A 288,358-nucleotide genomic window follows, 5' to 3' on the forward strand; every position below is an offset into this window, starting at 1 on the left:
GAAGATGCTGTGATGATGAGTAGTAATACAAAGCCTTAAGATAGATAGAATGAATAGAAATGCACCTTCTGGTAAAGGGCTATAATGGTAAACTGAACAGCTTAATGTGGACAACACATACATTCTGGGAGGAACAAAACCACAGTGAAAACGAAACAACTAGAAACATTCCATAAAGATCGGAAATGCACTAGGCAAGAATTGTGTGAAGAAGATTGCGCAGAAATTTTTATATTTATAAATCAAAGAAAATAAAATCTTGCATTATTTTATTGTTCTGTGTGCAAAATGAGCCACACAGCTTCAGGTGTGAACCATCAAACATTGCTCTAGCAGTACGGTAGAACTCTGTGATTATACAGAACTTTTGTAATAATCAGACTATACGAACAATTAAGAAATTTAAAGTTTTTTTAATATTAATTTATGTTTGTTCAGAATCATTATACTGTCATTACAAAACTGTTTAAAGCTGCTTTATTATTGTTAATTACACTGAAAAGAAAATGGTTCCTATTGGAATAGCCTCCTTCAGTACAGAACCTGGGTAACTAACTAGTGAAGGAAGTGATTTCAGATTACAGGACTTCACTAAATTTGTAGAGAAATGGGGCATACCACTATTGATTTTTTTCAAAGATCAGTATTGAACTGTACATACCATATAAATGTGGGCCCTTAAATAGGCTTTACTATGCCACAATTGCAAAAAAATAAGTAACGCGCAGACATTCCCAATGGGTTTTTCTCTATGCAAGTCCTAATGTTGGTGAGTGTGAGGGTTAAAGTGTTAATAACCCTGTCACAGTTCCAAGGGAAGCTGTCCCTTTGACCCCTCACTCAGTCTCTTTGTGGGTCACCTTTCAAGCGACAAGCCAACCGCCTGCACTTCTCTAAGGGTGGAATCCTGAGATTTACCCCGCGTTTAGACTGGGTCACCAGGATACAACACCTCTGTTTACCAACCTTAGCAGCCCAATTGGGTCTGGTGCCTGCCAGACTCATCCCTTCAGGGACCCGAGACCAGTATGAAAATACAGTGACACAGGACAGCCACTACAAAACAAAGTATTATTTATTTATCCACAGAAACCAAAACAGTGAGGGAAAGGGTTCAAACAACAAAGTCTATATGCATATTGTCTTACCTAAAAGCTGTTTCCCAGCAGTCCCTATTTCCTCTCTCTCTCTCTCTCAGATTCAGGGTTCAGGTTTTTATACTCTTTTCAGATCCTTTGTTTTATATTTCCCACAATTTTCCAGATTGTGCATAACTCCCCTCCCCTCCTTACCAGCCTGTTGATCATAGTGTGGTCAGAATAAACTGTGGTGAGTGATCGGAGGGATTGAAGTGTTCTCCTACTGGTTTTTGAATGTTATGATTCCTGATGTCAGATTTGTGTCCATTTATTCTTTTGTGTAAATTGTCCGGTTTGGCCAATGTACATATCTGATATCAGGAATCATAACATTCAAAAACTAGTAGGAGAACACTTCAACCTCCCTGGTCAATCAGTAACAGACCTAAAAGTGGCAATTCTTCAACAAAAAAAAATTCAAAAACAGACTCCAACGTGAAGCTGCAGAACTGGAACTCATTTGCAAACTGGATACCATCAGATTAGGCCTGAATAAAGACTGGGAGTGGTTGGGTCATTACAAAACCTAAACTTAATTTCCCCAATACTAATTTCTCCCGTTATTCACACCTTCTTGTCAACTGTCTGTAATGGACCACTCTCTTACCACTTCAAAAGTTATTTTTCCTCCCTTGGTATCTTGTTGTTAATTGATTTAGCTCATTAGACTGTCCTCACACTTGGTAAGGCAACCCCCATCCTTTCATGTATTTATACTTGCTCCTGTATTTTTCACTTCATGCATCCGATGAAGTGGGTTCGAGCCCACAAAAGCTTATGCCCAAATAAATAAGATGCCACAAGGACTCCTCATTGTTTTTGCTGATACAGACTAACACGGCTACCACTCTGAAACCTGAATTAACTGTTTGAACTCATATAGCAGACAGCACAATAGTGGTCAATTAAACATAGGTCCCCATAATATTAATTAAAAAATAGAGATTTCCCATGTTCTTCGCACCCAAAGGGCACCGAGAGCTTTTCAACTTAGGGAAGAAACTAGTATCTAAATGATAAGTGATCTCTTCAAGGGAAATGAGAGTATGAATTTCCAAGAAGTTTAAAATAAATTACAGTGCCTGGTATTGTCAATATTCACAGCATTAGTCATAATGCTACATGCCTACCCTAAATACGACTCTCACCAACGTAGAAATGAGGAAAAGTGGAAGTCTTTGAAACAGAGCTCCTTCTACACTATATACGAAGACTTAGTTCTAGCAAAGACCAGAGGAATGTATTTTAATGGCACAGGAACACAGAAGAGACATTATTATTTGTATTACAGTAGGACCTGAGACCATGAACTGCTAGACTGAGACCCTGCACTAGACTCTTCTTCCTATCTGAAATAGAAACAAAAGTGAATTAGTTTGGTTAAAACAGGTATAATGGATTCTAATGAAATTGCTATTCCTTGCATGTATTAAACAGATCTTGTGTACATATGGTGTAATCCATTCATCTCTATCTTTTCCAATATTTCTTCTGCTCTGCACCAAACCCTTTGCTCAAAAAAATAAAAAGTTACAAGAAAAGGGGGTGTCCTTAATGCTTCTTTACAGGACTGCTCAGCAGCAGCAGCAGCATTTCTCTGCCCTAGTATAAGTCAACCAGGAGAAGGTAGATGCCTCCTTTTGCTAGCCAAGGCTCATTCTGGGATAAAAGCAACAAAGCTCAGCCCAAAATATTAAAATTTTGCAAAGTTGCAAGCAACTGATAATAGGGTCTTACAATGGAAGTGTCCAGCAATCTTACTTCTAGGTTGTGCTACCAGCTCTGAGGATAATATAGCTGGTATTTACAAGATGATACGTCTTGCATTTAATTTACCACCTTTCAATAAGTAGTATGTGAGCTAGGGAAAATGGATGGTTCAAAAGATTAGCTACAGAACAAATTGACTTTTAACTGTCGGTCATCACCTTAAATCTAGGTAAGAGATTTGGGGATCAAATACCATTACCATCTGATGGCTGTTCAGACACCAATGTGCAATGACATGCAGTCATCCTAATGGACAAGGATCCATACCACAACGGGCCCCACTGCAGGCAGAGGTTTCAAGGTGTGACAATATGGAAAATCTGACTGTACAATCTATGAATGCTGGTTGCATTGAGAAATTATTATGTGGTTTTTACTATGCAAATTGCTGTATTATGCATGCCTCTTAGGATGTGTATCCGTCAGGGCTGTGCCACAACTCCGCCAGATCAGGGACAATGGTGGGTTGTTAGAAATCAATGACCACCTATTAAAGTGGAAACAGCTTGGAACAAAAGGTGGTTTTTGCTCAGAGAAAACAGATTTCTCTTACCTGTCCATAGGGGACTGGAAGCTGGAGAATGGGAAGTTACCAAACATGGAACTAAAAAGCCAAGGAGTTGGTAGGGGGATATATAATCAGACTCTCAGAACCACCAGGGAAGCATGACACAAGAAGAGGCAAGACACGCAAGAAGTTCAGGCAGGAGGAAAAAAGAGGTCAAATTGGACGAGGTCAGATGAAGCAAACTGGCGTAGGGAGAGAAGGCTCCATGTTTCAGAACACAAACCATGCCCTGGAGCAGAAGGACTCTGCGAAGGACTGTGACTTCATCCCAAAGAATGACCTGGAGAGGCGAGGAAACTGAGGCATGTATGGATCTGTGTATTTCTCATGCGATTAAGTAGAGAGCAATAATGTATTAGACCTCTGTACACAATATCTGTGCAATATGTGCTACACCTATCACATGGCTCCTTGAAAAGGTAAACCAGAGGGGTCACAGATTTGGTGGGATTCTGGGAGAGGGTGTTCAAACTATAAGGGAGCCTGAGGAGTCAACTCTGGTCCTGGGGGTGGCCAGGGCTCTGCATGATCGCAGCTTGCAGGATGAGGAGGTAGACAGAGGCTCTGCACCTCAAATGTGTACCTGCGGATACAAAGACAGGGACACAGTGCCTGAGCTCTTTTCAGACTCTGGACCCTGAATGGTTTATTTAACCTGAAGCTATTCGTGAATTTGACACAAATAGTTTTGGCCATTCATAAAATGGCCAGAGGAGGAGAAGATGGCAATACTGCTACTGCCATCTTTAGCCCTGTGGTTCGGGCACTCAGCTGAGATCTGGGACAGACAGGTTCAAGGCTCTGCTCTGGAACAGGTCTATAATAGACTTTTTCAATTCACCAAAAATTCCAACAATTGCAGGTTCAGTTCAACTCAAACCAATTCCTCAGTTATTCACCTACCTCTAATCCAGGTGCTCTCCACCCTGTAGTGATGGTTACACCATCACAAGGCTAAGACATTGCTTGACAGTGTTTGAGGGAAAGCTTGCACTGCTGTCATTCACAATGCACCTGTTCTGGCAGACTTCAGTCTTCAGATGTTTCAATCTGGTGTATTTCACAAATGCAAAATGCATGCAACTCCCACCAAAAAACTAGAGTGGGGCTGTCACATGCAAAGCTGGTGTCTGAAAACTGAGAAACATGGGTCAGTGATGTGTGTGCATGTAGGTCTGTATATACTGGGTTAACCTTCAGTAATATGCTTAAACTGGTGCCAGTTTAAAGCCTCATTTTCCTAGCACTTGCATTACTGGATGTGGGGACACACAGAACCCACTTGCTTTGTGTTTTCATGGAACACCATTAGTGGTTTGTATTTAGTATGCCAGACTGATATCATGGGGCTCATCTGCTCTGCTGCTTTGCTCAACTTGTATGAAAAGGCGCATGTTCAATTTAATTGCAAGGCTGGGTTTGTTTTTCCTTCATGGCTAGGAAGACAATGCAATTACCGGTATTACAGACAGCCACTTATGCAGCACGCACGGCCTACATCCCACCCAGCCCTGATTTGAAATGTTCTCGCAAAAGTACAGAATAAAACCAAAATTATGTATCCACGCAGCGTTTAAAAGCATGTGTTTGCAGCAGGCAAAGAGGATCTCCAGGAGACATGCTATCAAATGGAATGGATTTTAATGGGATTTTTTGAGGTGCACAAGGAAAGCATAATCAAGACCTGAAGTAGGTTCTCTGAACTTTACTGATGATCCTGAACTCCAAGAGCGGTGGTAGGGACAGGAGATGTGCACACAGTAGGAAGATGGTATAAGAGCAAATTCAGACCTGGCTATGGGACGGGGGGCCGCAACTTTAGTGAAGTCTGTGGGTGCTCAGAACCCCTTAGGCACAGGCCTCTAATGTTTGTCAAGTGCTTTGAAGATGAAAGTGCGCAGGATTAAGATCCCCAAGGGTGTTTTTTTTTTAAACAAATTTTTTCAAGAGTTATTTTTAGCATATCACTTTTAATGGGAAAGAGAAATTTTCTTTTTCACATAATTCAGCAGACAGCTGTGTAAGGAGACAGGGGTTATTCATACAGGTGTAGGGTGACTGCCCCATAATCTATTTCTGTTCTGGTGCTGAGCAAAATATGGTTCCCTTGAGAAAAAAATATTAAAAGGAAAGGCTAGAGATCAGAGAAAATTGGAGAGCAGATATGTAGAAATCTCTTGAGAAATTTAGAGAAAATAAAACCTATTTGAAAAAGATGAGTAATACTTACTCCCAGATTCAATGTCTATCCCAGGAAAATACTTATTAAAATGTTTAGAGGGCTTGAAAATCCTGGGTCTGTTTTGGACTGTCAAGGTTCCTTCTCCACTCTGAACTTTAGGGTACAGATGTGCGGACCTGCATGGACACTTCTAAGTTTAATTACCAGCTTAGATCTGGTATCGCTGCCACCATTCACAAGCACTCCCTTCCTTGGGTAGCCTTGAGAAACTTCCCCAATTCCCTGGTGAACACAGATCTAAACCCCTTGGATCTTAAAACAAGGAGAAATTAACCATCCCCCTTTCTTTCTCCCACCAACTCCTGGTGGATCCAGATCCAACCCCCTTGGATCTAAAAAACAAGGAAAAATCAATCAGGTATTAAGAAAAAAGGCTTTTAATTAAAGAAAAGAAAGGTAAAAGAAAGCCCTCTGGGAGAGATTAGCATACCAGCTACTTTCACAGACAACAGATTCAAAACACAGAGGATGTTCCCCTGGGCAAAAACTTTAATACACACAAGAATACCCAAATTTGATAATTCCCTTAATGGTACCAAGACAAGTTATAAAGAAAATAAACATAAACCTATTTATTCCTTTCTAAAACTTACTACTCTGATAAGAAGCTGCTTCCTTGATCTTTTTCACTCCGGCTGAAACTGAAAACTGACTAAACAAAGGAAAACTTCCCTCCTGCCTTTTGAAACATCTTGTTCCCCTATTGGTTCCTCTGGTCAGGTGTTAGCTAGGCTAGGTGAACTTCTTAAGCCTTTACTGGTAAAAGAGGCATTAAGCCTTAACTATCTGTTTATGACATGGACAAATTGTGTATTACAATTTACTGCAGTACTCAGGAACGAACAGATTAGGTTGCATATAGTACTCCACCTCTGCTAAATACAGCTATTACTTTGTTCTTTTATAGCACCACCTGTTTCAAATTCATCAGGCCTCCCGATGTCCCTGCAAGGTAGGAAAGAGGTAACATCACAGCTCTACAGATGGGAATGAGATGCAGAGAAGCTAAATGACCTTCTAAAGGTCACACAGGAAGTCTGAGCCAAGATAGGAATGGAATCCAGACAACTGATTCCATCCTAGCCACAGCACTATCCTCCCCCACTCTCTTTGTATGAGTCTACACCTGCTGAACACTGGTACACCACACTGAGTGATGATGATGATGGGCGATCACTTGTTACCGAGTATGATCATCTTCCATGGGAGTTATGGGTCCTCAGGTGGCTAATAAGGCCAATCCTTGAACCACAAGTTCTATTACAATGAGGACAGATGTTTTCAGGCTCAGCAGGAGGCTGTTGACCATGATTGGAAGCCAGTCTCTCCTTCCTTCTGCACCTCTTGTCCTCTTCGGCTTGTTGGTGAGCAAGTTCAAAATGCAAGGGACCATCATGTAGGACTTCACTCCATTTTAAGTGATCCTGGGCAAGTGTCTTCCAAGTGTCAATGTCAATACTACACTTTTTTAGGTTGTCCTTCAGGAAGTCCTTATAACGCTTCCGTTGTCCACCCACATTACGGTACCCTTCTTTCAGCTGAGAGAACAGGACATGTTTTGGGAGGTGATGGTCTGGCATCTGGACAATGCGACCAGTCCAGTGGAATTGCTGACGGATGATCATTGCCTGGATACTGGTGGTCTTTGCCTCCTCCAGAACACTACTATTGGTGTGCCTGTCTTCCCATTTGATCTTCAGAATCTTATGAAGGCAGCATTGATGGTGCCTCTCAAGGACATTCAAGTGGTGTTTATAGGTTATTCAAGTTTCGGACCCATACAACAGTGTTGGGAGAATAATGGCTTGATAAACAAGAAGCTTGGTGTCTGTTTGAATGTCGTGATCTTCAAAAACCCTGTGCCATAAACGAGAAAAAGCTACACTGGCAGAGCTCAGGTGATGTTGAATTTCTGCATCAATATCTGCCTTGGATGAAAGATGACTTCCAAGGTAGAGGAAATGATCAACATTCTCCCGTGCCACTCCATTGATTTTGATAGATGGGGCATGTAATACCTCATTTGGAGAGGGCTGATAGAGCACTTTCATCTTCTTGATATTAAGAGTGAAATCAAGACATGCGTAAGCATCGGCAAACACATTCAAAATAGTTTGAAGATCTTTCTCAGAGTGGGCAAAGATTGTGTTATCATCAGCATACTGAAGTTCCACAATAGATGTTGTGGAAATCTTACTCTTGGCTTTCAGCCTGCTAAGCCTGAACAGCTTTCCATCCATTCTGTAAATGATTTCAACACTAGCTATAAACTTCCCAGCAATTATGTAAAGAATGATGGCAATAAAAAACACAAACATGGTTGGAGCGATGATACAGCCCTATTTGACTCCTGTTTGTACTTTGAAAGGTTCACTCCGAGAGCCAGTGCTGCTTAGAACAGTTGCTTTCATGTTATCATGAAGCAATTTTAGGACATTGATGTATTTATCAGGACAACCAATCTTAGAAAGTACAGTCCACAGGGCATGGCGATTCACTGAATCAAAGGCTTTAGTTGGATCAATAAAAGCCATGTACAGTGGTTGGTTTTGCTCCAGACACTTTTCTTGAAGCTGATGTGCTGTGAAGATCATAGCCGCAGTTCCACAACATGGTCAGAAACCACTCTGTGACTCCGGTAAAATTTCTTCTGACATGGGCAGAGACCGGGTTGCAAGGATCCGTGCCAGAACTTTCCCTACAATGGCTAGGAGGGAGATACCACAATAATTTCCACAATCCCCTTTCTTGAAGAGGGTGACAATCAGGGCATCCCTCATTTCACTGGGTATCTCCTCCTTTATCCAGATTTTAAGGATAAGCAGGTAAAGCTGCCAAATTAGCTCTGGCCCACCGGTTTTAAAGATTGCAGCAGGGATCCCATATAGACCTGCTGCTTTGTTGTTCTTCATCTGCTTGGGAGGGTCTCCGAGCTCATCCCTAAATGATCGCTGAGGGATTTGCTCAAGGACTTCATCTGCAACCATAGAATTATGGTTAAGGAGAACTTCAAAATGTTATTTCAAGCAAGAATTGGTGGCTTTGTTGTCCTTCAAAAGTGTGGTTCCATCCTTAGAGCGAAGAGGATTCATACCGTGACAAATTGGCCCACAAACAGCCTTGGTGGCACTAAAGAAACCACTTGTATTGTGGATGTCTGCGAGATGTTGGCGTTCTTGTGCTTTCTCAGTCCACCATTTGTTCTTGAGTTCTCTGGTTTTACGTTGGACTTCTGCCCTCGCCTTGGCATGGGTTTCTCTCTTTATATTACAATTTATGTTGTTCTGCCAAGCACGAAATGCCATTCTCTTCTCATTGATGAGTTGCTCAATTTCAGTATCAGTCTCGTCAAACCAGTCCTGATGTTTTCTGGTTTGGTGGCCTATGGTTTCCTCACAGGCATTGATGATTACTGCTTTCAACTTGCTCCAATGTTCCTCAATTTCTTCAGGAAACTTTTCTTCTAAGACTGCTTGGAAGTGGTCATGCTTAATAAGTATCAGAGGGGTAGCCGTGTTAGTCTGGTTCTGTAGAAGTAGCAAAGAATCCTGTGGCACCTTATAGACTAACAGTCTGTTAGTCTATAAGGTGCCACAGGATTCTTTGATGCTTAATAAGGTACTTCAAATCTTGAACCGTCAACTTGCACCTGACCTGCTTCTTTTGCAGCCTCCATCTTAATTTTCATTGTGGATTGAATAAGGCGATGATCAGTCCAACAATCATCAACACTTATCATTGCTCTTGTGAGAAGTACATCACTATGATCTTGGGCACGAACTATGAGGTAGTTGAGATGCCAGTACTTTGACTGTGGGTGTCTCCAAGATGTTTTGAACTTTTCCTTTTGTCGGAAGAGAGTGTCGTAATAAAAAGTTAATGTTCAGCACACTTGGTCAGGAACAGAATTCCATTTGAATTGCTTTTGCCAACTCCTCATTTCCCGATTGTTCCTTTCCACAGGTCTGAGTATCGTCCAACACGCGCATTGAAATCCCCCAGAAGGAGTCTCCGATAAAATGGTTTCCAACAGAGAATAAAAATCTTCCTTTATATTCTCATGGGCATCCAGTGTTGGTGCCTAGGCGCTCACAATAGTTGCCTATTGATTTTTGGTGAGCCTCAATCGGAGTGTCATAAACCGCTCATTGATGCCAACTAATACCTCAGAGATGCACCTTACAAGTTTGTTCTTTATAGCAAAGCCCACTCCGTGCAATCAGGGTTCATCTATAGATTTCCCCTTCCAGAAGTAGGTGTATCCTCCTTTCTCCTCCCTCACCTGTCCTTCATCGGCTCTTCTAGTTTTGAACAAAGCAGCAATATTAATGTTGAACCAACTCAATTCATGAGCAATGATGGCTCTATGTTGCTCTGGTCTGTTGCTGTTTGAGTTGTCCATCAGGGCATGTATGTTCCAAGCTCCAAAGTTTCTTAAATGAGGTGGTGATCCTGCTGGATGCGGCTATCCAGAGAGGAAAAACTGGTAAGACTATTTTTAGGGTACCTTTTCTAACCCCCTCCCCATGTGGGGTGAGCAGAGTGGATCCTAAAAAGGACTGCTCAGTTGTGGGTGCAGCTGCCGAGATACTCAACCCACCTCAATCCTCAAGCGAGATGACTGTATCACACACCCACTGCCTGTGTGTCGGTCTGTGACTAGGAACTTTCGGATTTCACTGTCCTGTTCCCGTCGCCACTCGCTGATCGCCACTGGACTTTTGACTTGTGCAAGTGTTATTTTCCCAAAAACTGGAAGATGCCTGTGTGGGACTTCTTTTAAAATGGGGAGACTGTGCACAACAGTCACCACACTATCCTTGACAGATAGAGGACTTGAAACCAATGGCATGGACACCATGACGATTGGAGATCCTCTATCTGCTGCAGTCTTCATCCACCTTCACAGCCGTTGTAACATAACATTTCACCTCCACTGTGCAGTTATCCTCCGTCTGCTCTGCCATTAGGGACTTCTTGGATCACACTTGGTCTGGAACCTCGTCCTTGACCGTTCTGCCATGGGTGACCCTAAGGGAGCAGCATTGCTCTCAGGGTCATTGAGACACGCAAGCCTCTCCACCACTACAAGGTACAGTATAAACAAAGCAATAAAGGTACATAAACAAATAGAGCTGGTTGGAATGTTTGCCAAAAATCTGTTTCGTCAGAGCGGTAACATTTTGCAGAGCTGCATCTGTTTCAATGAAATTTTTGTCAGTTTTAAGATTGAGGGCTGTCTGGTCATTCCTGACTAGACACAGACAGAGCCAGAATTGAAAAGCTCAGGATTTCTATTTGGAAAAACAGCCATCTTGACACAATTCCATTTTGTGAAAACGTCAAAAGGTTTTCATTCTGGTACAGAACAAAAACAATTTCTGAAACCCTTAAAAATTGCCATCCTCCTGCCAGCTCTATAGAATAAGCTATTATACACACACAGAGAGACCTTGTCTACACTGAAGTTTAAACACCAATGTAGGTTGAAATCCTGGCCCTATTGAAATCAATGGCAAAACTCCTATTGACTTTAACAGGGACCGGATTTCATCTCAACATAGATGTGGTGTATCAGTATAACCAGCTAAACTTGGTTTCATGGTACTGTGTAGCTACACTAGGGGGCTAAAATCCCACCATAGACCAGGCTTGAGCTAGCACTACTGGTCAGGACATAAGTTCCTAGAGGAATTCTGCATCACTGTGTGTGCGCAGAATTTATGGCCTCCACAGATTTCTTTGCTTCCTTGTAGAAAAATGACTTCTGACATGGAAGTAAAGGGAAGCTGTAAGAGCAGTCATGTGCCCCTCCCCAGTAGTGCAGGCAGGTCGGTTTGGGTGACCAGAGCAGCCAGTAGAGACATAAATCACTGCCAGAGTGGGGAGGGGGAGGCTGGACAGTCATGCATGCGAGAAATACACTTTGTCCCTCTCACTCACTATTGTGGCACATTTGGCATGGAGAGGCAGTGTTTTGGGGTGTTTCTGAAGCTGTAGGTGTGGGGCAGGCTCCGTCCCCTAAGGCAGAGCAGAATGTAGCAGCCTGCCTGCTTAGTCAATTCTTCCCATTGTTCTTAGTGAATTCCCCCAGGAGTATAAAACAGGTGTAAAATTAAGGCTCCTTTACATTGCCAGATTGGTGGAAAGAAACCTTATTGTAAAGGACAGTATGGCCATATAAATGCTTATGGTGCTTTAGTGATTAGAATGGGTCTAAATTTTTGGACTGAAAACATTTCCTATCAAAATGTGCTCCATGAATTGTGAGCTACTGACCTTTCTGGAGATGGTCAGTAGCCAATATAAATTGTGAGTTTGAGTCCCTAGCCATCACTTGGCTCTTCAGTTGCCTATGATGTAACACTGAGCATATGGCTGCACATATTTGTTGACTAATAACTAGAAGTAAAGGGTCAATACTAACTACATTACTATTAGACAGAGAGGGTTTGAGGATTTCCTCCAATGCTCCCCACTCCCATTCTCCATCCATTGTACTGTAGTTTAAATAAATCACCATAATAATTGAAACCAGTGTGATTATATTGCATTATTTTAACAAATAAAATATGCAGAATTTTAAAATATTGTGCACAGAATTTTTAATTTTTTGGTGCAGAATTCCCCCAGGAGTAATAAGGGTTATTCTTTATTGTTTATATAAAAAGATCTTTGACTTGTCAAGGTAAATATTTTATATTTTTTAGTAATTACAATGGAGTGCTAACTAACATTTATTAAGATCTTTTTAAAACCTTGTTCTTCCACACAAGGTACCACATATGGACAAGAGGGACCTCAGTTTGGCATTTCCAGTGGATGGTATTGAGCAGCTCTCCACTTTAGCAGCAGCACTGCCATAAAAGTCCAAGTCCTAATGCAGAAATTCAACCCACAATCATCTAAGCCTCCGATACATAGTGCTACTGATATCAAGTGTGGTAGGGAGTATGCTTTATAGGTCAAGGAAAGAAGCATTAATGGTCAGCTTAATTCAAGCATTTTGTGAACATTTATTTGTCTCATTTCATATACCAAATGTTATCAGACTTAGCACATGCACAAGTCAGAGATACACAACAGTTACAACCTGAAAACACCCCCCATACAAAGGGCCAGATTTCAATTTCAGTTACAATAATGTAAAACTGGAGTAAGTCCACTGAAGACAAATGGAATGACTGAATTTGCACTCTCAGTAGTATCAGAATCTTGCCTAGTGTACATAGCAGTAATTAATTATTCAGATGATAAATGACTGAATATTTGTACTATATAAGCTCAGAAGCTTGTCTCTCTCACCAGCAGAAGCTGGTCTAATAAAATATATTATCTCATCCACCTTGCCTAATATTCTGGGACCAACATGGTGACAACACTGCATGAATATTTGTGTGACATTTACAATAGATCCCCCAATAGGTGAAATCTATTTTCAGTGTTTCCATAAGCAGTGTTTTCAACATCTATACTTTGAAACTACCACTGTCGTATGATCTTTCCCTTGTTTAATTTAGATGTAATATTTTCTGTCCAAAGGCTTCAAGTCCATGGGGATTGTCTTTAAGTCTACATTAAAGGGTAATCTATTTGCTTGTGCTTTTGCAGAGCTTTAGGTTTGGATTTGTATAACTTTTTGTGAACACCCACTTTGTTTTTTAGTGTTCTCTGGGGTACTTGCATTACAGGAGCTAAAATTAAATTAAACAATCAATTGTTTTTCTGGGACTGTAAGAAAGGACAACTTAAAGCCAAATTCAGGGCTGTACACGTCCTTAAATTTCAACTCATTAATACAGAAATTCCCCTCAGCCTAAAGATAAAGAAGACAGCTGGTGTGGTTGTGTCTAGCATTAGATGAACATGTAACCATGAAGATCAACTTTGTTGATACTTCTCAGAGTACAAATGTTTATTACTACTAATTCTGATCCCCTCGCCTCACAACATAGGCAACTAACCAAGCAGATACAGTAGACCCTCAGAGGTACGTACACCAGAGTCACGAACTGGCCAGTTAACCACTCCCCTCATTTGGAACTGGAAGTACGGAATCAGGCAGCAGCAGAGACCAAAATAAAAAAAAAAAAGAGCAAACACAGTACAGTACTGTGTTAAATGAAAACTACTAAAAAAATAAAGGGAAAGCATCGTTTTTCTTCTGCATAACAACATTTCAAAGCTGTATTAAGCCAATGTTCAGTTGTAAACTTTTGAAAGAAGAATCATAATGTTTTGTTCAGTTACAAACAACCTCCATTCCCAAGGTGTTTGCAACTCTGTGGTTCTATTGTATTGTAAAGACTTCTTTGAGGCAACCAAACAGTTAATGACTAGCTTTGAAATCTGGTATGGAATTTTATGGAAAAGATTAAACATTCTAGTAGAACTTCCACAGATTTTAATAAAAGATAGTGACATAGCGAATTAAATTCATGCTGGCTTCAACATCAGTGTAGCCAACAACTGCCCCAACAGATTTTTTCTGCAGTTCTTAAAACAATGATTTTCAACTTTTCTTCAGTTCTGAAAGTTTCTACTGGTTTAAGAGAACACATATAGCATGTATGTATGTCCCTATACATACAGCATCAGATTCTGCTATCCTTTTCCGGGTTGTGTAGTAACTTGCTCTACTGATTTCAGTGGAACTACTTGTGGAGAAAGGTACTTGCTCCCTGTGAGGGTAGTAAAACGTAAGCCTGTATTGAGCAATACTGCCAGAACTGATAGAAACATTCAAAATGAAAGTTTTAAGAAAACCTACTGCACAGGAGTTGGAAATGGCAGTTACTCTGATCTGGAACTAAAGTATTTTGTTGTTGAACTGAACTTCAGTACACAAGCCAAGCAGTAGGGAGGGATAAGGGCTCATTGAATAAATACTGAGAGCCCCTTAGGGAGGAGAAAGACTAATCTATCTACACATGAGAACTTTAGGAAATACACAGCCAGGAAGGCAGCGGGGAAGGGAGAATTTTTGGGAAAAGTGACATTTATTTAGGAAAATGCATTCAAGATAATTATGTATTCTGGAGCTCCCCACCTGCTCCCACTCCAGGATATGAAAATGACTTTTCCCTGGGACCCAAAGACATGAGACTTTGCCACTTCCATGCTTATTTCTTAAGGGCCATGTGTGGTCAGATACAACACATGCTTTCAGGGAGAAGGCAGATTTCAGTTGCGCTTTAGATAGATAACATGGACTGCATAGTAGCCAAACTTGTTTCCTGGATTTACTAGTCCTTTCTAGGACCTGTGTAATGATGCTATTATTTCATCGTTTATCTTTCCTATGTTCTTTCCAATGTAGTTTACTTTAGATCAAAAACCTATTAGATTTATATAAACAAAAATGAGAGCTGAGTCAATGCACTTTTAGAGAATATTGTCCAAAAAATTCAAAGAGAAAAACTAACCATATCCTCTTGCTTGAGTCAGATAAAAGTGGCAAAAGTTAACTTGAGAAGGGGTGAAGTGCTAGAACAAAGACTGGCTTATGCTTTTAAAAGCTACAGCTGAAAACCTTGAGTGCACCCAGTGGAAGAGCGTGTCAAATGGCTGACAAGGTATTGAGGGAGTCATACTTAGAGCTGGGCGAATACACTGATTTTTTGGTTCAGAGGCAGAACCCAAAATATCTGTAAAACAATTGTTTTTTTTCCTCAACAAGATGAAAAAATGTTGCTTTGAATTAACATTTCATTTTGAACAAGTCAATTTGAAACATGTCAAAATGGTTTATTTTGACATTTTCTAGACAAACCATTTAGACATTGCCAAAAAATTTATTTGGGGGGGGTGGGGGTTTGGCCAAAACAATTTGCCAAAGTCAACCCAAATTTGCAAATACTTTCACAGCCCCCAAAATGCATTTTTGGCATTTTTAGTATTAACCAATCCTCCCCATCGCCCAAGTTCTATTCACAACACTTGGGGCCAGATTCTGAGCTGGTGCAAATCGGCTTAGTTCCACTGACTTTAGTGGGGCTACACCAATTTCCATTAGCCAAGGATGTGGCCCTTGATGTCCAAAAGGTAAATTGTAATATTGTCAAAGAAACATCATACAATGATATATTAGTTATTAAAACAAAGATAGCATTTTATTTATAAAATGATCTTCTCAGCAGAAATATAATGAGACAGATTTGCAAGATTACTGTACAAAATAATTGACATACCACATTTGTGTAACTGGGTCATGCTTACTTTACTCTGTATGACTCATGTTGTACAAAAAGAAAATGAATGTTAAAGGAATACACTAATTATTGTGGCTGTTTAACCCATAAAAAGTTTACCTAATGAAATACCAATACTTTCTATAGTCCTTTGAATCTCAGTGATCCATTTCATAACCTGACTGGGTCACAATAGCAAGCTGAACTGTATAAGAAAACGGTTCAGTGGGAAGCCTGCTTGAGTCATATTTCAATACAGTTCACAAATACTGTTCCATTCTGCGCATAGGCCAGCACAGGGCCTGTCAATCACATAAATCCTGTTTTGAAGGCTTAAGTGGGACCTAAAGCCTTATTACAGACCCTCTGGCCAGGGGTGAATTTCACCTGCAGAGTGCACTGGTGTTGAACATATGTAATGATCTTCATCTGAAAGAGCAGAGGGACTAAAAATAGAAACAAAAAAATTCCAATAAATATTCCTAATTTACCAGTGTGTTATTCAAAATGTCCTTACGATTAAATCACTATTGGAAAATATAGTCATTCAAATAATTAAATATTGACTTCCCAAATAGATAAGTAACTCCAATTCAGAAGTCAGAAAAATATAAAAGCGGAATTGCATTTTGCTGAATTTAACTAGCATGCAGATGTCGACCTTTTTATTGGCTTAGTTTACAAAAACAATTCTGTACATTTCTGATCCATTGGCTTACAGTTTAGTTTGATTCATCTGTCAAATATGTGGTGTGAAAAAAAGATGAGCGTATGGACAGTCTGGAGTTTAACAGTATTTCTAGTTTTTAGAATGTTTACTAGCAACATATAAAACACCAGTGTTTTACTTAAAATATGAAATATCCTTTAAAAAATAATTTATAGTATATACTGCCCTTGATTACTGTCACTCTCAACATCTCTTATGGATTCATCCAGTTGGGTAAAGGATTCATTCTTTAGTTTTGGTGACATCATATGGTTTCCACCACTGTGCAAATTGCAACACTTTCTTCCTCTGATCATCAAAGTTCTCTCTAATTCCTTTTTTCCAAAGCCTTGGTTCCAAGTCCAGCATGCCACCAATTATTTCCTTTGCAAGTATAAAAGAGAAAATAAAGAAAAAGGCTGAATGGTTGTATGACTTCACTTAAGGCTATTTTGCAAGCAAAGAAAGTATGTATATGTTTCCTCAAATGTCACTCACCCACCTTGTCTCTCTAATATCCTGAGACCAAGGGCCAGCCTTACGGGTGGGTGCCATGGTCAAGAAGCAAGGAACGGCATAGGCCTGGGGTGCGAGGCCATGGAAGGGTGCTCAGGGCAATGGGGGGGATGGGCAGCAGAGCCAGGGAGCAATGGGTGGGGAGCCTGGGGAAGCAGTGAGGCCTGGGGGCAATGGGAGGGGGAGCCTGGATGGAGAGTCCAGGGAGGAAGGAGAGACAGAGGCAATGGGTGGGAAAAGCCCAGGGAGGCAGCGGGGGCCAGTGCACCAAAATACAAGTTCGCCCAGGGCACCATTTCCCCTAAGGCCGGCCCCGCTGGGACTGACATGGCTACAACAATACTACATCGTCAAGGCTGAAAGAATAGAATACCTGAATGTAGCTAAATATAATCTTTTAAGAAATTAAATTAAATATTAAACTCTCCAAAACTAGACTGCAAAATGGAAAAAAATCAGCTCATCGGGTGAGTGACTCACAGCCAACAACTTCTAAGGTACAGCATTGAAATGCACTCTACAAGGATCACTCTAGGGCTATGTGGGTGTATTAGTAAGTTTGTGATTTAAGTAGACAAAAGCCCAGAAATTCACAGGCTCCCCCTGTTCGTAGCAATATTTGAAAAAAAGATTAAATTATTCCCCAAGTCCACTTATAGTCTGGTTTTTCATTACTGATTCTTCCAAGAAATTTTTACTGTGGCTTAATAAAAAAACATAAGCTCTTATTGCAATTCGTACAATTCGATAAATTCTAAGCATATGCGTGCAGGGATTTAACCACATAACTCCTAGTAATATTATCAGTTATGTGTGAGAGAAATAGCGTATAGGGGAGTACAGATGTTATACAAACTTGAATTCTTTTTATTTTTTAAATGGATTTCCATCTAGAAAGGTTCTTAAAGAAATTTTTTTCTATCAAGATGAAACTTTCAAAGACAAGCTGTTTGACTTATGGCCTAGCTTCCAAATATAAAGATTACTAAATTGTCTTGTTTGTGAGAAGAATGACGACATATGGTCATGGATTAATTTTGCTGATGAATGAATGCTGAGTGGCTTGTTGTTGCTAGGTCTTCTCAATTAGTAATTGGTTTGTAGGTTGTTGTTTTAGCATTAGATAATTTAGTTTCAGTATCAAAATATCAACCGGGTCTCACTTATAGATTCAATTGACTTGGGTGAAATTCTTTAGCTGAAGTTATAATCAAATGGACAGCCACCTTCTTAGAATTTATAAGGATTATTTGTTGTATTAATCTGATAAATGAAGTAATCTGATTATTTGAATCCATTTCAATACTGAGACTAACTTGTTGATTTGACCTTGATTTGATAGTTGCTCTGTTTTATTCTTAGTTTAGTTTAGTATTATGAATAAGGCTAAGATTTTGTCATGGTAATTTTTGCCATAATAATTTCACAGACAGGTCATGGGCAATAAACAAAAATTCATGGAAGACCATGACCTGTCCATGACTTTTACTAAAAATAACCCTGACAAAATGAGGAGTGGGGGGGGTTCAGTACCCACCGCTGCTGCCATTCACAGCAGCTGGGAGCTCCAGGACAGGTGGCTGGGAGTTGCTGGGGCCCCCTGCCCCAGCTCGGAACTCCGGGGGGCCCCCGCCAGTACTCTGACCTCCGGGGGCCACCTTCTGCCCACAGTGGCTGGGTGCTCTAGGGGCGCCTGCCGCGCAAAACAGCTGGGTGCTCCGGGGGCTGCCTGTGGTGGCTTGGACCTGCGGGGATCCCTGCTATGGCTCAGAGGTCTGGGCAGGCACCTGGGTACTGCAGGGCCCCCAACTGCCTGCACGGGCTGGGAGCTCCGGGGGAGGGGGGGGTTCGCTACAGCTTGGAGGTCTGGGGGGGCCCCCTGCCACAGCTCAGAGCTCCGGGGAGTTCCCCCTGCCACAGCTTGAACCTCCATGACATAACCATAGCCTTCATTATGAACAGTAGGTTAGCTCTGGTGATATGTACTCTTGCTTTTATTTTTGTTTAAAAAAGTTTTAATACAATTTATTAAACTGATACTGAATCACACTTCTTTCAGTTAGCAATGTGGATTCAGAACCTTTGAGGATGAAGGTGGATATCAGACAGTCAGCCCAAAAGCCTGACAAGATCCCCCTCAATTAGCCTTTGGTTCTCACATATATGACTTAAATCCCAATGCATTGCGTAGAAAATCTACCACCATCTAGTAAACTGTGATGAAGTATGTTAAAATAACTCTGTGCTGGTGAGGTCTGATTTAGTTACTGATACAGAAAATTCAATACATGACTGGTGTTTTGGACTCGTACACATCAATACCTTTCCAAAATAATGAGGGAACTTGTGCTGATCTTCAATTACATGAGCAAAGCCTCCTTGAAGGCCGAAGTCCACTGAGAAGTAGGGCAAGCCTCTAGGAATCTAAATCCATACAAAAAACATGCATTTAAATATTTGAATAGACTGTATTTACAAAAGAACAGCTGTTTTTAGTTAAGACGCCCCACAATTTATTACAAGTCAAAGTTGTTTTTAAAGTTGGCAGTCAGTATTAATACAGAAGAAATTTAGGCCCCGACCCTGCAAAGACTTCGGCAGGTCAATGGGACTAACAATGTAAGTGAAGTTAAATATGCCCGTATGTATTTGCAGGATTGGGGCCGTACAAGGTATATCTACGCAGCATTCCGTGGCGAGCCTCCAGCCCAGGTTGCCTGACTCGGGGCAGTGGGCTCCTGCTAGCACTCTAAAAATAGCTATTATAGACAGCGCTTTGAAGTTGCAGATTGGGCTGTAGCTCATGCTCTTGACACTTTGGGAGGTGGGTTAGCTTCACAGCCCAAGTTCTGGTACAAGCCACAATTTCAAAGCACTGTCTATATCACTATTTTCAGAGTGCTAGCATAAGCCCCACTGGCCCAACTCTGATGAGCTGGGCTAGGAGGCTTGCTCCAAAATACTGTGTAGACATATCCATACTGTACTGCATCTTTCATACAAGCTGCATCACAAAAATATGTTTTTATACAGTTAAATAATCTAGCTGTAGAGTTAAAAAAAATGAAGAAGAAAAGAACAGGATACAGAAACTGGAAGAAGAGACGTTTGAAAATAGATGGAGAGATTATGACATGGAGTGATTCAGGAAAGTTGAATCCAGATGGCAGGAACTGCAGAGAAGAAGATTATAACATCAAATGTGGTGAGATTGAAGGGATGGAGAGGAGACTGGTTTAGAGAGATATATGTATTAAGAGAGAACCATCAGCAGCAGAGATTTCCTTATCTTCTGGACTATAGTTGTGTCAAGCATGGGGAAATTTAAGAAGCAGGACTGCGAGTTAAATTATTGCATTGGATGAAGAGTATGACGCAGTAAAGACAAATGCTCCAGATTTTAGTCACTTTATTGGTGGCCATTTTGATGCCCCGAAAAAAAGAACTTTGTAGAAAAAACAAAGGCAGGGATAGAGTGCTGGAACAGTCCCACTACACAAGTTATGGAAATAATGGACTAACCTGATGAAGGGGAGATTTTCATAGTTCACTGAGCCCGCAATGAATTAGCCAGCTGGCCAAGAGATACCGCTAAAAGAATTTTCACTGGGAGAAGAGGGAGAGGTGCCCTTGAAAGATTCATTAGTTGCTATGGTGTTATAAGGGGAGTATTGCTGCTTCATGGCAGCACACTATTTTATATCTACTCATTGCTGAGCATGTTCCTGCATAGATAGATGGTAGGAGTTATTGTGTCTCAAACTCACGGATACTTCCTCTGTTCCAGGCCAAATGCCTTGTAACTATCACGGGTGGTGTTTTACAAATGGCTTTCAAATAAAATGATATAGAACACAGGGGGGGTTTCTGTTATTTTTTTAAAGTAAGAATTCCCATGGAGGGTGTAAGTTGATGTATGTTACAAAATAAATTATCTGCAGGGAAGCATTTAAAGTCACATTTAAAACTATTAAGTAAAGAATGAGCTTGGAAGAGGGAAAAAGGGGGTTGCATCGTCTTACTTGAAAACAGTTCCAAAAAGTTAAACAAAGTTCTTCCTTTCTCCTGGTAGGCTTTATATAGCTTTGTGTAAGGATGTGATTTTGATAATAGCGAATCAGGTAATTTATGAGTGATAACACTGTGTGAGTTATTTAATATGGCTTCAATATACACCTCTACCTCAATATAACAGTGCCTTGGGAGCCAAAAAATCTAACCGCGTTATAGGAGAAACTGTGTTATATTGAACTTGCTTTGATCCACCAGAGTGCGCAGCCCCGCCCCCCCCGGAGCACTGCTTTACCGCGTTATATCCAAATTCATGTTATATCGGGTGGCGTTATATCGAGGTAGTGGTGTATAGTGTGTCCTACTGTATACAGGTCTATACTACAGCATATAGCAACTGTCATTGCTTACAATCTTTGTTAAATTTTCTTGAGCAGCCTGCACTATGTGGCTATTTCAATATTTGTGTTATTTTCCATTACTGCTAGAGATCCTTTTATAAGAAACTAAAATTAAAAGAAAAATTTTGATTAAGACATTTGTTAAAATACAGTAGCAAATTAAAAAGATGAATTATTCAATAGCTGACACATGGAATTATTATGTCCGCTTATCAACAAAATCTAGAATGCTTTAAAAACCAGTGATGACTTGACAAATCACATTTGCTCCTGTAAATTAAATTCTGACCTGCTGTTGTTACAAATAACCTCTAAGATTACTACATACTGAAAAAGATTAAAGGAAAAAATAGGTTTCTCCCTTTTTATAGCTTCTCTCATTTAACAGCACTCTGTGTGAATTGCACTGTTTTGCTTAGGTCATCAGCACATCTTGTCTCATGCACGTGACTAGCATAATGACCTCACTCTCATGCCCTGATCTGGGGGGAGCTCACTGGCACACACTTTCTCTAGCCCTGCAGGAGGGTGTTTACCAGCAGCAAATAAGGCTGAAAGTGAAACTGAATAGTCAGCACCCAGACAGATTGTGCACACAGAGACAAAGGAGAGTGTGGAAGAGATGTTTGGTATTCTCCTCAGGATGTTTGGTATTCTTGTTTTCAGGCCTGCCTAAAAAAAACTTTCTGAACAAGATCAAGAGAGCAGAAAAACCCTGATTGTTTTAAAGACATTTTAAAAAAATGTTTAAGACAAATCATTTAAAGGGAGTTATTAGAAACTTGAATATTTGAATACTGAACACAGTCCTGCACTGACGTCAACTTTAAAAAAAAATCAAGTTGACAGTTGATTCTTAAAGTACCAATAATTAATGTGGGTAAGGTTGGTCTTTTAGTCTATGTTTAGGAGCCTTCTGTAGATCCTGTTTAAGTCTACGAAGGCAGTGAGGGGGAGAACTTCTACCTCTTGTCCTAATCCTGACCAGAGCCTTCCAAAAGGAGCAAGAGACAAGCGCAGATAGAGTCTCCTTAATTCTCTTCCACATACTGGGTCAAATTCAGCTATGGAGTAAGCAGGCATAACTCCCATTGACTGCAGTGGAAACTTCACCCATCAACAGCAGACACTATATCAAGGATGAGCCCTAAATTGAAAACTGTAAACTCATTATGCTGTCTCTCATTACTGCTATGCAAATCAACAGCATGTATTTATATTTCAGTACTTAAATGGATCAGGAATGTACACAACTAAACCTGCAATGTGGGTATGCTCACAAACTCTTCCTGAATTATTTTTAACTTAAATTTAAATTTGCTTTACAAATTGTTCTGGCACTGCACTCCCATAACCAATTTAGTGCTGTAGTTATCAAAGAGGAATAATATAAGAGAAATGCCAGGAGGGGGAAAGGGAAAACAAATTATGTTATGTTAGAAGCATTTATCCTTGAAATTTAGGTTTGTATCTAGAAAATGAAACAAAGCTTTGATATATTGGTTCTGATTGTTTTGAAACAGGTAATAACGCTTCCTAGTAACATTTCCTCATCTTCGTGGCTTAAATAAATGGAAACAATGCTCATGGAAGCAACAATGAAGAAATCCTGTGGAAACAGGATGATGACTGGAATGGAGTTTGTACGAGGAACAGTAACAGAACTACGGAGTAGCATCCAAACACCACAGAGCTACCTCCATGAAAACTATACAGGAGCTAAAGGTTCTGTATTGAAAAGTACTTTGTTTACATTTATAGAAGATCGGACTTTTACCTCCTGCTCTTCAAGTAAAAATTCACCTCCCAGAATTGATATCCTCGTCCTTTTATAAGCCTTTGTCCTGCCACACTCCCAGCCCCACAATGGTCTGTTTTCTCTTTCACTTCAGACTGTAAACCCGTTGAGTAGGTAAGAATCATTTTTATATTTGCTTGTTATTCACACTATAATAATAAGCGTTAATTTTAGTGCACTATATATATATATTATAAAACAAGGAACTTCTTGGGTCCTTGAACTTATTTTGTAGAGTGCATACATAAATTCATCAGTTCATCTTTTATTTCACCATATTCTTGGAACCTGTCATCTTTACTTAAAAGAAAATATATAACTTTTTTTTAATGAGCCCTCAATACTTCATTACAAGTTATCAATGCATAAAAGATCAGGGTGTTTTCATGGCTAAAAACCTAAAACAGTTGGTGGAGACAGCATAAACTACTATAATGACCTCTTGAGACCTGCCCTGTCAAGGAGATCAGTGTTTCTAGGAATAATACAGCTCTTTTGACGCGCAGCTGTAGGTACAGTAACTTCACATGATACCATAAGGCCTACTGTGATACATAACAGAACAAAAGTTATTGACCAGAACAAAGCAGTATGCTCTGCACTACAATATCAAAAATGAAAAGTAGGTCCTTGTACCTAGAGCTTTAGAACCTACCGGCTATAGCACTGATTTTGGGATGTTGGAGTAGAGACTTCTAAAAATCCTGGGTTTTGATAGCTGCCTAAAGAAATGATCTAAACAACCTGTAACTAGAGCTATATGGGGAGTTAGTACTGTAGGCTATGAGAAATTAGATGGAAACATTTATTTGGATTTACTTGAATTGGGAAAATTAAATGCAAAAAGTAGTTGGCTTCCATGAGTATATACTGGTGTCTAGGATAAGAAAACCAGAACATTAAAGGTGAAATTACATTAAGTTATGATTCTTAGAGTGTCATTGGTATGCATGATGCTTTATTAAAAAAAACAAACAAAAAAACCCCAAACCACCAAGGTTCCTGACTCAAAGAGCTTTCAAGCTAAGGGCTAGACTGTGTTCCCAGGCTCAGCCCTGAGTCAGGGTCAAAAGATCTACTCTAGCGCAACCAGAAATTATGGGTTTGGCACAGGGGTGCTGGAACTAGGGGCATTGGGGGTGAGGCAGCACCCTCTGGCTTGGTGTCCACCATATACAGGGTTTACCGTTTTGCGCAATGGCTTTCAAAACCCCCACTATAAAAATTGTTCCCAATGCCACTTGTGTTATATAAACAATTGATTAAACAATACATTTGTAAGCACATGACATTCTCATAAGCAAACTATGGAAATTTGGTCTAGATGAAATTAGTATAAAGTATCAGAGGGGTAGCCGTGTTAGTCTGGATCTGTAAAAAGCAACAGAGTTTCCTGTGGCACCTTTAAGACTAACAGCTTATGTTCCAATACATCTGCTAGTCTTAAAGGTGCCACAGGACTCTCTGTTGTTTAGTATAAAGTGTGTGCACAACTGGTTGAAAGACCATACTCAAAGAGTAGTTATCAATGGTTTGCTGTCAAACTGAAAGGGCCTCTCTAGTGAGGTCCCGCAGCAATCTGTCCTGGGTCTGGTACTATACAATACTTTGATTGATTACTTGGATCACAGAGTGTAGAGTATGCTTATAAAATTTGTGAATGACACCAAGTTAGGAGGGTTTGCAAACACTTTGGAGGATGGGACTAGAATTCAAAACAACCTTGCCAAAATGGAGAAGTGGTCTAAATTGAACAAGCCAAAAATGTAATAAAGACATGTGCAAAGTACTTCACTTAAGAAGGAAAAATTAAATGCAAAACTACAAAATGGGGAATAACTGCTAGGCAGTAGTACTGATGAAAAGGATCTGGAGGTGACAGTGGATCACAAATTGAATGAGTTGAAAAAAGGCTAATATCATTCTGGAGTTAACTAGAATATTGTATGTCAGGCACAGGAGGCAGTTGTCCTGCTTTACTCAGCATTAATGAAGCATCAGATGGAGTACTGTGTCCAATTCTGATCACCACACACCATACTTTAGGAAAGATGTGGACAAATTGGAGAGAGACCAAAGGAGAGCAACAAAAATGATAAAAGGTTTAAACTGACCTATGACGAAGGGTTAAAAAAAAACTAGGCATGTTTAGTCTTGAGAAAAGAAGACTGAGAGGGAACCTAGTAACTGTCGTCAAATATGTTAAGGGCTGTTATAAAGAGGATGGTGATCAGTTGTTCTCCATGTCTACTGAAGTCAGGACAAGAATAATAGGCTTAAACTGCAGCAAGAGAAATTTAGGTTAGATATTAGGAAAAACTATGTAACTCTAATGGTAGTTAATCATGGAATCCCCACCACTGGAGGTTTTTAAGACCAGGTTGGACAAACACCTGTCAGGGATCGTCTAGGTTTACTTGGTCCTGCCTCAGCACAGGGGACTGGACTTGATGACCTCTCCTGGACTTGATGACCTCTCGAGGTCCCTTCCAGCCCTACGTTTCTCTGATTCTATGTAGGAGGTCAGATTAGCTGACCATAATAGCCTTAACACCTATGAAGAGAGTTGGTGAGTAAGCTGTACTACCCAGAAGTAGTCTTTCTCAATGACAATTCCTCCTGTGATCCTTTCTGGCTCAGGGAAGAGGGTGGAGGAAGTAAAATAATGCAGCCCTTGGGGGAATAGGCATGAAGCCAGAAAAAGGGCAGTGAGCAATTGGAAAGGTATACAACCGATGGGTGAACACTGTTGTACCAAAAAAGCAGACTCCATAAAGATTTTTTTATATTTCTTGTTTGCTTGTTTATATAGTATAGCACCAGGGCAGGAGCAAAGAGCCATAGAGACTAGTGGTAAAAAATATTAATCAAAAGAAAGGAGAGACAAAGTGAGTGAAGAAATAGCTTTTATTGGACCATCTTCTGTTGGTGAAAGAGAAAGCTTTTGAGCTACACAGAGCTCTTCAGGTCTGGGAAAGGTACTGAGAGTCTCACAGCTAAAAACAAGATTGTTTAGCAAAAGTAGTTAACACATACTCTAAGACTGTTGTATGCAGTACCATTGCAGCTGTGTTGGTCCCATGATATTAGAGGGACAAGGTGGGTGAGGTATTATCTTTTACTGAATCAAGCTCTGTTGGTAAGAGAGAGAGTTTATACAGAGATCTTCATCAAGTTTGTGAAACATACTCAGGTTTCCTTTGAGAATGATGACTGAGGGGTCAGATATGGACTGATCATTTTGTGAAAAACGTTTACCTACAGGTGATATGGTATTTTTGTCTTATCATTTTTCTATGTGAGTTCATTTGAGAACATAGTGATTGCCTGGTTGCGCCCACAAAGTTGTTAGTGGGGTATTCAATGCACTGGATGAGATATACACCTCTACCCCGATATAACGTGACCCGATATAACACGAATTCGGATATAACGTGGTAAAGCAGCGGGGAGCCCCAGACCCTTTTAAGCGCCACCCGAGCCCCGCTGCTTTACCGCGTTATATCTGAATTTGTGTGGCGCCCCGTGCCCTTTAAATCCCCACCTGAGCCCGGCTTACTTTCACCTCTGGACATAACATGGTAAGATTTTTTGGCTCCCGAGGACTGCGTTATATCGGAGTAGAGGTGTACCACATATTGTGATAGGCATGTGTAGGACCCATGGATTTTGAAAGGTGTGTTGGGTGTGGGTGTACTGATCATAATAGCAATGGAGATACTTCTGCAGATTCTGCATCTGTTGTTCTGGTAGAGTCTGGTGCTGCTTTGAGTTGGTGGGTCCTGGTCTGTGGGGAGCTTGCTTCTGATGAGCCTGGCAAGGCCTAAGGTTTGAAGGCCAGAAGAGGGGGCTTGGGAAGATTTCTTTCAGGATGTGGTCCCCATCCAATATGGATTGTAAATGTTTAATGATAAGGGTGAACAATTTTTACAAAATGATCACTCCGTATCAGACCTCTCAATCCTTCCTCAAAGGAAACCTGTATAACACCTTCAAAAGACAAGCCTGGAAGCTTAAATTCGTAACTTTGCTAGACAGTAAAAATCATGGTCTTAATAAAGACACTAGATTTCTGGCTCATTACAAAAATCTGTAAAAAGGGGGGGCTTTTGTCCTATGTTTGCATAGGTGTTAGTGGGCCCTTCACCTTGAATGGTCTCTTAGAATAACTACTACTTATGCTAAACAATCTGTTCTACCTTGTATTTAACTGTGACACTCTCGGTACCTTTCCCAGACCTGATGAAGAGCTCTGTGTAAGTTCAAAAGTTTCTCTCTCTCACCAACAGAAGTTGGTCCAATAAAAGATATGACCTCGTCCACCTTGTGTCTCTAATATCCTGGGACCAACACGGCTACACCACTGTAATCAGAATAAGTGGGTTTTGAGGAAGGGGTTGAAGAGGGATAGGTAGAGAAGAGGGTATAAAAAGGAAAGAGGATTAGTTTGTCTTGGGGCATGTTTAGTTTAAGAAAGGAAGTGGGATATGGAAATGTGGACGATTTTAAAAAGAACAGGAGTCCAATCTATAGGTAGAGATTCATTCATGGTTATGCAGCACTGATAAACCACCCAAACAAAGAACTGGTTTCAGAGTAGCAGCTGCGTTAGTCTGTATCCGCAAAAAGAACAGGAGTACTTGTGGCACCTTAGCGACTAACAAATTTATTTGAGCATAAGCTTTCCAAACAAAGGAGTAAAACTATATAAGACACTGACAAAAAGTGTTTCAAAGCACAGAGAATCATTTTACAATATAGTGGAAATTATACAGCTCTATTATTATACTCAGTGATGAAGAGTAGCTAGGAAGAAAGAAGATAGGATTGTTAAACATCATCTGAAACCCTTGGAAACATATTATAGTGACAGTCAATAATGAGTTACATATGAACATCCAGTGCAATGTGGTAGCATAAGACCCACCAATAACCACCAATTCTGGGCTGCACAGGTAGAAATGTCACAGAACCGAGACAGTGCAGTGCTTAGACTACTGAATTTGGTTCTGTCTACCCATTATCAATCTCCTGCTCAAAAGTGAGACTGCATTAATTCATTACAATAGTGTCTTTCAATAAATAAAGCTGATTTTTGTCATTACCATTCTTCATAATATACCATTAACTACTTCAAAAGATAAATAACTATAATCTAGCACTAAACAGACACATCAATCATAAGGATTTTAAAAACTTTAATCTAATGAGAAAAGAGCATGATCAGGATGACAAAAAAACCCTTAAAATTTATTCCTGACAAATTGAACATGTATATTATCTTATACAAGACATCAAGAAGAAGGAAAATGTAATGGGGAGAGAGAGGAAGCAAATCATCACAGCTAAAATCCCAGTTTATTAAAAACAATTTTCCAGAAACTAGGCTCTAAAGGACTTGATAAACTTTAGGGGTGTTTTGCCACTGACTTCAATAGGGCCAGGATTTCACCCTAGGTATACAGTGTACTGCCCTCTAAAGACATGTTACGCATGGTCTATAGTTGATAAAGTGTTTTTAAATCAGGCTGAGCAAAATAAATATGCTGTTAGACAAATCTGTTGAATAAACACAGATGGGATAAAGTAAAGAATAATCTACCACTGCAAGATCTGTTTTAGATTGTAAGCTTTGTCAGTTACGTTGTCTAAAACACCATGCACATCTATGGCTCTATCTAACTAATGGATACATGGTGGGTCACTTTGATATAATAAAAGGGAAGAGAATCAAGATACGGAGCTTGAATGGCAGTCAGAAAGATGGAAACAATCAACCACTGCAAAAAAAGTCTACAATCTGTGGCAACCGTCCTGCAATATGATGCCTCAAGCAGGGCCGGCGCCAGGCACCAGCAAAAGAAGCAGGTGCTTGGGGCAGCACGTCCGAGTCTTGGGCGGCAATTCGGCGGCGGGTCTCTCAGTCCCTCTCGGAGCGAAGGAGCCGCTGCCAAATTGCCGAAGAATGAAGCGGCGCAGCTGAGCTGCCACCGAAGTGCTGCAGATCGGGGCTTTATATCCCCCCCGCCCGCCGCCCCCAGCTTCGCCGCTTGGAGCGGCAAAAAAGCTGGAGCTGGCCCTGTCCTCAAGAAACAAAGATCCTCAATAAGATCACCGAGCAGACCCTGTGTTGTGACACATTCTAAGAATTATGGAGTTGGTAATGCTAAAAGATGGATTACGAAATAAGAAGCCAAATCAATGGATATGATGAACTAAAATACCATGGCTTAATGAGACCATACAAAGTCCATGGTATCAGCACAAAACAGAAAAAATAACAACAGAACAATAAAGAATATGAATGGCTTTTAACAAGAGAAGAAACAACTGCATTAAAGAAAATAGTAGTGGAGAGATAGGTGTTTTGTCAGGAATAGACAAGGTAACTAATGAAGCAGACAGAATACTTTATGAAACTAAGAATGGGTACAGAAAGCTCTGGAAAGATATAAGATCTAAGGAGGCTCACGCCCTGCAGTGAACTGACAGAAATGAAAATGTTTAAATTACTCAACTGTGTAACATTTCATGCTTAGATACACTTTCCTCATTTAATGGGACATCTTCAAGGTTGTTAGTCTAAAAACTGACCTGCCTCAAAAGTGGACTAATGTTGAAGGTCTCATCTTCTGATTCCATCTTTTTCCAACCCGCACAAACTGATTGCTGCTGCGGAAACTATATATATATATATATCTTAAGAAGACATGCAATGTACCATTACATAGTAACACACAATAGATCCTATGTGTTTTTAACATCATATATGTGTGCGCATGTGTGCCAAAATTGCCTGGTGCAGCCCAGGTTCAATTCATGGATTTCTAAAAGGTAACTTCAACAGGAGACCACTGTCAAGGTAGGCCAGTTTTTAAATCTAAAAAACCTGGCATTGTTCCTTTAATAACTACCCAATATGAAGATGTATTTCAGTTCAATGCTGTACAGATAGATACAATATTTTTCTCTCCTTTTAAAAATAGGGTTGATATTTATACCCGACATCTCCACAATATGTACTTTAACAGGATAGTAGTCCATACTGGGCACACACAAAAATTAAACCACATTTTTTCTAGCCCAGTAACCAACCTTCCTTAGGTTCTCCTTTCAATTTTTTAAATTGTTTACAAGGATATGGTGCCGGAAATTGCCTGCAGCCAGCAATTTGATCTCAGTCAGTACTTTGAGTCCAATCCAATGCCTACTGGAATCAATGGTAATCTTTTCATTGACTTAAATGGAGGTTGGATCAGGCTGCTAATACCCACCATGTCTTCATCATCTGTGTTTATTCCATGGGACTTGATCCTCTCACCTAATTGGTCTGTCTCTCTCTCTCTCTCTCTCTCTCTGAGATACACAATGATTTAGAGGTTGACTGATCATACAAACATTTCATGTTAAATGAGCGTAAGTACTTACAGACTTCCTGACATCTTTTGAAGAAAGATCAATCAACTTCTTGTTCATGGACCACTCTTCATCAGATTCCAGTATAGCTTTCTGTAAAAGCATTGTATCTAAATGTGAAAACAGCCCCTCACACAGCAAAGTAACTTTTTAATGAAATAAAGTACATTTTGAGGTATACTATGCAATTTGAATACCAATAATTTCTCTGCTAAGGAAGTAGCTTTATTTTTGACAACATTTCTGTAATTTTCAGAATGTAAATGTTTTATAGAAATAGTGTGTAATGTTCACATTTTCATTTAATTCTGTTTTTTTTTTTACTTCTTTAGTTTTAGAACCACAACCTAACTTTTGCCTAACAAATGATCTTTAACAAGAACTTTCAATTTAATAGAGAATAAAAAAGTAACGGGTCACACATTCCTATCACCATGCTCACTAAAAGCCACTTATGAGTTCATTAAATTTTACTGTTCTTTTCTGCAGTAGAATCCAACTCAGAAGGCTACTAGCATTCAAAGACTTATAATGCTACGCGTCTGCTCTTGTAGTATGGAAATGGAATCTACTGCACCTACATTTTAAATGTCAGTTGCCAGGTATTTTAATAGTGGAAACACCTGAAAGATAATGAAAGTTATGTTCAAATAGCTCTGTATTAGATCTTGTGCGTTACTTTCCTTTTAGTGTTTAAAGGGAAAGAAAGGTTTAATAGCATCTAGTTTGATATTTAATGAAACCAAACAGGTGAAAAATCTCACATGTGGTGAAAGCAAGTTAGTGTGTCTGCATTAGTTAGACTGACTGTTACACATTGTTGGAAACAAAACAAAATGTGATTTCATTCCAGGGGAACTAAAAAAAAACTCAAGAAGCAAGTCACTATCCATGTTTGCAGGCACAGAGGGCCCCATATGCTGTTTATTGCTATGGGAAGTAGACTCTTGATGAGCCCATGGGGACCACCTCCTCTGGTATGGAGGAAGAAGAGAGCACAGCCAGGCACTGGAGCTGCTACTATGCACATTCACTGCCTATTGCTCCCCACAGAGCTGGGACACAGGCAGTGTGGAGGCTAAGGCAGCCCCTGAGTTGCAGCAGCAGACGTGGAGCAGCTTTGCTGGCACTCTGCAGTGTGAAATGGAGAAGTAGTGTTCCTTCCACACCTGCCCAGATGACCTCTCTAGTGCTGAGTCCACTTCCTCAGTCTGGGTGATGAGCATAGGGTTTGGCCCTAATAGAATACATAGATACATCTAAATGGTATAAATTCCCACATGTTAAAATGTTTGAAAATTCTTTCCTCTTTTACTTACCTACTAAGACCCAAGTTCTGGATTTTGAGTTTCTCCTGCATGAATTAATGATATTGCAAACCCTTACAGCCCTGCAAGGAATTCAGTTTCTTGTGGAATCTAACAGAGTGTCAGATATTAGAACCCTGCACAGAGAAGAACAGCTCTTCCATTGGCTCACCTGTGTGAAGAGAAGTTCAAACCCTGCTATAGTTCCTGAAGTGGGGTTAATAGGACCCAGCTATTCTAACACCAAGGGTTATACCTTGATAGGCAAAAAAATGATGTGTTTTTCAACAGCTGTACTCAAGAAATCAGAAATAAAAGTAATATGAGAAAGCCATTGAACTGACTGAAGGTTAACCACTTTTTAAATACCTTAAAGTAGATGGGAGCCATATCCCCCAGTTCTTTTGGGAGAGGAATGCATTCATATACCATATGATATCGTTTCTTTATACTCATGTTTGTCTCTAGGAAGACACAATCCAATTCTTTAGCTTCAAACATCTTTACCAAGGCCTTTCTGAACATCTGTAAGAGAAAAAGATTATAAATGGAAATGTTTAAAGCCCCCCAAACTCTAGAACTAAAAGCTCAAGTCTTTCACAAAGAACAACACTGATGCATGGTATGGAGAAACTAACCCCAGGAATGAACAGCCAGAATGACTCAAAGGACTGAGACTACTACATAATTAAGTATACAGAGCACTAGACTGGCACTCAGGAGACCTCAGTTCTCTTCCCAGATTGGCCACTGGTCTGTGGGATAACCATGGATGAGTCATTTCATCTCTCTATGCATCAGCTTCCCCATCGGTAAAATAGGGATAATTATATTTGTCGCCTTTGAAAAGCGCTTTGGGATCTACAGATAAAAATCACTCCATAAGAGCTGGGGATCACTATTCAATACTCTTAGCTGGCAACGCCAGGGACAGAAATCCATTTGCCTCGTAAACTAGTACTAAATTGGGAGGGGGGTGTGGGCATTATCTTTCATTATGTGCTATGGGCTTGCAATTGGCATGTCTCCTGCACTGGGGCTTGAAGGGGGCCTGTGTAAGGCTGTTTAAGGTGGCCCAATGCCTGTTCCAGGGAAGTTATTCCCCGGCCTGCTGCAGGGCTTTTACAGCTCCTGTATACTATCGAAGCTGCATACAGCCGCCAGAGCGTGGGTGACAAACTCAATGCTTTTTTAAGACAGTTCAATAGTGAGTGAAACTTTCTCTCCTCAGTCCAGTGGCAAAGCATTTTACTGTTCAGATCTAGTCACATAAGATACTCTTAACTGATCCAGATACTTTTTAATGCTTGCTCTGGAATAGACAAATACTTTCCTTCATTGGTCTTATCCACACAGTTGCTTGCAGTAGAGTTTTTGTGTGTGTGGAGGGGAGTCAAATAGAGTCTCTAGTTTACGCCTTTCTCCATATTACATTTACTACCAAGACCTGGGACAAAAGAGTTCCTTAGAGTGTGAAACTGCAGAATGGCCTAATTCCCTTTTTTTTTTTATTAAACCAAAAGCAGAAAAATGAAAAGTAAAAATGAAACAGAAGTAGCTTAGTGTTTTCCATCAAAAATCTTGACACCTCATCCTTTCAAAATACATAACTAGCGAATACAAATCACAAGTTTCTGCCCAAATCTGTCAAACTACAGGGTTACATTTAGAAAGGAGCAGAATAAACTGTAAGCATGAGAAGGAGCCTTTCATGCTATTTTCAAACTCAGCCTTTTCATCATTAACTAGCCCTAGAATGTCAGGCTGAGTATCACCAGTAGGTGATTGGGTTCTTCCTCTCAGTTATTTTTTTCCTCTAGTTGATGACAGACAACTGTAAAATTATTTGGAAGATATTTGAATAAAGGCCATGTGAAACTTCCCCCTCTCTTTGCTTCCCAACTCATCCCTAATTCTCTATAAAGGCACAACTTCCTTGTAGCTGCTGTGACAAGGCTACTGAGGCAAGCCAGGTGTTGCGAAATAAGAATACTGGCGTGAGGATGCCCAAATGGCAATGGCATTTAAAATAAATATTGATATCTTCCCTTCCCAGGCCAATAGCTCCAAGAATTACAAAGTAATCACTGCTTTTTGTTACGTCATGCCAAGTTTCTGAGTAAAATTTAATTTAACAGTTGATGCCTCAGAAAATGCCACCTTCAATGCCACCACATTGCTCCCTCTGCACTTGCATTAATGCCACATTCCTCCACAGGAATTATGGGGAGAATTAAACCAAAAACCAGGCGTGATACTACTGTCTTACCACTACCATCCAACAATACTAAACACTAATACTAATACTAAACATTCTAAAAGCTCAAAAGATCTTCAGATACAGTTTATATTGAGTAACAGCCAGTCTACCATTTCTTAGTATACTCTTAGGGCACTACAGGACGCACGCAGCATGGAGCCCGCTGCGATCATCGCTGCACTTATGGCCGTTGTCGCTGGGCGGGAACAAACACAGGGTGGGTGACTGGCATAGTGCTGCAGGTCTGGGGAGACACAGAGCTGGGGTGGCTGCTCAGGGATGGAGGGGGGGGCACTTTGAACTGTGTGTGACTTGCTCCCTGCCCTGAAGCGCCAGGACACAGGGGATCTGCGCAGCCCTGACTGTGCAGAGCGAGTGGCCATAGCCCTCTGAAAACTTGCACGCCAGACAGCATTCATCCCCACGCCAATCGTTGAGCAACTGCTCTCAAAGATAGTGAAATGTGGAAAATGTCAGGTCATAGAGATGATGCGCGCGATGGGATTCCCAAACTGCTATGGGGCTAGATGATGGACTCATCCCTATCTCTGGCACCAGCCCACAGGCCAAGCGACACATTAACGAAAGGGCTACTTTTCAATGGTGCTGCAAGCTGTGGTGGACCATAGGGACTAATGGCTCATGAAGCCCTATACAGGCGCGCCTTGGACTGAAAAAGACTCTTCAACTACCGGCTGAGCAAGTGCAGAACATCAAAGATCCCCCCGTAGTTATTGCTTTTGCTGTGTGCTCCACAATCTCTGAGACCAACAGCCGTTTGAGTCGCCTGCTGGTCTTCCTGCCGCCACCTATCCGCTGTGAAAAGTAGGTGATTTCCTTTGAACAAATACATGTTTGCCAAGTAAAACACAGTCTAGTCATTTCAGTTAAGAAGAGACCACACAGAACAAAGTCTCAGGAATCTCGGAAGAGCTGGTAAGCCTTACAGTACAGAGTGCTTAGCCTTAGCCTTGTGCCTGCTGAGAGTTAGCATGTGTTAGTGCTTAAGATGGCGTTATGCGGCATCTCCAGTGAGCAGCAAGAAAGACCCTGTATTTTTTTCCTCTGAGGCCTGCAACACGTGGCCTGTATGCTTTTTCCTCTTCTTATGCAAACAAAACTCTGTTTCATTCTTAAAGTATGCAAAGTAAAAGTAAAGTAGTACAGCACACTAACTAAACACATGCACTGCAGTACCATTAGCCACAGCACCACCTACTCATCTTCACAGCACAGGCGTCAGGCGCAGAGAGAGATGCGCACAGACAGACAGAACCCACAGACCAGGACCCCATGCCTGCCATGAGGCTATGGCGTGGTCCCCCTGTACCCTGGGATGGAGGATGGCGAGGGAGTGACTTCTTCGAGCAACCATCCCACCTCTCCCAAGAAACCTCTCTTGAGCTTTCTTTGCTGCTGCTCTCTGAGAGCTTTTTTTGATACCCCCAGAGACTATTGCTCATTTCCTATATGTGTAGACCTGCTGTTGTATAGTTTCATATTTAAAAATTTTTTATATATTATTTTTTTTTTATATATATCCCTGTTTCTTAAAAAAAAAATGTTCTTGTTTGTAGCACTTACCGCCTGATCCTTCCCTGATTCTCATCTTCCCATCAAGGAAGGAGGGGAGGAAACTGTCACGCACACTATTCCGCCCGGAGTCCACCGTCACTGGTGGGGCACTGGTGGGCAGACCCACGAATGGCATGCAGTGCCTCGTAGAAGCTTGTTGGCAGAGCCCGAGAGCACAGACCCTCACCCCCACACACGATCAGATCCTGACTTTCCCGTCAGTCCATGCTGGGGACAAACCACAGGAAAATGAATTCAAATTTTTTGGGGTCATTTCCTGTGTGGCTGGCAGAGAATCAAGCTCGGACCGCTGTCCAGAGCGCCAACAGTGCACTGTGGGGATGGCTCCCGCTGAGCTAAGTTCGATTAGCACCTGCGGGGTTCAAATTCAATTAACTAAAGAGCCCTCTAGTTAAATTAAAATGTCCTGGTGTGTGCGGTTGAGCGGTTTAGTTCGAATCGCTGCTGATAATTCAATTAAAGTCCTAGTGTAGACCAGGCCTTAGTATATTTAGTACACTCTGTTTATTCAAATTCTGAAAGGCCTAAAAAACACCATGTAACTCAAGACAGTGAAAAACAGTTCACAACAGCATACAACAGAACACAGCATATGCTCAGATGCAGAGCATTGTAATAAATTACCATAGCATAAGCAAAGGTTTACACACTTTTATATTATTTAAATTATTTTTATACATACATTGCTTTGGCAACTGGACATGTGACAAATTAAATAGAAGGCCATCATAAGAAAAACTAATCAGCAATGATAATTAGCCAAAAGATGGGACTTGCAGAGCAGTATGAACATCAATAAATTATTTATAAATATTTAAAATATAATCAAAGTATCTGGCCAGTTTATTTTATTTTTTTGTTTTTCCCCAAACAATAGAAGTGTAAAATATTGCCTTTGGGTTAGCCCTTACTCTTATTGTAGTCAATGGGAATCTTTACACTGAATTTAATTGGAGTTGGATGGAGCTCCAAAGCCCCTCTGGGTTTGATTCTTATATCAACCCGAACATTTTAAACCTCTCTATCATTGTATATTCCACAATTTACAATGAGAGGTGACCACACTGGTTGGGATAAAGAAAGATTTTTTTTGTTCCATCTTTCAAACTGGACACTGCCCCCCCCTTTTTAATATATTTTAAAAGTTGAGCCTTTTCTCCACATTTATGCACAATTCTACACCCTGTAGTTCTCGATGAGATCAGAGGTGTCTAAACAGCAAGAAAGGTCATTCTCGTGGTATTTTTGTCCCATCCATTAAAAGGAAGTACAAGAAAGCCTTCTCTCTCAATATTTCCTGACAACATTTCCAAATGGGACTGGCTAGTTTAGCAGAGATCTGGTTTAAGAATCCAAATCTTTAGGATTCTTACTTAGAATAATCTTTTGAAGTTTACCCATCATTAAATTATAGTCACAGATGCAATATTTTCTGCTCTCAAAACCAGGCAGTATAATGGGATGGGATGTTAGATGGGGTGGGATCTGAGTTACTATCGAGAATTCTTTCCTGGGCACTGGTTGGTGAGTCTTGCCCACATGCTCAGGGTTTAACTGATCGCCATATTTGGGGTCGGGAAGGAATTTTCCTCCAGGGCAGATTGGCAAAGGCCCTGGAGGTTTTTCGCCTTCCTCTGCAGCATGGGGCATGGGTCACTTGCTGGAGGATTCTCTGTACCTTGAGGTCTTTAAACCATGATTTGAGGACTTCAATAATTCAGACATAGGTTAGAGGTTTATTACAGGAGTGGGTGGGTGAGATTGGTCAGACTAGATGATCATAATGGTCCCTTCTGACCTTAAAGTCTATGAGAGTTACAATACATATTCTATCAGCACTGCACTTTTTAATGTTAGGACACTGATCCTCTCAGATGTAGAATTCAGAAGCAATTTAAAACCTGCTTATCATTTTATTTCCAGGGGAGTTTTGCCAGAGTAAGGACAGCCAGGTTTGGCTCAGGTTTAAATTTGGTAGCAGGGAATGCTCACTTTTAAACTCTAACATTCTCTGGGCCCCAGATGGGAAAATACTGCTATGCAGTCTCAGAATTACTGAGTCTGTATGTGATGATTAAGATGACTCTGCTCCCATTCAGCCCCAGGCCAGTGAGCATCTGGAGAGTTCCTCCATTGGGCTACAAATTGATATGCAAAAAATAATGGTTAATTACCTTTTGTAACTGTTGTTCACGTCCATTCCACATTAGGTGCGCGTGCGTCACGTCGGAAACTTTTTCCCTTAGCGGCTCCAAGCGGGTCGGAGGGGCCGCCGCCAAAGTGGCACCACTGCGCTGTAAATATATACCCCCGCTGGCCTGACCCCCTCCAGTTCCTTCTTGCCGGCGACTCCGACAGAGGGGTAGGAGGGTGAGTGGTGGAATGGACGTGAACAACACATCTCCAAGAACAACAGTTACAAAAGGTAAGTAATCGTTCTTTCTTCTTCGAGTGCTTGTTCACGCCCATTCCACATTAGGTGAATCACAAGCTTACCCTTGGAGGAGGGTAGGCGTCATGAAACAATAGACTGGAGGACCACCCTGCCAACTGCCGCGTCCTCCCGTGCCTGCTGGTTGACTGCGTAGTGGGTCGTAAAGGTGTGCACCAATGACCAGGTGGCTGCCCTGCAGATGTCCTGGACTGGGACCTGTGCCAGGAAGGCCGTGGAAGCTGCCTGCGCTCTGGTCAAGTGGGCCGTGACCGCCGGACACCAGCGAGGTCATAACACACCCGAATGCAGTCCGTAATCCACAACGAGATTTGCTGTGTCGACACTGGACTGCCCCTCATCCTCTCAGCCAAGGCCACGAATAGCTGCGTAGACTTACGAAAGGGTTTGGTTAGCTCCAAGTAGAATGCCAACGCTTGGCGGACATCTAGGGTGTGCAGGCTGTAGTGACTTGGGTCCGTATGGGGTTTTGGAAAAAACAACGGCAGGCAAATGTGCTGACCCAGATAGAATTGTGAGACCACCTTTGGGAGGAACTTAGGGAGTGGGCGGAGCTGCACCTTATCTCTATGAAACACAGTATATGGTGGCTCTGAGGTGAGATCCCTCAGCTCCGATACCCTTCTGGCCGAGGTGATCGCCACCAGGAATGCCACCTTCCAGGAAAGGTGGAGGAGGGAGCAGGTAGCAAGGGGCTCAAATGGGGGTCCCATGTGCTTAGAAAGGACTAAGTTGAGATTCCATGGAGGAACTGGGGGGCGTGAGTAAGGGAACATCCTTTCCAGACCTTTGAGGAATCGTCCCACTGTTGGGTGGGAGAAAACCAAGTTACCTAAAAACCCTGGGTGAAAGGCGGAAATAGCCGCCAGGATGGGGCCAGCCCTAGCTGCTTAAGGTGTAGAAGGTACTCCAGAATGGTCGGAACCAAGGTCTGGAGCGGTTGCACCTGTTGTGATGTGCACCAGCACAAGATCCTCTTCCACTTGGCCAAGTAAGTTGCCCTGGTAGAGGGTTTCCTACTGCCAAGTAGAACCTGCTGCGCAGGAAGGGAGCACTGGCTCTCCAAAGCACTTAACCACGCAGCTTCCATGCTGTCAGATGCAGCGATTTCAGGTCGGGTGGAGAAGCCGCCCACCCTCCGTCCTGCGTAATGAGGTCCTAGTGTAGGGGGCAGGGATATTGGGGCCTCCACCGACAGCTCCAGGAGCATGGTGAACCAATGCTGGCGGGCCCATGCCGGGGTGATGGAATGATTGATGCCCTGTCCCTGCGCACCTTGAGCAGTACCTTGTATACTAGGGGGATAGGGGGAAAAGCGTATTTCAGTTCCCATCCCCACCGGATCGCAGAAATGTGGGCACTGGGTGTTGTCCTTGGTAGCGAACAGATCCACCCGGGGAAACCCCCACCTCCGGAAGAGCGAAAGTATGATGTCCATTTTGAGCATCCACTTGTGCATGCAGTAGGACCTGCTGAGGTGGTCCGCCAGCTCGTTCTGCTCCCCCGGGAGATACACTGCCTCGAGGTGAATGGCATGAGCTATGCAGAAGTTCCAGAGAAGAAGAGCTTTGTTGCAAAGCGGGGAGGAGCGGGCTACGCCCTGCTTGTTTATATAAAACATGGTGGTCATGTTGTCTGTCAGAACTGTCATGCTGTGACCACTGAGAGTGGCGTGAAAGGTCTAGCATGCTAAATGACCTGCCCTGAGCTCCTTCACATTGATATGGAGCGATTGCTCCTCCCTGACCACAAGCCCTGAGTTCTGAGATTCCCCAGGTGAGCTCCCCATCCAAGGTCTGACGCATCTGTTACCAGCGTCAAGTCCAACTGTTGTGCGGCAAAGGGAATCCCCTCACAAACTTCGGTCTGGGACTGCCACCACCTCAATGAGTCCAGCACGTTCCCCCGGAGCTGTTCCTATCAAGTCCAGGGGGTCCCTGCCAGGGCGGTATACACGGGCGAGCCAAGCCTTCAGAGTTCTGAGTCTTAGTCTGGCATGCTTGACCACATGTGTGCAAGCTGCCATGTGGCCTAGCAGTCGCAGGCAACATCTGGCCGTCATAGTGGGGAACTGACACAATGAGTTCACTGCTTGCTGGATGGTCCGGAATCGTGATTCTGGAAGGCTCGCTCTTGCTTGAACCGCGTCTAGGACCGCCCCTATGAACTACGCTCTCTGTGTTGGGACGAGAGTGGACTTGGGAACGTTGACCAGGAGCCCCAGCCTGCGGAATAGACGCAGTGCCGTCTGTACATGAGTCCGAACCTCTTCTTCGGACCGACCCACCAGGATCCAGTTGTCGAGGTACAGGTAAACTCGAATCCTCTGTCTCTGCAAGCATGCTGCCACCACCTGCCATGCATTTTGTGAATACTCGTGGGGCCACAGCAAGGCCAAATGGTAGAACTGCGAACTGGTAGCGTTCCTGGTTCACGGTGAAGCGCAGAAATCAGCGATGCGCTGGGTAGAAGGCGATATGAAAGTACGCGTCTTTCATGTCGAGGGCAGTGTACCAGTCTCCCAGATCCAGGGAGGGGATGATGGTACCCAGAGAGACCATGCGGAACTGGGTCTTGACTAGGAACTTGTTGAGCCCGCACAGGTCTAGGATGGGATGAAGACCCTCCTTGGCCTTGGGGATGAGGAAGTAGTGGGAGTAGAACCCTTTTCCCCTTAGGTCTAAGGGCACTATGTATACTGCCCCCGCCTCTAGGAGCGAGTGAACCTCCTTTTCTAGGAGATGCTCGTGAGAATGGGTCCCTGAAAAGGGACGGGGAAGAAGGGTGTGAGGTAGGCAGGGAGGAAAACTGTAGCATATACCAGCTTTGCATCATGTGTAACACCCAACAGTCCAACGTAATGCTGGACCACGCAAGGGAGAAGCGGGACAGGCGGTTGAGGAAGTACAGGGATGGATCCAGTGGATGATCTAGTACGCTGTCCTCGAGCGCACCTTCAAAAGCCTGGCTTAGAGCCTGGCTGAGGCTTATGTTGGCCTTGGTTCTGGCCAGGCCTATTGGAATTGTTATTAGAGTGCCGCCTCCTATTGTCTCCACCCCGCCTGCGGTAAGGCTCCTGCCGAGGACGAGGCTGGTACTGATGCGGAGGAAGGGGTTGCAGCTTAACGGGCTTCCTCTGAGTTGCCGTGGTATGCATACCCAGTGACTTGAGTGTGGCTCTAGAGTCTTGAAGGCTATCTAGCTTCGAATCAGTTTGGTCCGAGAAAAGTCCGGACCCTTTGAATGGGAGACCTTGGATCGAATTCTGGAACTCAGGCGGTAAACCTGACTCCTGAAGCCACGCTGAGCGCCGCATGACCACGCCTGAAGCTATTGTCCTGGCCGCCGCGTCTGCCGAGTCCAGGGATGCTTGGAGGCAGGTTTTCGCTACGGCCTTGCCGTCCTTCACTAGGGCCATGAACTCCTGTTGGGAGCCCTGCGGGAGGTTGTCCTTAAACTTCCCCACCGCCGCCCAGGAGTTGAAGTTATGCCTGTTGAGGATGGCCTGTTGGTTAGCAATCCTCAACTGGAGGCCCCCGGATGAATACACCTTCCTGCCAAACAGGTCCAGGCATTTTGCTTCCTTGGCCTTGGGGGCCGGGGCTTGTTGCCTATGGCGATCTCTCTCATTCACCGCCGAGACTACCAGTGAACGTGGGCTCAGGTGACAGAACAGAAAGTCGTAACCTTTTGATGGGGTGAAGTACTTGCGCTCCACACCTTTGGCCGTTGGTGTGCTGGATGCTGGAGTCTGCCATAGAATCGTGTAATTAGACTGAATGGTATTAATGAGCGAGAGCGCTATTCTGGAAGGACCTTCTGGGCTCAGAATGTCCACCATGGGGTCTTCCTGCTCCACCATCTCCTCGGCTTGCAACCCCAAGTTATGGGCCACCTTACAAAGCAGTTCTTGGTGGGCCTTATGGTCTAATGGCGGAGGTTCTGACACTGCTGTGCCTGCCACTGCTTCATCCGGGGATGACGAAGAGGTTAGCAGCTGCTCAGCTTCCTCTTGCTGGTCCCCCCGGTCCTCCTCTCTCAGGGAAGGGGCTTCCGGCTCGAGCCGGGGCCGATGGTCCTGGGACAGCTCCGGGTACGCTGCTGGGCTTTCCTGTCTCTCGCTTGGCGAGGCTGCAGGCGGCTTGGATACCGTTGCTTCCCTTATAGGGGAGCGTCGGTGCGGGGACCAGGATCTCTGTACCAAATAGCTGGCCCTAGAGGGAGCACTTTGATGCTGGTGGTAGGCCCACGGGGTCCAGTAGGGCCAGTGTCCTGGCGGTCCCCATTGTGGTAGCCAGCCAGTTTGTTGTTCCCTGCTGTCCGGGGCCTGTTGTGGGTAGCTGTATCAGCCCGAGTCGGCGCCGGACTCCAATGACGCCAAGCGCGAGGGCCACGGTGGTGCCGTTAATCTGTGCCTGCGGGAGGCTGATGATCGGCTTCTGGCTGACTGGGACCGGTACTGCTGCTCTCTGGACCGGGACCGGTGTTCCCAAGACCAGAACCAATGCCTTCTGGGTGCCTTCGGCGACTCCCAGCTCGAGTCCTGCTGGTGCCAGTCTTAGGGGGGCACCAGGGAGCACCTTATGTCCTGCACTGACCCTGTGTGTTGACTCATCTCCGGTACCAAGACTTCCATCTGAGTCAAGGGTAGCTGGGAGTCCTCGGACTCAGAGCTCGACCGGGAGCGGTGCCAGGACGGTGAGCTTGAATGGCTCACCATTGCCGGCTTTCCCCTCGACGGCACCCTGGGTTGCAGTGCCAGAGGCTTCTCCCTAGCCAAGAGGGGGCTCGTCACTGACAATCCGATGAGGTCTTTTTCAGCCTCAAAGGTGTCAGGTGTAGAGGGCTGATTTATCGTGCCCTCGAGCCCTGCGTCCGCACTGAGCTCACTCATAGCTGGACTCAGTGGGACTTGAGGAGCCGGTGCCACCGGTGCTCGAGTAGGTGCAGCATCCTTTCCACTCTCCCCTGTGTCCGGGGCCTGAGATGGCACCTGTCTCTTTTGCGGAGAGCTTCCGTGCCCCTCCTTTGGCCTTGCCTTGGGCCATATCGGGGAGGATGAGCGGTGCCGGGGCCTATTTTGTCGTTCCGAGGCCGACGGCTTATTATGCTTGGCCAGTACCGGGCGTCTTGACAACTCCGGGGTGCTCCGCACCGAGGAGGCTGAGGCCGGCGTCGGGCATTCTGAGCCCGGTGGCTGCAGCGCGGCCTCCATCAACAGCTGCCTTAAACAGAAGTCTCTCTCTTTCTTTGTCCTCAGCTTAAAGGCCTTACACATCTTGCACCTCTCTGTTTGGTGAGCTTCCCCCAGGCAATGTAGACAGGAGTCGTGGGGGTCACTAATGGGCATAGGCTTACGGCACGAGGCGCAAGCCTTAAATCTATGGGCCTGCGGCATGCCCCGTGGCCCCGGGCAGGTGCCGGAGTCCTCCAAGCACCTAATCTATTAAGAGCTCAGCAACAATGAAAATGCTAACTGATAACAGCTATGCAACACTAAGGCTAAGGGAATTGCTTCTCTTAGGAGAGCAAGAGGTTGTTCTAAGGCTGTCACGGACGGTAAGAAGGAACTGGAGGGGGTCGGGCCAGCGGGGGTATATATGCACAGCGCAGTGGCGCCACTCTGGCGGGAGCCGATGCTCATGCACGCAACGCGCGCACATCTAATGTGGAATGGACATGAACAAGCACTCGAAGAAGAAAGTCACTTGTATGGATGGTCATGAAAAATAAATAGCTGTGAATGTTATAAGTGTCACTCCAGTGGGTCACTTGAATAAAAATTTTGGAATGTTTTTGCAGTAATTGCTCATTCCTAGTGTTGTACATCACTTTTATGTATAACAAATGCTCTCTCTTTTGCTACGCTGTATTATCCACTCACTGAACTCAAGATGCCTTTATAACAGACCCAATTCAGTAGCATCTGCAAACTTGACACACTTGCTTTCACTGTAATCATCCTAGTGTTAAGACAAAAAAAATAAAATAGCAACAATAGTTCTAACTACTACAGAACTCCACGACTAATCACTGGGTAGCATGTAGCATAGGTAGTCTTTGTTTCCTCTGCTGTAACACAAATATAATCTATGGACCTATTGTTGCAAGGCCTGTACCCTGGGATTGGAGTTCTGATTTGCTGAAAGTGGAAAAAATAACTGTTTTAACCTGGTTCAATACCGCTCCCTACAGTCACCAATCTGTTCTGGGCAGACCCAATCACTGGGGCCCACATGCTTCCAAGCCAAATGGCTCTGGGTAGAGTCTCGTCACTATTTTTAGCTCTGGTTCCTTAGCTCACACTACTGGGCTCTGACCTCTTATCTCTTGGAACCACCCAGTTGCCCTAGACGAGAGGTTCTCAAACTTCATTGCATCGTGACCTCCTTTTAACAACAAAAATTACTACACGACCCCAGGATGGGGACTGAAGCCTGAGCCCGCCTGAGCCCTGCCGCCTGGGTGGGCAAGGGCCAAACCCCGAATCCTGCTGTCCTGGGTGGGGGGACTTGTAACCTGAGCACCGCTTTATAAAAAAAAACGTAAAAAAACATTGGGGTGTGGGATCTGGCCAGGACTTAGGGTGCGGGAGGGGGCTCAGGGTTGGGGGTGCAGGGTCTGGGAGGAAGTTAGGGTGCAGGAGCAGGCTGGGGTGCAGGGTCTGGCCAGGAGTCAGGGGCTGGGAGGGGGCTCAGGGCTAGAGCAGGGGTTGGGGTGTGGAGCTCTTACCTGGGGTGGCTCCCGTTTGATGCGAGGGCTGCAGATGGGGATGGGAGGGGTGCAGGAGTCAGGGAGGGCAGGGAGCTATGTGTGTGTGAGGGGGTGCAGGAGTCAGGGCAGAGGGCTGGGACTGTGAGGGTGCCTTTGCTCCGCCCTGCCCTGACTCCACCCTCTTCCCCAAGGCCCTGCCCCTGCCTCTTCTCCACCTCCTCTCCCAAGCGCGGTGTGGCCCCGCTCTTCTCCCTCCCTCCTGGAGCGCGCGGAGCGTCAGCAAACAGCTGTTCAGTGGCGGGGGCCGTGCTGGGAGGGGTGGGAAGGTACAGGAACATGGCGCGTTCGGGGGAGGAGGGAGCTTGGTGGCTGGTGGGTTCGGAGCCTGCAGCAGGAGCCGGCAGGACCAAGCTTCTGCCTCCACAGCTGCCTGGCCCTGGGGTCCTCTGTTGTTGGGGAGCCCCATGCCAGGGCACCCTATGTTTCACTGTAAATCTGCCTCTGATTTTAATGTATTTTGTTTTACAGTATTTAACTCCCCACATGGACGCTCTTAGTTCACAGTAAGAGTGCCCTCGGACTGTTTACCTTAGTCACTTTAAAATGTATTAAGCTAAGGTGCAGAAAAACACTTAACACACAGTTAACTGTCCCCATAAAGAGCTAGCACAGAGTAAGTAATGTGCTGTAAATTCACACCCTTAGCGCACACTAACTTCCCCATGTAGAAAAGCTCTAAAAGTCTAAAATATATGTCAATTTATTCTCCCTCATCATCCTCAAACATCCTCCTCTCATCTATCATTAATCAAGATATATTCACCAGCTGTTCCAGAGATCATTCCTAAACTATTCAATTTCTCAGCATGTACCCTATTTCCAATAGCAGGATTATTCCACAGCTATCAGCATGAAGGGAATCACACTCCTTCCATAGCTGATATCAAACTAAATGTCTCTAGTTTTTTCTTCCAAAAAAGGTTTTTTAAGCCAATTTTTGCTCTCACAAACTTTCTTCTGAACATGTGAAATGTTTAACAAAGCTTCTCCATTTCCCATTCCCTAGTCATGTAGGGATTTTTTTAAATATGTAAATGATCTAGATCTGATGAACTGCCAAGTTTAAGAGCCTCTAACCTTTTTATACCCATTACAAGTGTTATTTTCACACTGCTCCAATGCATTCCCAGATGTTGATTTGTAGACTAAAGCAGGAGTTCTCAAACTTTTCTTTCTTTCTAAGGCTCCCCCAACATGCTATAAAAATTCCATAGCCCACCTGTGCCACAAAAACTGTTGGTTTTTTTGCATATGAAATAGATTAAAAGCCAGGGCTGAAGTTAGGGGGTAGCAAGCAGGGCAATTGCCTGGGGCCCCATGCCACAAGGGTACCCCATGAAGCTAAGTTGCTCAGGCTTTGGCTTCAGCCCCGGGCAGCAGGGCTTTGGATTCAACTTTCTGCCCTGGGCCCCTGCGAGTCTAACGGCAGCTCTGCTCTCTGGTTTATTCTGGTGGACCCCCTGGTTGAGAACCGCTGGACTAAAGAATGAAAATCCCTCTTATTTTTCTATCTTTGGTTCCTGACTTGTCACTATTTCTTGAAAATACACAAGCTTTTATGTAGCTATTACACTGAAGTACATACTATACATATATATACACACAAACACAGTAATAGTGTTAGCTGAGTTACTTTGTTTTACAGTATTTAAACTTTTGCTCTATTTTTCTTTTTTTTCCCCTTTGCCATGTTGATTTTACTTCCTATTTGAGATTTAATCTTTCAAGGAATTTACACTATATTTCTTTCTTTCATTTCCTTCCCTGTTTAGCAAAAGTCCAATTTAATAGATGACACTATGGCTGAATTATGTCAACTTTGTCCAATTCCATCTTAAGCTATTTTTTCTTTGCCAATATGTGATTATTAAAAAAAAACAAAACACCCAACTATTGCTTTTTGTTCATACTCACTAAGGTATTGCAGATCTGACATTCACCTCCCTCTAATTATATCACATGTAATTGCATTCCTAATCTGAATGTGTAATTACTGTGATTACATACACATATCAGGGAATTCTATATGTCAAAGACTAATTTTCTGCACAATCACATATCCCCCAAAATACCTTTTTATATCTCTTACAAGGTTGTTTGCACAGTCAATTCATTCATATCCAGAATAGTTTGCATAATCTAGTAATTCATCTGAGTTACTGCATGCAGGGATAGGGTACTGGCAGTTTTGAGTACCATCATTATTTGTTAAACAAGACCAGTGTGTTCGGCAGGAGGGAAGACCCAGAAGTGGACACAGTGACTGCCTCCAGAATCTTACATAAATAGAAACATAAAACACAAGAGAATAACTGCAAGTTGAAGCTAGACAAATTCAGACTGGAAGTAAATAAGGCACATATTTTTAACAGGGAGAGTAGTCAACCACTGGAATTTACCACGCGTGGTGGTGCATTCTCCATCATTGATAATTTTTAAATCAAGATTGGATGATTTTTTTTTTTAAAGAGATGAGCTCTAGGAATTATTCCGAAATTCTATGGCCTGTGTTATGCAGAAGGTCAGACTAGGTGATCTATGGTCCCTTCTGGCTTTGGAATCTAGGAATGTAACTGATTTTTTTTAAAACTGTTAGTCTTGGTCCCACGTTGTCTTTTCTGTCTCTTATTTGCTACTTGCAGCACTTTTTTTTTTCTTCAAATGACATTTTAAGGTCTTTGGAGCAAGAAGCCTGTGTTATTTCTACAGCACATAGTACAGTAACTCCTCAATTAATGTTGCCCCGGTTAACGTTGTTTCATTATTAGGTTGCTGGTCTATTAGAGAACATACTCTTTTAAAGTCCTGCAATGTTCCCTTATAACGTTGTTCGGCTCACCCCACTTGGCACTCCTGCCGAGGAGTGGGGTGGGGACACGGGGGCTTGCCTGCTCTCTGGCTGGAACGCCTGGGCAGAGTGAGGCAAGCCCCTGCGCCCTGACCCGGCGACACCCCTGCCTCAACCAAGCTTCACAATCATCATTGGTGAATACAGTATTAAATTGTTTGTTTGAAATTATTTAAAATGTATACTGTATATATTTATGTCTTTTGTCTGTCGAAAAAAATTTCCCAGGAACCCTGTTTACATTAATTCTTACGGGGAAAATGGCTTCACTTAACATCATTTCGCTTAAAGTAGCATTTTTTTCAAGAACATAACTAGGACATTAAATGAGGAGTTACTGTATAATAGAATTCCATCCTGATTAGGACATTTGGGTGCTATGATAATACAAACAACATATAATAAATGGCAACCACCTCTGCTGTGCCTACTTCCAGTGGGCTTTCATTAGATGATTTGCTACTGTGTTGAAAAACAGATGAAAAATACAGCTGTAACACTCCTACAGCTATGAGTCACTTTTTTCCTCAGTCTTTTGTCCTTTAGTTCTTGGGCCTTAAAATTCCACCTGTCACTCAGGTATGGGATGTCGGTTTTACAGGATACCCAGGCCATTGAATGGAAGTTTCTCTGAATTAAAGCAAATCTCCGACAAGACAAGTTAAGTTACATGTTAAGGTTCCAAGGCTGTTTGCTATGGATTTCTTAATGGATGGCCTTTGAGCTACGTCATTACATTTCATAAAATCTCTTTCTACATTTGGTCATGTCTGCTTTGACCCTTGGCTTCGAAGATCTTTAACAAAGAAAGAGCAAGAGCGCAGCTGGGCAGCAGGCTATCAAGGGTCACGCATTCGCGCAGCCACAAGGGCCTGAACTGGAGAGGAGAGAGGTAGGGGGCATGCAGGGCTGCAGTGGGGAGAGGAGCTTCTCCCCCACCCTGGAGCTGCCCTGGCTGGGAGAGTTGCCTCTCCCCCAGCCCCAGCCCTCTCCCCTGGCCCTGGAGCTGCCACGGTGAGGCGCTCTCCTCTGGCCCTGGGGCTGCTGCGGTGGGGAGGCGCCTCTCCCCCGGCCACAGGCAGTGGCAGCGAGAGAGGGTGGGGGTGAGTCCTCTCTCCCTGCCACAGACCCGGGGCAGCCTGCACCCCAAACCCCTCATCCCCAGACCCTCCTTACACCCCCGCACCCCAACCCTCTGCTCCAGATCTGAGCCCCCTCCAACACCCCAAACTCCTCATCCCTGGCCCCACCCCAGAGTCTGCACCCCCAGCCAGAGCCATCAACCCCTGCACCCTAACCCTCTGCCCCAGCCCTAAGCCCCCCTCCCACACTCTGAACCCCACAGCTCCACCCCCGCTACACATCGCCTCCATATTGATGCACATAACAAAATTCATTCTGCACATGGATGTAAAAAATTAGAGGGAACATTGAAAAATATTATATTGTCCATTTTTTGGCACTTTTGACCATTGAAGTCAGAGTGAAGAAATGACTAGTTCAGTCACTCTCTTCTGAAGTCTTGATCTTTCCCATATTTGCTGGCCAGGTGCCTTTAACTGAAAAACATCCTGGACAAGATTAATCAGGACTGTAAATATGTTTAATGTTTTGAAGAGATATCAGAAACTAGGCCTACAACAAGCTAGATCAAAGGAATAAGATAATGAGAAACACACAATGTGAAATCCTGTTAACCAGGATTGGCAAACTGGTGAACCATTTGGCTTTCCAGCTCTTGACACAATTAATGCCCAATTTATCCATAAAAGCCAGCAGAGGATATAAGAATCTGAAAAACTGGCACAACCATATATTACAATATATATCATAACTAGGCACCTATTCAAGTAATATTGAGATAAGATATTTTGGTCACAAAAACTGGTAACATGAAATCTGATGGTGCAAATTTTTTTTAAAATTCGTGTACAGCTCATCATTGTACCAGTATGTGAGTGTTATTCAAAGGTTTAAAAGGGCAACTAATGTAAAACTGAGCCCAATGAACAATAAAGTAGAAGCCAAAAGAAGGGCAAAGTAAAAATAACTCGAGATCATGTGAAAGAGAGGACAAAAAGATCAATCAGATTAATTAACTCAAACAGAAAGACCATGAATAACATTTTCAAAAGCACTTAGGTCTCACTGACTTTCATTGAGACTTAACTGCTTAAATCACTCTGATGCTTTTGAAAACGTTATCCCTTACACTAGCTCTTGAGGACAACTTGCAAACCCTGGTGTATTTAGCTAGGAAGGAATTCCATACCTGGGGGCGGGGGAGGGGTGTCCCTGAAGTGAAATAGTTCTGTCCACAGCCAGAACCAGCTCAAACCTTGGAACAGAAAGCAAGGATAACCCAGGCAACCTCAAAAGCCCCCAAGGGCTATGGAACGGAAGCAACAGTCACTTACAATAAGTATATTAATATATTAATCAAATCATTACAAAGTGGCTAGAAAATGAGCTATCTTCACAGCTGTAATAAGTAGCAGTGCTTTGCTGACCTGGACTTCCTCCCAGATGTCTTCATCCAGAAGCGTTGCAGCAGTGTAGTGCTGCAAAGGGGCTATCACGCAGTGGCCTTCAGTAAGAGACTGATAGTTCGGCAAGGATAAGTATACCTAGACAAAAACATTTTCACTCCCAATCACAAAAATACTCATTACCTTCAAATGTCAAAAAACATTTTAATCCAGCTAAAGATGAACAAGGGATTTTACTAAAATTTAATCTAATAAAAGCAGTTGTCCTCTTCCAACAATGTTTAAAGCAAGAAAATCATATTTAAGCCGATTTAAATTAAACAAACAGTAGGCTTCTGGAAGTCAGTTAAGCTGATGAACATTGTGACTGAGCTTCTTAGCTTCTTTTGGGCCAGATCCTGAAAAGCCCTGAGCCACCACAACCCCAAAATCATCAATAGGAGAGGAGGGTGCTAAGTAACTTAGACTGGGCCCTTTGCATATCATATTTATTTTGCTAAAACAATACTAGTAGTATTGAGACAATGTGGTACCAGCATTTCTACTAAGGGTGCATCTACACTAACCACTGGATCAGAGGGTAGTGATCGATCTATCGGGGATCGATTTATTGCGTCTAGTGACATGCAAAAGTCAAATTCATGCTAACCTGATTCAATCTATACTGTGTAGCTGTAAAGTAATCCAACTGTAACTTTCTGAACAGCAGTTATAGCTGGCTTTGGATCTATACTCACACACCACAGGTAGCTGTGTGTGCGCGGTGGGAGAGGGGATAAAGGTGTGTGGTGGGAGAGGGGATAAAGGATGCAATTATACTACTTTCTGAATTATACTTGACTCCTTAACTGCTTCTAATTCCTTCCTACCCAAAGTGAACTTTTTTCTTCTTATATATTCTAGGGTGACCAAAAGTCCTGATTTATTGGGATCGTCCCAATATTAGGGGCTTTGTCTTGTATATGCAACCTATTCCCTCTCCTTCCCCCATCCCAATTTTTCCACAGTTGCTATCTGGTCACCCTAATCTATTCACGCTGAACCCCATTTGGTCTTTTGCATATTCATCTACCTTCTGTAATCTATGTGTTCAGCTCTTTTATCATTGTTTCAGTGCCCTTGAGGATTTTCCATAGATACCAAGGTCATCTGCAAATTTGAAGAGGATCAAGTTCTGAGAATTAACTTCATCATGCAAGACAGATTCATAATTTTTTATCTCACTCTTCAGGAATTTTCCTTTCTGTTTAATTGGAAGGGCCAGGAAAATAACATGTGAATCAATAAATCATGCCAAAGAAGCAATTTTATTTTTAATCTCAGGAAATTCTAGCACTAAACTGCCTTCCTTTATTTTTTTCCATGCTCATGTCAAATTGCTACTTTCTTACCTTGATGCCAATTGCAATAATAAGATGTTTTGGAAGTTCAGAGCTATCAAAGCAATATGGGCACTTCTCCATACGTGCAACAAGCTGATGATGTTCATAGATTGCTTTTCTTCTGTGCCTTTCGTCTTCTTCTCCACTCCGCTCTCCCTTAGCTGCTTTGGAAACAAACATGTCATCCAGTGTGTAGTACTCTCGATCAGTTTTTTCTGCAAACTAAAAAGAGAGAAAGAAAATATATATATGTGTACAAATGAATAGAAAAGAACTAGAATTATGTAGGCCATTCTAGCATTCTTTATTTAACCAAAGAGGTATGGTATCTAGTCTCTAAGGTGCCACAAGGACTCCTTGTTCTTTTTGCTGATACAGACTAACATGGCTACCACTCTGAAACCAGCAACAGCAGTTTCTCCTTTCACATGGCTTCTTCCAGACACATAATTATGAGATGTTTGGGTCAACTGGCAGCAATCATGTGATACCCATGACAAGATAAAGTAGCAAAAATACAGCTGAATGCTATAAACAAGCAGAATATAATATCACATTCCATTTCAAGATAAAATTCCGTCTGGAGCTGAAAATATCTAGTCTGATATCTTGAATTTACATAGCTTAAATTTAAATTAATATACAAACTTCATCCAGTACTTTTTGATAATTTTGACCTTTGGAAGCCTTTATTTAATATCCGTTGTGATTCCCAAATGTACCTAAAATGGGACACATGTCCAAAACTGTAAATATAAACAGTTTTCTCTATAATTTTTTTTCATGGTAATTTTTTTTTAAATATCTTTTTCACAGAACAAATACCATGGAGTTTTACTTGGCATTAATCACCTGTACGTTCTCTCTAATTTTACATCATGGTACATAAATGTGATATGGATATTGTTTCTGTAAAAAAAAAATGTTTTGGCACCTTTCAAAAATAATTATTACCACTGGAGTAATAACTACACATAGAAAACATGTTTTTGTTATTTACATGCACTTTCTTTATGCTGAATGAGAGAATACATTCAAACAGATTTTATTAGTACTCTCTTTTCCTTCTACTACCAACGGTGCTCATAAAATCATCTGTCCTGAAATACACGACTCTATTGCTAGCATTCATATTTTGCACATATGCACCTATGCTAATTTTCCTTACCAATTAACAGTATTTAGCTCACTTATGTAAAAATGTTATTTTCAGTCTCAATTTTTATTCTTCCTTGCAAGCAACTATTGCAAACATGGATTCGCTAGCCTAATTTAACCTAAATAAAAATATACTCTCTCTATACACAGACATTTTATATACACATTATCTGATTCTAGGTGGAAAAAACTGAAAGCTTTTAAGTCATTAGGCCATAAACTGTAAAATTGTAGTTGACTCCCCAGTACATAAAACAAAAGCTGTCAAAGTGTTGGATTCCCTGCAGAGTGATGTCTGAAAGTTTGTGGTATCTAGGTTTCAGCGTGGTTTCCATAGAAACCACACAGATGCGCCTCTAAATTTTTCTAATAAATTACAGCAAAAATCCCTATAATTTGTGTGCACCACATTTAGTACTGATCAGAGTGTGCACTGCACCATCTATACAACTAATTCTATTTATCTTTACAATATATTTACATATTATATAAAAATATCATTTGCATTATCTTTAGAATTATAATTTTTCTGCAAATAATTTCCCCTTCTTTTTTCTTTCTTTCTTTTTTTTTTTTTTTGTGTGTGTGTGCAATGGAGAAACTTCTTGTGGGATTTCTTTTAAATTCTTAAAATCAAGAACTTCTCTATTAAGGTATTACTTCTATATTTTTATGACTGCTATAATGCTGTGTTAATCTTTTGTTATTGATTCTGTCATGCCTGCACAGTGGTGGTATACATTCCTTTCTGACTTCCCATGTACTGCCCTCTGTACCATACAATGATCCTGATTTAAAATGTATAATTAGCAAAGATTTGTTATGAATGCATTATAAATACTTTCCCACAAAACTTTTCATTACACATTTTAAAAAATGTGATGTGCTGCTCTCTTAGATTCCAAGGATTTTATATTCAATAATACATGTTTTTCAAAAAAAATGTTCAAAGGAAGGGACTTTACAATATTGAAGATTTATCTGTTATTTCAGAATTTGCTATGGCACACTAAGTCAATTAATTTCTAAAAGAAAAGATGAAAAATAGAAGAGAGGGGCCAGGTTAAAAACAGCACAATAAAACAAAAAATAAGTATTTTTGTCCACCATCAACAAAAACAGGTGATTTATTGATCTGGTTACAGAAATTTAATAGAAAGCGGAGCTTTCTTGTTAGGTCTCTGTGACCCTAAGAACCTCTTTATGCCAACCAGCAAAGGGCACACTCAATGCAGTTTGGTCAGAATATTTAGTCAGTGATGTGAGGTATCGTATCTAAATTGATCATGAATATCATTGCATGACGTATGTATGGATGGGTTGCATATAAAAAGTTATGTATGTATACTGGAAATATGTACTTAAAACATGTTGTGGAGGCAGCTGATAAACAAGCCTGCCTAGGGTTGACAGACATCCAGTTTTTGACCGGAACGCTCAGTCGAAAAGGGACCCTGGCAGCTCCAGTCAGCACAGCTGACTGGGCTGCTAAAAATCCAGGTGGCCACAGCACCAGTAGGGCAGGCAGGCAGGCTCTGTATCCGTCTCCTGGGAAGTGGTGACATGTCACTACAGCTCCTAGGCAGAGGGGCAGTCAGGGGGCTCTGTGTGCTGCCCCCGCGCACAAGCTCTAGCCAAGTGCCAGGAACTGTGGCCAATGGGAGCTGCAGTGGTGGCGCCCGTGAGTGGTGCCCCCTGGCCGCCCCTCTGCCCAGGAGCTGGCGGGACATGTCTCCATTTCCCAGGAGCCGCTTGAGGTCAGCTGCCACCCAGAGCCTGCACCCTGAATCCCCTCCTGCACCCCAACCCCCTGCCCCAGCCCGGAGCCCCCTCCCACACTCTGTACCCCTCAGCATCCCAACCCGGCGTCCCCTCCTGCACCCCAAACCTTTCATCCCAGGACCCACCTCAGAGCCTGCACCCCCAGCAGGAGCCTGCACCCCCTCCCGCAGCCCGATGAAAATGAGTGAGTGAGCAGAGGTGAGACCTCAGATGGGGCAGGGCCTCAGGGAAGGAGTGGGAAAGAGGGTGGGGCCAGGGTATTCAGTTTTCTGCAATTAAATAGTTGGCAACCCTAAGTCTGTCCTAGACAAAGGAATATGGATTTACCTGCATGAATCAAATTAGCAGACAGGTAACAAAACAGCATGGCTTGATTACAAGCAGAACAATGAAAGCTGATCAAGAAAGCAAACTGAGCAGAGGATAAAGAATGGGCTTGGTGCCTGCATCCTCAAGAACAAGTAACAGTGGAAAACGAACTTTGTCTGGTTTTACTTTTCAAAGAATACATTTCAAAGGTTTTGGGGATATAAAAAGGAAGAAAGGGGACTCCTTCTGCATCATAACTTCGGAGACAAAGGAATCATCACCCACCGATTCTGAGAACGGTGGATCCTCCTTCATAAGGGGCTGGTAACTTGATGTAAGTCACAAAGTTGCTTATGCAAAGATTGTATCTTACTGAAGTTAAGCTTTAGTGACTAGAAATTGTTATTTTTGTTTTGTTTGTGATCGTAACTTTCTTGTGTTGCTTAATATCACTTAAATCTATGTTCTTTATTAATAAACATTCTTGTTTTATTATAAATTCAACTAAGTGCTTTATATTGAGGTATAGTGTGCATCTTCAGCTAAACTAACAGGCTGGTATGTCTCTTTAGAGGCAGACTTGGTCATTTGTGAGTGTGCAATGATAGGGATTGGAATCTGCAGAGACCCCACTCTGGCAATCTTGGGTTCACTGAATGTTACCTGAAAGACAGGTGTTAGACTGGCATAGTCTTGAGGAATTTGCTGCCAAGGCAAGGAGGCTGGAGCATCAGGGAGCTGACACAGTTTAAGTTCCAGCTTTACTGAAGCAAAGGGGTACAACAGTGGCTTACAGTCCTGGGCATCCTGAAGAGTGTCACAGTCTCTGACTCTGTATTTAATAAGTGATGCTGAACTGCTACAGTATGTTAATCGGCAATACTTTTATGCTAAACTTCGGTTGCTTCTAGATACAATTCACTGCAACTTTCACCTTGAATAACTGTAATGATTTCCTGCATCGAAATGGCAAGACAAAGAATATAGAAAGTGCACTCTACAGCACAGTTTGGTTCTGAGACTGCTGTATCTTCAGAAGCGTAGCAGACTTGTCCATCATCAGTTTTGCATAGAATTCATATGACATAGAATTCAAGAACAGCTAAGAGACTTAATACAGCAAACGCCCATCTGTAATAAATTGTGATATATATATTAGACTACCAGTGTGGCAGGACAGATGTTAATGGGAGGTATTTTGTTCAATGGGCATAATAAATCAGCTTCCAGTATGTATTAATTACATCCCTCTTTCTTGTCATATTGAAAAGTGACCTTGCAAGAATTTAGAAAAATAAACAAGTTTAGAGATATAACCAAATAACCAGGTAAGAGATTCATCCCTTGAATGACTGAAAACATATCTGCCACTAAACATCTAAATGCGCCCGCGTACTGGCTGGCAGTCAAGCATCTGCTGAAATGCCGCCGAATTTCAGCGGCATTTCGGCAGCGACGCCTCTCGATGACGCTGCTTGCTGCTGAAATTCAGTGGCATTTCGGCAGCGACGCCTCTCGATGACACCGCTTGCTGCCAACAAGCGACGTCATCGAGAGGCGTCACCGCTGAAATGCCGTCGAATTTCGGCGGCATTTTGGCAGATGCTCGACCGCTGCCACGGTCCTTCGTCTGGCGGGCGCCAGACAAAAAGGTTGGGGACCACTGCTCTATAGGAAACAAAATATAAACAGCTTCCCAATATAAGCATCTTATGGGGAAAAACAATACAGGCTCATTTGGTTGTTAATTTACCAAATGTCCCTTTTGCTTGGAGCACTGTGGCACCTAGATGTAAAGTTACATTTTGTACAATTTCTTGGCAAACCACCTTAAATGTGTTGTACAAATGATGCTAGTTCAGACAGATCAATTCCCTTGTTCAGGCCACATTTGAGAAGCCTCTTTTTAAAAACAGAGGGTCTTTTACTTAAAAGAGAAAAGCTCTTCAGCCTAAAGGACATTTCTTCTCAGAAAATTAAGCCAACCATATCAAACATTCTGAACATGGATTCTTAAATATCTGTGTGACTAGCAACTAAGGCTAAATAATAAAGATTCAGCAAACTGAAACTTCTGAGTGATAGTCCCTCTTGTACTGGCTCTTCGGCAATGGAGTCCTGTCAGCATGAACCACTGATCTATTTACATGAGATGACTCTACAGTGCATGACTGCTTAATTCATTTTCTCTTTCCTTTGAAGACTAAATGTTCTTGGGAATGATCTAGCCTGACATGTTCAGATCTGGCAACTTGTTAATTACAGTAATTGTAATTCTTGACCCAACTAGCTGCCACAGTAATTGAAATGCAGTCTTTTGAATACAGAAAAATTTGCAAAGTATCTCCTGAGCTTTCTGGGTCTCTGTTCAGGTAATCTGATGAAAAACACTTAGACCTTATTTTCCAGAGCAGATAAGTAGCTTTTCCCTGCAAAATGGGACCATTAATACTACTTATTCCCCCTCACGCTCCTTGAATAATTCTTATACTTCTATTCCAGATAGTCCTACAGCTTCTGAGCAATATGTTAAGGAGATAAGCACATTTATTTCCAAATGATTGGAGACAGATTTTTAGGATGTTTGGTCTCCCTAATACCACTTTATTTTCCAGAAACACATATGACTTTTTCCATATACTTTCTTGCACAACAAAATTAATTGTTTAAAAATGCTCTTGCTCCATTTTACTACATTACTGTAGACCTACATTTATTAAACAAGAGAAGATTCCTGGGGCCTGAAAACAATTTAAGAAAAATGTTTTTGGTGTCAAAACCAAGTTTCTGTATTCCCGTCATTAAAGGGTATAGGGGGAAACAGAACTCACTCTACGGGAATAAATGTTTATTTTGTTGCCTATTGTCACATACACCTTAGGCTTCCCTGTCATTTTTCAGACAATTAAAAGGCCTATTTTTCCCTATAAAATGTTGAATTCTAGTTTGTTAAAAATTAGAAATCTAACCTGCCTGCCTAAAAAAAATGAGCAAATAAGCCACTAGTTTCTAAATTATCTGGCAATCAATCCAAGAGCATGCTCAATGTGGGAGCTCCACTGTTCTCTTATTACTCCTTAAAACTGACAGAAAATAGGGAGTAGTAAAAAGCGATCAAGGGGCCAGCACAAAAGAACATAAAAGGTGGGGGGGAAAATGGTTGGCACTTGGAAGATAGGTTCTCTGTGTGTGATTCAGACAAGTTACAACAAAAGGACAACAGGATAAAAGGAGTATCACCTCCAACAGAATTTAAGAAAGGACCATACAAAAGGCTAAGTTAAAAAAGTTGACATCTAGAACTGGTACAAGTTACATGGGTTTGTCACGACCCGCTAGTTGCCATTATGTTGGTGGGGACTGATGAACATTCTGGTGTCTCAGCACAAAATGGATTGCTGGCATGGATGGTGAAGCCAGTGTACCCAGTTGTGCACTACACATGATTTCCTCACACATGGAAAATACTCATCTACTCGCTTAGGACAGCTGTAAGGATCCCGTGATGCTGGTACAGCAGTGCAAAGGGGACTTAGCAGGGCTGAGAATCTGGCCTATTATGCATAGAATGAAACAGCAAGTTAACAGATGAGAGACCAACTTAATAGATGAGAAGTAAGTATTCTATTCAGGTGAAATACTACCCATCCCTCTTATAGTAGAAATGTTTGGAAAATAATCTCCCCCTTTCAATTTCATAAGTTAAAATGCTTTATAGTGAAAAAATGTATCCTACTTTTTTCTTCATATACACATTTCCTTCAAGCATTGTACACTGAACTTATTCTTTGTCCATACTTTTTTGTTGCTTCCACATGAGACTTCTTTAAGTTTGCTTAGGTTTCCTAATTTGTATTGTATTACACAACTGTCAAACTTAATCTGTCTATTATTTAACGACAGCCATTTTAAAGTACTAAAAAGAACCCAGGAGTTCGTGAAAAACTTGGCCAAAAAGAAAAAATAAAAAACCCACACAGTCTTTAGTGTTAGCGAATAGTGAACACTGAGCCAATCAGCAAGACAACTGAAAATGTCTGTTTCCGTATGGACAGCAGAATACCTTTTACAAGCACTGGAAGACCAGAGTCATCCAGCTAATGGGCATTCTTCCATAAACTCAAGGTAGACTGGCTTCTTGATTCAGTCCATGAACACTCACCTAAACACAAGGCATTCTCCATATTAAAAGAAATCTTAAACTATTCTCTGTTTAAATGGAAAGGTGCAACAACAACTTACTTTGGGGATAAGATTAAAATACTTCGGGTACGTCCAGACTACCCGCTGGTAGGCAGTAAACAGGATAATAAATTAGAAAGTGGGACGGGATGACAATTACCCTATGAAGTCACAGCTGTGCTTGTTTGTACCTTGTTAACCAATTAGCAATTGCTTGATTGCTTGACCTTAATTGTATATAAGAGCATGCTGGAGAGAAATAAATGACTTTGCTGCCAATCACACAGATTGTTGAGCTTTGTTCATATACGCCTGCGATGCAACAAATGGTGACCCCGACGTGATTCGTATCGAATGAAAGTGTCGGTGGCCTGACCCAGGGGGAGAAGCCCTGAGCCCAGAGGCGAACGGCCAGGAGCCTGAGCCCAGAGGCGGGGAGTGCTTATCCGACGTGACTCGTATCGAGTGATGATAGTGTCGGGAGCCTGAGCCCAGAGGCGAACGGCCAGGAGCCTGAGCCCAGAGGCGGGCGGCTGGGAGCCGCGGCGGGGAGTGCTTGAGAAGCCCCCGGACCCCGACGTGACTCGTATCGAATGATGATAGTGTTGGGAGCCTGAGCTCAGAGGCGAACGGCCAGGAGCCTGAGCCCAGAGGCGAGCGGAGGAGCTGCGGCGGGGAGTGCTGGAGAAGCCCCCGGGCGTCCGAAAAGAGAGGCGCACCTGAGCCCTGAGGAGAGCGGCTATAAGCCGCGGAGGAGAAGGGCGGCTATAAGCCGCGGTGGAGAAGGGCAGAGCAGCTAACGTGAGTACCGCTGTATCAGCTGAAGAAAAGATAACACAGAAGCTTTATTTGCACATTATGAACCGACAGGGGGAAAAGATTTCCCCTGTTGCACTGATTCACTTATTAAGAAGAGAGGGAGAGAAGCTCCCCTCTGATATGTTGTCCCGTCTGCTGCGGTGGAGACAGAGAAGGGAACCTTTTGTTAAGCCGAGTACAATTTTTAATAAAACTGTGTGGGAGCGGCTAGGCTCCAAGCTTTGGAAGTCGGTGACTCAGGGCGATAAGGAAGCCTTTTCCCTGAGTCCAGTATGGAATAAGACAAAGAAGATAGTACAAACTCTCGTGGCCGAGGCAGGAGTGCAGGCGGCCCTTTTTAAGCTTTTCCGCCCAACGCCCGAAATGCCTTCTGTGTTGTCGGTTGGAGCCAGGGAGTTTTTCGGTGGCAAGGACACGGTGATACCTTTGGCTTCCGACCTGGATAATGTTGCCCCTGTTATGGTTCCACTACCCTCCAATACGCCCGAGCCTATGAAAACAGCTTTGCCGTATGCACCCCCTCCCAAGCCATGCCGTGTCCACGGGACCTGGGGGTGTCACGAATGCGGGGAAATAAAGGAGGCTCGGGTGAGACACGTGCCATCACAAGTCTATCCCAATTTGACTACGCCTATTCAGTTTACCCAGTTTAATGTCTTTTATAAGAAAATGGAGCGCCAGGGTCAACAGCTGCAGGCCATTTATAATAAGTTAAATCAAATGCAAGGTCTTCCAGCTGGATCATTGTGGAAAGAGGGGGAGCAGGCAGAGGCTCGTGAGGAGGTGCTCCGCTGGAAGCGAGCCCTGGACGGGAAGACGTTGGAGTGCATGGCGCAGGCAGAGGCTCGTGAGCAGGCAAAGACTCGTGAGGAGGTGCTCCGCTGGAAGCGAGCCCTGGACGGGAAAACTTTGGAGTGCACGGCGCAGGCAGAGGCTCGTGCCGTGGCCCCGGAGGTCGCTCGGACCTACAAGCAAGTAAGTTGTTTTGGCAGAAGCCCGAAGAAGGCGTCCCACGCTGGCTGGTCTGAGCCGGGGACAGTGCCGGGAAAACCGTTATGCTTCTCCGGTATGAGCAGCAACAGCTGGGTGTTCTGACACAGGATTTACAGTTTAAAAGAAGCCAAGCAGGGAAAGAAAAGGACAAGGTAACGTGCTGGCTAATCTCTCCCTCGTCCACTGCAGCCCCCACGTCCTGATTATTTCCCCCGTAGAAGCTGAACCACGACGGTGGTGGAAAAGAAGAAAAAACACTCACGTTGTTGATATTGCCAAAGACCAGAAATTCCTGACTAAAAACACATTGAGAACTGACCCTGGTGAAGAAACGAAGAATTGTACACTGGCAGGAAAAAATTTGGGACTCCTGCTAAAAAATGTGGTATTGATTGGATTTTGGGGTTTATTTTACAGGCTGCGCCCTGTGTTGTGGAATTTTTTTTAGCATGTATTGCCCCCCCCCCCAATTGGATTGTAAATGGTATTACCCCCCCTCCCCCGTTACTAACCCCAATTTTTAGAGCCTACTTGTTTTTTTGTTTTTAGAGTTTGAGAAAACTCGGCCAAAAGGTTTGTTGAGTATTCTCAAAGGGGGGAGTTGTGGGTTATTTAGGCATAAATTTAGGTAATTTGGGAGAATGGCTTTGAATTTATGTAACCCGAAGTATTTTTATGTAAAGTGCTTTTGTTAGCCTTATTAGGTTTTGTTAATTTGTGTTATGTGCTGATTATTGGCTGTTGTAGATTGCTTGATACTACATGTAGCCTATATTTAAAATAGATAGGTTGATTGCAGATGTTGTATTAAAGTTATATGCATAAAATGTAGCCCCCATGGTGGGAAAGTATAGATAATTGCTCGCAGTAGAGATTAGAAGGGTGGGGGCTAGTTAAGAAGTACACCCTCCTAGCTAAATTGATAGTGAAATAAGTTGGTGTTTATGTAAGGAACGGTTTAGCAAGAGGAAATAAGGATCGGGCCCAGGCAGGCAGGCAATAGACAGAGAACTTGGAAAGGAAAAAAGGATCGGGCCCAAGCGGCCAGGCCATAGACGGAGAACTTGATGAGGAAAAAAGGATCGGGCCCAGGCAGGCAGGCAAGAGACAAAGAGATTGGAAATCAGGTTGATAACTTTTGAGGGTGTAGCGGGCGTAATAAGTAATTAAGCACAAGCTTAGGAATTTCAAATATTCAGGGGGATACTTGGAATGGTGATTTAAGTTGAGAAAGGTTGTTGTTAAAGTACAAGCAAGTAATTTAAGGCAGAGTAAAAGGTTAATTTTGAGGTTGCTGAAGGGAATAGCAGTTGAATTTTGTAAAGATGCTAAAGAGAAAAGTTTTTGGTGTTTTTGAAATGTTTGTAAATAAATTTAGGCAAAGAAATTAGTTTGCAATTGTTTGGCCATAAATAATTTTGTTGCATCACCCACGAAAGCTCATGCTGCAAAACATCTGTTAGTCTATAAGGTGCCACAGGATTCTTTGCTGCTTCTTGCATTAGTTGAAGATTGTATATTGTGCTATGTAATTGAAATTGTATTAGGCTTAAGGATATATAAGTGGTAATGTTTTTTTTTCTTTTAGTGTTTAAAAGCAGAAGTTAATGGTAAAATTTTAAGCTGTGATTAGCTTTGAATTTTAGAAGTAAGCTAGGAAGCAATTATATTAATGTAAATGATTTACCTGATGGAGTGATTTTCCTGTTTTGCCTGAAATTAATAAGGGTATTTGTGTATTTTAAGTAATGATTGATTGCCCAGTAGGGGTATATTTGTTTTTGTTTTTTAGATATTTAGAGAATTGATGTTAGCTGTATAGTATTTAATGTACCATGCACTTATTTATAGAGTTTACATTTATGTTTTATGTTTTATGTTTGTTTGTGATGTGTGTTTTCTGGCCAGAATTGCTGTGGTGTTGTTAAAATGTTTGTGGTTTATGTTGTGGTTTTTTTTTAGGACCCCCCCCTCAGTGTCAGTTTGATCACCTGACATATGAGGGATGATTGGTAATAGAAATTTGTCACAAGATGGTGTGCAATAGAGTATGGGGGAACCCTGCAGATTTTACACCATTTATTTGTTTTATTTTTGTTGATTTATGTTTGTTTTGTTTGATGTTGTTGGTGTTGTATGTTATGAATTGCATGGTTATAGGTGAGCCCTGTAGCATAAGATATATTTTTTTGTTGTTGTTGTTTTGTTTTGCATGCCTTTTGCTATACAGTTTGGAGTAGTTTCTTGGATGTTTTTAATTTTCTTTTGTGTTGCTGCCTTGATGGAAAATTACAGCAGCGTGGTTACAAGAATAGAGGGATGAGATAAAGTTGTTATGAGAAAATAGGGGAATGCCAGGTGGCCTAGCTGAGATTGTTTTCAAGGTCCCAGGTGGATTCCGGCGAAGTGGGTCCGGCCTTGGCTGCGTCCTCGGGCGCGACAGCAGGCAGAACCCTCCTGGCCCTTTGGGCCACTTGCGTTACCTGGAGGAGGAATGTATAGGTAAAAGTAGGGCATTGCGGAAGATTTTGTTACGGTTTAGTTAGGCAGCTGGTGTTTAGATTTGCTTTTTAGTTTTGTTTTGTATAGATTGTAGTAATGTGATGCTATGAGCTGAGAATGTTTTGCTGTGCCTTCCTTTTTTTTTATTATTATGAGTGAAGGGGGGAGGTGTGGGAATATGTTGCTAACTTGGCGTTAGGGAGTGTGAGAAACTGACATGCAAGTTTCTAGGATGAGGCTAGTTCTTATCTGCTGGTAGGCAGTAAACAGGATAATAAATTAGAAAGTGGGACGGGATGACAATTACCCTATGAAGTCACAGCTGTGCTTGTTTGTACCTTGTTAACCAATTAGCAATTGCTTGATTGCTTGACCTTAATTGTATATAAGAGCATGCTGGAGAGAAATAAATGACTTTGCTGCCAATCACACAGATTGTTGAGCTTTGTTCATATACGCCTGTGATGCAACAATCTTATAGAAACATAACTTTTTATGGTGGAAACAAATTCAATAAATAAAGTTTTTCCTAATATCCAACCTAGACTTCCCCCACTGCAACTTGAGACCATTGCTCCTTGCTCTGTCATCTGCCACCACTGAACAGCCGAGCTCCATCCTCTTTGGAATCCCCCCTTCTGGTAGTTGAAGGCTGCTATCAAATCTCTCCCCACTGTTATAGACTAACAGACGTTTTGGAGCATGAGCTTTCATGGGTGAATACCCACTTCGTCGGATGCATCCAAAATTTCTGTTAGTCTATAAGGTGCCACAAGACTCTTTGCTGATTTTACAGATCCAGACTAACACGGCTACCCCTCTGATACTCCCCACTCTTGTCTTCTGCAGACTAAATAACCCCAGTTCCCTCAGCCTCTCCTCGTAAGTCATGTGCCCCAGGCCCCTAATCATTTTCACTGCGCTCCGCTGGACTCTCTCCAATTAGTCCACATCCTTTCTGTAGTGAGGGGCCCAAAACTGGACACAATACTCCAGATGTGGCCTCACCAGTACCGAATAGAGGGGAATAATCACTTCCCTCGATCTGCTGGCAATGCTCCTACTAATGGAGCCCAATATGCTGTTAGCCTTCTTGGCAACAAGGGCACACTGTTGACTCATATCCAGCATTTCATACACTGTAATCATCAGGTCCTTTTCTGCGGAACTGCCGCTTAGCCAGTCGGTCCCGAGCCTATAGGCGGTGCATGGGATTCTTCCATCCTCCTTGTCCTTGTATGCACTTGTCCTTCTTGAACTTCATCAGATTTCTTTTGGTCCAATCCTCCAATTTGTCTAGGCCACTCTGGCTCCTATCCCTATCCTCCTGTGTATTTACCTTTCCCCCCAGCTTAGTGTCATCCACGAACTTGCTGAGGGTGCAATTCATCCCATCATCCAAATCATTAATGAAGATGTTGAACAAAACCGGCCCCAGGACCAACCCCGGGGGCACGCCACTTGATACTGGCTGCCAACTAGACATCGAGCCATTGATCACTACGCATTGAGCCCGATGATCTAGCCAGTTTTCTATCCACCTGATAGTCCATTCATCCAATCCATACTTCTTTAACTTGCTAGCAAGAATACTGTTGGAGACCGTATCAAAAGCTTTGCTAAAGTCAAGGAATAACACATCCACTGTTCTCCCCTCATCCACAGACCCAGTTATCTCATCATAGAAGGCAATTAAGTTAGTCAGGCATGACTTGCCCTTGGTGAATCCATGCTGACTGTTTCTGATCACCTTCCTCTCCTCCAAGTACTTTAAAATGGACTCCTTGAGGACCTGCTCCATGATTTTTCCAGGGACTCAGGTGAGGCTGACCAGCCTGTAGTTCCCCGGATTCTCCTTCTTCCCTTTTTTAAAGATGAGCACTATATTTGCCCCCCCCCTTTTTTTTTTTTTAAGATAATGGCCAATGACTCTGCAATCACATCAGCCAACTCCCTCAGCATCCTTGGATGCATTAGATCCGGACCCATGGACTTATGCATGTCCAGCTTTTCCAAATAGTCTTTAACCTGTTCTTTCACCACTGAGGGCTGCTCACCACCTCCCCATACTGTGTTCCCTGTGCAACAGTCTGGGAGCTGAACTTTTCTGTGAAGACTGAGGCAAAAAAAGCATTGAGTACTTCAGCTTTTTCCACATCATCTGTCACTAGGTTGCCTCCCCCATTCAGTAAGGGTCCCACACTTTCCCTGACCATCTTCTTGTTGCTAACATACCTATAGAAACCCTTCGTGTTACCCTTCACATCCCTTGCTAGCTGCAACTCCAATTGTACTTTGGTCTTCCTGATTATACCCCTGCATGCTCGAGCAATATTTTTATACTCCTCCCTAGTCATCTGTCCAAGTTTCCACTTTTTTGTAAGCTTCCTTTTTGAGTTTAAGCTCACCGAAGATTTCTCCGTTAAGCTAAGCTGGTCGCTGGCCATATTTGGTATTCTTTCTGCACATCAGGATTGTTTGTTCCTGCACCATCAATAAGTCTTCTTTAAAATACAGCCAGCTCTCCTGGACTCCTTTTCTCCTCGTATTAGCCTCCCAGCGTATCCTGCCCATCAGTTCCCCAAGGGAGTCAAAGTCTGGGGTCCACATTCTGCTGCTCTTCTTTCTTCCTTTTGTCAGGATCCTGAACTCGATGCCACCCACTTCTATTTCCCCTACCAATTCTTCCCTGTTTGTGAGCAGCAGGTCAAGAGGCGCACGGCCCTAGTTGGCTCCTCCAGCACTTGCACCAGGAAGTTGTCCCCAACAGTCTCCAAAAACTTCCTGGGTTTTCTGTGCACTGCTGTATTGCTTTCCCAGCAGATGTAAGGGTGACTGAAATCCCCCAATTTTATTACTGAGCATGATATGTGAGAAGGAAAGAATCCAGCATAATATAAACTGATAAAGCCTATTTACACCTGCAATATAACTTTGTGAAGATGGACGAAAAGGAACATTTCAGTATTATCATATCCTTTCTGACCTAAGCAGGTCTAAGATAACATAAGTATTACTGCTGCTTGGGTTATTGAGATGTTGTTTCTTTCTGATGAGAAAATGAGGACCAATGGTATGGATGGTCTCTCTTGGAGAGGAAATCTGAGATCTGTGCTACAAACACTTTGTGGCGCAACTTTGTTTCATGCTCCTGTCAACACATACATTTAGATGGCCAGAAGTGCATAAATCAGTCTAATACTATATTGATTCAGTTTTTCCACTGCTACAGAGACTACCTAGAATGTTACAAACTGCTGACAGTCTGTATATTCATACTGAGCTGCTGTATTTATTGCGTCCCTTATCCCTCTGACGCTAGCATGCTCTTTGAGCGCAGCCTTTGGAAAGGGAATAGTATTAAAGTAGTGTGTCAGTAATATACTGAAAATAAGTCCCACTAGACAGGATTCTGCTCCAAGAGTAGACTATTAATGTCATACATCTGACATATACATAGAAGAATTCTCTTTTTGATTTTAAAATTACCTCTGTATATTTTGGTGCAAAGAGAGAAAATCTAATTAAATATAATACAAATGTAATTAAATAAACCTGCATTTTTCCACCAAGCTCACGTCCAGATTTTTGTAAATGTTATTTTTATCTTTTGTCTCAATTAATGTTTTGCAGACACCTATTGAGCCTTAGTTATTCCTGTTCGATCACTAACACAATCGAATTTCAAGTTTATTCCATATAATTTAATAAAAGTGCAGTGATGCTATGAAAACCTGAAAGGTCTATAGATTGTATAAAATGTATCAGTTTGATTTTAAATTGCCATAGCAACACTTACGTCTTCAATGTTAAATGTCGGTTTATATTTATGGAATATTGTACTTGTAATATATTTTGGGAAACTGCAACAAAAACCACCACATTTTTATTTTAGAATATGAGTCTGAGTGACAAGAATACATCTCCAATATATTTAAATTTAGTTAGCATTTAACACCTATTGTTTATGTCAAATCACTTCAGAAAAGTCTTCTTTCAGTTCTCATTCAAACAACATTTGCCTAAATCAAATCATTAATACTGCACTTACAAGGTTTAATTATGTTAATCTCCTTATTACTAGTCCAAGTCACACTATGACCACTGACACCTAAGTTTGCAGGCTCAATGTATGCCACCAGACTCTGCTCATTGAAATAAATCCAGCTAAAATTGTAAAATAATAATTACATCAGATCAATAGTATTTAAAATTGTAATATAATTGAACAGCATCCAGCACAATGCCCTAATCCTGGTTAGGGCCTGTCAGTGTTACTGACATGCAAACATTATTATTAATGGCTAGAAACAAACGTAGGACTATTTTAGTGTTCTATTGATTGAGTTTTAATGCTTTGGTATCAGAATATTCTTAGGTAGAGAGGCATCCCTATCAAACTTTCAAGTTTGCTTAGATGTCTCGTCATATTTTTGAAAATGGAAAATTATATATTTTGTTATAATTAGCCATTAAGAGTTAAAAATTTGGTGGCATGGCAGTAGGCAGGGAAGTCAGCAATCATATAAAGTATTTTTTAATAAACCAAACAAACACACGTCTTTTAACCGCAGAACTCTGCTTTTAAATGTGGAACTTTGAATTCTCTGCACATTCTAGTTGCCTCTGGGCATAATTATAGTACACAAAACAACCACAACAATGTTGTATGGGACTTCAGTTACACTTTGATGTAATTCAAAATACTTCTGATGTTGACCTGGCAATTTAACATAGACTGCATCTATGTGATTCTGGATGCTTCCAGGTATTCTTTTTCATACTGTCTGTGTTTTATTAATGTTGATTTGTTTTTAAGTCTAAGATCTGATCTGTTTTTGCTCTGCTCTACATTTTGATTAAAAAGTAACAAAACTGAAGAAACAAGACCTGCCAGATACGTTAAATTATGTAAAACCAAAGATAGGTGTTCAAAATAATATTGAGTCAGTTATTTATAGAACACCATTCACATATTTAACCCTTTATAAAAATACCCCCCAAAAAAGACATTTATAAAAGGCAACAGAGCATAAGAGCTCCTTTGATCCTGTCTTTGATATATTTGTAAAGTGTGTTGTGCCAAAGAGGTTTCACCAGTTTAACTGACAGCAAATTAGGTTTATTATGTAACAGAGTTCACAGCAGCAGCAGTATTAAGCTCTTAAATGATACTTTTCAGTCACAGATATCAAGCATAGATTTTACAGATAGGAAAACTTGTGATGCACAAAGATGAGGTAACCTGTTCAAGGTTACACAGCAAGTCAAAGGCAGAGTCTGGAACAGAACCTGGGTTTCCATCATATTGCCTTTGGAACCAGAGAGTGTTACTAATACACAAGTGATTTTTAAGTTCCTGGGCAAATCCATAACTAAAAATCAAATATTAATAACATGATTATTTACCCTTCCCCCCCCCAAATAACTAAAGGATCTAGTGCACTGTTATAAATTAATGAGAAGCAGATTTTTATTTTTAAAAGTTAAGCTATTTCTAATGAGTATCATAAGAAGTCAAGATGGCCTAACGTCGTCATAATAAATCTGTCACATTCTTCAGTTTGTTTAGTGTAAATTTATCAAAAAGTGAAAGGTTTTGACTAAAAATAACAGAAGTGCCTTAAATATAATTTTCACATCATAACCTAAAAAATCATTTTTATTATGGTTGTGCCCAAAGGCTATGGATATCAAATTAGATAGATAGAGAGAGAGAGATTAATGAGGTGTGGCATAAAGAGTTTATCAGCATGCATTTGGGATAGCAAATTACACACAAGAGACAAAGCCATAAGTGAATTAAGCCAGTTATTTGAAACTAGCAGTAATAAAACCTTTATATTTCACATATATTCCTATATGCTACATATTTTGCAGAAAAGCTTATCAGCGAGCTTTTATATATTTTATCGGTAGTATTTCTATACTCCTCCATCTATAAAGTTAGGCTCCACTAGCACGTGTCCAACTCCTTTTCTGAAAGGGGAGAAGAAACCTATAATTAGAGTCATCTTGTGACACTGGCAGACCAGGTGCCACCTCTCATGCCAAAGGCCCCAGACAATTCATTTGTGTATTAGTATAGATCAAAGTTAGTATAGATTGTTAAATGTGTAAGAGTGTATTTGGTGTTTAAACTTAATGAAAACTAATGGGCTGTTACATGCATTGTTTTCCACTTACCCATATCCCGTTATAATATAGTAGCAAATGTTTACATTGTGCATACCTCTAACTAAATAACCCTTCAAACCAGAAAGAAGCCTTGTGGAATGCAAATGAAGAACTTTATCAGAAAAATGATAATTTCAAAGCAAGTGGTCATTCTGTATGATGATTGGAGGTCAAAGAGTCTAAATGCATTTCTCACCCTCTGTCATCAAAGGAAGAGCCCACCTGCCAGCTTGTTTTTTGTGAGACGAAGCTCACTACATTTCTGGATTGTAAGAGGGCAGAATAACTAAACAAGAAGACTGAGATCCCCAGAGTTATACTGGGTAGCCCTGAGAGACTTTTGGGAAACTCTCAGATTGCTACTACACCTGCTACCATTTGGAATTATAGACTATGACTCACCTGTACATATATTTTACCTGCTTTAACCTCTCAATAACTCTTATAGAATCACAGAATATCAAGGTTGGAGGGGACCTCAGGAGGTCATCTAGTACAACCCCCTGCTCAAAGCAGGACCAACAACAACTAAATCATCCCAGCCAGGGCTTTGTCAAGTCTAACCTTAAAAACCTCTAAGGAAGGAGATTCCACCACCTCCCTAGGTAACCCATTCCAGTGCTTCACCGCCCTCCCAGCGAAAACGTTTTTCCTAATATCCAACCTAAACCTCCCCCACTGCAACTTGAGACCATTACTCCTTGTTCTGTCATCTGGTACCACTGAGAACAGTCTAGATTCATCCTCTTTGGAACCCCCTTTCAGATAGTTGAAAGCAGCTATCAAATCCCCGCTCATTCTTCTCTTCTGCAGACTAAACAATCCCAGTTCCCTCAGCCTCTCCTCATAAGTCATGTGTTCCAGCCCCCTAATCATTTTTGTTGTCCTCTGCTGGACTCTTTCCAATTTTTCCACATCCTTCTTGTAGTGTGGGGCCCAAAACTGGACACAGTACTCCAGATGAGGCCTCATCAATGTTGAATAGAGGGGAATGATCACGTCCCTCGATCGGCTGACAATGCCCCTACTTATACAGCCCAAAATGTTGTTAGCCTTCCTGGCAACAAGGGCACACTGTTGACTCATATCCAGCTTCTTGGCCACTGTAACCCCTAGGTCCTTTTCTGCAGAACTGCTGCCTAGCCATTCGGTCCCCAGTCTGTAGCAGTGCATGGGATTCTTCCGTCCTAAGTGCAAGACTCTGCCCTTGCCCTTGTTGAACCTCATCAGGTTTCTTTTCCCTACCCTCCAGCGTATCTACCACGCCTCCCAGTTTAGTGTCATCAGCAAACTTGCTGAGGGTGCAGTCCACACCATCCTCCAGATCATTAATGAAGATATTGAACAAAACTGGCCCCAGGACCGACCCTTGAGGCACTCCACTTGATACCGGCAGCCAACTAGACATGGAGCCATTGATCACTACCTGTTGAGCCCGACCATCTAGCCAGCTTTCCATCCACCTGATAGTCCATTCATCCAATCCATACTTCTTTAACTTGCCGGCAAGAATACTGTGGGAGACCATATCAAACGCTTTGCTAAGATCAAGATATATCATGTCCACCGCTTTCCCCATATCCAAAGAGCCATTTCTCTCATCCTGGAAGGCAATCAGGTTTGTCAGGCATGACTTGCTCTTGGTGAATCCATGCTGACTGTTCCTGATCACTTTCCTCTCCTCTAAGTGCTTCAGATTTGATTCCTTGAGGACCTGTTCCATGATTTTTCCAGGGACTGAGGTGAGGCTGACTGGCCTGTAGTTCCCTGGATCCTCCTCCTACCCTTTTTTAAAGATGGGCACTACCATCAGCCTTTTTCCAGTCATTTGTGAACTCCCCCGATCACCATGAGTTTTCAAACATAATGGCCAATGGCTCTGCAATCACATCCGCCAATTCCTTTAGCATCCTCGGATGCAGTGCATCCAGCCCCAGGGATATGTGCTCATGCAGCTTTTCTAAATAGTCCCAAACCACTTCTTTCTCCACAGAGGGCTGGTCACCTCCTCCCCATGCTGTATTGCCCAATGCAGCAGTCTGGGAGCTGACCTTGTTCGTGAAGACAGAGGCAAAAAAAGCACTGAGTACATTAGCTTTTTCCACATCCTCTGTCACTAGGTTGCCTCCCTCATTCAGTAAGGGGCCCACACTTTCCTTGACCTTCTTCTTGTTGCTAACATACCTGAAGAAACCCTTCTTGTTACTTTTAACATCTCTTGCTAGCTGCAACTCCAAGTGTGATTTGGCCTTTCTGATTTCACTCCTGCATGCCTGAGCAATATTTTTATACTCCTCCCTGGTCATTTGTCCAGTCTTCCACTTCTTGTAAGCTTCTTTTTTGTGTTTAAGATCAGCAAGGATTTCACTGTTAAGCCAAGCTGGTAGTCTGCCACATTTACTATTCTTTCTACACATCGGGATGATTTGTCCCTGCAACCTCCATAAGGATTCTTTAAAATACAGCCAGCTCTCCTGGACTCCTTTGCTCCTCATGTTATTCTCCCAGGGGATCCTGCCCATCAGTTCCCTGAGGGAGTCAAAGTCGCTTTTCTGAAGTCCAGGGTCCACATTCTGCTGCTCTCCTTTCTTCCTTGTGTCAGGATCCTGAACTCGAGCATCTCATGGTCACTACCTCCCAGGTTCCCATCTCATTCCTTTTTCTCAGCTAATAACCCTATAGTTAGTTTACTACATAATTGGCTACCAGCATTGTCTTTGGTGTAAGGTCTAGGTACCAATTGATCTGGGGTAAGTGACTGGCCTCTTGGGACTGGAAACAACTGAAATGTGGCATGATTTTTGATCTAAGTGACCTTTTATCACGAAGTCCAGTTTGTCTGGGTGGCATGACAGACTAGAGAGTCTTAGGGGACTGTCTGTGACTCTATGGTAAGACTGGTACAGCAATCCAGGAGTTCACATTTGTTACTGGATTGGTGAAATTTAATTATAAAACACACCACCGGTTTGGAGTGTCTGCTCTGTTTTCTGACAGTCTGCCTGGAGGTAGGCACTCATGGTCATGAGCCACTTTATACAGCGTGACATACCTAAAATAGATTTTCCATACACCACAGTGTCATGATTTTAAACTTTGCTGTCTTAAAACAGACAAGGTAGAAAAAAACTTTTCCCACCCTTGGAAATGATGGGTTGGAGGTTACTTTAAAAAGGCTTTATATCAAGATGCTCAGGGAATATAAGAACGGTTAATAGCCATTGATGGACCTATCCTCCATGAACTTATCTAGTTCTTTTTTGACTCTAGTTACACTTATGGGCGTCACAACATCCTCTAGCAATGAGTTCCACCGGCTGACCGTGTAACAACAGTGTGTTGTGTGAAGAAATACTTCTTTGTGTTTATTTCAAACCTGCTGCCTATTAATTTATTTCGGTGACACCTTGATTCTTGTTTTATGTGAAGTGGTAGATAACTCTTCCTTATTCACTTTCTCCACATGATTTTATAGACCTCTATCATTTATAGACCTGCTTAGTGGTCTCTTTTCCAAACTGAACAGTCCCAGTCTTATTAATCTCTCAGCATATGGAAGCTGTTCCATACCCTTAAATCGTTTTGTTGCCCTTCTCTGTACCTTTTCCATTCTAATACATCTTTTTTGAAATGGGATGACCAGAATTGAATGGAGTATTCAAGGCGTGGGAGTACCATGAATAGTGGCATTATGATATTTACTGTCTTACTGTTGGGGCTCCATGTCTGACATGGAAGTCATGGATTCCGTGACTTTCCATGAACTCCGTGACTTCTGCAAGGGCCAGTGTGGCTGACCCCAGGGCCGCCCAAGCAGCTGGCTCTGGGGCCAGCTGCTCAGGTGACCTCCAGGACAGCCACACCAGCAGTGGCAGTCCTTGGTCCTGGGCAGCGGTCCCCGGCTGGCCAGCCAGAGCAGCCGCAGTCCTTGGCCCCAGGCAGCAGTCTCCGGCTGGCCAGCCAGAGCAGCCGCAGTCCTTGGCCCCAGGCAGCGGTTCCCGGCTGGCTAAAGCAGCCGCAATCATGGGCAGCAGTCCCAGGCAGGCCGACCGGAGCAGTTGCTATCCACGGCCCCAGGCAGCGGTCCCCAGCTGGCCTGCCAGAACAGCCACAGTCCACTGGCCTAGGCAGCGGTTCCCTGGCGGCCAGCTGGAGCAGTCATGGTCCGCTCGCCCAGACAGCAGTCCCCAGGCAGCCAGACGTAGCAGCCGTGGTCCATAGCCCCTGGCAGCTGGTGCCGCTGGCCCCGGGCACCCCCCCAATAGCAGCCTCCCTGGCACCTCTCCCCACGCCCCCAAGATTTAATCACAAGTATTTTAAGTATAAGTCATGGACAGGTCACAGGCCGTGAATTTTTGTTTATTGCCACTGGATGATCGAGGTGCTGAAGGAACTCAAATGTGAAATTGCAGAATTACTAACTGGTATGTAACCTATCATTTAAATCAGCTTCTGTACCAGATGACTGGAGGATACCCAATGTGACACTGATTTTTTAAAAAGGCGCCAGAGGCAGTCCTGGCAATTACAGGCCAGTAAGCCTAACTTCAGTACCAGGCAAACTGGTTGAAACTATAGTAAAGAATACAATTACCAGACACATAGATGAACATAATTTGTTGGGAAAGAGTCAACATGTTTTTGTAAAGGGAAATCAGGCCTCACTGATCTACTGGAATTCTTTGAGGGGGTCAAGAAGCATGTGGACAAAGGTGATCCAGAAGATATAGTTTTCACAGATTTTCAGAAAGTCTTTGACAAGGTCCTTCACAAAAGGCTCCTGAGCAAAGTAAGCTGTCATGAGATAAGAGGGAAGGTCCACTCATGGATCAGTGACTGGTTAAAAGATACGAAACAAAGGGTAGGAACAAATGGTCAGTATTTAGAATGGAGAGAGGTAAATAGTGGTGTCCCCAATGGGCCTGTACTGGGACCAGTACTGTTCAACATACTCATAAATGATTTGGAAAAAGGGGTACACGGTGAGGTGGCAACATTTGCAGGTGATACAAAACTACTCAAGATAGTTAAGTCCAAAGCAGACTGCGAAGGGTTACAAAGGGATCTCACAAAACTGGGTGACTAGGCAACAAAATGGCAGATGAAATTCAATGTTCATCAATGCAAAATAAAGCATATTGGAAAACATAATCCCAACTATACATACAAAATGATGGGGTGTAAATTAGATGTTAATATTTAAGAAATAGATCATGGAGTTGTCATGGATAGTTCTCTGAAAACATTCACTCAATGTGCAGTGGCAGTCAAAAAAGCTAACAGAATGTTGGGAATCATTAGGAAAGGGATAGATAAAAAGAAAGAAAATATCATATTGCCTCTGTATAAATCCATGGTATGCCCACATCTTGATTGCCCTGTGCAGATGTGGTTGCCCCATCTCAAAAAAGATGTATTGGAATTGGAAAAGGTACAGAAAAGGTCAGCAAAAATGATTAGGGGTATGGAACAGCTTCCATAAGAGGAGAGATTAATAAGACTGAGACTTTTCAGCTTGGAAAAGAGACAACTAAGGGGGGGATACGATAGAGGTCTATAAAATCATGATTGGTGTGAAGAAGGTAAATAAGGAGGTGTTATTTACTCCTTCTCACAACACAAGAACTAGGGGTCACCAAATAAAATTAATAAGCAGCGGGTTTAAAACAAACAAAAGGAAGTATTCCTTCACACAACGCACTGTCAACCTGTGGAACTCTTTGCCAGAGGATGTTGTGATGGCCAAGACTATAATAGGGTTCAATAAAGAACTAGATAAGTTCATGAAGGATAGGCCTATCAGTGGCTATTGGCCAGGATGGGCAGGAGTGCAAAACCTTGCTTTGAAGTGTCCCTAGCCTCCTCTACCAGAAACTGGAATGGCAACAGGGGATGGATCACTTGATGAATACCTGTTCTGTTCATTCCCCCTGAAGCACCTGGCATTGGCCACTGTCTGAAGACAGGATATTAAGCTAGATGGACCACTGGTCTGACCCAGTATGGCCGTTCTTATGAGTATGCTTAACACAGTGAGCTATCTATAGAGACACCATAACCAAACACATGATTTGGCAGATTCTTTCTGACAGGTAGTGTGGCTAAGCAGAATGAGAACTTGGGCCTGTCATACTGAGCTCTATTCACAGAATATGTAATCTCTCCATGGGATATAAGGGTTTGCTCAATAAATAGGAAGCGGTAGGCAAGCTTAATATAGGGACTGCTACTGTAACCCTGGTATGTGTGTGGGCATATTATATAATGCCTGTTTATTATAAATTACGCATATTTTAACATTATCTTGCCTGCAAGGGATAATTTATTTTATACCAATAGCTATGCCTAAGGAATAATGACAGACACTCGACAGCAGCAGTTCAGCCTTATAATATGAATGAGACTACTCAGAAGAGTTTAAGGGATGTTTTTCCTCCCTTCTAGGCAGGATATCATTTTTAGACCTTCAGCAATTTCCTTCTGCTCCTCTTCTTGAGAATGACAGATTCCTTTTAGTGGATATATTTTCCACTTCTGTCTCAAATGAAAGCACAAAAGAGAAAGTAATTCTTAAGTGTCAATTTTGTGCAGTATATTATTAACTAAAACTGACAACAGGGGGTTTAGCTGCTAAATTTAAAATCCTACAGGACGAAAAAGAAATGCACTCTGCTGCATCCATTTACAATTGCTATCTTTACTTTCTAAAGATTCACCTGCAGAGCTCCCACACTGCAACACAAGATGTTCTAAAAGGACTAGATCATCTTTATTTTTAACTTTTTATTCATGTTTCAAACTATGCAAAGTACACAAAGACTGCAGCACTCAGTACATCTACAAGCACATCCAAACTCTCAGACTGTTCCCAAAGCTCATACACTAGCACTATTATTGAAATAGCTGTGAACTGGAAGGCATTTTACAAAATGGCATGCAAATTTAAAGGCACTTTAATATCAGTTCCTTAATATCCAAGCTCAGGCACACTCCTTCCTGTTCCTCAAGCGACAATATAAATTAGGTGTCACCTACATTTTGGGCAACTGAGAGCCAGACCCAATTTGCATAATATGAAGCAGAATAAAACTTCATCTTTAAACAGGATGTGTAGCCAATGAAATTATAAGTCCCTAGCGTACAATGTTCTATCACATTGAAACACTTCTCTTTTTCTACAAGACCTAGCAAACAGCAATCTGTTGGCTTCAAGAGAGTTACCCTGCTAACAGGCTCATGATGTAAGGCATGTTTGCTTAGTAGTATAAAAGAAAGAGCAGACAGGTTTGAGCCAAAGTCTATTGAAGTCAATGGGAGTCTATTTATTTCAATAGACTTTGGATCATACCCCCACGGAAGAAATGTAGGAAGATGATTAAAAGAGAGGAGAGATTGTAAGTCCAGATTTTTACAGAAGTGTAGGACTGGAAGGGACCTCAAGAGGTCATCTAGTCTAGTCCCCTGCACTCACAGCAGGACTAAATTATTACCTAGACCATCCCTGACAGATATTAATCTAATTTACCCTTAAAAATCTCCAACCACAAGCTCCCGAGGCATACAGCTTATGTGTATATCTTATTAGAAAGTTTGATGCCAAAAATGTTGAAGTAAAACACACTCCAACCACTGGCGTAGTTTGACTTCTATATTTGGAGGGACAGAGGCAAGGCATGGAGGGAGGGCTCACAGGGTCACATTTTCCCAAGAGGCAATGCGTGTAGGGGGCACGTGGGATAACATGCCCCCCCCAGAAGTGACAGTTGGGGGGCTGACAGGGCCGTGAGATGCTCCCCGAGGCACTTGTTTTCCACTGTCCCAGCACTCCTGGCTCTGTAGCTGCTCCTGAGGAGCTAGAGCAGCAGTGAGCAAGATGGGAGCATCTCATGGCAGCCAGCCTCCACGGGCAGAGGCCGGCTCCAGGGGGCATCTCTGGCAAGTGCCAGGCTCCTTTGGGGAAAGGCAAGAGCACATTAGGGGCGCAGCTCAGAGCTGTACTGCCCACCCTGTCTGGAGAGTGCCCGGGCATGAAGAAGCGATCCAGCTCAGGTCCCACAGCATGAAGAGCTAGGGACCCAAGTGGGCTGGGTGGCTCCCACCAGCTTCCAGTCTGCCAGCTTCTGGCAGGAGGCAATAGTTTTCAAACTGTGGGGAGCGTCCCCCTATGGGAGCAGGCCATGCAGTTTGAAAACCTCTGTGCTAAATGGAAGGCAGAAATCTGGTGAGGCACGGGACTCCACGTCCCCCTCCACCTCCCTCCATGTGCTGTCTCTGGTTTGGGGAGGCAATGCTCCCCATACTCCCTCCAATCTCCACCCGACTCCAATGTTTCCTTTCAGATCCCAAGATACATCTTTATACAAGGTGGGAAATTCTGAGAGGCCTGATGGTAAATGGAAGAACACAGAAGTCTAATATTCTTAAGCATACAAAATGGAATAACCTATTTTCACAGATTTGGAGTACAATCAGTGGGTTTTTTAATGTAACATAAACCTCTCACAGGAAGTAGAGATAAATATTTTCTTTCGTTTTTCTTTTTCACATATATTTTGTTTTTAAAATGTCAGTCTTCCAAAATGCATACACTATTACATATACTATTTCAAATTTTAACAGAAAAAGAATGGGAAATTATGGTTTCTTTCAACTGAAAACCAATCAAGTCTCTTTTCTGATAAATCTAAATGCCAACGCGCATGGGAATGGAGTGTTCCTGCAAGTCACATCGTAATGATGAAGACTTCAGCAGGGATTCCATCAGGTCCAGATACCTTATTGTTCTTCATCTATTTGATGGCTTTCTGCACCTTGATGAATTCTGGAGGGGTCTGAAGTCATCCTTGATAGGATATTGAGGAATTAAGTGAAAGATGCTTTCGTCAACACTGAAGTCACGATTCAGGTGGTCTTCGAAGTATTTCTTCCATCATGCATTGATTGGTCGGTTGTCCCTGAAGAGGTTGGCTCCATCTCTGGACCTAAGGGGTGATTAGTCCCTTTGGTACTTGGCCCATAGAGGGCTTTGGTGGCATTGAAGAACTTGTGCATGTCATGAGTGTCGCCGAGTTGTTGGCTCTCCTTTGCTTTGTTCTTCCACAATTTGTTCTTCATTTTGCAGGTTTTCCATTGAACTTCAGCTTTAAGTTGATGGTGAACATACTGATTCTGCTTTGATTCTGCCATTCAGCCGAGCACAGAAGGCCTTACGCTTACGGATCAGTTCTTGGATTTCCTGATCATTCTCGTCAAACCAGTCTCGGTGGTTCCCAGTTGAGAAGCCCAGTGTTCCTTCACATACAGCACGGATGACCAATCTGAGTGCTTTCCAATGTCTTCAGGGTTCTCCATCTCGGTTTTGGTATTCATCAGTTTCTTTGTAAGGCACTGCTGGAAAAGGTCACGTTTAGTTGGGGCCTTAAGACTCTTGAGGTTGATCTTCTGTCTGGCTGATTTCTTCCACATTTTTCATTTTGGTGAGAGTTTGATGGAAATGATGGAGTGGATAAGGCAATGATCTGTCCAACAATCGTCTGCACCAGTTAGTACTTTAGTGATGTAAACATCTTCACGATCATGAGCATGGACAATCAGATGTCAGTGCTTAGATTGTGGGTGTTCCTTTCCCTCCCTCCCAAAAGACGAAGGAGAAGAACTGGCTCACCAGCTTCATGCTTTAATCCTTAAGATTTGGAATTCAGAAGAAATCCCATCTGATCTTAGGGATGCCATGATTATGACCATCTTCAAGAAAGGAGACAAATCGGGCTGTGAACACTATCGAGGAATCGCCCTGTTGTTCACCTCCAGAAAGATTCTTGCCAGAATTCTGCTCAATCGACTGCTCCCCTTGGCTGAAGAAATCCTCCCAGAATTGCAATGTGGATTCAGACCATCTTGAGGTACAATCGACATGATCTTCACTGCCCACCAACTTCAAGAAAAGTGCAGCGAGTAACATCAACCTCTGTATATGGCCTTCATCAACCTCACAAAAACATTCAGCTCCATCAATCATGAGGCTCTGTGGAGAATTCTCCTTAAATTCACCAAAATTTGTTGCCATCCTCCAACTCCTCCACGACAACATGTCTGTGACAGTTGTCAGCAATGGATCTGAAACAGATCCCTTCCTAGTGAAGACAGGAGTCAAGCAAGGCTGTGTCATCGCTCCAACCTTTTTCTCCATTTTCCTTTTTGTCATCCTCCTTCTCATTGCTGACAAGCTCCTCTCCAGAGTTGACATCCAATACAGAATGGTTGGCAAGCTCTTCAACCTCAAATCACCTCTGATCCAAGATAAAGCCTATTACTAAATCATTCATTGAACTCCAACATGTGGATGACTCTTACATATATAAGTAGCCCTATGAACATAAAAATGAGCTACTCATACATAAAGTTAAAAACTTTTGTATCTGTGAGATTGGGAATAAATGTGGATTTAGGAATTTAATTTTAGGCATCCAGGTTTTTAAATTTTGGCCAGCAGTTATAAGTACTCTATAAAAAGAAATTCCACTACCAGCTGACAAATACATTAACTGAAATCAGGATAAAAACATACACTAAAAAAAATCTATGGGTCAGAGATAAGGTTGTTGTGTTATGATGAAATATGCAGTTATTTAGACTGTGGTTTATTATAGTAGGTGGCCAATGGAGAGTTTATGATATCCTTATCTGTTCATTTGCTTACTTTTGTATGCTGGTATTTTGTAAATGATCCAATATGTAACTACACTTAATTGGCAAATTTAAATAGCATTTGAAACCAAGTTTTTTGTTTTCTTCCCATTGACTTAACTGCAAGCAGAATCTGGTCTTTATCTTTTGAGTGTGCTGGTCGGAGACCAGAATCAACATTTTTGTCAGAAGTCATGATAAAACACATCTGGATGAGAAGACTTGTTTTCTAATGTTTTGATAATCTCTACAAAAGGACTTCCTGACAGCTGGTCTTTCCTTATTCTTTCCTTCAGGCAGATGTTATAGCTTTTTAGATTTTTCCAACTGCCCACAAATCTTTTCCAAGTCTTGCCTGAAGGACTCCTCAAAGAAAGGACAACTTTAGAGTTACATTAGAGGGTATTGCACTTCCCTGCCAGATAAATGACAAAAGTCTTGCGTGTGATGCTGCCCAGTTCCACACTTGCAAGGCTTTCCAACACAAAGAGACTCCCTAATTCCACCCTCCTAACTCATGTGCAAATCAGTGGTCTAACCATCCAGAATCAAAACCACTTTTGAGAACCAGGTCTCTGAAAGCCTACAGAACACCCAGGGCCATGCTTAATGATAGAACCTCTGTGAAGAGTAAGCATCCTGAACGTGGTATCCCTCCGTGTGAGCTCTCCATGCCAGGCAGAAATCATCCTTAGTTTGGAATGTGATAGGTTTTATTCTGCAACACAAACAGCCTATGAAGTGCAAACTCTTTGAATGGAGTCCAACATCCAATTGCAGTGCATAAGTCTCTGGTTGCTCTCTGATTACTGAGCCCTGAGGATCCACTAAGATTATCTAAGGTTGGAAGTATGCTCGACATCTATGACATGGTCCCTGTTGGAATATGAAAACAAAGCGAACGTTTTTTTCCTTCCTGGACTCTTGTAGAAGAAAAGCAGGCTTTCAGATAAGTTTCACATCCAGCAGGGATCTCCATTTGTCTTGCAGAGGAAAAACTGGTATCAGGGGAGTTTACCATGAATCTTAGTGATTCTAGCACCCTGATGGTAGAACAGAGAGGTATTCTTATCCTTAGCCATCATCCAAATAGAGGAACAAATGGTTCTTAAGTAGCACTCTCAACTAATTCTCAGCATTTAATAAGCTCACACCTCACAGACACCAGACCAAACATGATTTGGTTGTGCTATTCCTCTATCAGATATCTGAGATATATCCAGTGAATGTTCTGTATTTCCTGTGTGCATATAAGTGCCCACCTGGTCCAGAGCACATAACCAGTCCATCCTGAAGTACAGGTAGAATTGCTGCCTGACACATACTCAGAACTTTTCTCTGACAACCAAGTGATTGAAGCATCTGAGTTCCAGTCCTCCCCAATATTTTCTGTATCAGGAAGTATGTAAAATAAAACCTCTTCTGTCACTTGCCAAATGGTAAGGATTCAATCCCATTTTTCCCAAAAGGGTCTGGATTTCTTGCAGGTCCTCTTCCTGATACTGTTGTACTCAAGATCATTCTCAAGTGAGGATAATCTTACAAATTTTGCAACCATGCTTGAAAATTATTAAGATAGGTGCCTAAGGAATCATCAGTAACAGAAGCCCCATATTCTTCCTCTTACAGGCAGATCTTTGGACTTCGATAGGCAGGCTGGATATGTGCTATTGAGCCTTTCAAAAACATGAAGCTTTTGTTCCTTTTAGCTCTGTTGCCAAGGTCCCTCAGTCCTCTGCTGATACTGAGACTTTTAAATCTTATTTATCTTTCTCTGCTTCACTGGCCTTTCATGGCAATTTATTTCATGCAGCATATTCATTATGTTTTACATGAAATATTGCCAAACTGATGGACTTGTTTATTATTTTTTTTAAATAAATTGTTATAGTTCTGCATCACTGACCCATCCAAAGAACTTTTTTCTATTAACACTTGTCAAAGTTGTGAAGACTTTTCTTAGGATAACCCAGCCCTATTCACTACAGAGGATAAATTTAACTTTCTTAACCCAGCCTAATAGGGACTTAGATTCTTGAGGTAAAAGCAGCAAAGAGTCCTGTGGCACCTTATGGACTAACAGAGCATGGCTCATGCTCTAATACGTCTGTTAGTCTATAAGGTGCCACAAGACTCTTTGCTGCTTTTACAGATCCAGACTAACACGGCTACCCCTCTGATACTATTCTTGAGGTATGGTATTATCCCATCTGAAAGTTAAGTAGTACCTCCTACATGAACAGCACCACTTCTTTAGTTTTATGTTCTCTTAATTTGTTAGTAAAACCAAGTGTGTGTGTTTTATAATTGCTGTGCATTGAACTGATGATTTTAAAGGTATTTCCACAATGGCTCTCAAATGGAACTAATCTTCTTGATCAATAAGCTAGATAATCAGTTTAGCACATATATCCAAGTTGGCTCCTTGATCCCATACTAATTATTTTACAGGTCTCTACACTGAATTGCACTGGTCAGAATTTCATCAATATCTCAGACTTGATATTATGGTCACTAAAAACTAGCTCTTTAATTTCTGCCTTATTTACTACACCAGGCTCATTTCCCACTATCAGCTTCATGCACCGTTACTTTTTTCCACTACTGTTTTCTCACCATTATCTTGTAGCTAAAATTCTACATGAGGAGAGAAAAAAAACAAAAACCCACATACACACTGACCATTATATAATCCCACTTTAAACAAAGAGAGATGTTTTGCAGATAATCTTATTATCCTGTTCGAATGGCCTCTATCATCAGTCAATGCTCCCCGTTGCTTTTTGTTTTAAAAAAAATCCTTAGCTTCAGTTAAAAAGGTCTTTGCTGTGTCAGCATTGCTGGCAATAGTCTGAAACTCATATTTCCACCCCACTTCCTTTACCTATCCCTTCTGAAAGTGATATTTGTAAACTCTACACACGAGGAACTTGACATCCTCATCAATGATTTAGCTTAACCAAGCTTTGCCTACTGCACCGCAGGACTCCAATTCATGGGAGTCACAGAATCCTATCTCATCAGTTTGAGTGTTACCCTCATTTTCTTCCTCATGAAAAGACAGGTCTCCTTCTCTATTCACTGTACTTGACGAAGAAGTAAAACACACCAAAATGCATTTGCAGCTATAAGAATGATTACACTAACATATACCTACCATGGTAGACATTTGGAAAATGGTACTAAAATATATTTAAAGCACTAAGGAAGGTAGCATACCATATTTGAGATGATAATGCATAACATCCTTTATATGTGCATATGTATTCCTAAAAGAAATCTTTTACAAGCCAAAAGAGCCACCATTCAGGACATGTATACATGACAAAATAAAATGTCATTTGAGTTATCAGGGTGCAAAGAAATCATCTTTACAAAATTCTTAATACATGAAAAAAATTAATTCTTTCAAACAGCTGAACTAATTTTTACCCAACTTTCAAAAAACAAAACAAAGCAATCCACATCCAGGCTAATAATAAGAATAGGAAGATTAATCCCAACCAGTGATTTTTTTAAAGAAATTTGAAAATAAGGGTTTACAATGGAAATGCTATTTCAATCTTAAGAACTAACTCATTCACACTATGCCTTACCTTTGATGCCATTCGCATGAATAGTGAGTTTTGATCCTCTGCTGTTCTCATCTTTTCATTTTTGACCAAATCTTTCAGGCTCAGATCATCATCATCCTGAAAGTATCTGACCCTTTCTTTATCTATATGAGTAGCACCCTGAAAATGGAGAGATTGAAAATGAGTATTAATCTGCACTTCACTGGGACCAGGATTTCACTAAAAGGGTTTAAAGAGTTCAAATGTTTAAGAAATGAACCATGGAAGTTAATTGAAAAAGCAAACAGTACATGAGAATGGGATGTTCCAAAGATATCCATAACTCAGATCAGTCTTTGAATTTTTTATGACTTGTGCCAGAAACAACAGTTGTCTCATGGAGAATTCATGAAAAGCTGATGTCGCTGTTGTGGGATGTCACCATAGCTGGTGAAGCTCCATCCTAATTCATACTAGATGTTTGTCCACACCATCCTGGTTTGTACAATTGGTGGTCTCTCTTCAGGAAAGGCTCAGGACTGAACATTGTAGGTGGACACTGACATAAGTGGTGATGGTGTTTTTCCAAAATGGATAATAATTCTTTCACCACACCTGTTTGTCAAGTTGATCTGTGTTACTAGCCAAGGAATTACCGGTACTTAATAGAGACATGAATCCCCCACTGTTCTCAGAAGCTCAAAACCCAAACTCAGAATCCTTCTGTGGATATTGAATGGGCTTTTACTAAATTGTCCTGGCCTGCAAGAATTAATTTTAAAAGTTATAGACATTTTTTGAAAGAGTAAAATGGAACTGAGTAGGAAACAGGACCCCTCATTGCAATGAATACGACACAGACCAATAAATATACACTGAGCCAGTGTTATCATTTAATATTTACAATACAATAGCACCCAGAGTGAGCTAGACATTGTACAGTGCTATAAGTAGAAATGGCCACTTCCCCAAAATGTACATAAGCGAATATTTTGCTCTACTGAAGAGGATGACGATCCCCTTATTCATATGTCTTTATCATTATTCAGTGTTTTGAGTCACATAACTACAAAATAGAACAAATAGCTTTTAGGACCTAGACAAGTTATCATCAAGGTATTTGGCTTGGTGTGAAAAGATGCTCTACTAATCTTTTTTGATTTAATATATACATTTACATGATTTATAAATAGTGTATTTTATTTGGCTAAGATATATTAATACCTTGAAAAGATTTAAAACATTTGGTTAGGTTTATATTTAAATACATTCCCCAAGAAAACACTAAGGGGAAACACCACAACTTTAAAATAAAGCTATTTTTCACCAGCTAGTTCATGTAATTATACTGAAAATTAAGTTATTTTCACAGCTACCTACCTACTCTTTCGATAAATACATACACCAGTTATGCCCTCCTAATAGTAAATTACAAAGCAGTCTAAGAATTACATTCTAATAAAGATGTTATATAAAGTGTACCATCTGTCTCTTTCGTCTTCCTCCTTTCGGCTCCAGTGGTTCTGCCATTGTGTTCACAGGCCATGCTCTCCCAGATTGATCTGTTCTGACAAGGATCACTTCATGGTCTTCTTGCAAGCTTGTAGCCTATGTCAGGTTTTAAAATAGGTTTTTAAAAATATGGTATAGGAACGGTAAAACAAAGCAAAAAAATGGCAAGAAAAAATAAACTATTAAAATTCCAAAGCCTTAAGCATGTAACAGCTATTACTACTTGCTTAAAAATAATTTTGGAATAATATATAGTACACAGTTCCTCTATTCTATACTCAAACAGGAACAAAGTGACAAAATACTATATCAGTGAAAAGAACTGTTTTTTATAACAGAATCCAATGTAAAAAAAAACCCTATTAAAAAGACTAGAAATGTAACAGTGATAACAGTTATCCAGAAAAATGATTATCTTAGTTCTTTAACAGTCTATCAAACTAAATACAAAAACAATAACAAAATGTGTGTTCGCTAAATGCCATTTTAAAAATTGTAAGATTCAGTAGCACATGTGCTGTTCCTGATGCTGCTGTGCCTTACTCATAGCTTATACAGTTTTACACACTTCATTAGAGCAAAAGGATTTCAACTCAATTGTGTTAATTTTACAAGCCAAAATAAAAATACACTAAAGATCATTACCATCTGATAGATGCTTGGTTACACAGCAAATTTGTCTTTACAGTTATGTTTGTCAGTAAAGATATGTTGCTTTCACCACAATATGAGGCTTGGAATTATTTAAATCTTGGCTATGTGATCTACAGCATTTGTAAGAAATGCAACCCAGCCCAACACAGAGATTTTTTTGTTTATCTAGGCCAATCGATGTTGTAAGTAAGTTACAGGGGCAGGAATAATCATGACTGAATCATCAGGTAGTTTATGTGCTGAAATATTATGGTGATAGGAATGGGTATGAAAACCTAAGACAGGTATCAAGATTTAAATTGCACTTGGGATGGCAGAAGGATTCCATTCCCCCACCCTCACAAAAAAAAGACTATGATTGGTTTATTCTTCTGCATAGCTTTCAGAATCAAAAGCGGCATGGCTTCCAAACCCCACCCAGCAATGTTTGGAAGTACAGCCTCCTTCTTAGGTTGTTGATGGCAGAGGGATTTCATTTCATGCCATACCAACATTAAAGCTCAGATTGTCATCATCCATGAAGTGGACTTCTAGAATAAAGTACAGGAATTTGCAACTTTTTAAAGCAACTATACCAGTTTACCATACCAAAGTTCCCATGAAAGTCAAGGCCAAATCTCCTAACATAAATAGAGCAGGACTTTATCCCAAGACTTCAGCTATATCAACTACTTCTAGTCACCTATCATTCAACTATGCATGAGTGAGTGAGTGGGAGGCAGTTTCCAAAGGGGTTACTGAAACACACTTTTCTCTGGGAGACCATAGAGGGCAACTGAGAAGTCATGAACAGAATTTAGTGAGTAGTACAATGCTGAAAATGAGAAAATCCAAGTCTCTCTCAGATCATTAGTCATATTCCTGTGGGGGCTTCTGTTATTTTCCCCCTTCCCCATCCCTCAAACTGTGGTTCTACTCTGAAAAAGCAATTTTGTAAAAATATCACTATAAAAATAGGGGGCAAGGTAGGTGAGGTAATATCTTAAGTTTGTCCAATAAAAGATTCACCAACCCTGTCTCTCTAATATCATGGAACCAATACAGCTACAACACTACAAACTAAAAAAAAAAAAAAAAAAGCACATTTATGTTGTCACGATGGATTTTCAGTTCATATCAAATTTGCTTAATGTACCAAAAAAAAAATTCAAACTGTCAGCCTTGCAAAATTATTGTGGAGTTTGAGCCTCAAGTTATGTACTTTCTGGTTTGTGTATCACCAAAAAATAAGAATTTTCTGGGAAATACTGTATATCTTAGCCTTACAACAATGCTTTATATTGCAGATTAATTTGCTGTTTTTAAAGTAATTTTATATTGGTTTAAATCTTTTTTTGACACAAAGTAGCCTTTAAGCATAACAAGATCTTGTATTAGCTGCATAGATCCTAAAATAATGTTAAAATTGACAGTATTGTGGTAAAATCCCTTGCACTGCTTCGAAATCTCAAGCTTGGGGTTTTGCTTTGTTTTTTATCATCAAACATCAGTAAGAAATCCTGAGTTTTAAGCAAAATGAACAGTCTATGTCCTGATATTTTGCAGTTCAACAAAGCTCGAGACTGATTATATTTTTAAGTGAGATACATTTATATGGATGCATGATCTTACCAGCTATTTCATTATCATCATCATCTGACAAAACATGGAGGAAAACAACAGTATACAATACTGGGAAAGCAACAGCACGATGTATTTATTTTCCTCCTGAATGCATCAAATATCCTTATAGGTGATACAAAAGTTTATGGATTAGGACAGTCACTAACTGCTGTTCATGGCTATTCAACAAAATATCTGCTTCTTTAATTTGCTATACATTTGTTATTTAAACTAAAATGAAGACTAAAGGAACCCCTCTTGCATGGTCATTTTTTTTTACTTTGGTTTTCTCCAGTAGTATCCGTGATACAACTATTCTATAATAATTAATACTGTTAAATCCTTGTGTCCTAAGACACATGCCAATATATTACAGAACTGGAAACTAGTTTGGGTTTTCCCAATTTTTTCACTTTCTTTTGATGCATCGGGGACAGGGGCGGCTCTAGCTTTTTGGCCGCCCCAAGCAGTCATGCGCGGGAGGCGCCCCGGAGCCGGGGGAGCAGCGGACCTCCCGCGGGCATGACTGCAGAGGGACCGCTGGTCCCGCGTGGCTCGGCTGGACCTCCCGCGGCTGCGGACGGCTTGCGGGTCCGGCGGCTCCGCTTGAGCTGCCGCAGTCCAGCCGAGCCGCGGGACGAGCGCCCCCTCCGCAGTCATGCCTGCGGCAGGTCCAGTCGTCCCGGGGCTCCGGTGGACCTCCCGCAGGCATGACTGCGGCAGGTCCGCCGATCCAGCCTCCCACCCCCCCCGGCCGCAGGGGACGCCCCCTAGATTTTGCCGCCCTAGGCACCAGCTTGTTTTGCTGGTGCCTAGAGCCGCCCCTGATCGGGGAGAAGCAGGAAACCAGGCTAGATTGACTATTGGGCGGAAATGGTATGGCAATCTATGTTACAACTTTGAAATGAGGCTAAAAACATGTGAAGTAAGGAATTCTGAATATCTATTCTGTGTTCTGCCTCTAACCTCTGCTGCAGTGACATGGAAAGTCTATATTTTAATGGTAGAAAGATCTCATTTTGCAACATTATATCACAACAGGATTACTAAAATCTATTTCACTAAAAATTGAACATTTTTCATTTACATTTATTTGTGAGTTAATCTAGTATTTAAAAAACAGAGATTAAGAGCAGTGGCTGGATTCCAAAGAGATACAGGCTGTAAAAACCTTCCACATTCACCTGAATAGATATGACCATTTTAATACTATAGATTCAAATGATATTCAGATTCAGAGGATGGGAGGTCCTGACATTGGGTTAATCAAACATCTGAATTCAAATGTTGAGCTATTTATACCAAAGCTCTCCCATGACTATCCCACTAACCCCCAAAAACTTTTCCTTTTGGCTTTAGGGTGTAGGGAGCTGTTTACCTAAGAACTTCTCACACACACTCTTGCCAACGCACTGCAAAAAAAAAATGTGAGAAGAGTATAAATTTGCATTCAGGTAATATTTTAAATGAAATATCCCAATATTGAGGTAACAGTTGGACTTTTGAATCCCAATACCCTGGACCCCATCTCCCTACACTTCTCGCTCCCCTATTGCTCAAATTAAGAACTCAGGAAGCTTCTCCTTGCATGAGACATCTTTGGAGCAAAGAAAAGGTAGTGACGCTCCTTTGTCTGGCAGGAGCTCTCCTTCTCTCCAGTACTTCAGGGAGTGCCAGGTTGCTCCGACCACACATCCAGTAACCAACTTCAGGAGACTGCTTTGTGTGACCACACAAGATGATCTCCCCCTCCAGAATTAGCTATAAGTCTTCAAGAGGTCCTGAAGGCAGCCTCACCCCATACCAGAACAACATGAGCTGGAAATGGTCTTGACCCACCACTGCTGGTGGTAGCATCAAAGCCCCAGGATTCAAAGAAATGGTTCTTTATAAGCAGTTAGGGAAACCTCAGAGTGGTCCTTACCTATGTCTCTATTGCTAAGTCCATCAACTCCAGCCTCAGTGAGAAAGGAATTGGAGGCAAGAGCAATGCTGAGGGATGGATTAAAGTTTTATGGGGTTGATGGGGTGGTGGGAGAAGGAAAGAAACTAGGCTCCCACCCAACACCGGGCTGAGGCAGGGAGTGCCTTAGTATAATTTGGAGTAATGAGCAGAGGAAGCCTCTACTTTTTGTGGTCTACCCAGGAAGTCCCTATAACGGATGCTAGCTGTGACAGCTACGTCCCTTCTGTAGTTACCCTAGGGTGGCAAAAGAGGGATGGGCATTGCTGCTGTAAACTGGCTGAATGCTGGTCCCTGCAGAGGAGAGATTTACATCTGCAGAGATCGCTCTTGAGTCAAAAATTGCCAGACTGTAGGGATGGGCAAACAGAGAGCTATACTCCAACTGGTCCTTGCCATTTTGAAGCAGATATACAATCACTGACATGGTTTAGGCCATAGTGAGAGAGATCTGTAACTTCAACACCACTGGCAGTGCTGGTTGACCTTTATTGGAAGTACAGGGTAATGACTGCCAATGACCCTGCTCTTCAACTCATGTTGTTTGGTGAAAGGTCAGTAACTGGTAAGATCACTATTATCTATGATATTACACATGAGGTCCCTTAATTTTCTTATACATCAGGAACCATGTCAGATAGTACAGTAGGTCCCTTATTATACTAGCTGTCTCCAGGCAGGTACTCTGTTCAGAATAAGCCAAGGGAGCACTAGTGAGGTAGTGTGTCTATGCTGTTTGCATCACCCCTTAAAGGATAGAGGCCTCCCATCCCAAAATGGGCTTTGGTAGTGTGTGTCCATCTTACAGAAGCATCTTGGATGCAGAAGCTGGCTGTCAAAAGGGTATTTTCCAGAAACCCTCAACTGATGTTTAAACTGGTTTGTCTGCTTATATAGACAGTACCACTAGAGAGTGATGGACGCTTGCTCCCTCGATCTACACAAGCTGCCATACCTTTTCAATCTCAGAAGAGAGGCTGAAATGGATCCATTGCCAGCATACATCTTTGCGTCTTTTTCCCCATCCTTTCCTCTAAGTACATTCAGGCTGTACATGTTTTAAGCCAGTTGGTAGAGAGCTGGAATTATTCTCAGAGAATGTATTTTACTTAGCTTTTTGAAAGGTATAAGGGCAGATACAGTATTAGTTTCTTGCTTACTAATTGGGAAAAAAGAAACTCAACATAAGTTAATTGATTAAATTAGACCTATTAAGGCAGACATCACTAAATTGGGTATTAAGAGAGACATTGTCAAATTATATAAACAACTTTATTAATCTCAATCTGAGGCTATTTTCAGTCAAATAATTGATGCGTCTGCCTTACATCTGCTGTCCCTGTCTCATAATGAGAGACTGTCGCTGTAAGCTCCAATAAAGTCTGAAAATTCTGTAGTTATAAAAGCATGCTGACTCCAATGGCTTAATTATATTTTTTTCAAGGAAACTGACACAGGAACATAGAAGTTATGGATTAAAAAAAACGTAGGCCCACTTCCCTTCCTCTATCATACCATAAAGTCCCATTATTCTCCCAAAGTAAACAAGTATGTTTGAGATGCTGACTTAGCTCCAACAGAAATTCATCTCTTTTAAAAAAAATCTGTATCTTTAGTTTGAGAAGCATATTCTTTTACTGCATCTTCTGGGCTATTTCCAACTCTTGGATATCCTCCTAAAGTTGGTGATCAACTCAGCACTTTACAGGCCTGATTCTATAAAGTGCTGAGCCCCTATTACGAGGAAGAGAGCACCATTACTATCGTCAGAGCACTCAACACCCCACAGGATTAGCAACTAAGTAGGAATTTGCAAAAAGTGCGGTACAGTAGAAATATGAACTCATTCGTGTTTGTAACTCATTCCTAAGGCTGAGAGCTTGTCACAGAAGTCACAGATTCCATAACTTTCTGTGACCTCCGTGACTTTTGCAGCAGCCGGTGCACCTGGCTCTGGGGCAGCTCAGGCAGCCCTGCGCCAATCGCACCGGCTGCTGCTGGGGCAGTCTCGGCCACCACTCCCCCCCTCCACTCCTCTGCCTGCAGGCACTACCCCCGCAGCTCCCATTGGCCACAGCTCCTAGCCAATGGGAGCTGTGAAGCTGGTGCTCTGGGTGGAGGCAGCCCACAGAGCTGCCTGGCCACGCCTCCGCCTAGGAACTGAGCAAGGGGCTTGTCACCGCTTCTGGGGAGCCCCCCATGTAAGTGCCGCCCAGAGACTGCCTCACCCCGTCCCGTGCCCCAACCCCCTCCCACATCCAAACTCTGCTGCTGCTGGTGTGGGAGGCACAGAGCCAGGTAGGGAGCCTGCCGGCCCCACTAAGACACGCCCCTCCCATCACCAGCGGGGGTCCTGGGCCGCATATTGTCACCCGCCTCCCCATCCCCAGCACCCAGGCTGCCCTCCCCCAGCACCCACGACACCCCCAGGCAGCCCCCCGCTGCCAAGTTTTAGTCAGGTTTATATAGTAAAAGTCATGGACAGGTCAAAGGCTGTGAATTTTTGTTTACCACCTGTGACCTGTCCGTGACTTTTACTAAAAATACCCATGACTAAAATGTAGCCTTACTCATTCCCATTTCATGCAGCCCTTTGCTTTCTTATTTGCAGCTACAGCTGCACTACACCTCCAACTTTCTGTCACTGCCATTGCAACTAAATACATCCAAAAAACTCTTTACTGATTTAAATAATAGCATTCCAAAGTTAAATTAATTAGCAACCAACTAAATTAATGAGGGGGAGAGAAATTAAGAGATATAAAGTAGAAACGATATTGTATGCTTTGAAATGAGACTTGAAATAAGATAGTCAATGAGACAGACTGGTACAGGAATGGTGTTCCAGATGTAGCAGCTGCAGACACCAATCTTGCACCAAGAGTAGCAAGAGCAGGGTCTCAAACTGTGGGTTGTGATGGTTTTTACGTGGGAGATCACAAGCTGTCAGCCTCCACTCCTAAACCTTGCTTTGCCACCAACATTTATAATAGTGTTAAATATAAAAAAATATTTTTATTTATAAGGGGGGAGGTCACACTCATAGGTTTGCTGTGTGAAAGGGGTCACCAATACAAAAGTTTGAGAACCACTGAGCAAGAGCATATGGATGGGCAAACAAGAATTTGCTGGTGCATGAGCATAGGGAATGAGGAATAAAATAGAAAAAAGTAAGTTCAGTGAAAAAAGGAGGAACATGTCCCTGCTGGGTTTTAAAACAAGGAAAGCAGTTCTGTTCTGCATCCTGAAAAGATCAAATCACCAGTGAGGTTCCTGGAGAGGATGGAGAAGGTAGTTATGTTTGTGTAAAAGCGGGCAGCAAAATTCTACATGTTCTGCAGTTTAAGGAGCTGGGATTTAAGGAGGCTACAGAGCTGACAATAGAGAGAGAGAGGAGATGAAGGAATGATGATGATTTCAGCAGCTGGGGGAAGAGGAGAAGTTCAGAGTCAAGGATGTGTTGGGATTTTGTGGTTCCCAATGAGTCAGATGCTGGGCAGAATCAAGGGACTTCGATTCGATGCGATGCGATTCGATTCAATTCGACAAGGTTTCATTCAATGTGCACAAAGGGAGAGCCCCTGGTATAAAGATCAGGCAGAGTCCCTCCAGCAAGGAGCCCCTCCCCTTGCTATTTTATAGCACATGGCACTTACATAACAAGTTACATAACACAACCCTCTAACCAATCAGATTTAACCTTTCTATATATGGATTTGTTTATCACATGCTCAGAGTTCTCCGTTCCACATGCTGAGCTTCCCCCCCCCCTCCTCCACCTGGCCTTCTCTAGAATGTTCCTAGGGTAGTGAGCCAGCGTGCTTCCCTATGCATAAGCACCCTGCAAACCACATTTTATCCAAAATGAACACAAGCATACCCTTCAGATGAAATCATGGTTATGGATGAATGGAGGCATATGGAAGGTCTGAATCGGGGGGGAGAAAGCAGAAAACAGTGTCTTATAAAATAATGCTACTCTTGCCCAAGAAAAGCCTCACTCAGACATCTTGCTGAAACAACTTGAGACAAACTTTACTTGGTAGAAGACAGGCAAACAGGGTACATATACACTCCTAGGCTCCATCATTCCTTACTTTCTTCTAACTGTATTTTACATGTAGCTTGCATGAAGATGACTAAGAACAAATCCATCTAAGCTAAGAAAGAGATGCATGCAAGAAAGAACTGGAAATAAGAAAAATTTGAAGAACGGTAAGAAAAGCAAAGATGAAGAAAAACTACATATGCATTACACAACATAAAAAATTCATCATTAAAGTCCTAATCCTACAGAGACTTAAATCCATGTTTAACTTAACACATGAATAAGTATTTCCAAGATCAGAGCCAAAGAAGAAATAAGAGGTCATCAAAGGTGGCAGCAGAGCCTCTAAGAGACTGAAAGGTTAATTTATTAACAAAAATGTGGATGTTGTCAGGATTTGGCCAATTATTTCTGAACAATCTCATACAGGGAGTAAGGGGCATGGTAACTCTTCAGTGAAGATTAAGGCAGTGAGATGGTGGTGGGGTGGAAGAAGTGTAAATGTGGTGGGGGCAGGGACAAGAAGGGGGAGAATGTGTCTGAATGTGGTGGAGGAGTGCTGCAGACACTTGGAATTGAGATTCACGCAGTTAATAGGGGATTTCATAGTAGTGCCTTTACAAAGCCTGCCCCTTTCTCCATTGTCTCTCCCTCTGCCCCCTGTAGGGACTGTGGAGGTTACTGCTGCACTGGGTCACTATTCCCATGGAGTTTCCACAGCGGGAGATGATAAGAATGAGGAGAAGTCTACAATGTGGATTAAAACCCCTCTGATCTCTACACTGGTGGGCTGGAAGAAAGACAGAAATTTTCTAAAAGCAGCAAAGAGTCTTGCGGATGCATCTGACGAAGTGGGTATTCACCCATGAAAACTCATGCTCCAAAACGTCTGTTAGTCTATAAGGCGCCACAAGACTCTTTGCTGCTTTTACAGATCCAGACTAACACTGCTACCCCTCAGAAATTTTCTAGGGGTGCAGCTGCATCCTTTCCTCTCCCTGATCTCTAGGTTGTATCTTACAATAGGATTCTATATACAAAATGATGACCACAACGTATTACTACTCAGCAAGATGGCTATCAACAGCAATAGACTTCAAATCTCAACTCTAAACTAAGTCTGTATTTTAAACACGTTTTTAGTTTATATAGTAGGTGGCGAGAGTCCTCTCAAAGGATAGTGCTAAATAAAATAAAATTGATACCACCTGTGACTTGCCTTGTTGCAATATACCATACTTACCTGAAGACATCAGAACTCCAATACTGCTTTGTCCACTTTTATAGTACACTGTTTTTGTGATTTACTTACTTCAATTTGTAATATTTTCAAAAGTATCCAAACTGGTGCCTTTGCCAAAAAATTAAAAACACAATCAAATCAAAAGTGAAGCCAACAGCTGCTCCTCAACCCCAAGCCAAAAAACTAACCAACCACAACTAAATCAGTTCCAACTAAAACACATTTCTCTCCCACAAACGTCATCACTTATCACGCCATTCTCTCTCCCAGAGGAATAGGCCTTGCAGTATGGCTGAAGCTTTTAAAAAAAAATTCAGGAAGCTTGAAATACAAGGGGACCAGTGGGCTCCAAAATGGCAGGCCCTCATGATGGTTTCAATTCACCTGTTTTTTCTCATTCCTATATTTGATGCAACACCACAATATGGAAGAAAAACCTATCGTCTTGGAATGAATTCCTTCTATTTGAAAAAACAAAATCTATTTTAAAAAGAGTTCCCTGCCCAATCATATGTATTAGTCTTCTCTGTTATTGCACATGACAATCACATTTGCTGGCAAGCAAGCAAGTTTCTGCCCTTGGGAGGGTCAATTATCTGACTTCAAATAGCTCACATTTGGTGGACTGTTAGCACAACTTTATAACATAACATTTCACTAGCGATCTAAAAAGAATACAGTGCAAGAAACAGCAAACATGATTAAAAGTGATGTTTTGGCCACAAGACCTTTTCCAAGCTAAAGGAGGGAAGCAGAATGAAAATGTGTCTTTAAACAGTCATTTGCTTCCTCAGTTTTGATTGGTTTCAGAGTATGCCAGAGGAATTTTGAAAACCCTACTACTCCTAGTTACATCATCCTTGGTTCTATATTATATAATTTACTTCCATCCCTGGTGCTCACACATTTAATTTATGGACTTATGCCTCTTCCCCAACTCATTATTGTTGGGTCAAGTTACATTTATTTAGCTCTTTTAATCTTTCCTCAGAATTAACCCTTCCTACTTCCTGATCATATTTGTCATCCCCCTTCTTTGAATTCCTTCCAAATTCCAGTATTTTTCTGGTAATAAGGAGACCAGAATTAAACACAATATTGTAGATGTGGCAATACAGGAGCTATATAAAAAGGGACTTCTTGTTCCATGGCATAATGGCTTCTGTTCATGGAGCTTTAACCTATTTTGAAACATTATCACATTGCAAACTCATGTCTAATTTGCTAAATAACATCTACTAACACCCTAGGTATCTTCAAAATTAATGCTTTATAGGTTATTCCCTCCAAATTAATCTGTGTGTTGGTTTATTTTGCCCCATATATATCTCCATTAAACAAAGGTGAGCTATTGCTGTTTTACTAATTTTAATCGAATAATATTAGCCAATAGTATACTGGTAACTGCTTAGTGGGTGTTCCGCAGGTGTAAACACATTAGTAATACAGATACATAGTCAATATTCCTAACTTCAGATACAAAAATGATACATGCATACAAATAAGATAATTATATTTAGTAAATCATAATCTTTTCAATGATATCTTACATGATCTATCTTGCATAAAATATATCATAGTTATGCCATAATCATATCATAATATCTCTATGAAGAATATGGGGTGCAGTATCACAATGGTACTTTAAGTAAAACAGCTCTGGAAAGAGATTTGTAAAGTCTCCAGAGAAGGAGACTGTTCCATAATTTAACAGCAGAAAATGAAAAAGCCCTGCCACCAAGTGTGCAATTTAATTTGAGGAACAGCCAGCTGACTGAATGGCTGAGCAACGGGAGTGAGCAGAGTGATAACTTGAGAGCAGATCTATTAAACTGGAACTGCTTTTCAATACTAACAATTAAAGTGAATAATAAAATTTTTAAAAGCCAATATATTGTGGGATAGGAAGCTACTGGAGCTCACAAAGAACTGGGAAATGAGATCATCGTTCTTCAAATTACTGATCAAATGAACAGCTGAATATTGCATGAGCTCAAAGAGATGCAAGGATGACTGCAGATCTTCACCGAAAACTAAATAAAGGCATCTAAGTATAGTTTCATGAAGGAATAAAATTCAACAGAATATTCAGCATCGAAACATAGATATTGTCATTACAATGGCACTCTGGACACTACCTTTGACACTCCAGCACCTAGACCAAAAAGGAAAACGAACAAACACACACACTTTCCTTTCCTTGATGTTGAGGGAGAAAGGAAACACTTTGAAGTCCACTCTCACCTCACTCTTCCAGTGGAGAATTCTGCCCCAGATTATCAAATCAGTTAACAGCCCAAAGGGCCCCCTGAACTCCTTGCTGCTGCTGGGCACAATTGTTTTTTTGGATTGGTTGTTGGTATTTTTAGTGGCTATTGCTTTCTACTCTCTCTGACTACCCATTTTACCAAACAAAAGGACTTGTCCAGTTTTACCCATGCCTTTGGGACCTCAAGATTTGACTTTTTCCATTCATTATATCTAGATATGACCACTATGACAGTAAGGATCAGATAGTCCAGCAGCTGCAGAGAATATATCTTGCCAATGCTGCTGTATTCATTACACTGGGTCCCCATATAATACCAGATCAGTTTCAAAGTCTCTATGTAAATCTTCAAGGTCCTATATCCAACTGGCAACTTTAAGGATGAAACCATCTGAGAATGCCATGTCCCCTGAAATTACAACAAGGACAAGGTTTTGGAACGCATTACCAGTGCAAATCAGAATGATCACAAATCTATGCATTCACACCACAGTGTTAGTTTTGTATCAGACACACGAGTCAAAACCACAAAGAAGAAAGAAATAGCATGAGAGGTGAGGCAAGAAAGGAGAGAGAAAAGAGGAAAACAGGATGGATGGAGGAGGAGACAAAGAAATAAAAAAACTTCATTGACTCAGGGGAATTAGGAAAGAAAATTAGACACCCCAAACCCATTGAGATTTAGTATCTCTCAGGAGACACTTACAAACTATGATAATGAGCAACACCATAAGAACCTAAGATCCTAGGCAGGGAGATAGATATTTGATAAAATGAAGGATGATCGAAAAACAGCCATACAAGATTGGACCATTGTTTCATCTCATACAGTACTTTATATTTGACAACACTCAGTATCAAACTCTTCAGAGGATGGCGCAAGACACCCTGTGATGGACAATTAGAGATTAACCTGCTCAAAAAGAAGTCCTAGCTACATCAGTCAGTGGTAGGTTTATGCATAAAGCATGAGGGTTTGTATCCTTTAAAAAAAATAATGGTAACTAATATAACTATGAATATTCTCATTATCCATATAAAAGATCTAATCCTTTGCACTAATCCAGTGTACTGCTAATCACTTGGTCTAAATCATGTTTCAATCAGGGAATGCCACAGGTTAATTATATGTTGTGTAACAATGTAATTTCCTTTATCAATTCAAAAATTATTGCCTTTCAATTTCAATGGCTGTCCCTTTGTTCTTGTTTTATGAAAAAAGTAAGTAGTAATACCCAAACTATTTTCTCCATACCATTCATTATTCTGTACAACCATCATGACTCTCTTACTCGTGTACTCTGTAAAAACTGCCAATATTCTCTCCCTCTCTCTCTCTCTCACACACACACACACGTCTAATCATTTTCAGTGCTTCTATTCCACTGTATCATTTTTGATATGGGTAATGAGAATCACAATTTACAAGCTATGGAGACCATACATTACATTCTGTAAGGATCAAATCCCAAATCATAAGAATACAAAATATATTAGTACAGTTACACTACTGGACACCTGATTAGTCAAAAGATATTGCGTGCATAGTGGTGAGGAAGATCAAAGAGACAATTAGATCTAATTAAATAGTAATAACAGGTGTCATCAAGCACCCACATATAAATTTGACAAATGTCACAAAATGAAAAGGTTTACAGAAACAATTTCTTGACATTTTAAATGGCTGGCTACAGCTTAGAACTGCTAGTTCTAAAACATAAAAGAGAAGAGGATATTCTTGATTTAGTCCTAGGTAATACATAAGAGTTGTTTCAAGAAATATAACTGAGCCATTAAGTAATAGTGATAACAATAAAATTAAGTTTAACATCCATGGGTGGGAATTAAACAAAAAAACTAGAATCATGACATTACATTTTAGAAAGAGAGCTTTCAAAAAATGAGGACATCAGTGAAAAAAAAAATTAAGTGAAACAGCCCTAAATTCAAAAGAGGAATTTGAAATTTTAAAGACTTGTCTACACAGAGGAAAAGCTTTCAGTAGCAAGTTGCACTAGCTAGTGCACATTAGCTACTCTGCACTGATGCACCATGTGTTACTGAGCACTAGAAATGCCTTTGTGTGCATTAAGCTCAACTGCCTGAGGGCACTCTCCATGTGCAGTAAGAGTGTCCATGTGGGAACTTAGTGCAGAGTAGCTAATGGTCTTTAAATTCACATCCCAGTTTACTGCACACTAACTCCCCAGTGTAGACAAACCATTAGACCAAGCATGGAGGTTATTTAAGCATGTCATAACGGAGTCAAAAAAGGCACGCATAAGCCTCCATATAAAAGGATCTGGAAAGCAAGAAAAAAGCCACAGTATGATTAGATGGCAGATTAAAGATGTTTTTCAATACAAACAGACATCCTTCAAAAAATGAAAATCCAGACCAGAACAACAGAAAGGAAAAGATATGCCAGATAAGACAAATGAAAACTAGGAGGGAATTTGAAGATTAATAGCCAATAGTCCAATTTGGTGCCCTATATGAAATGAATGGTACACTTAAGCTAGTTTCTAGCTAAGAAGAATCAACAACAAAAAGCCACTATCACAACTGGCACCTTTGTTCCCAGTATCAGTAGGGAGCCAAAGAACTAAATAGACATGGAAACTAAAATGCCTTTTTGCCACTAGAGGCAGTACATCCAGGTCAGAGTTAAGGCATATTGGCAGGACGGCATGGGAAAAGCTTGCTCTGCCATTGCCCATGCTGTACCCATTCTATGTATAAACAGAAATCTTCACTCTCCAAAGCAGCCAATTCAATGCCAGCAAAATACACTTTAAAAAACTGCACACACATTGCAAACTGTGCAGATAACTGAGATTATCACATACTCCAGATGTATTGGCTGAAAGCCAAATATATCTTCATCCATCCTAGAAGTATGGGTACACAGTCTAATTGTTCTTCTTAAACTACATAATTACTTACATAAAATGTTTTTGTAACATTTTTGTAACAATTGGCTAATGAGCTGTTAGCCCAGTGATTACACCAGATACCCATATGGTCATAATTTTCTTCAGCTGATCAGATGCTCTTCATGTCCATTTCTTAAAAACTGAAACATTCTTGTGTCTTATTTCTGACATATAAAAAGCATGTTACCGCTCACATTTTACTAATTTATGGTTTACATTTTCAAAACAGGTTTTGAACATGAAACACTTTGTTCTTTGTACCTTCCTAGGCTTGGAATTTAAACTTACAGAGGCTGGGTTGACAGTTTACAACAGTACAATGCTTTGTGAAAAACCTGGAACAAAGGGGTAATCTCAGGATTCCTGTTTTGGGGCTAATTCAAGTGCAGATGCATCACTGAGGTTTTACATTCTTTGTGTTCAAAGCACAGAATGTCTGCTAAACCAGTCTGTCATTGCCCTATTTAAAGAGAAGGCACTGAGACAAGCTTTACATTGGTTAAGCTTTGACAAAAGGGTGAGTTAAGAAAACCAGAAGTCTGCATTTATATTTCCATGCTGAAGTAAATTAAATTAAAATCTGGACTATTCTAAACTATTTGGAAGAGTCATAGCATTGCACCTATGTCAGGAGCCTGTTTCATTTTATAAGCACTATACAATACGGTATTTATAGAGCAGCACGTTATGCAACTGAGTTCATTACTTCAGAAAAATAGTATCCCACATCCCTTTCTACAAATAAAAGTAATCCTTGTGTCCCCAAGAACCTCTTAATGGCAACAGGCAAGGAGGTGCAGAAGGGCTACTGGATTCTCATGAGTCTGGTGTGTACATTCTAGTTCACCAAAGAAAGATAAAAGCTGGAGTCACACTAGTCATCAATATCATTGCAACGCATGTACATGTTGCGTACAGAGTTACATACACATACAGGAAGTATGTTCTAAAAGTCTGTGTCTGGGGGGTGGGAAGGGGATGGTCACCAACAAAAATGAAAAACAGGTTTTCCGTCAGACAAGAGATGTTTATCTATCTGTACGGGAGATTTTGACAGACCAGTAAAAGGCCAGGGACCACTACCAATAGTGTAATACTGATTATCTTAGTTGTTGCTAACAGCAGTCAAAACTTGTGGGCCTTTTTGCAGGCCTGTGTAGTTTAGCATGACTAAGCCAGGAGGGGACAGGGATTGGGCAACCCCAAAGGGACACTCTTTCTCAACCTTTGCCTGACCCTACGCCCCTCCCTGATGAAATCTCTGTTGGATTTGCTGGGGTCTGTGTTTTTTGGAGAAAAGCAAGAAACTTCTCTACATTTGTCTTCTGGAATGTGTCTGTCATGGCATGCAGACTCTGCAGAAACACATCTGGCTAATTTGTAATCTGAGGAAACCTCTTATTTAGCTTTTGAAACTGCTTACCTAACAAGCTTTTTTGATTGATCTGTCATTGTATATGAACAAGGATAAATAAGGGGGGAGAGGTTTAGACTCTTCAGGATCTCTTCAAGTACACAGTTTAGGTCCCCAACAGCAGCTGAAAGATGGGCCAATCAGAAGGCTGCTGCTGTACCACTCAAAAGCCACACCAAACTTCAGTAATTATTGAGGGTTTGAGGTATTTTACTAACCTCTGGCAGATGTGTGTAAGTGCTTGAGACTAAATAAAGTATAGCTTTAAGTGAGAGCACTCTTGTATTGTGCTGTTTGTGCCATGTCTCCATTGATCTATTTCCTCACACCACCTCGCACAGAGTAAAGTTACCAAGAGCTTTGGGTTGAAAGAATCCCGGGTAACACATTTCTCTGTTTACCTGTACATTGAGTATTGTCTTGTTCACAATGGGCTTCCTATCATCAGTCTGAACTGAATGCAAATGAAGAATTGTAAGAACTTCAAAAAGAAACTAACAGGAAGTAAAAAAGAGAGAACCTTATCTTGAGGTGCACTTCAAATGTTTGCTTTACGGTATTTGAGGGGTGGAGAAGACATCTGGGTCCTCTTCACTAAGGAAGTAAATGTGTAGCAAGTTTGCTTCCTGAAAAAGGGGTCTCAAGCAGACTTGGCTGAAAATGCTGAAGAGAACTTTGGCTGAGATAAAACTTCTTCACACAGAAAATTAACCTATTAGTTAACATTTGTTCTTATGATTAGTTTTATATGTAACCATTTGTTTCCAGTATTGTTCCTCACCACCACTGGAATCTCTGTTCTTTGATAATAAACATATCGTTTTCACTATAAATATATCTAAGTGCTGTGATATTAAGCGAAGTGATGGTTCTGGTAATTCTGTGAGTGTTCAATGGATAAGGGACTGGACACTGCAGGGAACACTCCATGGACTCAAATGCTGATATGTGCCTATCCCTACCTATACAGAGAGAACGAGGCCAGAGGAGGTCTGGAAGCTAGTGCTTAGGCTGTCAGAGGCTGATGGTTTCAGGGAGCTGATCCACAACAGGCACAGATAAGACTTCTTCACAACCCTAGGCATCCCTGGGGAGTGTTGCACTTCTACAGTACAGTGTCATTTTGGGGCTACAATAGACTCTGATATTAGTAGCTTTGTAAAATTTGGCAAGTCACAGACCAACACACATTATTTGCTTTGTCTATATTTAGGCTGATCTGCCTAAGTCTGAAAAAACAAATGTGGGGTGGGGAGCACAACAGAGATAATATATTGAATTCTACTTATTTGATCATTACAAAAAACAACGAAAAGAGCTGGCACTATAAATTACAAATACTGCATGGCATTTGAAAGGTCTTTTATCTCTAGTGTCAGACAGTACTTCAAATCTCTTTTAATATTGGCTTGATCATTCACAGAAGTTTACCCACTGTCTGTCCCATTATTCACATTACATGTATTGAAACCAAAAAGATCCTATATGGAAGACCGTATTTCTCTCCTTGTTAGTTTGAAAACCAGACACATACTCTCTACTACTACTTTGCCCAAATACATTTAATTGGTCTGTGCAATTCCTCCTGCATTTTAATGACAAAATTAAAATTGCATACTCCAAGAATTTCCCATAAATTGTGCTCAAGAAAAGACACCTTTGCCTTAATGTGTTTTTCTCGTCGTTATAAATAGTTATTCAAACACTGTATTTTAACATTAGCACATAAGCTCCCTTTGAAAGCATGTCCTATTCCTAGCATCATTTCAGAGTCTAGTTACTTATACTTTGCAAATCTGTAATTTTGGCACTTAGCTTAAACCCAAGCTTAAAAACCCAAGCTTAAAAACCAGACATATGGAAATACTGGAATAGGAGCTTTTTGTAGGAAACCAAAACCGTATGGATAAAAGAAAAAAATGTGCAAAAGTGGCCTTTGACTTCAGTTACCGTGATCCATGGTTGTGATATTCTGTACCTTGTGGGAACACCCTATACCCCCACGTTCATCCTTATAATATGACTGTGTGGTATCTAATGCAAAGTTTGTCATGTCGGGTGTCTTCGGAAGGCTCACAATGTACTGAGTATTGTTGTTATGGTAATGTTATAGTAATCATTGTTATAATAATGTTATAGGTTGTAATTTCATGTATATAGTTATGAGGCTCAAAATAAGCCCAGGCAAAAACTTCCCAAGAGCAGAGGGCAGTTCACACCTCATCAGGGCATGTATGGGACAAACCCGGCCCAGCCTCACAGGAACAAAGGACACCGGCTTAGGCAATAACAAAGGATCTGCTGGACTCTCAAGTGAGTCACCCCCGTTCCTTTAGTCAGTTGGGACTGCGATGAGGTAATGCTCACCTGACTCTGAGGAGGGCTGGGGGTGCAAAGCCAAGAGAGAAGAAAATATGATAAAAGGGAGAGATGTTTGCCATGCGCTTCCTTTCTCTTCCACCTAAATCTGCAGACACCACACCAACCGACCAAAGTGCTGATCAAAGGGGAGAGCCTGGCTAAAAAGCAACCAGCCAGCCTGTGATGAGAAGCATCTAAGTTTGTAAGGGAACTGAAAATGTTAAGATCAGTTTAGAATGCATTTTGCTTTTATTTCATTTGACCAAATCCGAATTGTTATGCTTTGACTTATAATCATTTAAAATCTATCTTTCATAGTTAATAAATTTGTTTGTTTGTTCTACCTGAAACAGTGTGTTTGGTTTGAAGCGTGTCAGAGACTCCCCTTGGGATAACAAGCCTGGTACATATCAATTTCTTTGTTAAATTGATGAACTCATATAAGCTTGCATTATCCAGCGGGCATAACTAGACAGAGGTTCCAAGGGCTGTCTCGGACCGGAGATATTGGCTCATATCATTCGGTTGCAAGTAGCTGGGAGCAGCTTATACGCCAGAGGCTGTGCGTGAACAGCCCAGGAGTGGGGGTTCTCACAGCAGAGCAGGGTAAGGCTGGCTCCCAGAGTCAAGGATTGGAGTGACCTGGCAGATCACTGGTCCAGATAACATCAGAGGGAAATGTCACAATGGGAAATCACTACTTTCTACCCCACTCTCAAAACAAATGCATGACGGTGTAAGGTAAAAATTGACACAAGCATAGCTGAAGCACTTATGAAAGTCACAAATAAAGTCAGTTGTAAGCCACTACCTGCTGCCAGACCGTTCTGAGCATTGCTTGACAAATACCTGTACTCTTTCCTTATAACTAGGTAGTTTTAAAATCAAAACAGGAATATTAAACATCTTCAAGTTTCAAAGGCCACAGAAAGTTCTTACCAGTTTGCAGAAAATTGTTCTGATATAAATTCTACGTACCTATACGTTCAATAAATTATGCATAGGTAACAAAAACCGTTCAGTGGAGAGATGCCTACTCTACTAACTGCTGACCTCAAAGGTAGAAATAGTTAATGAACCTTTTGTAGGGAAAATGCAGACTTTTGCTGAAGGAAGAACGATTCAGGCATCCTGCAGACTTAAGATTCAAGAATGATGGAAAAGTGGGTTTTACAAATTATGATGAGCTGGAAAACATTTGCAACTGGGTAAACAGGCCAAAACCCATCTGTTATTAAAGTTTCACACCATTCAAGATTCTTTATTAGCTTGCATATTTTCATTGTGCATTTAGCTGGTCAACTAAACTTCAATATTTTAAGTCTCTCTCAGACAGTTTTGGCAACGCTTCATGGGAAGTCGTTTTTGTAACTTTTTTAACAATATTTCACTCTGTGTCTTGAATTGAGTACAAATTGTAAATGCATTCATATAACTGTATATAAAGTCCTGCCTAAAGTACCCCATAATGAAAAGTCACTCTCCTATATAAAAACTAGAACTGCCATTGTAATAAAGCATCCTTTTAATTTATTCTTTGCATTATGGAACATCCTGAGATAAATCACGACTATTCTCCTCATTGTCTGAATCTTGTAACTACATTTCCATAGTCCATCCCAGAAACTGAATACTGCATTTCAAAGAACTACTTATATGCTTCAAAGCATTGTATGTAAGGTTAATGTGAATTTAAGGTCTGGACTCTCTCCTTAGCAAAAATGTAGAACAGAAATATTATGGGGAAAATATATCTTTTCTTTGATGTTCAGAGTGCCCTCAGAGACAAAGAATCTATTCTGCTATGTGGAGGTGATGAGGCAGGATTTGATTAAATGATATGGCTCCTTTTGCACCTCTACACAGCAGGAACAGCCAGGGGAACACAGCTGGCGGGAATCTTCCTGCACTTGGTGGTAACAGGAGGAGGAAGAAGGCAAGAGTTAGTCCAATATGAGGATTTAGAGACTAATCTTACAAGGTGCTAAGTGCCTCCTGAAATGTTCAGAGCCCTGTGAACTCGCACTGAAGTCAATAGGAGATGCAAATGCTAAGGTACCTCTTAACATGCATATCTAGGCAGACAATAGTCCATTGCAGAAAAATCATCAGTTTGTGAAATACTTTTGAGAAATGCCCCTTAATTGAAATTCTTTCCCTAATGCAATTGTCTGGCATACTTACAACCATGAACCCTCATTTTTTATTTTCCTAAAACCACTGTATGGAAAGTATTGTGTATGTTTCTTCTTTCGTTTCTTGTTCCAAGGTATCAAAAGTTGCCTAAAGTTCTAACGATCAACCTGTTCTCTATATGACTGGCTGTATCTCCAAAGAACCACTATTTTCCAATCAGATTTTGAGTTATTTCCATAAAATATTTGAGACGTCAAAAACACTAAGAACTAACAAACAACTGTTACTAGAGCCAACAGAAGACTTATTTCACTTGTGCTCTATGGTTGAGTCTCCTCAGCTTCTTTTAATATCACCTGACTAATGGTCCCCTAGATAGCAACTATGCTCTATGTGATTTCTGTGGATAAAAATCTTATGTTCTATCCTGAGCTTGATTCTTCAGGATTGTGTATAAGGGTTGAGGTTTTATCATAAACACAATTTGAGTTATAGAGTAAATGTGTTTTGTAATCAATTTCTTTTTGATAAAGTGGAGAATGCTAATCTTAAGAACTGACTCCTCCATTTAAAGAGTTAACGTCTTTTTTCTGGGAGTTCTTTCTCTCTCTCTCCCCATTTCTAATGCACCCAAGTAGTACAAGACTAAATGAAAGCAAGCTGTACCTAACAGACATCAGGCCTCTGACACACTGAAGTTCAGGATCACTGGTAACTTGTTACTCTCCATAATGGGGAATGATTCGGGACTTAACTTTATTTATTCCTTTTCTCTCTCCTTAAATTATTACTTCCAAATGAAATCATTACATAACTGTTCTTCCAAGCTCCTGTCATCTTCACGGAAAGAAGGCTTTTGTGAAAAGATCAGTCATGAGTTGTACCCCCAAGGATGGATGAAGACAGAACAGACATTTCTATACACTTTGGCAGTCTGTGTGTCTAGTAAGTGTGCTGAGCCCAGTAGAACCACAGGCACAGGCATTCTCCTGGTAAACTAAAGGATGATACATCTGCAAAAAAGGCAGTAGGTAGCCTAGGGAATGTTTCCCTCTTCTTATCAGTATCACCTCAATCAGTTGCAGACTGTAACTTGATGTACTGTATCTGGCTACACTGAAGACTATCACTCTCCAGGGATTTTTCATTCACTCTCTGTATCCAAAACAATTCTCAGAGATACATCTGCATATCTTTAATTGGAAAAGTCTGATTAGACATGCTTTTGAAATTGCTGTATCTTGTGGCAAAAGATATGTCTATTGCTTTACCCTTAATTTGATTAAATAATTCCTACTCAACTGAAAGCAATTGCTTTTTAATTCAAAATCCAGTAGTTAAATATAAAGACTTGCTGTGCTGAAATTATCTGTTTGTAAGCCTTCTCCTTGTAATTTTATGTGCCCACTATGTAGCTGGGACCCGGAGATCCCACACTGAAGATCCTACATTAGTTTCTCTAATCTTTTAGTTATCTTCCCATCTTTTTTTTTTAAACAGTGACAGTAGTACAATAAGTGTATTTGCTAACTTCTTAACAGCCTAGGATGCTTGACATCTGAATGCTAATATGTGCAGCATCTGTTCACATTTTTTCAAATATTTCAAATATTTACTGCTTTTACTTATATATTGTGAGTGCGAAAGATATATATATATATATATATATTTAACCAATGCCTGATTTCTTTAGGGATAATAAATAGTCCAACACCAATGGCAGAGTGGACACATCCAGCGCAATTCCCTGGGTTGGCACCATGTCTGAAACCTCTTCCATTTTTGAAGGTAGGTTTGGCAGGTAGCACTCTTTCTACTATGTAACAGCACCTCTTTCACCTCCTCAGAACAAGATGCTTATATGAGCTGGAACCAGGAAGGAGCCACGCTTTGAGCCATAAGGTCCTCAGATTGGGATGGAGAGTGCAATACCCATTCTGCGACAGAAAATGAGGAATGACCGGAAGAGTCAGGACAAACAGACAGCTGTGACAAGTAAGGGTACCATGTCTGTCTGGGCCAGCTAGGAGAGATCAGAATGATGCTCACCTTTCCTGTTTTCACTTTCAGCAGGACCTTCATCAGAAAGAGGAATAGGGGGAAAGGCATACAAGAGGCCTTTGTCCCAAGAAAGGAGTGGTGACCGATCCCTGCTCTGGAACAGTACTGGTAACATTTCCTGTTCCAGTGAATCGTAAAAAAGTCTATTATCGGTGTACCCTACCACCGAAATATGTCACGTAGGGATTTCATCTCTATCTCCTATTCATGGCTGTGTGGGAATTTTCAGCTGAGACTGTCGACTGTCATGTTGTTTATTCCTGGTAGATACGCCGCTGATATTAGAATGTTGTGGGAAATGCACCAGTTCCATAACTTCAGTGGTTCCATGCAAAAGAAGTGGGATCTAGCTCCTCCTTGTCAGTTTATGTAGTACATACAGGCCATGCCGTCCGTCATGACCTTTGTATGAGAGTCCTTGATCTGTGGAAGGAAATGAGTGCATGCATTTCTGACTGCTCTGAGCTCGAGTGGATTGATGTGAAGGCATGTCTCTGCTAGGGACCATTTGCCCTGTATTGTGTGACCATTGAGATACGCCCCCATCCTGTGAGGGACGTGTCGGTGGTCAGAAGAGATGGGGAGGGTTGCATAAATGGAACTTCCATATAGACGTTTGTCAGGTTTTTCCACCAGTCTAGGGATTGCTTGATCCTGGAAGGCACAGACATGAGTTTATTTATATTGTCTTTGTTTGGTTTGCAAACCATGCTTGGAAGCATCTCATATGTAATCTGGCATGAGCAACAACTGATGTGCCCACGGCCATGTGCCCCAGAAGCTGAAGGCAGTGTCTGGTCGAGATTTGTGGGCTGGATTAAACTGTCTCTATCAATGAAGAGAAACTGAGGAATCTGTGAAGTGGGAGGAGCACCTTCGCTTGAACAGAGTCAAGGTCAGCTCCTATGAACTTTGTACCAGAATCAAGGTCAATTTTTGTTTGTTGATCTGCAGACCCAGGTCTGAGAACAGATCACATGTGACTTTGGTGACTCTCTGGGCCACTCTGTAAAACCAAGCCCTGAGCAGGAAATCGTCCACTTAAAGGAAAATCATAGTACCTCTAGACTGTAAATAGGCTGCCACCACCGAGAGGACCTTGGAGAATACCCTGTGGGAAAAGAGAGGCCAAATGGGAGGACCCTGTACTGGTAGTGGTCCTGACCCATAGTAAATCTGAGGTACTGTCTGTGGCTCAGAATGATGGAGATATGGAAGCATGCATCCTGAAGGTCAACGGCTGAGAACCAATCTCCTTCTTCTAATGCTGGGATAATCATGGATAGTGACCATCTTGAACCTCTGCGCTTTGATAAAACTGTTGAGTGCTCTGAGGTCCAGTATAGGACTCCAACCTCCCTTTTTCTTCAGTATCAGGATGTAGCAAGAATAGAAGCCTTTGCCCCGGAGCACATGGGTAACGGCTCTATAGCTCCTACACTGAGGCGATGGTTCACTTGGTGTAGTAGATTATTGTGAGAAGGGTCCCTGAAGGAGAACAGGGTTTGGGAGGAGGAAGGGAGGAGTGTCCCTAGCCTCTGTTTGCCAGAAGCTGGGAATGAGCAACAGGGGATGGATCACTTGATGATTACCTGTTCTGTTCACTCCCTCTGGGGCACCTGGCACTGTCCACTGTCCGAAGACAGGATACTGGGCTAGATGGACCTTTGGTCTGACCAAGTAGGACCATTCTTATGTTGTTCTGAGAAGGGGATCGCATATTCACTATGGACGATTTCAAATACCCACTTGTCAGAGGTTATCCACTCCAATGTGTTGCAGAACAAAAATAAGATGAACCCTGAAAGGGGGTGAGGGATTTACTGGCATGCAATCATGAGGAGAGTGTTCTGTGGACACCTCAACCAACCCGTCAAAACTGCTGTTTAGATGTTGATGGCTGCAATGAAGTTGGCTGTTGTCACAATTGCTTCCACATAGAGAAACTTGGTTTCTTTCGGTGGAGTTCGTAGGGCCTTTGTGATTGACACTGAGGCATATATTATGATGAATGAGGCTTAAACTGCATCTGAGGGCTGTTTTTCCTCTTACAGGCCCGCGTACAAATTCCCAATGAGCAAAGGGTCGCCTGAGAATCCTTCAGTGTATGAAGGTAGATATCCGTCTTCTCAGCGAACAGCTTCGTTCCATCAAAGGAGTCTTCTACTGTTGCCTCGACCTCTTTGAGGAAACCATATGACTGCAACCACAAAGCCCTTCTCATGATCACCGCAGTCGAAATTGAGTGAGCGGCCGTGTCTGCTGCATCCAGGGATAACTGGAGGGATGTTTTTGCTACCAGTTGGCCCTCTAACTATGGCTGTAAACTGTTCTTTATGAGAATCTGGTAGTTGGTCAATAAAGGCATTTAATTTCACATAGTTTTGGAAATCATATTTGGCCAATAAGGCCTTGTAGTTAGCCACTCAGAACTGTAGAGTGGCAGATGAGCATGCTTTCCCACCAAACAGGGCTATGTGTTTTCCCTCCTTGTCAGGCGGACTGGACCAAGATTGGTATTGGCGGCTTTTGGCATTGACCAAGTCCACTATAACAGAGTTCAGAGGCAGGTGCGAAAACAGGAATTCTGTGCTTTTTGCTGGCACCCAGTATTTTTTACCCACTTGTATACAAGTTGGGGAGGTGGGGCAGATGCCAGAGTTTGCCACACAAGTCTGGCTGGGTCCAGAAGCGCCTTGTTTACAGGGAGCACCACTCTGGTAGAGGTAGAAGCACGTAGAATATCTACCAATTTGTGCTGGGGTTAAGACATTGCCTGTAGTTGAATTTGTAGGCCATCTGCAACCCTCTGTGCCAAGTCCTGAAACAACTCAAAATCATCCGTGGATGGCGGGGAACATCACTGCCTCATTAGGCGAGGAGGACAAAAAGCAGGCTTGAGGAGTGTCCTCTTCCTTTGCCTCAGGCTCCATTTCCTCCACCAGCTGTACAGGAGGTTCTGGAGCACTAGATGCCGCCGCTGAAGGAGGGTGCCTCCTAGCTTGTTGGTGTATAACACTAGGAGCCCGGGAGGTTTTCTATCTCTGGGCTTGCCAGGGATCCCAGTAAGGCCACGTGGGATAGGGTGCTGGTGGTTGAAACCAGAGTTGTCCACAACAATGGGGTTGTGGGTTTGGTGGGTGATACCCCTGTTGCCCATGTTGGAATTGGTCCCCTTGTGGTGGGTATGAGGAGTGCTGGGAAACCAAGTTCTCTTCCTCACTCTCCGACTCTGCTGAGAAGAAGCACAGTGCATAGCCCGGAGACACCATTAATTATAATGCCCTGGGGGAGCCTAGGACCAGGGCTCCGGTACTGAGAATGGGCGAGTCTGGTGCATCAGACACTGAGAGATCAGATGCGCACCGGAATGTGGAGAGTATCAGTGGTGATGGTGGCGTGGGCCTGACCATATTGTCCACCTGGGTCGGTGCTGGTTATGACGATGTAGCCTTCCCCCGGGTGAATTTATGTGTCTCTCGCTCTTGAGCAGTTCAGGCAAACAACGAACATTATAACAAGGCTTAAACTTGTTCTTAATAAAATTAAAAACAATACTAGCTGCCTATTTAATTTTAAAACCAGCAAAAAATATCCACCTCCCTTTCCATTTCTTATAAGGAGTCTTGAAGTTTAAATCTTCTCTGTGTGACAGATATGCTTGCTTTGATCTGCTTAGCTCTTGGAAGTCCAGGGGCTCCGGGCTGCTGGCCCCGTGCTGCCCGGGGTCCCTAGGGACAGCTCTGTCCGCCATTAGGGAATTTTTCCCCGAGAACCCCCTGTAATATTTAACGAACCCTAGTTTGGGAACCACTGTCTTAGAGGTTTTGAGTATGTCTTGTCTCCTTTAAATCACCTGCCTTCGACATAGAAGGTTGCAGTGATGACTCTCTCCAGGACTCTGGGGGTTGAAGGGCTGACTCCATATGCAGGAGTTTAAGCCTCAACTTTCTGTCTTTCCTGGACCTGGGCTTTAGCTGTCTGCACCAGATGCACTTCTGCTGGTTGTGCTGTTCCCCCAAGCAGTGAACACACTGCTAATGTCTGTCGGCACTTCTTGAAGCCTGGGGAACCACAGAGAGGCAAACCCTTTCTTCTTTTCTTTTCTTACTTTTTTGGGGAGGGGGGCATGGCCAACTAAAAAAAAACCTAAGGTAATTAAGAAAAAAGGCTTAAAGTGAAGCTAAATAAACAAAACTATAGAAAGTTAATGATCCGCAAATGGACAGCTCTCAGCTCGGTCTCTGGTTGAGAAGGAACTGAGAGGGAAAGCCTGAGCATGCTAGCTAGCCTCAGGGCAGGTGAGACACCACGCACGAGTGGGACGGACTGCAATTGAAATTCTCCCATCAGCAGTGCAGGGGTGAACGCACACCTACATTGGAGCACCCATATGGACACGACTCGAAGAAAAACTGTATAACTTAATATTCTCTTCAGCATTCCCATGTTACTTTGCCTAAAGTACTTACGTGTGGCTTTTACCCAATTAATTTCATACTTTAAGCTTAATTCATCATTATTAAGAACTGTCTGCAACAATCACTCTGCAGTCAGAGTCTAGCTTTGTTGCCAGTATTATGATGAAGAGCTGTCTTATTTCTTAAGCTCTATTGAAGTGCACATACTGTAGCACTGGAATTAACCAGAGTTTTATATGTTGACAGTATCCAATATCCAGTATCATAAATATAGTCAATTAGAGCATGTGTGTATGCGTGGTCGCATGCGCACACACCATGCAGTTTGATTTATTTGCCCCCTACTGATTTTGTTAAATTTGGTCAAAAAACACTGGTAACAGAAATGATCAGATTAAGAGACATTATTCTTTCACTTAGACTATAAACAAGCATCTGAGTTTTTACATCTACCCTTAATCTTATATAGGTACTCCAAGGTGAAAAATGCTTAAGAAATAGCCAGCTAGCTAGCTAAGGATGCCAGTGTTACATTAGCCATCCAAGCATAGTTGGCTGTGGAACAAATGCTCTCCATTTCTGATTTATGCACCAGAGATGTACTCATCCCACTGGACCATTTCTTAGAAAGCTCTCTTAGACCTTCAACTACATTTACAACCTACAGTAATTCAAACTGATCTCAAAGTCATAGATGCCCTGTAAAACAAAGTTCTGACTGATATCTGAGAATCTACAAACTATATGAAAGACTTATATAAATCTAGTGGCCAAAGTCCCAAGACAGCATTCTCTACTAACCATCTTAAAAAAAAAAAATCAAGGTTCCAGAGCTAAGGGTGATGTAGGGTGGAAAATATATTCCAAGAATCTGAAGACCAAGACATGCAAGTAATGCACTAATCCATACCACTAATTGCTTGGAAAACTATCAAGGAAATCAACACTTCATGTAGTTAGAAATTATTATTACCAACATTTGCCAAAGACTTCTATAGCAAAACAGCACTCAAGTTCCAGTGATGCTTCATAAAGGTCAAAATATAAAATAAAAGAACTTTAAATAGCTAATTTTCATCAGTATGGATCAATCCAATCCCCATAACCAAACAAACAGAATGTGATTAAAAGAGTAACAACCCTTTCACATATCAGAAAGACAAAGCAGCTTTCTTTTCTACATAATCCTAATTTAATATTTATTTTTGAAATCCCTAAGCCTCCTTAAACTTTTGCTGGCACCTGATGTATTATGTGATCTGAACAATGTTTTGTGTGTGTACTAAATTATAAGCTCTTTGGAACAGGAACCTTATCTTATACAATACAGAGCACATTGTCAAACAATAACATTTTTCCTCAAAATGTTCATTACAATTTGAACAGAAGCAGCTAAATTTTTATGTGAAATTAAAACACCTAGCCACGTATTAATCTCCACACCACGGCATGTAAGTACAAATTCTGCCCTTGGATGTTCATTGAGGTTTGAGACTCCCAATGACTTTGAAAAGAACTGCAAGGGCAGAATTTGGCCTTTAGTTTTGATCTTGTTCCCCAAAGCATAGACTATTTTTTTGTACCACAGCCCTATTTTTTCCACACTATCATTGCACATGGATGTACTTAAATTGTAGGGTATTTATTCCATGTAGTTCATATAATATGTTAATCAATAAAGTCTTATAAGTTTAAGCACATAAGTAGTCCCATTGAAGTGACTAAGACTACTCATGTGCTTTAAAATTATGCACCTGCCTGCCTAAGCAATTTGCTGAATCAGGGCCTAAGAGTCAGAGCAATATTCTACTGTTCTACATACAAAGTGCCTTTTCCCACCAGAGCTACTTAAACCAATAGTGCCAAAAGTCAGTCTATTTTGGAGGTTATAGGGTTAAATTTGATATGTTGTTATGCTCTAACCTAGGCATAGGCAACCTCTGGCACATGTGCAGAAGGCAGCATGCGAACTGATTTTCAGGGGCACTCACGCTGCCTGGGTCCTGGCCACCAGTCCGGGGGCTCTGCATTTTAATTTAATTTTAAATGAAGCTTCTTAAACATTTTAAAAACTTGATTTACTTTACATACAACAATAGTTTAGTTATATATTATAGACTTATAGAAAGAGACCTTCTAAAAACGTTAAAAAGTATTACTGGCACACGAAATCTTAAATTAGAGTGAATAAAGGAAGACTCGGCACACCACTTCTGAAAGGTTGACGACTCCTGCTCTAACCTCATGCTTCAGAACTAGCTAAATTGGGATCAGAAGGCTGATTTAAAAGTTCCAGTATATAGAAAATAATCTGTGATGCATTCAGGGATATCAGATATTGACATAATTAGAGGTGTGAATAGAAGAAAATCTAATAAAACTGCCTTGTACTACCAATTATTTTCCATCCCTACCCTGGTGTTACATTTCACAACATCTTGTTACTGAAGAGCTTCCCTAACTTATTATGGTCAGATATTCATTTGTGTTCTTCAGTTTTTATATTTGTTTAGTTAAGAAGATAAAACTTTTCACTCTGTAATGTTCAGGATACAAATTTGAGACAACTTAAATATAATAATAGGGCCTTTCTTAGCTACCCCAATACAATGAAGTATGAAAAAATTGTGAATAGTGCATTCCAAATCACAGTATCAAAAATAATTTATTCCCTGAAATTGCCAGTTTAGATTTATTTTTAAAAACAGTCTTTCACATGACGTGTTACCAAAACATTGCCTACTGGAAAGCAATAACAAATGTGTGATTAGGAAAGCTAGCATGATATTTAAGAATGTACAAGTTATTTGAAAAAACTGTACAACTTCACTGGATCAATCTCCTCTAGTAACCATCTTTAAAAAGGAAAAAGCAAAATACAGGCAGTCCTCGGACTTACGACACAGTTGGTTCCTTACAATTGCGTCGTAAATCAGAACGTCGGAACCGCAATCTACTCCACTGCGGGACTGAGCGCCATAAACTCAAAACCTATAGTGTTAAGTCAAATCAGGATGTCAATGTAGAAGTGTCATAAGTGCCATTCGTCGTAACTCAAACGACTTTAATTTTAATAATTGGAGATATACCAATCTCCTAGAACTGGAAGGGACCTTGAAAGGTCATCAAGTCCAGCCCCCTGCCTTCACTAGCAGGACCAATTTTTGCCCCAGATCACTAAGTGGCCCCTTCAAGGATTGAACTCACAATCCTGGGTTTAGCAGGCCAATGCTCAAACCACTGAGCTATCCCTCTCCCAAAGTCGAGGACTCTTGCCCACAATAAACATAATAGTATAAACAAACTTCCCTATCCAGATTACAGAATTCAGATTTCAACACTGATACCTCAAAACAAACAACAGAATTAAAACTACTATGAGATCTCAGCTAATAAAATTATAATTTTGCTGTATTTTGGACACGTAAAACTAGCAGCTGACAACAAATGAAATAAATGCCAAACATGTAAAATGAAGGTTGGTATTTCTCCAGTTCCTTTCCTGCTCCCTACAGTTGTTTTAGCACTGTCATTATCTCTGTTCCTTCACATAATCTTATGAGGGTGCAAGAGCCTTTTCCTGTAACTCCTGCCCTCTTGTACTGAATCCTTATCGCTCTCTGCCTCATCAGTTCACCATACACAATTTAAAAAAACCTGTTCATCACCAAAATAGTGTTGAGGGAACCGCAGCAGCAGTGTAGTGAAACATGAGCGATTACTGAACACTGTGCAGAACAGCAGGTGAGCCTCCAATGGTCACACTCCTGACTCTTCACAGCATGCTGTCTGAGGACCAGGAATTTGGATCCAACCTGGCACTCAGAAGACAGGTACCACTGCTTATTCCATGCTTCTATGACAGGTTTAATATAGCTACAAGAGGCAATTAAACCTGACCACTAGTTCCCTGTGCGTGCGCTCTCCTACCACTGAGTATCATGGGAAGGTACAGCCGTAACATCCTTGTCAAGTTCTCTTTGACCTCACCCCAACATCACAGTCAAAACTCGGCTAGGGCCTGTAATCAGAATTTGAGAATTCACTGGCATTTTTCAACAACAACTGGGTTAACCCTGGTATGCTGGCCAACATTTCCCCATCAATAAAAGACAGACTGATATGCAAGTCTGTGTGAGAGCTACTGCTGAGAACATAATGGCAGGCAGTCGCATTAGTATACATAGTCCCACTCTCTGAACTCTCAGGATAAAAAGCCCCAATTACAACAATAAGCCCTATGCAGGCAGACTCCATGACTCGTTGCAGCCTAATCTTTTACAGTAAAATGCTTTGGTGTATGAAGGATGCTATTATATAAACCCAAAAGGAATTGAGTAGTTACACAGGAAAAAAAAATACATATGAATATAAAATTAACAGGTTTTTTTCAGACATCCAGTAATTTAATATCCCATTAATACCTCCTAATTATTAAATCTTAATGCATTTCTTTTTACAAGACCTTGGAATATAATTGCTGACATCCAAAAATAGCCTAATTTTTCATCCAATCATAGCATCAGGTTTCCATATATAAGATATTTCAACACTCCAAACTTCCAGATATTTTTTAAAGTTTAAACCTGTACTTTTAAATTGGCAATATCAGACTGAATGCTATCAAGCTTTTCAGAAGTCATAAACCAACAAATGCACTTCAGCTGAAAAAATATCTAGGGCACTAAAAAAATAAATTAAACAGGACACAAAGCAAATTTTTAAAATGCTTAATATTTCTAAGGTATATCTTCAGATGATTTATTGCTCAGCCTAATAAAGTAGTACATTTTTGGTGAGAAATGGTATGCTAGTAACTTAAATATGCATTTCTTATTGCAATACGTATTGGTAATAATTTATCTTTAAATGGAAGTGAATAATCAGTATCTCTGTTTTGTTCTCGTTTTTGGTGTTGGTTTTTAATGCCTTTTTCTGAGTTCACCCTAAAAGGCACAATTATGCTACTTATCTTATATTTACTTAAAATATGCTTGCTCCCAGTCCTTTATGAAAAAACAGACATCTTTAAAAATAATGAGGTAAGTATATACACAACATATTTGCTTCTAAAAAAGATAATATGCCTCTTGTGATCTAGAAGAACTATAGTGTACTTTGAAACTGTAATTAGCATACTTTGAAAAACTAATTAGTTTCACTTTCTATCTGCATACTTACTTTTCAAAGTTTTTAATATCTAGCAGCTTTATAAATATCATATACAAACCTGTCTAAACAGGTTCACTGGACAAAGTCCAATCTGATTTACTCTATATTGACTTTACATCTATTTTGGGGTCCGTTAATCTGAAGATTGCTCCATACAATCTAAAACTGTAATTTTCCTTCCAACTTCATTTTTGTGGTCTATATTACCACCAGAAATTACTGTTAGAAATAGTACCTCATCCTGTCCAGATGGAGGCAGTTTGTTCTCTCTATATATATACGGTATATATTTTTTAAAGTAAACTACTGCAGTGGGAATATGCTCAGCATCACCTGAAAACATAAGGCACAATGGACATTGCCAGTATTTTACCAATGTAGCAAAGTAAAGTGAAACCTGAATATTGTGGGCAAAAAATACCCAGTATCGAGGTGCCATGCAATGGCTTAACACACTGCTTAAGAGCTGTAGGAAGAGCCAAATCCTGTTCCCAGTGGAATCACTGGGAGCTATACTATTCAATAACAACAGGAATTTGGCTCTCATGAGGTATGTGTATAGGGCATCACCCAGGCTTTGAAGGATACACTGGGATGAACTGCACCCAGAAGGAGTTTATGACATTTTCCCTACACCTATACAGTCCTACATTTTAGCACTCCCTAGATGTCTTGGCTCTTTTACAAATAGCCTTTGTAAATTTCAACATCTAAATTTAAAAATATCATTACTACAGGTACTTTTCACCTGCATTGTGATTTTTGTACTAGCACATAACAATGGAGGAACATTTTTCCCTTACCTCCTTTTCAGGTTGTCTTGCAGGAGTCTCTGTTCTACTTTCTTTTAGTTTGCGTGCATTTTCAAGCTGGACTTGAAGCTTTGAAGCTAAATCCTTTAAAGAAAATGATCAAAATGAATTAATTCAGTTGTTTTAGCTCTTATTTACAAAAATGTATATCCCAACTGTCCATTTCTCTTGCTTCTCCATATTTTGTTTATTTTTTAAAACACCAGCTCACAGGTATATAGAAGTACTATTAACTGTAATGCCAGTGCCATTTGAACAATTCCTTATTATAGGTACAAGATCAGAAATTTTTCCAAAAAATTTAAGACAGATGCATCTGAAGCATTATGACACATAATATTTAAAAAAATAGCACTTCCATAACACATGACATTTTCAAATACACTGTTCAAATATTAATCAATTTATGCTCATAAAATCTGCAGGTAAGTGTAACGGCCATTATACAGATCGAAAGCAAATAGAGGTAAGTCTAACCTAATGTAATGTACACCCTTTTCCAACATCATCCTTAGTTTATAAGTTCCAGAAAGAGTCTAAGGGAGCAAATCTTACAGCTGCTTCTACTGCATAGATTTATCCTCCCTTAAACACCACCTCCAAATTTGGGCCGAGATTGAATCTAATCTGGGTTTTGGATGACCCAAAGACAGAAGAGTGAGACCTATGTGCATTCTCCCATTAATTGTTTTTCCTGATATAGTCCTCTCTTCCGCTCCTCATTATACAGACAAGGTGGATGAAATAATACCTTTTATTGGACCAATTTCTGTTGATGAGAGAGACAAGCTTTTGAGCTACACCGAGCTCTTCCTCATGTCTGGGAAAGGTACTGAGAGTTTCACAATTAAATGCAAGATTGAACAGATAGTTCCCTTAGAATATGTGCTAACTACTTATGCTGAACTATCTGTTCAATTTTGTATTTAGCTACAAACACTCTCAGTACCTTTCTGCAGACCTGAAGAAGAGCTCTGTGTAGCTCAAAAGCTTGTCTCTCACCAACAGAAGCTGTTCCAACAAAAGGTATCACCTCATCCACCTTTTCTCTCTTATATCCTGGGATCAACCTGGCTACAACAACACTGTATAGTTCCTATTACATAAATCACAGCAATTTAGACTCAATGGGCTAAATTCAGAGCAATAGAGGAAAATGTAAAAAATTAATTCATTTGATTTACATTTATTATTAAAGAAGGGAAACAGGCCTAAATTGCTGATTCCACACAATGATAAAAATTATTTTCAATATAAATCATTAAAATAATATGAAATGAACAGCAGCATTATAACATAATAATTTTGACTATTACTAACTGAAATCAAACAAAATTGCAAAATACCTCACATATACATCATTTGTATTTACAAGAGTGCTTTTATTGAGAATATTTTCTTCTGTTACTTAAAAGAACACTGACAGGATAAAATCATACTTCTGTCCAAATGTTTCCCTGTATTGTTACATGTATCAGCTAAGATTACCATGACTAAAAATTAGAGAATTAGAAAAATTATGGGTTTCCCATGTCCCCCACAATTTTGATTAATTTATGCATTTTATAGCACTTGGTGTATAGTGAGTTTCGCTGGTTTCCCCTGTAGGGCCAAATATCCAATTTCTCTCATTTGTGTGGGTTTTTCCAAATATCAATAGGGAAGAGAAAAGTATTTAAAAATACGAGTTTAAAATCCCCCAAATTGGCAGTGAGACTTAGGGGGAAAGATGTAGTATCTGAAATTACTTGTAGTTCACTAAAAGTTAGCTTTTAGTTCTTTTCAAAGCTGACGAGATTTCAGCTTGGCAGTGTCTCTTTACAAGCTATCTCTGTTTAAAAATATGCTGCATACACATTTATTCTGACGATTATGCAAAGGGGAGAACAAAATACTGATGTAAAATAAGATTTGAACATAGTTATTTATAATGTATAGGGTGACCAGATAGCAAGTGTAAAAAATCGGGATGGGGGTTGGGGGGTTATAGGCGCCTATATAAGAAAAAGCCCCAAATATTGAGACTGTCCCTATAAAATCAGGACACACAGATCTGTGTGAAAAATAATCTGCGAGGGCATCCTAAATAAAAAAAAATCTGAAAGCCACTTCTTGTTCCCCACACAAAGTTATAATCTTATTTGTGACTTCACAACTACAGCAGTTGCTGTAGAGATGATGTCAAACAGAATTATTGCTTCAGGGGAGACTCATGCAGCAAGCATAGATGCATGAAAAAAAAATCATCCTTAGAAACAAAAAAAAATACATAAAGGACCACACTGGTTGAATTGTTTCTAAAATGGACATTTTTCACCACTGTCCATTAGATTTTTGCAGTATGTCTTTAAAAGCATCTATGCATGACACAATAACTTGCAAAACACAGCCTCAATCTAAGACAATGAGACTGACTTGGTTGATACCTCAAGATGCTACCACAATACACGACAAATAATAAGTAAATTCATAAATAAATAATACACAAAAATTGGGGGGCATGTGCCAATCTACTGGTGTTACCAGAACTGTGAGTTACTGTGTTACCTCTCTCAGCATCAGCAAACCACAAGGACCTCTGTGTCAGAGAGTGGAAGTTAGTTGGGCACAGTTTTCACTTATCACCATTAGCTAAAAGGCATCAGATAAACCAGTATTATGTATCTATAGTGTTATGTAATAAAAATATCTTTTTGGAAACAAGAGTCTTTCAAATCACACAGTGATGTTCCTGATTTTTCAGTCTGCTTTAGCAGTTCTAGTTCAGACTGTGGTGCCAAACCTGCAGCTGCTAGGAGCTCCAGAGACTCATGGGGAGCTCATCCTACCAGGTGTCAAGTATCAGAGGGGTAGCCGTGTTAGTCTGGTTCTGTAGAAGCAGCAAAGAATCCTGTGGCACCTTATAGACTAACAGACGTTTTGCAGCATGAGCTTTCGTGGGTGAATACCCACTTCTTCGGATGCAAGCTACCAGGGACAGGTTACAATCATAATCTTGATGCTTAGCGCATATACGAATGCAGGGCAGCATGGACTATGAGTGTCTGCTGACTGAGGTCTGTGGTGATAACAGGAAATCAGGATGTCCTCCACTTTTATTTTGAAATTGGCAGGAGCACGTTGCACGTTTCCCCTTCCTCCTGTTCAACAGAAAACCTCTATACACTGTTCTCTAACTCTCACCATAAAGAGAAAATTGTTTTCAACATGTTCCCTATTCTACAAACCCCTACGGGGCTGAAGTCCCTCCACGCCGACCACAGGGCATAGCTATTTGTAGGAGAAGTTATGAAGAAGGTTGCACATTAAATCCTGAGCCTGATGAAATGGCTTTTCATAGTACTCTGGTCAAAAGGAGAGGCCAGTTCAAGCTCTGTGAGCTATAGTACATGCCATCTGCAGTAAATCAGGACAATCTTCAAAAACCTTACCAAATTTCCCATCAGTTCTGCTTTCACAATCTTGGCTCCCAGTCTGTTCATCTCCTCTTCACTAAGGGCCTGGGGAGTCCCATCCTTTGAAGTATGTCTGGTTGAAATACCACAAGCATTCACAGCCCAGAGGAAACAAAAAAATATTTACCTAATTAACAATCATTGCACTGGCAAACATGTTCAAATGCTGAAAGTAATTTAAAGCCATCATAACCACAACTATCCTTCTACAAATCCTTTCATAGTCACTAAATCTCTCTAAAGGACAGACAAGAACTTTTGAAAAAGTTGTGTAAATACGATGCGCATAAAGCTAACTATTCCTTTGGTTTTGGGATCTTTTAGGATGAAAGGCACTATGTATTGTGCATTTTCTTGGCTCGAGGGAGCAATAAATAACCAGTAGCAGGTAAAAGTGGGCTATGCATGCAGTATAGCTTCCTGACAGGACAGACCAGTTGGGTCCAAAAAGTTAGTCCTTCCAGCAGTACCAAATCATCCTGCCAAAGACCCTTCCTCCTCTCTAGCACTGAACCTTGGTCTCCATCTCATAACAATAAGTCTGTTTATAAGCCCTGAAGCAATAATTCTGTTTATGACATCATCTCCACAGCAACAAGAAAACCTCCAAGTGGATAAACAACTGGTAGGTCATGTAGTTCTTCATTTCCCAAAGCTTAAGTTGTTCTTAGATTTATCTGCTCAGAGGACAACCTTTGATTATGAAAATATTATAGCTGATATGTTAGAATCTACATTGAAAGTTAATTGGTGAATCTCCCCTAGAAATTTTTTTCCTGTTATGGGGGGATACAATGGCCTACTGAACTGGGAGTCAGAAACGCATGAGCCCCAATCCCTCTCTCTGCCACTGACTTACCAAGTGGCTTTACACAAGGTATTTCACCAGAATTATTCCAAGACTGAATTTCCTCATCTGTAAAATGGAGTTAATACTACAGACGGCAGTGGTAGGAATAACTGGTGGTCATACTGTGGTTTAAAGATTGAAAGTGCTAATACTAATAATAATATTTTTAAAAAATGCAGGATAGCTGGGAATTATCCTAAAAAGACATCTCCAGAACATAAATTAATGTATAACCCTTAGGAAGACTTAAAAACAGACTTAGATCACATTCAGCAAACTAATTCATTGCTCTTTCACTGCTCAGCTACTGAAAACCAAATATTGCTGGGCAGCTGGAACCATTTCCCAGTTACATGAGTAAGGCCATAGAGAATCAGATTGGCTGAAAATGTATGAAAAATCTCTCTTCCATGCAGACACACGCCATTTTATGTCCAAATTACTCTAGCCTTAAAATAGTTGATTTATAGCTAATATAGCTGGAAATTCACACCTATAAGATGTGTATCTAGCCAGTAAAACAGTTCCTATTGAGAGAGGAATGCACTTCCCACTCCGAGCTGACTGAATATATGCTCTTAGCTCTGTTTTTCGCTGTTGGAAGACATGTTCCATTTTGAGGCTCACCCAGGACAACCTTGTTATAGCAGCGTGATCCTCTGTACCCCAAAGTAGCACCCTGGAAACCTCCGTATTCACTCTGGTGATATGAGCATGATGTGTTTTGTATAAAGTATACTTTGTGAGGTATCATTCTGAAAATCTTGATCTGTTGAACATTAATATCCTGTTGGATTTATGTACTATCATTGTATGTGAAGTTATGAAGCATTGCTATGTGTGTTACTGAAATATGTTGTGAGGTTGGGAGATGCCCAGAACCAACCTTTCAATTGCAAAGGATCAACAAGACGTACTGACAGCTCATTAAAGGGAATCCACTCTTCCAATGGCCATCCCAGAGACTTCTCATAGGGTACGTCTTCACTACCCGCCGGATCAGCGGGTAGCAATCGATTTCTCGGAGTTCGATATATCGCGTCTCATCTAGACGCGATATATCGAACCCCGAATGCGCTCCCGTCGACTCCAGAACTCCACCGGAGCGAGTGGCGGTAGCGGAGTCAACGGAGGAGCCACGGACGTCGATCCCGCGCTGTGAGGATGGGTAAGTAATTCGAGCTAAGGTACTTCGACTTCAGCTACGCTATTCACGTAGCTGAAGTTGCGTACCTTAGATCGACCCTTCCCCCCCCCCCCAGTGTAGACCAGGCCATAGAGAGCATGTATGCAGTGGAGACTGCTTGACCAATAGGGAATGCCTGATCCCCACGTCACAGCAAAAATCTTTCCAGCAAGCTGGTAGAAAATATAAAAGAGGGGAAGAGACATGATAAATGAGCCCCTCCTCCCCCAAACACCTGGAGGACAAAGACTTTGAACTGGGGAAGGGTGGTCCAGTGTACTGAGGATCTGTAACCTGCTTGTACCATCTGTCAGGGTGAGACACTGCGTGATTCAAATCGCGCTTAGTTTGTAGAACTTGGACTGCATGTTTATTTTTGTTTTTAAGTAACCAACTCTGATCTCTATGCCTGCTACCTACAATCACCTAAAATCTCTTTCTGTAGTTAATAAACCTGTTTTAAATTTTACCTAAAACAATATGTTTTGGATGAAGTGCTTGGGAAATCTCAACTCAGTTTACAAAGACTAGTTTGTGTCCATTCCATACTGAGACAGTGGCGAACAAGGCTGTGGAGCTGGAGGGAATTGGCTTGAGACTCCCTATTGACGGTTCATGAGTGACTGGGAGATCATTCATGTAACAGAGTTGGGTGTGTTCCTTACTCTGTATAAGTGCAGTGCCTATCAGAGTTTGTAACTTGACATCAGCATCACTGTGTGAGAAGAAGCCCAGGTTGGTGGTTTGAAGGTCACAGTGGTCGACAATCAAGGCTGCACCCTGGGAACCCAGTCACAAGCAGTACTGTCCACTTAAATGAGAGAAGGATATCCTAGAAATAGCATCAAGATTTGGAAATATAACCCTCTTTCAAACTCTGCCTCAAAATCTAATCTTGCTCTGACATAGTCACAGTGCTTTTAGCCATGTCTGTTCATACTGGGGATGTATTTGTTAGAAAGTTAAGTATTTTATAAACTCTAAACAAGAACAAACATTTCTTGATCATTTAAGTGTAGGTAATGCCACTGCTGTATGATTAATTTTTGTGTGTGGTATTTGTTGTTGTATTTAACTTTTCTTATTTATGTAACATAAGACAGGATTATAATTCTACAGAAAATATTTATATTGCTCTATCTACATGTGTAAAAAACCTGAGCATAATCCTAATTCACTTGCCACAGTACTTCCTATACAACATTACATAACAGAGAAGTCATTTCAAAAGCATTACTGAATGCTACAAGAATGAGAGCAACCAAACTATTAAAAAAATTAAAGACATGCTGTCATAACAGAGAAAGAATATGTTGCTTAACGTGATGAACATAATGTGCATGATTAAATCCCGTGAGACTCGCAAAATGGAAAGTCTTTTAAACAAGTCTCACATTTTAGTCTGAGCTATCACAGTGCTAACCTGGGGAAATTTTTCAAACCATTTCTGCCTGCATTTCAGGGGCCCAATCCAATATCCATTAAGCCGATGGAAAAATTCCCACTGACTTCAATGGGAATAGAATCTGACCCCAAGAGAGGCAATGACAACAGTTTAACTCCTTATAAAAAGGAAATATACAGAGAATTAAAGGTTCTGGAGCTCTTGCTTCTCATATCCTCTAAATCTACATATTATAAAGCAATTAAAACATTAATTACATTAGTAATGTAAAAGCAGCAGAGTCCTGTGGCACCTTATAGACTAACAGATGTATTGGAGCATGAGCTTTCGTGGGTGAATACCCACTTCGTCGGATGCATGTCACATGTCACATGCATCTGATGAAGTGGGTATTCACCCATGAAAGCTCATGCTCCAATACATCTGTTAGTCTATAAGGTGCCACAGGACTCTTTGCTGCTTTTACAAATCCGGACCAACATGGCTACCCCTCTGATTAGTAATGTAAGGTATTACATTAGTCAGAGTAAGAGACATTTATTACTTTGTACATGCTCTCAGTGGAGTTATTGCTTAAATCATTATCTGCACTTTTTCAGCTCAACCGTATTTTTCTCTCAGCTTGTCTCAGATTAAACTCCAATGCACATAATATTTTAGTCCTATTATTCAGTGTGATTTTCAGCAAACAGCATCCTATCTGAAAGGACATTTCCTCTGAGGAGATCCTTTGGGCATCCAATCAGCCAGGTATTACTAGGCCTGCAACTTTTAATTAACTCTTGTCATAACTGTCCAAAACTCTGATTTAAAAGCTAAAGAAACTCTGTATTTGTTGGAAGAGAGAATATAAACAAGCACATTGTCAGTATGAGGCATGGAGAATTGAGCAAACACCACCACACACGCACGTTTCATGGGAAATTTTTGGGGGCAGTGTCCATTCAGCTTCTGCATGCAATCTAGTCCTCCCCTTGACCCATTCCAAGGATATATGCAGCTGCACAAGTGAACTGCCCCCAGGTCCTTCTCCACTGCAAAGTCCCGAGACACAAGACTATGAAGCAGTGAGAAGGGAAAGGGGGGTGCAGTGGAGCACTCATAAGAGGACACATCTGGAAGAAGGTCAGTTACTGCACAACATGAATAATGACTCCCACGCAGTATCCCTTGATGGAGGTGGGAGCCTCAGAGTCAGATATAACAGTGAAGACGAGACTGCATTGCCAACTGCAGCATCTGCTCTAGAAGCGTTAATCAGAGCATCTTATTTGGAAAGGTATGTATTGAGGACTAGGTTGTGGCTCTGCAAATTTCAGCAACTGGGACATCTTTCAACATAAAAGTAGATTGGGACCTTGTAGAATGGGCTATCACTCTAGAAGGAGATGAATGTTGGCATAATAACAAGAGATAATATGCACAGAAATCTACTTTGAAAGTCTTTGGATGAAATTGCGGATCCTCTGGATCTGTCAGCAACTGACACAAAGCCTAGAAGACTTCCCTGAAATGCTTGGTTCTGTCTGAGTAGAAGGCCAGTGTCCTTTTGATATCCAAAGAACGTAAGGCATCTCCCTCTCTGGACTGGTGTGGCTTCAGAAAGAAACCTGGGAAATGAATAACCTGATTAATATGGAATTCAGAAGAAACTGTAGGTAGAAATCAAGGATGAGGATGTAATGCAACTTTGTCTCTGAAGAACACTGAAAGAAAGGGTTTGCCATCACAGCCCCCATTTCTCCATACTTCAGGCAGAAGTGTTGGCCACCAGGAAGGCTGTTTTCATAGACAGAGGTAGTAAAATCACAGAAATGTAGAGTGGAAAGGGACCTCGATAAGTCATCAATTCCAGCCCCCCGCACTGAAGCAGGACCAAGTAAACCTAGACCATCCCTGACAAGTGTTTGTCCAACCTGTTCTTAAAAACCTCCAAAAAGGGGATTCCACAACTTCCTTTGAAATCCTATTAATCCTTATAAAGTTATTCCTAATATCTAACCTAAATCTCTCTCGTTGCGATTAAGCCCATTACCTCTTGTCCTACCTTCAGTGAACATGGAGAACAAGTGATCACCATTCTCTAACAGCCATTAATATATGAGAAAACGTATCAGGTCCCCCTCTCAGTCTTCTTTTCTCAAGACTATACATAGTTTTTTTAACTGTTCCTCAGAGGTCAGGTTTTCTAAATCTTTTATCATTTTTGTTCCTCGCCTCTGGACTCTCTCCAATTCATCTATATCTTTCCTGAAGCATGGCTCTCAAATTGAATTTCAACTTGCTAATTTCAGCTCAATTCTCTAATTTATTGAGGTCATTTTGAAGTCTAATGCTATCCTTCAAAGTGCATGCATCCCCTCCCAGCTTGGTGTCCATTTGTAAACTTTATAAGCATATGCTCCATTCCATTGTCCAAGTCATTAATGAAAATACTGAATGGTATGGGAGTTGGGACTGACCTCTGCGAGACCCATTATATACTCCCTCCCAGTCTGACAACAAATCATTGATAACTACTCTTTGAGTATAGTCTGTCAATCAATTGTACACCAACCTTATACGAATTTCATCTTGTCCCCATTTCTCTAGGACACTTATGAGAATGCCCTGTGGGACTGTGTTAAAATCCGTACTAAAATCAAGATACATCACATATACTGCTTTCCTCCACCCATCCCAGTTAGAGACAGACACTCTCAGTGCCTCTGTCATTTAGGAGACATCCACCTACCTGCAAAGTGCCAGGTAACTGTCGAACTCTGCTTGTCTGCTTTTATAACTGAAAAGACTGAATACTGCTATAAGAAACTCCTCCCTGATGTTAGAACCCTACTGTTCATCACCAAAAGCTAATCTGCCCATAAGACCTGTTAATCAGTAACTTAAATAACATAATATGGGGGAAACAAAGGCTATGTCTTCACTTACAGTGGTGTGCAGAGTGCAGGCAGTACACACACAGCTAGTGCGCCACAGTGAAAGACAGACTGTATCCACACTTGTCACTGTGGCACGCAGCTACACACTGCAGTGAAAGAAAGGCTCCAGCAGCTGGGTGACAGGGCGGAAGCTCTGGCAAAGAGGAGATAATGGGACACTACACTGCTAAAAATTGCAATGTAAATATGGGAGGCACTGCTTGGACGTGTGGGAGCAGGCAGGGTATATACCCAAGGAGTTCAGGAGTGTAGAGCACTCTATTTGCCTAAGCAGTGCCTAGCCATCTACACCGCTATCTATACCTGTGCTACCTGGGCTGGCAGTGCCTGTACTCTACACACTGTCATAACTGTAGACATTCCTAAAGAAATCACTATTTTCATCAATTCCTCTTTCCATCTGGACTCTTCTTATCAGCCTCCTCACATATTCTTGTTGCTGAGCACTTCATTGCTTGCCCTCTTTTCCTACATTTATTAAATTCTTCAAACTTAGATCTCATTTGGGCCCTGATCCTACAAACACTTATGCACATGCTCAACTTTACTACTGAGAACAGTCCCAGTATTTGAATAGGACTTACTACTCACAGTAGTAAACTTAAACACGTGCATAAGCGTTCGCAGGATTGGGGTCTTGGTGATGACATAAAGGATGGGTGGCCAGGACCTGCATAAAAGTCCAGTGATTTTCTAACTTCTTTCCATGATTAGTCTCTATTTTCCTTCATTATACCAATACAAACAGAAGAACAGTAATTCTTACTACATATTGCTTTGTAGTCTCTTTTTAACTCTCCAGAAAATATACATTCAGACTGATGCCTTCTGTCATTTATGTCTGAATAAAACCTAATACTTTAACATATGACCTTATCTTTTTAATCTACCAAATCTATTCATGCTATATTTTTACCTTAGTTTCCCCCAGTTATTTTGCCATTCAGCATGCCCAGTCACTTACTTACAAGTAGGTTCTACTTGTTTAAGTTGTAGATGGAATATTATTCCACAGCCTCTCTCAATAGTAAGAAGCAGACTTTACTATACACCAATGTTCAAAGGAAGGGTTAAGTAATCCACTGTCATGGGCAATATGACTGAAAATACAGTACGTGTCAAATCAAAATAAATATTTCCTACATTGCCTGCTTTAGCTTTGAAAGCGATGACTCCCTACAAAAGGGTCAAGGAAGTTAAATTACTAGATTAAAACACTGTATTCTACAGAAAAATAACCACTTTAACGCTCTTAAAAGCTAAAATGCTACATCACTATGATGAAATGTATTTTTAAAAGCCCCATAAGTGTTCTCAGCCCTCCACCATTTTCTAAGGAAAACAGTAATGTCACCAACTTTACATTTACATAGTGCCTTTTCACCCCAAAAGATCCCAAAGAGACTTAATAAACCATATTTACATAAATATACATTACATTTCACTTCACTCAACACTGAAGTGCAGCCATCTCCAGGGTTGAATAAGTAGTTCTTTAAGTAGTTCAGTACACAGCAACACTATACAATTGTTGGGGTCACATAGGGTAGTATACTGTCAGCATCCAAAGGAAACCGCACTGGAAATATAGGTAGGCAGAATGAAGCTACTGAATTGTAAATTTTGCACCCCTACTCATGGGCAATTGGTCTTTAATGACTATCAGAGATAAGATATGCTTAAAGTCTTTCCAAAAAGACTACACCACCGAGCCCTACAGAGCCCCCTGCTACCATGTTGGAGCATTACTTTATCACGGACTCAGAATGTCACATGTACTAAATAATTTTCTATAGATCTGGGTTTTCCATCCAAGAACTAATCAGGCTTAAACATGTTTGGAGATCTGATAAGATCACAGCCCAGTGAGGTATGGCAGCAGACAGATACCTCCTACAAACTACCCTGAAAATATAAATGACATCTAGCAAAATAAATCATAAGATACCCAGAATATGATGTTTTGCTGTCTGGCAATAGCACTTTCTTCTTGGGGATGTTTCCAAGGTTCTCTTCCTGTGTCTTCTCTCTTTCAGCCTTTGAAGCTCCCTCATGATAAGTAGTTTTTTCCATTTTCAATGGCTTTTGATCTAATGTTGGTTTCTCATTTTCATCTTTTATATGTGTTCTGCTCCATGGTGTTTTTTCTTCACTTTCCTTACCAGGTTTTTGGAAACTGCTGCTCAAAAAGCTACAAGATGGTAGTTTTAATGAGGAATGCTGTACCTTGCAGTCTTTACTAACAGATGACAAATCATCTTCAGAAGGTTTCAAAAATTTATATTTCAAATTGCGCAGAGTGGAAACTGTCTCCTGACTTTGTTTTTCATCAGAATGTTTTGCTGCTTTGGAACAATCGTCTCTTAACTCAGAGTCTGTGCTATGATGTCTATATTCTCGTTCTTCTCTTGACCTGTCTTTTCTATAACCTCTTTCTTCCAATGGATATATCTTATTATGCCTATCTCTGGAATGTCCTTCACATGTACCCTTGATTCTGTCACCTTCAACTTGTGTTTCTTTTTCCATGTGGTGCTCTCTCTCTTTTTGCTCATTCTCTGAATAGTTAAATTTCCTCCATCTTCCTTTTCTATATTCATTTTCCTGTTTTGATGCAGCTTCTTCAGCTTCTTCCCATCTTGATTGAAATATTTCCATTGACTACAAGACAGAAGGAAAAATATAATGGCATTATTTTTTAAATGATGTCCATACTAACAACAAGCATGAGAGAGAGAATACATGGTAGTGCTATAGAGTATAATGGTTTTAGTGGTCTAAATTTGGGATGGCCACATAAGTCATGCAGCTGTGATAATATCACAGGGGACATTTCTAAAACTAATCAGCATGGATATTTAACCTTTAACCATCACTGGAAAGAAATCAATGATTTGCACAACCAGCGAAGTTTCTACCCAATATTCAGGCCTAAAGTCTGAATGACCAGGGTCAAGGAAATCTAAGAAACTGTATGCTTATCCTGTCACAAACTTCTGAATTACCTCTTTTTGGTTGTTTTTTTTTAAAGGGATATTACAGAACGGTATAGCAGTTGGCAGGCTGCATGACATTCAGCATCAACTTTTTTCAGTAGAGACCTCTTAGTAGCTTTCCTGAAGAATCACTGGCACCTTGCCTAACTTAGGGAAACACAATCTCATCCACTTGCTGCCCCCAGTACTACTTCTCTGGAATTCACAAGCCAAGGACAAGAGTCCAATTTTCTGGTTGTAGGAAGAGGCCAGAATCTCCAGAATGTCAGAGAGCAGCACTAACAAACTCAAATTAAGAAGACTCAGCATTTGTCCCCTTACAATATTCTTAAACCTATTCCTGGTATACAATTGAATATCATATATCCTGCACCTTTCACCAGTAATTTTGAAGCCAATACCATGTTTTGTGGGGTGGGGTTGAGAGGTATGTTTTTGTGGCAGTTTGTTTTCTTAAAGGTTAGCTTTTGAAAACTACTCAGAGGATTTAGCAAGTGAGAAGCATTGTTAGTAGAGATGGATTGCAGGTAAACTGTCCAACGGATTCATGATAAAATTAAGTTACCACATAACTCTCCAACTTGTTACGTGGATAACACCATCACAAAGGGTATGTCTATACTTGGAGCTCAGGGTGGGATTCTCACCTCGTGTGGACACATTTACTCTCGCTCTCATGGAGCTAGCACCCTAAAATTAGTAGTAAAGCCAGGGTAACATGGGCAACAGTGAACAGCTGCGTGAGCTAGACGTGCAGCATACAAACCCGCATGGGGTACACTCCCAGCATGGCTACCCTGTGCTGCTGCTCACTGCTGCCCATCCTCCCCCAGCTATGCTACTCTTTTTAGCACACTAGCTCAATGAGCACTAGCACAAGTGTGTCCCCTCAAACTGGAAATCATAACCCTTGCTCCTGCCGCAGATATAGCCAAACTTCTTGTGTGCACATGTGGGCACAGGTCTGAAAGAAATATCTCTGCAAATACAGATAATTTTGGAAGGTGCTCAGATATCAGGATAATGTGGACTGTTACCCAGGGTTCCTGCATCCCAACACTCTTGGTAACTTTTACTCTGTGTGAGGTGCTGTCAGGAAATAAATCAGGGGAGACACGGCTGTCCGACTGATAGATGGCTGGCACAAACTGAACAACACAAGAGTGCTTTCACTTAAAGCTAAACTTTACTTAGGGCTGGTCTACACTGGGAGGGGGTCGATCTAAGATACGTAACTTCAGCTACGTGAATAGCGTAGCTGAAGTCGAAGTACCTTAGATCGAATTACTTACCGTCCTCACGGCGCGGGATCGACCGCGGCTCCCCGTGTCGACTCCGCTACCGCCGTTCACGTTGGTGGAGTTCCAGAGTCGACAGGAGCACGTTCAGGGATCGATATATCGCGTCTAGATGAGATGTGATATATCGATCCCCAAAAAATCGATTGCTACCCGCCGATGCGGCCGGTAGTGAAGACGTACCCTTAGTCTCAAGCACTTACACACGTCCGCAACAAGATTAGTAAAACACCCCCAACAATCGATAACTACCGAAGCTGAGTGTGGCTCTCAAGTGGCACAGTGGTAGCTCATCTGCCGGTGGGGAACATAAGATGCATCCAGAGGGAGAGACCAGTCCCGAAGAATCCCCCCATCTCAAGTTTTTTCCCCCTTATTTATAAATTAGTAATAGAATGACATGTCCCTTAAAGAAACCTTGTTAAGTAAACTGTTTCAATCATCAAGCAAGAGGTTCCTTCTGATTATTGATTAACCAGGTGTGGGTTTTTCCAGAGTTTGCAGCCTTGAGACCCCAATAGACATTCCTGGGGCATATCCTACTCTTTTAAAATGCACGTATCAGCAATTTCAACACAATTCTTATCAGGAAGGACGCAGGGTCAAGCTGCCCTTTCTCTGGCACCCAAAACCCCCTCCCCTCCTTCCTTGGTCAAGCTGAGATTGCTGAATGGCCAATTTACAGCTTGCTGACTAGGCCGCCTTTAACAATAAGCCATAGTGGTTTCAAGCACTTTACTGGTTTGCCAAAGTCTCCCCATACATGGGCCATATAGAACCTGGGTGAAGTGAAAGATAGAAATATTTTAACTACAGTCTAGTACCCCACAGTGAAAAAAAGGTAGCATACAAAATCATGCAAATCGAAGTCTGACAGCATTAATGCCTCCATCACTTGATGGAAGTTTCAAGAACGGATTGTTTTCAGCAGAGCTTGATCATGTGTTAAGCTATACATTAAATACTTCTGCCTTTACAGGGATTTGACCTTTTCCAAAAGCTTAAAAACTGTAAACAAGGAAAATACTTTTCCTCTTAAGATGCTTACCCCATATCTCTCAGCTACAATTTCCTCAAAATTTCTTTTCTCTCTCTCAGCCTGTTCCTTCATCCTTTGATAGGATTTCTTTAACCAACTTAATCCACCGTCTTCAACAATTTTAACTAAAGGAACAAAAGAATTAGATATGATATTTTTGTATTCCAGGGTTAGCTTTTATTACCTAACACTTATTGTATATGCTATATGCAGCACAGAAACTTAAATTAGCTCAGTTAGACCTATTTTGTATGTTGACATGGAGTACATCTAGCTTTCTACCTTCAGGTTCGTGCCTCAACTGAAAATATTGTAATAAAATATTGTCTTTCTTCCTATCCTGAATACATGAAACAGAAAACCGATGCAAAACTTCTAGTCTTTCACACCAAATATTTCTTCTTAGAAATTTACATTAGTTGCATTCAAAGATGATCAGTTTCTTGCAGATTAGTTTGTTGGTTTCTCTACCAGAACAAGCAGAACCAAATAGGGGTACATGGGAGTATGGCATGGCCGCAGCAGGCATGGGTCAGCTGACTCAGACTCACGGGGCTTGGACTGCAAGGCTACGAATTGATGTGTAGATGTTGGGCTTGGGCTGGTGCCCAAACATAGGATCCCTCAGAGGGTCCCAGAGCTCAGGCTCCAGCCCTGGGACCCTCCACTCTTGCAGGGTCCCAGAACTAGTGCTCCAGTCTGAGCCCAAAACATATACACAGCAATTTTTCTGCTGCAGAGCCCAAGCTCTGCGAGTCCAGGTCAGCTAACCTGGTCAACTGTGGTTTTTTTATCCCCATGTAGACAAACCCTTTGAGCCAGATGAGTCTCTCAGAGTTAACATTACAAAAAGTAGTGGTTGAGGGTGCATGGTAGCAAGGTGCAGGGGCACCCCCAGAAATTTTTGACTTGGTATACACTATCAATCCATGTGATCACTGGCCTGAGGGAGACCCCTGGAAGCCTATAGTCCATACAAACTGCCCACAGAATAAGTGGGTAAGGACTCCCAATAGGGGCCCCTTACTACTCCCTACAACCCACCATATAAGAGTCCTCCTTAATATTTTATAAATGTTATGTGACATTCTGAAAAAATATTTCATAGCTGCACTTGCTGGAAATAGACAGGGTAAGCCAAGGGTAAGGACTGAAGTGAAAAGGTTACAGAAATAATGTTTTTCACAAACTACATTCTTAATGTATTTCATTTAAATGTGACTCACAGATTTCTGTAGTTTAATATTTTAAAACTGTAATTTGTGTAATGGAATGAAAGGAATCAAATGAGATGACAACAATTTATCATGTCCTGGTGGAATCATTCTTCCTTTAATTAGTTCAAATGAGAGAAAATCTGTGTAGAAACTGAAGGTCAAACCACTCAAGATTATCAATCAGTCAAGAAATATTCTGCGAAACAATGTATTATGATTTTAACCCAATATTTGCTACTGAAACAAATTTTACTTCATTTGTCTTCACTGTATGTAACTGGAAGCCCTGCTATGCTGACCATTTAACAACATAAACGTCTCTGAGGGGAATACATATAGCTTTTCTTACTAAAAATTGTTTTTTTACCTTTTTTAACTGAAGTTGCTTCACCCTCTTCTGGTGGTAAACCTGTTCCACCATCTTTCCAGTAGGGGTTCAGCTCTCTTTCAGAAATTCTAGACTATGGAAAACAATTTTCAACTGATGCACAAAAATCCACTTTGTCTAACAGCTGCTGTTACAACTTTTTAATTATTTTGTATGATCCATATAGAAATGTAATCAGTTTAAATGTACCCAAATAACAATCTCATTAACAAACCTGGTGCTGGAACTTTAAAAAAAAAAAGTTTGACAGGACAACGTAACTTTCAATATTTTTAAAAAAAATACTAATTCACTAAAAATAGCCAGGTGAAGAATCAACTACAATTGTATGTAGAAAATATTTATGAATGTTTTGAGGAAATGTGGGTCTTTTCTATATACAGTAGTACTGGACATCATTTTCTTCAATATTTTCTTCCAAAGAATAATCTCTGTAAGACTTTATTTTGCAGTTCAGATGAGTGTACTTTCAAAACTACAGTTTGTTAAACAAGAACTAAACTAAACATTCCACTACATCACTTCATAGCACTAAAGAATCCCACCTGAGCAGTGGTCCCATAGGCAGCCAGAGCAGCGGCTCTGGGGACAGCCGCACGAGTCTCTGCTCGGCAGCTCCCGGCTGCTGGCCCCTGGGACCACCCGAGCAGCGGCCAGTGGGACTGGCCTCAGGGTCCACTCCCAGAGCAGCAGCTCCCTGGACCTCCCCACCCCCCCGCGTCCAGAGCATTGGCACCCCGGGCCCGCTGCCCAGAGCAGTGGCACCCCAGGGCCCCGCCCCAGCTAAGATAAGGATATTTATATTAAAGATCATACACAGGTCACAGGCCATGAATTTTTGTTTATTGCCCGTGACCTGTCCATGACTTTTACTAAAAATATTCATGACTAAATTGTAGCCTGTTATAAACTTACACTGGGCAGGCTTCTGATGAGCGCAGGACGGTACAGCGCGGGGTCCTAGGCTGAGAAGCTGGGGGAATTATCTGCAGGCTTTCTATTGCTGGTTCATGAATTGGCTGGTGAAAGCATTAGAATCATAGAATATCAGGGTTTGGAAGGGACCTCAGGAGATCATCTAGTCCAACCCCCTGCTCAAAGCAGGACCAATCCTTAGACAGATTTTTACCCCAGTTCCCTAAATGGCCCCCTCAAGGATTGCACTCACAACCCTGAGTTTAGCAGGCCAATGCTCAAACCACTCAGCTATCCCGCATGTAACTCAGCTAAGTGTGTCCCGGTCTGTGGATATATGTGTAAGTGCAATATTTGGATGGGGTTTGCAGCTTGTTCCAGCATCACAGTGTGAGAGGGAGCCCAGGTTGGTAAGACAGAGGGCTCAGCAATACCCCAGTTCCAGGTTGCATCCTAGGGAACCCGTCACAAGTAGGTAACTAGGATCTGTTCAAAGATACCTTCTGAGAATCAGAAACTACATGTAAATAATCATATACCACATTCCTAATGCGAATATCCCTTAGAATTAAGAATACATCATATATTTTTGGACTGAACACTGAAGACTCCTTTAGGAGTATAGAAAAGTTTAAAAAATTACTGAAAAAGCAACAACAAAACATCACCCCCTTCACGCTTTCTCAAAAGCTAGTAAGGACAACAACTAGGATGCTGTAAATTGAATCCCACCAGAAATGCCAACACTGATGTTTCATAGAGGCATAACAACAAACTGGAAAACTACAATAGTGGATGGTCAAAGGGAGGACTAAGGACATATAAATACTAGGTAATATTTGTCTGCCATCTGCCTGCAGAACTGAACAGAAGGTCAGCCCCTCAGTCTGCCAATTTCTACCTATTCAACAGATCTCTGTAAAATGATTCAAGTATTATGGCAGATAGGTGCCATAAAAATACAATTAACTTTTATTATTTAATCTTTTCACTCTAGTTTAGTCATCAATTTTTGCTAGAATTGGCTTTCTTCTTAATTGAAGTTTAATTTAATGGGTTTCCTATCACATGGTAAGCTTCCTAAAGTAAATTCTTTCCTTCATCCCAAACAAGTAATAACCTACCAGTATAAAATGACCACCACCATATGGTCAATAAATACTATTTGAAGAAGATTTTAAAAATAAAACTAATCTAAAAGGGGATTCATTTAAGCAATTTAGAGTACATGTAGTTTATAAAAACTTAAGTGTATGACAAAACTATACACTGCATTTAGGAAGATACAGAGAAAACTGGTGCAATATATAAATAATTCCTTTTACCTGTTCAATTGCTTGGGCTTTCTGTTGCTCCAATAATTTTTCTGTCTCTTTTTCTGCTTTGAGTGATGCTGCAGACGTGGTTTTCAGAGACATAAAATCTAAGGTCATCCATTCATCCCTCTGTAATAATACAAACAGTTTCATCCAAAACAAAATAATAGACAGACTCGGTAAATACCCATTTTCTGTAACAAAAATATACAGCTCAGGTATAAATCAAACTCACAAAATTACTGGTATCATCTGATATTTATAATATATGATGTAGATTTTACAGTAGTTTCTAGCTTTCAAAACATTTTTGCATGCAAAACAAATATTCTAAAGACTTCATTCATGAAATTCATTTACATATGCCGACTTTTACAGCTTTTCTTCATAATTCCAGGTGTATAGTCTAGACATGATTTATTTACGAGCAAGCACACTAGTAAATATGTGGGTGCATGCAAATTCATTAGAGTAAATATGAGATTAGGAATGTCGTTCTTCACTGAACATTGTATGTTTTGTACATCATTTTGCCAGATCGCTTTACATGCCACCTTACTCCAAAACCATTGAAGAATTAATGATTCTTACTGCATTTGGCTTCATGATCTCTTTGGTCTAATTTAGCAGGCACAAAATCTGCAACTAATCATAGGGTGCAGTTGATAGCTCCCAGACACCTAGGTACCCAAATGTGCCCATAAATCCAGTAGTTAAACACTTAACTTCTATTAAATGTGTCAACAAATGCAGGTACAAAACCACATTTACAAATGCCAGATTGAGGCCATTTTAAATATAAGGGCTATTATCTCAAGAAAAAAAGTAGATTAAATAAACCATGTTATAGGGCAATATACCACACTCAAACAGGTAAAGGCATATTTTCCTCCCCTCCCACAGATCACACATCATCTACAACAAATAAAATGTTTGTGAAGCATGAAAAGAAAGCAGTAAAATGCACATTGAAAATGACTAATTAACCAAAATCAAAATGTTAGGCACATCCATGTGTATTCTAACAAAAAGAATGGAATTCTGATGCCATTCTAGAACAATGAAAAAATAGCGTTCATTGTGATCCTTAATCTTCAAGGCTTGAAGCGCCAATCTGAATGGCTGCCACTATGTTATGTCATGTCTCTCATTTACAACCAATGCTACTGCTAGATGATGCATCTGAGACAATTTCACATATATGAAATGGAAGATATCCCATTTCCTAAAGGAGATTTGGGCTAAGGAGGAGGAACAAAAAGTGGGGTTATCTACAAAACCTCATCAGTTTACCATGGTGAATGAGGATAATAAAGGGGACACGGTAATACCAAGGTACAAAATATATAGAATGACCGAGAAGGTTGTGCTGGTGGGGCAGTGGCACTGGATGTGCAAGAAAGCATAGAGTCAATTAAAGTAAAAATCTTAAATGAATCAAACTGTATCAGAGAATCTCTATGGCTAGAAATTCCCTGCTTTAACAATAAGAGTGTAAGCAGTAGGAATACACTACCAACCACATGACCATAATGATGACAGTGATTGTGAAATGCTCAGGGAAACTGGAGAGGCTACAAAGGATTTCAACTATCCTCATTCACTGGGTACATCTCACCTCAGGATAGGATGCAGAGATAATATTTCTAGACACATTAATAACTGCTTCTTGGAGCAGCTTGTCCTGAAGCCCTCAAGGGAGAAGCAATTCTTGATTTAGTTCTAAGTGGCGCACAGCCTCTGGTTCAAGAGGTGACTATAGCTGCATCACTCGGTAAAAGCAACCATAATGCAATTCAATTTCACATCCTTATAGGGGGGGAAATGTCAAAGAAACCCATCACAGTTGCACCCAACTTTTAAAAGGGGAACTACACACAAACAAGGAAGCTAGTTAAATTAAATTTAAAAGGAACAGTCATAAGGGTAAAATGTCTCCAAACTGCATGAAGACTACTTAAAAACACCATAACAGAGGCTCAAGCTAAATCTATGCCCCAAATTAAAAAACAGCAGAGGACCAAAAAATACCACCACTGCTAAACAGCAGAGAAAAAGAGGCAGTCAGAGGTAAAAAGGCATCCTTTAAAAATTGGAAGTCAAACCCTAGTGAGGAAAAAGGAGAGGACCATAAAAAACTCTGGCAAGTCTAGTGCAAAAGTAATAAGGCAGACCAAAAAAGAATCTGAAGAGCAACTAAGTAAAGACAAAAACTAAAAGCAATTTTTTTTAAGTACATCAGAAGCAGGAAGACCATCAAGCAGCCACTGGGACACTGGATGACTGAGAAGCTAAAAGAATATTCAAGGAAGATAAGGATATTGCAGAGAAGCTAAATTAATTCTTTGCATCGGTCTTCACTGCGGAGGATGTGGGGCACATCCAGAGCGTCCCTACCTATGGTGGTGCCCTATGCAGCCTGAGCACCTGCACCCCCCTTACGGGGGGAGCGGCTGCACCGCTGGGGGGCTGGCTCGGCCCCTCCACGGGGGTGGTGTCTGCACTCAAGGGCTGCAGGGACGTGGGGGCAGGAGCTGTGAGGAGCAGCAGCAGGGCAGGGAGGCCCAGGGCAGCGCAGGGGATTAGCGGTGGGTCTGTCGCCGGCAGCAGGAGTTGGGCCTGCCCCTCCCCCACACTCACCAGTGGCAGTGGGAAGCAGAGCAGCCCGGCCCCAGCCCACTCCACTCCCCAGCTCCCAGCCCTGTCACTTGGGGAGGGGGCTTGGAGGAAGGGGTCAGGCCCGTCCCCGCACTCACCAGTGGCAGCAGCAGGAAGCAGAGCAATGCGGTTGGGAGCTGGTGGAATGGGCTGGGGCCTGGTCGCTCAGCCTCCTGCCACCACCACTGGTGAATGTCGGGGGGGGGCCCGACCCCTTCTGACAGCTCCAGTACACCTATTAATCCCACGGGCCGTGTTGTTCAGGGGAGGGGGCTTTGGGGAAGGGGTGGAATGGCAGCGGGACGGGGGCAGAACAGGGGCAGGAAGAGGTCGGGTGGGGCGGAGCGGGGTGGGAGCTTGGGGGAAGGGTTTGAATGGGGGCAGGGCGGGGGTGGAGATGGGGGGCTGGCTGGGGGATGAGGCTGGGCTGCTGGAGCCAGCGCCGCTTACACAGCATGCAGCTGCCTAGGGCACCACGAAACTTGGTGCCCCAAATTACGTGGTGCCCTATGCGGCTGCGTATTCTGTGTATGCCTAAGGATGCCCTGGGCACATCCCTACATCAGAGCCATTCTTTTCAGGTGACAAATCTGAGGACCTGTCCCAGGTTGATGTGTCCATAGAGGAGGTTATGGAACAAATTGATAAATTAAATAGTAAGAAGACACCAGAATGAGATGGTATTCACACAAGAGTTCTGAAGAAACTCAAATATAAACTACAGAACTACCAATTGTAGTATGTAATCAATTGCTGAAACAAGCCTCTATACCAGATAACTGGAAAGTGGCTAACATAACGCCTATTTTTAAAAAAGGCCCCAGAGATGATCCTGGCTATTACAGTTAAACCTAACTTCAGTGCTGGGCAAATTGATAGAAACTATAGTAAAGAACAAAATTATCAGATACAGACATGATTTTTGGCAAAGCATCAACATAGCTTTTGTCAACAGAAATTATGCCTCAATCTGTTAGACTTCTTTGAGGGCATCAACAAGCATGGGGCTAAGGGTGATTCACTTGATATTGTGCACATGAATTTTCAGAAAGCCTTTAACAAGGTCCCTCACCAAAGGTGCTTAAGGAAACTAAACAGTTACAAGATAAGAGGGAAGGTCCTCTCATGGATCAGTAACCGGTTAAAAGATAGGAAATAAAAGGAGGAATAAATGGTCCGTTTTCACAGTAGAGAGAGATAAATAGCAGGGTCACCATAGGATCTGTAGTGGGACCAGTGCTCCTCAACAAAGAATCATAGAACTGGAAGAAACCTCAAGAGGTCATCTAGTCCAGTTCCCTGCAATCAAGGCAGGACTAAGTATTATCTAGACCATCCCTGACAGGTGTTTGTCCAACCTGCTCTTAAAAATCCCCAATGATGGAGATTCTACAACCTCCCTAGGAAATTTATTCCAGTGCTTAACCACTCTGACAGTTAGGAAGTTTTTCCTAATGTCCAACCTAAACCTCCCTTGCTGCAATTTAAGCCCATTACTTCTCGTCCTATCCTCAGAGGTTAAGAAAAACAATTTTTCTCTCTCTTCATTGTAACAACCTTTTATGTATTTGAAAACTGTTATGTCCCCTCTCAGTCTTCTCTTCTCCAGACTAAACAAACCCAATTTTTTCAAGCTTCCCTCATAGGTCATGTTTTCTAGACCTTTAATCATTTTTGTTGCTCTTCTCTGGACTTTCTCCAATTTGTCCACATCTTTCCTGAAACGTGGCACGCAGAACTGGACACAATACTCCAGTTGAGGCCTAATCAGTGCGGAGTATAGCAGAAGAATTACTTCTTGTGTCTTGCTTCAATAACTCCTGCTAATACTTCCCAGAATGATGTTTGCTTTCTTTGCAACAGCGTTACACTGTTGACTCATATTTAGCTTGTGATCCACTGTGACCCCCAGATCCCTTTCCGCAGTACTCTTTCCTAGGCAGTCATTTCCCATTTTGTATATGTGCAACTGATTGTTCCTTCCTAAGTGGAGTACTTTGCATTTGTCCTTACTGAATTTCATCCTATTTACTTCATAACATTTCTCCAGTTTGTCCAGATCATTTTGAATTTTAATCCTACCCTCCAAAGCACTTTCAACCCCTCCCAGCTTGGTATCATCCGCAAACTTTATAAGTGTATTTTCTATGCCATTATCTAAATCACTGATGAAGATATTGAACAGAACCGGACCCAGAATCAATCCCTGCGGAACCCCACTTGTTATGCCCTTCCAGCATGACTGCGAATCACTGATAACTACTGTCTGGGAACAATTTTCCAACCAGTTATGCACCCACCTTATAGTAGCTCCATCTAGGTTGCATTTCCCTAGTTTGTTTATGAGCAGGTCATGCGAGACAGTATCAAAAGCCTTACTAAAGTCAATATATACCACACCTACCACTTCCCCCCATCCACAAAACTTGTTACCCTGTCAAAGAAAGCTGTCAGGTTGGTTTGACACCAACACTAACATATTCATAAATGTTCTGGAAAAAGGAGTAAACAGTGAGATGGCAAAGTCTGCAGATGTTACACAATTACTGGTTTGGACAGCAGTTATATCCAAAGCTGACTGCAAATAGTTACAAAGAGATCTCACACTACTGGGTGACAAAATGGCAGGTGAAATTCAATGTTGATAAATGCAAAGTAATGCACATTGGAAAACATAATCCCAACTATAAATATAAAATGCTGGGGTCTAAATGAGCTCTCATCATTCAAGAAAGATCTTGGAGTCATTGTGAATAGTTCCCTGAAAACATCCACTCAATGTGCAGTGGCAGTCAAAAAATCTAATAATGTTAGGAACGATTAGGAAAGGGATAGATACTAAAACAGAAAACATCATAATGCCACTATATAAATCCATAGTACGCCCACATCTTGAATACTGAATGCAGTTCTGGTCACCCCATATCGTAAAAGATATTAGAATCAGAAAGGGTGCAGAGAAAGGATACAAAAATTATTAAGTATCAGAGGGGTAGCCATGTTAGTCTGGATCTGTAAAAGCAGCAAAGAGTCCTGTGGCACCTTATAGACTAACAGACGTATTGGAGCATGAGCTTTCGTGGGTGAATACCCACTTCGTCGGATGCATGTGGTGGTTATTAAGGTTATGGAAACAGCTTCCACATGAGGAAAGATTAAAAAGATTGGGATTATTCATTTTAGAAGGAAAGATGACTGGGGAGGGGGTGAATGATAGATGTCTATAAAATCACAAATGTTGTGGAGAAAGTGAATAAGGAAGTATTATTTTCCCTTCACATAACACAAGAACTAAAGATCACCCAGTGAAATTAATAAGCAGTAAATATAAGAAGTACTGCTTCACACAACCACAGTCAACCTGTGGATCTCGTTGCCAGGGGATGTTAAGAAGGCCATAAGTATAACTGGGTTCAAAAGAATTAGACAAGTTCATGGAGGATAGATCCAGCAATGGCTATTAGTCAATATGGTCAGAGATGCAACCCTGCACTCTGGGTGTCCTTAAACCTCTGACGGCTAGAAGCTGGGACTAGACTACAGGGGATAGGTCACTCAATAATTGCCCTGTTCTGTTCATTCGCTTTGAAGCATCTGGTACTGGCCACTGTCGGAAGACAGGATACTGGGTTAGATGGTCTGGTCTGATCCACTATGGCCATTCTTATGGTGTAAATTATCCTCCCCAAAAAACAAAAGGCTTGAAGAACTCAATGCTCATAAGGAGTACAAATGCCCATGAGCTACAAAAGGGTTGTTTCTGAACTTTTATCCTGCTATTTTCAGCAATCAATAAAGGGCATTTCTCTGATTCAGAGCGGCTTTTTGCTTCCCTTGACCAGATTCACTTCATAAAGTCAGTCCCCTGGAAGCCAGAACCATATTCAGAATTAAGAAACTTATGACCATTTTTAGGTCATTAAAATGTGCTGGGGAAAATATGTCCATTTGCTAATCCCGAAGGAGTCTACCAAAGGGGGAAAAAATCCTCAAATATCACACGTTAACTCCTCATATAAAGTGTATAGTCTAATTGTGGACAGCCAAGTACCAGCCAACCAATTCACAGACCAACTAGCGTTTGGACAAGGAAGAAATGACCTTGAAGCAAAAGCTATCGGTAGAGATCCAAAAACAGTTTTTTACAGCCTCCTCAGTTTAGACTACATTCAACAATCTACATTTAAAGCCAGAGTTGTGTCATTCAGGAAAGTTCCTGTAAGTTTACCTATATTGCCTTTAGGCCTGACCTGTCAGAAAAGAGAAGGAGAAATCTGAAAAGCAGCAATGTTGAAAGAGACTTGGGGGCAACAATGGACAGTAATTATATAGGAGTTTGCAATTCAACCTGGCAGAAAAAAAATCAATGTAATTTTGGACAACAGACACAGGGACATCACATCACAGAGCAGGGGGTATATGGCTGTAATGTGACTGCACTTGGAGTAAAGCATTCAAATCCAGATCTTTGATCACCAGATACGTTGGAGGGAGATTAAGAGAAGCTTACTTATGAGAACATATATACAAGGGAAGCTACCTCTCTTTCTAACTGCACTGAGGTGGAAAAAAAAGATGGGGGACATGGAGGATGCTACTCCAAAAACTTCCCTGTACAATGGTTTGACTGGATAAACAGAGACCTAGTCTGGTTTGCACACCCTCACCAAAAGAGGAGCACTTCTTTGTTTTCTCTCAGCATTCTTCAATGTGATGATCTTAAAGGACCCAGCCCACTGCTGGTGTTACAATCATGGTATTACTAATAAAAACCTCTTGAAAGAAGGTTTAACTATACAGAGGGGAAAATTAGATTAGGGAAGCAAGGAGACCAGCCTTACTGGTCCTTGGCTGTTCCAAAATTCACCCTCCTAAGACTATGCGGGCCTAACACACACACACAGTAATTCACATGTGTGCCAAATACAATTGGACTAGACTTGCTTTCAGTAGGGCTAAATAACAGTTCAGCCTGAATAATTTCAATCTGCACTAGTTTAGTGCCATCATGGTCTCCACTACCATAGTTAAGAGAGTCCTACTCTTACTGTCCTACAGTACGTCAGTGGCCTTTCAAAAATCCCACAGAATCTACTCTATTCTAGGGTCTACATTAGCATCATGGGATAGGTAACCAAAACTGAACTGAGAGGATTAAAACATACATCAACATAAAAGTAGAAAAGACACACTTAACAGTGTGTGCTTAAACCAGTGCAATCACACTGCTTCAGTTAGGGACAGTTCAATTCTCCAGATGACACATTTGTGAGGTGTAGCTAAGAATATAGCAGGAGCCTTGATGCAACCAGTCTTGCTGGTCAAACATTCTGCTGTTTCTTTAGTCACTGTACCTCTTCAAGCACCATGTTCCCAAAAAGTCATTGAAGATTGACTTGATTTATGCAGAGAAATTAACAGGGTTAGTCAAGATTTTAATCTGACTTTATTAAGAAAACCAGGCTAAATCACTAAGTGCTTTGGCATATGATGAACAAAACTGATGCTAGGCAACATAATTGTAAAACTTGGTTAGATGCTTGATAAAACAGGAAAAAATGCCCAATTAACAAAATCTTTACATTTACCTAAATATATATAATATTTACATTTTAAGTAGCTATTGATCAAAGAATTTACAATGAACTATAGAGCAAATGTAGCCACACTTTACACTATGCCTAAATGATTTTACCTTTCCATAATTACCAGGCTACTCACCTGAACTGCAGGATTTTCTGTAGTATCTGATTGCTCCTTCTTGACTTTCCAAGCCTTTTCTGTGCAAATTGATTGTGATATAGTTGATTCAACCCATTCAACTGAAGAATCCTAAGAATAAGTGTTTGAATAATTTAGAAAAATTCAAAAGCACTGTATTTTACAGAATGACCAAACCTTAAAGCACTGTTATAAACTGAGGACACACTATTACTAAGAAAATTTTACAAAGAAAATGCCATTTGATGTGATCTCATCAAAATAGCATGTCAGTCTCTCCCAATCCCACATCAACTGTTTATTAATATTGTATTGTCATGCAAAGAAAACTCATGGCCATTTGCCAGAGAGTTGAAACTGTCCTGCTGATACTTTGAAACAAACAAAAAATATGTACAATTAAAATGTCTAAATTAGCAACAAAATAAAAAAAAAACATTTTAAGCTTTACTGGTACAACAGTGGGGTTTAAATTAAAAATGTAATAATTTACATCATCTCTTTATATTTTAATTGTATCTCATTCCCACCCAACCCCCCACCCAATATATATGCATCTCTCTCTAAGAGGAAGACCAGTTTCCTGGTATGCTGCGATGTTATACTTGTAACAAACCGCTCTCTGCTGATCAGACATTCCCTGTTATTTATAGAAACCTGACATGAGAACAAAAGATTTTGTATCAAAGGTATCAGCGTCAGAAGGGTGCTGCATCTTGGGACTCTCTGATGTAATCTGCAGCTTTGGATGCTTCCCACAGGAAACATGGGACCAATCTGTGATTTTGGTTATTTCCCACAGGTAAGCAAGTCAAAAACACAGTTCACTTAGCTGTATGTTCCTGCAGAAAAACCTTTTTCTACTGAACCTTCCTATGCATCTGGAAGAAAGGGTAATCTTCAAGAAGACAGCAATAAAGCTACTGTGCTTGCACACAAATGCTACATTTAAAACTGGGGACTTCAAAACACGTAGCAAATACTCAGAAAATCCAATCAGAACAGGATTTCCTGCTGGCCTGTTTACTCCATTTGATAAAAAATGAAAAACGAGAGGGCCAGGAAGCAGTGCCATGATTTCCAAGCAAGTCTGTGACTGCTAAAAATAAAATGGGAACCCACTGGCCTCTAACTGAAAGAGAAAGCATTACAGAAGCATTAAAGAAACTGAAAAAAAAGGCATCATTAAATTAATAAAATACCAGCAAGATATCATGTAGCACTGTCTTTAGGAAAAGGAAAATATGCCTCAATATTAGTGGCAACTTCTTTCCAAAAAGGCAGGTTAAAAGTGATTTGTTTGTTTGTTTTTAAACATTCTTTCAAGAGAATATTTCAAATGTATTACTTACTGAAGAGCTATCACTTGAATCACCATTTTTTTCAAATTTTTGGTTTTTGCTTTTCTTCTTTTCCTTCTTACGTTTTCTTAAGTGTTTATCTTTTTTCTTCTTTTTCTTTACAGAATGTTCCTATATAAGCAAACATTTATAAATGACCTCAAAACAAATCACATAGAAAAAAAAGATAGACCATTAATAAAATTACATAGAAAAAAAATCTAGCTAATTCTAAACCATCAAAACTGTGCACTTATCGGACCATAACTGCATATTCCCTTATTTTTAGTTCTTTTACTGTGGTTTTTTAATTTGAGGTATACATTTAAGTTGGGCCTCTATTACGGTGTCTTTGAAAAGTGCCCATGCAGCTTGCAGGGATTTCACTCTAGTCACTGTACCTTTTAATTTCTATTTAACTAACCCACTCATTTTTCCATAGTTCCCCTTTCTGAAGTTAAATGCCACAGTGTTGGGCTCTTGAGGTGTTCTTCCAACCACAGTTATTATATTATGGTCACTATTTCCAAGTGGTCCTGTTATAGTTACCTCTTGGACCAGATCCTGCGCTCCACTCAGGACTAAATCAAGAATTGCCTCTCCCTTTGTGGGTTCCCGTACCAGCTGCTCCATGAAGCAGTCATTTAAAGTATCGAGAAATTTTGTCTCTGCATTTCGTTCTGAGGTGACATGTTCCCAGTCAATATGGGGATAACTGAAATCCCTCACTATTATTGAGTTCTTAATTTTGATAGCCTCTCTAATCTCCCTTAGCATTTAATCGTCACTATCACTGTCCTGTCAGGTGGTCGATCACAGACCCCTAATGTTATATTCTTATTAGAGCATGAAATTACTATCCATAGAGATTCTATGGAGATTCTCTTGTGAATCCTTGCATACATACAGGTCTGCACCTTTTTTAAATAGGTGCACAGTATTCTGGACAGGTATCTCATGGTGCAATCTTCCACTGCCAGGTTCCATCACATGGAGATTTTTCTCGCAGCTCATTCATTATAGGATGCCTTCCAGAACATACTGAAATTCTTGGATTTGGGGTCAAAAAAATCAAATCCCATGATTCCTCTCCTGGCATCCCATAATTCATCTGCATTTTGCAGGCCAGCACCATTTTCAAACTGCTGCCAGGAGAAAACTGCAGCCAAGTGTTGTGATCCTGACCTGGCCTGAGCTGATTATGATTAATACAAACAAGCTTCTCCACATGTTTTGGCAGTTATGAGGCCAGCTGGCTTTGGCTGGTTTGGGAGATAGCCATGGTGATGCCATGGCAATGCAGAAAGAGTATGAAATCAAGCAGTTTCTTCTGCAGGACTCTTTCTTGGAGAGGCTTCACTCAGTGCAATGCTCCTTCTGGGTTCAGCAAACTAGCACAGGCTGGTGGGAAAGAACAGTGATGCCGACCTGGGATGACCAGCAGTGAGGGCAGAACTTCAGGACAACAAAGGCCACTTCCCTAAAAATCTGTCAAGCTCACACTGAAACTGCAGTGATGGAATACCAAAATGAGTGCTCCCCTCAGCATGGACAAGCACATGGCCATCGCCATCTGAAAGCCACCTCCCCCAGTTACTGCTAGTCCGTAGCTAACCAGTTTGGTGTTGGTAGAGCCGCTGTCAGGGCTGTTCTCATGGAGGTGTGCACTGCTATTGATAGGGTGTGTTGGGCTAGTTCATAAAGCTTGGCAATGCATAGAAGGTGTTTCATGGATTTAGCTGAGCACATCTACAACTGGTCAAGGAAACGGATAGGGATGCATTGTTCAGTATACTGGATGGAAAATGAATGTACTGTAACCCAGGAAATGAATGAAATTTTTTGTATAAACATTTTATTAGGAATAGATTATATTGGGGAAAACTGAATTTCATTGAAATTTCCCAGCCGAATTTTTCATAATAAAAACCTTTATTGAGTCAATGTAACAGTGCAAACTTAAAACCAGTGGAACTATGATGACAGAACACACAAAGTGCTAAGTCTTCACATCTGTACCAATGGGCTCACAAGTGTGTAAGAGTGAAGGGTGAAAATTGTTACCTTTATTCTGAGGGATGGAGTGTTGTGGGAAGGGACTATCTTGATGCAAAGGAAAGATATGAAGAATAGTAAGAGGCCAATATGGCTGCATCAAGAGCTTTTTAATTATCTGAAAATCAAAAAGGAATCCTACAAAAAGTAGAAATATGGGCAAACTGCTAAGTACAAAACAATAGCACAAGCATGTAGGGACAAAGTCAGAGAGGCTAAAGCATAAAATGAGTTACAGCTAGCAAGGGACATAAGGCAGAAAGAAGAGGTTCTATAAATACATTAGGAGCAAGAGAAATATGAAGTAAAGTGTAGGCCCACTAGTTAGTGAAGAAGGAGAAGTCATAAACAGATAACATCAAAAAGGCTGAGGTGCTGAATGCCAATTTGGCTTCAGTCTTCACTAAAAAGGCTAATTGTGACTACATACTGAACACAAAATATTAACCACAAGGGGGAATTCATCCTAGGGTAGCTGAAGCAATCTCAGAACCGTTAGCAATAATATTTGAGAATTCATGGAGGATGGGTGGATCAGAGAAGGGCAACATGGTATCTATCTTTAAAAAGGGGAGCAAAGAGGATGCAGGGAATTAATTATACACCAATCAGCCTAATGTTGATACTTAGAAAGATTCTGGAACAAATTAATAAATGATCAATTTGTAAGCACCTTGAAAATAATAGAGTGAGAAGTCATAGCCAGCTGGATTTGTCAAGAACAAATCATGCCAAACCAACCTAGCTGGTGTGATAGGGCTACTTGCCTAGAGAATGGGGGGAAAGCTGCAGATGTGATTTATCTTGATTTTACTAAGGCTTTTGACACAGTCCCACATGACAGTCTCATAAGCAACTTAGGGAAGTGTTGTCTAGATGAAATTACTATAAAGTGGGTGCACAAATGGTTGAAAGACCACACTCAAAGAGTTATCAATAGTTCACTGTCTAACTGGGAGAACGTATCTAGTGACGTCCTGCAGTGGGTCTGTCCTGGATCCGATACTATTCAATATTTCTTGAATGAAAAAGTGGAGAGTATGCTTATAAAATTTGCGGATGACACCTAGCTGGAAGGGGTTGCAAGCACTGTGAAGGACATGTTTAGACTTCAAAATGGCCTTGATAAATTGGAGAATTGGTCTGAAATCAACACGATTAAATTCAATCAACATAAGTGTAAAATACTACACTTAGAAAGGAAACATCAAAAGCATAACTACAAAATGGAGAATAACTGGCTAGGTCAGTGGTTCTCAACCAGGGGTGAGCGTATCCCTGGGTGTACGCAGAGATCATCCAGAAGATACATCAGCTCATCTAGGTATTTGCCTAGTTTTACAACAGGCTACATAAAAACCACTAGTGAAGTCAGTACAAACTACAATTTCATACAATGACTTGTTTTATACTGCTCTATATACTATAAGCTGAAATGTAAGTACAATATTTATATTCCAATCGTTTTATTTTATAATTATATGAGAAAAATGAGAAAGTACGCAATTTTTCAGTAATAGTGTACTGTGACTTCTGTTTTTCTGTCTCATTTTGCAAGCAAGTTTTTAAGTGAGGTGAAACTTGGAATTCGCTAGACAAATCAGACTCCTGAAAGGTGTACAGTAGTCTGGAAAGGTTGAGAACCACTGGAGTAAGCAGTAAGACTGCTGAAAAAGATCTGGGGGTTATACTGAATTATAAATTAAATATGAGTCAACAATGTGATGCAGTTGTGGAAAAGGTGACTATTCTGCATCTTATTAACAGGAGTGCTGTATATAAGCCACGGAAGGTAATTGTCCCACTCTACTCAGAACTGGTGAGGCCTCAGCTAGAATAGTGTCCAGTTCCAGTGCCACACTTTAGGAAAGAAGTGGACAAACTGGAGAGAGTCCAGAAGAGAACAAAAAAGGATAAAAGGTTTAGAAAACCTCTCGAGAAAAGGTTTAAGGAACTGGGCATGTTTAGTCTTGAGAAAAGACAGCTGAAGAGGGGAGCAGATTTATCTTCAAATGTATTAAGGGCTGTTATAAGAGAACAGTGATCACTTGTTCTCCATATCCACTGCAGGCAGGACAAGAAGTAATGATCTTAATCTGAAGCAAGGAGATTTAGGTTAGATATTAGGAAAAACTTTCTGACTATAAGAGTAGTTAAATAATAGAATAGGTTACACAAAGAGTTTGTGAATTCCCCTTCATAGGAGACTTTTAATAACGAGTTAAACATACACCTGTGAGTGATGATCTAGGTATACTTGATCCTGCTCAGCACAGAGGGATGGACTAGATTACTCCTCCAGGTCCCTTCCAGCCCTACATTTCTATGTTTCTACAATCTCTATGTATTTTGAAATATCTCTGTAGCCTAATTTTGACAATTTACCTCACAAAATGTAAAGGTAGCTAAAAGTGATCAAACTAAAAGGCAAAGTACTTTTTCTATTGCTTCCTCTCTCTCTCTCTGCCATTACAATAAACATACCTGCCATGCAATATGTTTGATTTTTAGCCTCAGCACTGCTGCCATCTCAAGTGTGAGAGTGGCAGCAGTCACCAGGAGGAAATGGGATAGTGAAGTGGCACAGTAAGCAGGATAAGAAGGCGGAACATTTGGTCAATGGTTGTGGGATTTGATACTTCAGGGAAATAAACCCTTTAGAGCCTAAAGTCTCCATTGCAGACGTAATCCTGAGCACACTACGAGAGGTGGGGGAGAAGCTGAGCCATCAGTGAGAGGCTCTGCCCAGCCACCACGCAGAACTAAGTTGTCTAAACCAGCGCCGCTTCCCGCTGCTCCCATTGGCCGGGAACGGTTAACCGCAGCCACTGGGAGCTGCAGGCGGCCGTGCCTGTGGATGGTTGATGTAAACAAACTGTCTCACGGCCCACCAGCGAATTACCCTGAAAGGCCGCAAGTTGCCCACCACTGGTCCACACAAACCTTAACCTGAAAAAAAGCTCATTTCAGAAAAAAGCTATTTTGTTTCCAAAGTGGATTAATTAATGTGGGAGAAGACACCAGATAATTTAAAAAAAACTTGTGTATAGATGCAAGACAGTTTATCCTGAAATAACCTGATAGTCTAAAAAACCCTTCACCTGTTCGGTCTTGCCAAACACAAGACAAATAAATCTTCTACTAAGGACTTGTCTATACCGTGTGTCAGTCCATATCAGTTAGAGTGTAAATTCTAATGAGCACCAGCACATTGCATGCTAACTGGCCCATGTGGATCTGACTGGAGCACGCTAAAAGTTCCCTACTATGCATTAACATAGTCCCATTTCAAACAGTACTACATTAACACACACTTTTAGTGCACGCCAGTAGAGTCTACACAGCCATTTAGTGAGTGACATGCTAATACGCATTAGAATTTATACCCCAGCTGGTATGGACTAACACACTGTATAGACAAGCCCTCACTGTTTACAGAAGCCAGCACAGTGAGGCCCAAAATACTAATGGGCTTCTCCAGATACTATATTAACAACTATTAACTCAGAGAGAACATAAGTGAAAGGCTCCATATCCCCATTACTAGATTCACAGATTCCAAGGCCAGAAAGGATCACTGTGATCATCTAATCTACCTTCTCTATAAAACAGGCCATAGAACTTCCCCCAAAATAATTCCTGTTTGAACTAGGGCATATCTTCTAGAAAAACTTCCAATTTTAATTTTAAAATTGCCAATGATAGAGAATCCACCACAACCTTTGGTAAATTGTTCCAGCAGTTAATTACCATCACTGTTAAAAATGTATGCCTTATTTCCTGTCTGAATTTGTCTAGCTTCAGCTTCCAGCCATTGGATCTTGTTTTACCTTTGTCTACTAGACTGAAGACCATGTTGTGACGGTGCCCCAAGAAGCACTTAAGGGACAATGGATCTTGGAAGGCTCCAATCCACATAAGAAGTCTACATGAGAACATTCAAGGTAGCAGGTAAACAATGGCTGCTGCCTCTAAAAACTGAGCCATGCATGGACATGTGACTTGCCCATGTGACTCCAAAACTCCATCTTGGAGCTGGACTTTGCATAGGAGAGAGGAGAGGGTCTCCACCTGCAAGAGAAAGTCTATTCAAGCTGGTGGGAGACTCCTCCATTTTGTTTTCAGCTGGCTAAAGAGATAGCCTCTCCTCCCCCACGGATACCTGAAAGAAACTGGAACAAAGGATAGTAACTACAGGGGGTGTGAGTGATTGCTGGACCCAGACTAGAAGGAGACTAGTCTGTAAAAGGTAGCTTACTGGAATTCCTCTAAGGGTGAAGTTTTTATCTGTACTCAGTTTTCTTACTGAATTAGACTCAGACTTGTGTGTTTTATTTTATTTTACTTGGTAATTCACTTTGTTCTGTCTGCTATTACTTGGAACCACTTAAATCCTACTTTCTGCATTTAATAAAATCACTTTTACGTATTAACCCAGAGTATGTATTAATACCTGGGGGGGGAGGGACGGACAGCGGTGCATATCTCTCTTATCAGTGTTATAGAGGGCGAACAATTTATGAGTTTGCCCTGTATAAGCTTTATACAGGGTAAAATGGATTTATTTGGGGTTTGGACTCCATTGGGAGTTGGGTATCTGAGTGTTAAAGACAGGAACACTTCTTAAGTTGCTTTCAGTTACGTCTGCAGCTTTGGGGCACATACTTCAGACCCTAGGTCTAAGTTGGAGCAGACTTTATGGAAATGGCGTGTCTGGCTCAACAAGACGAGGTTCTGGAGTCATAAGCTGGCAGGGAAAGCAGGGGCAGAAGTAGTTTTTGGCAGATCAGTTGGCAGTTCCCAAGGGGGTTTCTGTGATCCAACCCGTCACACCCATTATCAAATATTTGTTCCCCACATAGACTGTGACCATGTCACCCCTTAACCTTCTCTTGGGTAAACTAAATAGATTGAGCTCCTTGAGACTATCACTATAAGGCCTGTTTTTAATCCTTTAATGATTCTCATGGCTCTTCTCTAAATCCTCTCCAATTTATTAACAAATTATTTTCCTTTTCAAATGTCTAAAAATTAAACCTCATTGTTGTATAGCCCACTAAGAACTCTAGGTGACTTATGTCTCTGCTGCCATTTTTACATGGTAGAAATTAGATGTAAAGCTCAGCTAAAGCAATACTTCTACTTTTGTACAATCAAAACAAAGGAATTCTGATATATATTTCCATTTAGTTTTTACCAAGGTTGCTTTTGAGTTCTGTGGCATTCAAAGAGTATTTTCTACATCAGTTTAAGTAACTGAATCTTTCAGTTTACTTCAAGATAATGGAAAGCTAGCATGAAATTCAATGATTTACTGCTCCATCACCTTTTCCAGCTCTTCCACACGTTTGTTCACATCAGGAAGCATCCACGTATCCTCACCTCGCAGCCGCTTGAGCTCTTTGCGTCTCTCGTCCTTCTCGTAATCAGCTTTGGCCTAATATGAAAAAGAGGGAAAAGAAACAAATGGATTCTGGAGGTGTGGATGCAAATGATGATGCTGAAGCTCTCAGGTTGCAATCTGTCTGGATTTGAACCAGGTGGTCGCACTTCTGAGAACAATTTCACTTTATTTTGAAGATAGCAGTACAAAATATTGATTGATGATATACTAATGGTAAATGCAACTAAAGACTACCCTATACCTAGTACCATTTCCAATGTGCTATAGCTTTGCAGTTGTGCCAGCACTAATCCCAACCTATTTACACAAATAATAGAGCTACGCTAACTTGTTTTCCCTCTGAAAATGTTTCTATTACCAGCCTCCATTAATTTTACGTGTGTTATGATTGATTTGACTTTCTGACTTTCTATTCTTACTTATTGCATCTTTCAAAGGCCCCAGCGAGTAGCTTTGGGCAATTACTCTTCTACTCCAAAGGATGGCTCATGTGGGAATTAGTTTAAAGAGATGGAGCTGTTGAGAGAGAATTCTCAATGGTGGGCCCTCAGTTTTGGAATTCACTTCCACCAGGTCCAAAACAGCCCAGATCTGTTGAACTGTAGGACACACTGCAAAACTCCCTCTTTTTACCCCAGGCTTCTGGGAAGCAGAGGGCTATTACTAATGGCTGGGGTAGGTTTTTCTCCTTGGTTTTTGAAACGTTGCTGGGTTTACTTTTGTTTTTTATTCTGGAGATTTTAACATATGGCAAAGGTACTTGTACCTGTGAATAGATTTTTTTGAATTATATAAATCTAAATTAATAAATTAGTAGCTAATTAAATCATTGAGCCCTCTCCTACAATTGGCTCTCATTTGAAATAAAAGCAAAAGGTCCAATTCATTTTAGAAGTGCAAATGTTCCTTAAACATATTCAGCGTATAATTAAGATGAATCACAGATTTTTATTATGATGACATACCCTAAATATGCCAAACTGAGAGCAAAATGCTATATAAAAGCATTTAACTAGAGTAGAATGCCATATTACACTATACTGTGGCAACTGCATTGTGCAAAGTTGCTTACTTCCTAAGAAAAATGTCAAATATGTTTTCAACTAGATATGATTTAATACTAATCTGAGCACAGATGATAACCTAAATCATAACACATAAGCCACCCTTTTTCAGCTTTTCATTATAAGTCGTAACCATAGCAAACTGCAGAGAGAAACCTTTCAAGTCTGACCTTCAGTATTTAATACTTGTTTTGTGGAAAAATTATAAAGCAAAGTCAGGTTTCACTTTTTTGGTCTTGAACCTTTTTTTAAGAGAGAGATGTTTTCATCATTAAACCACTAGATTTTATATTAGTGTAATAAGGATGGATGGCCAAGGTATTTCAGGGGAATAGGGAGGACTTTGAATTGGTCATCTTTTTGCTTCAGACTATTAACTTCACTCAGTTATTCATTCTCTGTGAAGTACCATTAGTTAAAGATGTCACTGTTATAAGCCTTCCTTATCTATTTTTTCTCCTCTTGGCTAGTTTCCCTTTGACAGAACCCAAAAGAAAAAAAATGCAATGTTGCTAATTCCCACTGTTTTATCACAAGTCTAATAATATTTGGGGGTTTCTGAATGCCCCAGCTCCTGGAATCCTGTGATTAAATGAGAATCTCTACTTCCATTTAAAAAAGTTTCTAACCCTTATGATTGCAGATAAAAGCTTGAAAATATGATCCAAATGCACCAAAAAGGTGCAAAAAACAGAAGGCAACCATGACCAAAAATTCTTATTTTTTAAAAAACACATAAAGCCAATTTAATGATTTTTGAACACTTGGGGTTGGCAATACTGGAAATGACAAAAATAATTAGAAATTAACTAAGAAAGTTAAAGGAAATAGGACCAAAGTGTATGTCTGTGCCCAGCTCAGTCACCAAAGCAGATAATCCACAAGAGAGAAACTCTGCCCTTTATTTTCTTGAACAACTCTCTTCCACAGCCCAGGAAGTGAATATCATAATTCTGCAGTAAACACTAAATCATTCTGGATACGTGGATGCCTCTAATCGTGAAATCTCTGGCACAAACTCTGATAATTATGAATTAAAGTCTTCAAAAATTACAATTTTAAAACTTTCCTAGAGTCAAAGTGGCAAACAGTTTGAGCACTGTCAAGACAGTATTTTAGGGCTTTAACAAGTTCTTCTCAGAAGGCTTAGAACAAAATCAGGGCACAACAGGGGCCATTCACAAGATTTCGAGAAACATGGGTGAGTTTCTATGGCCTATGTTACATATGTGTCAGACTAATTGATCATTAAGGTTCACTGTCCAGAATCAAACTGGGAGACAAAGGGTTCCCGCCATATGCAAAAGCTATTTAAGGAAGGGGAGTGACTTCATCGTGGCTCTTCTTCATTGACGCCCAGCCCAAAGGAGACGCTTGGAAACACCTCAGAAACAAGAACTGAACTGGGGCAGAAGGGTTGAACCCAGGCTAGAGGAATTTCTAGCCTGTGAAAGGTATATCTGACATTTTAAGCTGCAAGCAAGTGCAGCTTGCCCTCAAGAATATCTGCAAACTGCCTAAACAACGATTAAGGTGAAAATTTGCTGCTCATACCTAATTTCTTTAGTATATTGATCTTAGATTGTGTTTCTTTTTTATTTCCTAGGTAATCTGCTTTGATCTGTTTGCTATCCCTTAGAATCACTTAAAATCTACCTTTTCTAGTTAATAAACTTGTTTTTGTTTTGTCTAAAACCGGTGTGTGGAAATCAAAACTCGGGGCAGAAAGCTGTTGCATATCTTCCTCCACATTGGGGGAGGAGGTGAATTTACAGCAGTGCAAGACGGCATAATTTTGGGTTTACCCTTCAAAAGAGGGTGTGCACTTGAGTAACTGGGCAGTTCCTTTGCTGAGCCTTCCCATGCAGAACTGATCTCAGCATCTGTGTGAAGCTGTAGCTGGGTGTGTCCCTACCTGTATGTGTGCTGGAAGGGGCTTGAGGGCCTGTCACAGCAGTAGAGTGAAAACAGAACCCAGGCTGGTGGGTCAGGCAGGCTCAGTGGTAGCACAGTTCCAGGTGGCACCCCAAGGTGGAGGGGGGAACCCGTCACACCTAGATATCAAGCAATATTTCACACTTCTTAATGGACAGTGGATTCTATAATGTCATATTAAGATTAAAGTTCAGTGCTACAGTAGATATTTTAGGGAGAAGGGATAGCTCAGTGGTTTGAGCATTGGCCTGCTAAACCCAGGGTTGTGAGTTCAGACCTTGAGGGGACCATTTGGGGATCTGGTCCTGCTTTGAGCAGGGGGTTGGACTAAATGACCTCCTGAGGTCCCTTCCAAACCTATGAAACTGACACATTTTTAAACTGACGTCAGAAAATTGCCTTTCAGAACTTTTTAATAAAACAGCAAGTGTTATAGGCTTTTACATCAGAAACTCAGCCTTCTCCATTTCACCTTTTACCAATTATTTAAACACCACCACAGATAATGCTAACAAGCTTCAAACTTAACAACTATTTATTCTTCCCTTGGTCTATTTCCCACATTCTGACATTTTCACCAGCTATATTTATGACCTGTGAACAACTACTTCTAAATTTTAGTTTATTTTTACCATTGAGACAATTTATGAATATATGAAATTTCAAGGGCACAAAGGATCAACATAGATTGCACACATTCATAATCAAGAAATATACTGAGTATATAAACCAGAAGACTTTCACCACTGTTTAAAATCAGGTACTGATTTATCATTGGGTATTTCTTCCTAAACATCAGTGCACCAGTGGTCGCTAAAGAGAGATGCCCACTTTTACACCAAACAGCCAATTTCCATCAAAAATACAAAATAAGAAACACTGTAATTGAATGGTTTCAGAGTAGCAGCTGTGTTAGTCTCTATCCACAAAAAGAACAGGAGTACTTGTGGCACCTTAGAGACTAACACATTTATTTCAGCATAAGCTTTCGTGGGCTACAGCTCACTTCTTCGGGTGCATAGACTGGAACACACAGACAGAAGATATTTATACATACAGAGAACATGAAAAGGCGAAAGTATGCATTTCAACTGAAAATATATAGGTAGCTTAAAAAATCTAGATTCCTACTGTCTTCTCCTTAGACATTATTATGGAGTAAACATGTCTATAGGATATTTAAAGAGAACTAGTTTATATAATTTAGGTGAGCTTTTGACAAAGTCCCTCAACTAGAGGCTATTTAGAAAACGAATCCATCTTGTGGTGACATGTGTATGATGCATTAGGAACTGGTTGCTTTCATCAAAGACTCCCAAGGAAATCAAGCAGCAAAGCCATGGCCAGTCACTCATTTTTACTCCTTTCATCTCTCCCTTCTTCAAGCTACTTTAAAAAAAAGTATGTTTCACTTTTTTACTTATATTTCACTTCTCTCTATCCCACCCTCTGCCTCCTCTTTAACCTATTTCCTATCGTTTCTAGCACGTCCACATTTTTTCCTTTCTCCTTTATTAATTGCTTTCTTCCACTCTTCTCCTTTGCTCTGTATTCCTGATTCCTATTTTGCTGTTAATCACCCTCTACAATTGCTCCATCTATTCCTCTGATTTAAATCTCAACTTCACCTACACCTTTTTTCTCTCTTAATCTGGGTCCCTCCACCACCCACTGCTTACTCATTTCCAGTAGTTTTTTCCACACACCCGTCCCTTGGTCTCTTCACCCAAGAAAGTGAAGAATTCCATTCCTTCTTTCTAATTCTCCCTGGTCCTGCCCCAATTTCTTACCTCTTTTCACAGTGGCAGGGTCTCTGCCCTCCTCCCACCCCCAAAAAGCAGTGTTTATCACCTCTCATCCTTATTACTTCCCCAAAACAGGAACCTTTCCACCTCCCTCATGCAAACCAGCCTTTTCCCTGCTTCTCATCCCCCCACTATGACAGGAAATCTGCCATAACCTGCCAGGTCTCCCAGCCAAGAGCTACCTCACTGCAGGGAGGAGCAGACACTGGTTAACACGGTTTCATTTAGATGAAAGGGTCCAGGAACATTATGAATAGTCAAAGACATATGAATATAAAACATAGTTTACGTAATAAAAATACTATTTTGTTCAGATCATAAAAATCTATTTAAACATGCATTAAGTGAAATGAAGTTAAGATTACACACATCCTTCACAACAGATTGATCTTAACTTTGGCAAAAGTATCTGGACTAGAAATGTATAGCCCAGTGACCATTACTGTGATCCCCTGAATATTAGATGAAATGGGATAGGTAAGAAGATCAGTATACTATTATAAAGAAAAGACATGATCAAACAGGAGGTAAGGTTTGTTTTAAATTTCATATCTTGGCCAAAGAACCATCAATAGTCACATCAAATGAAAAGACACAGGAGCCTAGGGAGTTTTAGGAACTACATTGTGGCCCATATCATCAATTTAACACCAAGCAAGCAAGCTAATAGCTGTAACATCTGATCCTTTCTATCGCCAAAAATGTACCTAACTCCCTCTAGCACTCAATTACAATATCCACTTTTTTATACAGTCAGTGTAAGTTTTTCTCCTATTATTTCAGCCATCCCTATGGGTAAAAAACTCTGTCTACACTACTTTCTTCCTCAACTTCAGACCATGACCTCCTGTTCTACTTGCCTATTAAAATTACACAGAGCTTATTGGCATCAATCTACTTTTCTTTCCTTTCTGTATTTTATAATTAAACCCCCCACATCTGCTTTGGGTTGGGGAGGAAGTGGGAGGTTACACTATAGAGGCTAAACCTAACAGTTTCACATCTCTCAACCCAAAGCAGTTGAAGCACTTTATTTCAAATTAAGGCTCATTAATTCTTTGTAATGCCACAAAAATATCCACCAATTTATCCTTTCACCCTTACAAATAAAATGCACAGGATGGTAGGAGTTTAAGTCTTGTCACTGTGACAGCATTTTTAGTTTCTTAACTATAGTATGATACATTTAACTCCTTTTATCCCAAAGTGCTTTATTAATTCTTAAATATACAGATACAAACAGCACCACTAAGTGCCACAATTGTGTGGTAGGAAACTGGACACCATGCTGCCCAACATACAGTCTTACCCTGCAAAAGACACCTACCCATACTGTGCCTCAGTTTCCTTATCTGTAATAGGATGATAATATTCCCTCAGTCACAGGGATGAGGTGAAGTTTAATTCTGTAATGTCTGTAAAGAGCTCTGAAATCCTTATTTGGAAGAAGCTATAAAATGCTAGGTATTATAACAGCACTATTGATTTAGAAGCGCACACTTAGCCAAGGACAGGGGAGCAGGCGCCATGAGATCTTTAAATCCACACAAAACTTACAGCACCTTGTTTTTTATAGCCCCATCAGAAAAAAAACACCACACAATAAAATTCAGGGAACTCTATTTCAGTGTCTCCCTCCACTCAAGTCCTCAGCCCCGATGAATACCTCAAAGAGAAGTTGCTGCCCCAACCCTCATTACTACAAGATGTTGGGCTAGATATGCTTGGCTACACAGAAGGGGGGTCTTCGCTTTTAAGGGATCCTGTGATTGCTCCCTTATTTCCCTGAAGCTGCTAACCATCTTCTATCTCAGGAGTGGGCAAACTTTTTGGCCCGAGGGCCACATTGGGGAAGAGAAATTGTATGGCGGGCCATGAATGCTCACAAAATTGGGGTTGGGGTGTGGGTACAGACTCTGGGGTGGGTCTGGGAATGAGGAGTTTGGGGTGTAGGAGGGTGCTCTGGGCTGGAACCGAGGGGTTTGGAGAGCAGAAAGGGGATCGGGGATGTGCTAGGGGCATGGGGAGAGGCTCAGGGGGTGCAGGCTCCAAGAAGCGCTTACCTCAAGTGGCTCCCGGAAGCAGTGGCATGTCCCTTCTCCGGCTCCTACGTGGAGGCGGCCCCCGACCCTGCACCCCAGCTGGAGCGCCGGAGTGGGGCCGAGCCACGTGGTGTGGCCCCAACCCTGCGCCCCGGCTGGAGCAGGGCCAAGCCACATGGTGCGGCTCGCAGGCCAACTTAAAACAGCTCGCGGACCATAGTTTGCCCACCCCTGTTCTATCTCCAACTAGGCTGCCTTCCTCCGCTATTGTCATGAGCACTACATCTGGGTCTACATCAGTCTTTTACCCCCTTCAACGTTTCCTGCTGTTGCTATCACCAGTACGGCTTCAATGACCATGGTAGCAGTGGATGCATGAGTGTGGGCCAGTTACCAGAGTTTCAACCATGGTGTCATCTAATCCTGCTCAGAGCAGATCTAAACAACATGGCTATTAAAATGGCAGTTGCATCAGCACCATATCTACAGTAGCGCTCCCATTGCTGCTACCGGGGTAGAGTGATGGTTGGAATATATAGCGTAGGCAAGATCAATGAGGTTCCCTCAGAAAGCTCAATGGGAAGGAGCTACAGAATTTAAGAGGCAGGAAACCTGTAGGATTCTACAGAAGTTACTTTTAAAATTACAATATCTTCCATTGTTGTTTGCGATGTTGTTGTGTAACCCCGTTGGTCCCAGGATATTAGAGAGACAAGATAGGAGAGGTAATAGCTTTTACTGGACTAACTTCTGTTAGTCTCGTCTGGAACTCTGTAGACATTGGTCCACCTTGTCTTTCCAAAAATGACAGCATTTAATAGAAAACCACCGTATAACATTCTAGAATTGAACATCTATTAGGAAGAGGACAGCATTTTTCAAAAAGATGGTGATTATCTCTGAGATGGCAGTTAAAATACCTTGGGGTGCTAAATTATCCTCCCAACATTTTTTAATATACCAATATTGAGTTAATGATGCTGACCTCACGTCTTTCAAAGGTGAGAGTCAAGGATACAGCAACACTTCAAGGGGGACTTGACTTGGTGAAAGAACAATAAAGAAAAATGCTCAGTGTTACAGTGTACAAATCACTGTGGGTGAGAGCGTAACAAACAGTTCTGCCTCTGCTCTGGGGCAGCAGAGCCAACAACACTATGTGGTTGTCTTGCACTTAATCCCAGATATAATGCTCATTTCTGGAATTCTCCATAATAAAACCAAGTGAAAAATAAATGGCAAGGCATTATATCTTCGAGCAAATATCAACCACTGCACCAACAGCCAGTCAAATTTATAAGAAAAATAACTGACAGGTTCATTTGAAAAACGTGCAAATTTCAATTTGTTTTAAGTTCATATACAGTATACTAAATACAGTCATTCATATTCTTACAAATTAATTTTTTAAGGTTTCACTTATTTTTTCAATGAATATAAAATATAAGAATCAATGTCAGACTACTGGTAAGGACTTCAGCTTTCCAAATCAAAAAGCATCAGCCACGAAACCATCTTTTTTGTTTCAAAATAGTGAGTGAAAGCACAACTTTAATTTTTTATACAAATCTAAATAAAATAGATAAGCCAAATGCATCATTCTATACTGTAGGATGAAAGTAATTCATGGTAAAAATGGTATTTACATTATTTCACAGACATACATCTTCATATTCATGTAAAACTGCAATTTCAGATGAGGCCTTGTTTATATACCTACAGAGGTATTCTGTATTGATATTCGTCATGTTTCATTGGCATATGACTACAGGGCGTAGTTTCTACCACAATTCCTACTAACTCAGGCTCCTCCTACATGAACTTGCAGAAGAAAAAGAAAAGATATTTTAATATTTGTTTGCCTTTTCAAAACACAAAAATGTATATAGTAAACTTTTATTTTGAAAACTTAGTTTGGACCTTTTTACTTCTTCATAATAAATGCTGGAAAGTTTTTCATCCATATCTCACCAGCCCAAAGACAGAAGCAGTTTTACTGAATGGCTTTTATATTAGAAATTCAGGTACTGTCTATGCCTCTTTACCCTGGCAGAGTCTATGGGCCACTGGAGAACTAGCATTATGAGGATATCATAAATATCAAGCAAGAGAAATATGGATTTGGGGAGGGTAGCAGGTGGCAGAGAAGATTTATACAAACTAACACTTTTGTTTACACCTATTTAAAATCAAACTCCAGATGGCAGATCACACATTTTGCAGCATCCCAGAGTTCAAATCTAGCTAGCTCCTTCTACCACTGACTTACAATATTCATTTATCTTACTGTCAGTTTAACTTCTCCCCTCTTATCCCCTTATTATTTCAACCACCCCCAACTATTATAAGAAAGGAGGTGAAAATCTGGCACCAAATATGGGTGCTGAAAGATTCTGGCCTTCATCTTGAAGCATCTCTTATATACTGCCGAAGTTGAAAAGCATAGGGTATCACTTGCACAGAAAAAAAGAAGGAAAAACTTATTTCAGTGGGATACGGATATTCATTGTTACCAACTGTATAGTAAAAATTAGTTAGGTTATGGAAAAAGTGATGGTGCAAAAGAAAGCATTATTATAAACATTATTACATGATTATATTAAAGATCATGTAATAGAAAAAAAGATAGACATTCCAAATACTAAATACAAATATAATAGTGGGAGCTAAAGATGCAGTCTCCAGATGCTTGATGGAAGTATTATAACAATATGCTGAACAAGGTCAATGAAGAAAAAAAATAATAAACCTAGCAAAGTGGCTTTAAATACCTTACTATTAACAAGCTAAACAGCTCAGAAGATACAAGGACTTGGTAGGGACAAGCATGTTCTCAGTACCACAAATGATTGCCCACTCAACTGAGTGGAAACCCATTGACTTCAATTAGCTTTGGATCCAATTCTAAATACAACAGTAAGAAGTTATTTTTAAAATAAATCTGTTTACAAAGTAACACCATTTAACTTTTGCTTTGGGATTTTAAAGCAGTATTTGTCAAAGCTGAAGCAAGTCAGCACATTCCCAAAATTTTAAACCACTCTAGCTTAAGGACATCAAGAATATAAATATTTTAATACATAGATGATGAAAAATCCATCTTTAGATGTTCATAGCTTTAAAAATACTAAGTTAATTTTCTTCAGATATGGATTGTTTTTCTTTCCTCACTGAATAAACCAAGTTCAAAGTTTCCAACTTCAGCTGTTTTGGAGCTACAGGTGCATAAGATTCCAGTAGGAATAGCAATGACATCTTTTTATGACTATTCATACCTCAAAACAGACTACCGGTTTTGCTCAGACATTCCTAAAAATTCACCTGTGGGCTGAGACCAAACATAAAATGTTTCATGCAAATAGGAATTTGTTTGAAAAAATCATAACGAGAGGAATTAGAATGGAAAATGGAACTCATTCTCAACTAAAGTACTACCTACAGGTAAATGGTACGATATGGAAAGGGAGATAATCACTTGATCTAAAATAAGCATAAAAAATGTGTAGCTGTTTCATCAAATGCTATTTTAACACTAATTTGCCCTTTGGTGTGAACAAGTCTGAAGTCTGCGTACTAGTATTCTTCACTAGGAAATCTCATCTCCTGGCATCAGAGGGTTAATTACAAGTGTTTCCATTTGTGATTTTGAGGAAGAGATTTTATTCTATATCAGCAAAATGAAGAAAGGAGATCAATTCCATTTCAGAAACGATGCTAGAAAAAGCAATGACATGGCAGCAAATACATTACAATGCTTCCATGTGAGAAAATGCTTAATGGACTTTGAATAGAGTTGGTGATGTAGTAAACAGACAACTTCTCAAAGTAAATGCTGATTTTCATAGCTAAAGGCTAGTTCATCCTTACAGAGTAGGGGGAAAGAAAAAAACATAGGACCAAGAAAATCCATTAATCTCAACTCTGAATTTCTGTATCAATCCATTAGGATGAAGAAGGAGGACAGGATGTGACCTCCTTTGCCCTCTGAAGGTATGTCTTGCTTAGGATAAAAGCTTTGCTGTTGAGGTATTAGCTAAAAGTCTAGTATAGAGTAGGTGTGTATACTTTCAGCGTGCTAGCAAATCTACCTCTCGCCTGCTTCTACAGTACTTTTGAATCCTCCTCCCCAGTGAATAGCTCAAGTGCCTCTAACTATTGATGTTCACAGCTTTCCCAACCTGCAACAGAATGAAACTGATATTATTCTTGTAAGTTTCAGTGCTGCCCAGAGTATCAACAGCAGCAATGAAAACAGACAAGATTTCAGTCACTTTTCACTTGACTGCACCACATAGGTGGACAAAAAATGATCAACAGAGTTCTATGTTTGCAAATTCAGATCATATTAGGAAGATTTTTCTTTACAACCAAGTGGGCTAGAGACTCTTGTTTTAAAAACACACACACACTTAGATTCTGTGGAAGTTGATGGCAAATTCCCAAGGAAGCTAACTACTCTCCACATGCAAATAGATTTCTCAAGCTCTGGTGTTCAGGGACATGCAAAGTATACTTTTCAGGATTATCTGTATTTATAGTGAATCCCCTCTATTCTCAGGTGTGTTGTGCTGAACATGACTAAATATCTTCCTTACCAAATTTAATAATTGAGCTGGAGAAAACAAGAGGAAGAACTTCTAAATTACTTGCAATTCTTAAATAAGGCATTTTTAAAATACATCTAAATTCAAAGGTACAAAACAAATAAAACAACCTATTTACATTTGGGAAGCATGCCTGTGGAGCTACACCGCTACCAGTTTCAAATTCTAATACACAGATAAGAGTTCCATTTATTAAACTGCTCATAGCTCTTTCCATTCCTACTAGAAGCAAAACCTCTGCCAACATGTATCTAATGAATGAAAGGTCAACAGTCTAAACCTAAAAGCAATACAGAGGAGGTCACCAATGAATCAGCTAAGCCATAGGTTCTGCTTTAAGTCATCAGTTGATGGAAGAAGTAAATGTTGTCTCTACCAAAGTAAATTATAATAATTTAGAGCCTATTATTATTACAGGGAGGTAGAGAAAAACAAAGCAAGAGTTTTGTGTTGATTTTTTCTGGATTATGGAAAATTTGCATACGTGCTTTTAAAATTTCCACCTAGTTGCTATATTTATTCATGACATTTTTTAAAAAGTTGATATTAACTTTTCACAAACATTGTATAATACAACATAGCACACAGTACTGAAGTCAAAAGATTAGAATATGGTTTCCACAGGAAGACACTGATACATCTCAATCCATAAATAAGAAAATTCAACAGTAATTGTTCGATTTAGTTTTGTCCTGGGACCTCAAAAACATTTTGCAAACACTGTTCAACAAAGCTGATGAGCACCTTCTGAAATGCAGACATCTATGGGTAAGGGTGGAATATAGATATGAGAGACTTCCACGGCCTACATAACAACCAAGGATTTCTTGTGATGAACCACCACACCCAAAGGTAGAACCGTAGTCACAAAATTCAAAGTGTTCTATTTATTTGGTGTAGCACACAGATTCTAGTACAAACTCAATATCCTACAGACACTACCAGCATCTAATCCTCACACATCTCTTCTCTGTCTGCCACCTAAATACCTCTTCACCACCCACTTTCAAAGTTGGCCTCTTCACTGCTACAGCAGCTGTGTCTTACTGTTCTGATGTTTCTGCAATGCCACCACAGTAATACCTCCTCCAATAGCATTGCTTAGTTAACTCTCATACTGCACAGGGATGCTATTTGATTGGTTAAATCTTAATTCACATGATTTTTTAAAAATAGATTGCAGTGCATTGAAGACTGCAATCCAAGTATTAAAAAACAACAAGGAAGTGTTTAATTTGAAATAGTGTTTTATATATCACCTTAAAAATAATAATTTAGGAGGGAAAGTAAAAAAATACTTTATTTTGACCCATATGCCCAATTTCTGGGGAAGATATGAGCTATAGTTAAAAAAATGTAAACTATGTTTTCATGGGAGAATTGTAAGAACCACCACTTATCTTATGTAAAGCTGCTAACAAAAGTAGGAGTCTATATACAGTGGGAAATGGGTATTTGCTAAGCACTGCCAATGTGCATGGCACTCTACAAGATATAAAAATAAGTCTCTGCACTAAACAACTTACAGTTTAGAAAGCAGACACTAAGAACAGATGATGCATTGGGAAATGATGGCCTACATGTGAGCTTCCTGTTTTTACAGATCAACACCTCTGTTGTGTGTTGCAGTGGTTGGGCAGAGCAAGATAGTAAAATCCTGGCACTAGTAAGTGACAGATAAAGTTATTCACTCTGAATATACAAAATATTTCAAAAATCTATGTTCTTTTCAATTTGCAGGATTCTCAAACATAGTAGGCATATTCAAGACAAATGTTAGTGAAACAAAATCACTTTGGCTAGACGTATGACTTGGTCTGAGGGGCTAAAAGAATTTCCTTCAATCAGCTATGTTCATATAAGAGAACAAGCTTCAGGCTTACAAAGCAGATTTTGAGCGTGTGTGTTTATATATATATATATATATATATAAAATCTGTGAAAGTATCGGCACTTTTACTTATATCACTCATTTATGGCAAATCTAAAAAGCTTTCCTAAACCGAACAATGGGTTACAAGTTATTTCTGTGATTTACAGATGCTTCAAGCACTTTGAACAGAGAGTTTATAAAAAGTTGCACAGAAGAGATAAAGACCAATTATTTTATTTCACTGTAATAAGGGGTAGCATATTAGAGAACATAGTTCTGAATTGTTAGTGGGACAGTTATTTTTACAGTCACCTATAACAATGTCTAAGTAATGTACCACTTGATTTTAGTAAAACTTTAAAAAAAAATATTATAAAATGGAATTTGATTTCATGCAAGAAAAAATTCTGAGCCAATATATTCTCTAATACCAGCAAGCTATAAATAAATACATAGTAAAGATATTTGTATATACAACTTATTTGGATATATACCTCAAAGTATTATAGGCTCTAGATCATCTACTAAAAGTCAGTGGAAAGGCAGGCTCTTATTTCAGTGCCATTTGTTACCATGCCAGTCCTGATGTCAAGATTTAAACCACATTCATACCTACTCAAGTATAATTTATAGAATTAATTCACAATATGCTCTTCCATTAGATTTACACACAAACTTCACCCATTCTTGGATTTGAAGCAACAAACGTAAACATTTCCAGAATACAATTTGCTATTCTTTCACTCATTTTGTTAAATTGTTTTCTTCTAAATCATATTCATGAATTAAAAAGGTAAGAACAAGAATAACTGGAAAACTAAATCACTAACAAACCTGGATTCTCACCATATCAATTCTGCAATATTTTTTTTAATTCTTCACAGTGTGATACCTAACATGTAAGTGGCTGAAATCCACATTTAAAGGTTCTTACTTTATTGTAATAAAGTGCAAAAAAAGGTAATTCAACCAGTCCTGTTAACTGTAGGTGGAGAGTATGATGTTTCCCTGATGACTTACAAGGGGAAACTGTCAATTTCAAGTTCCAGTTAAAAATAAATACATAGTTTCTAGCCTTCACTGATGCAAAAAATAATCTTCTGACTGTGAAGATATAGGGTATGGCTACACTTGCAGCTGTACAGCGCTGGGAGTTAACCCTGTCTTCCTACAGCTGAATAGGGAAAGCGCTGCAATCTGGCCACACTGACAGCTACCAGCGCACTGTCGTGGACACATTTGCAGCGGCATTGGGAGTGGTGCATTATGGGCAGCTATCCCAGCGTTCAAGTGGCTGCAGTGTGCTTTTCAAAAGGGAGGGGTGGAGTGCGACAGGGAGCCTGGGGGGGAGAGAGAGTGGATTTTTGGAGCCGACACTCTGTCAGCAGCTGCAAGTTCCGACCCCTTCTTCCACCCCTCTCTCGCTCACTGAAAGCACCAGATAAGCAGCCTCCCCGAAACGGACCCCCTCCCCACCCCCCGCACGCAGTGCTGCTTCTCTCCTCAAGCCCCCTCTCTTCAAGCAAACACTAGCTGTGGGCATTCCAAAGGGAGCTCATTCACAGCAAACGGTAGCTGTGTTTGTTTTTTTGATAAGCAGCTTCAGGAGCCCGGAGTTCACAACAAAACAAGGAGCGTAATCTTTACTTAAAAGCATTATGGGAAGCTTCCGGAGGTCAGTTACAGCGTAGTAAGATTATTCCTTGTTTACACTGGCACCCAAGCGCTGCAGCACCAGCGCTATTCTCTTTATTCCTCTCATCGAGGTGCAGTACATGCAGCGCTGTAGCCAGGGAGATACAGCGCTGTATGTGCCTTGCCAGTGTGGACGGGAGCGAGATACAGCGCTGTGAAGCCACCACCAGCGCTGTAACTCTCAAGTGTAGCCAAGGTCTAAGTGGTTCTCAACCAGGAGTACATGTACCCCTGGGGTATCCAGTGGTCTTCCCAGAGGTACACCAAATCATCTAGATATTTGCCTACTTTTACAACAGACTACATAAAAAGTGCTAGTGCAATCAGTACGAACTAAAATTTCAGGGAGAATTACTTGTTTATCCTACTCTATATACTATACACTGAAATATAAGTACAATATTTATATTCCAATTGATTTGTTTTATAAATATGTGGTAAAAATGAGAAAGTAAGCAATGTTTCAGTAATAATGTTTCAATAAAAAAATGCTGTGACACTTTTGTATTTTTATATCTGATTTTGTAAGCAAGTCGTTTTTAAGTGAGGTGAAATTTGGGGCTACGCAAGACAAATCACACTCCTGAAAGGGGTGCAGTAGTCTGGAAAGGTTGAGAGCCACTGATCTAAGTAACCCTCTGCAGACAGATTCAGTGCCTCTGCTGTTGCTCAAAGCTTTCACAAATCCAGTGAACTTGACAAGACTGACCAGTTTCATTGCTGTTATTCAAAAGCCCAGACATTTATGAAACTGATAACCACCATGACAATTTCATGCTACTGCTTCAGGGGCAAGCACAGGAAATGACAACACAGAGGTCCACCAAATAAATGGTCGAAGAGGACTTCAAATTTATGAGACAGGTGAGTCGTACAGTTATGAGGCCAATATAAAATATGCAGCAACTAGATCCAGGGACAACACACTTGTAGGGATACCTACACTGTTCTCTTTCCCAGGGTTAATGTTCACAATGGTGTGTTGCTTCTCAATCTCATGGCTAGGTGACCATATATTATTTGATTTGGCCTTGGGCTAACAAGCTTAATCCTCTGACTAGCAAGTTTTCAATACCTTCTTCAAACCAGGACTTTATTGCATTGCATAAGCAGGGCATTACTCAAAGTGCAACTTGCCCATGACACCAGGGCTAACTACATTCTCCCTCTCCAAGTTCTAAAAGGCTAAGTTAACTTTTCCTTCCTGTCCTAAACTTCCCTGATACACTGTTAAAAACAGCTGCCAGGCCTCACTCCAGAGATGGCTGCATTTCACTTGTGGGTGAAGTGACTTCTGCATGTAGATCCTGCTGTCTGAACTGTGTTTTGCTCTGTGTTTGTATGCTGGGGAGCACAATGGGGCCCTGGCAATGTAAGTAACAATGAAATACTCAGGGGCTTCTGAGGGACTACACCAGGGGGTGGCAACCTCTCAGAAGTGGTGTGCCGAGTCTTCATTTATTCACTCTAATTTAAGGCTTTGTGTGCCAGTAATATATTTTAATGTTTTTAGAAGGTCTCTTTCGATAAGTATAATATATAAATAAATTGTTGTATGTAAAGTAAATAAGGTTTTTAAAATGTTTAAGAAGCTTAATTTAAAATTAAATTAAAATGCAGAGACCCCCTGGACCGGTGGCCAGGACAGTGTGAGTGCCACTTAAAATCAGCTCGCGTGCCACCTTCAGCACACGTGCCATGGGTTGCCTACCCCTGGACTACACCAATGTAAGTGTGTGACAACTGCCAAGAGGATCTAGAATCATAGAAGATCAGGGCCGCCCCGGGGGGGGGGGGACAAGTGGGGCAATTTGCCCCAGGCCCTGCAGGGACCCCACGAGAGTTTTTCAGGGCCCTGGAGCAGGGTACGTCACTCACTCCGGGGGCCCTGGAAAACTCTCACGGGGCCTGGGCCCCCGGAGCTTCTTCCGCTCTAGGTCTTCAGCAGCAATTCAGTGGCAGGGGGTCCTTCCGCCCCGGGACCCGCCACCAAAGTGCTGGGTCTTCGGCAGCAATTTGGCGGCAGGGAGTTCTTCTGCCCTGGGACCTGCTGCCGAAGTCCCTGCCGAAGACCCCAGGCCCCCTGAATCCTATGGGCAGCCCTTTAGAAGATCAGAGTTGGGAGAGACCTCAGGAGGTATCTAGTCCAACCCCCTGCTCAAAGCAGGACCAAACCCAACTGAATCATCCCAGCCAGGGCTTTGTCAAGCCTGACCTTAAACACCTCTACGGGTGGAGGTCCCGCCGGTCTCCTGGCACTAGGTGCCCGGCCTGTGTACAGCGCTGGCTCGGGGAGACTCCGGACGGTCAAACGGGGCGAGAGGGGAAAGAGGGACTCCGGGGTCGGGAGGCGGGCAGGGAGCCGGGCTGGAGGCCAGGAGGCTTCTCCCTGGCCGTGGGATGGCGGAGAGGCGGGGCGGGCTGAGGCCGGGGGCTGCGAGAGGAGGCAGCGGAGGGGCGGCCGGGCTCTCACCTGCACCAGCAGCGCCTCCCGCTCCCGCCGCCTCTGCTCCTTCCGCGCCTCCAGGCTCCGCTCACTCTCAAACCCCCCGGACGCCATGGCCAGGCGCTGCCGGAAAGTGACGCCGCGGCCGGCTCGCAGTGCGGCGCTCGCGGAAAATGCCGTAAAGTGAGTAGCCGACGGGGTCCGCTGGCCGGGGAGTGCCCGGGTTTGCCGCCCGCGGCCTGACACCGGGACCTCACTGTGGCCCTGTGCAGTGAAGCAGCCGCACTGCGAGCCGGCCCCGGCCTCACTTTACGGCAGCTCCTGGCCATGGCGTCGAGTGGGGGGGTTGAAAGTGAGCGGAGGCGGCGGGAGCGGGAGGCGCTGCTGGGGCTCACCCCGGGAACCGCCAGCAAAGCCCCCGAGCCCAGCCCCCAGCAGCTCCGCCCCACCGGCCGCTCTCGCTCGCATGGCATCGCCTGGGGCGGGGGCCCACACGGGGCTGCCCCCTGCCTCTCGCCGCTTTCCGTGGCAAACGGTTTGTTTCCGATCACCGGCGGGCCCGTGTTTCCCCTGCTGGTCTGTGGGTTGGATGTTGAGCTAGTCCAGCCCGTCCCTTGGGGGTCACACCCGCTCTTCCCAATCTCCGTGCACCCCGCTCACAGTTCAGTTCAAAAACACTTTGAACGGCCCACTCGGAAATGCGTTGTGATCCCAGTGGTGCCACAGTGCACACGCGTGAAATGACCTAGGACAGAGATTTCCGGAGCGTTGGAGTTTTAATCGCCTTCGGTCATTTGCCATAATTTCCGAGTTTTGCTTTGGTGGTGGCTTAATAGATACCACAGTTTATGTTTCCTGAAACCCCAACTTTGCTACCAGCTCCAAGAACAGGTCAGTTAAACATCTAGAATGACAAGTTCCCCCAGAGCAGATCAAACCGAACCCCATGCCAGCTACCAGACTCCCACAAGGATCTTTCCACAAACTATTAGGAAAATGTCAGAGTAATGTCATTTAATGAATTACCTTTTTTGCACTTTATTACAATAAAGTAAGAGCTTTTGGATGTGGGTGCCAGCCACTTAAATGTTAGGCATCATGCTGTGAAGAATGTAAAAAAATGTACTGAAGAATTGATATGCTGAGAATCCAGATTTGTTAATGATTTAGTTTTCCAGATATCCCTGTTCTCACCTTTTTAATTCATGAATGTGATTTAGAAGAAAATAATTTAACAAAATGAGTGAAGAATAGCAAATTGTTTCTGGAAATGTTTACATTTGTGGCTTCAAATCTAAGAATGGGTGAAGTTTGTCTGTAAATCTAATGAAAGACTACATAGCAACATGACTTCATTGGTAAATGTTTTTCCTTTACAGTCAGCTTCACCCCATCACTCCCACATGGCAGCATGATCCTGTGGATAGAATGCTGGCCTGGGAGTCAAGAGACCTGGATTCTTTTCTTAGCTCTGCCACTAAGGCCTGGGGATCAATCTAAGTTATACAACTTCAGCTATGTGAATAACGTAACTGAAGTCGACATACTTAGATCTACTTACTGTGGTGAGCATTGGCCTGCTAAACCCAGGGTTGTGAGTTCAATCCTTGAGGGGGCCACTTAGGGATCTGGGGCAAAAATTGGTCCAGCTAGTGAAGGCAGGGGGCTGGACTCAATGACCTTTCAAGGTCCCTTCCAGTTCTAGGAGATTGGTATATCTCCAATTATTACCTTCACTGTGATAAGTCAACAGCTGACGCTCTCCCATCAACTCCTCCTGTGCCTCTCACACTGGAGTACCAGAGTCAATGGGAGAGCACTTGGCGGTCGATTTAGAGGCGATAAATCGACCCCCTCTGGATCGATGACTGCCCGTCGATCCGGTGGGTAATGTAGACAAGCCTATCAATTAGGGCCACAGGCAAGCTACTTAACTTCTGTTTCTCAGTTTATTTAGCATAAGAGATGAATGAAACTCACTTTCCCTTGTAAAGCACTTTGAAGTCTAAAGAACTAGAAATGATTATAAGTATCCCCAAACTATAGTTTATGAGGTATAGATGAACAAACCAGTTTATTTATGGCAGTCTTCTTTCAAGGTGGGCAACTAAAATGGATATTTTGAGAAAGTAGTAAAAAAAAAAAAAAATGATGTGGTTTACTACTTTCTGCCCAGACAGGCTCCTTCACTGCACAGTGCCACATTGAGGTCAGTGCAGCTCCACACGGGCACAGAGTTCAACTGGTATGGATCCACTTTCAGGTTTGGGGCCTGAGTTCATGATTCTAATCAATTTCTTTTCCCTTCACATCCAGTTGATGTGTTGCAATGTTTCTGTGCTGGAACACGACTGCTGCTGGCTAGTTGCCGACTGCCTAGGATGGGTCTGGGCAGGATGAAAGAAACTGTTTAGGAAGTTTGCTGAGGCTTTTATACGTGGCAGTTAGACAACAGCATGTGCCAGGTCCAATATGCCACTTATGTAACAAGTATTGTACCAGGACCATAAGTCCCACATCACCTCCATATTGGTGCACATAACAAAATTAATTCTGCACATGGTTGGGAAAAATTAGAGGGAACATTGCCTGCAGGCCTGCTTTATAACATAAAGGAGCAGAAAAGGGCACAAGCAAAATTATTCTAAAATCCTTTGCAAGTCACCTTTAATGGCTAGTTGGCCATCCCCTCTTCTACACTCTCACTCTGACTTCAGAAATCAACTGTGCTAATAATAGAATATGGTCTACCCAAACTTGTACTCCAACAGTGAGACAATAACCTTTGCAGAGTGAGTTACCATTTTCCATTTAACACTGTCCCTAAGAGAAGCTGCATGGTCAGTGGTGACTGATTTTATAAAGGTCTGTACTGCTTGTGTTCCCCACTTTCCTTTAGTGCTCTGTGTGAAATTTTCCATAGAAAAGAAAATTGTCAAAAAGTCAGGGGAAAAATTCTTTCCACTGAGTGTGATTCTGTACAATTCACCTTAAGCAGAAAGCAAAATTTCACAAGAAAAATGTGCACTTTGCTCTGAGAATATGAAATGTGTTGGTCACAATTACAAGGAAGCTGGACATATCCTGCTTGTTGCTTTGTGAGTTCTAGATCTGACTCAACAATGGCTTCTGAAGCACTCACGCAGAAGAAAGGTCACAGCCAATGAGGTGTGAGTGTGTGAGTTGAGGTGTGCAGAGGCCAAAGTAGACTAAATCTAATTCAGTTCCTAGTCTTCTGTTCATTTCTAAAACAATCCATTTCTCAGGTTGCTACTTGTGTTGCTGGGAGAAAATGGTAGTTCAGATTGGTATGGGAATGTCCTGTGATTCAGTGAAAGAAATAAAAAGTCAGTCCCATGAGAAATTATAGAAAAAAGCAAAGGATGATATAATTAGAGGGTATTTTTCTTTTATAAAAGTTTTACTAAGTCAGTGCCACAAAAAATACCTTGTACCGTGACAATGGAGCAGCAGCACCCATGTTATTTATTAGATAGCCATGCCTCAGTTCATTATGGAGGCTTGAATCAAGAAACAAGACATTTTTACCTCTGTAAAATCAAAAAGACGGACAATGGCATCTAACTTCAGCAATAAAAGGGTTAATGTAGTACAATATTAATAATATTGACAGCCTACATTGTAAATTCAGTTTACAATGAAAATGAATGAAGAGACTCCTGGAGATCAAAGGATGATTAATCCGTTCCTCCATATTCAGTATCAGACCACGTGTTTTCTGCCTCTAGGCAATAGTTGTTTGGTTAATGTGCTCAGCTAGTTAGCAGACAAATGGTATCTTCAGTTACAGTTAGATGGAGCAGAGCCACAATTTTAAAAAACAGATCAATTTTTTCCCCATAAGTTCTAGGTTATTTGAATCCAGGGTTTTCAGGTAGACAGTTCTCTAGTTACAGTTTTGGACTAATATGTTACAAATAAAGGTTTTTTGAGGAGCCCATATAAGTGTAGATGGTACTGAATCATGTAAGTGATAATTTGCTTAATTAACTTATTAAGGAGGTTTGAATGTTTTGTTTCTTTTCAAGACCTGAAAACTATGAACAACATTGGGTAGGGGAACATATAATAATTGTCTCTTTATTCCTATCTGTCAAGGTTCCTTTCCCACTCTGAACTTTAGGGTACAGATGTGGGGATCTGCATAAACACTTCTAAGCTTAACTACCAGCTTAGATCTGGGTTCGCTGCCACCATCCAGATTCCTCAGTGTCTGGAACACCCTTTTTCCCCAAAAAACCTTCCCCTCCCTGGATAGCCTTGAGAGGCTTTTTCACCAAGTTCCTGGTGAACACCGATCCAACCCCTTGGATCTTAACACAAGGAGAATTTAACCATTCCCCCCTCCATTCCCCCACCAATTCCTGGTGAGTCCAGATCCAATCCTCTTGGATCTTAAAACAAGGAAAAATCAATCAGGTTCTTAAAAAGAAAGCTTTTAATTAAAGAAAGAAAGGCAAAAATCATCTCTGTAAAATCAGGATGGAAAATACTTTACAGGGTAATCAGATTCATATAGCCCAGAGGAATCCCCTCTAGCCTTAGGTTCAAAGTTACAGCAAACAGAGGTAAATCCTCTCAGCAAAAAGGAACATTTACAAGTTGAGAAAACAAAAATAAAACTAACAGGCCTTGCCTTACTTACAAGTTTGAAATATGAGAGACTGGTTCAGAAAGATTTGGAGAGCCTGGACTGATGTCTGGTCCCAATTAGTCCCAAGAGCAAACAACCCCTAAAACAAAGAGCACAAACAAAAGACTTCCCCTCACCAAGATTTAAAAGTATCTTGTCCCCTTATTGGTCCTTTGGGTCAGGTGTCAGCCAGGTTTTCTGAGCTTCTTAACCCTTTACAGGTAAAAGGATTTTGGTGTCTCTGGCCATGAGGGATTTTATAGTATTGTACACAGGAGGGCTGTTCCCTTCCCTTTATAGTTATGACACTATCCCTAGCAGATGGTTGTGATTTTCAGTGCCCCATCATGGTCAGTCACTCTCTTCTTAGCCTTCATCTCTTTTGCTCTTATGTGTAAGAAATTGAGACTAGCCACGTAGTTCAGCTGTTGGCCCCTGTGACTTGCCATAATAAAAATCACTTTGTTTCCAGGGAAATTGCTTCTTCTCAATATTTTCTGCACAGAGACTATATAAGATCCAGAGGTGCATATGACAGCAGGTACTTGCATCAGTGGCTGCTAATATTTTTGTGTGACATGGGTAACTTCATCTGGACCTGGCTGGATACTTTGGGAAGTGCTTGGTTCTGATTGTCCTGACATTTTGACTGCTTGAAAAATGCTTTATTTGTCGTCAGTCTTTTTTTTTTTAAATGGGTAAGTAAAATAAATCATGAGCTGTAATCTAGCCCCATTGTGCCACTTTTGCACAGGAAAAAAGTGAGGAAACACAGATCTTCCTAGCTGGGGATTCTATTACTGTCATTTATAAGTCTCCTTTACTTCACTTTGGCAATGTAAAGGAGCCTTAAAACTTTTACAGGTTTTATGCTCTTGGGGGAATTGACTGAGAATGGGAACAGATAACTAACAACAGAAATATTAACAATGTTACTATGTAAGCAGGCTGCTACATTTCTGCCTCAGAGAATGAAATCAATTAACTATCAATAGTGCCATTAATAATGATTTTTTTTCACATCAAGAACAGTGTTTTATTTCAAACATTGAAAAAGTTTTGTAGGACTGCACAGAACAGATTCTTATTCTTCCACACCTTATCCTCTCTCAAGCAAAAACTGACTGAATTTTGTTTCAATCTGTTATCTGCTATAAAATGAGCCTCCGGGCAATTTAAGGAATAGCACTGGCTGATTGCATTTCCAACCCTGGCAAAACAGCAGCTTGCTTCATTGCAATGAAGGAACATAGCTACATTTCTGCCTCAGGGGACAGTCAGAGCCTGCCTCATGCTTAACAACCCAAAGCCCTACCCCTCCACGCCAGGTGCTCTGCAGTAGCAAGCGAGAAGGACAGTCTCTCTTGCTTGTTCGCATTCATGCACACCCAGCTCTGCCCCCTGACAGTGATTAACATCCCTCATGCAGGCATGCATGCCCAGCCACCGCCTCCCCACAGTGATTTGTGTCTCCGACTGCTGCTCCAGGCACACTGAAACAGACACCCCACTTGGGCTGCTGGGGAAGAGGCACGTATCTCCCGCAGATTTCTTCTGCATTTTTCTGTGTGGGGGGCACAGAAAACTGCGGACCATATAACTTCCGCACCCAGGCAGTATTCTGTCAGGAGTAGCATTTGTATGTTATGCAACATTGTCTAGAGTTTCATTACTATACAGTGAGTTAAGAGTGCTTCAGATCCCTGGTCTTCTACCAACTAGCTTCTTCATCCTTGGGATGTGAGAACTATCTTCATGCTTCCAGGTCTCTTTGTGGGTCCTGCAGGACTTCCAGTTGGTGCTGTGCTCTCCTCATTCATGTGTTTCAGGCATAAGCAGAAGAGGAGATCCAACTGGAGCCACTGCAGGATTCATATATAGACGTAGCTGTGTGGAAGCATCATATGAAGCTCTCCCACTACAGTGGGAAGGGGGAGGGGGAAAAAAGCCAGAAAATCATGAGAGGACATGCATGCCTGGAAACTTCCAGAATGTTTGGGGTACACATTTCCTTTCTCTGAGTGAAAAATGATCATTGAAGAAACTGTTAGAAATCTGAATGTAACCACGATGTGGAATTTCCATGCTTTTTCCTCTTGGTGGAACATCATAAGGTCTTCTCCCCCTCCAGCTTCACTTACCTAATTTAGGAAAGTGTTTTTTTAATGTTTTAATTTAACAATGAGTTAAAAGGAAGGTATAATTTGATTTATAGTCATGGGATCTCAACACCTGGCCTAGTTGTGGGTTAAAATACTACTGAAGCAATGTTCTTAAGGCCTGCGACTTTGCCCTTGTCACAATCCTTGACAGCAAACCCTTTAGAGGTTGTAACATTTTTACTTAGCTTATATCACAAATAGAAAATCAGCTCATCTCATTTTGCAAGCACAAATCATCCTCAGGCCCACCTTCTGGCAAGCAGGTGATAGTAATTATATAGTCCCCCAGCATGAGTTTCAGGTGGTATGGACAGCCACCGAATTAGAAAGAGGATTGTATTGTGTGAGGAGTTTTCGATTAACTCTATGTATTGACCTACACTGAAAGCAGATCCAGATCAGGCAGGGACAAATGCGATGTCTCTTCTGGTCATTGTCAAGTTTCAGCTAGAGTCTCTCACTATGATTCTGGATATGTTAAGAGCTATAACCTGCAAGTTGGTACCATGTCCTTTGGGCCTGCTAAAATAAAACAGGCGGAAGAGGGAGCAGCATTAAGTCTACTGTTGGCTACTGTATTTAATGCTTTTCTGTTGAAGGACAGTGTGCTAAAAAGAAAGGACAGAACTATTTCCATTAAATCAATTAATTCCATTTCCCAAGCAAGCCAATAAATTCTCAAGATCAAGATTAATAAAGGCTGCTGACACAAAAAGATAATAAGCATGGATAATTGACAGCTGTCCATTCCCAGGAGATCATTTTCCAATTAAGCTAGTATACTCTCCATGCCATACTCTGGCTGAGAATCAGCTCAAAGGGGGTCAAGAAAAGCATTGGACCTTAGATTACACCAAAATTGCTTTACTACCCTCCTAAGGATACTGGCCCAAAAAGGAAGGTTAGAGACATGGTGATAGTTAAAGAATGTCAATTTAAGGAGATGTTTTCTTAAACATGGACCTAAGAATTACCCATATTTGAGGGAGTTCCAGCTTTTGTGTATGGTTCTGTGAATCTCTATTCTATCACCCCTCATTCTCAATGTGTATGTGATATCACTGCAGAGAATGGACTGATTTAGGCTACCATAGTTGTAGATCAACCGCCGCACTGACAAGCTTTGCCCTTATTGTATTCAGCTCCATTATGCTAGTGGAGTAGACTTATGGACCTGTCTTTGCCCCAAAGCTTTAGTCATTCTTTTAGATGCTCAATGGCCCAGGTCCAGGGTGTCTTGAAGATAAGGATGAGATCTTGAACTTGGATTTAGTCGATGGGAAGTCAGGATAGAGAGTGGAGGACAGATTTGATGTGTTTTCAGTAACCTCTTTTGTTAAGGAGACACACTGTATCCTCCTGTGTGGTACAGCATTCTTTACTAGCTAGAATTGCCTAAGTGCTGAAAGCTAAATGCCCACATATATTGCACTGCTGTAGTCCAGCCACAAGGTGATGAAGGTCTGAATAACTATGGATGGAGTCTCTTAGCCAACTGGAAATGGTACAGCTGCTGCTATGGGAGAGCTCTGTGTCAGTGAAAAATCCAAGAGCACACCTAGCCACAGGCTATACTGACCCTTCTGGAGGTGTGTATCTTCAACCAAAGCAGAGTGCATCATAGCTGCAATCTTTTCAGTATGCTTACTCAGGGAGCATATTACGCCAGCTCTCCAGGGTAAATACGTGCTTCCAGGTGCAATCTGATATATTGACCTATACAACCCTATATGATTTGGGTTCCATTTACATAAAGAGTCTTGTTACTCTTGTGAGAGTTGAGGCATTATTGCTTAATGTCCCTAGATTTGAATGGCTGCTGGCAGGGTGTTTTTAGTAAAGTGCCCTGTGCTCTAGAATTTGCTTCTCTGGTTGAATCAACAACGCTAGAGACTGGTTGGAGGATTTGGAACAATTTCAGATGCTTTGAATGTGGGTGGCAGTTTCCCAACATCTTTGTAGTAATTTCACTTGAGACAAATTTCAGGGGTGGCAAGGAGCCATAAAATTAAGCTCAGACCAACTACGTCCTGTTATTCTGGATTGTTCTGTTGAGAGGCAATGATGAGCATTAAAAAAAATTCCATCAGTCTTTCACTAGAATGGTGACCGATGCGATGCAGGGCTATGAGAGGGTAAGGAGGAATTGTGGTGGGGAGAAATGGCAAAAGTCTTTAAAAATAATAAAATGTAAATTAGAAGCCTCAGAGTGCTCTAGAGTGTGTGTGTGTAATCTCTGCGATTAAGGACAATTGAAACAGCAGCAAACATGTTTACCAGCCAACACATTAAAAAATACCTGGTGATGTTGGGTGACCAATTGAGACATCTTAAAAGGGCCTGATTTTTGTAAGTGCTGGGCACCCACTCTGAGAATTAGGCTCCTTTACATTATTTCAAAATCAAAATACTGTGGACAAGATTTTCAGAAGTGTCTAAACACATAGCTCGGACATGTCCCTGTCCCAAAGAGTTAACAGTTCAAACAACACACACATACACTGCTCAAGATACTTCAGTAGAGGGAAGGGGTGAACATTATTCATGAAAAGGGAGGATGCATTGCATTGATGGTAAATTGCAAAGTAAATAAGAAATTAACAGGGTTTGAGTCCTATATCTGTTTCTTCATGATACATAAAGAAAGCCAGATTTCCCCCTACCATCCCACCCCATGTTTATTCATTTTTCTGCTTGTAGTGAGGTGGTGTGGCTCCCCGCCGCCCTAGAGCGGGACGAGCCCATCCAGAAGCTGCAGTGGGCGGAGCTAGGGAGCTCTGAGCCCGCCCCTCAGAAAGTCAGGCGGTGACCCAGAAGTATAAAGGCTTGCCTTCAGAGCTCAGTAGGGCCCCAGCCACCGGAAAGGCCAGACGCCTCCAGCCTAGCTCATGACAGGGAAACCCCCGCGGACCCAGGTACACGCCAGGACTGACTGGACCTGCCCTGCACCTGCTATGCAGAGGAGGTGCTGGACCTTCCATGTGCTCGCTACCCAGAGGAGTTCCCGGGCCTGCTGCTTGCCCACTATCCTGAGGAACCCATGGTGCTGGACCCCCCGGAGAAAAAACACCCTGACCCAGGTATGACCCGAGGGGGAGTCTGGAAGTAGCCCAGGGGCAGCTGACCCTAGTCTGGCTGCAGCACTGCCAGAGCCCATGTCAGTGTATTGCAGACAGGATCCCCACTGACACAGCAGCGGGTCTTCTGCCGCTGCTATGGCCCCGGGCTGGGATGCAGTGGAGTGGGAGGGCCTGCGTCCTGCCTGCCACCCACGAGTTGGTGACAGTCTCCCCCTCCCCCAGGCCTTGGAGGCTTGGGCCTACAGTTGTTGCTCAGTCCCACCTGCGGGCCTGAGCTCCTGTCTCGATATTGCCCCGCCCTGACCTAGGGCCTGGACTTGCTACTATATGTACTGTTACTGCTCAGCCCTGCCTGAGGGCCTGAGCACTGGACTCATTGCTGCCCCGCCCTGACCCAGGGCCTGGGCTTACGGTGCTTATTCCAGTTACCGCAAGGGCCACCAGGAAAGACTCCCGCTGCCAGACTAATTCCCCAAACCTCAGCAATGTGCAGTGAGCTGGTGTGGCTCCTCTCTGCCCCGGAGAGGGTCAAGCCCCGGCCAGCATCTCTACACTGCTTGATTTTTCCTTAGAGATATATGATGCTGAGTCTTGTCTTCCCTTTTAGGATTGGGACTTCTAAAACAATACAGAACTGAACAGGGATCCTAGAAATCTGTTTTCAACGGAAAAATGCAGAATTTGTGTTTTTGCAGATAATCTTTGGTTTTTACAGTTTGTGAAAAAAATAAAAATATATGTTAACTATTAATTAAATTTTACTGAAAGTACCAGTGTCGCTTATTCAATGCATGCAACCTCCCCCTCTTGTGGTTTATTTTTTAATGCACTTTATACTTACAGTGGAACCTAGTTTATCCAATCTAATTGGGACCGGGGCCAGATCCAATAATTAAAAGAGCTTTTTATCCCTTATTTTAAGATGGAGGGAGGGGCTTGGGCAGTCAGCCCCATGCCAGGGACTGACCGCCACAGGCCCAGCCACCCAGGCCTGATTGCCAGTTCAGTTAATATGTAGAGGTGGATACTGGAGGATCAGATCAACAGGGTTCTACAGTATATCAATAAACCGTGTTCAACTGATACCTATATATATTGTGGCTGGGAAACGAAAGTTCAACATTTCATTTTAATCACAGAAAAACACAGATTTTTATTTTTTTTTAACAGATAATTTTGGTTTCTTTTATCATGGAAAACTAGGATCCCTGGAAATGAGTACAGGGAGAATCTCAGCCTTTAGTTGAGGGAACGGGGTAAACAATCCTTAGGCTATATCTATACTTAAAACGCTATAGCCACACAGCTGCAATAGCGCTTCTGTGTAGACACTCATGACAGCGTTGGGTTCTTCCATCGCTATAGTTAATCCACTTCTTCGAGAACTGTCTACCCTGGGGGTTAGGTCAGCTTCACTACTTCTTTCAGAGGTGTGGGTTTAAATTTCCAGTGAAGATCAGGCTTTAGTCTGTCAAGTGTTTTGGTTCCATTCAACAAGTCTTGAAAGAGTTAATGAGTCAGACTAAAACTCACTTTTCTTTCCAAATGCACTTTACTTCCTTGTTACTTGTGATGTCATAATGTGCTAGTTATCCAGCTGTCTGTAGAGTCTTCCAGTTAAGCAAGATCTGACTGGATTGGAGAGAGTCCAGAAGAGCGCAACAAAAATGAGAATAGGTTTAGAAAACCTGACCTATGAGGAAAGGTTTAAAAACTGGGTATGTTTAGTCTTGAGAAAAGAAGACTGAGGAGGTCCTGATAAAAGTCTTCAAATATGTTAAGAGCAGTTATCAAGAAGACAGTGAACAATTGTTCTCCATGTCCCCTGAAAGTAGGCCAAAAAGTAATGGTCTTAATCTGCAGCAAGGGAGACTGAGGTTAGATATTAGGAAAAACTTTCCAGCTATAAAGGCAATTAAGCTCTGGAATAGGCTTCTAAGGGAGGTTGTAGAATCTGCCTCATTGGAGGTTTTTAAGAACAGGTTGGAAAAACACATGTCGGGGATGATATAGGTTTACTTGGTCCTGCCTCAGCAAATGGGGCTGGATGTGATGACTTCTTGAGGTCCCTTCCAGCCTTATACATTTCTATGATTCTATTTTCATTAATAGGCTACCTGTAATAAGATGAACTTGATGGTTCAAAAAGGGAGTTAATACTTTTTAAACACACTTACGTGAACTAAGAGAAGGAATGTTTGTATGTGACACACTGTACCTCAAGACAACACCCTGTAACCCCATATTCACCACTTGTATATGGTTATGATATTTTGTACAAAGAATGACTTGTAAGGTATCATATGAAAGGTCATGATCTGCTGAAACTCATTGTTCTGTGAACATATGTATATCATCATTGTATATGGAATTATGAGATTTTGCTATATGGTTTTGTTATTGAAATATGTTGTGAGTCTGTGAGAGGCCCACAGTTAACTCTCCAGTGGCAACAAAGGAGATGACTCTCACCCAGACGGGTGTTAAGCAACCATCCCCCAGCAGCCATTGACCAGCAGGGAAATTGTAAATAAGAGATTTACAATTCAGTAGGAGATAGTTACTCAACCTCTACACAATGGGGATTCCTTAACTCTGTGACTCAGCAAATCATCAGGACATGTGATGCTTGACTCCAAATTTGACCCGTATTTTTCCAGGCACATGAACTGAGGGTATAAAATAAGGGACAGTGGCATCTTGAGATCACCTCTCTCTATCTCTCTTCCCCCACCTACTGTGAAGGCAACAAGAACAGTTGGAAGAAAAAGACTTTGAACTGGTGAGATTGTTCCCAGGCTGAGCAGGGAATTTAGCCTGTGTATTAAGAACTGTGAACTGCTTACAGTGCCTAGTGGGGTGAGAAAAACTGCTTGATTCAACTCTTGTATAGTCTGATAAAGTTTAGGATTTAAAATGTGTTACTTTTTATTTCTTATCTAACCATCTCTGACCTTTGTGCCTACCACTTATAATCACTTAAAATCTACCTTTCTGTAGTTAATAAACTTATTTTAATGTTTAAACTTAACCAGTGAGTTGGTCCTAAGTGCTTGGGGGATCTGCTTAGATTAAAGAGGCTGGTGCATGTCCACTATCCTTTGATGAAGTATCAAACTAATTAATTAGCTTGCATCATTCAAGAGGGTCTTAAGCAGTATAAGATGGTTCATTTCTGGGGTGCAAGGCAGGGTCTGGGGGGAATTTGCTGGCGTCTCCCTGTGCACAGTTCATGAGTGGCTTGGAGAACATTCATGCAACTTAGCTGAGTATGTCTCTGCCTGTTGATGGCTGTGATAACAGCACCTGAAGAAGTTTGCTGCTTGTAACTAGCATAGTATTGTAAGAGACAGTCTCGGCTGGAGAGTTAAGGGCACACAGCAGTCCCACAGTTCCAGGTTGTAGCCTGGGTGTCTGTCACAGTGTATTTTAGTTCAAAAGCATTAAATAACTTGACAATATCATGATTTCCTTTACAGCATATATTACCTCCTAAGTAGCAATAAACATGGACTCTAACATTCTCTAACAAGTTCTCTAAGAACATAGATTGGCTGCTTCCAATTCCTGGAATATTTTCCTATTACATATGGAATTTCTTTTGTTTGCTTAATACTACTGATTGTACTAATATTCTACAGGTCTGGTGCTATTTAGTTTCTTCTCTCATTATTCTAAGTCAGGCCAGTCACAATCCTGATGTTCTTGAAGAAATGATCCTTCAGACACAGTTTAGATTTGAATGATGCTGCCACCATTTTATCAGAGAACCAGCATGAAGTGTGACTATGACTATAATTTTAGTAGGTGGTGTGAAATATGGAATACAGTCCACTCCACACTGATTATCAATGGCACTTCTAAAGCATTTACCAGTGTAGTGCCTAGGCACTTATCTAGATTCTTATTTTCATAATCCACTCAATACAATACTAGAATGGACAAGTGCCAAGTGTTGTTATGCATATAAGAACCATATTGTCCTAATCCTGTCCCAGGAGACTGCACATTAGTTAACTGCAGAATTTGGTTATCTGCATACTAAATTAAGGTCAAATACTGCTGTTCAGTGTAATCACTTCAGATAAGTCAATTAGTCATCATATACAAGATTTCCCCAACGATGAAAGGTCGCTCTCCTCTCCCCCTCAGTAAATTATGGAAAAAATATACTGCAAAATATAAACAGTGTTCATGACAAAAAATCCTTAATCATACTGACAAGAAGAATGCAGAAAACAAAGCATAGCCAAGATAGAATGCAGCTATTGAACTCTCTATAGGAGTTGCTATTCAAATCTTTAAAGCAGAAAGTGTTACATGATATTTACAGTAAAAGTAAAGCTGACCTAAAATTCAGAGACTAAAAATCATCTATGTTCCTGAAAATCATACAGGAATAAATGCTATTGAGCTAAACTTATGATTATTTAAGTGTTTCAAATGTCTCTCAAGATAATTCGGATTTACATGTATTCTCTATTCTTAATCTAGGGAGTACTACATTCATAGATAACAAGGCCAGAAGGGACCATTGTGATCATCTAGTCTGGCCTCCTGTACAACACAGGCCATAGAAGTTCCCCAAAGTAATTCCTAGAGCAGATCTTTTAGAAAAACATCCAAACTTGATTTAAAAATTGTTAGTGACGGTGAATCCACCACAGCCCTTGGTAAATTGTTCCAATAGTTAATTACTCCCAGTGTTAAATACAATTATGCCTCATTTCCAGTTTGAATTTTCTAGCTTCAATTTCCAGCCATTGGATTGAGTTATACTTTTCTTTGTTAGATTGAAAAGCCTGTTCTTAAACATTTGTTTCCCATGTGCACACTTACAGACTTCATCAAGTCACCCCATAATCTTCTCATTGTTATGTTAAATAGATTGAGCTCCTTGAGTTTTCTCTCTGAACCCTCTCCAACTTATCAACATCCTTCTTGAATAGTGGGCACCAGAACTAGACACAGTATTCCAACAGCAGTCAAACCAGCATCAAATACACAGGTAAAATAATATCTCTCTCCTGCTTGAGATTCCCTTGTTTATGCAACCCAGGATAGCATTAGCTCTTTTGGCCACAGTGTCACATTCAAAGCTCATGTTCAGCTGATTATCTACCACAACCCCCAAATCTTTTTCAGAATCATTGCTTCCCATGATAGAGTCCCCCATCCTGTAAGTGTGGCCTACATTGTTTGTTCCTGGAGGTATACATTTATATTTAGCCATATTCAAACAAATACTGTTTGAGTCCATCAGTTTAACAAGCAATCCAGATCACTCTGACCTGTCCTCTTCATTATTTACTATTCCCTCAATTTTTGTGTCATCTGCAAACTTTATCAATGATGATTTTATCTTTTCTTCCATGTCTAATAAAAATATCAGAGGGCCAAGAACCTGAGGGACCCCACTGGAAACAGACCTGCTTGATGGCAATTCTGTGTTTACAATTACATCTTGAGACCTATCAGTTAGCCAGTTTTTAATCTATATAATGTGAGTTATGTTCATTTTATATTATTCTAGCTTTTTAATCAAAATGTCATGCAGTACCAAGACAAACGCCTTCCAGGAGTCTAAGTATATTACTTCAACACTATTACCTTTAATCAACCAAACTTGTAATCTCATCAGAAAAAGGATATCAAGTTAGTTTGACAGAATCTATTTTCTATAAACCCATGTTGATTTGCATTAATTTCATTACCCTCCTTTCTTCTTCTTCTTCCTCTTATTCACTCTCAGTGGAGCATAAGGCATCAACCATTCTCCTCCATTCATTTAGTTCTTGAGCGAGGCAGCAAATTTCATCCCACTTCATTCCCATGCCTTTCATTTCCTCTTCAATGGTCCTTTGCCACGTCCCTAATGGTCTACCTCTCCTCCTTCTTCCTTGTGGTGTCCATCGTAGGGCAATATGAGGGTGTCTATCAGCACCCATTCTCAACACATGCCCCAACCATCTCCATCTTCGTTGTTTGGCTTCATCCACTATGTTGTTAATGCCCGTTAATCGGCTCACTTCAACATTGGTGATACGCTGCGGCCAGTGTATGTTAAGAATTCGCCTAAGACACCTTCCTTCAAAACCCCGAAACCGACTTTCTATCTTCTTGTTGGTCCTCCATGTTTCCGCCGCATAAAGCAACACAGAGCGGACGTTCGACCTGTAGATCTCTACCTTGGTTTTCATTTGCAAGATGGCCGACCTCCAAATGTTCTGAAGTCTATAGAATGCAGTTGCTGCAAGACCGATTCTGGTAGATATCTCTTTCTGAATATTACCATCAGCCGATATGTAACTACCAAGATATTTAAAATCGTTCACCTCCTCCAATTCTATGTCACATACTACTGTCGTCGTCGAGCTGGCTGTTTTTACTTTCATTGTTTTGCTCTTACCGGCGTGGATATTAAGTCCCATGCACCTTGCTGCTCTGCCTACTCTATCAGTCTTCTCTTGGAGGTCCATCTGAGAGCTTGAAATCAGGGCGATGTCATCCGCAAAGTCACAATCTTCAATATGACCAGAGGGTCCCCATGCGATCCCTCTTGGCCTATCTTCGGTGGCTTTCCGCATCACCCAGTCTATAACCACAAGAAATAGGATGGGCGAAATAACACATCCTTGTCTAACTCCCGTTCTCACATGGAACCACTCGCTCCGCTGTCCTTCATGGCGAACACAACATTTATTATCGGCATACATATCTTTGAGGATGTTAATAACTTTCTGAGGGAATCCATATGTTTTTAGGATATTCCAGAGAGATGGATGGTGGACGCTATCAAATGCCTTCTCAAAATCAAGGTAGTTAATGAACAGTGGCGAGTTCCATTCAAGGGATTGTTCCATTATCATACGTAATACAAATATCTGATCAACGCATCCTCTCCCACTCCTAAATCCTGTTTGTTCTTCCCTCAGGACCTCTTCTACTGCTTGTCTTATTCTCTGTAACAGTACTCTGCAGAAAACCTTCCCGAGCACTGATAACAGGTTTATACCTCTCCAATTATCACACAAAGACAAATCACCCTTCTTTGGTAATTTCACAATGATACCTTTCTTCCATGCTTCAGGTACTTTCTCTTCTTCCCATGCCTTGTTGAATAGCTCCTCTAGAATCCCGGCACTCATATTCAGATCGGCTTTTAGCATTTCTGCGGTTATTCTGTCTTCGCCTGGTGCCCTATTTTCTTTTGTCTGTCTAATGGCCTCTTCTATCTCTCGCTCTGTGATAGGCCCTTGTTCTACCTCCATCTGAAAACTCGTTTCCTTTATTTCAACTACCTCTTCAGGATTTGGTCTATTTAGAGTCTCTCTAAAATGCTCTGCCCATCAATTAATTTGTTCTTTCTCTTCTATCAATATTCTCCCATCCTTTCCTCTAACCGCTGTTGACCTATTGCTGAACCCTCCTGTCAAAGTCCTCGTGATTCTATACACAGTTCTTGTGTCGCCCCGCACGGCTGCTGACTGTGCCTCTCTTGACAGACTGGTAATATAATCCCTTTTATCTTTTCGAACACTTCTCTTCACAGCCTTGTTTTTCTCCCTGTATTCTTCATTCGCAGCTTTCTGTTGTTCACCACTTCCAGTCAGCATACATAATTTTGCTATCTTCCTTTCCTCAATGAGTTTGTATGTATGATCTGAAATCCATACTTTCCGCTCTCTTCTCTTATAGCCAAGCACTGTCTTGCTGGCCTCCACATATACCTTCTCAACGTTGTCACAAATAGTGTTTATATTACCAGTTCGCAAAAAAAGTACCCTCCTTTAGTTCTTTATTAATCGAGTCCCATATCAGTCACTCCATTATCTTGTCTGGGATTGATGCCAGGCTGACATCCCGTTTACCCTTTTTAAAAACGAGTACATTAGCTTTCTTGTAGTCTTCTGGAACTTCCCCAGTGCTCCAAGACTTATTGAAAATCAACATTAATAGTCCAGTGAACTCCTGAGACAGCTTTTTTAAAACTCTTTGATGTAAGTTATCTGGATTTGCTGATTTTAAAATGTCTAACTTTAGGAGTCTCTGTTTAACATCCCCCAGAACTACTAGTGGAATGGAAAGAATGTTATCATCACCATATGATGAGACTATATCATCTGTTTTTTCTCCAAATACAGAACAGAAATATTTATTGAACATTTCTACCTTTTCTGCATTATTACTGATATTTTTCCCATTTCCACCTAGTAATGGACCAATACCATTGTCAGGATTCTTTCTGTTCCCGTTATATTTTAAAAACTCCTTATTGTGCTTAAATAGCCATCAATTTCTCCTTCTCAGTGAATACCATGTCATGTTTATTATCTGCAATGACAATTGTAAATATTTTAATGACTACCACAGTAAATGTCTAACTTTGGGTAACTACATATTCTACCCATTTGCTCATAGTGATGCACCTTAAGTGGTCTGCGCTTTTTTCTCAAGTTACAAGCCTCAGGCATGAAGGTACAGGGCAGAGGTAGGAAGTATATTTTTATTTTGTTTTTTGAAAATTCTCTAGCCATCCTGCTCAAGATAATCTGCCCACTCTCACTCATATTGGTTACTATGCTCCTAGGCTATATTTAATAACTATTGTGGAGGTTTATTTTAATTGCTCCCATCTCTGTACCCATTGTGTTGGGCTGATTTCATTAGAATAATAGAATATCAGGGTTGGAAGGGACCTCAGGAGGTCATCTAGTCCAATCCCCTGCTCAAAGCAGGACCAATCCCCAACTAAATCATCCCAGCCAGGGCTTTGTCAAGCCGGGCCTTAAAAACCTCTAAGGATGGAGATTCCTCCACCTCCCTAGGTAACTCATTCCAGTGCTTCACCACCCTCCTAGTGAAAAAGTTTTTCCTAATATCCAACCTAAACCTTCCCCACAGCAACTTGAGACCATTACTCCTTGTTCTGTCATCTGGTACCACTGAGAACAGTCTAGATCCATCCTCTTTGGAACCCCCTTTCAGGTAGTTGAAAGCAGCTATCAAATCTCCCCTCATTCTTCTCTTCTGCAGACTAAATAATCCCAGTTCCCTCAGCCTCTCCTCATAAATCATGTGCTCCAGCCCCCTAATCATTTTTGTTGCTCTTCGCTGGACTCTTTCCAATTTTTCCACATCCTTCTTGTAGTGTGGGGCCCAAAACTGGACACACTACTCCAGATGAGGTCTCACCAATGTCGAATAGAGGGGAATGATCACATCCCTCAATCTGCTGGCAATGCCTCTACTTATGCAGCCCCAAATGCCTTTAGCCTTCTTGGCAACAAGGGCACACTGTTGACTCATATCCAGCTTCTCATCCACTGTAACCGCTAGGTCTTTTTCTGCAGAACTACTGCTTAGCCATTTGTTCCCTAGTCTGTAGCAGTGCATGTGATTCTTCCATCCTAAGTGCAGGACTCTGCACTTGTCCTTGTTGAACCTCATCAGATTTCTTTTGGCCCAGTGCTCTAATGTGTCTAGGTTCCTCTGTATTCTATCCCTACCCTCTAGCGTATCTACCACTCCTCCCAGTTTAGTGTCATCTGCACACTTGCTGAGGGTGCAGTCCATGCCACCCTCCAGATCATTAATGAAGATATTGAACAAAACCGGCCCCAGGACCGACCCTTGGGGCACTCCACTTGATACCGGCTGCCAACTAGACATGGAGCCATTGATCACTACCCGTTGAGCCTGACGATCTAACCAGCTTTCTATCCACCTTATAGTCCATTCATCCAGTCCATACTTCTTTAACTTCCTAGCAAGAATACTGTGGGAGACCATATCAAAAGCTTTGCTAAAGTCAAGGAATAACATGTCCACTGCTTTCCCCTCATCCACAGACCCAGTTATCTCATCATAGAAGGCAATTAGGTTAATCAGGCATGACTTACCCTTGGTGAATCCATGCTGACATTTCCTGATCACTTTCCTCTCCTCTAAGTGCTTCAGAATTGATTCCTTGAGGACCTGCTCCATGATTTTTCCAGGGACTGAGGTGAGGCTGACTGGCCTGTAGTTCGCTGATCCTCTTCCTTTTTTAAAGATGGGCACTACTTTAGCCTTTTTCCAGTCATCTGGGACTTCCCCCGATTGGCATGAGTTTTCAAAGATAATGGCCAGTGGCTCTACAATCACATCTGCCAACTCCTTTAGCACCCTCGGATGTAGCGTATCCAGCCCCACGGACTTGTGCTCGTCCAGCTTTTCTAAATAGTCCTGAACCACTTCTTTCTCCACAGAGGGCTGGTCACCTCCTCCCCATGCTGTGCTGCCTAGTGCAGTAGTATGGGAGCTGACGTTGTTTGTGAAGACAGAGGCAAAAAAAGCACTGAGTACATGAGCTTTTTCTACATCCTCTGTCACTAGGTTGCCTCCTTCATTCAGTAAGGGGCCCACACTTTACTTGACTTTCTTCTTGTTGCTAACATACCTGAAGAAATCCTTCTTGTTACTCTTAACATCTCTTGCTAGCTGCAACTCCAAGTGTGATTTGGCCTTTCTGATTTCTCTCCTGCATGCCTGAGCAATATTTTTATACTCCTCCCTGGTCATTTGTCCGATCTTCCACTTCTCATAAGCTTCTTTTTTGTGTTTAAGATAGGCAAAGATTTCACTGTTATTTGAATTGTTCATTGAATTGATTGCCATTAGTCTCACCTTCCCACTGTCATGCTCATTTATCTGTTGCCATTAAACCATGGCTGCTTTTAACGGAGCTCTTCTTTGTGTCATCTTTCTGCACTTCCACCTGTTAGTACATTGCCTTCCTCACATGCAGCTCTCTTCTGGACCTCAAAGCCATCTTCCTCACTGGAACCTCCCCTTCCTTTGTTCCATCTACCCTTACCTTCTACCCTCTATATACACACAAGCTCTACCTCTAGCTCACACCTCCACTACACCCTTCATCCCCACTCCTTGCACTCATGTTCTCTTTTAACATCTTCCTGCTCTTAGTAGCCCCTGACTTTTGCCCCAACCTTGCCATGATCCTATGTGCAATATCCTCCCCACTCCCCACCCCTGTCTCCCAGCTCCATGACCAGTAAGGTAAGGCTGAGAGCTTCTTAATAAGGCTTTGATTTGTAAGCCCTTTACACTGATTAACCCTTAACCAGTAGCCCCTACTCAGAGAGAACAGCAATTTGAAAAGCCAGCTGCTACGCGACCAGAGGAGCTAGCAAACAGGAGCAGCTAAGGGAGTTTTGTGAGGGAGTGGGAGAGCTAGATACACCTAATTAATAGTCTCTAAATTTAGGGAAATAAACACCACTCCCCCTGAAAAAACAAAACAGAGAAACAAAACCCAACAAAAAAGCTGCAGGAATAAAAAGATTGCAGGCAGAAGTCCAGCAACAGAGTGGGGACTATCCAGTTTATTACACTGAATGCTGCATGTATGATTACCTGCTTTATGAGCAAGTGGCATATGTGTGCATTTGTGCAAGGAGGTCATGGTCCTCGGAGACTAAGTACAGGCCCTGGAGACCAGAGTGGCTGAACTGGAGGACCTAAGGGAGACAGAGAAGTATATAGATGAGACTTTCCAGGACACAGTAGCGTGATCCCACCCCCAGTCTGATACCCTCTGTGCTGTTGAGGAGGATAAAAATCTTGGGGAAGGAGAACATCAGAGTAGAGTGGAGGGAAATGATCCCATAGTTGGGACCCTCCCTCCAGATGATGTCATGGTATCCTCTTGCACTGAGGATACCTCTCCAGGGGAGGGAACCCTCGTCCCTAGGCAGAGACAGTTAATAGTAAGGGGGGATTTGATCATTATAAATACAGATAGCTGGGTTTGTGATGACTGGGTGAACCGCATAATGAATTGCCTGGCGAGTACGAAGGTTGCAGATTTCCTGAGACATCTAGGCAGGCTTTTGTGTGGTGCTGGGTAGGAGCTGATGGTTGTAGTACATATAGATACCAATGACAGGAAAGGTAGGAGAAAGGTCCTGGAGGCCAAATTTAGGCTGCCAGGTAAGAGATTGAAATCCAGGACCGCCATGGTGGCATTGTCTGAAATGCTTCCAGTTCCATGGGCAGAGCCATTTAGACAGGCAGAATGGCAGGGTCTCAATGCGTGGATGAGACAATGGTGTAGGGAGGAGGGGTTTAGATTTATTAGGAACTGGGGAAGTTTAGTGGAAGCAGGAGCCTATATAGGAAGGAAGGGGTCCATCTAAACTAAAATGGAACCAGATCGCTGGCATATAAAATTTAAAAGGTTGTAGAGGAGTTTTTAAACTAAGGGCTTGGGGAAAACCGACAAGTGAGGAGGATCTATTAATGGGGATTCTCTATATCCTAGAAAGAAGGAGAGGATGGAAGATGATCAAGTACAGGTAAGAACTGATGAGAAACAGTCAAATGAAAAAGAGTCCCATTCAGTTACATCACATAATGTGAAGTGACAAATTTTATAAGTACTTATGTACAAATGCTAGAAATTGAAATACTAAGACAGATGAATTTGAGTGCCTGGTATTAAATGAGGATACTGATATAATGGCATCACAGAAATGTGGTGGAATGGTGATTATGGGACACGATAATACCAGGGTACAAAATATATAGGAACGACAGAGTAGATTATGCTGGTTGGGGGAGTGGCACTATATGTGGAAGAAAGCATAGAGTCAACTGTAGTAAAAATCTTAAATAAATCAAAGGCTATGGCTACACTAGTGAGCATACAGTGGTGTAGCTCTCTAATGTAGCTGCTGTAAGCCGAAAGGAATGAGCTCTCCTATTGGCTTAATTAATTTACCCCCAATGAGCAGCAGAAGCTATGTCGGCGCAAGAAGCTCTCCCACAAAAATAGTGCTGTCCACACCAGCGCTTAGGTTGGTGTAACTTATGTCACTTGAGGGTCACTTATTCACACCCCTGAGCAACATAAGTTATACCAACATAAGTGGTAGTGCAGACATTGCCAAAGTGTACCATAGAATATCTATGGATAGGAATTCCATGCTTGAATAAGAATATAGGAGAAGATATATACTACTGACCATCTGACCAGGATGGTGACTGTGAATACTCTGAGAGATGAGAGAGGTTATAAAAATAGAAAACTCAATAATAATGAGGGATTTCAACTATCCCCATATTGACTGGGTACATGTAACCTCAGAACAGGATGCAGACATAGTTTCTTGACACCATAAGTGACTGTGTCTTGGAGAAGCTAGTCCTGGAACCCACAAGAGGAGAGGCAATTCTTGTTTTAGTCCTAAGTGGAGCACAGGTTCTGGTCCAAGAGGTGAATAGAGCTGAACGGCTTGGTAATAGTGACCATAATATAATTGCATTTAAAATCCTGGAGGGAGGGGACAACAAAGAAGCCCACGGCAGTAGCATTACTGTTTAGTTGGGATCCCTGTTGTGCATGGTTGCAACACTCGCACTTAGGAAATTACACTCTATATTTATGATAGTTTTATTAATACTGCTAGCAAATTCACAAATGCTCCAACCCAGCAAGGTAGGGAGATATAATACAGAATGAGCTAAGCATCCATATACTTACACCATCCCTTGCAAAATACCCTGAAGTGTTAGTTAACATCTTTCTCATCTTTCCCCTCACTAGTCATCATCCTGTCATCACCTGAGGCACGCTGGCCAAGATACAGCTTTTATAATGTGTTATACTGACACCACTACGCTTAATGCATATTCAGTAGGGGTTTCAGCCCTTTTCCCTGATTTGTAGTTCCTAACCCTACTGATGTGGGGATGCCCTTCTCCCATAGGTTATTAATCCTTTTACCTCAAGCTTATTAGCATAGACGTCAATTAGTTACCATGACATTCTTGTGGTCAGACATCTGCTGATGTCCCTAACTTAAAATATCCCAAGCTGGTATAAACTAGTATTTTGTGGTTGCTTGTCAGCAGTTTACTCATTACAGCGTTCTATTTTGTGATACCTTATGATCTAGTGTTACTGTTGGTTAGCTGCCTATACTTAAGGCTTTCTGGGGCTTATGCCTGAAGTAGTCCAACTAAGCTATTGTCTTACAGGCCTTGAGGCTTGTAGACTCATTGCATTATTGCCTTAACTTATACCTATGCCTCTTGTCGTAAATACCTGTACCTGTAAGCTACAAGCCTAAGGAACTCATGAAAGGAACTCACGAAAGGAACTCATGAAAGGAACTCACACACTCTATGTGTGAGAATTTTGTCTTCCTTCTGTAGTTTATTTTCCGCTACCTACTTGCCCATTGTGAGAGGAAGGTTGGTCCAATGGTTAGGTACCTAGCAGGTGATTTGGCAGATCCGTGTTCTACCTAGGCCCTGTGGGATTTTAGACAAGTCATGTTGTCTCTCTGCCCCAGTTCCCCATCTCTAAAATAAGGATAATACCATATAGGATAGAATAGAGCGGATTTTTTCCCCCATCTTGTTGCAGATGGTCAGGCTGGTCACCAGAAACTGAGACCACTTGGCCTTCAGCTGGGTGCACCCTGTGACACTTGCCCAGCACATGGAGCTGCACATCCCATGTGTAGTTTTCCATGTGTGCAAGAAGGTAAAAAAACACCCTTGTACTCTGCCTTTCTCTCTGAGCTTGTGGCTGCACTTATTCACACGTCTCTTCATCCTTGCACACCCCGTTGATGGCCCCATGAAGTCATGAGACTTCCTCATCGATCTCCTTTTGGTGCTAGCCAAGATGGGTATCCAGCAGTCCAGGAAAAGGGAGCTCGATGTGTGGCATACTTCCATTCTCTCATTATTTCACAAGTTCAAACTGAGTTCATTTATGCAGTGACCACTGATTCCCAGAATTCCTTCACAGAGCTTTGGGAACTATCTGGAGTTCTCTGCTCAGTGCCCCCATCCAGTACCCCATCCCTGTTTTTTCATTTGTTGTCCCAAGAAATCACTTTTGTCCTGTTTCTGTGACTCCTCCCTTAGAACACAGGGTGGGCCTGAGCCTCCCCTACCCTAGATTCAAACAGACAGCCTAGGAGAGTCTGGCTGTCATTGTTTCAAGCATGAACTACTGTTGACGTATCTCATCACTTTTGCATTGCAGTACCATTCTTCCATTGCTCAATCCTTACTAAAATGTTGCCTCGCTACAAAAACCTGGTAACATGTCTGAGACAAGGTGAAACACTTTCAGTTCCATAGAATTTATTTTGTTCCTGTGCCTCTTGAACCTCCTTAAGTGCATAAATCGTAATTGTTTTGCCTCTGGAATGATAGTCTACAGGATTAAAGGGAGAAATGGAAGAATTGAAGGCAACCATGTCTCGTGCTAGCAGATGCTTCAAAAATTTATTTATCAGTAGTATTATCGTAGCCTTGGTCATACACCTGGACCCCATACTGCATAGGCACTGCACAAATAAAACTAAAATATGGCCCTTGCCCCTAAGAGTTTACAATTCAAGTTTAAGACAAGAGACAACAGATGGATAGACAGACAGACCAGCAGGGTAGTATAAAGAAACAATGAGATGCTATTGGTCAGCATGATGGGTAGAGGCTTAGTGTACCAGGGGCCTAACCATTGTCAAGTTTTTTGTAGGTGTCATAGCAAAAGAGAAGGGATTGAAGGAGGACAATGAGATAGCTTTGCTGATATTTATGTGAAGCTCCTTCTAAGCATGAGGGGGCAGCAAGGGAGAAAGCACAACAATACTTGTTTGAAAATTTAACAAGAGGGTGATGTAGGCTAACATCCTGACAGAGCCGGCTTTAGGAAGCGCGGGGCCCAATTTGAACAGTTTCGATGGGGCTCCGGCAGGATCACTTAAAAAAAAAAATACGTGGGGCTTGTACTCACCGGGCAGTGCTCCGAGTCTTCGGCGGCACTTCGGTGGCAGGTCCTTCACTTGCTCCAGGTCTTTGGCGGCATTGAAGGACCCGCCGCCGAAGTGCCGCTGAAGACCCGGAGTGCCGCAAGGTGAGTAAAAATTAAAAAGGCGCCTCTAGCCAAAGAAGGGATTCTCACTGGGCACGGAGCCCGATTCGGGGGAATTGGTGGAATAGGCCTAAAGCCGGCCATGCATCCTGAGCTGATCAGAGGTGGGATCCAGGTTTTGGATAGTGAATGAGAGATGATGGGTAGGGTGGAGGTACATATGGAAGGGCCTTGAAAGTAGAGGCAAGCAGCTTATATTGATGCAGTGGAGAAGGGGAAGCCAGTAGAGGGGTGCAAAGAGAGGAATGAAAAAATGACAGGAAAATTATTTTTGCAGCAGCATTCTGAATGGATATGAGTGGGGCAAGATTGCATTTGGCAAGACCAGAGAAAAGGCTGTTGCAGTGAGATATACAATGATGAGAGCCTGGACTAGAGTTTTAGCTATGGGGATGGATCGGAAAAGCCATATCTCTAAGATCCTTTCTGCATAATCTCTCTAAGATTTAGACATAGCATATATGAGGATCTAGAAAAAGGTCTGGGTCAAAGATGACACCTAGGTTACAGGCCTGAGTGACAGGCAGGATGGTGGTGATGTTCACAGTGATCAAGAAAGGAGGTAGCAGGGAGGGCTTATGAGCAAAGATTAAGTTAGAATTCCTAGGATACTTAGCACTGTGTTTCATAATTTCCTACCCATTATGCAAAAACTTTTTCAGTAGATAGAAATAGAAGTTAGAACTCTGTTTGCTAACACAGCACTGGGTGAATTTCAAATGTTATGTTTGCAGTTCAGCTATCTTGGCCCTTTTTTCTCTGTTTCTGAGAAATCTCATTGTAAACTTGCCAATATATGAGTAAAAGTAAAGAAAAATATTTCAGCAAAAGAAATATTTTTGGAGGAAAATATCATCCACTGGAAATTTTGGATCACAGAAAAGTCAGCAGCCTAAGGAACCCATGGAAGGGCTTCATTGTGTGAGGATCTTGTCTGCTTTCTATAGATACTCTTCTGCTCCATGCTTACCCATTGATAATCTGGTGAAGCTGGATCAGTGGTTAGATCACTAGTGTGGTACTTAGGAGAGCTAGGTTCCATTCCTGGCTCTGTCCCAGACTTCCTGTGTGATCTCAAGCAAGTCACTCAATCTCTGCGTCTCAGTTTCCCATCTATAAAATGGGGATAATACCAACTTTACCCCAGGGGTATTGTGAGAATAAACGCTTTCAAGATTGTGAGGTGCTCAGCTGGGGCCAATGTTAGATAGAACAGAGCGGATTTATCACACAAACTAACCCTATTTGTCCTGAAGATGGGGAACCAGTTTATATAGTTTTCTGTATCAACTTATTTAATTTTCATTTTAAGAAAATAAAACAAAGTTAAAGTTAGGCAAGCCCCTTAAAATGAGGTTATACATGGACAGAAAACTATTACAAAGGGGAAGGGTTATAGGTGGAGCTGGTTGAAATCTTTTCACCACTAAAGGTTTTTTTTAAACAAAAACCACTGTTTTTTCCACAGGGGAAAGGTGAAGGGGGAACTGGGGTAGGGTGGCCTGGGGGCAGGCAGCAGCATGCTGGATTGAATGGGTTGGTGAGGCTGACAGGCTCCCTACCTGGGTGCGGGAGGGAGTTCGGGCAGGGTGAGGAGGGCTTTGGGCGGCACTTACCTGAGGGGGCCCCCGGAAGCTGTGATACCCCCCTCACTCAGTGCCTAGGTGGAGGCGTAGCCACCTCTGCCTGCAGGTACTGCTCCTGCAGCTCCCATTGGCTGCAATTCCCAGCCAATGGGAGCTGCGAAGCCAGAACTCTGGGCAGAATCAGTGTGCGGAACTGCTTGGCCACACCTCCGCCTAGCAGCTGAGCGAGGGGGATGTCACCACTTCCAGAGAGCCCTCCAAGAAAGTGCTACCCACAGCCCACTTCACCCCATCCCGTGCCCCAACCCCCTGCCCCCTCTCACACCCAAACTCTGCTGCTGCTGGGGGGGGCGAGGGCAGTGGCCCAAGACTGCCCCAGCAGCAGTCAGTGTGACTGGCACAGCGGCTGCCTGAGCTGCCCCAGAGCCAGGTGCCCCAGCTGCTGCAGAAGTCACGGAGAGTCATGCAATCCATGACTTCCGTGACCTCCATGACAAACCAGGCCATGACCATACCTCCAAAAAGGAATCAGGGCCCAAATCTATATAGTGATGGGTGCCTCTTTACTTACAGTAAAATCCTGGTCCCATTGAAGTTAAGGAGAGTTTTGCCCTTACGAATTTGAGTGGGAAGTGCAGGACTCAATACTTTGCCAGATCAGCCTTTTAGGCCCTGAACCAGCAAAACACTTAGGTATGTGCTTAACTTTAAGCATGTAAAATAATGCCATTGACTTCAATGCTTAAACTGAAGTACATGCTGAAGGGATGTAGCTGCCAGGTTATCCCCTCCAAAGGAGGCTGGGAACTAGAGGTGTGGAGTAAGGAGCAGGGCTTCTACCCCTAAAACAATCTACCTCTGTTGATGGACATGACGTCAGACATTTGTCTTCATGTGCTCAGGGTTAAACCGACTGTCAAATTTGGGGTTGATTTTGCCTTGGGTGATTTCCACCGTCCTCTGGAGCATTCAGTGAGGATCAGCCAATAAGACCAGTTAACAGCCACTGCAGGGGGTGTGTATGGATAGGCCTTATTTAGTCTTTTCATCCAATAGATTTCAAATTCATAACAACAATGACAGTAATTCATGCAGTTTTGTCATTTAATTAACTCTAAATAGAAACTTAGTGTGAAAACCCATGCCCCACCAAGCCTTAGACATTGAACTCAGACTCTTGACCCTGAAGCGTTCTGGCTCATCACGTTTCCAGGAGAAAAGACAGGCAAGTGAGTGTTATAAAGAGTGCTTGTGGGTGGCAAATCACTCTCTTCTGTAATGAGAGTTTCAAGTTAATCCTTCCAAACGAGAGCCCTTCACACCACCTCTCTGTAATAAATCTGTCACCACTTCACCGTCATTCTGCCTTGTCATTTTCTCCTCCGGTGCCCGTTTATTCTCTGGAGCATTACAGGAGATTGCCTCACCTTCGCTGAAGAAATCTTTCTGGAAAGATCTAATCCTGTGAGGTGCTGAGTGACAACTGCAAGAGGTTCTGAGTGCCCTCAGCTCCCAGTAAGGCCAATGCGGGAGTCGAATACCTCTTCTTGGATACTCACCAGACTGCTGTGAGGGAACAAACTGCTGGATACTTTGTGCTTTATGCCTCTAGATTGTAAACGGAGTCCGGCCGGGTATCAAGACCGCCCGGGGGGGCGGGAGGGGCGCGAGTGGGGCAATTTGCCCCGGGCCCCACAGGGGCCCCCACGAGAGTTTTTCGGCGCCCCTGGAGCAGGGTCCTTCATTTGCTCCAGGGACCCCAGAAAACTCTCGTGGGGCCTGGGCCCCCAGAGCTTCTTCCGCTCTTCGGCAGCAGGGGGGTCCATTCACTCCGGAACCCACCGCTGAAGTGCCCCAAAGACCTGCGGCAGGGGGTCCTTCCGCCCCGGGACCCACCGCCAAAGTGCCGGGTCTTTGGCGGCAATTCGGTGGCAAGACCCCAGGCCCCCTGAATCCTCTGGGCGGCCCTGCTGGGTATTGCCCATCTTGAGGCTTCTAGACACTCTCAGGGTGCAGAACCTCTGTCTAGCACCCCCCCTCCGAGAGCTGAGTCTTCACAGTCCAACTGCCTAGACCCTGGGACTAGACTGACCCCTCAGACTTCCTCCATAGCTTAACACCCTTTCCCAGAACTCCAGCCAGGTGGGTGTCCTGCATCTTCAGGGATATGTTAGGGTGATCATATTTTCTAAAAGGAAAACGGGACACCACACAGTGTTCGCCTGAAGCACACCCCACCCCACCCCACCCCGTGTGCAGAGCTGGCCCAAGTCACTCGCCCGGGAGCTCCCTACCAGGCACAAGGCTGGCCTTAGGTCTCTTAGGTCTCACAGGCCCGAGCCGCCTGGCGTCACTGCTTACCTAAGCCCCACCGCCTGGGGCTGGCATTGCCGTTCGTCCTCCCCCCCAACATTCCTCTGCACGTCACTAGTGGGGCACACTCCACTTTTTTTGTCAAAGCTGGATATTTGTCCTGTTTGCTCTTGTTTTTGGGAAAAAAATTGGTATGCCCAGGACAGTACTGGCCAAAATGGGACTTATGATCACCCTGTATGTTGTGGGTGGAACACAACACACAGACTTTGCACAGGATTCTAAGACATCATTGCTCAGTACTTAATTGCACAAGCTGTACACAGAGCTAGACAAATAATAAACCCTACACGCATTTCCCTGCCTCAGTTTCCTCACCATTCCATAGTATTCTTTGGGCTGGGGTCAGAGTCCTGTGGGGCCATCCAGGGTTCTTCTATGTCAGCGCATGGCTTGTTTTCTGAGTCATGGAGACCCCCGCACCAGGTCAGCTTGCTCTCTCTGATGTTGGTTGGTTCCACAGCTAAACCAGCCCTCCCACTAAGGCAGCATGCCTAGCTCTTCCCCTCCAGTGCCAGCCCAAAGCTTGCTGTGATCATCTGTGTTTATATATCCCACCACCATCATCTGATTTATTTATTCTGCTTCTGGGGATTCTCCACTACTGTAAACACCAACCCCCTGTTAAGGTGAGGGAGAAAACTGTTCTTCAGGCTTCAGCCAACCTTCACAGCTTACCCATTGTTAGGTCAGAGTACAGATATTGTGGTCAACTGCGCTCCGTTGTCCCCAGTGCAGTGAGGTTACATGCTACTGACCCTGGTGAATTCCACGATACAGCAATTTTCAATAGTCTCATAATGTCAACCAGAATCCACAAGTTGTACAAATTCCTCAGATCCTCACAGCTCCAGGGTACCCTCCACTCCCATGAAGGTAAATGGGAGTGGAGGGTACTCAGCACCTTGTGGAGTCAGACCTTTGACCTGTACACTTTGGTGATTAACAACACTCTATATTCCAAACAGGGTAACTGCCGGCATCTTCCCAGGGTTGGTTGGTTGGTTTGATGAATCCCATCATGGCCAGTTATCTTGTAAGTGCATTAGTATAAAAGGAATACCCTGAACAGATATTTGGCCTTTTTTTGTGGGGGTAAAATTCAAGGTTTCTTAGCATGGTAATCACATCATCAATAATAAAATCTCTTCTCATGCAAGAGAATGTCCATGGCATTTCACCAGGGTAAAAGCAGTGTGAGAGGGACTCTGGCCTCATCTACAGGTCCAGTGTCTCAAGGCCTAACAGAATATCTAACACAGAATCAGAAGCGAGAAGCTGCCAACTCCTGTCTCCCCAAGAAGACATACTCTCAGCTATGAGGTCAGAGGGAGCAGCAACATTCCAGGGGTGCTGTAAAAGCCCCTGAGAAAATGTATTTTCTTTTTAGAGCTAGGTCCATGTTGGACTCCTAAGGGCTCCATTCTGTGATGGGCTGAGCACTTTAGCACCAATTTAGCAAAGCACTTAAGCACACACTTAAATTCAAGCCAAAGGGACTACTCACATGCTTAAAGTGGAGCATGTGCTTAAGTGCTTTGCTAAATTGGGCCCCAGCATTTTGCAGGATGAAGCACTCCCTGTGCCAGACTCGCTATTTCACAAAGTGAGAATCAAGGTTTACAGCAGCATGTCAGGCAGCTTTCTGAACAGTGCCTGCCATTCCTGTCAATAAATTACACATCGGTATGGAAATGCACCTGCAAGCAAATGCAGGAGCTGTTATGTGTCAGCAGCAGTCTGGGCATTGCTGTACAAATGGCCAAGCAGTCTGTACGGAATTAGAAAATGAAAGAGATGCAGCGTACCCTAGCTTGGAGAACATTAGAACAAGCACATACAGTCAGAGGATTCTGAATAACTAGGAGTACTAGGCACATGGGATGACTGATGACTTAGCTGCTCATCAAAAGAAAAACACCTCCCCAAATAAAGACCACAACCTCTTTGCAATATCAATAGCAAAAAAATTAATAAGGAAGTCACAGAATGCCTGGGAATAGAGAATAAGTCCCAATTCCCTCATCTTGGACACGTCAGTGTGGAGACTTTTTTTTTTTAATTATATATATCAATGGAGCCATTGCACAGAATAGACCAATGGAATGGTATGAGCCAGAATTATCAAGAGGATTTAGCCTTCATAATTGGGGCTAGATTTTCAAAAGATCTCAGTTTCTGTAATAATTATTTATTATTTGTATTAGGATTACACTTGCAAGCCAGGGCCTCATTTTGCTAGAAACCTGTATAAACATAAAACAAAGAGATGGTCCCTGCCCTGTGTCACAGAAGGAGCTGAGCATTTGAAAATCTAACCCAAAGGGATTAAAGTATGCCAGTGGGTATTTACTTCTACAAAACATGCTGGAGTATTAATGAATTGTTATGCACAGTTGAACAGTGCTATTCCACAGCAGCAAATATAGTGCATAAAATGAACTGTCTAGTTAAATGATCACATTTTCTTTGTCGATGCACCACAAACATCACCCTAAATGTTCTTAGTTTGCAAATATATTAATGAGTCTTATTTTGTGCACAGCTATTTAAATAATAATCAGCTATGCATACTTTGGCTGTCTTCCAAACACTGCCCTCTGCTGGGTGGAATGTCATTAGCAGCTCTGTTCAAATGCATATGTGAGCAGGTTGCCCTCTAGATCAGTGGTCTCCAAAGTGGGGTGCGCGCACCCCAGGGGGTGCACAAGACAATCCATTGGGGGGCGCGGCAGGACGAGCGCCGCCGGAGGGGGGGATGAAGGGTGGCTGGAGGAGGGAGGGAGGGAACAGCGAGCGGGGAAGCTGCCCCCCCTTCCCACAGGCAGGGCCACCTGGAACCCAGGAGCTTTACGGGCTGCAGGGCCCTGAGCCAAAGGAGCCCCGCGATCCTGGCCTGCAGCTCTAAAGCCCCTTTCAGAATGCAGCCTGAGTCCTCTGGCCCGTGGAGGAGCAGGGGCAGCCGCGCAGCCAGCGGTGGGAAAGAAGCGGCGCTTTCCCCTTCAAAGCCGGTCCCCTTCTCTCCAGCCGCTGGCTGTGCAGCTGCTCCTGCTCCTCCTGAGTCCTCTAGCCTGTGCTTGCAGGGCCGCATTCCGAAAGGGGCTTTAGAGCTGCAGGCCAGGGCCCTGGGGCCCCCTTACCCCCGGGCCCTGCAGCCCCTAAAGCCCCTGTGTTCCAGGTAGCCCTGCCTGCCGGAGTGGGGGGCAGCTCCCAGAATCGCGGCCATGGAGGTGGTGCCGTGCTGTGCAGAGGCACCTGCACACCCCCTGCACCAAACAGGAGCTGCCCCAGATAAGTGCTCTGCACCTCCTGCCTACCCCAGCCCTGAGCCTCCCCCGCATCCCCACCCTGAGCGCCCTCCCGCACCCTAACTCCCTCCAAGATCCTGCACCCCACCCTGAGCGCCCTCCCGCACCCTAACTCCCTCCCAGACCCCGCACCTCCACCCTGAGTGCCCTCCCGCACCCTAACTCCCTCCCAGACCCTGCACCCCACCCTGAGTGCCCTCCCGCACCCTAACTCCCTCCCAGACCCTGCACCCCACCCTGAGCTCCCCCTGCACCCTAATTTCCTCCCAGACCCCACACCCCATCCTGAGCACCCTCCTGCATCGTAACTCCCTCCCAGACCCTGCACCCCACCCTGAGCGCCTCCCACACCCTAACTCCCTCCCAGACCCTGCACCCCACCCTGAGCTCCCCCTGCACCCTAATTTCCTCCCAGACCCCACACCCCATCCTGAGCACCCTCCTGCATCGTAACTCCCTCCCAGACCCTCTACCCCCACCCTGAGCGCCCTCCCGCACCCTAACTCCCTTTCAGACCCTGCACCTCACCCTGAGCTCCCCCCTGCACCCTAACCCTAATCCAGACCTTCAAATTGCTGTATCACAAAGTATTAAACCAAGATTTTCAGAAATAATGAAGCATATTCAATGACATTGCTCTCACTAAAAATATTAATAATAATTTTTTTTCTGAGAGCAAAAAGGTTTTTTGTACCGTTAATAAATAAAATACAATAAAAATATTTTTAAAATATTGTTTATTTCATCTTTATCTCATCCTTTTTTAATTTCTATTTTTTGTATGTTTTATAATGTACATAATGTATTAGTATAGTAGTACATGTATATAATTTATACATAAATAAATATGCATATATTGGGGGTGTGTGCTCAAAATTTTTTTACTGATAGGGGTGCGTGATCAAAAACGTTTGGAGACCACTGCTCTAGAGACCTACATCTTGGCCTAAACAAAGGGTTTGGAAACGGGATAGGAGAAAGAAGGAACAGAGAGAGAGAGACTGGAGGAAGGGGAGAAAAGAGCAAGGGAAAAGAACAGATGAAGGCAGTAATAAGGGGAGAATGGGAAAGAAAAGGAAAAATGAAGAAGAGGCAGCTACCTCTGTTGTCATAATCCTACTACGCTGTGAATTTCTCACCAGCATCAGCTTGCAAAAGCTGTCAAGAAAAATTTACCAGCCAAGACGGAAAATCTGCTCACCTAAACTTTTACCACGAGAGGGAGAAGGAAAACAAATTACATGGTTTTACTTACCAGTCAAAAGACAAAAACCCAGCTCACCCTGGGCCGGCAGAGTGTTGCCAGGTTGAGGAACGACGTGTCTATGATCCCACATCAGACACGGGTTGCACTGGCCTCTGTGGGGTGCATGTCAGACCTGTTCAAGTGTCATCATGTCGCCGTCCCAGCTAGTTGCCACAGTGGCTAAATATTAACCCCACTGACCAGTATTACTGTAGTGTGAGGGATCATAATACTAGCTGCCAATGGCAGCAACCTAGAATGTATAGACACCTTTAGACTATCCTGAAACAGCCATGAATTTCACAGATTACCACTATTACTCATTGTGATGGGGTAGACAAACCTCAAACTGGACCAGGAAAGAAAGGAGTTAATGGTGTGTTCTGGAGACAGGATACAGCCCATGCTACCCTATAGCACAAATATTACTGTTACAAAGGCAGCGTGCTCCAGTGTTAGGGCACTGGAGTGGGACTCAGGAGACCTCAGTTCTACTCCCATCCTGCCACTCACTATGTCTCCTTGGGTGACTCACTTCACTTCTCTATGACTCTGTTTCTGCTCCACCCTCTGTCTGTCTTGAGTATGTAGACTGAAAACTCTTTCAGGAGGTACAGTAATGCACACAATGGGGCCGTAAGCCCACTTGGGTCCTCTAGTTATTACCATAACATAAATATTACTACTACCAGCATCCTAGCATTAGGGACTGACACCATCAGGTCTCCTCACCTCTACTTTTAACAGTGTCTTTGGGATACCATTGCTAGTTTCTCTCAATCTCAGGGAAATACTGAGTTGTAGCATTTGGATGCTGAGTGAAAGGTTTCCAAGGGTCTGCCTACAGTTTCCACCATTGCAGATCCACTAAGGGTATGTCTACACTACCCGCCGGATCAGCGGGTAGTGACTGATCTATCGGTCTAGACGCAATACATCAATCCCCGAACGCGCTCCCCGTCAACTCCGGAACTCCACCAGTGCGAGAGGCAGAAGCGGAGTCAACGGGGGAGGGCGGCTGGTGATCCACCAGCGAGGACGTGAAGTAAGTCAATCTAAGTTGATCTAAGATACGTCGACTTTAGCTACGCTATTCTTGTAGCTGAAGTTGCGTATCTTAGATTGATGCCCGCGCCCCCCCCCCCCCTGTGTTAACCAGGCCTAATAGTAGCAGTGCTAGAATAGATCGTTAGGTCTAGAGATGACAGTCGTTAAAATGCCTGCAGCCAGTCTACATTTGGGCTCCCACCACTAAAGCTGCATCAAGGAACAGTTAATAGTGGAGAATTTAAAGAGAAACATTACTAAAAACAAAGCCTAAGAAAATGAGAAATTAGCAGTGCGGTGTCCCATCAACATCTTCTGCCAAAGCGCCTAACTGCACATTCTTTCTACTTCACCAACCAATAACGTTACACCCAAGTTAATTTCCTGATAATGGTCTTGGTTCTCTGCTCCAATATTACCCCGGTGCAGTGCAGTGTTCTACCCTTACCAAGGTCAGTTCAGTTACACTGGCATAAAACTAGCGTAACAGAGTGGAGAATCAGACCCTGTCTCTTTAAAACTATATACCCTGGATGAAATCCTGGCCCCCCAAAAAGTCAATGTGAGTTTTGCCATTGACTTTCACATCGTCAGAATTTCACCCCTTCTCTCTTTCTCTTTACTACTGTGAAAAATAAAATAAATTTCTCTGTTAATACCAAATTTTACCATAATTTTAGTAACACAAGGAGACAACTACCAGCATCTAAACTTGGCTAATCTCTTAAAATAACTGTGTTTATTGTACAATTTTAAAGGCAGTAACAACTGCAGGATGGGTTTTAAAATGCCTCTGTACAGTACTATCACAGGCAAAGATTTAGGCTGAAAATAGCATCTCTTTCAGATTCACAGGAGGAAGTGCAGCGGGTTACTGTTTTTCAAGAACCACACACCAGTTTCCCTGATCATAGTAACTCTTTTGAATTCTTATGCAACCCAGGGTTTTGCAGGCTGCTTCCAGTTCTCCTTCACAGAACACATGATAATAGCGGTGGAAAACAGGACTGAATTCTTGCAATTCCTTAGAACCAGCTGGAAGCTGAAGGGCTTTGACACATTCCCCTTTCTTGTTAGTGCCTCCTTTCAGGTGCCAGGGAACCAGCACATCTTGAGAACGAAAGGATGTTCTGTTAGTATGAACAGGCAGCTTGGAGTTAATTACCTGCTTTGCATTGCCGCCTTTGTCCTTAGAGTCATTAAGGACTCGGTCAGAACATGCTGAGTCTTGGCTACCGTTGTCGTGCATTTGATCACAGAACAATCCCCAGGCTACATCAGTATTGATTTCCTCCTCTTTCCCTTTACTAGTTCTCTTTTCCTTAAGGTACTTTGACTTCTGTTTGTTGTATTCCTGTTCCATTGCCCAGACGTAAATGAGTGCCTTTCCGCCAGGCCTTAGGAGCCGGGCTAATTCACGGACAGCAGCCAGTCTTCTCTCCTAGTAATGAAAAGACCCAATGAGTACATATGAAGTTAGTACATAAGCAGGAACACAATGAAATGGAACTGACAGCAACACCACTGCTGCAATGAACAGAAATGATTCCTCCCTGCTCTACCCCCAAGTACAAAACAGACTAGAGATTTTTTTTTTCCATCCTACTCTTTGGTTATGTGTTCGTAGCCTGACAAAAGTGAGCATACTCCCCACTAGTGGGTGATGATGAGTAAGGGGGCAGGGGAGTAATTCATTCATAATATAGTCAACCACTATGCACACGGGCTAGGCCAAAGCTGCATGGGAACTACTTTTTGTCTACAGTATGTGGTAACATCAGCTGTACTGATTTTATTCATTTTTATTACAAGTAGCACTGAGAGGTGCCAGTTGAGATACAGGCCCCACTGTGCTAGGTGCTGTACAAACACACAGTCCCTGCCACAAAAATCTTACCATCTAAATAGACAAGATAGACAAAGTGTTGTGATCCCCACTTTATAGATGGAGAACTGAGGCACAAAGTCTCAGACTGAGCCAGGAATTTAATCAATGTCTCCTGCGTCCTAATGCAGGATCTTCCTCTCAAATGTCATTAATTGTAACAAGAGCAAAATGAAACATAGATGTCTACACAATCAAACCAAATTATTAAAAGAAAGTGGAACAATACCCTGGGGGTCTGCACAGAGTGGGGAAATGACAGGGATGCAATACCACTGCAGATTCTGACGTCTAAGGAAGTCTTTGAGTTGTAATACAGATATATTGCAATCTTTTCACCTAGGACAGCACCCAGCAATCAATGGGAAGTAACTGGAGAAGCAAAAGCAGCTGATAAGGAGAGGGAAGCATATGAAGACAATTTGTCAGGAGGAGCAGAAATGAATGAGGTTAGCTGGTGTGCTCTGCCTACTGATCATCATACTAAACTCAGTCATTTCTCTGTCTACCATGTCCTTCTTCCATTTTGTCTGTCTTCTTCACCTGTTTCTCATCATCTGCTTAGATTGTAAACTCATAGAGGCAGAGACTCTACTTGATGTGTGCAGTGCATACAGAACCTAGCACTTTGGGGCCCTAATCTCTGATGGATGATTCTAGGAGCTACTGCAATACAAATTATTACTATTATTTATATTTGTATTATAGTAGTGTCTAGAGGCATCAGCCCCATTGTGCTAGGCACTGTATAGACACATTGCAAAGAGATGATACCTGCCCCAAAAAGCTTACAGTCTAAGTAATCTAAATAAATATTAAATCTACATAATAACATCATCATCAAGGTGCAGCACAAGCTGATCTTATCAACCACCCAACATCTCTTCACCTTTGGATCCTTTTAATGCCAGGGAGCAAGGAAAGTGTTGAAAGTTTTTGAGGAGGAAGGAGTTGCAGGAGACAAGAAGAGAAAGGAATCAGAAGGGATGAAGTGGCTATATCCATCCCCTCAGGCCTTCATCCTCCCTGTTCATACCCTCTCCTCTTTTCTTTCCCTCCCATTTCCTTTTGCTCCCACTTTCTCTCCTCTTCTGAGATCCTCTTTTGCCATTCACTTTCTAATGGGACAAGCTGGTGACCTCTTGTGAGATCTACAGATGTGAGAGTGGACTTACTGCTGTTGAAAAATGGTGGATTACAGCGATGGAGATGCAGGCATCACAAGAACTATTTCGAACTGGCACAGACAACGCGTCACAGACAAACGCCTGGAATTTCTTTTCTCCACAGATGTCCACCAAGTTTTGGCTACGATCACAGCCAATCTGTAACAGAAAGGGTATTGTAAAACTGCTGGTTTTCACAGGAAGATAGTTACAGGAATGGCTCCATCAGTCTCTTCTGTTCAGACACTACACTGGATACATTTTAGTAAAAAAATAAGTTTTAGTTAAAGGGAGAAAAAGTCCACATTATTTTTCTGTTGCTGCTCATTTAAAATTGGCTTGTGGGGCACTGGACTCTAAAGCTGTTGATTATGGATCCTTGATTCTGAAAAGCATGAGTCAGAATAGCCTTGGGACTGCTTGGGATAGTTCTCAAGGTACCCAGGCTATGAACCACCTTGTTACTTCCTGCCTCCAGCGTGAGGGAGCCTTGCCTGTGCTAACTGGGGATTTGCTCCATAACACCACTAGCCTGCCAGGCACTCAAACACTCTCCTCTGGACAATGCCAATCCCGTCTTTACCTTGCCGATTAACAACCAATGTGCCCCAGTCCCCCTGAAATATTCCCCTGTGATATCCATCCCGACACTGGCTACTCACAGAAATCCCACATCCCCTGCTCTAAAAGGAACAGTGCACCCCAATTTACCACCCTTATATCACCACTCCTGTATCATGCACAGTACTTGTGAGCACTTATAATAAAACAAAAAAAGCTTTAATTAAGAAAGAATAGAGATTCCACTAGACAAGGGAGATGCAAACAAATGGTGACAACAGAAAACAAAAACATACAACGCGAATTAGGGCCTGTGCTTATTAATGACCTTTCCTATTTAATAAATAGGTTTTCCCCAACCCAAAAGTTCAGTCTGTTGCAGAGCTGGCTGGCTTTCCAGGAACCAGGATCCAACCTTTCATGACCCCCTCACCCAAGATATTTCCTCAGTGAATGGATGCAAAGTGTCTTTCTCCACCCTGTGAGATACTGAATCAGTCTGTTGTCTTTACTCACAGCCAGGGTGATTTCTGGTGTGATAGTAGAATGAATTATATTGTAAAAATAAGAATGGATTAAAGAAATGCTGTGTGTACCTTTAAGCAAAAGAGCTGAATTGCTGCAATCCAGGCGTCAGGAATGCAGACATTAAGGTAAAACAATTGCTCCATTTAAGGGCGACTGGTGAAGTATTAGCCTTAGATCAATAAGAGTTAGTAAGGAAGTAGGATATGCATGCTGTGCCCCAGGTAAATTTTACAGTTTTGCTCTCTTTGTCCCTTTGTTTAGTTCCCGCCCTTTTATTTGTATAAATAAGATAGTTTGTGTCTTGCATGGGGCTCACATTATCTGGGTGATATTAGCAGAGCGCTGTGCTAATAAAACAGAGTGGTCTGACAAACTATGAGTCCTGAGTCTAACTTTGACAATTGTCTGGTATAATGTTCCCTTTTTACCTCCAAGTGGTTTCAATTCTTGGCAGTTGTCTTTCATGGTTTTCCATTGACTGTTTGGAAATGGGGCAAAGCTAGACAATCCCGGACTAACCAGGGAGAGGTGACAACTCCCTCCTGCTTAAATGTGTCATCACCGAGTCATCTGATTCCCTGGTGACTAACTTTTACTCCAAATCTATAAGGCATCATTTCAATATAGTTACATTATTCCTTACATATTACCTGTACACACATCTTGTAATGATTATGAGTACTAATAATTTACAAGCTTTCAGTAGAGATCTCACATGCTATCCTGTATGGATAAATACCATGACAGTGGTGTATTGGGTGTTGTGAGTTTGTCACATCTGAGACATGAATTGCTTGAAAAGAACAGGGAACTCTTTGCCAGTTGGCCGCAATGGGCCTCTGTGTCACACTGCTCCAACTTACATTATTGACATTTGGTCCTTAAGGTAGATAGGAACAGGGGAATGGAGTTCTGCCCTACTCCAAGATTCCTAAATAATATTTGCTGGCAGTATTTGTTTTATTTGAAACCAAAAGAATTCCAAGTCAGCCTGAATGGGAGAAGAACAGCAAACAACGTGTTCTGACTAATCAATTTACTAAAGGTGACAGCATAGTTTAAATTTAAAAAAATCTCCGCTGCATTAATTTGTAAAAATGACTATATGGAGAGAAAGTGTAAGAAAGAGCTGAGTTATCCATAATACCATCATATTTTCTGGGTTCAATCTAGCTTAGTTTTTGAGCGTACAATTAAGGCTTGTTTGCAAATGTCCAGCCAAATTTTGTGATCTGACTCAGGCAAAATTCCTATTGACCTCAGTAAAAGTTTTGCCCAATTGAAGAAACTGCAAGATTTGGCCCAAAGTAAATGTAGCTGTTGCGAAAAGTGCTGAATTGACAGCTCAGGAAAATGGAATCCTTTTACACAATAAAAGCCAGGTACAGCATGGACAGTGGCACTGCAGATTTGCACACACTGCCCTGCCCAAGTGCCTCAGTACAGCCCTGAGGGGATCAATTTAATGTTGTTCAATTTCTATTTAATCTTTGGCCTCTCCACTGAGCTTACCAAAACCTGAGCCAAATGATGCCTAATTTGGCTGGTGATTGATAGGAGGAGGACACTTGTCCATGAAGAAGTAGGCAGAGATCCCAACTCGTTTCACATTGAAAACCAATGGTAGTATCTTCTAATCACTCTCGCCCTGAGCTGAATTCAAACTGATGATCTTTATGTGATAGGCTCAACAGCTCATTACCAGTCTGTCACAGAATCCCCTGCGGTTCCTCCTACAGGGGCTGGCAGAACCTGACCATTCCCAGTTATCTACACTGAGTGGTTCCAGCTTTCCTCTGAGTGCCACCCTGAACTGGGCTTGGATCGCAGGTTCTGACTTTCGTCTGTCCAGGTGGGTGTTCCACCCCTGCTCTGCCTGAGGCCTCGCCCCTGCTCCATCCCTTCCCCCAAGGCCCCACCCTCGCCCTGCCTCTTCCCACCCCTGCTCCGCCCCCTCCCCATAGACCGCACCCCAACTCACCCCTTCCCACTCTGCCCCCTCCTCTGAGCACACTCCATCCTCGCTCTGCCCCTTCCCCCAGCACCTCCCACCCACTGCCAAACAACTGATTATTGGAGCCCACCAAACAGCAGATTTTTTTTTCCATGGGTGCTCCAGCCCTGGAGTCGGTGCCTATGACTTGGATCCTTCCTTTTAAGGAGCTGCCCCCTCCATGTTTGACAGGCCTCAGAGGTATACCCAGCTAGGACAGACTGTGCTCTGAGGAGCTCTTTAATTGCTTTCTGACTGGGGTAGGATCTTATTCCACAATATACCCACTCACACCTAAGAACAATTTGGCCCTACACTTGTACAGTAGAAATGGGCTTGGTAGTGTGAATTAAATAAAAACCACAGAAATGACCTTGAAAGAGACCACACTGTACATTAACGAAATCCAGTGACCTGAAACTAACTGAGAAGAACAAATCACATGACAGCCAGAATGTGAGGTCCTAATTTGCATCTAAATTATATGAAATGATTGTGAAGTCAGGCTTACTTATGTCATACTTATTAAAGTGAATCCACTGCCCAAAACAAAAAGATTGTATCTTGTGATGAACAAGGAGACCTTGAAACATGTTGATTACAATGCATAGCGGATCTACAAAAAGTTCACTAGGCTTAATATAACATTGTAGTCAATGTAATTGTGATAGAACCTATGTGTATATGCATAAGGACTGAACACAGAGAATTACCATAAATCTGTCTGTTACGGGAGTTAAGCAATTTTAAGATCCTTACTAGGATAAGCACGGGATGACTTTTTTTATATATAGTTATCAAAGAATTATAATTACCATATTCCATCATTCCTTCCTTTCCCCACTGTTACAGAAAATAACAGTGAGGACAGCATCCCTTGCTGAACAAAACAATATTTAGAAACTTATCTTGACAAAAAAAAATTAAATGCTCCCCGTTATACATAGGGCATTTTCTTAATTATTTATTTTATTTTTAATCAGAGAGCAGTGTAAGGGAGAGGGTCTGCTAGATGATAATATGGGGCGCTTCTCTGTCCCCAAAATGCTTTGTGAACATGAAACTTCACCATATCACTCTGATGGTGAAGTGATATTTTTCCCTAGCTCACCCCAACAAGTCAGTGACGGAGCTGGACACAGGAGCCCAGAGTTCTGACTCCCTGTCTCTGGCTGTAAATGCCAGACAACATCTCACAGGACAAAAGTGCCTCCTCACTGTGAAAAAAAAATACTCATAAAAATAATGGGCCACTCCATTGAACTCACCCAGTTTACACTAGCTGGGGATCTGGCTCATTGTTTTTAAAAGACCTAAGCCAATGTGTATTCGTTTTGAAGTGATACAATATGTGTATAGCTCTCACACTGTAAGCTATAAAATTATTATTATTGTGTGTCCAAATATGTGGTAGGAACCTGACAAAAATGGGTGAAGACATCAGACAGCTGTACAATGGTAAGCTTCTGAATGGTCTTCCTCTTGCATGTCTGTGCAGCACCTAGCCCATTTTGTGAGCCATCACAGCCTAGATAACTAATAATAGTCCCGGAAATCCCTGAGGTCGTTGGTTAGTTCCTCAGCCAGAATCTTCATCTCCTGTTTATCCTTCTACTCTTCTGGTTCTCACTATATGCTCTCTTTGGAAGACCTCTGGGGCTTGACCTGCTACCACTTCTGCTAGTCTCATTTCTTTCCTCTTGTTGCGCGTTATGTGATGAAACCCCATCTCTTTCCAGGATTTTTCACCCGCGGCCAGAGCTCTCAGAATTTAAACGCAATCTCTGTAGGAAAACCAAAGTTTATGGGGAAGCCCCAGTGCTATTTTTACGTTGGCCAGATACAGGTGTTTTGATAATTCCACTGACCGTCCTTTTCTTTCCCCAGAGTTCCAGCGGGGCATGTCCTTCTCTAATGATTCTCACTAAGGTTACACCTACACAGCCTGTGGCAGTGAGCCTCCAAGCCCAGGTCGAGAGACTCAGACTCTTGGGTGCCACGCTATTGCACTGAAAATAACTGTGTAGATGCTGCAGCTTGAGCTGGAGCTCAGGCTCTGAAACCTGAGGCAGGGGATGGACTTTAGAGCCTGAGCCATAACTTAAGAGCGCTATCTACACAGCTATTTTTATCAAGATAGCATGAACCCCATGAGCCTGAGTCTGTCACTTCCCAGGAGCCTGGGCTCAGAAGCTCTTTGCTGCTGGCTGATAGATGTACCTTACGTGACCCTGGTTCTCATGCAGCAAGATAACCATATCCCTATGGCATGACCTTGCAGCCGACTGGGTAAACAGGACATGGCATGCATAGGAGCTCTATGTGCATAGGAGCTCCTTCCTCTTTCCCCAGGAGTTCTCTGCAGCATTTCCATATATAGTTATACATTTTAAGGCCAGGGAGGCCCAGTATGATCACCCAGAATGATCTGCAAAACACAGATCATAGAATTTCACCCAGTGATTCCTGCATCAAGCCCAGCACTTCTGGTTGAGCAAAGGCATCTCTTTTGGAAATTCATTAAATCTTGATTTAGATGTTTCAAGTGATGGAGAATCCATCACATCCCTAGGTAAGTTGTATATTTTTAAGGGTTCCCCCTTTTCTTATCCGTTTTGGGAATCCTTTCAATCTTATTTCAGCAAAACAAGCTCCTTGCTTTGAACCACCTGAAGTCTCTTATCTGCATCAGGTACTGTAGCTGAATGTTCAGTTGAGCATGCCTCAAGTCTAATCATTCTAGCAGCCAGGAGTTTTACACCTTTTATTATTTCCTTGAAGGGGGCTTGCATCTCAGGTTTAACTGGTTTTATTTTAGATAGCAATCCCCTAATGGCTGCCTTTGTGACACACACATTCTTATCTTTCTCCATTATTCTTTGTAAATAGAACACTGGCCCACAGGGAGTTCTACAATGGACGCTGCTACTTCTCTCTGGTTGCTTGCAAAAACGCACTTAATGTAAGCATTGCATTTCTGTACAATCCTTCCAGGGTTGCAATCTTTAGACACTTGTTAGTTGCAGTTTCAGGGCCTTCTTGATTTTCTAAGGCCTCAGCTACACTGCAATTTCAGTCACAGATGTAGATCCACCAGGGCAAGCCACTTAATGTAGACATGGTTTACACTAGCGTATCCAACTCTGTTTTACACCAGAGTAAGCTGAACTGGCAAAAAGCATATCTGAACTGGGGTTTGCAGCTGGGCAGGTGAAACCCCATTGTAAACAAGTTCTTAGTCACTTAAACAGCCACATGTGGGCTGTGGAAGAGCAGTGCTGCCTAGGAGCGGTCCATGTAACCCTTTAGACTGAAGAGAGAAATGGAAGAACAAAAGGGAAGTTATAGGGAAGGAAGGTGGGGATTGAGAAAAATGGGCAGAGTGGTGATTTGTAAGCATTTCCAGCAGCCCCACAGGCGGATTCTTTGGGGATCGGGTGGGGAGTAGCATGAAGCAGCCCTATTGTCACTACTGGGCTTCTAGCAGCCCAACTGCCATTGTTTCATCCAGAGATGGCTGCATTTCAGTGGTGAGTAAAAGGATTCTAATAACATGTAGTTAGCAAAGTCATGTGGAATGGAACATGGGGACAAAAAATGCTAAATAAAGATATTATTAATGGCATCACAACCTGGGAGAGGCTAAGTCCTCAGCCAAAATTAGGTAGAGATAGATAAAAACACTATTATGTTGCTGTGACAGAATACACCCCTGTGTTCACACACTACATGTTGTTGTAAAAATGTCTGTACAAGGTATGCCTTGTGAGGTATCATTTAAAAACTCATAATTTGCTGATCAATAAATAGCAAAATGCACATAGCAGTGTTGTATATAAAGTTATGAACATAAGCTGAAATCATGACTGAAGTATGTTTCCCAGATAAGTCTGGGAAGTGGCTAAACCAATTCCTTGGAGACAGAGGGCAAGCTGACGCCTCAGCCAGGTGTCAACAAGGTTAACGGACCATTCCCTGCTAAGTGGCCATTCTTTGGCAAGGGAGGGGGCAGCAGGGACAAAAATCTACATCTAAGGCCTGGTCTACACTGGGGGGGGTGTCGAACTAAGGTACGCAAGTTCAGCTACGCGAATAGCATAGCTGAACTCGAACTACCTTAGGGTAGGTCCATACTTACCGCGCGGGTCGACGCGGAGAGTTCGACTTCTCGGAGTTCGAACTATCATGTCTAATCAAGACGCGATAGTTCAAACTCCCCACGCACTCCGGTCGGCTCCGGAACTCCACCACCGCGAACGGCGGTGGCGGAGTCGACCTTGGAGCCGCGGAGTTCGACCCCGCGGCGTCTGGACGGGTAAGTCAGTCGAACTAAGGTAGTTCGACTTCAGCTACACTATTCGCGTAGCTGAAGTCGCGTACCTTAGTTCGACCCCGCCCCCCCGTACTGTAGACCAGGCCTCAGTTTGAACTACTCACCCGTCCAGACGCCGCGGGATCGAAGTCCACGGCTCCCCCGTCGACTCCGCCACCGCCGTTCGCGGTGGTGGAGTTCCGGAGTCGACGGGAGCGCGTTCGGAGTTCGATATATCGCGTCTAGATGAGACGCGATATATCGAACTCTGAGAAGTCGAACGCTACCCGCCGACCCGGGCGAATAGTGTAGACGTAGCCTTAGCAAAGAAACAGCATGGAGTGTCCTTTCTTCACCAGACTGCCTGTAGCCTTGCTCCCAGCTGGAAATGCTTCTCAGAGGGAAGACAGGACTATAAAAAGAAGGGGCAGACACCCCAAAACACCCCTTTCTCTTTCTTCACACCTGAGAAGACAAAAGGAGACCGCCATTGGACTCTGGAGGGGTCTAGACCTGAGAGTTTGGGCAGTAATCTGCTGGAGCATATGGTGAGAAAGTCTGCTTTGCAACTAAGTTAGTTTCTTAAGTAGATACTAGTAAACGTGTTATCTTTATTTTTTCCTTATAACCATTCTGACTTTTATGCCTCATTACTTGTACTCATTTCAAATCTCTCTCTCTTTGTAGTTAACAAACTTGTTTTATTGCTTTCTCTAAGCCAGTGTGTTTAAATTGAAGTGTCTGGATAGCTATTAAAAAAAATAAAATGGCATATTATTCCTTTAAAGGAATACCAGATTTAATACATTTGTACTGTCTAGGAGAGGGCTGGACAGTACAGGACAGACATATCTGGGGGAAGATCTGGGTCTGGGGGCGGTGTTGGGGTCACCCTGCCACATAGCCCAGCCTGGTAAGAGCCACAACGTGGCTGGCTGGCTGCGGCACCCACAGAAATAGCTGGAAGTGACACACAAGCCAGAGGCTGTTTGTGAACAATCCAGGTAGGAGGCTGTAGCAGCAAGGCATTGTAAAGGGCATCCTAGGTTACAGAGCCAGGGTGACACAGCTGCTCATTAGTCTGGACTGTGCCCCGGTATATCACAGTATTCCATCATTATGTATATTCTTTGTACTTTACCTCATTATAACTAACTCCACCTGGTGGAATTAGTTCATTTAAGTCTCTTGGAACCTGATTGATTCAACTCATCAGACGCTGATAGAGAGACCGACATCTAATTCTGAAATCCAACCACCAAATGAAATTATATGGCTCCCCAGAGAAACACTTCAGCTATAACTAATAGCATGAGAGTCTTGAGGAACCAAATTACATTCTAGCAAGCGTGCGCACACGCACGCACGCATACACACACAGAGCAAGAAAGACGACTACAGCCACAGCGAGAGAGAAAAATCCCCGTGCTTTAGCTGGTCTGAGTCAGACCTTTAGCATTTCTTTCACGTAGTGTTTTGTTTTCTACCGCACAGAACCAAGATGCCTTTGGAAATAATATGCTGTGTCTAAAATGGGAGGTTCATCTCTCACTAGCATAATATCAGAATCAACTCATATACATCAGTATGTTCACTTGTTTTGTGCTCCTTGCTCACCTGTTCTTTTGGAGGTCTCCCTTCATCCCCCAGCCACCCCACCCCAAGATCTTTCACCCCTTCAGTTACTCTTTATTGAGAAAGCAGGGCAATGGAGGCTCCCCAGAACAGACTGCCTGCCCAGTCTTTAGTCAGTGCAGTCTGACCACTACCCAACACAGAGAACTGGCTCCAGGGATATTTTATAAGTCAGTTCTTCCTATCTGCTTTCACATTCCACCAGGCTCACTGAAATGCCATCTCCTCTGGGAAGACAGCATACCGAATGCAGCCCTGATACTTTCACCACCTTGCACTAATAATGCACCAAACCTTTTACTCCCCTTCCTGAAAAAGGTGATACTCCAAAATCCTGGCTGATCCTAGACTGGGAGGGGAAACGGAGTGGGGAGAAATAGACCCATGTCTCACTGCAGAAAAGGTAAAATGCTATATCAGAATAACTTAATATTTAAATTAAGTAAATCATTAATTAAAGTGTGTAAAATACTTTGAAATCCTTGGACAAAGGGTGCTATAAAAGTGCAAATTTGCTACACTAAAACCCACCATTTTACATCTTATTTATTACCACATTTCTCCCTAATGTCAATATTCTTGCCAAGGTCTACTTGATACACTTTCACACAGTCACTGGTTGTTTGCATTTTCCATCAATGTGCCATCCCAATTAAAAATGGAAACTCTGAAAATGCAGGGCTACCATGCCCTTCAAGCGTATGCTGTAGCTCTTTGGGGATGCTGTACCTTCCCATGTGCATTCGCACATGACCGCCCCTGCTTCGGCATGCTGGAAACCTGGAGTCAGATCCAAAGCCCACTGAATTCAATAGCAGTCTTTGCATTGATTTCAGTGGGCTTTGAACTTAGGTCATCGTACTGCCCTAGGCTGAAATATGGCATTATAAGAAAACAAAAGCCCTGGACACAGATATCAAAGTCGTGCTTAAAAACAATGACATAAATGTAACAAAAACCAGCTAAAAAACCCAGAGAATTGTTTGGTGAAAATCAGTTTCTGTGGCGCCTTAGCATACATTACAACAATGTAATGTATTCCCAATACCTGTGGGAGCCAAAAAAACACTGGGATCTCATATTTTATCAGATGCACAATCTTCTGTCAGTTTCTGTCCTAACTAAATGAGGCTCTGATTCCATCTCTCACTCAAAATTCTTCACCTGAGTTTCTGATTGTCATGCAATTGCTGTTCTCTATTGTAACAGAATAATACAGCCATTACAGCATAGCTGGTTTCGTTGAGTGTGCCTGAATTCATGCTAGTTCCATTGTCACACAATAATACCTGACTAGACAAGGCTCTGTGTAATCATCTAAAGAAAGTCAAGCAAACACAATAGCACAGACAGCAGTGGGGACATTTTCAGACAGTGCCTAAAGATTAAAACACCATGAGATGTACCTTAACTTTGAATTGCTGTTAAAGCTGCTATTTAAAGTACCCTTTCTAAAAATGGACTGTAACCTCTACACCACACTGCCTACATACAGAAACTACTTGTCTCAGTTCCTTCTCTTTGCTTTCCAACATCTGCAGGTCAAAATACTTCAGGCTGCATAGCAGCATCGATATATTTGTGCCTTAATAAAATAATTCAATTTCTCAGAAATGTGTCACTGCCTCCTGTCCTAGAGTACCTGGGTTGAGAGTTCTGAATAGGTGTTATGAATACTGAGAGACCTCTTAGAAGGAACTAATAAGTATTGTCATGTAAGGGCAGACCACAGTTACTGAGAAAAATGCTGGGTCAAATACCTCCCTCAGTCAAGGGGTGGGGGAAATGAAGGAAAGATTTGATTCTCTGTATCTTACTCCTAGGGGAAATCTGCACCAACAAATTAAAAATTATGTGCCGAAAAATAAAAATTCTGCACACAATATTTTAAAAGTCTGCAAAGTTTATTTCTCAAAATAACACTACATAATCACACCGGTTTAAATTATTTTGATAATTTATTTCAAAATACCTGTCAGCAAGTATGTCTGAAACAATGCAGACACACACAAAAATTCCTTCTGGAGTTGAGTGTTAAAGAAACTCCTATGACAACCCAGTTCCTGTTTCTCTGCAGTGTCTTCTATGTGTGAGCTCTCTTCCGTTGGCAAAGAGCAACTAGATGAGAGATCTTACAGCAGTGCATCTGCATCAGTATAACTGTGCTGCTGTAAGGTCACTAGAATAATAGAATCATAGAAGATTAGGGTTGGAAGACACCCCAGGAGGTCATCTAGTCCAACCTCCTGCTCAAGCAGGACCAACCCCAACTAAATCACGCAGCAAGGGCTTTGTCAAGCTGGGCCTTAAAAACCTCTGAGGATGGAGATTCCACCACCTCCCTAGGTAACCCATTCCAGTGCTTCACCACCCTCCTAGTGAAAATGCTCCAGATGTGGCCTCACCATTGTCAAATAGAGGGGAATAATCACTCCCCTCAATCTGCAGGCAGTGCTCCTACTAATACAGCCCAATATGCTGTTAGCCTTCTTAGCAACAAGGGCACTCTGCTGACTCATATCCAGCTTCTCATTCACTGTAATCCCCAGGTCCTTTTCTGCAAAATTGCTGCTTAGCCAGTCAGTTCCCAGCCTGTAGTGATGCATGGGACTCTTCCATCCTAAGTGCAGGACTCTGCATATGTCCTTGTTGAACCTCATCAGGTTTCTTTTGGCCCAATCCTCCAATTTGTCTGTGTCACTCTGGGTCCTATCCCTACCCTCCAGCATATCTACCTCTCCCCCCAGCTTAGTGTCTATACCCCAATAGTGTAGACATATCCTAAGTAGCCGGGTACCTTGGTCTCTGCACCCCCTGTTGCTTGCACAGTGGTTTGTGAGAGTGCGGATGACAAAATGGTCGAGGTTGCAGTTTTAACCTGTACCCCTTTTTTGTGGTGCTTCCTCTATGGGGCAGTGGTATTGATGCACAGAGAGCAAAGTGTTGTTCTCAAGTCCTTAAAAGAGTGAAGAAACTCAGTCCTTTTCCTTAAACAAGTTAACTTCATCAAAGGGCAGGGTTTCAATCGTACTTTGTACCTTCCTAAGTGTAACCCTTCTGCCTGTTGGAATTGGCAGCAACAAGGGCTGGGTTCAATATCTAGGGGTTCCCCTTGTACAATACAACAAAAAATTGGCTCGAGGTCCCACCCAGTAATCTGGGACAATTACATACCTCCCCCTGGGTGCTTCTGAGAGGCAATACTTCCTCTCTTGCAATTCCTCTCTTGCAAGCACAGAGTCTGAGTGTAGAAAAGAAACATTTAATAAAAGGAGGGAAGTAACTCAGCATTCATTTGGGAAAACACCACAAACAGGTTAATAAACATAAACCATGAGCAAAAGACCCACCTCCGAGTAAGTTGGGCAGTGTCCTTTTCCTCTCAGGTTCTTAAGTCCAGCGACCCAAAAGTCCCTTTAACATGCCTGTCCCTTCTCTGCACCCCACTCACAGTTGCTGTCCTTGATCAGTGCATACCCAGAGATGCATTTGCAGAGTTCACCTCCCACCCTGGATGGAGTGGGGGGGTAAGAAGGCACTTTACTCGTTCCACTGCCTGGGCACTTGCTCTCCGTTCCTCTTCGCTGGCCACACTGCCGGCGTTCCACTCCTCTTTGTTGGCCGCTCTGTCGGCCAATCACCATGCCTCCCCACCAGTCGCCCTGCTGGCTGATCACTGAGCCTCTCTGCTGGCCGATCACCAGGCCTCTCCACCAGTCACCTTGCCAGCCGATCTCCACACCACTCTGCTGGCCACATGGCCAGCCACTTGCAAATCTGATAGGATGTCTTCAGGTCCCACCACTTAACACAGCTCTCAGCAATTTCAGTTGTTAGTGGGGGAGCCTCTCTGCTGGTACACAGTGGGAAGTCTCTTGCAGCAGATACACTGTCCCAAAGCAGGTCTAACGCTTAGACCTAGGTATCAGTGATTTCGGCTCTGCAGTGTGTAACAAGACTCTCAATTGAGTCTAAATTAGCTTTATTATTACACAGTGGAGAGAGGAAAGATCAAATGGTGTCTGGGGCCCTTAAGCAGGGCTCAAGCTACCACATACAAGTACCTGTCCCCACACTCTCTCCACTCACTGGGCTTTGGAACCTATATCCCCTGCCTAGCGAGTGCCGTTTAGTTGAGGGTGAGTCCCTCAATCAGGGTATGCCAAGTAGAGTTCTGCTGCCCTTGATTCACACAACAAGGATAACAAAGATAACTCCTGCCCCAATAAGGAGGAGACTGGAGATCCCACACCAGCCAAAAGTGATCATTTGGGCAAGCAATCCCAGCATGCTGAGCAGCTAGGCAGGGTGGGTGTGCCCAGGCAAATGAGATCAGATCCTCTTCCACAGCTCATCACTAGATGTCAGGGGAGAGCTCATTCAGACTCTGCTTACATAAGAAAACATGAGGATTGTAACCAGGATTCTCTCCTCATAACAACTGCAGCAGCCATCCCTCTGGAAGCAGTGTCAGCAGCATCTACTGAAGCCTGAAGCAATGTTTTGGCCACAAATTTACCCTTATCAAGTAGGTTATGGAATTTGGCTCTATCGTCCTGAAGTGGTTTATCTCTGAAGTCCAAAAACTTCTTATAACTGGTGAAATCACATTTTGCTAACAGGGCCTGGTAGTTAGCAGTTCAAAATGTAAGTCTTGTCAAGGAGAAACCTTTTCTCCCTAGGAGGTCGAGGCATTTGGCACCCCTGTCCAAAGGTGTTTTCTTGGGGTGTTGCAGCCTAGATCTCTCAGTGCCTGCTTGTACCACCTGGGAGTTAGATGCTGGGTATGAGAACAAAAAATTTCTCTCTAGGTGGGATGAAATGGCACTTCTCTGCCTTTTTTGGGATGAGATTGCATGAAGCAGGAGTGTATCATGGTACCCTGACTGGATCCATAGTTGCCTTACTGATGAGAGGATCACTCAACTGGGACCTGAGGGTTGCAAGATGTCCAATAGCCTATTCTGAGGTATTTGGAGGACCTTCTTGATCTCAGTCTGGAGCTCAGATGCCACTTTTTGTACAAGCACCTGATATTGACTGTGATCATCCGGGAGAGATGGTGAAGACAGGGTGACAGCCTCACCTGGGGAGAACAAAGAGATGATCTGGATCTGATGGTTCCAGCAGCCAACTTCCTTCTCGTCATACTCTGATGGAGCCAGTTGGTGTTGGCTAGGATAGATAAAGTTCATGCATGGATCCAGGGTGCCTAAAGTAAGAACCCCTGAGGCCCCAGTAAGGCCAATGGGAGGGGTCAATAGGTTAGGGCCGACCCCATAGCATTGAGAACCATCAGGCCTTTGGAAAGTCCTATCTTGGCACAGGACTGAACCCCAATCTCCTGCAGCTTCTGTCTGGACTCGCCTGCCTATGTAGGGTTAGAGGTTCATCTGGGGCCTCCAACTCATTCAATGAGAGGGTTGGTTCCCAATCGACCATTACAACCGTTGGTACCAATGGATGGGTACTCAGGTTCGTTCTGTGTCCTTGATGTGGGTTGTTCTTCAGTGTGACAATATCTCTAAATAAGGTCCCGAGGGGACAGGCAACTGAGGATAAGGGTAAAAATGTCCTCCAGGGAGACATAAGTCTCAGATCTTCTTAGGGTGCAAGGAGTATTGGTTATAGTGGACATTGGATCCGTCTGGGGCTATATTGGTACTGGCACAGAGTCTGATCTGGATGTTGAAGGTAGTGGATGCCAGTCCTTTGGTTTATATGCCGACACTGAGATCAGTGTACACATGTCACGGAGCATCACATTCTTTAGAGGAGGTTTACCCAGACCTAAGTCTATCTAGACCCATGTATGAAGACTCACCTGACTTGGATGGAGTCAGGGAGGGATCCTTTCTTTTCAGGGCAGATTTTGAAGAGGAACTGTCCTATGCTTGTGAGTGTCCCCTTACACTCATGAGAAGCCTTGGATTCTTTAGGCTTGGAAGTTGTAGATTCATCTCCTGAGTTCATGCCTGGAAGGTTATTGCCCGTTGGTCAGGACCGGCGTATGGGGGGGTCTCCCCAGCCTGGATCCTACTGGGGTGTCACATGACTTTTTTCATGAGGTGCTTCCTCAGTTTGAGTTTTCAACCCTCATGAGTCTGGGGAGGGAAGAAGTAGCAGATAATGCACTTAACAAAGACGTGAGATTCACCAAGACACAAAAGGCAGTGTTGGTGTTTGGCGCTCTCTGAAAAGGAGAGGGGGCAGAAAACGCACTTCTTAAATCCCAGGACTCTGGCCACAGTTCTTCCCCTCAGAGGAGAAATTCCCCAAGACAGGGAAAGAACTAACTAAACTACACTACACTAAATACTAAAACGATAAATTCTAAAATAGTGAATATATAACAGCAGATCAAAGAAAGAAAACAATGGAAGAAGCTGTGGACACAGAAGATTCCAACTCAGGCCGTGCGGCAGTAAGAAGGAACTGGAGTGAGAGGTGGCAGTCCCTACCACCCCTTATATGCTTGAGCTGGACCCCAAGGAGAGAAACTGCGCATGTGCGGACCAATGGACACTCTTACTAAAGATCTCTGGACTCACGTGCATGGTGTGCATGCATATCCATGGGTGGAATACACACAGGGACCATCACTTGAACTTTTTCTCTCTAGTTAGACATGCAGATTTTTCTTTCTGGAGAGCACTCAGTCAGGAATGAAAGACTGCAATGTACTTGACATACCAGTGGACTAATAATTATTTTCAGGCCAGAGGAGTCAGGCATAAGCATGCCTGCTTATAAATCAGTTGGTTCTTTCGGACTTGTGACATCAGTAATGCAAACAGCTTTATTACAAATATTTGCAGGGCTTTAAATAATAGCTTATGTTTTATAGCTGAGTATAAGTAGGACAAAGTCCTGAAACAGATAAACAAGTCAGACTTCTATTATTACTAATGACAATATTTTACATTGTAATGATGTTTTCAGCCTGAAGGATTCCAAACTGTTTTACAGTCTAAACACATAAAGGAATCAATTAGTTGCTCAAATGCAGACATTTCTGGGCTAAAGGACAGCAGCAGACAGCATGCTGTATAACACCGAATCGAGGAGGGGTTTTTAGCCAAAGAATTAAGGGAAACCTGTAGCTCTACAAAAAGTGTCATGGCATCTTTTAACTTTGAAATATCTGCATTTCTTCTACACTGAAAAAAATAATCATTTGTCTAATATTTGTATGTGTGTGTCATTGTGTCAGGAAAGGAGGAGAGGGAGTGTGGGGGGATGTGCCAGAAGGAAGAAGATACAGTTGAGTGACAGGATACAGGAGATTAGTGAATGTTAGTGATAGAGGGTGTCTTTGACGATGGGAAAAGAGAAAGGGATCAATAAGGAAGATGAGAGAAAGAACGAGTAACTGAAAGGAGACAAGAAACTGCAAGAACACAATCACAGCAATGAAAGGAGAAGGGTCAGAGGAAGAGAAAAAGGGTGATGGGAAAATTATACACCACAAAAACTGGTATGAAAGGAAAAGAGAAACAAGGAAGAAATGTTACACCAAGATGTATTGAGAAGAAAGGAGATTAAAGGGGAACAGAAGCAATAATATGTAGGAGGCCAAGTAGGCCAGATTGTTAGCTGGCATAAATCAGTGTAGCTCCATTGACTTCAGTGGCTCTATGCCAATTTTAACCAGTGAGGATCTGGCCCAGTATGTTTGGTTTTTTTAAATGACTACTGAATGGCATGCAAAATGTCAAAGGTTACATTAAATAAAGTGATAAAGAATAACACGTGGCTAGAAAAGATGAACAAGGAGACAGGAGAACCATGGGCAGAAAATTGCCTACAGCTGCCCCTATTATGCATGCCACACTCGCACTTCAAAGCGCTGCTGCGGGAGTGTTCTCACAAAGTTTCCAGTGTAGACATACCCTTGGACTACAAACTCTTCACGGGGGTCTTGTCTTTGCTTCTTCCATGAGTACTTTGGCACATTAGAAATAAATACCACAGATAGTAAAATCCACAGAAGGTGTGGCACCTACTGACTATAAATTATGCCAGTGTGTTAGCTTCTGTCTTGAGCAAAGTGCATCTGTGGAGACATTTAGTGGACGTTACACACTACAGGGATCTGATGTCATACCCTGTTCCATCAGCAAGAGGCACTCTATTGCTATCTACTAGCACACTTGGGAACTAGAACTAGATATTTTTATACAGACACATCTCTCTGGCATATTTTTTAACAATTCTGCTTTTTGATATTTAATAGATAAAAATGTATCACTTGCATAGGGTCAAATGCTCCCCGCCACTGTGTAATGTAGAAGGAAACAAAAGAGCATAAAGAAGGGGGTGAAATGTCACAAAAAACAAAGTGGGGGAGAATGGTGGCTTAGTGGCAGCTCCCTTCACCCCTGAGAACTCACAGAAGCCCTCTTTGAGTGTGCTGCATGGCTAGGGTTTGCGGGGAAGAGGAGGACTGGGGAGCAGTCACTTTACTTTGCAGGCTCCCCTCAAAACTTGGTAGAGTTCTAATTGAAAGTTTGTATTGAACTTGATGCTCCTTGAAAACTCCACTTTCTTCTCTTCACTTCTGTACACACTCAAGATGTGTTTGTGTAGGGGTGAGGGCTGTCGTGCAGTCATGACGAGGACAGCCAATGGAAGCCCAGTTCCCAAGTAAGCCACGCTGCCAGAGAAAGAGGACCCTGGTGCAGTATATAGAGGGTACACCTTGGAGATACACCTTGGAGATCTTATTGGTACTGCAGTTTCAGAGACATCCCCACATCCCTTCTACCCACCTTCCGAATGGAAAATCTACCGGGACACCTGGAACTGTCTGACCATTTGCCCCTTTAGCGGGTTTTTCATGGCAGTGGTGAATACAGACCATTGTAATTATTCACTACAATTTTCCACTATGACATACTTTGACTTGTAAACCAAAAAGAAAAAAAGAAAAGGTGACAAATGGAATGTGCGAACTTAAAACAATTGGTAATTGCTCTTTGGGGCTGGGAGCATCTTTTAATTCTGTGTTTGTACAGTGCTTAGCACAATGGGGTCCCAGTCCATGACTGGAGATCCTAGGCATCACCGTAACACAAATAATAACAACAATAAGAGAAGACAAAGAACATCAGTGACTTACCATGTACAAGTCCTTGTTGATTCCAAGATATTTCCCATTTCCACAACCTACGTCAGCCACTATAGAGCCTTTTGGTAATGTCCTAAGAAACTCAACAATTTTGGGCCATGGACTATGCCTGGTGCTGCTGAAGTGTGTTGCAATCTCTTCATACACCTTGTGTACATATGCTTGTTCCAGCTTTGAGGCCTCTGTCTCACTGTCATGGAATGAGGGTGCTTCCTCTCCCTGATGGCCTTGCTGACTGTCACATACAGAAGGGTAAACTAGGGTGTAGGAATAAGAAATCCAGATTGGAAACTTTTAACTTGTTGATTACATTTACTTAATAGGAAAATAAACAAAAAAAGAAAAAGAGAAAATCCATTAAAATCATAGAATATAATGAAGACTTTGTAAAAGACATCTGTCAATATAGCTGAACTGCAGATCAAATTGTGAAAGTCTGAAAAACTTTAAGACAAACAGCCAGTATATTAGTCAACATACTGCCAAGTTATCCAAGATTCCCACCAGCTTTTGCTTCCAAAATGATACATTATCACTATGTACTGTCAAAGATCATGTGCTTGCTGTAATAGAGCCTCTGCTACAGCGTGTACGTTTTTAAAGGTGAAATGCACCACTGTTGACACGGGCTAAACACTATGTAAATCCCTATTTTGAGGGCTTAAATGGTGCATGTATCCTGTGATGTCTGTCTATTGTGACAAAGTTCCTCCTCTACCTTGGTGGGTCCTGTGCTTATTGGCAGATTTGCTCACCTCACAGATTTACCCTGTGGGTCGGGAAACAGCCCAGAGACCTTCCCCTCTGGAAGAAGCCACAGTCCAGGTCAATTCCTCCTGTGTTTGATCAGGAGTTGGGAGGTTTGGGGGGAACCCGGGCCCACCCTCTACTCCAGGTTCCAGCCCAGGGCCCTGTGGACCGCACCTGTCTAGAGTGTCTCCTGGTACAGTTGTGCGACAGCTACAACTCCCTGGGCTACTTCCCCATGGCCTCCTTGGGACACCTTCTTTGTCCTCACCACCGGACCTTCCTCCTGATGTCTGATAACGCTTGTACTTCTCAGTCCTCCAGCCGTATGCCTACTCACTCTCAGCTTCTTGCACACCTCTTGCTCCCAGTTCCATGCACGCACTTCCTCTCCTCTGGCTGCCCCTTGGCCTGACTGGAGTGAGCCCTTTTATAGCATCGGGGGGGCCTTAATTAGAGTCAGGTGCTTAACAGCTCACCTGACTCAGCAGGTTAATTGGAGTCAGGTGTTCTCATTAGCCTGGAGCAGCCCCTGCTCCGGTCACTCAGGGAACAGAAAACTACTTATCCAGTGGCCAGTATATCTCCCTTCTACTACTCTGCTGTTCCCAACTGGCCTGGGTCTATCACACTAACTAAGGTACAGTAAGCTGTCATGGGATAAGAGGGAAAGTCCTCTCATGGATCAGTAAGTCCAAAGCAGACTCCAAAAAGTTACAAAGGAATCTCACAAAACTGCGTTACTGGGCAACAAAATGGCAGATAAACGCAAAGTAATGAACGTTAGAAAACATAATCCCAACTATACATATAAAATGACGGGGTCTAAATTAGTTGTTACCACTCAAGAAAGAGATCTTGGAGTCATTGTGGATAGTCCTCTGAAAACATCCACTTAATGTGCAGCGGCAGTTAAAAAAGCTAACAGAATGTTGGGAATCATTAGGAAAGAGGTGGATGATAAGACAGAAAATATCACATTGCCTTTATATAAATCCATGGTATGCTCACATCTTGAATATTGCGTGCAGATCTGATCATCCCATCTCAAAAAAAATTATTGGAAATGGAAAAGGTCAACAAAAATTATTATGGATATGAAACAGCTTTCATATGAGAAGAGATTAATAAGACTGGGACTTTTCAGCTTGGAAAAGAGATGAGAAAAGGGGGATATGATAGAAGTCTATAAAATCATGACTGGTTTGGAGAAAGTAAATAAGAAAGTGTTATTTACTCCTCACAACACAAGAACCGGGTTAACCAAATGAAATTAATAGGCAGCAGTTTTAAATTTAAAAAAAGGAAGTATTTCTTCACACAACACACAGTCTGCCTGTGGATCTATTTGCCACAGAATGTTATGAAGGCCAAGACTATAACAGGGTTCAGAAAAGAGCTAGATAAGTTCATGGAGGATAGGTCCATCAATGGTTATTAGCCAGGATGGGCAGGGATACAAAATCATGCTCTGAAGTGAACTTAGCCTTTGTTTGCTAAAAGCTGGGAATGGGTGACAAGAAATGGATCAATTGATGATTACCTGTTTTGGTCATTCCCTCTAGAATGGCACTGGCCATTGTCGAAAGACAGGATACTGGGCTAGATGGGCCATTGGTTCGTATGGCCATTCTTATGTTACACAAAATTCTCCTGCTGAGGAGATGTAGGTGGGGGAAAGTATCATTCACTGATACTGTATCATATTGCTTTTAAATGGAAACAGTGCCCACCCAATAAGCTTTGTTCTTTGGCTACAGAAGGAAAATGCAAGCTTTGAATGTGAGGGCTGCTCAGAGAAATACCAAACATTCATTATATATGATTTCAAATAACTGTGCTTAAGGGTCTGATAAAAGGACAACACACAGGATTCAATGATCAACCCAAGACACTTACTGCAATTGCAAGGGCTTCTCCTCACTTTCCTAAAAGTAAATGATGTCCTTGTTCCCCTCCTGTTTAATGTCAAATCTCCAACATCAGGAGTGACTGATCCAACTTTCTGTCGCTCAGATGCATGAACGATATCAAACTTTCGAGGCGTGATCCTAATACAAAATAAAGTGATTATTTAATCTGTACTGGGCAAACTGCTCATTGCGACAGATGGAGTGATTTCCAGCCATATCCTTGAGAGACCTCACTGAATTTAGTTTAAGTAGCTTTGGGGGTCCATTGTACTAAATGAATGGTTTATGATTATTGTGAGCTAGGCTTGTATGTAACCTCTCAAGAGAGAGGTGAATGCAAATTCCCTGCCTCCAGCTATGCAAAAACCCAGCCTCTTGAAGCTATGCCCTGAGGAGTCCACTGTCTGATTTCTTTCTCCTGGAATCTGAAGCTCAAAGGCCCAAGCTGTACAAAGGAAAGACTGCACTATTCACAGATGTGCTAGTTCTCAGCTAAGGCTGATATGAACTTGTAACCACAGGAAAACCCCTTTGGGGGGTTTGAAGGACTGACTCCTACCAGAGCTCTTGTTAGAGTTGGGGTGACCTCTGGTAAGCTTATTAGCATGCATGTATGTTCTTTTATTGTTTTTAATGTTTTTCTGTCATGCGTTCACCTTCAGAATAAATGTGCTTGCTTACAAAGAGCTGACTGGTAATTTAACCATGGCAATTACACTGTTTATAGCCTTCAAAGAGAAAGCAACGTGCAGACACTGGCCTCTGTAGGCAGTATGGCTTGCTGGGAATACCAAAGGGTAGGCAGGGAACTGTGCAGCCTGGAAGAACCCTGGTCAGGAGGGAGAGAGACATGGGTCTCTGCCCAAGAGAGGTGACAGCTGGGGAGCTGGGAGCCTAGAGTGGGTATCTGTGAGGGACCATGGAGGGGGAATACAGGTGCAGTGGTCTTGAACTGTAACACTCATAACTAAGGCTGCGTGTCTGTCATGGAAATCATGGATTCCGTGACCTCTGTGACTTCTGCAGTGGCCAGTGCAGCCCCTGGGCCAGCCGCACCGGCTGCTGCTGGAGCAATTTGGTTGTGGGAAGGGGCTCAGGGCTGGGGCAGGGGTTGGAGTGTGGGGCGGCGCTTACCTCGGGAGGGATCCCCAGAAGTGGACAGTATGTCCCTGCAGCTGCCCTGGCTGGGGGCACCGCTCCCGCAGTTCCCGTTGGCTGCAATTCCCCGCCAATGGGAGCTGCGGAGTCGGAGCTCATGGTGGGGGCAGCGAGCGGCACCCCCCTGGCCTTCCTTCCCTGTAGGAGCTTCAGGGACATTCCGACCGCTTCTGGGGAGCTGCGCAGAGCTGGGTAGGAAGCCTGCCAGCCCCGCCAAACCTCCCCACTAGCACCCACTAGCACCAGCAAGGGTTCCGGGCTACGCGCCACCACCCAGTCCCCTCCCTCCCAGCACCAGCGAGGGCCCAGGCTACCTTCCCAGTACCCACAGCGACCCCAGACCACCCCCCACAGAGTACCCACGAGCCCCTGGCCCAAGTTTTAGTTAGGGGTATATAGTACAAGTCACGGACAGGTCACGGGCCATGGATTTTTGTTTAGTGCCTATGACCAGTCTATGACTTATAGTAAAAATACCTGTGACTAAAATGTAGCCTTACTCATAACTAATTGTGTTTTTAGAGGGCAATTCTTAAACAGATCCTGCTACAAATTTTATTCCAACATGCTATTTAACATGCTGTTGCATCTCTAATTGCAAATATGCAACATGCAATCCACCAGCATTACAAATGCTGTATAGAGTGGTCTCCATTAAGGAGGCAGGATTTCCAACAGTAACCACACAGCGGTATCTGAGATACCGCAGCTACCCTCATACTTGAGTATCTCCAATACTACTGGGTGGCAACTGTTAGCAAGTCTTTTCTCCTTCAGTGTGAATAAGCCCCTTCGTTTCCAGTTTTAACTGATTTTTACTGAAAAAAATCCCGGGTTTTACAAAAAGTATTCTTCTTTCTTTCCAATTTTCACCCTACTTTTGTATAATTCAAATATATAAAAAATAACTTGTTTTATTAGGAAAATACAATACACTGCATGAGCTATATGTATTACAATAATACATTAGTCTGTGTGTATATGCAAAACTGCCTGTTGAAGTAAGGTTATGTATGAATCTAGAAGATACACACAATAAACAAACAGGCACACGTGCCAGCTCTGAAGTGCGTGAGCATCTGAATGTACTAAGGAATCTCACACCCACTACGTACACATTTCAAGCTGTTAGCAGATAAAGATCTGATGCACTAAAATAGGAAGAAAATGAAAATCTGTATCAGAGTACTTTCAGAATACAAGGAAGTGTTTGAAAGTTTAAAAAAAAATAAAAGCAGGAGAAAAGGATGAAGTTGAGTGTATGTGCTACAAATGGTGTGGCCCAATTATTATATGTAAATATTTATAGGTTAATAGTTCTAAGTCTACAACAGTAAACTGTTTATTCAAATGAAAAATTATATTTGGGGATTAGAGATGTATTGTTTTCTTAAACTCACAGATGGCATTGTGTTTTGAATTTGTTTTAGTTCTGCAGCAAACCACAATGAATTCCATTCATCAAAGATTAATTTACTGAATAAACCCCAACATTTACCCTGAAAAATCATTGTTTTTTCAACTGATTTTCACCTGTTTTTGTTGTAGTAGTAATAAACACCAATAAATTCCCAGGAAAGAATAAATAAAAAACACCAAAAATGAAGGTTTACTACTGTGTCCTTCAAACCAGTGGTGTGAAATAGCAAGACAATAGAAATTGTATGAAATAGCAAGACTTGACTAGTATTGAATAGGGACAAAATGAATAGGATTCTATAGATATTTAACTGCGAAATTACTCAATCTATACATTGTAATTGAAAATGAGATCATTTACATAGGATTTTTTGAACCATGCTAGAGAAGTTTATGATAGAATAATTTTTTCTATGAAGTTCTATGGGCTCACCTGTGAACCCAACAATGCACAGGATTAAGGGGATTATGGAGGCCCTTTATTCCCATGTGCAGGCTCGCACATCACCAGACCTGTGGTAGGAGAGCAGGAGGCTGCTACTCCCTCTTTTATACAAGTGTTCTGGGAAAGATAAAACCTTAACTCCACCCCACCAACATGCTGGCCAGCACTGAACTGGCACACAGGGAGAAGTGAGTTTCACTAAGGAAAAGGCTGGCACAAGTTTAGCTCCTCCATGGAGCAAAGGGGGAAGCAGGGACAGAACTGTGACCCTCAGAAGCCCTGCCTCTTCCTGAGGCTGCACAGCTGTGTGCAGCCCCTTACTCAGGCTGGACTGCAAGGTGCCAGTCCAGCCCTCTAGGACTGTGCCATAAGGGTTTTCAACCTATTCCACTGCAACCCAGAAAGAATTAGACTCCAAAGGGAAAGCGAGTGGTACAACAGGAGTCAGTGGATTTCGCTACTTACTGAGAAATTTAATTTTTATTACAGTTTCCCCCCCACACACAGGGTCTGTTTTTGGTGGTTGTTTATTTTGCTCCCAGATCCCTATCCTATGAGCCAGAGAAGATGAAAGATGTCTCGAGAAGAAAATTTTTAAAGATTATCAATATCAGTCTTGATCCGCACCAACCCTGCTTTTCCAGCCCTCTGCCGTAGGTGAGCCAAGTAACGTGACAGTTCTGTAAAACATGACTAATGAGGATGTAATTCTGCACACCACTGGTTTGAAGGACACAGTAGTAAACCTCACCAGCCCACCAGAAAGAAAGGGACATATCAAATAGGCGAGACAGGAGCCAGGAGGGCTGGCAATGAAGCCCCTGCAGTGATTTCATTTTCTTTTGGCTTTGACCCAGGTCTTGTGAGGAAGAATGGAGAGGCAGAGGCATTTCAGCAAGGTGAGATTTCGATAATGAAATTATTTTTGTTTTTCAGTTTGTTTTGGGGTAATGTCAACAAAACATTTCGTACAACTCTGTGAAAAGTTCTGGCTTTCATAATGAAGAGGTTCCAAAATGGGAATTTTGCACAGCCCTATTCAAGCTAGACCTGGCTGTAGGGTGACAGGAAGCACAGAATCATGGGAAAAGCATGAGGAAGCAAAGCAGAGGATGTGGAAATAAGGGGGACATAGCTGCATCCACATGTGCTTTCCCATGGCTTTCACGCAGAATAAAGCGGAAAACTTCGGAACAAAGTTGAGACCTTTCAGGGAAATAGCTCGGCACTTCAAAGTGGTTATTGTTACACTGAGGCATTTCCTGAACTTCATTATCAAGGAGATTAATATAGAAATTTCCTCAATAAAAAGAACTAGTCTCTGAGGAACTGGCCTCGTACTGAAGCCCCTTCAGAACTCTCACTTCAAAGTGAGTACTGAATTCTCAGCAGGAGAGGAGTTCGATGTAATACTGACTTCTATGCTGGCAAGCTGAATTTAACCCTGCTGGGATCAGACGAGGAGATAGTTTATTCATATCTTTTTGCAAAGCACAACAATCTCTTCATCATCTCTAACTTCTATTGTAACTTTTTCCAAGTAACACTCGCACCATCCAATCTGTATATATACCTATCTGAGACGACAGGTGCACAGTGAACCTCTGAAACTTGCTCAAGGTCACATGCAAATGATCAGATTTTTTTTAAAACCAGGAGAGTGTTTTTGCTCTGGTGCTTACATCCTGATCAGCACCCTCTTTACTCCTGGGAGAATTATGCACCAAAAAATTAAAAATTCTGCACAAAATATTTGAAGATTCTGCAAAATTCTGCATATTTTATTTGTTAAAATAATAAAATATAATCATGCCAGTTTCAATTATTTTGGTAATTTATTTCAAAATATCTGTCAGCAAGTATGGCTGTAGCAAGACAGACCAAAAAAAAAAAAGATTCTGGGAATTTTTTTTTTATTTGGACAAATAGGTTCTTTACTAGGCATATTAATACAGAATGTTGAGTAATTAATTTAAATGACAATACAGAGCTGTATTTCCTGCACCTGTCAGAAACAGGCATAACGGAGGAGCTGAGGGAGAGGAAAGGAGCCTAGGAGTGAACCTGGAGGATGTAAGTGAGAGAAGGTTTTTTCTTTGCAGGGGGTGGGATTGTTAGGGAATTAGGAAGCCTCCCCCATGCAGACCCTAGCTGACCCCAGGGCTCTCCCATTCAGTCAGACACATCTGCCCCTGTCCCTGCACCCCTCATCCCCATGGGTCTCTGCAGCACCCCGTCCCCAGGCAAAGCTGTCACCCCACAACTCCTGAGCCCATGACCAGTCTGTCCCCCACACTAACCATTCTGTATCCTCCCCAGTAGCACTGTGTGCCCCACTCTGACCTAACCTGGCTCCACAGGCAGGGTGCTGTGAGGAACTTCAACTCCTGGGGAAAATTCTGTAGCACTGGGCATAGAATTTTTTTTTCCTCGCATAAAATAAATTTTGCTTAAGAAATGCTGTAGTTCTGCCTTTTTCCCCACCAGAGGCCGCTGTGGTGCCAGAACAGCCAGTTGCTTTCATGCAGCTGACTGTTCTGGCACCACAGTCGCCTCTGGTGGGCAAAAGACAGAACTGCAGCACTTCTTAGGCAAAATGTATTTTATGCAGGAAAATACAAAATTATGCGGGACAGACGAATTCTGCTCATCCGAAGATGCGCAGAATTCCCCCAGGAGTACCTCTTGCTCATTAATGTACACAGTCTCCCCTATCGGTACGTTCAATGAAGTGGCCTCTTGTATCCTGCAACATAGAGAAAACTGGGGTGCCCTGGCTGAAAACAAGAATGCAGCAAATTAACTTCCTGTCTGGATCTTCCACAGATCCAGAGAGGAGTAATGAGGCAGAGCTGGAAATGGAAGGCTTAATAAGGCAGTCCCGGGAAGCCTGGAATCTACAGAGAAGCAGCTACCTGTGAGCCAGAAGGGAGGAGCCTCTGAGAATGCACAGCTCCAACTGCATGGCCAGCTTGTGTACGTCAGCCTAGCTCCACTGAAGTCACTGCTGTTGTGGGGTCATGTGGTGGCCCATTGTACCAACTTATGCATTTGTACTCAACCAAAAAAAATACCCATTGGAACCAAAATGAAAAACCCTGAAGGAAGTGCAAGGCTAATTGTACTGTCAAGGCAAAATGAGTACTTTATCCTCCATATCTCCTTTCCGATATTGTCTAATTTGTTTCTTTAATCCTATGCTGCTCTCAGAAACAAGAGCTCCTTTTGAAACAGGGAAAATATAACACTTTTCCCTATCTATGATGTTAATAGGATTAAATGAAGTCTCTAATTTCCCTGGCCTCCAAGTACATGCGATGAAAACATTTCCAGAATGATTTCAAAATTGAACCTCTTGCTCTCAGTAATTTGATTTGTAAGAAGTAGATAAAAAGCAATACAGATGATCTTAAATACATCACGATTAGTTATATTTGCAAATGAAGTGACTACATTTGCTTCCATGGCAATTATCTAATTTTGTGGAGACTGCAACTGCATGCTTCACTGGAAGGCTACACACCACACCAAATGTCTGTCTAGTTGTGTCTACTCTCCTTCGTTTCTTTACTATGAAGCACCAACTGTTGAAAGTGTCCATTTTAGACACAAAGGGCCAGATCCTCATCTGGTGCAAATGGACATTGCTCTATTGATTGCATCAAGTGGCATTTGAGAGCAAAGAAACTAAGGGGAGCAGAGACAACTAGAAAGATATATGAGGTGGGTGTTTTGCCTCCTAAGCATATACTGAAATCAATGAAGCTATGCCAATTTGCATAAGCTCAGGATCTGGCCCACAAATGCCTTTTCAAAAAATATATGTGGATCCTTTTGAAAATGTAGGACAAAGCATTTTTAGGAAAGGTGGACAAAGTACACCAAAAGCCTAGCCTGGAATTACTGCCTCAAGGGAGAAATTCCTGGGATCCCTGGTTTGAATTTGGCCCGAGTCTGTGGACCCAGAAGACTGATCATCTGAAGACGTGTGAAATGAACCGGTGATCTCAGTCTGGTTCTTAGTTGACACGTGCCCACAGCACAAAATCCACCACAACTGGCACCCTTGTTGTAAGTCTCAACAGTGAGGAGAGGGATTCTGCTGACATGGCAAGTGAACCATATTCTTAACCCTGGCTAGAGACAATCCCTGCAGAGGAAGGTTGAGCGAGGACAGCGCAAGAAGCTCATATTGCTGATCAGCATGTTGGATCTATTCTGTCAATAAAGAAAGGGCTTTACTGCCCAGAGCATTCAGTATGATGGAGTAGGGAGACAAATGATCTGATCCCATATGCTGATTTCTATGTTCCTAAGTTCCTGTCATATGTGTTTCCCAGTTGTGCATGATTTTAACAGCATGTCTTTAACCTCTATAATAAACAACACCTCAAGGTGCATTCATCAGGAATCCCCCCTGCAGGAAACCCACTTTGTTAAGGCCACTTTGTGCTGTATAAGCAGTCAAAAGTGGCCTTAACCCAGTTGGAGATAGCTGGTAGAAGGCCCCAACCCCTGTGCTGACAGAGGTGGCTCCACAGTCTCCTGAACTAAACCCCTCTCCAACCCAAACCCAGGCATAGGGAAGGGGAGGCAGATGTGTCAGGGGTCAGGCATGGGTTGGACGAGGTGGGGTGTAAACTGGAGTTCTATTATACCCAATCCTTCACCAGCATAAGGCTCTCTGAGCAATTTTATGCCAGTGGTGAAAGTCAGGACTACCTCTTTGCAACTCTGAATCAGGGAGCTGTAAATGATTTCCTATAGCCCCCTGCTTTTTCACTTGGTTTGAGCACACCTTGAACAGATGGGAGAATCATGTATATTTAATTATATCATTCAAGTCCATTTCCTTCAGAACAGATTTAAATATAGTACATTAAGTGGCGGGGGGAAAGTTCTATTCATCTCCCATTTAATGTAAGTCGTGCAGTTAACGTCGGAGTTTCAGCACATACCCATGAGTCCACAGATATCTGGATTCTCCAGTCATCACCAGCAAACTCCGTTGAGGCAGCATAACCGCCACTGTACGGCCATCTGGGTGCTTAAAATCCATTACAATCTGAAAACAAAGACAAAACCCTTCAGACTGATTAGCATTTATGCAGCCCCATGAAAGGGCATGGCACTGTGCAGACAAAATAAAGTGTGCTGGGCCAGATCTTCAGGCAGTGTCAATTGGAATAGCCACTTCTTTCTTTGAGAAGCAAGGGCCTCAAGGTCTCCCCACAGCCCTTAACATCTCCACCCTTCACTACTGCTAACTTCAAGGACTCAAAAGTCTGAGGCAGGGTCCAAAAAACATGAGATTTGTTTTTGTTTTTTTAAGTGTCCAGACTTTAAAAAATAAATTCTTTCTATCTAAGGTATTTATATGGCCCCCTTCACTGCAGCATCTGAGCATCTCACCGTCTTTATTGTATTTATCCTCACAACATCCCTATGAGGTAGGGAAGCACTATTATCCCCATTTTAGAGATGGGAAACTGAGGCAAAGAGACACTAAGTGACTTGCCAAAGGGCACATACAAGAAGCAGGTGGCAGAGTAGGGAATTGAAGCCACGTCTCCCAAGTCCCAAACTAAAGCCCTAACCACTGGGACATCCCTTCCTCTTGTAGTTTACCTTCTGGTTTCTGAACAATTAAGGTGTATTTGGGTCAGACTTTTCAAGTTTAACCCTTATGGTTATGGATAAGAGACTTTTTTTTCCCCTCACCAAAAGCTGAGATTCCACAAAATCAAGCAACTCCAGGAACTGAGGCTTTAAGGAAAGCACCAAATATCATGAAACTTGGAACAAAATGATGAGATTTGGCAACCCAATTTTGTTCCTGGCTGCCTATTCCCTGGATTTACTGGTACACATTTTTCAAATTGGGGAAGGCCCTGATGAGGAAGATAAGGAGCAAGGCAGACAGATGGCACTTAAACAAGCTAAGTAAGAGAAGACTTACCCTGAAAGAAAGGAGGACAAAAACATATGAGAGGCAATGTCTCCAATTATGCTGGAGACTGAGTGTCTTGTACTGGCCAGTGCTGCCACCTGATTTGTAACCTACCAAGTGTGAGATTTAAAAAAAAGAACAACTTTCTATAGTATGTTGAATCCAAACACATTGAGCCGTGTCCAGCCTATGGACATACAGAAGTTTAGCAAAGATGAAATGGTGCAGTGATCAGTCACTTAGCAAAGAAAGAAAGAAATGTGAGGCAGAGACTGTCATATATATACTCTTCTTCAAAAGCTGCAAATTAACAATTGAAATAGTTTTCTTTAAAATACACCATCACCAGTGCACACTGGGAAAATCTATAATGGCATTTAAATACATAGGAAGAGCTCATTGTTGTTCATGTTCTGGTAGCATCCACAATCAAGGCACCACTGTGCCAAGGGTTGTAGGAACACATACAATGACAGGGTCCCTCCTCTGAAGAATTTACGATCTAAGCTCAGACAAGAACTGATGAGTTTAACAAACCACAGCATTGAAAGGGGAGGGAGGAGGAGTGTAATAGGAATAAGCTTACATGGCTACAGGTCACCTGTGTTGCACAGGAGCGGCGCTAGGGTTTTTGCCACCACAGGCGGCAGCACTCCTCCTCTGAGCATTCGGTGGCGGGGGTCCTTCCACTCCACGTCTTTGAGGCACTTCATCAGCAGGTCCTAGAGTGAGTGAAGGACCCGCCGTCAAATTTCCGCCGAAGACCCAGAGCGGAAGGACCCCCCGCTGCCAAATTTCTGCCGAGGGTGGCAAAATGCCACCCTGCAAATCCTGCCGCCTTAGGCGACCGCCTAGGGTCGCCTAGTGGAAGCACCGGCCCTGGTGTTGCACTGTTTGATGTTTCTGAAGCATAACATGCAGGGCTTGACAAAGCCCTGGCTGGGATGATTTAGTTGGGAATTGGTCCTGCTTTGAGCAGGGGGTTGAACTAGATGACCTCCTAAGGTCCCTTCCAACCCTGATATTCTATGATTCTATGATAACTAAATAGCAACCCCCACCCTCACACTTATCAGTTGGCAGTTTCCTGTAGGCATCCTGTAGTGTAGTTTCCTGTAGCCCAGAGCCCTTTAAATCCAGCCCGCAGCTCCGGCAGCCGGGCTGGGGCCAGGATTTAAAGGGCTCGCAGCTCCCCGCCACTGCGGAGAGCCCCAAGCCCTTTAAATCCTCCCCGCAGCTCCGGCAGCTTGGCTGGGGCCGGGATTTAAAGGGCTCGGAGTTCCCCGGCTTGGAGCTCCCGGGGAGCTCCAAGCCCTTTAAATCCCGGCCCCAGCTCAGCCACCAGAGCTGCGGGGGGGGATTTAAAGGGCTCGGGGCTCCGTGGCGGTCAGACCCTCAAGCCCTTTAATTTGCCCCTGAGCTCCGGGGGCTCCCAGCCACCTCTGCAGCTGGGAGCCCTAGGTTGATTTAAAGGCCCTGGGGCTCCCAGCCACAGCCAGTGCCACAGGGCCTTTAAATCTTGAGAGGTCCCACCTCTTCCGGTTGAGGCCACGCCTCCCCTCAGGACTCCAGCAGTACCGGTAAGTCCTGTAAGTTACTTACACCCCTGACCCCCTCCCACACCCCCTCCTGCACCTCAAACCCCTGCCTCGGTCCCTCATACAATTTCCCCACCCAGATGTGGCCCTCAGTCTAAAAAGTTTGCCCACCCCTGACCTAGAGCAAACAATAATTTGACTTTTTTTGTCTTAGCAACAAATCTGAGGGTCAGACTAAGAGCCAAAATTTAGGAACACACTATGAACATCTGAAGGAAGGGACTGTAATTCCTATGTCAGTGTTTCTTGTTTCCACCTAGAATCATCAGACCTGAAGACTTAAAAACCTAAACAACATAATTTCTGCCACTCTTAGACTGTAGTACAGTAAAGAACATTTAACCTTGCTGAGTTTTTGAAGACCTATCTTCTCATCTCTGAAAGAACTATTGCTGACTGAAGTAGATAACATTCCCACACTTCTGTGTGTCTCTAGCCTATCAGAACATTCAGTTGTTACCGTCAGACACACAAAAAGGAAAGATTAAGTCATTTGGCCCTCTTTTTAATTCACTAAGGACTCACAATCAATAAAGCTACTCGGCCACCACTGAATCAATCTGCTTCATGACAGTTCTGCTACACAGGAGCTATTTCCAATTACTATTTTTGTTTTTTACCCATTTTCTTTATTATCTGAGGTGGCAAAGCCAATAAAGATCAAATTTCCAGCTAGCCCACGGTGCCTCACTGGGGATGGCAGCTGTTGATAAAAATGCTGGATGCTTTGATCTTATACACCTTTTACAATCTTTCTTTGTTTCTATGGAAAAAAATACATGCCTCTACGCACACCAAAAACCTGAAAGATACGTAAGGAGCTAAAAATATCCCCTTATAGAGGTAAATACCACGTCATGATGGCAGGTTATTTAAGGGATAATGTCCATGATGATGGAGTATATGAATCAGTAAACAGCTTTCAAAGATGGTTAAACATCAAAGCAAAGCAGACACCTACATCCTGAACACTTTTCCTATTACATAAAATATAGGAAAATGCCAAGAAAGAAAAAGAAAAGAGAAAAAGATGAAATAAAAAAGAGTAGAATAATTCTGTGCTGCCCCTGCCGCTGAGCTGACATTGTATTTCATGGAAGGCAACGAGGACAGAAGTGAATAACTGTTCAGGACTCTAGAAAGGGAGAAGTTGTTCAAAGGTGGATAAGGAATGATGCAACTGGACATACATAATGCCAATAAGGATTTCACTCTTGGCTGTGAAGGAATAACTTCCTACTTTTCTGGGATTTGACTCTGGTGTAATTTATATTCAATATTAATCTAAAACTTTCTGGCAAGCATGGTTTAGTGGCTAAAACACTGGGCTGGGAGTCAGACAATATGGAATATTATTCCAGACTCTGTCACTGATTTGCTGAGTGACATAGGGTAAGCCACATAACCTCTCTGTGCCTCTGTTTCTCAAAATGTAAAATAATGCCTATCTCATAAGGCTGCTGTGAAACTAAATGGCCCAATCCTGCAAATAAGTCTGCCTGAACAGACCCCTATGCCCACACCATGCCCCAGCAAAACAGTGGGGTTCCATGTGAGTTCTGGAGTCTGTCTTCACAGAGTCACTCAAAAGATTGATGCCTAAAATATTACTGTTTGTACTGCGCTTTGTGATTAAATGCAAAGAGCACATTAAATGTCAGCTTACGCAAGTTCTCAGCACCAGAATTCTGAGCAGCACTAGAATATGAGGGGGAGGGGGAGGTGTCATTTCACCAAAATAAATTAAAATTATATCAGATCTAGAAAAACATGTTATCTAATCTATCCAGGTATTTATGCTGCACACATGACCACAGAATCTGAACATGGTCTGGATATGAAACTATGATGAAGTTGATATGCCTCATCACTTCTCATCCTCAAAATCTCAGTACACGCCCCCCCCCAAAATAAAAAAATCAGGCTAACACTTTATCTGATTTATGCCAAAACGTATGAATGACGACTAACTACTTAGCTGCATAGATACTATGCTGATGGGAGTCAGATAAGTACTTAATAGATTTTCTTTCACCAAAAAGTGCGTTCAGTTTTCCCTCAAAATGCTGCAGAATTTTCTTTTGATACTTTGTTTCATATAACCGTCACCATGTGTTGCTTATACCACCCTGTTTTGTTAATCTCTTCTTAAAGTGTAGTCCATTATAATGATTTTCAAACCATTATAATCTCAAATACATTATTGGCATCATTCAATTTAAACGAAAAACATTGTTTTTCAGGATCTTACACAGCTAGTGTTTGCTTGATAACCAAAAGAAACGCAGCATAGCTAACAAGTAGGGTAGGATACTATGATCCTGGACTCTGTGCCAAGCAAATGACTCAGTGAGCCAGATTCTCTGTCTGCTCTGTTCCCTTTGCAAGATTTGGGTGGTGCCAGGGGAATGGAAGGCAGCTGCAACTTCCCCGCGGGGGGTTCCCCTTGAATGCTCCCTCTGTGCACAGCTAGCAGATGGCTCCTTAGGAGCCATGACTAGCTGGTGCAGCTGGGACTGGTGCAGAACTGACCAGAGGATCAGGCAGCTGCAACTATCTCTCCCTTACAGCCCCGACTCTGCTGCGCTCTGTGGTATCCGACTGCAGCAGTGAATACTGGCCACTGGCCTTGCAGGGTCTCAGTATTCCTCATGAGGAATGAAAGATAGCATGAGGATAAACACTCCTTCCCTTCTTCAAAGGCATATTGCATGACTGAACTCACTCATGTTGGTAATGCGCTTTGAGATGTTTGGCTGGAAGGTGAGGTAGAAGTTCAGAGTATTAGTATTCCTAATCTCTAAAGTCACACTTCCACCAAATGGTCTGCCATTGCAATAGCCCATCTTTCTGCAGTCCTGACAGAACAAGGAGTAATGGTCCCAAGTTGCAGTGGGGGAGGTTTAGGTTGGATATTAGGAAAAACTTTTTCACTAGGAGGGTGGTGAAGCACTGGAATGAGTTACCTAGGAGGTGGTGGAATCTCCTTCCTTAGAGGTTTTTAAGGTCAGGCTTGACAAAGCCCTGGCTGCGATGATTTAGTTGGGGATTGGTCCTGCTTTGAGCAGGGGGTTGGACTAGATGACCTCCTGAGGTCCCTTCCAACCCTGATGTTCTATGATTCTATGATTCGTAATGTGTTTGCTTCCCATTCACCAATCATTCATCCTCTCCAAACTTCCACATCATCAGTAGGCTACTAAAAAACAAACCAACCAACCAATCGCATGCCACCTCTGCCATGCTAAAGACTCTCACTATCTCTTCTTCCAAGGCTCTTATTTCTTCAGCATGCTGGAATGTAATTCGTCAGGCCCTCCTGCTTTCCCAGCTTCCCAATTACATAAGCAGCTCCCTGTGCTAAGCCTCAAAGCATCTGATGTTAGAATTTTGCATGAGAGAACACCCATTCCCGTAGTGAAGAGATAAATCATTTCATTGGCTCACTCTCTCCTCTGCCACAGTTATAACCTAATCCCCTCTGGAAAGTGTGATCCAGCCCCAGAATGTGACCTTCAGCTCCTTCTGTGATTGCTGAAACAAAGACACAGTCAGGTTCTCAGCAGTATCTAGTTTATTTCATTTCACTAACTTCCCACTCTCATCCTTTAATAAAGGGCCTCTCTAATTCTGCGCTCAGCCACTTGCTTTCTGTGTACTAAAGGAGTTTAATGATTTAGTCTTTAATTTATTTCTTCTACTGACCTAGCTTTTCTTAGCAATATTTTACCACTTGCGGGCAGTGGTCCCCAAATGGTGGGGTGCACCCCCTGTGGGTGGTGTGGAGGCAGGGCTGGCTCTGGCTTTTTTGCCGCCTCAAGCAAAAAAAAAAAAGTGTGTGTGGGGGGGGCAGCTAGAGCAGCAAAGCAGGGGCGGGGGGGGAAACAGCACGGCTGGAGCGGCAAAGCGGTGGCGGGGGAACGGCATGGCCGGAGCGGCAAAGCAGGGGAAAAAAACAAAAAATAACCCCTGCGGCGTGGCCAGAGCCAGGGTGCAGGGGGACTCCCTGTGCTGCAGACATGCCCTGGTTAGCGGAGGGGAGGGGGAGGGAGCGGGGGGAAGAGACAGAACGGGGGCAGCCAGGGCTTCAGCGGGGCGCTCACCACACGGCCCCGCCGACGCATCACCTGCCAGGCGGGCTCCGCGCCGCTCCGGTCAGCGGGGAGGGAAGGACGTGGGCTGCCGGGCTTGCTGCAGACCTGGCACCAGCTGGGGCAGACGGAGCGCGCAGCCCGCTCCCAGCAGGGCGCTCCCCTCCCTGCATGGCGGCCGGATGGGTGAACCAAAAAAAAAAAAAGGCGGCCGTGCCACCCTAAGCGTGGGCGGACTGCCGCCCTGTAGAACCTGCCGCCCCAAGCACCAGCTTGCTCAGCTGGGATGCAACAGGGCCTGGATCAGCCCCCACGGGGGGTGCAGAGAGAGCTCCAGCCAGCCCTGCTCGGCCCCCAGGCCAGCTCCACCTCTAGCCCCAGCTCTTTCCCCATCTCCAGTTCTCCTTCCAGCTCCGTCGTCAGTGGGGGAGGGGCCACAACAGGAAGAGTTTGGGCCCCACGGCTTTGGGGGGGATTTCTGCCCTCGTGAAGGTGTGTGCTGTTCTGCTGACATCAGTGGAACTGCATCTTCCTATGACAAGGCTGAACGTATGCGAGCCTTTAAAAATATCCATTCCATCAGCTTTCTTTCTTGATAATTTAGGCTTCTTATGCTTTCCAATGAGGTGAAGTTCAGTGGTGAGAGCACTAGATCATAATTCTGTCATGCAGGACATGCCAATGACCTCAGTGAAGTAAAGAGGAATCATGGCATTTATTTCAATGTGTCCATCTCCTCAGTCTTGCATTTCATTTACTCCAGTCTAAACCTCTATGTCCTGGAAGGAAATATACTTCACTGACATGTATATCCTTCCCACCCCCATCCTACAGCTCTCTCCTCTTTCTCCCCTGTTACAGACACATTAGTTTCTTGTCTGCTTTAACTCCTCCACTTGCCCCAGTGACCTCATTGTATCACAGTGACCTGATCTCCTTTGGGCCCACCCTCATGCCCTCCTTTACTCTTCTCCTTAGCCTCTGACTTTCCTCTGTTTTTCCCCTCCCAATACAAATATGTTCTAGTTTCTTCCATCTTAAAACACTCTTGACCCCATTTGCCTCTCCACTTACTGCCCCTCTCCCTTCAATCTCTAAGATCACTGAACACACTTTTACAATTACTGCTTGGAGTTCCCCTCCTCCAATTCCATCCTAGACCCTCTCCAGTCCGGCTTCCACTCCTTGCACTCCACTGAAGGTCAGAACCAGTACTCCATCCTCATCCTCCTTCACCTATCAGCCACGTTTGACACAGTAACCCATGCCTGTCTTCTTGAACTATTGTCCTCCTTTGGCCTCTGTTACTCTGTTCTCTATTGGCTCCCTTTCTCTCTCTCTCCCTAATCGCTACTTCAGCATGTCCTTCAGAGGATCTTCCTCACCGGCTCTCCCACCTTCTGTGGGGGGTTCCACAGGGTTCAGTGCTTGGTCCTCTTCTTCTATAGCTTATCTTGGGTAATTTCATTCACAAACACAAATTCAATGACCATCTTCATGCTGATGACTCACAGACCTACCTCGCTACTCCAGACCTGCCTCCTTCTGTCCAAATTAAAATCTTGGCCTGTCACTCCAACATCTCCTCACGGCATAGGCGCCAACTCCGTGAGTGCTCTGGGGCTGGAGCACCTATGGGGAAAAATTAGTGGGTGCTCTGCACCCACTGGCAGCCACGCTCCCCTCACCCGCCGCCCCACCTCCTTCTCCTCCCCGCGAGCGCACCGCATCTCCACTCCTCTGCCTACCTCCCAGCGCTTTCCCCCAGTCGCTACCAAACAGCTGTTTGGCGGTGTGCTAGGAGGAAGGGGGAGGAGCGGGAACGTAGCGCGCTCAGGGGCCGGGGCAGGGATTTGGGGAAGGGGTTGGAGTGGGGGCAGGGACTTTGGGGAAGGGGTGGGAAGAGGCAGGGCCACATAGAAAGAGTGGAGTGGGGGCGGGGCCAGGGGGTGGGGGGTCAAGCACCCAAGGGAAAGCAGGGAAGTTGGCACCTATGCCTCATGAAGGTCAGTCATCAGTTCAAACTTAACATAACTAAAACAGAGCTCTTCATCTTTCCTCCCCACTACCTCCTTTCTCAATCACTGTGGACATCACACCATTCTGCCTGTCATTCAGGCCTACATCTTTGACTCAGACCTTTTTCTAGGTCCTTACATTCAGGCTATGTCTAAATCATGCCAATTCTTTCCGCATAACATCTCTAAGATACGGCTTTTCCTATCCATCTATCCAGCTAAAACTCCCATCCAGGCTCTCATCATTTTGTGGCACGATTACTGTAACATCCTTTTCTCTGGGCTTAACAAATACAGTCTTGCACCCCTCATTTCCACTCAGAATGCTTCTGCAAATATCATTTTCCTAGCCCATTGTTTTGGCCATGTCACTCCTCTCTTTGCATCCCTCCACTAGCTCCCTCTTCTCTAGTGCATCAAACGTACACTGCTTGCCTTTACTTCCAAGGCACTTCAGGATCTGTGTCATCTCTTATTTAGAATTGAGAGGTCAGCTCCCATCTCCAATGGGCCTGTGATGTTAGCTTGCTTCACCCATTTATTAAATTTTCAAACTAGCATCTTTATGCTTTCTCAGTTGCCAGTAGCTGGGAATGAGCAACAGGGGATGGATCACTTGATGATTACCTGTTCTGTTCGTTCCCTCTGGGGCACCTGGCACTGGCCACTGTCGGAAGGCAGGATACTGGGCTAGATGGGCCTTTGGTCTGATCCAGTATGGCCATTCTTATGTTCTTATGTTCTCCCATGCTGCCTCTTATTCTTGGGAGGAACTCCCCACAAATATCCACCAAGCTATCTCACTATCCTCCTTCAAATTCTCCTTTGTTGTGATGTCTACAAAAAACTTAAATGTTAGGCCGCTGGTGTGCTGAGACCACTTCCTAGCATGCTGACCAGTATTGTCTTCTTGTTTCCTTACTACCTGTCAGTCAGTCTGTATCCATCTATTGTCTCTTGTTTTATGCTTATATATAATAATAATAATAAAATAATAATTGGAGCTATACCTATCTCCTAGAACTGGAAGAGACCAATGGTCATTGAGTCCAGCCCCCTGCCTTCACTAGCAGGACCAAGTACTGATTTTTGCTCCAGATCCCTTCTCTAAATGGCTCCCTCAAGGACTGAACTCACAACTCTGGGTTTAGCAGGCCAATGCTCAAACCACTGAGCTAACCCCCCAGACCGTAAAACTCTCTAGAACAGGGACTATCTGTGTGTTTTGTGTCCGTACATCACCTAGCACCATGGAGTCCTGGTCTATGACTAGGGATCCTAGGCAATACAGTAATACACATAATAAATAATAATTTACTTATTACATCTTCAGTGGTCTCACAGTTTACTTACAAACTACTATGCTTTTATTACACAATAGATATCACTAACCCTTGCTACTATATTCATATGTAAAATTTGGTGTGCACGTGAGTTTACGTACTTATATTGGCACAGTGTATATGTAATTTACATACACTCACCTAGTGCCAACTCTGAGACAAAAGGTGGCAGCCAACCAGAGTAGAAACGGGTATTCAACTGTGGGGTTAGGGGAAGCTTTGTCTAAGGACACTTGGACAAGCTTTTTCTCCTTGCAAAAATTACTGCCTGCCCAGGGACCTTTATTGTCCGAATAATAGAACTTCAGAGTTTACAAAATGATAACGCCACTGTGTGTGTGTGTGTGCGCGCGCACGTGTGCGTGAATTAAGTGAAAACATGCCCAACACCTGGTAGCTGCCATCTAACTGAGCCTATAAAATGTATGCAAATATACCCATCTTTGCTGTAACCTTGTCCCCACCTCACCCCAGCTATCTGGTTGTCCACCTACTGAACCTTGTTATCATTCTAATTTGTGAGTTTTCTGGGCAAGGACTGTCTTTTTGTTTTTCCTAATTTGTACAGCACCAGCACACTGGGCCCCTGACTAGGTCCTCCAGGCGATTTAAGGAATAATTAAACTGACAATAATACTGGACAAAGAATGTGGTGAATGGGCCTTCGTGGGTTCAGAAAATGCTGCCAGACCTGAAGCAATAGGTGGCCCATGGCATGTGAGGAACCACCTCCGCACCAGGGACAGGATGAAATACTAATTTGATGTTTACTGCTCCTGCACCACTGCCATGCAGTATCTGTCATAACAGCATGAGAGTGAAGACGTTCCCTGTGCTTTATGGCGCATGCTAGAGCAGACTGCAGATTCATCCTCCTCCCCGTTAGTCAGAAAAATGAGTCCCCTCTCTCCACAAAGACATATAGCAGGTCTGGAAACCTCCCCTATCTTCCCCACCTCTGTGAGTCTGAATCTCCTGCCCCTCCGCAGATTAGCATAGGAATCTGAGGTAGCTGGGGAGAAGGATTGAATTTTGGGCCTCATAAACAAGGGGTCCAGTTGGATTGATTCCCAGGAGACCCCAGATTTGTTCCACCTGCCCTGTCTTAACCGCAACCCCATCCCCTGGGACTGTTCTAGCCACACCACCATGTCCCCAGCATGCTGCATCTGAAACTCCCACGCAGTAAACTGCATAGTACTCAATGTCCATACCTCAGCCGGATGAAAGGCTAAACTGGCCTAGCTGGAACCAGTGGTTGTAAACAGATTAACACGTCTCTGATGCCAGCTTGTAATGGCCCCGCAGGAGCTGTTTAAAAGGTGTGTGTTACCAGAGCACAAGATACACACACACACACACACACCCCTTCCAGGAGATGGGTGGCATACCATCTAGGGATACCCCTAGGCAACAGGAATCACCAAGTGGGCTGGTAGAGCAGCCTTATGTCCTCTTTGTGCTGCAGCGTTGAGCAGAGGGGACATATGGGGGCCCAGAATCTGGCCCTACAGATACAAAAACAGTTAAGCCACACAAAAGTAAAGTCATTCCTTAGCAACCAAAATCGTACTCCCTACAGAGACCATAAAAATAATGAAAGCCATCTTCTTGGCCAATGTTGTCTCACAGGGCAGTGAAGTATAATTCAAACACAGCATGACTTTCTTTGAAATAGATTTCTTTAAACTCATTTGGGGAGATTGCTTTATCCACTTCATGCCGTAGCTGTGTTCTTCTCCACGTCTCAAAAAGTACCATAGATGCATGAAAAGTTGTGAAATGTAACATTTTAAATAGGTTAAAAAAAAACAAACATAACAGCTACACAGCTGGTATGCTGAGACCACTGGATATCATGCTGACCAGTACTGTCTCATTGCTTCCTTGAACTATTCCCATCCATCTCTCTGTATCTCTCTATTTTCTTCTGCCTTATACTTTACTTTATCCACCTGCTGTCTATATTGTTACACGTAGATTTCAAGCTCTTTGGGGCAGGGACTGTGCCTTTGTTATATGTTTGCACAGTGCCTAGCACAGTGGGGCCCTGGCCACTAGGCTATATCATAATAAAAACAGTAATAAATCATCCTATATTCCATGGGTGAAATCTTAGCCCCACTGAAGTAAAAAACTCCCTCTGACTTCAATGGGGGAGAGGATTTTATCCTATATATTTATCTAGAAATCAAAATAGGCAGCCAAAGAAAGAACAGCTTATCACTGCAGAGTTCAATTATATGAACTCAAAGAAATCTGAACCCCATTTCTAGATACATTTGGATAAAAAAGTTGAGATGCTCAAAGAATGGCAGATGTCCATTTCACCTAGCCTCCCTCCTTCCCTCCTCTCCTTATTCATGTATTATCTTCTATTTTATTACCGAAACCCCTACTCTAATATGCTATGTCTGTGTAGTATTGTCTGGTCTCACAGTTTTGATGAGCTGTAAAATTGCATGATTCTATCGGAAATCGTGGGAAGCATTTGGAAATACATACAAGTTGTACATCATTTACCTTTTTGTACTTTTCATTGTCTATTTCCTTGTGACAATCAATAAGAAAAATCACCAAAAAATCAAAGTAAAAGAGACAGATACCTATAACAAAGACACAAGTAACAATTTACAAAACCATGTTCATCTCCAACAGAATCAATGATCTCCACAGAGCTCTCCTGACATACCCACTCTAAAGTCCCCAGCCCTGCAGAGAAAGATTGGATGAATAGATAAGCTGTATCTATACCAGCATTAGTGGCTGATCTACAAAAAAAAAAAAAAAAAAGGGCTGTGTGTGAAGTTGTAAGCAGCAGGGAACCCTTCCCACTGCTTTGGTATGACCAGATTTTCTAAGTAAAAACTGAGGTATCAAGGGGAAGATGAGGAGTGGATGCCTTGGGAGGGCACTCGTAGTGGGGGCACTCTCCTACCATCCATTCTCTCAGCCTCACAATCAATCCCTGGCTCCTTCCAACAGTTCCTCTTCCTTCATCAAAAGGACAAGAGCTCTAGTCAAATTCCCCACATGCTGGAGCAATGGCCTTCCACAGGCTCATCAACCTCCCTTGTTGCTTAGAATCCACACTTAACTCCCCCCACCCGTCCCTTGGCTCAGAACCCCTTCCCCATCCTGTGACTCCAAACACAGATTTAATAGCTCCAGCTGGAGTGCACTTCAAAAAGGAACTGGCATATCACACACACACACACACACACACACACACACACACACACACACACACACACACACACACACACACACACACACACACACACACACACACACACACACACACACACACACACACACACACACACTCAGAGCTTCATCAAAGTCAATGGAGCTCTGATACTTTAAACCAGCTGAGGATATACCCGTAGAAGTCTAAACACTGCTGAAACAGACCCTGATTACGAAATCGGACACAGAAGATACTGTAGCATGCAAACTGCTCAGCTTTGAAAAAACAGTGCAAAGGCAGATCGATTTTATACTCCATTTGCTCCATTTGTGTTGAGATAGTATCAAAGACCAATTTAAATCCATGAGAAATAATATGCCACACTATGAGCTTAACAAATTAAGCTCGTTTCTTTGCTTAAAGACTAATTGTGACTGGTTCTTATTTTATCATATGATGGGTTCATTTGTATGTGTGAACCTTTAAATGAAATTCATCACAGTTCTAAAATAGACTCCTATAACAATAGAGAATAGATATCACTGAGGAGATGAAATTAGCTTTCTTTATTGAATTCCAGAACTGAAATATTACTGAAATGCAACAGCTAAAGATAATGACTTTCTAATGCCCTAAAGTTCAGCTTGTTCACTGTTAATTTGTGGCAGGCGACAGGGGTTTCATTTCATGCACCATGTACTGATCTTCCAAAAATAGCAAGGAGAATGAAAATAATTTCTAATGATAAGGCTCTTTCAGAAATTAAGATTTCTTTTTAAAAAATCCACTACATGCCCACCAACATATAACAAAATTGATATTTCTAAGATCAGATGTAGAACTGCCACATTCCAAGAAAGGTTTTGGATTCTAGGGCTTCAGAGAGAAAAACATACACAGCTGTATAAAATTTACTGCAGTTTAAATTGCACGCTGTTTGAGTTTTGGTCCATTACCACAACTTTTATGGGATCAAAACTAGGATTTCATATTTTCCCCTAAAACAGGCGATCCCATTGTGACGTAGCACTCTATATGTTTATGGAAATATGCTTATAAGTGTAAATATAACATAACTGAAATATGCTTTATGCTAGATATTCCATGTAACATATCTGTGCAAAGGTTATGATCTACAGAATATATTTATCCTATTTGTATGCATGTATCATTTTCATATCTGAAGTTATGAGCGTTGGCTCTATGCTTGTATTTGAAGCGTTTGCTGTAGGAAACACATAAGGGAGGTTTGGCCAATATACTGTGAAGGGACTATTCAAGTAATTGGGAGTTTTTAACTAACAACGGACTTTGGGAGACACCAGTCCACATCTGAGCTTTCCTGGGAACGTTCAAACTAACATGTAAACAATGGCGTCGGCCTGCAAAAAGCTGAATCATTCATGGACATGTGACTTGCCCATGTGGCTACAAACTCCATCTCGTTGCTGTGATTTTGCACAGAAGAATAAAGGGATTTCCACCCACAAGAGAGAGAATATAGAAGGCCCTGGAAACCTCTCCATTTTGGTCTTCAGCTGGCTCAAGAGATGGTCTCTCCACCCCAAAGAGATGCCTAAAGAAACTGGAACAAAGGACTGTAACTACTGGGGTGTGAGTGACTACTGGACCCAGGCCATAAACTACAACGTTGGTCTGAAAAAGATTGTACCTGAGATAACATCTAGGGTGAGAAGTTGGTATTTGTAACTAGATCCTTAGTGTATTAAGTTAGTCTTGCGTATTTTGATTTATTTTACTTAGTAATTTACCTTGTTCTGTCTGCTATTACTTGAAACTACTTAAATCCTACTTTTTATACTTAATGAAATCACTTTTGTTTATTAATTAACCCAGAGCAATTAATACCTGGGGGGAGCAAACAGCTGTGCATATCTCTCTATCAGTGTTTAAGCTTTATACAGAGTAAAACGGATTTATTTGGGGTTTGAATCCCATTGGGAGCTGGATGTCTGGGTGCTGGAGACAGGAGCACTTGCTAAGCTGTTTTCAGTTAAGTCTGCAGCTTTGGGGGCGTGGTTCAGACCCTGGGTCTGGCAGATAAAACGGGATCAGAGGTAGTCTCAGCACATCAGGTAACAGTCCCAAGGGGGTTTCTGTGACTGAACCCGTCACACCCATTACTAAAAATATAATCAGTGATAAGCACGGGAAGGGTGGGGGAAGGTGTGAGAGAGAGGATCTAGTTTCATTTATTTGTAAAGTATACAGATGTACTATTTCAATCTCATTTGAAATAAACACAAACTAGATCCAATCCAATTTCCCCTGAAGCCAGTGGAAACACTCCATGATACTTGATCTTCCTCCAAAGGTATGGAACATTTTAGGATACCTAGCTCTAATCATACTTCCCATTACATGGAAGACAATTAGAATTCTCTAAGACAAGCTATGGAATAACAAGACACTTTAGTAAGTGGGGTGGTTCCACCAAAACATTCCATCTATGCACTTGTAAATAACACTAAAACCTGAACAGCCAGGCAGCGACAAAGCGGAAATGAAATGATGCTGCCTCAGCATGCAAAATAGGAATGACACTCTACAGAAACAGCAAATAGGCTTGGAGGCAATGGGCAAGAATCAGCAACGCTCTGTTAACTCAGTATCAGGTTGATAAAGCAATTTTGTAGAAGTTTTGCTTGTTTGGTAAGAAGCTAGAATTGTTTCTCAGAAGACAAAAAAACCCTCAGCAGATTTCTAATGCCTTTTTAAAAAAAGTCCACTTTCTCTTAGGTAGATTTTTGGTGTGGTTCCTGACTATTTCACCTGTACTGTATATTTTTCAAAACCCCTTGTATCTTGGCACTCAATATCAGATGGAATCTTTTTTAGCCTAATCTTCCCAATTACAATTTCACTGTCTCACTTTCCAAAGTCTTGGGTTGGGGGCTGGTGAAGCAGCTCAGTGGAGTTGTAGTGAACAACACTAAGTCTCCCTCCACCCCTTAGTCAACTCTGGATGCATGGAGGAGAGCAGGGGGTACTTGCTTGATATTCTCCCTGGCGAACAAATGGGTTAGGAGAGGAGCAGGGAATGGGAAAAGCCCTGCCTCTGCCTCCTCCAAACACCAGCACGGGTGCATGGGGAACAAGTAAGCTGCTCCAGAAAAAGTGGTGAATTAACTTACTACCCTCCCCGAGCAGGGAGCAGAAGAGGGATTGTGACTCATCAAGTCACGATTCATTCTCTGGTCTGCTCATGGAGTGGTGAAGCTACAGCCTTCCCCTTACTCAGGGCAGACTGTAACATTACCGAGAAGCTGGATAGGAGTCAACAGTGTGCCCTTGTTGCCACAAAGGCTAATGGCATATTGGGCTGCATTAATAGGAGCATTGCCAGCAGATTGAGGGAAGTGACTATTCCCCTCTATTCGGCACTGGTGAGGCCACATCTGGAGTATTGTGTCTAGTTTTGGGCCCTCCACTACAGAAAGGATGTGGACAAATTGAGGAGAATCCAGCAGAGGGCAACGAAAATGATTAGGGGTCTGGGGCACATGACTTATGAGGAGAGGCTGAGGGAACTGGGATTATTTAGTGTGCAGAAGAGAAGAGTGAGGGGGGATTTGATAACAGCCTTCAACTACCTAAAGGGGGGTTCCAAAGAGGATGGAGCTAGACTGTTCTCAGTGGCAGATGACAGAACAAGAAGCAATGGTCTCAAGTTGCAGTGGGGGAGGTCTAGGTTGGATATTAGGAAAAACTATTTCACTAGGAGGCTGGTGAAGCACTGGAATGGGATACCTAGGGAAGTGGTGACATCTCCATCCTTAGAGGTTTTTAAGGCCTGGCTTGACAAAGCCCTGGCTGGGATGATTTAGTTGGGGTTGGTCCTGCTTTGAACAGGGGGTTGGATTAGATGACCTCCTGAGGTCTCTTCCAACCCTCATGATCTATGATTCTATGAACACAATTCATGGGCAAGTAAGAGGAATGAGCCCACGAATGCTGGGCAGGAGGCTCATTGTTTGTTGGTGAGAGCAGTAAGAGAAAGTTAGGAAAAGGGGCTCTGTAACAGTCTATACGATTATGTTCACCACTTTACAGCATTATGACAAATTCTGTACAAAGTATACCTTGTGAGGTATCATCTGAAAGCTCATAATCTGTTGAACATTATTGTCCTGAAAAAGTGTGTGTACCAACATTGTATGTGAAGTTATAAGATTTTACTGTATAACATTCCTGTAACATATTCCAAGTTAGAAAAGCAAGCCCAAACCAGTTTTCAGAGACAAAGACACACTGATATCCCATCAAGGTGTTAATGGACTATCATCTGCTTAAGTGGCCATTCTCTGGCAGAGAAGGCATGAACAACAAATGTGCATTTCATCTGAAGGACGGTTCAAACCTCAAGTCCACAAGAGACTGTTTGTCACTATGATTCAGCAAGGTTGCATTATAAAGACGGGAGAAAAATGCTTGACCTCACTCTCCTCCTTCATCTCTGCTCATGACATCAATGACTCTTAAGGAACTAAACTGGGGGTGCGGGCTGCCAGCCGACTACAAAACTTATGCTGAGAGAAACCTTTTTGCTTTTAAGTTCACTTAGCTTATTCAGTTTATTTTCTTTGTAACCAATCCTGACCTTTATGCCTTATTACTTGTAGTCACTTAAAATCTTTCTTTTCTTTCTGTAGTTAATAAACTTGTTGCACTGTTTTAGTTAACCAATGTGTATGGATTAAAGAGTGTGGGAAACTCCATTTGGGATAACAAAGCTGGTTCATATCATTTTCCACTGATGAAAAGAGGATTTCATATGAGCTTGTTTTGTCCAGTAGTGTGCTGGGCCATACAAGAGGCACATATCTGGGGGAAAGTCTGGGACTAGAGAATCTGCTGGTGTTCTTCTGCAGTGTAATTCATGAGTGGCTAGCTAGTAGTACTCAATACAATATAGCTGAGAGCAAGTTACATGCTGGAGGCTGTGTATTAACAGGTCAGGAGTGGCAGTCCACCAGTCAAGCAGTGTAAAAGGCATCCCAGGTTGGAGAACTGAAGAGACACAGCTATTCAGCAGTGCTGACTGTACCCTGGGTACGTCACCAGCTCCTACAGAGGAGAGAGGTGAGAGCCAAATTTCCTCAGGTGCTCTCTCGGGTGAGGCCCTTGGCAGTGAAAACAAAGGTTCTAAGTTTCAGAGTGGTAGCCATGTTAGTCTGTATCAGCAAAAACAATGAGGAGTCCTTGTGGCACCTTAGAAGGGTTCTAAGATTCACTATACCACAGCAAGTGTAAAGAGGCAACAGGGACTCAGAGAAATTCACGAAAATGGAAAAAAAACCCAGAATACTTTTTAAAAACATCCTTTAAAAATTCAGCTGATTTGGTAACTTAATTTTGGCTTTGTACCTTAACAATAGCTGGTGGGATGGGAGTGAGGTAAGAATCAGATGCTTCTGTCTTGCTTCACAGCAAATTACTGTCAAACAGTTCCCAGAGAAATGACGAGAGCATCATAATTCTTGGGGCAATTCTAAGTGAATGCTTGTCTTGATGGCATCTCACTGTGAAGCAAGATCTGTAAGTAGATTGCAGCAGCTTTCATGAAAATAGATGCTTGGTCATGTCTTCACTCACATTGGGTGTCTGCAGTTATCTTTTGGCTAAGTGAGAAGTTAGCCTAGAAGCACATGTCATTGTGGGAGGGAGAATGGGGAGGCGGGGATTAAGAATTTACAGCACGGAGTCCCATTTGAACAATTTATATGAAAGAGGAACCTGAGCTTCCAGGAACCCTGCAAAGATGAAAATAATAACTGATCAAGTGGAAGCAACGGTAGGACATGAAGGTGATGGGAGGAATCTTTAATAAAAATGGGAAAAAAGAGAAGGTCAGACACAAAAAAACTGGGAACAGTATGTTTTCTGAATAGACTATTTCTTTCTTGCCTAAAAATACTGAATATATGGCAAATGTTTCCCAGGCAGAGCTGAGGAATAGGTTTTTGTTCCCTTTCTCTGAGGGCCAACTTCAACCCCCATTGAAATGAACAGGAGTCTTTTCTCTGACAGGTTTTAGATCAGGCCCAAGCTCAGTGTGGAGTGGACGTTGCTTTGGTAATAGACATATAGGACACACATATTCAAGGAAAACGTCACATGAATGTAGGCTGCATTAAATGGTTGCCTGACTTGACCCTACAATAATTTGGTATGTTCACAAAACAGCATTGTTTGGCACATCCACCCCAGCCTGCCCTACAACTGTGATTACACCAATGCATTCTGGGATTCTTAAAGCATCTATCCCATGATTAGGGCCCTACCAAATTCACTGCCATGAAAAACGCATCACAGACCGTGAAATCTGGTCTTTTGTGTGCTTTTACCCTATACTATACAGATTTCACAGGGAAACCGGCATTTCTGAAATTGGGGATCCTGACCCAAAAGGGAGTGGCGGGGGCGGGGGTTACAAGATTATTTTAGGGAGGACGCAGTATTGCCATCTTTACTTCTGGGCTGACTTCAGAGCTGGGCGGCTGGAGAGCAGCGGCTGTTGGCTGAGCACTCAGCTCTGAAGGCAGTGCCCCGCCAACAACAGTGCAGAAGTAAGGGCGGCAATACCATGCCATGCCACCCTTACTTCTGCGCTGCTGCCTTCAGAACTGGGAAGCCAGACAGTGGCGGCTGCTGACTGAGGGCCCAGCTCTGAAGTAAAGGTGGCAATACCATACCTGCTACCAGCCACTGCTCTGCAGCTGCCCAGCTCTGAAGGCAGTGCTGCCACCAGCAACAGCGCAGAAGTAAGGGTAGCAGTACCACAACCCTCCCTACAATAACCTTGCAACCCTCCCCCCACCCTCTGGCAACTCTATTTAAATAGCTGAAATCATGAAATTTACTATTTTAAAAATCCTATAACTGTGAAATTGACTAAAATGGACTGTGAATTTGGTAGGGCCCCACTTATGATGCCCAAAACTGCTGATGGGAGCAGGAGCTTTTTCGTTACTTCCAACCATGAGCTACTATGTTGTGGCACACATTCAGGGGGATTGGATGAACATGTGCACCTGCAACCCTTGTGGCTTCCCCCTCTAGTGCAAAGAAACAACTGGAGACTGCACCATTTCAAGCACCCAACCAATGCTTGTAAAAGGCCTGGGATGGCAGTTCTATGCAGATGCAAGGCGTGCTATCCTCATTGCAAGCTCAAGGGAATCCATACAATGGTTTGATGAGGTGACTTTTCATGCAGTGAAGACAGACCCTTCTTATTTCAAGCACAATAGCTTGGACTAACTCCTAGGTCTTATTCAAGGTTAAACTGCAGTGATTAAAATATTAAGTCTGATATTTTTACAGGGAGGTGCAAAGGCTCTAACACACTTTTTAAAAGAATGTTTGCTTTTATTTAACAATTTCACTTAGTACAGTTATGCTGTTAGTGTAAAGAGGGAATAATTTTGCTCAAACTCTCATAATTACCATCAGAACAATTAATCAATCCCACAAAATACTGTATGCCTGTTGTGAAAGACAAATAAAGGAAACAAAAAAGCAGGCAAACATTAAACTGAGCAGGTGTCTAAAGAAGATAAGCAAAATACAATTGGGACAGCACGACTTACGTGAAGGTAAGTAGTGTCTGTCTAACTTGTCTGAATTCTTAGAAAGAGTTAACAAGACAGCAGGTAAATGAGAGCCACTAGATATAATCTAGAATTTCAAAAGGCTTCTAATAGGATCCCTCTCAAGAGGCTGTTAAGAAATCTTGGTTTTACTACAGGGTGAGGGGAAAAGTCCTCCCGACATCTATGTCTTAACACCATATGGATTAGAAACAGATTAAAAGATAGGAAACAAAGTGTAGAAATAAATAGCCCCAGTTCTCTGCACAGAAAGAGGTTAATAGCAGGATGCCCCACAGGATCAGCGTTGGACCAGAGCTGCTCATGAATACCTTTAAGGATTCTGTGGCCTGGTGTTCCCTGCTTCCAAGATGCTGGATAAAGCCACAAATTGTCTTTTTAGATTGAGAGCCTTAATAGCCATAGCTAGATTATCCAGAAGAAATTCTAAGATGTGTGGGACTTTGGCTGAGTTTAGGGACACCCCAAGCTCTCTGCACCACTATTTAAACATGACCCATGAATCTGACTGATTAGCTGAACATCCTGAAACTTCCCTTGTCCAAAACAAATGAGGCCTGTTGCAAACAGACTGTTCCACTTTACTGTTTGGGATGATGGGGAATGGGACTGCACTGCACCATTGAGGGTAGGAGATCCACGGTCAGGAAAAAAGGCTGTCCCGCAATACCAAGTTATAGTCTGTGTTCTATACAATAGTACATTTAGGTACTTGATGGGACTATCATGCCTTCTTCTAAAGCATCCAGAATACACCAATGTCAAAGACAAGACATCAAATGAGACGGACCATTGGGCTGTTCTGATATCACAATTCCTATGTTTCTACCTTTTTAACAACGGATCAGAAGCTAACTGGGACTCATTTGTGATACTGTGTTAAATGTCAAATTAAACCAGTATCAGGAAGCTCAAGGAGGGAAAATATTATTATTAAGCTCCTTTCACAGTCATTGCAGGTCTGCAAAAGGAAACCCTAACTCCTTTCACAAGCTTAAACCATGACTTCTGAGATCATTGCAAACTTAACCTCAAATAGAAGCCATGCTCTTCTGATAAGAGGCTGTAACTTATGCATCTCTAGAGACCCCATATGGAGGCAGAGAAAATAACAGCCTCCCCCAAACAGTGGAAGTTATTTGTAAAAGAGCCGCTGTGTCCTGTTTCACTGAATTTTGTTCAAACAATGGACTTTTTCAGGAAGAGGAGGATGAACAGTTAAATCCTCAGGATTGGTTTTATCCCCTCTGCTTCTTTTTCTTTTTTTTTCTATTGTGACATTTTCTCAGCAAAGAAAGGAAAATTGAACTCAGTGCTCAGCCTTCTTCTTCCTATTATTATTATTGATATTGTATTAGCTCCTAAAGGCAAGGGAAATACAGTGATTGGTATGCCCGATGGAAGCCCAACAGGATGTTTTGGTGGCTTCTCTCAACTTGTAGTTGCCCCAGAGATGCGGGTCGCTCCCGTTGAGTCTGATGCTGCAAGGTGCTGAGCACTTCCTGCGAGGTGCAAATGGCCTCAGCTCATATGGAAACTCAGTGAGAGATAGGACTCTCTACCAGAGGGGTAACCGTGTTAGTCTGAATCTGTAAAAGCAGCAAAGAGTCCTGTGGCACCTTATAGACTAACAGACGTATTGGAGCATGAGCTTTTGTGGGTGAATCCGATGAAGTGGGTGCATGCACGTCTCAGGATTTGTCACGGTCTCTCTCTCTTTCAATCCCTCCAGCTATCCTTTGCTGTTCTGTAAACCTATCTCCTCTCCCTTCTTTGAACTCCTGCCTCTCCACTTCAAGGCCAGGTTTGGCCTGCCCTGTAACCTCTCTAGAGGATATGTGCTGTCTTAAATAGTGGTAGGTACTATTTTCTGTATTGCTCCTCCCCGCATGATACAGACATGTGTAATCACAATAACACGGGGGAGAAAAACATATTGGGCTCGATTCCCTACTCCATTCTACCTGTCTTACAGCAGCATCACACCCTGGATTCCAGTGGAGTTGCAGCCATGTAAAACTAGCACAACAGAGAGGAAAATCAGGCTCCCTATTTCCTTTTTTGGGATTACTTTTTAAACATTTAGGTGCATGATCTATGAGCTGCTAAATGCTGTCCTCTCAAACACAACTCTGCCTCTGGTGTGGATAATGGTTTTCAGTGCTTTCTAAACAAAGAATGGGAGGCAGAAATCATTACTAAATTTATCACAAAAACCAATTAGACTTGCACAGGTTGATCTGAGAAAAGAATGGTGAAGAACTTTCCTACCGGACGGACCCATTCATCAGTAAGAAAAGGAAAGCTACTGAACAGTGTGTGTTACGCTGCAGGATATTACTGAGGTAAATAACTTTGTAGATTTCAGAGGAAGGATGGTCCACTGGTTAAGGCACTAGACAAGAACTTGGGAAACCCTGCTCCACCACAGATTTCCTATGTGACTCAGGCAAATCACAGAGCCCCTCCATGCGCCGGCTCCCCATCTGTAAAATGGAGATAACAGCACTTCCCTACTTCAAAGGGGTGTTGTGCGGATAAATGCATTGAAGATTTTGAAGTGCTCAGATACTATGGTGATGAGGGGGAGGGGACGCAATAAGAGCCTGAGATGGACAGATTTCAAAAAACAAGATTAGCCATTTATATGAATGGAAATAACATTCTGCAGTTGCGCTAGCTAGGATAAAAGTTAGAAGGGTGCTCAATCCTCATGTGTGTATAAGTTGTTCATCAGGTAGAGGTCAGAATGAAATATCCCCCCATGGCTTAGTACAAACATAAATTAAGCACATGCATTATGATGTTTTTCCTTCTTTTACAGCATGTAGTAGTGGCCCGGCTCAGAGATAGAACAGTGGACCAGAGACTGCTAGTCTGTTACTTTGCATTTAACATGTTTATTACGGTAGTTCCTAAGCTTTAGGGCAATTCTCTTTTAGAAGTATGATGTTTCTCCTTTGGAGAAGAATAAAGGAAAGATTAGCAGTACGATTATATAGTTTTTTCCATTATGGATGCAAAGCAAACTGGAATAACAAATCAGAACCAAGAAGAACAGGGAATGACACTCAGGCTGAAATCAGGAATAAATCCTGTTCAATCATCATACAATATTCAGGTGGAGCAACTGTATTAAAAGATGTAAATGGACATGCCGGTGAATGTTAGAGAGACAAGGTGAGTGAGGTAATAGCTTTTACTGGACCAATGTCTGTTGGTGAGAAAGACAACTTTTCAAGCCACACAGAGCTCTTCTTCAGGTCTGGGAAATCTGTTCCACCTTGCATTTTGCTGGGACGCTGGGAGTACCTTTCCCAGACTTGAAGAAGAGCTGTGTGGGGCTTGAACGCTTGTCTCTCTCACCAACAGAAATGTGTCCAATAAAAGATATTAACTCACCCACCTTGTCTCTCTAATATCCTGGGACTGATACAGCTACAACTGCACTGCATATCCCAGTGAATGTGCTAGATAAACGTGAAAGGATAAGGAGAACAAAAGATGAGTACAAAAAGCATGCTGTAATGTTGGGCTCAGACAAAGAAATGCTAAAATAGCGAAGTGCATACTACTGCAGCCATTATTAATATATTAAAGGCAGATGAGGGTCTCAACATGCAAACAATGTGTATTACCGAAGTTTAAACAGTTAGGTACCAGACGGAAAGGCTGTCAAATAATGCAGTAATTTATGGGCCATTGGGATTTTTTTACTAGCCCTTAAATATACACTTTGGCGACCTTCATCAGAGAAGTGTGTCAATGGTCTATCATGAAAAGACATTACAATTTTGGGCTGTACAGGGACAGAACTTTCTGACAGGCTGTTCCCAATGCCTACGTCTAAATGTTGAGCTCTATTATCTATTAAAAAAAATAACCTGGGTAGGACTGGATTGGTCACAGGACTGATAGGAGGATACAGAGCCTCTCTCCTCTAGCCAACTATTTCCAGTGCAGGGACTTAACATAAAATATACTGAAGGCGTCAGCTCATTTTCTAATGGATAGATGCCCACATTGCTAAAAACACTTTAGATTAGAATAACATAGAAACTACTGCCTCAAAAGCAAGGCCAAAAACTGAATAGGCATGAAGATAAAGTATGGCTAGAGGGAAGGGGGGGGGGTCGCCAAAACAGGGCTGGGCAAAATGGGGGAGCATGCACTGATCCTACTCATTTTATACTCACAGCTGGTCCTAGAGACATGTGAGGCATCCACTGTTAGCGGATTGGCCTAAGCGACCTGCCCAAAGCCAAAGAGGAAGTCAATGTCAGAGCTTTGATTAGAACTCCCAGGAATTCCTGGCTCTCAGTTCTGTACTCTGATTGCATGACTATGCCTCTCTCCCTCTGTCTATCCACAGCAGCACAACCACAGGCTAACAATCAGGTTACAGTTTCATACCTCCAGGGCCTGATTATCCACATTCAATCTCCATTTGTGCAGGTGCATTTTTGCAGGTGCACACACTTGCATTCTTTGTGTACTAGTACCTGAACGGGCAAGTGACAGCATACATCACCCACATGTGTAGTCATTAGTTCATAAAATGTGCCTGTACAGGAACAAGGCCCCACTGAAAATTAGACCTTTACTGTCCACTGTTATACAAATTTAGTGATCTCATTGGGAATTACATAGCACTGCATATGTATGTGGCAACTAACAATGGCTAGAATCCATGCAATGTCCCTCCCCCAAAGAATACAATATAGCAATGGGAGTAGTGCACCAGTGGAGTTGTGTGTGAGTGTTCGTGTATGTAAGTACTGCAGAACATGTAGGTATTTAAGAATGATAGGAAGGAAGATGGGGTTGGCACTTAGCCAATGTTTGTTGTGATGCTGTTCCAAGCACAGAAGGCACAAAGTGGAGAGTGAGTATGGATGCTCTCATACCACAGTGATAAGTGCAGTACAAGAACCGAATTACAAAGCAGAACAGAAAAAAGGGTGTGGAGAGGGAACTGAACTAGGAGCAGGAAAACATGGATTCTATTCCCAGCCTTGCCAATGACCTGCTGTGTGACCCTGGCAAGTCCCTTCACCTCTCTGTGCCTCCGTTTCTCTTCCCACCCTTTGCATGTCTTGTTTGTTTTGGATGTAAGCTCTTTAGAGCAGGGACTGTCTCTAGCTATGTGTCTATACAGTGTCTACCCCAATAGGGACTCTACGAGCTACTGTAATAAACACAGTAATAATAGGAGAGAGGCATTAATAGGAAATGGTACAGGAAGAATTGAGGTAGAGAAATACAAAGGAGCAATGATATGAGAGTTTTGAAGGTGCTAATAAAACTGAGGAAGGGCAATGGAGAATTGAGTCCTAGTAGTTTAAAACAGTCAATTTCATGGAAGATTTTATTTTATGGTGAAGTCCTAGCCCCACTGAAGTCAATGGCAATGATTTCAATGGGGCCAGAATTTCACCCCTTTAGGTATCGCACTATTGTTACAGGTTAACATGCTAGACATCTGACGCAAAAGAGTGAGAAAAAATGTCATGTAAAACACTGAACCTTTTATTAAGATCTACTCAGATCTTTATTTTCATGTCCATTGAGTATCATCAAAATATAAAAAGAAATATTAAGCATACCTCAGCTCCTAAACTGAGAGAGGTTATTTCATCCTCAAAAGCAGAATGAGTATCAACATGAGGAGGAATTCCTATAACACAAAAAAGAGAGAGAATAAATAAATAGTCCCTGCAATTATAATGAAATACCATCACTTTTAATGTAACCTTCTCCCAAGTCCCATTTTCACAGCTGTCCATATGTAAACCACAACACAGTAACCTTGTGCATTTTTATGCCTACTATGTGTAGGGCAGTACTACAGCAGATCAAAAAATGGAATTTCCTTCCCCTCTCATGGGAAATTCTGATATTTCAACAATTGTTTTCATCCCAAATCAACATTTTTTTTCAAAATGCCCTGCAGTAGCTCAGTCACAGGGAGACTCCAATGAATCATGGGAGACATAGTCTGGCCAGAGAGCAAGGCCCATGGGGAGAACGGGGACATGAAGGACTTGGAAATACAACTTCCATGAGGTACTGCAGCTGCTCTGGCAGACACACAGACTAATGTCGACCTGACCCCAAATTAAACATTTCGTTTAGATTCTCCTGATCAAAACTTCTGTCAAAATTGATCTCTTCCTGCAGAAAGTTTTGATTTTTACGATATCCTATTTTCCAACAGGAAAATGTTTTGTTCTAATTGTTTTGGCCAGACCTATACACAGTACCAATATCAGAAGCCAGATTTTGCCCCCAGATGCAAATGTATTGACTTCCATTAGTTTCAAGAGGAACAATATACTTAATCACATACAGAACTACATAGGTTAAGCTTCTTACAACAAGTTCACTATGTTACAACATGAATTGTAGAAATTCTGCCCTCAGAAATATACTGAGGTCAGCCTGATAAAAGACATGTGCATCTATTATTTCTTTGTAGCAGCATCCAAACACTCCAATCAGGATCTTATTGTGCCAGGAGCTGCACAGACACATACTAAGAGACAATGGCCTAAATTTTTGAAAGTGAATAGGGATTTCAGGTGCCTGAATTCTTGGATCTTCAACCTGAAATACCTTATAGAGGCCTGATTTTCTCAGTGATCTCAGAAAAATAAAGCCCATTTAAAAGGTAGCCGCCCAAAAACTGAGGTTCCCAAAATCATTAATCATTTTTGAAAATGGAAGTCAGTGTCCCTGCCTTGAAAAGCTTAGAAGGTAGGAATAGAATTTGACTCAGTACTGATACTGGATAGTATTTATATGAATTCACTGGATTGCACATACTGTATGCTAACTAATGTCCTAAATGCTTAGTGCTTAAGAAAGGTTTTAGACATATCCTGTATTTGTGGAAGAAAGTTACAATTCATACTAATTAATTCAGATAACACAGCCAGCAGCACATAACCATACCAATTTAACTGTCTGATATGTGAACAAACAGGGTCAGATGTCTAGACCCTAAGATGGCAGATACTAAGTACACTGTCAGAGATTAATTCTGGAATGGAAGTGTTTGTCCTTCATTCATAAGGACAGACCAGATATATTCCAGAGAAGGGAAAACCAAAGCCAGGTACCTTGCCTTGATGACTGAACTCAGCAAAAAGCACAGCATATGCTTTACCCTGTGGATGCCTGAGTGGAAGTAACTACCTCTTCTATCCTACTGAGTCTGGAAGACATTGTTGGAGCAGCACTCCCTTCCTCCAGTACAGGGATACAGTTTGCATCACCCTGAAGATGCTCTCACATGTACTTATAGATGGGGGCTTCTTGTTGCTGGCAGAACATGTCAGGAAAAGTTGGAGTTTGGCCAGCCCGTTGAAACCCCTGCAGTTATACTTGGACCAGGTGATTTTCTTGAATCTTTGTCTCAGGAAGTGAGTGAAAAATGTGTTTGGTTGATCCTGTCATACACAGACTGTTTACCTCTCCAGGTTACCAACTCTTTTATAACATGATCAGCTTCCATGACCTGTCTAAAATGCTTGGGCCAGATTCTAATCTCAATTAAACATTTTCAATACCAGGGTATCTCTAAATGTGAGTTCCCAAGTTAGGAACACTGCATCCAGACACTGCCCTCAATTCATGAAAGCATCTCTGTCGAACTTAGCAGATGCAGAAGTGCTGGCTCCAAATCGTAGCCATTGTAGCTGGTTTTCTGCTTTCAATCCTAGATAAAATATCGAGTTTGATTTTTTTTAAGGGGAAAATGCACTTACCTTGTCCAGGTTCATACTGGTTTATTGTCAACTGATCAGGTTTATGTTTGATATATCCCTGCTTCAAGCACTTCTCCAGAAGCGTACTGCAAATTTCCGGGAGCCCTGTTATTACAAACAGAAGCATAAACCAGATGTTTTCCTATTCTTTTTTCCTGTTTTTGGTGAAGGAGAAATCTAACAACTGGACAAAATTCACTGAAAGATGATAAAATACACTAGCCAAAATGGGGCTTGTAAGTCTGTGCACCCCATCAATTACACAGGCAATTTTGTACTCACTATGACGTGTGCATGGAAATAGTGGGTCTAATCCTGCAAACCCTCTACATGTGTAACTTGCACAGATTATGAGGAGTTTTTAGAAGCCCTCCACACACAAAGCACTGGCAGCACTGAGCACACTGTTCACATGTGGAATTTCTATTGTCTGTGAACATAAATAACTGGGTGCCAAATTCAGTGTCATTGAAATCAATGGCAAAATCCCCATTCACCTCAATGGGTGCAGAATTTCACTCAGGTGCACAAGTGCTTTGCACAAAATTAAAGGCTGAGTTACGGCCCTGTCTTAGGGCAGTCCCTGCCAGGAGCACCCTCCTCTGGCAGGCTGCTGAATGACAGACATGCCTGCCTCAGTTTCCTTCCTGCAGACTCCCCCAAAATAGCCTACAGAATCTTTCTGAAGGCAAATACAGCCCTTGTAGGGTTATCTTATTAAAAAAAGTACAGTCCACATAAATCATAACAAAAGCCCCATTATCATAGTCCAGTTTTCCCCCAGCATATGCAAGACACAGCCCTGGCATCTCTCACCACAACCCAGCTCTCCAATGCAGCCCTTTCCTGTGCTTGTACCAGGTCAGTCACTGGGCTCTTCCAACCGAAGGGCAATCCCACTCTTCCCAGCTGGAACCCCGGACTGCCTCTCTGCTGGGAGCACCCCTCACACCTCCCAGCCCTCTCACAGTTCGTCACGGTCTCACTCTCTGGCCCTGCAATGTCAATGGGTAAGCCCCTCTGCTGTTCCCCTGCTGTCAGCCCTCTCCACCCTTAGCTCCAGCAGGCAACTCCCTCTGCTGCTCCTCCTGCCTTCAGCCTTCTCCAGCCTTTTGGCCCTGGCTCTCTGGCTTGGGGCTGCCAGCCAGTAAACCCCACTTGCTGCTCTCCTACCTTCAGGTCCCAAACATACAGTCTCCAATTCCTCCCTCTTCCCAGGGATGATCTTGCAGAGAGCTTTCTGCTCCTTGCAGCTTTCCCCACAAACCTCCTCCAGTCTCCTGACTGACTCTGACCAGGACTCTCTCCCTCACTGGGTCTCTTCCTGATCTTTTGTCACTGCCAGTGCTACCCAAATGGGAGCATCTGCACTGGCACAGGGGAGCTTTCATTTACTGGGGCCAGCCAGCCTGTGACAGACCTCTTTGAAAATCTGAACCTTAAAATTTAACCCTTAAAGCTTGCTACAGATTCAAAAATTGAATTAAATAAGGTCTCCTAATAAATCTATTGAATTTAAAGCATTTTATCAGTAATATGCAAAAATGAAACCTTCAGAGAGTTTGCCGTTTGCTACTATACAGGACAAAAACTTAACTGTAAAATTCAGCGAAGTACAGCACACTTGAATGATATGCTAAGAAATATTCCTTTCAGCAATCTGTCAATACTGATGGTTATTACTGCTTTTTCTCGCCAAAACTTGTTCCCTCCGTTTATGTTCGTCGCACACACAGACCATTTAACATCTAGCTGGAGGCCACAAAACAGCCAAGACAAATATCAACACTTTTATGATTAAGCACAATTTCAGATGAAATATAATGTAACTTGCACCTGTCTAGGGGAAACTGTATACTTGTCAACTTAAACACTCATGTTTAACTTTCAGTTCTATATTTTATTATTTATACAGCTAGGTTGTAGATGGCTCACTTTGTTTTCTGTGACTCATAGCTCTCAGACTCAAAGGACAATTTTTCAGAAAGTTTTCATGATTGATTTGAGCAGGGGCGGCTCCAGGCCCCAGCACGCCAAGCGTGTGCTTGGGGCGACATGCCGCGGGGGGCGCTCTGCCGGTCGCCGGGAGGGCGGCAGGCAGGCAGCCTTCGGCGGCATGCCTGCGGAGGGTCCGCTGGTCCCGCGGTTCCACCAAAGCCGCTGGAACAGCGGACCCTCCGCAGGCACGCCTGCGGGAGGTCCACCGGAGCCACGGGACCAGAGGACCCTCCGCAGGCACGCCTGCGGGAGGTCCATCAGAGCCGCGGGACCGGCGATCGGCAGAGCGCCCCCCACGGCATGACGCCGTGCTTGGGGCGGCGAAATGTCTAGAGCCGCCCCTGAATTTCAGCACAAAGGGGAGTTGTTTTGGAAAGTATAAGGAAAATGCATTCAGCCATTTTCAAGTTATTTAATGTGTTAAAAAATATTTTTAAAGTATTATATTTTTACCACCTTGAATAACTTGAACTTTTTTATTGTGTGTGTGTGTGTGTGTGTGTGTGTGTGTGTGTGTGTGTGTGTACACACCCTTTTTCCAGTACAAAAATGAATTTGAAATGATCCTCATATAGCGGTTATTCAAAAAACGACCGAAATTTAGAAGTTCACAATCCACATTTGGCTAGACCTCAGTGAAGAATGGCAGCCATGATTTTTTTTCAAACTTTTTTAAACATACAAAGTTATAAGTGATTAAAAATGGGTTCCATTCATGCACACTAAAATATGATTACTAAGGCACTGATTCAGAAAAGTATCCCTATTCAAGAAGGGTGGTTAAATTCCTTAAATTCCATTGAAGTTAATTGGATTTACACACTTGCTTAAGTGCCTTCCTTAATCAGGGCTTTAGTTACACAACTTCTTGGGACACTACACTGTACTGAAGTTAGGTTCTGTGTGTATCTGTTGGAAAACAGACTTAAAACAAATGCCATTTCAAAATGCCTTTTCATAGGAAAGTTCTTACCTCCAGGCAATGGTTTATCTTTATCTACATTGTTGTTATCATATCGAAACTCGTATCCAAAATGCTTTACCCTTCTGTGTTTTAAAGACTTCTGGGCTGCGAAGCAGAAAAAATTAAACAATGTAAAAATATTAAAATATGTACAATATATTTATTTACACAATTTGCTATGCTTGCAGGGTATCTGCCTAACACCTATTCCATATAATCTCTGTGCATCTCAAGAACTATTCAATAGTTGAAAATACTATTATTTGTGAACCTCACTTTCAATATACAACTCAATTTTCCCATGTACTAAGAGTGACTGAACAACACAGAGCTTTAGTACCATTTCTCTTTGAAGTCAAAACCCCAATGCTTTTACACATAGCAGCAATCCCACAGACGTCAATGCTTACACATGGGAGCAAGGGCGGTCCCTGGACCTTGTGTTTGTCTCTCTCTGACAACAGTACCAATTTTCTTGAGCCATGGCTGACACTTTGGACAAGCTCATGATATGAACATAATAGGAACTTTCACTTCCTTGCATCGTTACACTGCACACTAACTGAAGTCAATATAATGCTTTGTGCTGTGTCAAGGAGTAAAAGTTACTTTGTAATATGGAAGCTAACTGGAAAAAATAACTGACTTTGTTAAGAAATTTAATTCCACAGAGCTCATTCGAAACTACATGAGCAACTGGGAAGGGAGCTTTGACTTCTCCCTGGTACTCCAAAAGCTCCAGCTCCCAGGAAAGCTATCAAATTACAGGTGCTGCATTCTGAGAACAAACTCACTGACTGACCATGCTGTCAGGAAATGACTCAGCAGTAGCTGCTTCTGGAAGCAGGAGCATAATTCAAATTAATCCATTCATGAGGATCACCTTCCACCACATGCCTCTAGTTAATTGTAACTGTATGATATAAAACTCAATTTTAAAAGGACTAACTATACAGAATGATTTTAAGGAATAAATTATCTAGGATGCAGACTTCTTGCAGAAATTAAATTCAACAAAAGGACAATTTGCAGTTATTTTTGAAGGTCTCTCTTTCTGTGGTTCTACTAACCATTTTGAATTACTTCATTTTCTGTCCAATCAATACTTTCCAACATCCTTTGCTCTTCTTCAGGAGACACAAGCTCTTCAACCATCATCAGGCCTGGAGGCAAGCTAATAGGTATAACGTCCTCCCAATGCACTATGGGTATAAAAATAAAACAGTGCTACTGCTTATGGAAAACGATCCACTTGTGTTCTTTTATCAATAATGATAAACCCTAGATTGATCATCATCTGAACTAATTATCCTCCTTGGTAGCATAAAACAGGATCAGAATTCAAGTTCTGTGCTATACAACCCAATTCTCAAATCTCACTGTGTAGGACCTAAGAGACTTAGTGTTTTCCACTCTCAAAAAATATCTGATTAGTCTGTCAAAATAAAGGTCAAAACTTTCCCATGCATTTCAGGGGAGATTCTAGTTGGATTCAATTTTATTTTGCCAGGACTCAGCATTTGTCACTGCTCATGGTTGACAAGCATAGAGCACAGTGAAGAAAGTATGTCTGAATGCTATAAGCCTGAATGCTATATGCTGTAAGAAATTATATAAAATTAAGATGGCCATTTGTAGCTCTGCAACCAGATGCGATGAAATGTTCACTGCAACACCTATCTTGATAGAAAATGACTTACGTAGCAGGCTCCCTACGTGCAGCCCTATGAATTATTATTGAAAATGATCTGTACTATGGTAGAGTTTAGGGGCCAAGATCAGGACCTCATTGTGCTAGGTGCTCTACAAATACAAAGAGACAGAATTCACAATCTAAACAGGCAAGTGTTGTTGTTCCTCTTTTACAGATGAGAAACTAAGGTGCAGAGAGATCAAGTGACTTGGCCAAGGTCACACAGGAAGTCTGTAGAATGGGAACTGACCTCAGACCTCCCAAGTCCCAACCTATTGTCTTCACCACAAAGACCATCCTTCCTCTCCAGCAACAAATGGTTTGGCTCCAAGCTACAGAGAGACCATCTCTCTCTCCACCTGATATAACCACATGTGCTCATGGAGGTGTTCCAGCTGCTGCCTCCTAAAGGAGCTGCTAGCAGGACATTTTCTGTGAAGAGTCTTTAGTTCTGGCATTTATTCCATGCCTCAGACTACAAGAGACCAGATTTCAGGGTATGCTGCAAGACCTCTTTTTTCCCTAGACTTTGGTTAATGAGGAAAGTAGATTAATGCTCCTATTATTGTTTGATCCTTTTGGGCAATTCATTTAGCTTTTCAGGTTCCTGGAAAAGCTGACCCTTATATCTGATACATGTATTTATTCATCTATTTTATTCAGCCACATAAAGTATTGTTGCAAGCATCCACAGATTGCTCTAAGTGCCATATGATAAAAGAAAAGACAAAACCCAGGAATGATTCACCAAACACGGTTCAAAAATATACAGTCAATTTCTGACCCCATTGAAGTCCATGACAAAACTTCCATTGACTCTCATGGGGCCAGAATTCTATCCACAATTCCACTATAACAAGCAACTGAAAAGCAAAGGAAGAACAGTGATGCTTTATGGGATAGCAGAATATTGATACCTTTTTCCACAAAGTTAACATACAGAGTAACATTTTGGTCGGAGTCCTCCAGCGTTATCTCTTTCCCATTGAGAGTGTCGTAGGCTTTCTTGGCTTCTTCTGTCGACCCATATTTCACAACTGAATAGGGTTTATTTGGAGGCATTAAGAGTGCTTCCACCAATCCACATTCCTCTACTAGCCTGAGCAGTTGGTGTCTATTCACACCATTACCCAGACCTCCATTGGCAACGACCAAGTTCTAATTTAAAAAAATTTAAAAAATAGACACGTTAGCGGTCACCACTGATTTGTTTACCTGAAAATAGCATTTCACAAACACAAGTGTCATAAAGAGAAATGAAGCTATTATCTCTAAATCGGTCTGTGGTTATTCTGTTTGATATTCCAAAGGAAATGTTTATATTTCAATTAGTCTGCGGCTAACTGAAGCCCAGAGCACATTAGTACAGCACACATTTAAGGGAAAGGCTCTTACAAAACAAGAGCATTCAAGCTCGGAGAGAAATAACATGCCCATGTTTGTGTGTGCAGACACCACAACTGTGCCTGCAAACAGGTATCTGTGCAGAGGAGATGGGGGGGGAGGGTTCTACACATTTACAGTACCTGGATGACATGTGCCTTGCACATGCCCTGAACATTCTTGTCCCTCAGCTACAGAGTTTATTTGTATTTGCAGATTCCATAGCCAACAGTTGGCTGTAACTGTCCTGCAATACCCTTGACAGGGTGGAACAAAAATAAATCCCATTGTATTAACTCTATCTGCCTGATTTTTTTCATGACAGCCAAGTGTTATGGCTCCCACAAATGAACTCAGAGAGAACTGAGCCCAGCAGCCCATTTCTAAACACTCACAATCATTTTTTTTGAAGGAGTGGCCTCTAACATCCTCGACATTTTTCTCTTTACTCTCTTCTGCAAGGAAGGGTAACCCTTTCCTCTGTCTGAGGAGAGTCTGATGCATTCATTAGTATAGCCCACTAGTGCTATTCTTTCATTGGGCCAGGGGAGAGCAATACGTGGTATCCCTCATGCCCCATTTTAGGAACCAACCATGCAACCAGTGCTGAGCAGAATCAGCCCTGAGCAGGATCAGCTCAGAATCCAACTTCAGATCCCCTTCAGGGTACTTCGCTGAGTTGATGCTAGCTTGTCGGGGATGCCCCAAAATGCTACAAGTAAAGATATACTGGACATCCTGCTGAAAAAATGGAATCACCCATTACCCAGGGGGCCTGCTACACAATACAAAATACAGCTTTAGGGCCCAAGTTCGTCCTCCAAACACTTATGCACAGGAGTAGTCTCAATGGGACGATTCGCCATCACCAATGTGCCAATGTCTCAGTGCGGCAACACTCGGGGTATGGCTACACTGCAATGCAAGCCTGGGCTCAGACACAGGCTTGAGCCCAGACTCCTCTTCCGTTTACACACAGTCCTGTCGTACTCAGACCCAGGCCCCAGGACCTTGCAGGATGAGTTGATTCGAGCCTAGGTCCCACTGGCCCTTGGGCCCAAACGCCATCGTTTTGCATTTGTGGATGCAGCTCAGGCTGAGAGTTAGCCAATGCTAACCCACAAACTCATGGGACACTGTTCTTTGTCCTCTCTACCCCAAAAGTAGCCAATTGACCCCCAGGAAATGGAAGCAACCCCACCTGAACAGCCAGGCAGCGTTTAACCCTTCCACTTTATTCTGACCGCTAAGCTACAGAGTAAACCTTCTCCCGCGTTAGCTACAGCCATCAACCAGAAGTCATCTTTTGCCAAGCTTGTCGCTTCCTGATCCCGAGAGCGCAGCCAGATTTTTGTGAATCTCTGATGTGAGGCCAGCAAAAAGATGAGTTTCAGTAGGAGTACTAGCAATGACCATGCATAAAAAGAGATAGAGAAGAAGCTGGCAGTGCTGGGAAGTCACTGGACCACAGACTGGGTCAGAGAATGGATCAAGCAGTTCAAGACCAACTACTGGCAATCCAGGGATGAGAACTGTGCCTCTCAGAACTCGCCTTAAACCTGCACCTTTGATGAGGATTCTGACTGGGATGCTGGGTACTGCACCAAGCACAGAGCCAATAGTGCTTACAACAGCCTGGTCAGCTGGGGTGGCAAACTTCTGATCCCTGAATCCAACATAGGCATGGAGAGGGGCCAGTAGGCACTGGCTCACACCAGCAAAATCACTATGGTGCTGGAACCAGTCCCCAAGGCAGCTTTGTCACTGTCTGGAAGCTGGCTACCCCAGACTGCTACAGGTCTATTGCTAACCAATTTGGTGTTGGAAAGTCAAATGTGGGTAAAGTGGTGATGTAGGCTTCTGAGATGATCAGGCATGTGATTTACCCAGCTGGGGTGGGCAGAAACTAGATTTGTGAAGCAATTGCTGATTTTGAGAGAATGAGCTTTCCAAACTGCACTGGAGCCACTGATGGGACTCATGCTCCTCAGGGAGCAAATGAGTACATAAACCGTAAAAGGCGCTACTCTTCTATTACACTTGCCCTTGTGCACCACAGAAGCTGATTTATGGACACCCATTTGAGCTGCACTGGAAGGAGGGATCATGATGCCAGTGTTTTCTGCTGGGTAGGAGTTTACCTTCATGGACAGGCTGGGATTCTGTTTCCACCAAAGGACATTGTCATAAATGGAGTTACTGTCCCCACGTAATCCCTTTTACCTTGGCTTATGAAACTGTATCCTGATCTTGGGGCCTGGCAAAAGAAGGGTTAATCACACTCTGAGTGGGTGCAGAATGGTGATTGAATGTGCGTTTGGCAAACTGAAATTCCACTGGCACTGTCAACAGACCTGTTTGCATTCCAGTGTCATCAATGCTGTCCGCATCACTGTGGCTTGCTGTGCTCTTCATAATTTATGTGAAGCCAAAGGTGAGCTGTTTGTCCCTGAATGGCACTATGGCAGTGATGGATCGCTGAACCAGTACACTCAGCCAGAAAGTGCACCTGTGACAGCAGGACGCACCCAGGCAACACAAATCCGGGATGCTCTGTGCTCCCACATTATGGATTTGCATGGGCCAAGGGAAGAGGGAGAACAGCATGTTTAGGAATGTTTTTGTACATCAGTGTTTACAGTAAATGATGTATTGTCACAGCACACAATGAAATGTGTGTGTGGGGAGGATATTGTCACTGTACACAGTGAATGGGGCATATTAAGAGAATCATAGAAAATTAGGGTTGGACGAGACCTCAGGAGATGATCTAATCCAATCTCCCTGCTCAAAGCAGGACCAACCCCAATTAAATCATCCCAGCCAGGGCTTTGTCAAACCGGCCTTAAAAACCTCTAAGGATGGAGATTCCACCACCTCCCTAGGTAACCCATTCCAGTGCTTCACCACCCTCCTAGGGAAATAGTGTTTCCTAATATCCAACCTAGACCTCTCCTCACATGCTTTATATACAGTCCCCAAGGCCTGAATATCAAGTTATATAAAGGGGGAGGGATAGCTCAGTGGTTTGAGCATTGGCCTGCTAAACCCAAGGTTGTGAGTTCAATCCTTGAGGAGACCACTTAGGAATCTGGGGCAAAAATTGGTCCTGCTAGTGAAGGCAGGGGGCTGGACTCAATGACCTTTCGAGGTCCCTTCCAGTTCTAGGAGATTGGTATATCTCCAATTATTACCTTTTTTTTTAATCCACTTCTGGATCAATATGGTCGCCCGCAAACAGGTCTCATGCTGCTGGAGGGACAGGACAAGCTGCTCACAAAGCTCCAGAAATGTAGCTCTCTTCACGGAAAAGTTCTGACCCCATTGCTGGCCATCCCAGGTGTGCATAACGATGGGATCCCACCAATCTGCACTTGAAGCCCTATTCCAGCAGCACAGGTCTACACACAGGGCATCAGCAACTATACTGAGAGTCGCGAGTCATACCAGCCAGTTCCAAACTTCTGTATCTGTATCGTCGTCCTCCTCTTGCTCCGTCATTAGCTCCATCAGGTGCTTTTGGAGGGTCACGAAACATTGCTGAAATGTGCACCAGCATCTCATGGAAGCTCTGCCTGTTTCCTGATACGGGAGTGAAAGCCCAAGCAAGAGAAGTTCTTCAAATGGTGACTCTTCCATGTTGCTGGCTCCAGTTGCTGGGAGCATGCAGGCCAAAACGACGGCTTGGCAGGATGTGTTGGCAGGCTGTGACAACTTCCTGGGGTGTGCGGGGTGGACGGTCAAGTTTTCCAATTCTGCACCATGAACCAAGGGCTAGAGAGGTCACATTTTGGGAGGACGCTAGGTAGTCTGGCATATGATTGGTTGGACTCGGGTCTGCATACTGCAGTATGGACGCTGGTGCCCCAGTGTGGGGCTCTGACTTAAAATTTCTTATCCTAAGGTTACCAAAGAGCATGGACACTCAAGCCCCTGAGCTTTCAAACCCAGGGTCTGCAGACTCAAGCCCCACTAACCCTGGGCTTACATTGCAGTGTAGACATATGCTCAGCTTCCCCAGCATTGCTTTATGGCGCACTGGAGCGCTGTGGCAGTAATACCAGGGCTCTCTTCAAGCACTACTGCCTCAGCACAGATGGATTCCCTCAATCACAGGCTTCCCACAAAGTCCCTGACTCCCCCATGCCATCAGGTTCATCACAAAAAGATGCAGCCTCAAAATGAAGCTGATAGCTGAGCTTCTGAGACTCCTTCATATGCCAATTTCTCTCTCTCTCTTTCTGGGGTGGAAGAGAGACAGCCATCCCCGCTGTTTATTTAGGTTCACTTGAGTAAGGGGGAATCACCTTCTGAGTGTTTAGTTTTAGAATTTCAAAAGTGGCTGATATGCAGTGTTGTTGTAGCTGTGTCGGCCCCAGGATATTAGAGAGACTAGGTGAGGAAATCTCTTTCATTGGACCAACTTCTGTTGGTGAGAGAGACAAGCTTTTGAGCTACACAGAGCTCTTCATCAGGTCTGGGAAAGGTGGAACAGATAGTTTAGCATAAGCAATTAGCACATATTCTAAGGGACCATTCAAGATGAAGTGGCCCATTAACATCCAACAGTAGTTTAGCATAAGCAATTAGCACATATTCTAAGGGACCATTCAAGATGAAGTGGCCCATTAACATCCCTATAGTAATAGGACAAAAAGGGAGGGGTAGTGGGTTACAGATTGTCATAACAAGACATAAATCCAATGTCTTTATTAAGACCATGATTTTGAGTGTCTATCAAAGTTATGAATTTAAACTCCCAGATTCATCTTTTGAAAGTGTTGGGCAGGTTCCCTTTGAGGATGAGGACTGATAGGTCGACATAATTTAGTGGTGTAGACATGCCCTCTCTCAGGAAAATGATAAAAGAAAAAAACACATCATCACCTGTGGGTGAACACTTTTCACAAAGCGATCACGCTATATCTTATCTATCAGTCCTCATCCTGTGTAGCTTGAAAGCTTGTCTCTCTCACCAACAGAAGTTGGTCCAATAAAAGATATTACCTCACCCACTTTGTCTCTAAAACTGGCTGATGTCCAAAGAGTTATCAGAATGTGTGTGTGTGTTGGGGGAGTGTGGTTGTTTCGCTAGTGGAACTAAACAAAATATGACAAAATTAAAAAACAAAAAAAAAAGGCATTTATAAATATTTCCTCTGCAAAATATAGTATACCTCTACCTCGATATAATGCTGTCCTCGGGAGCCAAAAAATCTTACCGCGTTATAGGTGAAACCGCGTTGTATCGAACTTGATTTGATCCGCTGAGGCGCGTAGCTCCCCCCCTCCACTCCGGAGCGCTGCTTTACCACGTTATATCTGAATTCGTGTTATATTGGGTGGCATTATATCGGAGTAGAGGTGTACATATTTTGCAAAAATTACAGACAAGGTCCAATTGTCTTCTGAATCGTTATTTTGCCAAGTTTGGACAGTAAATCAATCATTTCAGTGTGAAACAGAGGGATTTTAGTCCTACTTTAAGGGCAAATTAAATGCAACTTTAAGTATGGAGTCAATATTGGTGCCTTCATATAACTAACAAGCATATGCTGTTATTGCCCTAAAATGGCATATCTGCATTTCACATGTTTTTTCTTCTCAGCATCTTTCCCAGAATGAGTCAGCCAATCTTTTTCTAAAAGCATTTCTATAAATGCTCTATTACCTTTTCTGAAAACAGATCCTAAAAAGTTTTGTTCTTTCAAATTATAGTGTCTAATTCTTCCAAACGAGAGCAAATTGGCTTGAAAATGGGATGGAAAGATTTAATAAATGGAAAAGATTGACAGGACTCTTAAAATCTTAACAAGGAGTGCTAGGTGACATGTCTGAGTAACTACTGAGAGATATTTCTATTATGAAGTCTCAGGACAGTGTCAGTACTTCTATAAGTAATCACATTTTCCAGAGGTTTACAAGGCAATCATAAAAAAAAATTGTTCTGGCTTGAAACCAGCAAACAAAATCTCAGTGAAGAGTGAATTTCAGGAAAGTCTCTTCATTACCTAATCTGTGTATTGTCGCTAGACCACAACATTCAGAGGATTTTCAAAGTCTCTGTGTTAAATTCAGCTACAAATTCTGACTATTATTACTGTATTATTTTTATTTGGACTGCTGTAACACCTACAAGCCCCAGCCACGGACCAGGATTCCACTGTGCTAGTGCTGTAAAAACACAAAACAAAAAGATAGTCCCTTCTCCAAAGAATTTGCCATCTGTACTAGGTTTTCAAATCATTATTTACCTACATCCTCACATGGTTTTAAATCTCAGTGTAAACCAGGCCCAACAACTTGTCTTAAAACAACTGCCAAGGTTGCAATAGCAACCATAAGACTAGAATGAGGAAGAGTCCTGAGACAGACGAGGCAAGACATTTAATAGGGAGTTTGAAGGAGAGAGATTATGCTTTGTGGAGAAGCATGGAGGGAAGAATAATGAAGGCATAAAAGTGAAAGCAGAAGAGACAAAGAAAGCAATATGGGAAAAGGAATGGGAGGCTCTAACATGTATATTAATTGATGAAGGTAACAAATTTTATTAGTAATATAATACTAGCCACATGAACAATCCTTTCAGCCTAAAAGACCTGGTCCAAAGACCATTAAAGTCACTGGGAGTTTCTCCCTGGATAAAGAGCTTTGACCAAAGCCCAGAGTGCAGTTCTAATTTGGAATCAATCTGAAACAATCAACATGGAGTCTCACTGCCCTTTTTACAGTCACTTTTCAGAACAGAACTGCACTTTAGCCAATATATAGGTGAGGCTAGGATATGTGTAAACTATGCATTCAGGCTCACATAACAACAATTAGAGCTTCAAGTCACCTGGGTGGTGTGAGATACACACTCGATGCCCTCATGCCTCATTAAAGTGTTTCTGGCCTTGATCTGTTTCCTCAATAATTTCTTCTCAGATTTATTCCGTTTCAGATTGTTTTGACCGGTGCTGTCCATTTCTGTACCGAAGATTCGGAAAGACAAGGCCACAGCAGAAGGGAGAAAATGTTCAAGATTCCTTTAAAAAAAAAACAACCTGAATGTCATTTATTCATAGGCCATTTTAAAATAGTTTTTAAAGAGCCACTAACAACAAAACTCCTATGTAAAAAATCTATTATTTCTATTACTAATAACACCTCTGTTCTAATCCCACCTTTAATACAAATCCTTCACAGATCTTGGGGGAGTGTCCCATTTTTTTCCCCATTTGAAAAATGGAGAACAAAACTCACCTACTTCACACTGCTCCGGTGAAATTATTCACCTCCCTCACAAGTCCTTTTTAAGGTAAGAATGGGGAACTTCATTTAGTTCACAATTTTACAAATCTTACAATTTGGGGGAGAGGATCACAAAATTTACTTGAATGTAAAAACTGTTTTTTCCCCTTCAATTAATCCCCATGAGATTTTTTTTCCTGTGGGGTGATTCATGCAAGATAAAGGGCAATCTATGCTACATATTAGGGAAGAAAAAATTCCCAACCAGGTAGACTGCTCTGAGCCAAGTCCTATGTATAGTATAATGCCAGATTTATTTTTTTCATTTCAGTGTTTAATCTCTTCCCCATTCTGTTCCTTTATTCACTGCCTGTGGTATTAGTTTTTCACCCTACCTGCTCCTCCACTATCGGTTTCATCCTGTTATTTCAGTTGGTTTCACCCCCCCTTCTCCAATATCTCCAGAGTGGAACAAGAACCCACAAATGTCCAAATCTGAGTTGAACTTCCATCCTTGCAATGTTTGAGGAGGTTTGAAATCAAATACCTATATAACACAGCTCACCGAAACCAGGCCCCGTCACTTAAAGGAATCAAACAGCTGTGCATTCAACACAATATAGCATTCAATAGAATGTGTCACAAATCTTCCATTCAAACTGTTTTTCGATAGAAAATAAGGCTTTCAACGAAGGGCTTGTCTACACTGGCAATTTACAGCACCACAACTTTCTTGCTCAGGGTGTGAAAAAACACTCTCTTGAGCACAGCAAATTTCAGCACTGTGAAGCACCAGTGTAGACAGTGCACCAGTGCTGGGAGCTAGCCTCTCATGGAGGTGCCGTGACCACACAAGCCACATTAAAGCACAGCCGTGTCAGCGCTTTAGCGTTGCCAGTGTTGACTAGCCCTAACCAAACCTTTTCACAAAACGTGTCAGCTTTCCAGAGAAAATGTTTATATTGTGTTAAAAGAAACATGGACATTTTCAATTAAAATGAAACAATCCGTATAATGGTAACATTTTGTCAATCAACTTTCTACTTAACACATTTTTAAAAACTGATTCACTCCCGACCCTTTCCCTGTTTATGTTGTATCTTCTTACCCTTCCTGGCTTCATATCACATTTTCTTTCCTATCACAGATCATGCTGTATCTTTTCCGCTACTGTCCTTGGTTTCTGCCTCCTTTTCCTTTCTGTCTCCTTCCATCTATTTCAAACTCTCAGGGTGAAATCCTGGCCACACTGAAGTCAATGCACAACTCCTGCTGACTACAGCGGGGCCAGGATTTTGCCCTCTCTTTCCATACCCGTGTGTTCTCTACCTCCTGCCCTATATTTTCTGTCTCTCCTATCTTCTCCCACTTCTTTCTGACAGCACTGGCTAGACAGATGAGCTATGACAGTCCCTCCTCCCCTTTTCTTCCTTCTCCCATTCCTTTACTCCTGCTAACCCTTTCCCACCGGTCAGCCCCCTGCCCCAAACTGTAGAAAATCTATGTCAATTACCACTATATTTAGTTATTTGTGTCTCACCCCATCCTCAATGCTTCATCTGTTTGTGTATCTCTTAGATTATAAACTCTCCAGAGGAAAACTGTCTCCCAACCTGTGTTTGTAGAGCACCCTGCACAATGGGGCTCCAATCCTCATTGGGACTTAAGGGGCCAACCATGGTATAAATGATAAATAAACAAACAGGAAAGGTTCCTACACTACACAGGCAAGTGGATCTTTCGTCCTGGAACTCACCCATTCCAGATTGTGAGTGTGTGTGTATAAAGGACTTTGAAGAGGAAAGGTCCAGTGTGTGTGTGTTCTGTGATGTTAATGACATTTTATATCACTAAAAATGAACTTTCAAAAAATAAAATGATCTTTTTAATGAAAAACAAGACCTACCAATGAAATACAAAAAATCTTTTCAAACTCTTCACCTCCATATGTAAAAATGCAATCAGTACTAATCTCTACAGCAGGGTGTGACACTACATTCCATATTCTTCATAGAAATAATGTTATGACGTGAATATGGCATAACTAAGATATGTTTTATGCAAGATGTGTCACGTGAGATATCATTGGAAAGGTTATGATTTGCTGAATGTATTTATCCAATTTGTATGCATGTATCATTTCTGTATCAAGAGTTAGGAATATTAACTATGTAGCAATTACAACTGTGTTTTCACCTGGGAGATGCCCACCAGACAGTAGGCAAAGAGTCTGGATGAGCCATTAAGGAGAACAATAGAACTTTGAAAATGCTAATCTCACTCCTTCCTGAGAAGTTTACTGGGATGCTGCATTGACACAGCAGGGTCAGGTGACCGTGTCACCTGCTACTGGACAATGTCTTGTTGGTACTTTTCCACTGTAGGGAGATGGGGATCAACAAAGGATTCCCACCTTAGGTAAATCCTTTTTAAGGCTGGGGAGAGGGTTAATCTTGACTCTCCTCCATGGCCTGCCTGGGAAAGAAGACCGCTAAAAACACTGGGAGGGAAAGGCAGGGTTGAGTGCAGGCTGAGACAGGGTCTAGTCTGTAAAGAGAACTAACTGGAAGCTATAGAAACTCTCCAACTTGCCTAAAACAACACTGAGGATGATAAATTACATTTTGTAACCTGTTTTATGAGTGTGTTAAGTCTAGTTTGCATGTTTTGTTTTATTTGCTCGGTAATCTGCTTTGTTTTATTTACTATCCCTTATAATCAGTTAAAAATTACCTTTTGTGGTTAATAAACTTATTTTCTTGTTTATAACATAACCCAGTTTCTGTAATTCATATCTGGGGGAGCAAGAAGCTGTGCATCTCTCTCTCCACATTGTGGGAGAGGGTGATTTTTATGAGCTTGCGCTGTGCAGATTTTTCTATATAGCACAAGACAATATTAGTTTGGGTTTACTCCCCAAAGGGGGTGTGCACGTGAGTGCTGAGTAAATCGCCAAGCTGATTCTTCCCACACAGAGCTGATTTCAGTCTGTGTTTTCAGCTGGATGTGGACTTACCTGTGTGTGTGCTAGAGAAGGCTTGAGGGCCTGGCACAGCAAAGATGGGGAGGAAGCCCAAGTTAGTGGAACGGGCAGAACCAGTGGGACCTCAGCACATCAGGTGGCATCCAGGACAAGGGAGTCCAACCCGTCACACGGGGTTCTCAAACTTCATTGCACTGCGACCCCTTTCTGACAACAAAGTTACTACACGCCCCAGGATGGGGGCGAAGACTGAGCCCCACTGCTTCGGTGTGGGTGGAGTTTGGGCTCCAGTTTCAGCCCTGAGTCCCAGCAAGTCTAATACTGGCCCTGGCAACTCCTATTAAAATGGGGTCCCAACCCACCTTGGGATCCCGACCCACAGTTTGAGAACCGCTGCTCTAGAGCCAGTGTAACATCCATTAAAACTAGTCTGGGTCTTTGTCCCTGCTCTAGTGGCTGACACAAAACGGTTTATAAACCAACTGCTGTCTAAGCTAATTGGCCTGATACAGTAGCTCAGGCCTTAAAGACTCATCCTTGTAAATCCACAGGGCCTGGGTTCAATCCCCACAATAAAATCATTGGACCAGCAGACCTCCTATGAAAAGACAACAAGATTTCTTAGGTGGTATTCATGAGCATGTCTTGAGGACAAGAGGCACTGTTCATATGATGCAGTATTAGCATGCTGGCATACAAATCTGTGCCCAGGTAGTTACCAAATACAAGACTATAGATGCAACCACTCAAATTTGCTATCTGAGAACATATTGTAAAAAAAAAATTAAATGATGGTCAAATGAAACATCATTTGTGTAACTGATACAACTTTGCATTGTACATTATACTTGAAATGGTTTATTTGATTTTTTTCATAGATGCAAATATATTAATTTAATTGTTATAAAGCACTGAAGAAGCAGACAGGTCTAATAATTACATATTTCTTGTGGCTGCTGCAATGCTACTGTCATAAAATACACACAACTATGCCCCAAAAGGGACATTTTTAAGGGGAACTATAATTAATAAAAAAATTGAAATAACAAATTTGGAACCCTGAAATGAAACAGTGCTGGAGAAATTCCTTTAAAAAAAACAATTTTCTCTCTTTTCCTCACTCCTTCTTTAACCTTAAGGTGAATTAAAATGCTTGTGGAAGGAAATGAATTGCCAGCACTGGAAAGTGATGTCTTCTATCAATAGAACAAGTTCCAGCAGGGACAGCGGCAACAACTCTGTGCTGAATGTGTTTCAACTGATTACTAATAGGGTTGAGGGAGTTAGGAGAATTTCCATGATCATTCAGTCTTTGACCTCTTTGCCAAGTAGTGTCATGCAATCTTCGAATGGCCAGATTCTCACATTTACAACTGAACTGAGAAAAGGATTCTCTGCTGGTCCAGGTACCTTAACACCACGCTGGGGCACCAGTTCAGATGGGAAAAGCACTACCTAGTGAAATATATCATTTACATGACCACAGAAACAGAGACAAAGAGGCAGAAAAGATCTATGACGCTACCTAATCCATCTTCCTACCAGTGTGGGATTATTCCTCATTATACATTTATTAATGGCAGTCTTATCTAGTTTTAAAAGTCCTGAGTGATGCGGCATTCACTGTCTCCCTTAGGAGACTATTCCAAAGGATAACAGATCTCAGTTTTACAGTTTTTGTCAATACTCAATTCTGATTTTCCTTTCCTGCAACCCAGTACTCTTAGTTTTACTAGTATAAATAACCACTTGCCCTCCCTGAGGTCTCCTATGAATGAGGAAGCTAGAGGAAATTGTGGGCTCAGTCCACAGCAGTGTCCCTTGAAGGTCGATCACACTGCCTATGAAGACTGCAAGTTCAGAATACTTTTCCTATCTGAACAGATTGCAGTTGAAAACAGAACAATTAAACAATTGGAGCATAGCAATGCCTGTAATGTGTATTTCAGAATACAAGAAAACAAGAATCAGCCCGGTAAAGACAAAGGAAACTCATACCTGCTTAAACAAAAAGTGCAGTGAATTTAGTTTTCACTTGGGAGAGGAGAACACAGAGAACAATATAAGAACAAAGTTAAAATTCCTGTTTATCTTTGTAAGAAGACATTTTGAGAAATCAGTTACACAACTTTCCTCAGAGACTTGAAACTAAGGGTATGGCTACACTTACAAATCTGCAGCGCTGGTAGTTGCAGCGCTGCGCTGCAGTGTGGCCACATTTGTAGCATTTGCAGCGCTGGGAGTGATGAGAGAGGCTGCATAACAAAACAAAGGGAATAATTTAGTTAAAAGCATTCTGGGATACTCCGCTGGTGAGTGTCCACACTTGATGACCAGCGCTGCAGAGTGTGGACAGGAAGGCCTCTACCAGCGCTGCAACTTGCAAGTGTAGCCAAGCTCTAGGCCTCTTTTACTGCTGGAGCTATTACTTGTAACTGGCAGGTAACATTATAACAAGATAGTGGGGAATGAAGTCTCCGACAAAAAGAGACTTCATTCCCCACTATCTTGTCAGGGGCGGCTCCAGGCCCCAGCACGCCAAGCGCGTGTTTGGGGCGGTATACCGCGGGGGGCACTCTGCCAGTCGCCGGGAGGGTGGCAGGCGGCTCAGGTGGACCTCCCGCAGGCGTGCCTGCGGAGGGTCCGCTGGTCCCGCAGCTTCGGTGGAGCATCCGCAGGCGTACCTGTGGGAGGTCCACCGGAGCCACGGGACCAGCGGACCCTTCTGTAGGCACGTCTGCAGGAGGTCCACCGGAGCCGCGGGACCGGCGACCGGCAGAGCGCCCACCGCTGCGTGCCGCCGTGCTTGGGGCAGCGAAATGGCTAGAGCCGCCCCTGTATCTTGTTATAATGTTACCTGCCAGTTACAAGTAATAGCTCCAGCACGCACAAGAAATGAAAAAGCCCCTTTTGTCAAAATTGGCATCTATTTATAGCAAGAATTTTGGCCTGATTCACTAATCAGTCACTTCAGGATTTGAATATCAAAGGCAAACACAGGCTGGGATTTAAGGACAATGGTATGGAGGACTCTATAGGAAAGCTTGCACACTGTCTGTCTGCACATATTGGGCCTGATTTTCCACTGTCTTGTACATTACATATCCATTTAAGGCTCAGTTCTATGTCTATTGAAAACAATGACAAAGCTCCCATTAACTTTAATGGTGTAAAATCAAGCCCTTAGAGCTATGCACGGTGAGTGAAAAACTATCATTCCCATTTTGTAACATTTTTTTACCCAGTTTGCACACGTTAAAATTACCATAAAAGGTACAAGGCAATGGAGAATCAGACCCATTATTACGGACCTTAACTCATTTGCACTGAAAAATAACCACTCAAAATGCATCAAAATTAAAACAAAAACACAGGCACAATCATGCTCTACTGGCAGTTTTAGTTGTGAATATAATGATCCATATCATGCCACACTGAAATTAATGGAAAGAGTTAATGGAGAGTTTTGCTTAATAATGGAGAGCCTGGACTGGCCCCATATGTTTTAGGAGCAATTTTTGAACAGAATAGCAAGATCAATTTAGACTGTAGTTTGGTGTGCTAGTTACCAGTAGATGGAGCACTATGCCCAGTTATAAAGTGACTGATTTAACTTTGCAGATGCTCAGCACTTCTGGAAAAGATGCCTAGATAGAAAATGGATATAAAACAGAGAAAAGAAGGGGCGGGGGGAAGCAACCTATTACTTCCATAATTTCTTGATGATTGTTTTTAATATTGCATATAAAATATAGTGTATTCATGATAACATGCCATATATAGTTTCACGATCATTAGTTAACTGTTGATCCAATATATAACTTCTCATAGTCATAACTGTTTTATTTTATACCCTTTAACCATTCAGGCCCTCATCCTGCAATGAGATGCACGAGGGCAGCTCCTGCACCTGTGTGGAACT

At 42.3% G+C, this 288,358-nt stretch overlaps 2 protein-coding genes and 2 long non-coding RNA genes across 8 annotated transcripts; 2 read left to right on the forward strand and 2 right to left on the reverse strand.

Moving 5' to 3' along the window:
- Positions 1 to 15,805: 15,805 nt before the first annotated feature.
- Positions 15,806 to 172,536, reverse strand: CWF19L2 (CWF19 like cell cycle control factor 2). Of its 5 annotated transcripts, XM_039493101.1 has the most exons (20): positions 172,311 to 172,394; positions 157,799 to 157,937; positions 154,742 to 154,852; positions 147,373 to 147,492; positions 146,021 to 146,131; positions 137,651 to 137,770; positions 135,390 to 135,483; positions 133,815 to 133,930; positions 130,421 to 131,133; positions 122,066 to 122,162; positions 118,626 to 118,718; positions 85,513 to 85,638; positions 84,073 to 84,210; positions 51,878 to 52,090; positions 50,508 to 50,624; positions 32,437 to 32,592; positions 30,773 to 30,853; positions 29,939 to 30,025; positions 19,457 to 19,558; positions 15,806 to 17,002 (listed from the first exon to the last, which is right to left on the reverse strand). In XM_039493101.1, the coding sequence occupies exons 3-20, from the start codon at positions 154,781 to 154,783 to the stop codon at positions 16,862 to 16,864; spliced, it is 2,667 nt and encodes an 888-aa protein (XP_039349035.1). In that variant the 5' UTR covers positions 154,784 to 154,852; positions 157,799 to 157,937; positions 172,311 to 172,394; the 3' UTR covers positions 15,806 to 16,861. The 5 variants fall into 5 exon arrangements, with proteins under 5 accessions (XP_039349035.1, XP_039349018.1, XP_039349026.1 ...); XM_039493084.1 differs by lacking the exon at positions 157,799 to 157,937 and having other exon boundaries at positions 172,311 to 172,536; XM_039493092.1 differs by lacking the exons at positions 29,939 to 30,025; positions 157,799 to 157,937 and having other exon boundaries at positions 172,311 to 172,534.
- Positions 172,537 to 172,781: 245 nt separating this feature from the next.
- LOC120395224 lies at positions 172,782 to 182,900 on the forward strand. Its single transcript, XR_005592533.1, has 3 exons — positions 172,782 to 173,174; positions 181,800 to 182,179; positions 182,787 to 182,900. It is a non-coding gene; the product is annotated as an uncharacterized LOC120395224 (long non-coding RNA).
- A 7,751-nt stretch (positions 182,901 to 190,651) lies between these two features.
- LOC120368931 lies at positions 190,652 to 273,109 on the forward strand. The gene is made up of 3 exons (XR_005582852.1): positions 190,652 to 190,670; positions 194,505 to 194,538; positions 273,013 to 273,109. It is a non-coding gene; the product is annotated as an uncharacterized LOC120368931 (long non-coding RNA).
- ALKBH8 (alkB homolog 8, tRNA methyltransferase) lies at positions 208,415 to 281,248 on the reverse strand. Its single transcript, XM_039481673.1, has 11 exons — positions 281,059 to 281,248; positions 273,755 to 273,995; positions 272,215 to 272,346; positions 271,154 to 271,249; positions 268,183 to 268,287; positions 266,020 to 266,090; positions 239,548 to 239,654; positions 231,554 to 231,705; positions 228,899 to 229,164; positions 210,758 to 210,907; positions 208,415 to 209,138 (listed from the first exon to the last, which is right to left on the reverse strand). The coding sequence occupies exons 1-11, from the start codon at positions 281,185 to 281,187 to the stop codon at positions 208,569 to 208,571; spliced, it is 2,019 nt and encodes a 672-aa protein (XP_039337607.1). The 5' UTR covers positions 281,188 to 281,248; the 3' UTR covers positions 208,415 to 208,568.
- Between the last annotated feature and the right edge of the window lie 7,110 nt (positions 281,249 to 288,358).

This window comes from Mauremys reevesii, linkage group 1 (assembly GCF_016161935.1).
Source record: "Mauremys reevesii isolate NIE-2019 linkage group 1, ASM1616193v1, whole genome shotgun sequence".
NCBI lineage: Eukaryota > Metazoa > Chordata > Testudines > Geoemydidae > Mauremys > Mauremys reevesii.

Excerpts from the sequence above, each read along its gene's own strand:
- ALKBH8 (XM_039481673.1), bottom strand. The coding sequence starts at position 281,187 with ATGGACAGCACCGGTCAAAACAATCTGAAACGGAATAAATCTGAGAAG. Across the intron at positions 231,706-239,547 it reads AGATATCTGTGGACTCATGG|GATCACGCCTCGAAAGTTTG; the intron begins GTATGTGCTGAA and ends ATTTTGTATTAG. Across the intron at positions 209,139-210,757 it reads TCCACCATTTTTCAACAGCA|GAGAGAAGACTGGCTGCTGT; the intron begins GTAAGTCCACTC and ends TTTCATTACTAG.
- CWF19L2 (XM_039493084.1), bottom strand. The coding sequence starts at position 172,397 with ATGGCGTCCGGGGGGTTTGAGAGTGAGCGGAGCCTGGAGGCGCGGAAG. Across the intron at positions 50,625-51,877 it reads TTATTGCAATTGGCATCAAG|GTATACTTATCCTTGCCGAA; the intron begins GTAAGAAAGTAG and ends GTTTTTGTCTAG. Across the intron at positions 30,026-30,772 it reads CAAAAGATGTCAGGAAGTCT|TTTCCGCAGCAGCAATCAGT; the intron begins GTAAGTACTTAC and ends ATATATATATAG.